The 288,358-nt window shown below is 44.1% G+C and overlaps 4 protein-coding genes across 7 annotated transcripts; 1 reads left to right on the top strand and 3 right to left on the bottom strand.

Annotated features, from left to right (window-relative positions):
• Nucleotides 1-66,430: 66,430 nt before the first annotated feature.
• DACT1 (dishevelled binding antagonist of beta catenin 1) lies at nucleotides 66,431-75,527 on the bottom strand. The gene is made up of 4 exons (XM_065404225.1): nucleotides 75,174-75,527; nucleotides 72,329-72,461; nucleotides 71,042-71,197; nucleotides 66,431-68,274 (listed from the first exon to the last, which is right to left on the bottom strand). Exons 1-4 carry the CDS (start codon nucleotides 75,525-75,527, stop codon nucleotides 66,431-66,433), a joined length of 2,487 nt encoding a protein of 828 aa, XP_065260297.1.
• Nucleotides 75,528-141,956: 66,429 nt separating this feature from the next.
• Nucleotides 141,957-256,601, bottom strand: KIAA0586 (KIAA0586 ortholog). Its single transcript, XM_065402626.1, has 33 exons — nucleotides 256,536-256,601; nucleotides 255,705-256,053; nucleotides 253,814-253,899; nucleotides 251,970-252,039; nucleotides 244,851-244,920; nucleotides 242,791-242,965; nucleotides 238,167-238,403; nucleotides 236,884-237,055; nucleotides 234,754-234,942; nucleotides 230,882-231,002; nucleotides 228,963-229,110; nucleotides 227,219-227,260; nucleotides 224,853-225,079; nucleotides 221,734-221,806; nucleotides 221,143-221,412; nucleotides 220,300-220,474; nucleotides 211,609-211,797; nucleotides 210,368-210,555; nucleotides 205,712-205,819; nucleotides 204,042-204,122; nucleotides 190,648-190,841; nucleotides 190,349-190,467; nucleotides 189,471-189,655; nucleotides 188,268-188,415; nucleotides 187,428-187,653; nucleotides 186,626-186,864; nucleotides 185,529-185,605; nucleotides 181,677-181,811; nucleotides 181,000-181,171; nucleotides 177,102-177,244; nucleotides 175,452-175,539; nucleotides 148,253-148,318; nucleotides 141,957-142,317 (listed from the first exon to the last, which is right to left on the bottom strand). Exons 2-33 carry the CDS (start codon nucleotides 256,012-256,014, stop codon nucleotides 142,172-142,174), a joined length of 4,869 nt encoding a protein of 1,622 aa, XP_065258698.1. The 5' UTR covers nucleotides 256,015-256,053; nucleotides 256,536-256,601; the 3' UTR covers nucleotides 141,957-142,171.
• Nucleotides 256,602-257,057: 456 nt separating this feature from the next.
• Nucleotides 257,058-270,830, top strand: TIMM9 (translocase of inner mitochondrial membrane 9). 4 transcript variants are annotated; one of them, XM_065403539.1, is made up of 5 exons: nucleotides 257,114-257,227; nucleotides 265,718-265,812; nucleotides 267,108-267,171; nucleotides 267,670-267,765; nucleotides 270,260-270,830. In XM_065403539.1, exons 3-5 carry the CDS (start codon nucleotides 267,133-267,135, stop codon nucleotides 270,392-270,394), a joined length of 270 nt encoding a protein of 89 aa, XP_065259611.1. In that variant the 5' UTR covers nucleotides 257,114-257,227; nucleotides 265,718-265,812; nucleotides 267,108-267,132; the 3' UTR covers nucleotides 270,395-270,830. The 4 variants fall into 4 exon arrangements, with proteins under 4 accessions (XP_065259613.1, XP_065259611.1, XP_065259609.1 ...); XM_065403541.1 differs by lacking the exons at nucleotides 257,114-257,227; nucleotides 265,718-265,812 and adding an exon at nucleotides 257,058-257,085; XM_065403537.1 differs by lacking the exon at nucleotides 265,718-265,812.
• Nucleotides 270,831-270,907: 77 nt separating this feature from the next.
• On the bottom strand, nucleotides 270,908-280,903 carry TOMM20L (translocase of outer mitochondrial membrane 20 like). The gene is made up of 6 exons (XM_065402562.1): nucleotides 280,774-280,903; nucleotides 278,097-278,140; nucleotides 276,992-277,073; nucleotides 274,972-275,114; nucleotides 273,524-273,580; nucleotides 270,908-270,961 (listed from the first exon to the last, which is right to left on the bottom strand). The coding sequence occupies exons 1-6, from the start codon at nucleotides 280,901-280,903 to the stop codon at nucleotides 270,908-270,910; spliced, it is 510 nt and encodes a 169-aa protein (XP_065258634.1).
• Between the last annotated feature and the right edge of the window lie 7,455 nt (nucleotides 280,904-288,358).

Below are 288,358 nucleotides of genomic sequence, written 5' to 3'. Positions count from 1 at the left end.
TCGATCTGGCCTTAGCTGGCAAGATCTCAGAAACAGGGAAGCTGGCAAGCTGTAGCTCAAACCAAAGTAATTTTGGCCATTGACTTTATTGAGAGCAGGACCTGCACTTGCATTAATAAAGCACCCTGTAAATCGATGGCACTATCTCCATTATTAACAATTAGCACTGGCCCATACCTGTCTCTCCCAGTTATTTAAATCTTCCCCACCCCCAACCTTTCTTTAATTAAATGCGGAGGAAGTGAATCCAATGCAAAGTGTGTCCCGAGCCATCCTCCTCTTTCCTTCCCCATCAGGAAGTAAGGACTATGAAGATTGCATAAAGGTTGATACTCATAAAAGCAAAGCAAATGTCAAGCATACCTCACTGGGTCTTTGTCACACAGGAAGTGCAGCACTATGGACCAAAGCAGACAAGAATAGTAACAAGTTCCAGGCCAGGGATATTAACATATTAATTAATATTAACATAATTAATAATATTAATATTAGCATAATAATTAATATTAACATAATAATTAATATTATTTACAAGCCCTTAGCTAACTATTTCCCCAGACTAAATGTATTTGCAAATCTAAATATAATGGCACATTAACGTTCATGTGGTATTTCAAGTTTGAAATTCCGAGTGTTCGCCTTTGAGGATGACATGAATATCTTCTTGATCTTTTCGCTCGGACTGGAAAAGCCTCGGGGGTGGTTTGTGAAACCTCCCTTCCTATTTTTAAAGAAAAGTTTAGGGCTTCTCAAAGCTTTTTCAAGCTTCTCCTGACGAGCTGAATTCAAAACCACTGACGTTAAAGGGACATTTCATCATATATTTTTTAACAAAATGGAAGACAGTGCTATGCACGCTACAAAGATTCTTGCTTGAAAGTCATTCTCTTGCCTCTCTTTCTAGGATGCCCGGAGAAATGAAATACAGGAGCCCCCAAACTGCGACCCAGAACTCATGCCTTGCTAGAGCCCCGGGAACTCAGGCCTCAGTTGTGTTCAGCTCTTTTTTAAAAAATGGGGTTCAAAGTGAGTTCTTTCGGCCCTCCCTGCCTGAGAAAGGGGAGCAAATCCATCCCAGGCCAAACTCCCAATGAAGTCAATGGGGGTTGTGGATGCTCAACCCCACTGAAAAAAACAGGGTTGGGGATAAATGTGCAGCTCTGGTTATACTTTCTATACCGGTGTGTCATGGGGGGACTTCCCAGCCCCTCCTGCAAAGTACTCTGCCTATCAAAGCCAAAATATTCTCAGCCATTTCACTCTGGGGCTACCAGCACTGATGCCGGCTGCACTAGAGACCTCTTCATCTACGACTCTGGTAGCCCCCAGAGGTGTGGAGAAGCAAGGAGAAAGGACTCCTTACACATGATCCCTTCCTCTAGCCCTCTCCACCTACTGGGAGGCTTGCTTCTGCCCATAACAAAAAGGGTTTTGGTCTCCGTAGTCCAGCAAAGAGAGGCTTCTGTGTTATCCACTCCACCCAATCTTCTCACGTTGGGCACCCAAAACTGATGGACACTTCTGCAGATGTGACCTCTCTCTATGCCAGTTTGTCCATCCATATACAGGGTGTAACTGCACGCAGCCAGAGGCCTTCTTGAGAACCTTCTATGGAAATATTAAGTTTCATAATTGAACATCAGGGAAGTTTTCTTTAAGCTAGATCCAACCTTTTCACTTAATGTGTATTGCTTCTAATGCCAATAAAAGCAGCATCACCTGGAAAACCTTTCCCGTGTAGAGTAAATGCCATTACAGCTGCAAGAGTATTTTCAAGAAATCCCAGCTGTGACCTTCAAACTCAGATTCCTAGAGACGTTTACCACACGGTAATTTCTCCTTTTCAATACCTGCCATTCATACCCAGGTACTAAATAAATGTTGAGTCTCCAGCCTGAATTTCTGACTCAGATTTTGAAAAGAGCAAGAGCCAATTATTTGAATGTATCTGAAAATATTTATACAGAAACAGGGATCACTATGAGTAACTGTCAGATCCGCAGAAGCATCCTGGGCAGGGGAACAATTAGAATAAATTCTGCATGGGTTATTTACAATCCAGCTGTTTCAGCAATTATAACCTTAATGCCTGCTCTTGCTCTCACAACCAAAATGCGATGATTCGTCCCTGAGATCACAAACCCTAGTGTTTTTCAACGCAGTGAAGTTATATGTAAAGAAATATAGAGAACATCATTACGGTCACTCCTGTAACAATGAAACTCCTCTCCTAATGACATGTTGCATCTGGAAAGGGAACTTTCTGAGCAGTGAAGAAATCCATCGGCTATAACTCCTGGAATCTGTGAGTACGTTTTAGTAGTTAAGGAAAGGTTTTTTTGTTTTGTTTTTTCTTTTTTGCAGGATATTCCATTTAAGTTTCCCAGCTGCTGGTAAGGCCTCTTGCCCAAATGGGGATTTATTTCTCAAACATTTACCATGCCACAAATATATTGCAAGCAAATGTTTAGCCCATTCCATAGCCTGCAGCCCCCAACTGGGGGGCATGCTTGCCCCTAATTCTTCTCACACAGTTGACGCACTCTTTTTGTTCCTGAGGTTGCTCCCAAGGGGATTGGATAAGGCAACATTCTTGCTGAATGCCCAGTATGTCAGGAGGACCCTCAGGGAGCCTGGCCCTGTTTTTTTAGATTAACCACCTGCTTTATAATGGAGGAAATACAATCTTTTAATACAAGCTGCAGTTGAAAGAAAAACTGTCCAGATTTTTGCAGAAGGCAAAGAAGCACACGCACAAAGTCCAGCAGCATCTTCTCGGGAGGGTTTCCAGCTGGGCACCTAGGCCCCCAAAGTCACTGGTCATGTGAAAATATTGGTCCGTCTTTCTCCTTTCCTTTGGATTTTTATCTTCCCTCTCCCTCTTTTCTCATTGCTTCTCCACGTCTCCCTGTCCCCTTTCCCCTTCCTTTCATGAGTCCCATTCCCTCTCCTTCCATTCAATTTCATTTCACCCCATAGCCCAGAAGAAGTCAAACCTGGACCACCAGATGCTTTTGAACAGACCCCAAAATCTTTTTATTTACTTATTACAGTAAAAGCTTTGAGTATCAGAGGGGTAGCCATGTTAGTCTGAATCTGTAAAAAGCAACAGAGGGTCCTGTGGCACCTTTAAGACTAACAGAAGTATTGGAGCATAAGCTTTCATGGGTGAATGCCCACTTCATCAGACTTGCGTTCACCCACGAAAGCTTATGCTCCAATACTTCTGTTAGTCTTAAAGGTGCCACAGGACCCTCTGTTGCTTAGTAAAAGCTTTGTTATCCGGCATGTTAGGGGAATGGGGAGTGCTGGTTAGTCAAAAATCCCGGTTAACTAAAAGTTACACTTACCAATGGAATACCAATTTTCAAAGAACTAGAATACAATAAAATGACTAAAGTATAAAATAGTATATGGGTACTCACCAATCCAGTAGTAGTATTGCGCTGCAGAGTGGTTGGTTTCTTGAAGCACTTAGGTGTAGACAGGTAAAGTTTTCAGTACAGTGGTGTGACAGGGTGCTAAGCAGAAAACTGCTTAGCCAGCCCTCTGTCACTCCAGCTCCAGTTAAGGGAGGTGAATTGGAGCTGGGTAGACCACCTGGTCCTGAGTGGGGAAGCTGGAACAGCTGCTGCCTCATCAGGCTGGGGCTGGATAAGAGCCCCAGGGGAAGGAAGCGGGGCGGAGCTGGAAAGAGGAAAGCTGCAGTAGAGAAAAGGCAGTGAGGGGAAGCAGAGAGAGATGGCTTGCCCCCTCTCTCCTGCTGGTGGACTGCAAGAAGGGGACTACTTGTATGGTGGAAAGGTGGTGGGAGCACAGCCTGTAATAAAAGCACCAGGTGGGCACGGCACTTAAAGGTCTCTGTGCGACTCTTGGTCCTGTGGTGGCAGGAGCCAGGAGGGCCCTGTGCGGACACTGCTACAAGTAAGTTATCTTACGATGCTACGTATCACTATGGGCAGTGCATGGTGTACACCCAGATCACTAAACATCCACTTAACACTAAAACTGTAGTAAACATGATTTAATCTCTCTTTGGTGATTCAGAAGGCACTTCAGGATCTTGCAGTGCCTCAGGGTCATCATTACCAACATCAAGTATCAGGGGGTAGCCGTGTTAGTCTGTAGCTACAAAAACAACAAGGAGTCTGGTGGCACCTTAAAGACTAACAGATTTATTTGGGCATAAGCTTTCGTGAGTAAAAACCTCACTTCTTCAGCTGCATAGAGTGAAAGTTACAGATGCAGGCATTATATACTGACACATGGAGAGCAGGGAGTTACTTCGCAAGTGGAGAACCAGTGTTGACAGGGCCAATTCAATCAGGGTGGATGTAGTCCACTCCCAATAATAGATGAGGAGGTGTCAATTCCAGGAGAGGAAAAGCTGCTTCTGTAATGAGCCAGCCACTCCCAGTCCCTATTCAAGCCCAGATTAATGGTGTTGAATTTGCAAATGAATTTTAGTTCTGCTGTTTCTCTTTGAAGTCTGTTTCTGAAGTTTTTTTGTTCAATGATAGTGACTTTTACATCTGTAATAGAATGACCAGGGAGATTGAAGTGTTCACTTACTGGCTTATGTATGTTACCATTCCTGATGTCCGATTTGTGTCCATTTATTCTTTTTTTATTATTCTATTTATTCAGACAGGGGTATTCTATCTGCTACCCAAGATTCATAAACCCGGAAACCCTGGACGCCCCATCATCTCAGGCACTGGCACTCTTACAGCAGGATTATCTGGCTATTTGGACTCTCTCCTCAGACCCTACGCTACCAGCACTCCCAGCTATCTTCGAGACACCACCGATTTCCTGAGGAAACTACAATGCATTGGTGTTCTTCCTGAAAACACCATCCTGGCCACTATGGATGTAGAAGCACTTTACACCAATATTCCACATGAGGATGGACTACAAGCTGTCAGGAACAGTATCCCTGATGAGGCCACAGCAAGCCTGGTGGCTGAGCTTTGTGACTTTGTCCTCACCCACAACCACTTCAGATTTGGGGACAACTTATACCTTCAAGTCAGTGGCACTGCTATGGATACCCGCATGGCCTCACAGTATGCCAACATTTTTATGGCTGATTTAGAACAACGCTTCCTCAGCTCTCGTCCCCTAGTGCCCCTCCTCTACTTGCGCTACATTGATGACATCTTCATCATATGGACCCACGGAAAGGAGGCCCTTGAAGAATTCCACCTGGACTTCAACAATTTCCACCCCACCATCAACCTCAGCCTGGACCAGTCCACACAAGAGATCCACTTCCTGGACACTACAGTGCAAATAAGTGATGGTCACATAAACACCATCCTATACCGGAAACCTACTGACCGCTATACGTACCTACATGCCTCCAGCTTCCATCCAAGACACATCACACGATCCATTGTCTACAGCCAAGCCCTAAGATACAACCGAATTTGCTCCAACCCCTCAGACAGAGACAAACACCTACAAGATCTTTATCAAGCATTCGTAAAACTACAATACCCACCTGGGGAAGTGAGGAAACAGATTGACAGAGCAAGACGGGTACCCAGAAATCACCTACTACAGGACAGGCCCAACAAGGACAATAACAGAACACCACTGGCCATCACATACAGCCCCCAGCTAAAACCTCTCCAGCGCATTATCCACGATCTACAACCTATCCTGGAAAATGATCCCTCACTCTCACAGACCTTGGGAGGCAGGCCAGTCCTCGCTTACAGACAACCCCCCAACCTGAAGCAAATACTCACCAGCAACTACACACCACACCACAGAAACACCAACCCAGGAACCTATCCCTGTAGCAAACCTCGTTGCCTACTCTGTCCCCATATCTACTCTGGCAACAGCATCAGAGGACCCAACCACATCAGCCACACCATCAAGGGCTCATTCACCTGCACATCCACTAATGTCGAAGCCTCTGGTAATTGGCTGAGCCTTAATCAGTGGGCGGGGCATTCACTCAGGCCAGGGCTTTATAAAGCCGCGCACAAGCGACCAGGGAGCTTTGCGAACAGGGGCTGCTAACAGGGAGTTTCGCAAGGGAGTTCTCCAGGTGAAGGAGGAGCTAATACAGCATCTGTGGGGTAAGTGACTGTCTGTAGTGTGTGTTTGTTTGTGTTTGGGGGTTACTTGCTGTGTGCTGAGCTTGTGTTTGGTTGTTTGGTTGTTTGAGGGACCGTGTGCTCTGGCTGGCAGTTGGAGGCAGGTTTGAAAGCTCGAAGCCTCTGGTAATTGGCTGAGCCTTAATCAGTGGGCGGGGCATTCACTCAGGCCAGGGCTTTATAAAGCCGCGCACAAGCGACTAGGGGCTGCTAACAGGGAGTTTCGCAAGGGAGTTTAGAAGGGGAGTGGGAAGGGAGTGGGAGTCCCTCGCCAGCCGTAACCCCATCCCCGTGGCCCCCCCCTAAAACCTATAAACCAAACCACATTCCAAAACTCCCTTCTGTAAACCACCCTTTCACTAACTAGGATACAATGCAGGCAGAAGCCCAGCAGCAGAGTGGGGGCTATCCAGTTTATTGCACCGACTGTTGCATGTATGATTACCTGCCCTGTGGGCGGGTGGCGTATGTGTGCAGTCGGTGCAAGGAGCTCCTGGCCCTCAGAGACCATGTACGGACTTTGGAGGCCAGGGTGGCGGAACTGGAGGAGCTGAGAGAGGCAGAGAGGTATGTTGATGAGGCTTTCCGGGACACTGTAGAATTGTCCCACCTCCGCTTAGACAGCACCTGTGCTGTTAAGGAGGAAGAAGGGCCCAGGGAAGTAGAGCAGTCAATGGGAGCAGAGGGAAACTTTCCCGTAGTTGGGACCCTCCTTCCAGATGGTTCTGGGGTTGCCTCTCGCACTGAGGTTGCCTCTCCGGGGGAGGGAACTCCAGTTTCTAGGAAAAGGCAGGTGTTAGTAATGGGAGATTCGATTATTAGAAATGTAGATAGCTGGGTCTGTGATGACCAGGAGAACCGTATGGTGACTTGCCTGCCTGGTGCGAAGGTTGCGGATCTCTCGAGGCATCTAGATAGACTTATGTGTAGTGCTGGGGAGGAGCCGGTGGTCGTGGTACATGTAGGTACCAATGACATAGGGAAGGGTAGGAGAGATTGCACATCCCGGCAATTACAGACCGGTAAGTCTAACGTCGGTACCGGGCAAATTAGTTGAAACAATAGTAAAGAACAAAATTGTCAGACACATAGAAAAACATAAACTCTTGAGCAATAGTCAACATGGTTTCTGTAAAGGGAAATCGTGTCTTACTAATCTATTAGAGTTCTTTGAAGGGGTCAACAAACATGTGGACAAGGGGGATCCGGTGGACATAGTGTACTTAGATTTCCAGAAAGCCTTTGACAAGGTCCCTCACCAAAGGCTCTTACGTAAATTAAGCTGTCATGGGATAAAAGGGAAGGTCCTTTCATGGATTGAGAACTGGTTAAAGGACAGGGAACAAAGAGTAGGAATTAATGGTAAATTCTCAGAATGGAGAGGGGTAACTAGTGCTGATTAATAGAGCTTTCTGGTTGATAAAGTGCCAGATAACCACTTTTACTGTACTATCATTATTGTTGTTTTTTTTTATTATTTACTCTGGACCTTGACTATACCTTGACCAAGAAATTTGGACCTTGACAAAAAATAATTGACTACCCCTGCTATAGCCCCTTCACGTCTGTTGCTCCCTTTCTTTCCTCAGAGACATCAGATTTCGTGCATTCAGCCTGTGATGTAGTCACTGACATGTTCTCTCTCTCTCTCTCTCGGGCCTTCCACGCAAACAAGCTCTCTTATGGTCCTTGCAGGCCAAGTCTTGCTTGGAGTGCCCGATTTGTCCTAGCATCTCTGCCTTCTCCTTTTCCTGCTGCTCCCCTGCCAAGATTCACTTTTCTAGAGGCTGTGGTTTCAAGCACTGTGTGATGCGTTTAGCACGAATCTTTCCCAGCTGTGACAAGCCCTGGAGTGTTTATCTGTGAGCACATGCACGTGGGAGATTTCACATATACACACAGCAAAACTGTCATCGGAGGGAGATCCTTTAAAAACCGACTTAAATGCATGTGACATTGATGCTGCATGAATGAAAGAAAACAAACTGGTGAGTGCCATCCTGAGCCATATCCCATCAGGGTATTGGTCCATCTAATTTGGCACCTTGCCTTTGGCAATGGCCACTGGGGACTGTTTCTTTATAAACCCTGCTGGGCAGGACCTGTTGCTTGTTAGGTGAATGTATAGCACCTTGCACACTGGGGTCCTGCTCAAAGCTGGGGCCACTAGACCTACTGTAATACACATGATAAATCATAGTAAACGCAGCCCACTAGCGCAACATGACTACCTGCGTGTTGCTGGGCATGCAACAAGAATGTCCTTCCCGGTGGTCATATCATGTTTAAGATTTTACTGCCCTGAACTACATTGCTGAGTCTAGTACTCCCTGGACAGTGGGATGTCCCAGCACTGGGCAATGCTAACTGGCCAGTGCTTTGATGTTAGTCTCTCTTTTAAAAATCACTTGCACAGCACCAGATGGACTCAGCCCTTTGCAAACAGAGGTTTCCGTCCTGTACTTGGCTCCACCTGGTGTCAGGGTTTGCCCACCTAGAGCTCAGGACAGGATCAAGACCAACATAAGGATTTAGAAGGCCAGTGTTCCTTCATGGTTAGGCTTACCTATGGTCAGAGCAGGTATTTGGAGCACCTGCAGAGGGTTAAGCATGCCAGGGACCTGTTTGCTGGCCATTTTTGACAGTGTGGCCTAGTGGCTAGAGCATTGGCCTGGGACTCAAAAGACCTGGGTCCTATTCCCAACGCTGCCACTAGCCTGCTAGATGACCCTGGACAAATAGCGTCACTGCTCTGTGCCTCAGTTTCCCCATCTGTAAAATGGGGGTAATGCTACTGACCTCCTTTGTTTGTAAAGCCCTTTGAGATCTACTGCTGACAAGTGCTATATAAGCGTTAAATTCTATTATTTGTAACTACCATCACAATTCCAAACCATTATCAGCAGAATCTAAGGGTTAATGCTGCAAAATGTAAAAAAAGAACAAAAACACGAAGGGAGCAAAGTTGCTACATCAAAAGGGCTTTACCAATGTGTGTCTTATGGGCCAAAGAGCACACGACCCACTCAGGCAACATCTTCCAAGGGGTGCTGATCTTAAAGGAGCAATATTTCCTTCTGCTTTTGTCTTTCTTGGTAAAAATGAGTCATTAAACTGTTGGTCACTGTTGGGCAGGGAGCCACTTGATGAAGCAGACATCCTGGCTAAAGAATGGGATTTCAAGTTAGGAGATCTAAATTCCATTCCCAGCCTTGCCATGGATTTGCTGAGTTACTGTGGAAAAGTCACTTGATGTCTGTTTCCCCATCTGTAAAACAGGGATAACCACTCTAACCTCCACCCACCCACCAACCAATCTGTCATGAGGTTTAACACATTCATGTTTTGAGATCTTTAGATGGAAGGAGTTCCATAAGCACATGGTCCAAACCCACTGAATGGTGAGACTTTGGATCAGGCTCTAAATCACTGATACTCAGACCTCAGTGGTTCAGGAGCCAAATTAGTGATCAACATTCCCCAAAAGAGCCACAGTAGTGTGAAGTCATTGTTTCATATATATATATATATATAAAAGCATCCTGAATGGTTAATAATTTAATATCATGTGCTGCAAAGAGCTGCAGGAGACACATGAAAGAGCCACTTGCGGCTTGAGAGCCTCAATCTGAGTATCACTGCTCTAAATGCACTGTAACATTACAGCGAGTAAAAAATTCTGGTGGAATGTTTCTCCATCAGAAAATGCAGTGTTGTTAACAATTAAAACTTGCTGCGGGAACGTGTCAATTTCAAAGTTTAATTCAGAAAAAATTTGATTTGATTTTTCATTTCAAAACAGCTTTCGCTTTGAAGTTGTTTATATTTTGTCAAATTATAATATCAAATTTTAACAGGTTAAATTCAGAACAAATCATTTCAATTTTATCCAAACAGAACATTTCAAATGACTCAAAACAAACTCTAAAAAAAAAAAAAAAAGTTTCATTTTGTGGAAAATTTTGAAATGTTTAGTTTTTCGGTCCAAATTGGAATGAAAACAAATTTCCCAATGTCAGAATTTCCTGTGGAACAGAAGCTCCAAGTTTCCACCAGCTCTATGTAAAATATTATATAAACACAGCTTCACTCGTTCTCCTAAACAGTAGAAATGTAAATGGAGCTGAAAAAATAGCCTTAAAATACCTAAATGCTATGAAGATATCAATATAAAAATTAAGTGCTTTATTTTTAAATGGTATCTGTATGAAAATAGAGCATCAGTTGAGTACCTCAATAATATATGATCATCTCTTCTGCTAAACCATCTCAAACCTTTTTTCCTGATCAGGTCTCTATTTACATAAAGTGTAATTCTATGATCAGTTCTCAGTGGGGAAGGGAAAAACCCCCACTTCTCTGCTGGATGTTAGGCTGTCCTTGTGCTGTCCATAAAGCATTTGTTCTGTCCCTCCCACATTTAATTGGTGAGATATACAAAGAACACTTTGGGGATTTGAGGACAATCAAGCAGCTTCATTTATTGCTGTGCTTAACTAGACTACTCCAAGCATCTGTAGTGGAGTGGGAGATAGGGCATATATGTGTGGGGGCGATGGATGGAACAGAGGCATATTATTATAATTAATCCTTTGAGATGTATAGAGCAACAGTATTAGCAGGGCCTATTAGTAAGGTTGCCTGATGCTCCCATTAAGTCTTTCAAAAATTCCAATTTGCACATGCTCAGTAGAGATTTCTTATATTTTAAATTCCCTGAAGATTCTGTCTACACTGAGCATGCTCCAGCCTGGGGCTGAGCAGGGCTTTCCCTGCGACTGTAGCTCTGAGCTGCTATGTGTTGTGCCAGGTGCTGAACAGACACCTGAACTGATAGCACAGGAGAGACAGGCTCCCTGCTATCAATGACCCCCTGGTAGGCCCAGACACCAGAGATGAGATGATTCAACTGCAAAGGGGACAAGAGCTGGCCTCTGGGAGGTGTGGGGAGACCTGGAAACCAGTAGATGAGGAGGGTACTGAGATGGAAAATATAGTCTGTGGTCCTGTTATTAAAGACTGTCAGAATGCATATGCACAAGTGGGCAATGAAGGCTGCACAGAAATCCTGAATGTTGGCATTTCTGAACTTTGGGTGCTTGACTTAGCACCTCAACAATGTTCTTTTAACGTCGTTTTTGTGTGTAATATATATTCATGCTAGAGAAAAATAGGCAAAATATCATACTGCCTCAAAGCATTGCAGCAGGACCCATCCCCTAAATGGGGGGTAAGGACTTTCCCCTCAACTTTTTCCTCCTTTTCCAACAAGCAACAGTGAGTGAGAAATGGGGGTATGGCACACTTCCCACGAGCAATGATGGCCTTCGGATTAAGGCTTTGTACTGGGATGCAGGAGATCTGGGTGCGATTCCTGGCTCTGCCTCAGATTTCCCATCTGACCTTGGACAAGTCACTTAGTCACTCTGTGCCTCAGTTTCCCATCTCTAAATTGGAGTTAACAACACTTTCCCACTGCAGAGAGGGGTGGGGAGGATAAATTAATTCATGTTTTTGAGGTGTCCAGATACTGTCATAATGGGCTCCTTATGAGTAGATAGATGGATACGCTACTCAATGGCAACCCTTATAGCTTCCTGATTTTGGCATGTTAAAAATCTGTGGATTAGAGATTTCTGTAAATGCAAATACACGACGACAGCAAGTTCCTCCTTTAACGGTCCTCCTGCAAAGCTTTAATACAAACAGACCATCAGATCAAGGAATGTGCATGATTCATGTGCTATGTTCTCTAACATGGTGGAGCGTTGGAGGCTGTTGAACTAAGTGGATTAAAAACACATGATTACGTTTCTTAAAATAAGGCTCCTACAGTTTTCAGAGTTAGAGGGTGGGGGGCAGTCATGGTTTCTATCAGAAACAGGGTTTCTCAAGGTGGATAGCAACATAGGAGCTAAAAATTCCTTTTATTTGCAAGGATCTTTTTTTTTTGCAGGGGAGGGGGGCGAGGGAGGAGTTGTTGAGCTGTCCTTAGCTGAAGTAGTATAAAAACATAAGAATTCACGTTTAGTGTTGCTGGCTCACAATGGGAGCTGATGTAGACTCAGCGTTCATTGCCTCCACTGCTACATCTTGCTGGGCTTGGAGGGAGAGATATCATGGTACCAAAGTCACTGCAGACTTCCATGAGCTGCTATTAGACCAAGATCAGATGTTTTTTTAAAAGATGTTGCCAGTGCTTAGTTTTACAGTCACTTTTGCTTCTTTTTCAGGAAGGTGGCCAAAGAACCTAGAACAGCGGAGATGTTTTGCTGTGAGATGTGCCTAGAGCACATGCACTTCAAAGAGGGACAGGTTCAACACACCTAGATGCCAGGGACTTTGGGTAAATAGCACACAGTTGAAAGATATTTATTCAGGGGTCTGGTCTCCCTCCTTTGATGAGAATGTGCAGCTTCTATTAAAGACACAAGGTGGATGAGGTAATGTCTTTTATTGAACCAGTTTCTGTTGGTGGAAGGTACAAGGTACACCACATGTTGCGATAAGGCTGGACCCTTGAATCCGGAAAGGTGTGTTGTGGAGGTATTGCTCATCATAGCAATGGAGATATGTCTGCAGGTTTTGTATCTATTGTTCTGACAGGGTCTGGTGTGGTTTTGAGTTGATGTGGCCTGGTCTGTGGGGAGCTTGCTTCTGATGACAAGCTTGGTGAGTTATTTGAAGGCTAGAAAAGGGGGGTTGGGAAAGATTTCTTTCAGGATGTGTTCCCCATCAAATATGGAAGCCAGACTAAACAGTGACATGTACTTCCTGAGCAAATGCCAGAAACAAAACATCACTCCAGAGGACTTACCATCTATAACCCTCTGACCACTACATCCAGCTTCAAATATGCTGAACTGCTCTGCAGAAGGACCTCAGAAAAACTGAGGAACCATCTCCTGTACTTACATACTCCAGAAGAGACCGCCTCAAACAAGAAATCATCACATATCCCACACACTGGAAGAAAACAAAATTCAGGAAATCTACCTAGAGCTCATGCAGGAAACCCAAAACAACTATCAAAAAAGTCTGATGATAGCCATTCAACACAACAACAAAAAGTGGAACCAACTACAACTCCACAACCACCAGAACATCCCCTCTGGGAGAAATCAAGACCCCATGACCCACCACACAGACACCACACGACACCCCAACGTCATCAACTTATTAAAACTACCCCTAACCAGAACAGAAGTATCTGTGCTCTCCAAGAGACGGAACTTCTGCCCCCACCACAGAACCTGATACCATACTAACATGTGGAGAACTAGAAGAATTCTTCAACTGACTCCTCCTGAAGGAATTCTTTCATAACAAAGACAAAACCACCCACAATCACCATATCCCCACTAACAGTCATAACAAAAATGAATCATCTGACTGGACACACATCCCCACCCAGCAGATGAAACCACACACTGGACCATTGCACAGATTGCTTCAGGGGGAAAAAAAGAGACGATAAAATCCTCAACAAACACACATCCACCACAATCTCTCTACCACCGAGAGAACAGCTGTAGTCCCTGAAATCCAACCACAAGACAGTGATCAAACCTGCAGACAAAGGGGGTGCTATCATAGACCTTATTCATGATGACCAAGTCAATGAGGCCAACAGACATGTCGCTAACACCGCCTACTATAAAAAACTGATAGATGACCCCACACCACAAGTCACACAGAAATTTAAAGGTACCATCACATCCTTCCCAAAACAGCTCCAAGAAAAACTCTACAACCTCATCCCCCACAAACCCATCTCAGGGACTTTGTGCACAGCTCTCTTACTGATGGAATATCAGGACTCATAGAAACCATCCTAAAACCACTTGCCACACACAGGGTCAGCTTCCTCCAGAAACTCCACCACACTAACAACTTCACTCAGAACAGCATCTTTGTCACAAGGCATGTCACCTCCCTATACACCAATATCCCTCATCGTGAAGGTATCGCTGCCTGTCTCAAATACATACCAGATAATGCATATCACTCAGAAATCCACTCAAAACACATTGCCAAACCCACAACAACTTCACATTTAACAACAAACACTTTATCCAAACCATGAGAACAGCCAGGGGTACTAGGATGGCTCTCCAAAATATCGACCTCTTCATGGGTTACCTCAAGGAAGAATTTCTGGAAAAAATATGCAACACAAAACCAACAATATACCTGAGATGCATCGATGATATTTTCATCCTCTGGACAAAAGACCTAAACTCCTTCACAGATTTCCACCACAACTTTGACAACTATCACCCATCCATCAAACTCTCTCTGGAACAAACATACACACCAACATCAACTTCCTGGATACCACGTGTGACATTCTGTGCCCCAAAGAGACACCCTGGCACCCCCATATTCACCACTGTCATATAATTATGATATGTTTTTACAAAGTATGCCTTGTGAAGTATCATTCTAAAAGTCTTGATCTGCTAACCATTAATATCCTGTTGGATTGTATGTGTTAACATTGTATGTGAAATTATGACGTTTTGCTATGTATGTGTTACTGAAAGATGTTGTGAAGTTGGAAACACCCACAGCTAGCCTTTCAGGTACAACAATGAAGAAGCTAGACAGTGTTAATGGCCTATCAACAAAGACGATGGACCATGGAAGAGCTTAGACTCACCTGTGAACGCTTCAGACAGCCTATGGATAATGGCTGCTATGACTCAGCAAGGCACGCAAGAGCATGTGACCAGACCACATGATACTGAACTCCATTTTAGTACCTGTATTTTTCCACAAACTGGGTTGGGAACTTGGCTTAGAACAAAGGGGTTCCCACCATATGGCGAGACTATAAAAGATGGGGTCTGACATCATTTCTGGGCCTCCCTCCCCACACAAGAGAACACCTGGAAACACCTGAGGAACAAAGACAGAACTGGGGGAAGTGCTGGGCCCAGGCTAAAGGGATTTCTAGCCTGTGTATGGAAACTTGGTGGACTGCTTGTACCATCAGTCAGTGTGAGATATTGCTGATTTAAATCCTATATGGTATATTAGGTTTAGTTTGCGTTTTTGTTTAATTTCCTGGGTAACCGCTTTTGATTTGTTATCACTTGTAATCTATCTTTCTGTAGTTAATAAACTTGTCTTATGTTTTATCTTAAACAGTGTGTTTTTGAGTGAAGTGTCTGGGAAAATCTCAGCTCAGTCAACAAGGGCTGGTGTGCATTGTCCTCTCCACATCGAGGGAGGGGCGAACTGGGTAATAAATTCACACTGGTTGGATTTTTGACCAGGGCAGGATGGTTCAGCTCTGGGGTCCTAGGCTGGGAAGCTGGGGGTATTTTGGCTGTAGCCTCTCTATGGTTGGTTCATGCACTGGCTAGCCAGAACCTGCATGCAACTGCAGCTGGGTGTGTCCCTGCCTGTGTGAATGCTGGTGGGAGTGTAGGAGAAGGAGTGGTCTGCAGCTTGTCACAGCAGCACAGTGTGAGAGGGAACCAGGCTGGTGAGTCAGAGGGCTCTGTGGTACCCCAGCTCCAGATTGCACCCCGAGGGACACATCACACCATGATCAGCTTCAGCAGTGAAACCCTACAAATGACTGCATAGAAGAAACCCCACAGATCACCACACTTACCTCCACAGATCCAGTAACCACCCCAGACACACCAAAAAAATCTGTTACCTACAGCCAGGCCCTCAGATAACACAGAATTTGCTCCAAAGAGAAAGTCCGGGATACACACCTAAACATGCTTAAAACTGCCTTCACTAAACAAGGACACTCCACCAGAGAAGTAGATCACATTGTGGAAAAGGAGAATCTGCTTCAATACCAGAAAAAGAAACCCACTGACCACACACCCCTAGTTGTCATCTACCATCCCACACTGGAACCTATACGGGGTATCATTAAACAATTACAACTCATATTTGATTGGGACCACATCCTAAAATAAATCTTTCCCAAACCCTTTCTTCTGGCCTTCAAGCAACCCCCCAATCTCGCCAAGCTCATCATCAGAAGCAAGCTCCCCACAGACCAGGACCCACCAACTCAAAGCAGCACCAGACCTTGCCAGAACAACAGATGCAAAACTTGCAGACATATCTCCACTGCTACGATAATCAATACCCCCCACAACACACCTTTCAAGCTTCATGGGTCCTACACATGCCTATTACAACCTTCGGTGTACCTCATTCAGTCCATCAAATGCCCCAATATCAACTATGTGGGTGAAACAAAACCATCACTACACTCTCAAATAAACTCCCACAGAAAAAATGATAATAGACAAAAACATCATCTCACCTGTGGACAAACACTTTTCACAAATGTCAAGATTCTAGCCTTGCACTCCCATTGACCTCAGTGCAGTCAGAGGTTGCACAGCTGTAACTGAGGACAGATTCAGACTTTCCTCTCGGCAGTACATATTGCAACGCCCAGGATGTTCATGCTGTGGCCAATTTCAAACCTAACTCAATACATAGAAGATGGCTTTGAAACCTGCAAAAATTACAGGGGCTGCATTCATAGAATCATAGAAGATTAGGGTTGGAAGAGACATCAGGAGGTCATCTAGTCCAATCCCCTGCTCAAAGCAGGACCAACCCCAACTAAATCATTCCAGCCAGGGCTTTGTCAAGCTGGGCCTTACAAACCTCGAAGGATGGAGATTCCACCACCTCACTAGGTAACCCAGTCCAGTGCTTCACCACCCTCCTAGTGAAATAGTTTTTCCTAATATCCAACCTAGACCTCCCGCACTGTAACTTGAGACCATTGCTCCTTGTTCTGTCATCTGCCACCACTGAGAACAGCCTAGCTCCATCCTCTTTGGAACCTCCCTTCAGGTAGTTGAAGGCTACTATCAAATCCCCCCTCACTCTTCTCTTCTGCAGACTAAATAACCCCAGTTCCCTCAGCCTCTCCTCATAAGTCATGTGCCCCAGCCCCCTGATCATTTGGCTGCTTGTGGCACTGTGAACCACGTGCCATTCTACTGAAACTCTAAACACTGAAAATCCATTTCCACAGGGGCATTTTAGGTAGACTAGAGTAGCAAAATGGAGAGAGAAACAGATCATCCTAGAGAATCTGGCTCCTTCAGAATTCCCTCCCTCACCTCCTCGGCACCGACCTTGAACAGAAATACTGGTATACGTTAAATCGAGTGAGAGCTGGAGTGGTAAAGACTGGTGACAATATGACCAAATGAAAGCTGAAGAATGACCCCTGTAATGGGGGTAGACACATTGCTGGAGTGCCTCCTCGTGGCTGGGTCTGGGAATTAGCTCTCACCCAATCCGGTGCCCCATTCCATCAGTTGCCCACCTCATGGCCTCTCTCTCTGGGACTTGGGGTGCTCCCTCTTTGTGACTCGGTCCTCCGGCCAGGTCACTATTCAGTCCTCCCTTTTCAGGATGTCAAAGTCCCACTGGACAAAGTGTCCATATGCCATGTCAGACAATCTTCCAGCCCAAGTCCAGTTCCAGGGCCACTTCCCCAATAGCTGGTAGGTGAACCAGGCCCATCCACTACTCTGGGTTCCAACCCAGGGACTCTATGCCTAGTAACCACAGACTACTCAATCTCAGACCTCGTTGCTGTTTCCCTGGGCTTCTTCCTACCTCTCTTCTCTATCTCCTAGCCCACCACTGATTTACCAGCCTGAGCTTCCTCCACTCCTAGTGGCTAATCCCGCTTCTCAGCTTCCTGCCAGACTCTGTAGTCCAGGGCAGGATGCCAGGGCTTACTGTTCCCCTAGAACTCCTCCTTGTCCCTAGCCAACTTCCTTTCTCTCTAGGAAGTGACTGCAGAGTTCCTGGCTGCAGCCCCCTCCTGCTTTCTCCTTGATGGCTTTATACAACCTCAGCCTGCCTCTGCCCAGCTAGGCTTCATCTTCAATGAGACTTTATCAGGCCCTGGCCCTCCTATAAGGTTAATTGGCCCTTTTTAACAAGCTCGGGCCTTGTGTGGGGTGGACACCCCATCACAGATCCCAAATGTGAATTTGGGGAACCTAGACAAACACTAGAATACTGCCTAATTCAGTGCTCTCCCCCACACCCCACCCCACCAGGAACTGTTCAAGATAAATGACACACCAGGTCTTGGCTGAGGTTTTGGAGCAACAAGCTAGGAGGATGACTCACTAACAAGATGTCAGCTCCCTCATCTCCTCTACCAATGATGCTAGCCTCCACAGCCCCCTTGTTAAACTTTCAAACAAGCACCTTCGTGCTTTATCCAGGGATACCCCTCATACTTGGGAGGAGCTCCCCATAAACATCCACATAGCTACCTCATTGTCCTACTTCAAATCCCTCTCTAAAAACCTCCTTTGCAGTGATGCCTACAGAAAACTGGACAACTTTTTTTTGCTGAGACCACTGCTTATCCTGCTGGCCAATTTTGTCTTATTGTTTCTTAGTATTACCCCAAGCTGTCTGTCGGTATCCACCCGTGGTCTCTCATCATATACTCAGTTTGTAAACTCTTTGGGGGAGGGACTGTCTTTTAGTTCTGCATTTGTACGGCGCCTAGCGCAATGGGGTCTGGGTAATAATAAATAAATAACAGACTCAGAAGCTGGCAGTAACAACAGCTGCACTCATTTTTAAGGAAGCATTTTTGTCTTTTCTCTGACCCTAAAATGCCACAAAAGTGTCCCAGTTTTCAAGTGTGCAAATACAGTCACTTTAATCAAGAGATGAGAGAAAGAGGAGCAATTTCAGTCCTACCGTGCTTTCTGCCCTGCTACCCAAATGTCTGCCTACCTCCACCTCCCTCTCAGCAGCATAGCAAAGGATGGAGGTGCACACAGCTTTGATGTACGTATGTTAACATTCAGTGCTTTCAGGCCGCAGAGTGCAGAGAGACTCCATGCCAAGAATACTGTACTCTGGATCACTCTGCTAAAACCTCTGAAAGTCAAGGAAGATGATATTTCCATCTCTCGGAAACTAAATACTGGGAACGCGCCCACACAATTCTTCTTACAATCTCCAAATTCAGTTAGCCACAAGGGATGGGCAGGGGTCAAGCTTTTCCTGGCTTAATAGTAATACTATTGTGTATTAACCCCTTCCCTACTGGTGGTGCACAAATTCTCCTTGGCTAACAAAGAAATAGACATGGCATTCATATGCACAAATACATATTCATTTTTGCAATGGATGCGGTTTTAACTCTGCCAGGTCCCTGCCTCCACAACCGGGGAGGCACAGCAAAAAACGGTACAGCCTCCAGAACGTCATACGTTAGCATTAATGACCGGATCATACCACATGACATCCTTCCATAGGACCAAATGGGTACCATGTCAGTAGCTGTATGTCAAGAAGTGAAGGACGCTTTGGTTTTCTGCCTCTGAAAGTCTCGTGCAGGACTTTCAAAGCGTGATTAACGACTGCTGTCTGAAAAATGAAACTGCGACTCTCTTCCGTTTTTATGAGTGCTTTAAGGTAGAGCAGTAATCCAGGAGTCAGATAACCAGGTCACTCACCACACGTTTATTCTCTTAGCACTGTGCTTCCACTATTTGGAGAGAGCAGCAAGATAGGAAAATGGGAACGTTCAATTGCTAAGAGGGCTGCTTTTTTAATTCATTCACTCAGCCAAGCACTTCAGAGGAATGGACGACAATTGTGTACATACGGCCAAGCCTGAAAGCAGGGAAGCAAATTGGCCAAATGAGCGTAGAGCTATCTTTAAATCAGCCAACCAAAACAACATAATACTTCAGCAGCCGGGCACCACTGCTTACCAGAAGGTCAGGAATTAATTTTGATCTACATGTTTGTCACAATGGGATGCCGAGCCTCAGTAATCAATACTGAACTCCCAAATGTTGCATATTAGACAAGGATAATGAGACGACGTTAGAGTAACCTTATACTGTCTGGCAGTGCTCTTTGGTAGGGCAGTTTGCAGCAGCCCAGCTGTCTCGGAGCTCAGGAGCTGTTGGGCTGGTAGAATTTGGACGTTAACAGCAGCTGTTAGTGTTCCACGTTTCCCCCTTAGTGTTTGCCTTCGACTTTAACGAGGAATTTTTCAGTGGGTCTCAGCATTGCCTAGTCTTTTAGAGATTACGCTTTCGGCTACAAAAATAGCACAGACGGTAAAATCATCATCATAAATCAGAGAAGAACTCCCCAGAGGAAGAGAGAGATTTTTCTTTTCCCCTCCCTATGTAAAAGGCATCAGCTTCCATTTATATATTGCGTTTCTCATCCCAAAGTGCTTTACAAAGTGTGTGGCCATCCTCTACTAGATTTTGCACATCACAAAATACCACTGAATTAGCCATGAAATCCCCTGCACGTAAACATGCACTGATGGGACGCTACCGCAGCCTAGCATTAAAAGCAGCGGCATAGAATAGTCACCAGAGAGCCATAAACTCCTGGAAAACAAAGTGTGGTCACTAGGACAACGGAAGGAGTCACAGCTGCTGACATTTGTTCCTTATAGTCTCCCTAAAATATAGCACAACGTGGAAGTATAGGCCTATGGTTAAGGCGCTGGATTAGGGCTTGGAAGAGCTGGGTTCAATTTCTGACTCTTCCTTTGTGACCTTAGTGTCTCTGTGCCGCAGTGCGCCATCTGAAAGAGTGGTGAGAATAATCATTCAAACGAGTCACGAGTCACCGTAATTTGCAATGCAGAAGCAGCTACTAAATACACTGGATGGGGCAAGCCACAAGCCTGGGTTATTTGTGAATAATGGTAGCATGGAAAGGGAACAAGCTGACCCAGGAGTGATGGGGTATAAGAGGGCAGTGCTGTGGCCTGGGCTAGGCTGTGACTCTGCAAGAATGCCAATAGAGTCCTCGGCTCTCATGGCCCCAGCCACTCCTGATGACAACAGGTCTGGCATATGTTGTAATAATAATAAAAGCGTGGCTTGTATATCACACTTTTTATCAGTAGATCTCAAAGTGCTTAGCAAAGAAGGTAAACATCATTATTCCCATTTGACAGATGGGGAAACTGAGGCACAGAGAGGGGCAATGACTTGCTCAAAGCCACCCAATGGCAGAGCCAAGAATAGAACCCAGGTCTCCTCAGTCCCAGTCAAGTGCTCTATCCACTAGGTAACACTGCCTCCCTTGTAGCATTTTTCCAGTTTTAGTTTTCTGTAGAAGTCTTCACCTTCCATGTTTTCCCTGTGAGAGGGCAATATAAAGTCAGATTTATAAATATATACTGTGCATGTACTATACAAAAAGGGCACATGGTAGTATAAGTACAGAGATCCTAGTGGCATGAACTGGGACCACCTCATCACTAATTCCACCTCCACTGTAGTGCATCCACCTCTGGCATGGAACATGGCAACTGTTTATCAGCATGCAGCAACGCTTTATAACATTTGAGACACAAAGTGCAGAAAAACAGCATCTTGAAAAAGAAACTGCAGGAGGAATTTAGGAAGTCAAGAATGCATTTACCAAAGTCACCGGGTGTCATATTCTTAAAAGTAGTTCATCCATTCATAGGCCATGGCTACACTTGCAGATGTAGAGTGCTTTGGGTTAAACCAGCCTTCGGAGAGCGCACCAGGGAAATCGCTCCAGTCTGTCCACACTGACAGCTGCAAGCGCACTGGCGTGGCCACATTCGCGGCACTTGCAGCGGCATTGGGAGCGGTGCATTATGGGCAGCTATTCCACAGAGCACCTCTTCCCATTCTGGCACTGTGGCTTGTGGGAAGGGGGAGTGGGGTGTGGGGCATTCTGGGTCCTGTCCCAACGCCCCGTGATGCATCGCTTCGCATCCCAGCAATCCCTGTGTTTCTGTCCACATTTGATGCCATCTTTCAATGGTTTCTGTGCAGTGCGTGCTTTGTCTTCCCTTTCGGTCTGCGTGAATTGAGCCCAAACTGCTGCGGAACATGCTGACGAGTCTCGCCAGCACGTCTCGTTTGGCAGTCGAGTTACTGCTTTAAGATCTAAAGTGACAGTGAAGAGTCCGACGATGATATCGAGTCGCGTATCGCATACGACGCGAAATTGCTTGTCTCATTCACGGACATACTCTCCACCGTGGAACGCCGCTTTTGGGCTCAGGAAACAAGCACTGAGTGGTGCGATCACATCGTCCTGCAAGTCTGGGATGACGAGCAGTGGCTACAGAACTTTCAGATGAGAAAAGCCACTTTCATGGGACTGTGTGCTGAGCTCGCCCCCCCCCCCCCCCCCGCGGCGCAAGGACACGAGATTGAGAGCTGCCCTGCCAGTGGAGAAGCAGGTGGCTATTGCAAGCTGGAAACTCCAGACAGCTACCCATCGGTCGCTAACCAGTTTGGAGTGGGAAAGTTGACGGTTGGAATTGTGTTGATGCAAGTTTGAAGGGCCATTAATCGCATCCTGCTCAGAAGAACCGTGACTCTGGGTAACGTGCATGACGTTGTGGCTGGCTTTGAACAAATGGGTTTCCCTAACTGCGGAGGGGTGATAGATGGGACGCATATTCCTATTCTGGCACCAGCCCACCTAGCCTCCGAGTACGTTAACCGAAAGGGGTATTTCTCCATGGTTCTCCAGGCGCTTGTGGATCACCGTGGTCATTTCATTGACATTAATGCAGGCTGGCCCAGAAGGGTGCATGACGCACACATCTTTCGGAACACTGGCCTGTTCAAGAAGCTGCAGGCCGGGACTTTTTTCCCAGACCAGAGGATTACCGTAGGGGAAGTCGAAATGCCCATTGTGATCCTCGGAGACCCCGCTTACCCTTTAATGGCTCGTGAAACACTACACAGGGAGCCTGGACAGCAGCCAGGAACGGTTCAACTACAGGCTGAGCTGGTGCCGAATGACTGTGGAGTGTGCTTTTGGCTGGCGCTCTCTTTATGGGAAGCTGGACTTGGCCAAAGACAGCATTCCCGCGGTTATATCCGCGTGCCGTACCCTCCATAATATTTGCGAAGGGAAGGCTGAAAGCTTCACTCAGGCATAGGCCTCGGAGGTTCAACACCTGGAGGCTGAATTTGCACAGCCAGAGAGCAGGGCTATTAGAGGGGCCCAGCGCAGGGCTGCAAGGATGAGGGATGCCTTGAGGGAGCAATTTGAGGCTGGAAGCCACCAGTAAACTCGTGTGAAGAGCACCAGACATAAGTGCAGTGGCTGGGTTTGGTACACTGACTTGCAGTGATTGTTGCTTTCCTGGGCTAAGGTATATTTTGCTTTATGCACTAATAAAGTACGTTTTTAAAGTAAAAAACTCCATTTATTGAAAAAAAACAAAGTAACACAGAAATACCAAAAGGGCAAGGGGGTGGGGTGGGGAGCGGTTCACTCATAGGGTTGAGTATGTCCTGATTTCATACTCTCGAATCCTGGCTGGAGTGCTGTGCAGTGAGGGCTGCACTTCAGGATGGCTAGAAGGCACGCTGAGGGGGGTTGAGTGCAGTGGATAAGGGTCGTAGTTTTCATGGGTGGGTGGTGAAGCTACGGGTGTAGGAGGCAGCTGGGGGTGGTAAGAACCTGGATGTTGGGGAAAGTGGGTTGGAGGGGACATGTGGGCAAAAGGGGAAGAGTTTTGGGACAAGGGCTGCAGGGGGGGGGGCAAGCGCGGTAGTGTTCCGCCTGCATGGCGACGAGCGCCTGGATAGAGTCCGCTTGGCGCTCCATTATGCTAATCAGCCGTTCTGTGCTTTGCCGCCGGTGCGTCGCGTTTTCCTGGAGGATCCTCCTTTCGCTCTCCCTCCATTTCTGTGCCTTTCGATTCTCGTTTACAGACTGCTGCGTGACTTCATGCAGCATGTCTTCTTTGCTTTTACGCGGCCTTTTCCTGAGTCTTCTCAGTCTGTCAGCCCGTGATAAGAATGACAGCTGAGATCTCAAGGTTGCACCTATACAGGCAAAATGCAACACTTAACAGAGGCAGCATTGTACACACCAGACAGAGCAATGATTCCCCCGCACTTAAGGAGGGCAATCACAAAAACCATACTTTGCCTGTCCCAAAGCGAGCGCACATAACCCACGGGAGCCTCAGAAATGGTGAGTAAGCACAGGGTCCATGGGGACTGATTGTTTCATGGCTGTACTGTCCTCTGGGTTTCTGTGCCTTGGGGAGAGCCAACAGCTGCAGGGGGCACCTACACTGAACACTGTCCCAACATTTTCCACAGGAGTTTGTCCTGGAAGATATCTCTCTGCTGAGGGTAACCAGGGAAGCAAGGGAGGGTCTTCTCCTACAATGCGGATTCCATCCTGGCCCATACGCAGCTTGCCTGTGTGCAGCAATGGTCCCCTCTCCTCGCCCAAAGAGCCCGTACCTAAAAACTTCTTTCCCAAAAAGAAAGCCGCTTACCAGGAAACCCCCTCTGTTGTTTGTCCTTCCCCAAGCACCGGACGCCGCGACTGGCTGCCTTCCTCCTGGCTCGAGAAGAGTTCCTGGCTGCATGCATCTAGGGATTCCGGGGTGTCTCCCCCCGCCTCAGCACCATCGCTCGTATTTTCCTCCTCCTCCTCCCCCCCTTGCTGTGCTGGGCTCGGAAGTGTCCCTGGTGGTCGTTGCGGTGGAGGTGGGATCGCCCCCAAGTATCGCGTCCAGCTCTTTGTAGAATTTGCAGGTCGCGGGGGCAGCACTGGAGCGGCCGTTTGCCTCGTGGGCTTTGCTGTAGGCATTCCGCAGCTCCTTTACTTTAACCCGACACTGCACCACATCCACCATGGCCCCTGTCCATCATGGCCCTTGATATGTGCCTGAAGGTATCGTAATTCCTACGGCTGGAGCGCAGCTGGGACTGTACAGCTTCCTCCCCCCAAACACTGATGAGGTCCAGCACCTTGTCATTGCTCCATACTAGGGATCGCCTGGCGCGTGGAGGCATGGTCACCTGGAAAGATGCGCTGAGAGCACTCCCCGCCTGGCTGAGCAAACAGGAAGGGGATTTTCAAAATTCCCAGGGAATTTAAAGAGTGGGTCTGACGCTTGGTCACCTGAGGACAGGGCAGCAGAGTTCAAAAGTGATGACCAGAGTGGCTAGAACAGGCATTGTGGGACACTTCCGAAGGCCAATCAGAGCGCATTAGGTGTCCACACTGGCACCGCGGCGCTCCAGCGAGAGCGCATCAACGTTATTCCTCTCGGGGAGGTGGAGTACCAGGAGCGCTCCAGCCGCGGAGTCAGAGCACTCTACGTGCCTTGCCAGTGTGGACGGGGAGTGAGGTAGAGCGCTCTTGGTGGCTTTATTGCGCTATAATGCACAAGTGTAGCCAAGGCCATAGATTCCAGGGCCCCGAGACCATTGTGCTCATCTAGCGTGCCTCCCTGAAGGAAACATGCCGGAGAGCTTCCCCAAAATAATTCCTTTTGAACTAGAACATCTCTCTTAAAAAAATAGCCAATCTTGATTTTAAAAGGTCAATGATGGAGAATCCACTACAATCTTTAGTTAAAAATTTACCCCTTATTTCCAGTCTAACCTTGTCTAGCTTCAACTTCCAGCCATTGGCTCTAATTCCATAAGACCTAATGACAGCAAGTGTTTAATGGACCTTGGTTTTACGCAGTCACCAATACAACATGGCCCCTTAATAACATGCAGCAGCGTTTTTTGATTACTGACTAGGAGAAAAATGCCCAGTATTAGAAAATCAACAACCCTTCCTGCATTTTCCCTATCAAAATACTGAGTACCTCTGAGTCTGCTTAGCTTAGGAGACCTGATGAGATCACATCCCAAGGTGACATGGCTTCAGGCCAACATAAAGATGCTTTGGGGAGAGTTTGCCAGCGCCAACCCTACTTCCTAAGACCATACAGATATTTTCTGAATTTCTGACTTACTATTTTGGGGCAGCTGTTTTTGTTTAGGGTCAAGTTATGTCTGTGTTGCTAATGGTAGTTTTTAAATGCTTAAATGTTTCATATTTCTTTTTCATTTCTTCCCTAGTGATGTGGGATATCATGCGTTACCGAAAGAATTTCATTAATCTTCCAGGTTCGTGTCTGCGATGAAAAGATGTAATATTTCACAATTAAGCGCCCTGGCTTGTAGCTAGATAATAGAAAGCTCTGAGTGATACCCAAGAAGGAGACACCCATTACCTCAAACACTTCAGCAGCTGACAAGGCCTTTTTGCAAACTCTTTGAGTTTTTATATATTTTTAACTTGGCTCTGAAAATAAGTCACAAAAGAACTAGACTCACTGTTCATTCCTGGGTTAGATGTGCTCCCAAAGCTGTTGGATTTCCCAGTGTGTGAGACCTGTGTTGACACATTCCAAACAGAGAAATAGTTTCTACCATGCTCTCACTTTTCCCTAATATGTAGTTTTCTGCAATACTTGCAGCTCTTTGACAATCAGCATTGCCTGTAGACAGCTCCATCTCCCTCCAATCACTCTCTTAGATGTTAACAACCCTGTGAGGCCACCATTGATATTGACAACTCCTCACGAAGCTAGTAGAGTGACATTTCAGTAGGTAATGGTGGTAAAGCTGCAGTCATCAGACAGAGCCATAAAAGTTAATTAAGATGCGACAACAGTAAATACATAGGAAAACCATAGGCAGCATAGTCAGGTTTTGTTGAGATTTCTTAAGCTGCAGCATAGCCAGAACACACATACATTTCCTGCAATTCACAGCTCATTTGGCTGGTTTCCAATAGCCTCAACAAATCTGTATCACTAGGTGAATCAGAAGGAATGCAAAGCTATTGCACAATTGGTAGCATTTCTATTGATTGTATTTGAATACTTGCCAGAGATCTGAATATGAAGAAGATGGTCAAGTTTCCAAATGGAATTTGAATAGAGAGCGGATTTCATCCTGGTATCATGCCTTGAGTGGAAATTTAACATAGTGACTTGTTGACTAAGACCTGAATATGGAAAAGGTCAGCGGGAAAGAAAATATTAACATTTACCTAAACAATATGGGACCCACCTTTTAACTCCATTGAGTGTTTTGGAGGAACACAGTGGAAAAGCAGTAATTATGATGCTAAAATCTCAGGACTGGCTTCTTAGATAGAGATGGATGGGATAGGAGAAGCCAGTCCAGCACCCCCCTTCAGAGCAGATGTGTCTGGTCTTACCTGTTTCCAACTTACCTGTTGCCAACTCTCATGATTTTGTCATGAGTCTCATGATAATTATTGTTTTCCTTAAAGCCCCAGCTCCTGGAATCAAGTGGAGATGTGATGTTTTCAGCCTTCCTTCTTAAATTAAAAATAAGTTTCTAGCCCTTCTGGCTGTGGAGAAAGCTTCAAAATGTGATCCCAGTGCACCCTACAGGCTCAAAAAGCAGAAGGCAAATAAAAAGAACACCAAATCTATTATTTTTACATAATCTCATGATTTTTGAACGTTTGGGATTGGCAATATGGTTGTTTCATGGTCCACATTTCAAACAATGGTGCTTCCACTGGGAAACTATTCAACATTCTTCACAGATGTCATCAGGCTTTGAGTTTTTTGTTTTTTTCCTGCTTTTCCACCAAGTTTCTCTTTTTTACATTTTATTTCTGGATCTACCATCTCCCCACCCCAAACCTTGCAAATAGCTGCAGGCTCTTAACCTACCTCTCTTCATCCTCTGCCTTAGCTGTGGCTTAGCTAAGCTATACACAGATCTATCTAGTTATTAAACCCTTCCACATAAATCGGTCCCATCAATCTCCTTGTGATAGGTGCCCTTCTCTGAACAGCCTTCTCACTTATCAATATCTTTCTAGTGATGAGGTGCCCAGAAGGGAACACAATCCAGGTGTGATCATACCAGACCTGCAGAGAGATGGACTAGTAACCCCTACGCTCCATGACATTAGGTATCTGCATACACAGCCGATCACTGCACTGGCCTATTTTGCTGCCATATCATATTAAATTTATACCTAATTTGCTCTACCCTAGGTCTCTTGCTGTATGACTTCTTTCCAGGTTTCTCATTCTCAGTTAATTTTTCCCCAGAGGAATTAGTTTGCGTTCTTCCTTATTGAGCCATATTGTTATTTTCTGCCCATTTTTCTTGGTCCTTCTACACCATTTTTCTGTATCCAATGGTATTTGCAATTCCTCCCAGTTTAGTTAATAAGTATGTTACTGCTGCTGCCGCCAATGAGTTCTCCTCAGCAGAAACGAGCCCATGCATTTTCAGAGGTGAAACTCGCATTGACTTCAATAGGGCCAGGATTTCACCCATGAACGCCAGGCAAAGCCAGCTACAGAATAGTTAGAGCACTCCCTGTGGGCTGCTTCGCACAGCAGCAATCTCGAACCCCACAGGTAAAATGAGGTCAATAACTTTGCCCTGAGAATAGAGAGGGGCCATTCTTCAATGGACAAGATGAGGGAAAGCAGGGTGGGTGAGTGATGATCTCAGATGGAAGGAGTAAGCTACTGCTGTTCTTTCTCAAACGGTTATAAATTCCCACCGAGCAAAAGAAAAACAAAGGGAGACCAGGAGGAATGCAGTACTGGCAGCTTTTCATCATAACACCACAGACTACAAGGCAGCAACAAACAATAAATCTCATGGCAGGAGAGTTCAAGCCTTCACTGGTTTTCAGCCTCACCAAAAAAGTTGGTGAGAAAGAACATTCGGTCGAAAAATTAAAAGACCACCATCCTTGTGCTGCCATCTGAATCTCATCTGTCATTCAGGGCATATCACCATAAATTACAGTGACTCTCAATGCATGCTGCTACTTTACTGCCCATCACCTATGCTCAATATGGAACAGTTATGCTTCTCAGCCTAGTACAGTTATTTTAATCTGCAATGTCCATGCCTTGAATCATTATCCCTTGTTAAAACCTTTCCGACGACCCAAGAAAGGATCACCTAGGCAGGAAGCATTTCTATGAGAAGATTTGAAAGCTTAACTGACCTCTATACAGATCCTTTTTGTGTTCTGCTTATCCATTTGATCACGTGGGTGTGGGTGTAATTTCCAATAGAGTTAACTGAAGTTACACACAGAAATCCCCCAAGAGAGTGAGAGGAGAATATCTCCCCAAATTATGTTAATCATAGAATCATAGAATACTAGGGTTGGAAGAGACTTCAGGAGGTCATCTAGTCCAACCCCCTGCTCAAAGCAGGACCAATCCCCAACTAAGTCATCCCAGCCAGGGCTTTGTCAAGCCTGACCTTAAAAACCTCTAAGGAAGGAGATTCCACCACCTCCCTAGATAACCCATTCCAGTGCTTCACCACCCTCCTAGTGAGAAAGTTTTTCCTAATATCCAACCTAAACCTCCCCCACTGCAACCATTACTCCTTGTTCTGTAATCTGCTACCACTGAGAAAAGCTGAGCTCCATCCTCTTTGGAACCCCCCTTCAGGTAGTCGAAAGCAGCTATCAAATCCCCCCTCACTCTTCTCTTCTGCAGACTAAATAACCCAGTTCCCTCAGCCTCTCCTCATAAGTCATGCTTCATTCAAGCCACGGACTGCATGCACACTTCATACACGATCCCTAAACATACAGAATTCAAATCATCAGTACAAAGCTAATGAAAGTGAGAGATGGTGAATCTATTTGAAATCTGAATTTCACTCATTTCAAACTCCCTGTATCTATGCTGCAGCCAGTTATGTTGTTTTCCTATGGTGCCATATGTCGTAATTTGCTTGCCAACTCCTTTCATATTTCCACAGATCACAGGCCCCATGTGTAAGTTGCTCTTCTCCATGGAAGCTACATGTGTGTTTTAAGTTGGCAGGGCAGCGTACCAACTAGGTGGTTTGGGTTTGAGCTCTGGATTTCAAGCCAGTTTTTGTAGCAAGTTGCTTTGCTTTTGAATTTGCCCTGCAAATTCCTGGGTTCCACAGCCACAGAGAAAGCTGCCCATTCTGAGGATCTCACACACCAGTATCTTCCCCTGACTGCAGAATGCCAGGTTTGCTTGTTCTGGTCTGCACAAAAATCTCATCTGCCACACCTCAGCAAGCACAAACCCGCTCTCATTAACGGAGAGTTATTTTTAAATCCTAATTTTCTTGGACATGATTCTAACTACAAGTTATTTTTAAATGCAAGAAATAAGCACATTTCGCATGCCATTCACAACACCCAGCTAGAGTCTGAAATATCACTGAATTGTACTGTAGGGATTATGCAAACTAGAGCCAGATTCAATAACGGCTGTCCAGCTTCTGCACTGCTCAAGGTTACATGCACTGAAAAATAAATTTTTTAGGAGATCGTGTTGCCTTGCAGTAGCTTGTGGGGCATGAAAGGTGGAGCAGGATTTTTTCCTATGGGTCTTCCCAGGAAGAGATCTATCACCACGGTATCCAAGCCCCTCACATACATTAGGGTATTTATTCTCCCAACAGCCCTATGATGTAGGGAAATATTATTATCCCTGTTTTAAAGGAGGGGAACTATGTCCAAGCTCACACAGAGAGTCCGGGGTAGAATCTATATCTCCTGAGACCCAGCCCAGTGCTTTAATCACAAGCCCATCATAATCCACCATATTCCAAAGAGTAAACGAATATAATATAAATTGATCATATTGATAGTTGCCATATAATGCACCTCTTTGGGCTGTATAAGTAAAAATAATACCACAGTTGTACCATACTATAAGTCAATAAGTCAACTAACATTCAAATCTAGTTTAAATCAAGCTATATCTAACTTTATTCTATAGTCATAGATTCACAGACCATTATGATCATCTAGTGCGACCTCCTGCGTGGCATATAGAACCTCAGTAATTTCTGCATCAAGCCCATAACTTCTTTAAAGACATCTTGTTTTGACCTAAAGACGTCAAGTGATGGAGCATCCATCCCCTCCCTAGATAAGTTGTTCCAATGGTTAATTACCCACACTGTTAAAAACTACTCTGAATTTGTTTAGCTTCAGCTGCCAACCAGTGGATCTCCTTATGACACTTTCTGCTAGATTAAAGAGCCTACTAACTCTCAGAAATCTCTTGCCCTGTAGGTACTTGTAGATCATGATACAGTCACCTATTAACCTAGAAGAACAGCAGCTTTATTCTTAAAAACAATTCTTATGTTACCACTACATTTTGTTGAGGATAAATGCACAATATCTAGTTGTTCTTAGGCAGCTGTACCAATGCATTTAACTGGACTGGAGAGAAAGGAATTCATCAGAGAAGAAACCTTTCTATAAACCATGGTAGATGCCTAGGAAACAACACAAAGAGGAACCAGCTCCGGGAAAGTGCTTGAATGATTTAGCATCTCTACAAATTAAAAGCTAGTAAAAATAGCAATTACTAATGACAGACAAGCAATTTACTATTCTATTCATCCACCTCATCATAGATATGTGTTTGCATCCTTGTGACTTATCTACACCAGCTCCGTTTATACTGTAATATATGGCTATTATTGGCATATCACTTTTTTTTTTTTTAGGACATCATTTTATTTGCAGTTGAATGCAATGAAAAATGCGCTGACAGAGAAGGCTCTAAATAAAATAAAATTAGAGAAATAAGAGAAGAAATGCTTCGAAGGCCAAATAAACATAGCTTGTCAAAAATAAAGTTGGGGGTGCTGCGTTTTGGAGGGTTTCTTGTGCCTGCTGGACCAATTTTTCATACATCTGGAAAGACGTATTAATCACAAAGACTTTGGGACCAGTAGAGAGAATTATTGCATGTTTTCCTTAGGGCAAGGAAGTTTACTTTAATCAAATGGAATTTCAGTCCCTTGCTACTCCACCTACAGATGGCTGGAATGCTGAACTTTATCCACTGGTGGCTTTGAAAAGACTGTTTTTTCAAGATACATCTTAATTTATAATCCCACAAACTTGTGTCCCAGTTTGATAACACTATGGGCATGTCTACACTACAAATGTAAGTCAACTTCAGTTAAGTCAACATCCAGCCGCCACAGTAATTAAGTCGATAGTGGGTATCCACACCACACTCCTTGTGTTTGTGGAGCGTGTCCTCACTAGCAGCGCTTGCATTGATGCAGAGAGCAGTGCAATGTGGGTAGGTATCCCACAGTGCAACTTGCTGCGAGGGATTTTGGGAAGGGCTAGAAATGCCTCATGGGACCAAAACATTCTCACAGGGGGGACTGAGAACATGGCTTCAACGTCCCATGATGCAGTTTTCTCCCTCCCTCCCCTGATTTCAATTGGAATCCATCATATTTTGTGCCTTTTTTTCAAAAGGCTGGCATAGCCGCATGTACACCATATCCCGAGAAGCACAGACCCCACACAACTGTGCACTATTGTTGTGAGCATTACAAACGCCACGCGCCTGATCATGCACTATTTCCAGAACTGCGAGAGGAGCTGCCAAATGAAACATGGCAACGTCCTTCATGTAGCCCTACTGGAAGCCATAGAATGAAACAATTATCAATTGCTGTTGGCAGTCGTGCAGCAGCTGAACGTGGTGGGGCACCATTTCTGGTCCCAAGAAATAAGCACTGACTGGCGGGATCGCATCGTTATGCAGTGATCAGTGGCTGCAGAACTTTTGTATGCACAAGGCCACTTTCCAGGAACTGTGTGCGGAGCTCTCCCCAGCCCTGCAGCACAGCAACACTAACATGAGATCTGCTCTGACAGTGGAGAAGCGAGTGGCGATCGCTGTGTGGAAGCTTGCCACTCGAGACTGCTACTGATCAGTGAGGAATCAGTTCGGAGTTGGTAAATCCACCATGGGGGTTGTTGTGATCCAAGTATGCAGGGCCATTAATCGCCTTTTGCTAAGAAGGGTTGTGACTCTGGGCAATGTGCAGGAAATACTGGATGGTTTTGCCACAGTGGGGTTCCCTAACTGCAGTGGGGTGATAAATGGCACGCATAGCCCTATCTTGGCATCAGACCACCTTGCCAAAGAGTACATAAACAGAAAGGGATACTTTTCAATGGCATTGCAAGCACTGATGGATCACCAGGGCCATTTTACTACATCAACCTGGGATGGTCAGGGAAGGTTCACGACTCATGCATCTTTAAGAACACAGGTCAATTCAGAAAGATGCAAGCAGGGACTTTCTTTCTGGAACACCAAATAACTATTGGTGACATTGAAATGTCAATAGTGATCCTGGGAGATCCAGCTTACCCCTTACTCTCATGGCTCATGAAGCCATACAATGGACACCTGGACAGCAGCAAGGATCGGTTCAATAATAGGCTCAGCAAGAGCAGAATGGTGGTTGAATGTGTCTTTGGCCATTTAAAGGGTCGCCTGCGCTGTTTGCTTACTAGGTTAGACCTCATTGAAATAAATATCCATATGGTTCTGTGTGCTTCATAATATCTGTGAGGCAAAGGGAGAGACGTTTCCACAGGGGTGGGGCGTGCAGGTGGATAGGCTGTCTGCTAATTTTGAGCAGCCGGATACCAGGGCTATAAGAAGAGCTCAATGTGGAGCACTGCATTTCAGGGAGGCTTTGAAAACTTGTTTCAGTAATGACCCACAGTAATGTGCGCTGCTTCTCTGTATTGTGCCTTCCCCTCATAGGCGCCAATGCCGTGGGTGTTCCAGGGCTGAAGCACCCATGGGGAAAAAATTGTGGGTGCTGAGCACCCACTGGCAGCCCCCCTACCACCTCCCTGCCCCAGTGCCTCTCGCCTGTCGGCAGGCCCCACAGATCAGCACCTGCAGCTCCTGCCTGCCGTGAACAGCTGTTTTGCCATGCTAGGAGAGGGGGGGAGGAGCAAGGACACGGCATGCTTGGGGGAGGGGGAAGAACTGGACGGGAAGAGGCGGGGCAGGGGCAGAGTGGGGGTGGGAAGGGGCGGAGCGGGGGCAGGAACAGGTGGGATGGGGTCTTGGGGGAAAGGGTGGACCGGGGGCCAGGCCTGGGACAGAGCTGGGGGTCAAGCACCCCCCGGCATTTTGAAAAGTCGGCGCCTGTGCTTCCCCTAGTGTGAACCTAGCTGTGACTGCTGGGTTTTTGTCTCCAGTACATCCCCTCTGTTTCCTCACTTTCCCTGTCCCTCCCCTTCTTAAATTAATAAAGATGAATTCAATCTCAAGACATGGACTTTTATTGAACAAACATACTGAAACGTAAAGATCACAAATAGAATTTAACCTTGGATACACTGGAATAAAACTGGGAGGCGGAAAACACATTCAGCTTGTCTTTAAAAGCACAGTAGCTTTGCCTGTCTCACATCATCGTACGTGCCACTTTTATTCTTCAGACCCTCCCCCGGGGTTGAGTGGAAGAGATATTGCATTTTCCCCCCTTGCCTCCTGAAACGTTTGGGAGAGTGGGAATACGGCAATGCTGGAATGCCGTTGTGCAGGGGCTGCAGAAGGAGTCTAGCCTCAAGGTGTTGATCCTGAAGGTCAACCAGACACCTCAGCATGTCTGTTTGTTCCTTCAGAATCCACAGCATGTCCTGCTGCATGCAACGCTCACTCTCCTGGGCTGCTGTCCTGCTCACCATGTCTGTGTCCAGTTTTTCAGAGAGAGAAATCCTCCATGCTCTCTGCTCGGTGTCCATTGTCCCAGAGGCATTCATAATCTCATTAAACATGTCATCACATGTTCTCTTTCACCTTTGTCTTATCTGGGAGAGCCTCTCCGCTGGTGAGGAGGAAGGGGTGAAGACCACAAGCAACCATTGTCAGTACAGACCCAGTGTCTAGTGCAGAATTGCTATATAAAAATCACTTAAGGCAGAACATTTTCATTTCCACAAGGTGTTCATTGAATCAGTTTGCTGTCCCAGCCATGGTGAGGATGGCCGGACTGTCAGCAGCATTGGGTTGGCAACCCGCGGCGGGACCAGGAGTGGTCTGGGGGTCATGCAACCTCCCCTTTGTAACCTGGATGTTGTCTGGAGATCGGGGACCAGCGTTGACCCTCCAAAACCGCAAGCCTTGGCAGAGGCTGCACCAGGGTCTTCAGCAGTTCTGTTGCCCCCCAATGATCACAGCTGAACTGGTGGGTGGGTGGTAGAGAGAGGCCCTGTTAGGGCCTTGGAGAGTAAGATCAAGAGTTTGCATTTGACCCAGAATGAGATGGGAGCCCGTGGCGGTCACAGGACATCAATATGATTTGCTCTCATTGGTCTTTCTTGCTTACAAAACTGTTCTATGTTGCAGAAGTCTTCCAGAGATGGTCAACTCCAGTTAGATGGAGTTGCTATGGTTGATTCTGTAAATGATGAAAGTGGGGATTACAATGTCTTGGAGCTCATGTGAGAAGAATGGATTTCTGTCAAAGAGGATTGGGGGCAGGTTGAGGAAATCTAACTTTTTAAATAATTCATCTATATCCTCCAGAGATTACTGAGTGTGGGTTCATGAGTGCTCCCAACAACAATTTCAAAAGCAAGACTAGAATTTTCTCCTGCTATATTGCCCAAGAGTAGTTAGGGGAAGAGCTACATTATATGCAGACATATGTGCAAAAATATACAGTTTTTATACAAGCTGGCTTATTAGTGCCAGACAACAGAGACCTGCTACAGCTGAGTCAACACCCTTCAAAGGAATTAATATTGATTACATGTCACTGGCTAAATTAGCCCTTTTTAAAATATACTTGGAGCACCTGGCCTATTAGAGCACTGTAATTCTGATATAAAGAGCAGTCTGGTGTGCATATGCCTCAAGGCTATGGAATCAGCAACAGCTCAGAATTAGGGACCAATCAGAACCAAATATCTACTATTTACATATGGAGCTATTATTACTCTCGGTCTATAATAGCAGCAAGAGGCAGCCTAAGGTTTGATTAAGAAATGAACAGAAGGTCATCCAACAACAGGAAAATTATCATACCGGTCTTCCATTGCCGGAACCAGGACAATTTCCCTTTGGCCCACATTACTCCAGAAAGAGTGAAGCATGTGTATATTTCAAAAGAGGAAATCCCTTTTTAATGAGAGAACACGATGCAGAGACTATAGCTGAAATCATAGATGTGTAGGACTGGAAGGGACCTCAATAGGTCATCTAGTCCAGTCCCCTGCACTCAAGGCAGGACTAAGTAATAACTGACAGTGTTTGTCTAACCTGTTCTTAAAAATCTCCACTGACAGAGATTCCACCACCTCTCTAGGCAATTTGTTCCAGTGCTTAACTACCCTGATAATTCGGAAGTTTTTCCTAATGTCCAGCCTAAGCCTCCCTTGCTGCAATTTAAGCCCATTGCTTCTTGTCCTATCAGAAGTTAACAAGAACAACTTTTCACCCTCTTCCTTGTAACAACCTTTTATGTACTTGAAAACTGTTATCATGTCCCCCCTTAGTCATCTCTTCTCCAGACTAAACAAACCCAATTTTTGCAATCTTTCCACATGTCATGTTTTCTAGACTTTTAATCATTTTTGTTGCTCTGGACTTTCTCCAGTTTGTCCACATCTTTCCTGAAATGTGGCGCCCAGAACTGGACACAATACTCCAGCTGAGGCCTTATCAAACGTGAGGGTTTCCATTAGAATTGCACACCCTAGGACACCGCTGCATTTTCACCCCTTCTGCCATGTTTTCAGAAAGGCTTGAAGTCAATCAGATACAATACACACACACACAGAGCTCCGCCAGTTCCTTCAGCCCAGTAAATTGTCTAGTTTAATGATTTTAAACGGTCCCTCATCCAAACTACCTTGTAATGAGACCACATCCATCCCCCTCTCAGCTCACAATCTGACACCAGCACGACACAAGCTGTAGCTTCTGTTACAAATGAAACCTACAGCCATGGTTTATAAAGTGATTTATTCTGTTGTTTTCTCTTAGCAAACGCTAAGCAAATCGGATTTGTCAACCACCATCTATTAAACCATTCAGGAAGAAGGAGGATTTAACACCTGCTTTGAATCATCTATCACTAGAAAGGGTCAATTTTCACGTAATTAAGACAGAGCACTCCTGCTGCCAAGAGCACTCAGCATGAGATCCAGATCCTTCCAGGGGCGTCATTTCAGAAAAATTCAGGGGGCAGCAAAGTTGTGTCAGCATATAGACCATTATTAGATTATATTATCTCCTGCAAACCCAGGGGGGACCAAAAAGTGTAAAACAAAATGGAGCATGTAGGCCTATATAAAGTCTAGGGGAGGCAAACCTAGGTCTGCTAGGCTGGAGGATGCAGGATGGATGATGGAGCTAGGCTGGAGGATGGAGCTCGGCTGTTCTCAGTGGTGGCAGATGACAGAACAAGGAGCAATGGTCTCAAGTTGCAGTGGGGGAGGTCAAGATTGAATATTAGGAAACACTATTTCAATGTGGTGGTGAAGCATTGGAATGGGTTACCTAGGGAGGTGGTGGAATCTCCATTCTTAGAGGTTTTTAAGGCCTGGCTTGACAAAGCCCTGGCGGGGATGATTTAGTTGGTGTTGGTCCTGCTTTGAGCAGGGGGTTGGACTAGATGACCTCCTGAGGTCTCTTCCAACCCTAATCTTCTATGATTCTATGATTCGGGGCAGGGGGGCAACTGCCCCCCCTTGCCCCATAGCAAATGGATCCTTCTCTCAGAATTCTCCCTTGGACGGCTGTGAAAGAGTAGGATTTCAGCTAAAACAAGCCGGTGTTTGTGAGAGGAAGGATGGCCACCCAGGCCATCCCTATCTGGACTCTGTGGAAGCCCCTTTGGTAAATCTGGGGAGGAATGGCTGGATAGAGAATGACATGGATACCCATTCACCATGGCATAGATAGCTGGCTGGAAAATTCTTCCTCATGGAGAATTTTGATGGCTTGTTAGGAAACAAAAAACAAAAAAGCTGGAAAATTGTCATCTGAAAGTTGCCAAAAAATTTCAGTTTTCTGATGGAAAAAATTAAGTTTTTGAGGAGAGCAGACACTCTCCACTAAACTAAAGAAAAAAGTTTTGATAGGAAATTTTCAGTCCCCATTCCCCACTGGCAACACCCTCCAAACTTGTGGGGAATGCTGACCCTGTTGATACCATAGGGGGGTTCCTCCCCTGAGCTCTGAAACTCAGCTCCTTAGGAACCGTGGGCATACAAGGGAAGAGAGCCAATGGGAGCATGTTCTATCAGGGAAGGGAGCTGTGAGAGTCGGGAAAGGGGGCCTGAAGGGTCATGGGGAGGCAGTGGGCCTGCATGTAGATGCCCTGAGGTTTGGGGGCTTTCTGTGTAAATCTTAGAGTATTCTCAGAGTTGAGAGGACCTAGCTCACTGACCAATGCTGGGTGTGCCTGGCCCATGAGAGGAAATGGCAGGGAGTTAAATTCAGTACATTCCCTGGCCCTTCTCTTGCATTCTCATTCACAGCATGACCTGGCCCCCATTCGGGATGGCCATCCTACAATAACATTGCAGTTGCTAACTAAGTACCAGAATCAACAAAAGCAATTCATGAAACTCATTTAGACATTATTCAGAGTAGCAGCCGTGTTAGTCTGTATCCGCAAAAAGAACAGGAGTACTTGTGGCACCTTAGAGACTAACAAATTTATTAGAGCATAAGCTTTCGTGGGCTACAACCCACTTCTTCGGATGCATATAGAGTGACATTAGTAACAGAAGGGACATAGGTGGATTAAGAGTCACTGGAATGTAGATGTAGACCAGTGGTTCCCAAACTTTAATAACCTGTGAACCCCTTTCACTAATATGTCAAGTCTCGCGAACCCCCTCCTAAAAATGAATATTTCCAGGGATTTTCTCCTTTACTTGAGTATAAATTATAAGAGCAGTGATCTTGGAAATATAAAATTTGTTTTTATGACATGCTTATTACACACTCTTTATTATTAATTATTATTTATCATTACAGTATTTTTATTACATTATGAAAATGGCAATACTCTTCCAAGATCTCACTTTCATAGCTTGTATCACTTTGAATAAGTCTGTTATAAGACAAGGCTCCTATGTTTCATCAAGGAGTTTCATCAAGGAGTATCAGATGTGAAACAGCATGAAGGTATTTAAGAAGCCAACTCAAAGAGTTCCTCCTACACAAGCATTCAGGTCTTGAGCAGTCCAGGCAAACAACACACGTTACAACAAAGCTTAAACTTGTTCTTCATAATAATTTAAAAAACAATACTAGCTGCCTGTTTAATTTTAAAACCAGCAAAAAATATCCACCATCCTTTCCATTTCTTATAAGGAGTCTTGAAGTTTAAATCTCCTCAGTGTGATAGATATGCTTGCTTTGATCTGCATAGCTCTTGGAAGTCCAGGGGCTCTGGGCTGCTGGCCCCATGCTGCCCGGGGTCCCTAGGGACAACTCTGTCCGCCATTAGGGAATTTTTTCCTGAGAACCCCCTGTAACATTTCGCGAACCCCAGTTTGGGAACCACTGATGTAGACAAATGTTGTGGGTAGTTCAGAAAGTTGTACCTCCTCCTTCACAACTTTCCTCCTCTCCTGATTCCTTAATCACTCTTCCACCGTCATATTTCTTAACCCTAACCCCCTCATTTCTTGGATTGATTCTCAAGGCCAAATTCTGCCTCTGCTTAAACAATGTTACCCCATTGACCAAAGTGGAATTTCAGTCCCTCGCTACTCCACCTACAGATGGCTGGAATGCTGAACTTTGTCCCCTGGTGGCTTTGAAAAGATGTTTTTTTAAAGATACTGCTTAATTTATAATCCCACAAGAGTGTGTCCCGGTTTGATAACACTAGGTGGAGTGATCTACTGTCCCATGGCTCAGTTACCACAATGAGCACTCGGCCAATAGCTTCAAGTTAATGAGCGTACTTGTGCTTGTCTTCTTTTCCTCTCCTCTTTAAAGACAGTTTTAGAGACGTACAAGAGATTATTAATATGCTTATTGCAGTAGTGCCTAGGGGATCATCCCCTGTGTTCAGCTATCTCACACCACCATACCTGAGTCTTGCCTTGTTCTGCCCATAAACAAGGAAGGATGTTATGGCCAAACTGGTCCTTGTAACTAATTTACAGTGCCTAATATGTTTTCGGGCAGTCCTACAACACACCTCCATGACATGACAGGCTTTGCAAGGAGGAACGCTTCATAGGGCTTTGCATCAATAGCATAGAGGAAACTCTAATGTGCCATAAACAGTCACAAAGAAAAGCTTTCAATTTTGGCCCAGGGACTCTCACTTTGGTCAGCTCTTCTCTGCAAGCAGCACCCTGTTATTCCTTACTCTGCTGATAGCTGCCCTGGGAAGAGCACTGTACTCTTGACATTGTTTTCTCTACAAAAGAGTGCTTGAGCAAGCATCTCTGTCATGTCCTGGTCCTCCCAACTCCTACTACCAAGCCTCCCCCCCAAGGCATTTGGGCATTAGGGAGGTGAATCTGCTGCTTTATCATTGTGTGAGACAGAACATGAAGGCAGGTCACGTTACCATAGCACACGTAGAAGCCTCTTCCCTGCCGCAGCTATACAGTTTCAGATCAAATGTTGTCATCCAAATCATGTAACCAAAGCTGGCCTCATCTTGGGGATTCCCCCAATGGCTTTATTACACATGCGAGTGAAACACACACGCCAAGATCAACAGAACTGTCCGTGTGCATGTCGCTTTACTGGCCTGACAGTGACAACAGAAACTTTTTTCCCAGACTGGCTATTCTGAATTTGTACACAAGAAGCAAATCCTGGGAAACTGGGGTGGGTAACATTTACTATGAGCCAACAGTGTATTTTATTGACAATATCCCAGTAACCAACCCTGTGCATCCACCATGAGCAAGGATAAAAGCTAGGCAGGCAGCCTATTGTCCAAAACATGCTTATTTCATCATTACCTTTGTCCATCCCTCCAGCCTCCTCTCATCTTGTTGTTATCAAGATTGTAAACTTCTTGGGTCTGGGGCTGTATGTGTAGTAAAACTGGGCTTTGATCCTTGATGTGGAGAAATTGGAAAGGGTCCAGAGAAGAGCAACAAGAATGATTAAAGGTCTTGAGAACATGACCTATGAAGGAAGGCTGAAAGAATTGGGTTTGTTTAGTTTGGAAAAGAGAAGACTGAGAGGGGACATGATAGCAGTTTTCAGGTATTTAAAAGGGTGTCATAAGGAGGAGGGAGAAAACTTGTTCACCTTAGCCTCTAAGGATAGAACAAGAAGCAATGGGTTTAAACTGCAGCAAGGGAGGTCTAGGTTGGACATTAGGAAAAAGTTCCTAACTGTCAGGGTGGTTAAACACTGGAATAGATTGCCTAGAGAGGTTGTGGAATCTCCATCTCTGGAGATATTTAAGAGTAGGTTAGATAAATGTCTATCAGGGATGGTCTAGACAGTATTTGGTCCTGCCATGCGGGCAGGGGACTGGACTCGATGACCTCTCGAGGTCCCTTCCAGTCCTAGAATCTATGAATCTATGATGGGGGCTTCTAGATGCTACTACAACACAAATAAATATAACAAGGAGTCTGGTGGCACCTTAAAGACTAACAGATAAGGTGCCACCAGACTCCTTGTTGTTTTTATAGATACAGACTAACACGGCTACCCCCGATAACAAATAAATATGAGACCAGTTCCCATTTCAGAGTCAGCATGTGTCATGCACGGAACTATCCGAGAAACTAGATTTTCCCCACACCTATATGAAGAAATAGCTGCTGTGACAACATACTTCTTTCTTCACGTCAGGGCTCAGCATTTCTCCATCGAGCGTTGAAGAGGCCTGGGGTCAACCAGTCCCACTCCCGAGGCTTAATACTTCACATTGGTTTATTTACAAGATAGGCTTTAAGGTTGGCCGAGGGCTTCTTTAAACAAAAACAAAAAAATTACATTTCTCAACTCCCGCTGGAGTACTGCCTCTTCTTATGCTGGCTACCTATCACCAGCCACCCTCTCTAACTCTCTCTGGGCCCAGCTACGCCAGGAACCACGGCACCCGCAAACAAGAAATAAACACGAGATTTCCCCTTATAGGGAAAAGCAACTTTTTATCTAGGAAAAGCCTTTTTCTCTCACTGCACACAACCCTTCTGCAGTTCATGTCTCATCTCTCCTCCCTTTTCTCTCTCACTGGAAGAGGTTTCTGAAGGGCACAGGCTGCCCTTAATTAGACTCAGATGTCCATAATTAACCTGAGGTAACCTGTTTCAGTTCATAGGAAAAAGGACTTTAACCATTCTGAGACTGATAGACCTGCCTTCAGCCACCTTTCCAGAAATGTCAGGTCTGACTTTGTCACACTGTGGCCTTGTCTCCACTACCAAGTTTTGTCACCAAAACTGCCATTTGCTGACCCAAACAGTGAGTCCATATACACTGAGAGGCGACTTTTGTCGGGGAAAATGCCCGTTTTTGGCAAAAATATACATCCACCCTCATGCGAGATTTATGTCTTTTTCCTCTACAATTTTGTTGACACAGTGCAAGTATAGACACTATGCTTCATTTCATCCTTTAATTGGCCTCCAGGAGGTGTCCCACAATGCCCATCCTAACCGCTCTGGTCAGCAACTCCACTGCCCTGCAGCCAGGTAAACTACCATCCGCCCTTCCCGCTTAGAAGCCCCAGGAATTCTTGAAATTCCATTTCCTGTTTGCTCTGCATGGAGAGGTCTCATCGCCAAGAGCCCCATAGATACTTCGGAAGGCACATAGGCGGCAGAAAGAGGCCCTAACCCGGAGGACGAAGTTATTGGTGAAGCGGTGGAGTTAGATGACGATGTGCAGCTCCCAGCGGGGTCGCCTGGTGGGACAGGCAGCCAGGAACTGTTCTCCACTCCAGAGGTGTCTAGCCAGGCTCAGCAGTTGCTCTCCGGCAAGCAAGAAGCAGGAGAGGAGACGCCTGGTAAGTGGCTGTGGCTTGTGTAGTGCGGAGGTGGGTTCAGGGTATAGAAATGTGGAAGGCTGGCTGTGTTTCTGTGAGGTGGACATTTCCCTGTGCAGCTAATTGGTACGGCAGAACAGGGTGTTGATGCACGCCAAGATCTCACGGGAATCCTCCAGAGAGATCTCCAGGAAACTTTCCTGGAAGTATTTAGCAATCCTTTGCCAAAGGTTCTGTGGCAGAGCAGCTTTGTTCCTTCCCCCATTGTAGGAAACTTTCCCGCGCCGTTCGGCAATCACTTGTGCAGGGACCAAAGCAGCACATAGGCGAGCAGCATAGGGAGCAGGGTGGAAGCCACAAGCATGGAGTAGATGTACCCTCATTTCCCTGCTTACTCTTAGCAGTGAGATGTCTGCTAGAATTACCCCCATCTCTGGAAAAGTGTGGGAGAATTTTAGAATTTGCTCCCTAGAGTGCTGCACCACGACTCTTGCAAAGAGTGTGTGCTCTTTTCCCCATGTGGAGTGCTCCCCACCTCCGCCTGCCAACACTCACCACGCTTTGGGTGTTCGCAGAGATGTGTGCCTGGCCAGGGTCAGTGAGAATGTTTCAATGCTGTGTGTGAATTTAACAATCCCGCTTCTGTGCATTGTCCCCTGTGCTTTACCAGATGTGACCTTCAGGAACATCCCATGCACCCAGGCCGAGCGTCTCCACCAGATAAGAAAGCGCCCAGGACGCAGCAAAGAAGACATGTTCCGGGACATCCTGCAGTGCTCCAGTGCAGAAAAAAAGGGAGCGCAAGGAGTGCTGGGAAGCCGAATGGCAGGACAGAAAAGAGAATCATGCGTTTGTTAAGGATGCTATTGAGCGGATGATTAAAAAAATGGAGGAGCAAACACAGATACTGAAGTCCTTAATAAAGCTGCAGACTGAGCAGATCCATGCTCGTCCTTCCCAGCAGCACATTCAGAATTCTTTTCCAAGGCGCCCCCAAACTCCACCCGCATATTCCTTTATACCTTCCAGGACGTCTCAGTTTCCCCTTCACTCCACCCCCTCGGACAACTTTCACAATGATAGTTGGACCTACACACAGCTGTGAAAGTCTGTCCTTTCCTGGTTCCTCCTTTCCCAAAAAGCATTTGTGTGTTTGTGTGTGCTGTTTCCTGTGCAATAAAAGCAAACTTTTGTAATTGTAAATCATCTTTTTTTTCCCTACAAGGTGAGATTGCAGGCACTGGCAGTACATGCACAGGCATTTTAATCACTTTATTACAGGAATATAAGGCCCCAAATGTCACCATTGCCCCCTAGGAAAACTACATGTAATGAAACATTGAAGCAACTCAGACAGAGATATACGTTACTGGTGGTCATTGTCAAAGTGCTGCCTCAAAGCCTCCCTGATTCAAATAACTCCCCTCTGGGCTCCTCTGACAGCTCTGGTATCTGGCTGCTCAGAATCAGCAGCCAAGTGATCTGCCTCAACACTCCACTCCTGAGCAAACCTTTCACCCTTAGCTTCACATCAATTATGCAACGTACAGCATGCAGCTATGACCATAGGAATATTAGCATCAGTGAGGTCCAACCTGCCATAAAGGCATCGCCAGCACACCTTTAATCTGCCAAAAGCACATTCAACTGTCATCCAGCACCTACTGAGCCTGTTGTTGAACCGCTCCTTACTGCTGTCCAGGTGTCCCGTGTAAGATTTCACGAGCAACGTCAGTAAGGGGTATGCAGGGTTCCTCCAGGTTCACTCTGGGCATTTAAACACCTCCCACTATAATCTTCTGGTTAGGAAAGAAAGTCCCCACTTGCAGCTTTCTGAACAGGCTTGTGTTCCTAAAGATGCATGCGTCATGCACCTTCCCAGACCACCCCGCGTTGATGTCAGTGAAATGCTCACGGTGATCCACAAGTGCCTGCAACACCATGGAGAAGTACCCCTTCCTATTGATGTACTCTGTCGCAAGGTGCTCTGGTACCAAAATTGGAATATGTGTGCCAACTATCACCCCTCCACAGTTAGGGAAGCCCATTTCTGCAAAGCCTTCCACTATTTCACGTACATTTCCCAGAATCACAATACCTCATAGCAGGATGCAATTTATTGCCCTGCACACTTGCATTTACATAGCCCCAGTGGTCGACTTCCCAACTCCAAATTGATTCGCAACCGACCAGTAGCAGTCTGGAGGCGCCAGCTTCCACACAACAATTGTCACGCGCTTCTCTACCGATAGGGCAGCTCTCATTCTGGTGTCCTTGCGCCGCAGGTCTGGGGCAAGCTCCGCTCACAGTTCCAGGAAGGTGGCTTTCCACATCCAAAAGTTCTGTAGCCACTGCTCGTCACCCCACACCTGCATGACGATACGATCCCACCATTCAGTGCTTGTTTCACGAGCCCAAAAGCGACAGTCTACCCTATGCACCTGCTCTGTGAATGCCAAAAGCAATCTCGAGTTGCTCATACTCATATCACGCAGAATGTCGGGCGCCTGCAAGTGTTCTTCAGTTAGGAACTTGATGATTAACTGCACTGCCATCCACGGTGTCTTCATGACAGTTAAGAGAGCATAGGAGAGCAGTGCAGGATCCATCCCTTCTCTCAAAGATGCCGGGGTGCACAGCAAAGAAGAGCCATTGAAAAAATGCCACAAAAGAAAGCTGGAAGCCCATGGAGTACTGGGACAGAAAGCAATGCATCATGGGACATTTAGCACGGTCCCAAGGTGCGCCGCAAGCCACTCTGTCATCCCACAACACCTAGCAACAGAAGAACTGTGGGATAGGTACCCACAGTGCATTGCTCACACTGTCGATGATAGTGCCCCCACTAGGGACGCACTCTGGTGACAAAGGGACCAAGTGTGAACGCGAAATTGCGATTTTTATTATGTCGACTTTTGGGTGTCCACATCACTTTTGTCGACATAAATTGGTAGTGTAGATATGGCCTATAGTATCTGTTGGCCAATGTTGACATTGTAATGCAATCCCCAGGCTAAAATTGGCTCAAACAGCATTAGGGTTAAGAATACGAAGCCTTCCAAAAACCACAAATAGAATGTTCCCATTCAAAAGGTCTAAGCACTACTATGTGTGACATGGGGCAGTTACCGGGTGAAATCCTGACCCCATGCAAGCCAATGGCAAATCTCTCACTGATTTCAGTGGGGCCATGATTTCACCCATTAACTTCAATGTCAAGAAGACATCTGGGCAAGTGTGTGTGTAGCAAGCGTGTGTAACTCCAATTTCCCCCCCTCATCCTATAACTCTACAGCAATTGGCCCGTGTGAGGCTGTACCACACTCACAGGAATGGGAGAAGAGGGAACAGAGCAGCGCCAAAAGTGAAGCTGGAAGTGAAGAAGGAACTAGTTTACTGTAGCCAGTTACAAAATGCTGCCTGAGGGCTAGAGATGCTTGCTGCTCCCACATTTAGAAGGCCAACTACTAGAAAAGAGCATGCTGGGAAAGGCCCTAGACAAGGGTGAGCCAAACTGGAGAATTCAGTGCTGAGCTGCCAGGCAAAGGGATATAGCTCTGTACCATGTCCATGAAAGGGGCTGAATTCCCAGCTGTGTGAGGGTCAGAGATTTAAATACTAAGTCCTGAGAATTTCATAGACAAGGCCTTTTCCTCAGGGTATTTGGGATAGTTATTTCCACATGCTGCTGTGTTTTGCTCACCCCTGTGAGAAATCCAGTGGTTAGTTTGCTAGCCTGGGACTTGAGAGAGACAGGTTCAATTCCCTGCTCTGCTATAGACTCCCTGGGTAACCTCATAGGCCCAGATCTGCAAAGATATTTAGGTGCCTAACTCTCATTGACTTCCGTGGCAATTATGTGCCTAAATACCTTTGAGAATCTGGGCCTGAGTACCTGTGCCTCAGTTCCCCATCTGTAAAACATGGGTAATAGCACTGCGAGGATAAATACATTACAGATTGTGAGGTGCACAGACACTAAGGTAATGGGGACCATATCAGCATCTCAGACAGATAAACCCAATCAAAAATTCTCACCTTTTCGAATGGGTCTGCTCGCCATGCCTGAAGCATACCACCAACGCCACATAGCCAGGTTTAAGTCATATTTCCTTTCCCCACAGCCAAAAAAAAAAAAAAAATCACTGGCCTTAACATTGGCCTGCTAAACCCAGGGTTGTGAGTTCAATCCTTGAGGGGGCGATTTGGGGATTTAGTTGGGGATTGGTCCTGCTTTGAGCAGGGGGTTGGACTAGATGATCTCCTGAGGTCCCTTCCAACCCTGATATTCCATGATTCTATTCTATGATTCTATAACCACAAAAAATTTCAGGCCAAAATAACATGCTTTCCCTTATGGTAGACGAGGTCATGTTCTTTACTGTACTATCCTGCCGTAGCACTTGCTGCCTTTTGAATGTACCAGCTGAGATCTGGGGAGCGCATCAATAACAGCAAACATGAGGATAGTACTGAATGCACTAGGCCACTGAGCTATTAGGGCCAAATTCTGCCTTGACTTACACCCTATATGCACTGCCACTGAAACCAGGAGCAGAATATGGCCCTCAGAGCGCACTGCCCAATGCTGCCCCAGAAATGCTAAGTCATTCATGATTCCAAGCTTTGTATTCTGTCATCATGATTCTAAAAGAACAAGGACTTTGGTGGGGAAGGGGGTTTATATATGTTATAACCATGGTGATTCCTCCCCCCCCCCCCCAAATAAACAGTTAACAAAATATCTAGAAATATTTTCTAGCAGTGGTGGTTTGGCCTTTCACAAACATGATTTAGTTGGTGTGGGTCCTGCTTTGAGCAGGGGTTGGACTCGATGACCTCCTGAGGTCTCTTCCAACCCTAATATTCTATGATTCTAAGAACTATGAAACTATGTAAAGTCATTGAGGGGAAACGCAGACAAACAGTATGAAAGACTGTATAAAAAGAATTTGACATTGCATCTTAAAGGGTAGGGTACCTTTAAGAACACTGCACCGTAAACAAAATTATCTGATGCCAGCCGTGTTTATTTGGTATTTGAGGTCTCATGTGTAAGGCACTCTCATTTAATCAGAAAAGAGTGTCACCAGTAAACCACCTCCAGCCTAGAGAGACACTTTACGTTAAATGATTCCTGCACTAGGGAGATACTAGCAAAATGTGAGAATGGGTTTGATCATAATCACTTCTTTCCACTAATCAAACAGCCTCAGTAACACTTCCTCCTCCTTCATTAAAATGCATAAAAGAGCCTGAATTGTCCTGGATAGATTTCTACTAAGTGTCTTGTACCAAGATTTCAGGGGTCCAGTTACAACATATATACAGTCTTAGCAGCTAACATCTTCAGTTATTTTGAACCACAGTATTACATGGCTAACTCAGTGTCTCCACCCCATCCCCTTAATCTTGCATCCTAGCAGAATTCTTTGAGGAATAAGCAACTTTCAGCCAGGTACTTTAAACAATCATCTCTGTGCCCTTGAGATCCCAGCACTTGGTGTGTCCATATAAATACTGATATGGAGACAGTGTGAATCGCTTTGTCTGTGTCTGTCTGGACTAAGCTCCTTGTGGTTGGGACTATGTCATCTTTACGGGTTCGTACACGGCCCAGTGCCCCGTCAGTACTCAACAAATAAGGACTTTGAGAAGCTGTGGATTAAAATTCAACAAACGGTTATAGTTCACCTCTTAGATTAGCTATGGAATTGTATTAACATAAGCAATGTAGAATCACATCTACTGTATGCCCTGCAGGTACAGCGTCGGCATTCATCTTGCATTCAAAGTGGATACTTGAATAATTCTAAGTGGCTACAAAAACAGCAAAACACTGGAGTAAAAGCATCTGCGACACTATTCCAGTTCACCAGCTAAACAGGAACATCTGATATTCAAAACAGGTGGATAATTAGCTAGTGAGGCATCAGAGTGTTATGCCTAAACAAATGCAAGAGAGACTAAAATGTCATTTAGGACATCAATTCGCTACATCAATTCAAATCAAAGCCTTTTTTCATCAAGTTGAGCCTCATGTTTTCTGGGAAATGAATAGACTGTACCACAGTTGAACAGCCCAGCTCCTCTGAGCCTTAATTTTTTTCTTCAATGTAATGAGATTCTAAGGAAGCTCACCTTATTTCTCCATGTTCAGTCAATCACTTTATTTCTCCAGGCCCATTATGTAAATATAATCATCTACTATGTTTGCAAAAGCCCTCAACAGGTATTTTCCTCTCACAGCAGCATTAGATCTAATTACCCATGAAAGACAAACACAATACTAAGTGGCTCACGAGCATAAGCATTTCTTATATGATATCAGAAAATTTAAAACACTTTTAATTCAACGAGCCCCAAGGTCATTTCCTCTCTAAACTAGCTGTGTTTATTCTTGTGCAGCAGCATACGTATCAGATGTAGTTCCTTCATCCTTTTAATGCACAAACATCATTACAGGTTGCAAAGAGTCACCGATCATTTTAGTGCATCTGACATTGTAAAGTCCATTAGTAAAATGTTTTAGCTTTTACTATAAACAAGCAAGCCTTGGTACAAGGGCCAGTTTTTCAATTATTTAAGCTCTGATGCCAAACTTGGCCTGTTTCAGAAGCAGACAATACACCGCTGAAATCGTATGTTATCTTTGCTTTTCAATAGCTATAGATAACTATCATTATGTCACCGTGAAAAAATGTGCTCAATTATCCTACATTGTTATTACTTAATCTGGGTTTCAAAAAAAGCTTTAGCCTGAAAAGATGTTAGATAAAGACTAAGTACAGCAGATAAAGGTATTGTTTCGCTGAGCATATGCTGTAAGGCTGAGCTGTAGTTTCGTATGTGTAAGTGTAATGTTATTTCCCTCTTACCATGATCCCATAGTTGTGGTGTCTCAAACTAAACTAGTCTGTGGATGAGTCTGTTCCACCCAGCAAAGGGCTGTCTAAAGACTTGTAGCACAGGTAAGTGGAAATTCTCCTGTCCAGTGGAAAATGCAGAATCTGGATCCTCACGGTGAACGGCTAAGAAAATGGGTGTACAGAGCTGCTCTACATAGAGGAAGGCTGGTCATGAGGTTAAGGCACAGGCATGGGGCTGAGGTGAGCTGGATTCAATTCTTAGCACAGCCACAGACAGCTCTGAAGTGTGATCTTGGATAAATCATTTATTCGCTCGGTGCTCCAGCTGTAAAATAGGGAGGATAATACTTCCTTTGTCTGTATTGTCTACTTAGACTGTAAACTCTTCAGGGCAAGGAGTGTTTCTTAGGTCTGGTCTACACTATGGGGGGGAGGGATCGATCTAAGATATGCAACTTCAGCTACGAGAATGGCATAGCTGAAGTCGACGTATCTTAGATCGACTTAGAATCACTTACTTCACGTCCTCGCGGCACGGGATCGACGGCCGCCACTCCCCCATCGACTTTGCTTCCGCCTCTCGCCAAGCTGGAGTTCAGCAGTTGACGGGAGAGCGATCGGGGATCGATTTATCGCGTCTACACTACACGTGATAAATCGATCCCCGATAGATCGATTGCTACCCACCGATCCGGCGGGTAGTGTAGACGTACCCTTAGTGGATGTACAGCACCTAGTACCAGAAGCCCCCCCATCTCAATTAGGGTCTCTATGCTATTCCTCCTAATAAATGTAGTGTGATGATTGCTTGCTCCTGCTGGCCTTTGACACTGCAAGGTATTGAACAATACATTTGGGAAAGCCTGGCTTTTTATGATGTTATTTTTAATAGGCTGTGTGTCAAATATTTGTTTAGGGGCATAAAAAGCCTTGCTAGGCCCCCAATCTGGGCACTGCACACCTAGCCCAGCAATTAAAACACAGATGGCTCATCCCAACTTGTCCCAGAAATATTCCTCAGTAAAAATACTGGAGAACAAGACAGCCTCCAGCCCAACCCTGACCAAAGAGCCTGTGGAAGGAACAGTTTTCCACTCTGGCTGCAGAACAGAGTGAGTGGTTTTATAGCAGACTAGCCCACTGAGTATGAGATAGCATCTGCGTTCGCTAAAACATACAGTCTCACACACACACATTCCAGAGTTTTTGCAAGCAGCAGGTGACTCCTCACCAGCCATCAGCCCAGAAACGGCCTCTCGCTTGTCAGCCACTCATTTTCCTGCCAGTGCCACAGGCTGCAAGATACTGATCTGTGCTCCGTTTTTGTTATTAGGGCTTTGATGTACAGGCTTCGTGGCAGCGGCAGCCCCCTTGGGGAACACAGCAGAGGTCTAGCCAGGCTCTTTGCCAGTTGTCCTGGTATTAAGTTCATTCATCCAGCTTCAGGGCAAGCACATCTCCAGCCTTTTCCTGTGACCTTTGAAAGGACCCTTCTGCTCACTCCCATCTGTGGTCTTCTCAGTGTTCACCTGGACGATCAGCCCCAATTCACACCACTTACAAGAAATAACCCTCCAATTAAACGGCTTGTGCCTTTTAAAGCTGCAAAGCTAAGCATGGGAGGCTGCTAAAGGGAACATCTCTAGCAATTCATTTCAAGTGGGTTTTGCAGCTGGGCTGAGAAATTTTTATTATTATTATTTATAAGTGTTACGGTAAAGGCCAGGAACCCCAGTCAAGGATCAGGGCCCCATTGCAGATCCCTAGAAATGTAGGGCTAGAAGTCATCAAGTCCAGCCCCTCGGCGCTGTCCAGACAAATAACAAAGGAGCAAGCCCCTACCGCAGAGAGCTTACAGTCTAATGGATAAAACAGACAACATGGGCGAGGATAAGGTAACACGATGAATAAGGCTAAGTTTTTGTCACAATTATTTTTCGTAAACATCACGGACAGGTCACGGGCAACAAACAAAATTTCACGGAGCCCGTGACTTTTACTAAAAATAACCAGACAAGCCGGGGCAGAGGTACATGGCCCCAGCTGCAGCCCGCACCATGGGGCAAAGGAGCACAGCCCCGACTGTGGTCCCCACCACGGGGCTATGTGGGGAACATAGCCCCTGCCCAGGGCCGGCTCCAGGCACCAGCTTACCAAGCAGGTGCTTGGGGCGGCCACTTCGGAGAGGGGCGGCACGTCCAGCTGTTCGGCGGCAATTCGGTGGATGGTCCCTCACTCCTGCTTGGAGCGAAGGACCTCCCGCCGAATTGCTGCCGCAGATCACAATCGCGATCGCAGCTTTTTTTGTTTTGTTTTTTGTTTTTGTTTGGCTGCTTGGGGCGGCCAAAACCCTGGAGCCGGCCCTGCCCCTGCCACAGCTCCAGCCACAGCTTCAGCTGTCAGCAGCTGAAGCTGAAGAACTCACAGAGGTCCGGTAAAGTCACGGAATCCGTGACTGCTGTGACCTCCATGACTAAATCATAGCCTTAACGATGAACAGTTTAATAGGAAAATGGAAGGCCTGATACCACCAATGGGGTGCAACGTGGTGCAGTGAGCTCCCGCATGCTCTGGAGAAATCCACCACCATCCACCCTCATCTGCTGCTGCCAGTCACCCCCCTTCCCCATCCCCTCCAATCCAGTTAGCCCCCATTATGTCCCCTGGCTAGCTATGGTGGAGATGGAGCCCATGCATATCCTGGGCTGCTGTGTTGGCTATACAGGGGTTTTGAATGATAACAGTAATACAGCACAGACATGTATAGACAGTCCTGCTGAATGGTTCTTGCCACTCCCTTGCAAACAGCAAATCATTGTGGCCGTGATTGCCTTAGTGATGCTGAGGGAGTAGAAGTACAAAACTGCCCCACCCACGGTGGGCAACAACAAATCCAATCTCAACCATTTCCTTGCTACCAATAAGGAGTTCAATGCACAGTGTGGAGGGACCATCATGTTGGCCCGGCTGGAAATGCTCCCTCTGCTGCAGCATGGAGGAGTTGAGGCATGTGTAGATGCACACACAGAGCAGCAAGGACTGAGGGCCGATTGCGCGTCACCGGGAACGGTCTGGATTTCACATCACACTCAAACGGACAGACCAACCTCCCTAATTCACAGAGAGATGAAAATCTGGCCAAAATCTTAGCAGCTAGATTAGAGAACGTTGGACCCACGATCATCCTGCCAAACCAGCCGGGATTTGTTAAAGGCCGGCACGGCTCCGATAACATAAGACACGTATTAGATATAATACCGATGTGCTGTGATGACCCCCAGCCCCCGAGCATTCCTAGTCTTGAACGCAGAAAAGGTCTTTGATCAAGTGAACTGGGAATCCATACAATACACCCTCCAGAGATTTGGGCTGGGGCCTGTTGTTGGAGTTAAACATCTATATAAGGGTCCACATGTCATATCTTAACCACTAGCATAATGTCCCCTCTCCTGTCTGACCTGGCCCTAGAGCTTATGGTGAGCGCCATACCCTCTCACCCAAATGTTTGGGGTATCAAGATTGGTCCACTGGAGTACCGTTTGGCTATACACCAAGGATGCCCTTTTATTTATAACTAACCCCAAAACCACACTCCGTGCCTTTCTAGCATTAATCCAAGATTTCAGCTCACCTTCAGGCTACAGAATGACTGGGAAAAGTCAGAATTACTTGATATTTCCCAGCTGACTTGTAATGGGGCTTTGTCCCCTTGGAGCTTTCACAGGCCAAGGCAATTACAAAATAAAAATATGCAGAAATCTTGAAAAACTTGTAAAAATGAATTTAGAACCCTCCCCTCTAGCAGAAGACACCAATCAGCGGCAAGGGCTTTCTCTGAGACTCGGGTGGGAGGGAGGGGGAATTAGCACAGCTAAGATGAACATCTTTCCTAGATTTTTGTACATTTTGAGTGGGCTACTGGACATCATTTTACCATCCTATTTTAAAAGATTTAGTAAGATCATCAAGAAAGACCTTTACATGGGGACTATCTTGCAGGAGACTTCAGCTCCCCATGGATAGGGGTGGTTTCAGTCTCCTTGACCTTCTACCATAGAATCATAGAACTGGAAGGGACTTCGAGAGGTCATCTAGTCCAGTCCCCTGCACTCATGGCATGACTAAGTATTATCTAGAGTCTAGACCATCCCTGACAGGTGTTTGTCTAACCTGCTCTTAAAAATCTCCAATGATGGAGATTCCACAACCTCCCTAGGCAATTTATTCCAGTGCTTAACCATGTCCTCTACCTCTCACTGGTTCCAACACATAAACAATAACCCTTATGAGTGGGGATTGAAAGATAATTAATTAAACCAATGCCCCTATCATGGGTCTTGGGATCATCCTCCTGCCCTACAGAGAAAACCTGAGTACCTTTTGTAGTGGTGACCAGCAGAATATGAACTCTTTTGGCTACCAGATTCTATTTTCACCTGACACCATACAAAAGTCACTATCTAGGGTAGTTCTCAGTTACAGATTGGCAATCAACCAATCATATGGAGAGAATGGATAGAGACACTATGTCTCTCTCCATTGGTTGACAATAGTGGGGATAGTTCCATTCCAGGTTCTTCAGAAGCATAACCTCCCAGCCAAAGTGATATGGCAACATATACAGTTGAAACATTTATTGACCTATCACTTTGGCCTGAGCACCCTGGGGCTGCCTGACAGCCCTGAAGTATGGGTGTAGTAGAGATGCACCACAAACAGTGTGGTGCATCTCTACTACACCCATACTTCAGGGCTGTCAGGCAGCCCCAGGGTGCTCAGTTGTATTACTCAATGCAAAACCTGCTGTATACATTTACATTTAAGTTTAATTCAACAACAAAAATGTAGTTAGAATGTACAGGACACCACAAAGACGACATAAGCATCAAGCTCTTCCTTCGGCACTATGGGGAGGATAAAGACACACACCTGTATATGTTGTGGGAATGTCCTCCAGTTAAACAGCTATGGAAAGAGGTTGACACTTTTGGGGCTTTAGCAATCAAACTTTGGTCAAGCACTAGATGTTAGGATATCTTCTCACTAATTTGGGCCTCTCATCAGCACCGCATTTTTGATTTCTGAGACCAGCCATGATCACAAAGCAAATGATTTCACAGTGATGGAGAAGAAAATCCATACACAAAACAGATCAATGGTATTCTGAACGCTCAGCCATAGAACGGGTCACTTTCCGCCGCACGGATCAACTACAGGAGTTTGAAGAAATCTGGGCTCCATTTTTAGAAACATTAGATTAAGGGATACCCAAGAGCCCAGTTGCCAGTCCAGACTGCCTCCCCCATGACTCTTTCTCCCTGCTTTCATACTTCCCCTCCCTGCCTTGTCTGTGTTGTTCCTCCCCTCTACCCACCAGTGGCTGTAAACTATTGATTTAAGTAGAGACGTTCTGGTACCCTAACTTCTTACAATCTAGATAAACAAGACAGAGGGCTTGTCTACACTACCACTTAAGTTGATGCAAGTTATGTTGCTCAGGGGTGTGAAAAAGCCACCCCCCCCCGAGCAATGTAAATTACATCGACTTAAAGCCGTATCCACACCACGCTGTCAGTGGGAGACATTCTCCTGCCAACATAGCTTCTGCGTCTCATTGAGGTGGAGTGATTATGCTGACGGGAGACTGCTCTTCCGTCGACACAGCACGTCTTCACCAGACACGCTACAGCAGCACTGCTGCATCAGTGCAGCTGCGCCAATGTAGCGCAGTAGTGTAGACTAGCCCAGAGAAAGGAAGGCTTATTACCCCCATTTTACAGCCAGAGAATGGAAGCACAAAAAGATTAAGTGATTTGCCCAGGGTCACTCAGGGAATCTGTGGCAGAGCCAGGAATTGACCACAGATCTTGAGTCCCAATCCAGTGCCGTAACCACAAGACCATCTACACGCTAGCACAGCTCCTTTGAAAGCAAAGTCTGTCACAGGATATCAAAATGGGGGGGGGGGGGGGAAACTAGCAGAGATCACTATCTCCATGTTAGATTTTAAAAAGAGGCAGCTTATCATTTAACAATAATACTCAACATTTTGGAGCATGCTTCTGCCTAAAGGATCCCGAAGCTCTTAACTATACAGCTACGAAACCACCGCAGTGCAGCCACTGGAGAGGCTAGTATGTTAGAGCACAGTAGGCTGCTCGGCAGCTGAGGAAGGAGGCAAACGTTAATCTTATGCAGCTCCTCTAAAAACAAACTCAGGCTGCGCCCTCGACACAAAACACAGAACTAAAGCCAGCTGTCACCCTGCACTGAGGGAACAGAAGGGAAATGAATGAGAGGAAGGTGATGGGGGAAGGCCCAGCAGCATCAGTTTATCCCTCACATTCTAGATTTGTACTAGAGCCCATTGACTAGACTCGCCCTGACCCTGCACCCAGTGGAAATGCTCCCATTGGCTTCACATCTCTGGGATCAGGCACTAGGGAAAAAAATTAATCTTAGCGCAAAATGGTTACAATAGGCTTTTATTACATGTTTACTTCTTACCAATGTGTCTCAGGCAATGAGACTGTCACACCCAAACAGACCTTCCAGCTCTGATATAGATGATAAACGGTAGCTCCCACACCCCATTTCTAAAAGGGATAAGAACACGTAGCAGTAGGAATATGCTATTCCCCTTCCCCACCCACCCACAAACTTTTGCCTGCTTCGAGGCTGGACAAGAACACTTTTGAATGTTCCCCTTTGTTGTCATGCACCTCCATGGTTCTGCTTAGTCCATTGTTATAAATGTCACAGAACTCTTCTGTCACCCGAGCCAGCACCATAGTTGCTACGTGATTTTTTTTTTCTTCGAGTCTTTCAGAAATTGTTTTGCAGCAGCCCTCAGCTGTGCAGAGAGACTGACGCTTGGGGGAGGGGAGGAAGGGAAGCTCCTTTGGTGCATTTTTTAAAAAGCAATACTTTGATATGGCAGCGCTAGCTCCAGATGAGCATCTTGGAAGATGACTGAAAAAAACTGAAGAATGTAATGTGTTCTGAGGATAATTTCTCTCTCAACTAAAGACAAGTACCTCTGGGCACATGACAGGAACACAAGATCACTGAGGAGGGGGAGCAGAGGGAGCCGGGGACTGAGGAGGGTGATGTGAAGCAAACCAAGATTTGGTTTAATTAAATGCTTGAGCTTTTGTTGCTTGCCTTTCCCTTATTCTGGTGTGTCATTTCAAAAGTCAACACAGATGACATTTACTAGACTGAAAATAGTCTCTGCAGCAACCTGGAGGCATGAAGGCAACATAAGCGGTAGCAGTGAGTTGAAAACTAAGGGCTTGACCCACTGCCCATTCGAGTCAATGGCAAGACTCCCACTGATTTCAGTGGGCATCGGATGAGGCCGTCTTGCTTGCATAAACGTCTGACTGCCAGAAGCTGGGACTGGACAACAGGGGATGGATCACTCGCTAAAGTGCCCTGTTCTGTTCATTCCCTCTGAAGCATCTGGCACTGGCCACTGTCGGAAGGCAGGATACTGGGTTATATGGACCATTGGCCACGCTGGATGAGACCCTTCTCATTGATGCAGTAAGCTGCTACGCTTTGCTGTAGTTGACACTGGTGGCCTTCGCAGTGCTGCTTCAGCAGGATTTACAGTCTCCAGCACATCGCTTATCAAACCCGATGGAATTTCCTCTCTCCCACCACCCTCCCAATCGTCTTCAGCCTTCACCCAAACTTGGCGGAGAGAGTGCACAGCGTATCACCTAAAGTCTGGAGATAGAATCTGATCCTACTTTTCATCCTCAAAAATAGATCATCTCTTTGCCTTTCAGTGGCCTCCTCGCCTTTCCTGATTTTTATCCCCTCAAGGGAAGTGCAACCTCAGGAAACAGCTTCTGTAGAAAATGCAGAAAGGACATTTTTCTTCGACAAATGCAGAGCGTATCCCCTAATGCTGGTGGGAATTTCCCCTTGTTAAAATCCCTTAAAGAAGGAAACTAACCATGAATCATAGTCCTGAAGGATAAATGCTCTCTCACCTTCTTCTGCTCTCTTGCCAAGTCTTGCCACCTGGGACCGTGTTTTAACTGGGTGAATCTGTCCCCGCTCCCTTGTCAGCTCTTGCTCTAGACATGGGTGACTCAGGAGCACAGTGTTTGCTAACTATTATTCCCACACCGAAAACATTGGGACAAAAAGAACAGTGGAGCCCCCAGATGTACAGTGCTTTTAGGAACTGGCCCTATGGGTTAGTGCCAGCACAGTGTAGTGAGGGTTCAGGATTTGAGCTCAGTCCTCCTCACCTGGCCCAGTAGCTAGGGGGAACGCCTTCCATTAAGTTGTAGCACCATTAGACCTGCTCAAGTGCTGACCATCTTTTCAGCTGAGGACACATCTGACATGACACAGGTCCTTTAAGGGGGAGGGAATGAAGACAGGCCCATTAGCTCTTCGGCCGAGATCCACAAGGATACTTAGATAACTAAACCCCAGCTTTAGGCACCATGGTGCTCCACAACACTCACACACACACACCCTGCCCCCGCCAATCGCTGTCACTGCAGGTGCCCAAACTCCTTCGACACCTACATTTTCAAGGTAAAAGTGCCCTCGGTGCCTAAATTACTGCCCCAGGTATGCACGCTGCTGCCTCACTCTGGGCACCCGGATGCCTAGCTCATGCCTATGCCCTGGTGTGAGCCACAAACTGGGGGGAGGATAATTACTCCTCCGCCTAGCTCACCTGCTCAGAGCATGTGGCACAGTCCCATCCAGAATCACGGAGGAGGTGGTGGTAGGGCCTCCCTTAGAACTTTTAGCCCGGTCCTTAGAGCTTTCGCCTGGGATAGGTTCAATTCTCCCCTCTGCCTGATGGGGACAAAAGCTTTGAATGGGGGTCTCCCTCCTCTCATGAGCATTCTCTCAGCACTGAGCTTTGGGCTATTCTGATGCAGGGCTCCCTTGATCTCTCCTGTTGAAGCTGTTTCACTTTGTGCAAATAATTAAAGCGTCACTGGAGCAGGGACCCAACCATTGGTCATTCTCATTCCCTGGCCCAATGACTATTTAATCCACAGTGGAACAGCTTTAACAGGAGAGATTGAGGAACCCCTCCCCCCATCAGAATACCTCAGAGCCCAATTGCTAGAGCCCCTCCTGAGAGGTGGGAGACCCCTGTTCAAAGCCTTTCTCCCCCTCAGGTGGAGGGGGGAATTGAACCTGGGTGAGTGCTCTGACCACTGGGCTAAAGGGAAGCAGCAGTACCTCCTGCTCTGGTGTTTCTTGCGCAAAGAAGTTCGGTGCCTAACTCCAGGACAGGGGCTCCTGGTTGTGGATCGCTAGCCCCCTCCCTGCAGCCTGGGCTTAGGCATCTAACTCTGTGGGAAAGGTGGGGCTCTCCCATTAGCTAGTTCAGGCGGCTTCCCACCTAGCATGCTGGCTTCTCTGGCTCGCATTCTTAGACACCTCTCTCCCCCCATTCAATGCATAGGGAGCCTATTTACCTACTCAGGCTTTATAGATCCCATTGTTGTTGTTCCAGTGATTTACTAGGCTCCTGCATCCCTTTGTGGATCCAGGCCTAGCTCCCTGCTTTGGCTTAATAAAACAAAAAACAGCTACTATTTTCTAAATACTCCCCTGTTTACAGTGAATGCAGGAATCACATGCATGACTGCTGTGGTTAAAAAGACACTAAGCAAAATACATCATTATCCACTCCTAAATGCTTAGATCAGTTGCTGTGAATGTGACAATACCCAGAGCACCTCTTAACTTAAAAGCACTTCTTTCTATCGCTGCTTAGAATGTGCATCCTACTATAAGTTATATATACTTTTGTACCAGCTTTAGATTGCAGCTTTGAAGCAAGTTTCATTATTTAGGATCTGATTCTGCAACCTGTACTCACGTGCAGCAGCTCTTATGCAAATCATCACAGTGAAGTCAATGGGACCGCTTACGCAAATGAGTAAGACAGGGTAATGAGGGTTGCAAAGACAGGCTCTTGGGCCCTGATTCAGCAAAGCACTTAAGCATGTGTTTAAATCATCCCTATTCAGCAAAGTACCTAAGCATGTGCTTAAGTGCTTTGCTGAACAATGATGGGCTTAATGCTATGCTTAGACAGTTTTGTTGAATGAGGGCCTTAGAGATTAAAGATGCTTAGGCCTTTTCTCCCTCCATGAAAAGCAAGTTTCTGAGCACGCGGAGCTCAGTGAGTTTGTTTTATGCATGGTGGTGAATGTGGATCAATCTTAATTTTCTGTCCCAAACCACCAAAGAAATGAGACTGTTGGGGGTCTGTCAATGAAGGGTATTGGCCTAATGGCACCATGAGCCATCAGAAGCAGAAAGACAGGTTTCCGAGCGGTCAATAGTCTTGGATAGGGTTAGTGAGGTTCCATGTGAAACAGTTTTGGGGTAGGAGAATGGAAATTGCTACCCCTAATAATACCCAAACTCAGACCAGGCTTGGTGTTTGCTGTACACATATGAGACTATTTCAAAAAAGTTGGTATCAGACAGCAAGGAGGCTAATGGAATAGAGAGAGGTCTTTCAGCTGAACATCATCATGAAATGGTGGCTATAACTAACTCATGCTCCACATGTGTGCTGTTAGGTCTGGGACCAGCATGGCTAGAGACAGCACGTACACACACACACAGATGTTTTTTGAGAACCACACACAACGCAGAAACCAAATCAGCAAATCCAAAGCTTCCTTAAAAACCAATGCAACATTCCCCATATGTTGTCTTTGCTATATTTCATCTGCAGAGCTTAAGAGGGAAAAGGGGACAAAATAAAGGACAATAAAACTCGACAGATATAGACCATGTCCATCAAGTGTTAACCAAACAGAACAATACTTTCTCACAAGGCAGCTAAAGCTACACATTATGCTGTACGAAAACTCAAACATCTGCATTTCCTTCCCCCTCTTCCTTGAAAGTTTAAAGAAATACAAGGAAAGAAAGCCCAGCTTTTGGACCAAACCCTTATTCGGTGGAAGGGTTTTAAACAAAGCTGACGTTGATGAGAGGGACAGTATGAAATGATATAATTTTGGCATTGATTGTTGAAATGCATCTTATGTTACAGAGAGCTGTGGAACTGAGTTGTGCACCAATGGCTCACTTTTAGCTGTCGGCGCTTGCTTCTTCACTGCAATGTGCGAGGTGCAAACAGCTTAGATGTAAGGACTGTCTTATCTCATTTCTATTTCATATAGATGCGATGGCCAGGCACCTTTTCATTTTTAGTCAGAGGAACTATTTACTCCATAACATCACCCAGAAAGAGAGCACCTTGAAGTAGATCTGGAGTTCATGAAGATGTTGGTTGTCCAGTCCCATAGTGTGTGTTACAGGGTGACTGGCCCTATCAGGAGGAGATGGATCCAGCCCCACCTGTGACTGGTGCAAGGCCTCATGAGGAACCCTTTTTAAAGCCCCGTTTAGAGTGAGGGGAACTCCAGAAGGCAGGTTGGGCTGCTGAGGTTAGGCCTGAAGCAGGGCCACTCCCAGACAGGTAGCCTAGCGGGCTATAAAGAGCAGAGAGGCTCCCACAGAAGCCCTAGGTTAGGGGACGATTGCAAAGGACCACAGGCAGAAGTGTGTTTGAAGAAAGGATGGGCAAAGCCATCAGGAAGGGAGGAGGGGCTGTGCCTGTTCTGAGATGAGACAGAAGATTCCTTTTGGTTTTGTGGTTTGTTTGGCCCCTACTCTCCTTAAATAGTTAAAGGACTAGGACACACATTTCAGCGCCTCCTTACAATCTAGCTCACACCATTCTTTGTATGTAGGATTTTCTCCCCCCACCCCAAACCCAAACTCCATAGCCCCACTCCAGCAAAGCATGTAAGCAAGTGCTTAACTTTAAGCACAAATTGTCCTACTGAAGTCAAGAGAACTCCTCATGCGCTTAAACTTAAACACATAGTCACTTTACTTGTTTGGGGCTGAGAGGCAAATACCCTGAGCCACCCTACAACAAGCCAGTGTGCAATGAGAGAAAATATATTTCAGCTGTGAACATCCAAAGACTAATATAAATCGGGAGGATAATTAAAACATGGACGTTATGAAAGATACATTGGTAAGGACACAGGAGGGTAGAGATGGAAGCCAGTTGGTTTAAAGAAGTGCCATTTATTTACGTAGTTGCCAGGATTAGCAGAGGTTTTTTTGGCCCAAGCCTACAAACATTTACTGTCAATTGTGTTTCCAGTATCAGATTCGGGGGAAGGATATAGAATGAGCATTTGGATCAGTTCAAGTAGTTGTATAGCATTTCAAGATTCCTATCTTTTTAAAAAAAAAAAAAAACCTCAAGATAGCCGAAGGAGCTTCGAGTCCTTCTTATTCAAACCCTTTCTTTAAGGAAAGAAAAATTCCTCCACCAAACTGCAATGACTCAGATGCAATTAAGACAGAGATAACATCAGCAGATTTCCCCAGTCTAGTAACAAGCAATTCCAGGAGTGCAAAACAGGATGCTGCCGCAGCTGCTTACCAGCATTCTCAGCGTTATTGGCGGGTGATGTTTTGTTTTGATTTTGTTGCTGTTGTTTTAATTACCAAAAAGGCAATTCCTTAGCAGCTCCCATTTAGAAAGTGGCCTCATTCATTTGACGTGTACAATCTCAATGCATTTAACAGGAGCAAGAATTTAAAAGCTCCCCATCATTTTGTCTTACTGCTGTTCTTTATAGCCACAGGGACAGAGAGAACTCTGCAGATTCAGTTGACTGCCCGCCACACCTTTTGGAAGATTTATTGGGATTTTCACATCTTTGTCTTGCTCAGAGAGATTGTGTGGCATGATTAGAGCCATTCTGGGAGAGACGGGATTTGACAAGCTTCATGAAGCACTCCTGGGCTGAGCAAGTTTTCCCAAACTATGAAAAGGGACCTATCAAGCCATTAATCCGCCTTATAAAAGCTGTGTCTAAAGAAATATAAACTCCCCCCTGGCTGCAGCCAATTCCCAATATTTTAATACGAGTTACTCCTTTTGAAAAGTCGAAAGGTGTTAGTGCAACCTGCTCATTTATGAGCAAAGTAATGGCAGGCAGGGAAGGGAAGGAAATACCTAGGTACTGCAGCACCTTTTTCACCATCTTATTTTAATAGCTGCCACCTTTTGTTGTTATAATTCATTCTCCCTAATAACAACCGGAAGGGAGTGATTTTAGGATTAGTGATTGATTGCACTATACAGATTCAACCAGCAGGATTGCACGGTTAGAAGCAGCACCATGGAACACAGTTAATCTTAGGAGGGCGCTCTCCTCTTCTAGGGTAAATCTCCAAAATAACCAATACTCCAGAAAGTGTCCTTTTCAATGTCAGCTGGGTGTCTGGGAAGAGAGCTGGAAAGACCTCTGGATAACTCACAGAGAAGGCTGACTCTCTGGAAGCAAATCTTACAGTGCAAGAACATGAAGCACTCTAAAGGGCGGCGGCCCTCAATCACCCCCCGCCCCCCCGACTCTGTAGTTTAAATAGGGAGGAGCCATGATAGAGCTGATTTAATTTTAAAAAACTGGGGATGTCCACGAAATGTAGGGTTCCCTGGGAGCACCACCTTCCCACTCAGAAGTCAGACTCCCCAACCTCTGCTGTGGCATCGGAGAGGAACCCCCTAGCCCTCATGGGGGAGACAAGCCCGGCTGCCGGAAAGCTGCTCTTCAGTAGCTACTGGGAAGGATGAACCAGGCACCACCTCTGTACCCACACACAACCAGGACAGGATCGAACAACCGTCATCCATGGGGTGATTGGAGAGGTGCCCACAACCACACCGATACCAGAGCAGCAAGTGCCCTTGAAAGGGATAGCTCAGTGGTTTGAGCATTGGCCTGCTAAACCCAGGGTTATGAGTTCAATCCTTGTAGGGACCACTTAGGGAGCTGGGGCAAAATCAGTACTTGGTCCTGCTAGTGAAGGCAGGGGGCTGGACTCAATGACCAGGTCCCTTCCAGCTCTAGGAGATAGGATATCGCTATTAATTTATTTGTGGGGAGGGATAGCTCAGTGGTTTGAGCGCTGGCCTGCTAAACCCAGGGTTGTGAGTTCAATCCTTGAGGGGGCCATTTGGGGATTTAGTTGGGGATTGATCCTGCTTTGAGTAGGGGGTTGGACTAGATGATCTCCAGAGGTCCCTTCCAACCCTAATAATCTATGATTCTATGAATCTATGATTCCGCTAGTGGCCATCTTGGGCTGTGCCCTCACAGTGAAGGTAGGGCAGCCACAGGGTCCTACCTTCCTACTGGGACAGCGCTCCCAGCTCTGTGGGGGAGGAGAAGCGGTGCAGCCTCAGAACCAGCTCCTCTCTCCCTCCAAGTCACAGCTTCCCAGGCCAGAAGGGAACACTGTGGTCACCTGGTCTGACCCTCTGCATACCACAGGCCATAGAACTTCCCCCAAAAAATTCCTACAGCAGCTGTTAGAAAAACATCCCGTCTTAATTTAAAAGTTGTCAGTGATGAAGAATCCACCACAACCCTCGGTACATTGTTCCAATGGTTCATTACTCTCACTGGTAAAAGTTTGCACCTTTTTTCCCAGTCTGAAGGTGTCTAGCTTCAACATCCAGCCATTGGATCATGTTAGACCTTTCTCTGCTAGACTGAAGAGCCCATTTTTATATATTTGTTCCCCATGTCGATAGTTTTAACCTGTGATCCACTCAACCGTTAACCTTCTCTTTGTTAAAAAAAATAAATAAAAAATAATATATTGAGATATACCTATCTCATAGAGCTGGAAGAGACCTCGAAAGGTCATCAAGTCCAGCCCCCTGCCTTCACTAGCAGGACCAAGTACTGATTTTTGCCCCTGCTTCCTAAGTGGCCCCCTCAAGGATTGAACTCATAACCCTGGGTTTAGCAGGCCAATGCTCAAACCACTGAGCTATCCCTCCCCCCATTTGTTAAGCCAAATAGACTGAGCTCTTTGAGTCTATCACTATACGGCAGGTTTTCTAACCCTTTAATCATTCTCATGGCTCTTCTCTGAGCCCTCTCCAATTCATCAACATCCTTCTTGAATTGTGGGCATCAGAACTGGACACAGTATTCCAGCAACAGTTTCGCCACCTCCTCCTACTCGAGATTCCCGTTTTATGCATCCCAGGACCTCATCAGCCCTTTTGGCCAGGGTGTCGCACCAGGAGCTCATGTTCAGCCGATTAGCCACCATGACTCCCAAATCTTTTTCAGAGTCACTGCTTCCCAGGAGCAGTCAAGAGATTCAGCTCCACCCCAAAGGGAGGAAGAGGCTGATAAAAGGAGTGACAGATTGCCGAGCCAGCTCCTATTTCTGTTCCTCTCCCTGGGGTAGCACCACCCTGACAGGGAGAAGCGAGTGGCTGCCATGCCTGAAGTGGGGAGATCAGGGTCGCAGGTGGCTGGTTCACACAGGTAGCAAAACCAATTGCTGCTCCCATGCTTCCTGCAAGCCCATCTCCCAGTGGACATGACTCTTTTGGAGTGGATTGCCTGTCCTTTCAGGGAGAGGGCCCTGCTGTATGTCAGGGAGACTGGTGCCTTTCTGCCACTTGGTTATATAGAATTAATATGGCAAGCCCCCTACAGGCAGTGGTAATATTAAACTGCCAAAGTTGCAGGGCAGGAAACTCACAGGTGTCAGAGCAAGGTTTATGCCTGGACGCCTACATCCCATCCAGCTCCACACAAATCCTAACTATTAAAAGAAAAAATTGAGCCACCCTGAGCTATGACTGACCCATTTCTCTCCTTTCCCACTTCAAAGTACACGTTCCAAACACAGGAATGCCTCAAACTCGCCTCAGTTACTGTGTAGTTCAGATGCAGCAAGTGTCGCATGGCCACATTCGTGTACCTTTGTGTGGGGGCAGCGGTGGGGCGGTCCCAACCGCTGGTTCTAGAGCAACGTAACAAACTTTAAAAAAAGTATTAAAACAGACTGTTTATTACAGCATATGATGTGTTATTAATTTACACAATGATATATAAAAACAGCCATTTGTGATGTACAGTAACTTGACAGTGACAGGAATATTAAAACTATTGATATTCATGCACGTGACATGCATATGTTTTTAAAAAGCGCTTTTACACAATATACTGAAGAGTTACTGAGCCTTTCCCAGCTGGTCCAATGGTTTCTTCTGGAGAGCAATGTATTACTCTGGTGGGAGTCCCACACATGGGATGCACATTGAGGTCATCCATAGCAGAGTGCCTTTTGGAGAAGGCAACTCAAGAGGGAGATTAAGCGAGGGCCCTTTCTATTATTTGTATTACCATAGCACCTAGGGGCCCTAGTTGTAGACCCGGACCCCATTGTGCTAGGCACTGTACAAACACACACGTGGAGGGGGAGGAGGTTGCAAGAAGAAGAGTTTACAAGAGAAAATCCAGCCAGACAAAAGGAGGGACATGGTCAACATGCAGGAACAAGAGCAGAAAATATTAAGGGATAAGAACAAACATTAGGATCCTCCACTTCTGACTTTAAGCTGTTGATCTCCTGATATTACAAGACCCAGAGTTGGAAAGAATAGGCAAGGAAGATCCATTCTTGGGAACGTTATTATTTTTCAAAGCCTTCTGATACTATGCACTTGAAGCTGTCACCACTGAAATGGCAGGGTTTTAAAAAAAACTAGTATAATGGTTTTTATTTCCATGAAAAGGCACTAGTATCCACCCAAGATTTGAAACCATGTCATAATTTACCTTAAGTTTTAAATATTTGCATTAAAAAAAAAAAATCTATGAAAATATTTACACAAAAGCACCTTGTTTCTTTAAGTAGAAACAGACGCGTTCCACGCGGACAAGTCATTTAATTAGACAGTCGTCATCAGTTTGAGAGAGCCAGATCGGAAGCGAAGGATTTTCTTCTTGAGGTTATGCGAGGCTTTAATTTTGACAAAGGCCTTTGCTGCATTTTCGTGCAGCTCCGGAGCGGCCACCGTTTGGATAGGAAGAGTCTGGACAAACTGAGACCAAATAAGCCCCCCGCTTTCATCGGAGTCACTAGTCGTCGTGCTCTCCCCAACGAACTCCACCTCGCTCAAGCTGGACTCGCTGTCCCCAAAGCAGTTTGTGGTGTAGTTACTCTGCTCATCTTCACTGGTGTCCACTACGGTGGAGTGGAACAGGGATTCGCACTCTGCTGAATACTCGGAGTCACTAGCAATGTAAGCGTAGGGGCTGACGTACGGAAGGGGAACTTGTGAATAGACCCCTACGGCTTCTCTCCTGTTTCTTCTTGCCCTTCTCAGGGCTTCCTCGTAGGAAATCTCTGCCGATGACTTCCACCGGCGATAATCTCCTCGCTTGTGCTTAGGTTTGGCCACAACTGCTTCTCTGCCATGTCCGTGAGATTTGATCACAGTTTTATGGAGGCCAGTCTGCCTGCTTGGGAGGCTTGGCTCCAGCTGTGAACTGCTGCTTTTCTTCCCTCTCACAGAGGGCTTTTTAAGTTTCTTATTTGTATCCAAGTCATCAGGGAAACGACACTTTTTGCCAATTGGCTTGGTTTTCTCCCGCATGGTTGGCGCGTTGCTTTCCAGCAGGCTGGCCAGGTGGGACCTGTGTTTCAGAGTAGAGCTCTTCAGAATTTTGACACTTTTGGTGCCTTTGTGAAGCTTAAGGCTTTGCTGTGGAGCTGGTATGTACTGAGCACTAACCAGCAAACCTTCATCCAGGCTCTGAGAGGAAGAGCCCTCACTCTTGAAATCCAACATGGGCCTCTCCTCCAAAGGAAGTGAAGTGGGGTGAGCCGCTTGCAAGTGGTTTTTTAGCAGTAGCTTTTTGGGTGGCTGGGTCACTTTATTCTCCTGCTGCAGTGCTGTATGCCTACCAGGACTTTCTTTAGGAGATGTAGCAAAGAGTTGGCCATTTTCCTTTGGGATATCCCCTGTCGTAGCTACAGGACACCAGTTTAGTTCTTGAGATGCTGGTTTGACGTTCCTTGACAGATGTTTGCTTTGAAGTTCATTGACAGCACTTGGTGGGTAGGCTGCAGCCGTAGGCACCTTCCTGCTTTCCAGCTGCTCCCCATTAGATTCGTTTGACCGCTGATTTAATGACGAGAAGGTGCCATTATCCAAAGTGGTTGTTCCACTGGAATGCAAACATGCTTGTTTGGAATTCTTCAGGTTCACAATGTTAGTATGTGAAACAGCCGCGGTCTGTCTAACACACATGCTCCCATGTCTCAAAATGCCTTTTGTGGGGTCAGCATTCAGACTTGTTCTCGGTTTGTTAGTCCTCACAGAATGCGTCTTTTTCTGAACAAGGCTCAAGATGTAACCATCTATTTTTTTGTTGGCTGAAGGACAGGATACAGACCATGAGCTCTGCGGGAGAAAGGAATTGCCTGTTTTTACTGAGTCTAGTTCAGCTCCAATGCAAACATCATTAACATTGCAACCACGTCTCTCTTCTTCTCTCAAGGGATTACCAGTCACTGGTAGAAGAAACATTGGACTCTGCACGGCTACTGCATGTAGGGGACTGGGGTAACGGTACACGTCATTCCCATTTTTAGATACTAAGTCACACTGATACTTTGGATGTACATCTGCAACCACATCAAGGGAATTGGAGTGCGAACGACAGACAGCACCTGATGCCGGGTCCTCGTGCTGGCCTTCTTTATTATAATCCATCCAGCCTATGAGATCTGAAATGCATTTGAAAAGAGTTTAAAGATGCTGCCATTGTGTAGTTCTGCTTTTATTTAGTCTTTTCAAAGATACTTTTGAAGACTTTGGCCTGGTCTACACCCACACCGCTTTAACTAGGGCGATACAGTTGAAACTCTACAATCCTCCTAGTGTGGATTCAGTTATACCGGTATAAAGATGCTTATTCTCAGGTCTACATTATAATGTTTTGTTGGTATAGCTACTAGAGTGACAAGGTGGGTGAGGTAATGTCTTTTATTGGACAAACTTCTGTTGGTGAGAGAGACCAGCTTTCGAGCTTAGCTATGTCAGTCAGGGTGTGGAAAAAAACCACTTCCCCATGTGACATAGCTATGCCGGCAAAACTCCAGTGTAGATGCAGCTATGCCGACAGAAGAGTGATCCAATAAAAGACATTACCTCATTCACCTGGTCTCTCTAATATCCTGGGACCGACACAGCTACAACACCACGGCAGACAGCTTGGCTAACGTCATTGAGGTAGATGGTGTTGCTAAACAGGCAGAAAAACTTCTGTTGGCATATGCTGTGTCCACACTAGGAGGCTCTGCTGGTTCAGCTATACTGATATAGCTAGAGCAGCGGAGCCTATGTAGTGTTGTCTAGCCCTTATATTCCTGTATAGGAAGGGGAATAAGCTATACTGGTATAAGGTGCCTTTATACCAGCAAAACTGTATCCACTCTAGGAATTGTAACAGTATAATTATGCTGGTTTAAAAAAAAAAGGAATTCACACCCCTAACCAACTTAGTTATACTGGTACAAAAGCCGTGTAGAGCTGGCCTTAGAGAGCCTTCCACTTTGTACCAGAGGCCTCTAGAATTCTACAGTTGACTTTTACAGCCTCCACATGAACTGCTAGACACAGAACTGTAGAAAGCCCGAGGATATGTGTGTTACAAGATATATTGCACTGCTAAACCCACAACTAACCAAGAAGGAACAAACAAATTACACCAGTAAAATTGTTAACAGTCGGCTGAAGGGCAATTTTAACCATCCTTTTCTTTAGGAACTTCAGGCTGATCATGGACTTCCACCGTTTTTTACTTGGAATTGCTTTTGTAGGGCTTCAAAATGATCAGATTCCGTTCAGGAAAAGATGATCAAGATGCGAAGAACACTCATAAGAGAATCTTCTTGGGGGGAGGGGATGTCAAAGACAAAGACTCTTTTGACTGAAGCACAGGAGTGGGAGTTGAGAAACAGAGTTCTATTCCCAGCCCTGCAAGAGACGTCCTCGGAAGCTAGTTACTTAGGTCAAAATGTTCAAATGTGAATGCCTTACTAAAGCCATATTTAGGCACCTAAGTAAGAGGGCTGATTTTATCAAACATGCTTAGCCCCCACAGTTCCCATAGACTTCAGTGGGACTATATATGAGAGGAAGTGCTGCTCAGAGAGCAAGAATGGGGCTATCAGGATCTGAAGAGAACAGCTGACTTATTGTAGGTCATATCACAGTATTTCTTAAATTCTCTGTTACAGTCTAATATTCACAGCGAATTGTCAAGAAGACTTCACTGAAACATGCCACTGTGGGAAGTGGGCTAGACTGCCATAATCTGGTTAAAATTTCATATTTCCATTCTGTATAATGAAAACCAGCAATGTAATCTGCTGTAGATCTTTGTGCGGGATTATTTTTAAACATGCTTGATAAAGAAGACCTATAGATTGGTGATAGGGAAATTTAAATTGCATCAAGCAGGTCAGAGGGTAATTTGAAAAGCTCTCAACATCTCAGAATTGCTACAAAGTCACATTTCTAGGACAGACAAACTTGAATGATTATGCTCTGGATTACTAAATGCAAAAGTTCACTCATAAGCAGTTTGACTTCTATATTGGGGGAGGGGGGGAAGGCAGCTCCAGTCAGGCAAAGGGGGCCGTGCAGGGGAGGAGGGGAGGAACCCAAGGCTTGGGGGGAGAGGGACACTGCAGAATGGAAGTTCTGAACACCAAGCAATACATGTCTGCTTGTAAGCAGCCTCCAGGATCGAAACTGAAACAAGGTCCTATTTAACCCCTCTTTCCAGACCTATACAACAAATAAGAGGATTCTTGCAACAGAAATCTTGTAGTAACCCGCCTCAATATATAACTAGAACACACATACACACTGAGATTTACATCTTTAGACTAGAGTAACTGGAAATTCAAACATCCATCTTCCCCTCACCAAAGAGAGAGAAACCTTTTCCATTATTCATAATGGCCATTTGTCCAGGCCACACAAACTCAGCACGCACTTCATCACAATTGTCCATGTGCTGAGGAAAGCAGTTAGAGCTGGGAAACTATTAGTCGCTTGCTTTCATAGGCACAAATATGCACTACCCGTAAATGAATTTGGTTCAGGGGTTTTTTTTTTTTACTTTGGTAAAAATTGTTTCCTAAAGGAAGTGATAGGAAATTATACAATGAATTTGCTTGTGTGTATATGTACCACTGCCCTCTACTGGGTAGAAAATATCAGAGCTGATCATGTGTTTATAGGTGCCCACAATTCACACCAATGACTGAAAAAGTGGCGGGTGAAATCTATACCCCATGCCACACATATGCGACAAAAACATCAGTCATTAGAGTCTTTTTGGATTATTTTATATGAACACGTAGTTTAGCAAATGAAAAAAGGAAGAGTTAATAGGACCCTGCTGGCCCCAATGCAGCATTTCAACGGATAAGCCAACGCCACGTGTTGGAATATGATGTATTATACCAGCTTTTACTGTACCTGCAGATTTTGGGCGTCCATCCGAGATATTCAAAGATGTCTCCAAAGGGCTGCAAAAACAGGTGCTAGAATGGCAACTGGATAAACACTCACTGAAGACTGAGTTAGAGGAATTGGAAAGTGATCCAGAGGCCCCATCACTCAGCTCATAAAATCCTATAAAAATAAAAACTTGGGTTTATTTAGGTTCTGTTCATTATGCAAAAGAATTCCCCTCCCCCTCCCCTAGAAAAGCAATTGAGTTTCTGTGTATTTTGGCTCATTGGATCTCAAACAATTTATACTATTTCATTCAATCATCCAGATTAGTTGTACTATACAGTAGTACTATAATACTGGGACAATTTCTGTTTATTGAAAATAAGGCAATGGGATGTCACTTAGCCTTTGAAATATTAATATCTCGAACAGGGCCGGCGCTTCCACTAGGCGGTCGCCTAGGGCGGCAGGATGTGGGGGGCGGCATTTTGCCGCCCTCGGCGGAATTTCGGCGGCGATTCCTCTGGGCGGGAAGAAAAGCGGCCGCGGAAACGCCGTCGGGAACCAGGGCCGCCCAGAGGGGCTTCTTCCACTCCGGGTCTTCGGCGGAAATTCGGCAGCGGGTCCTTCACTAGACCCGCCGCCGAAGTGCCCCGAAGACCCGGAGCGGAAGGACCCCCGCCGCCGAAAACGCAGCTTCAGAGGAGGAGCTGCCGCCGATTACTGAGGAGGAGCGCTGCCGCCTAGGGCAGCAAAAACCCTGGCGCCGCTCCTGATCTCGAACAATTTTTAAAAGCCAAATTGAAACTAAAAGCTGTACAGATTGTGCTAAGAGAAATCTGGCTGTACTTGCCTTCAAAGCTCATTTAACAGGATATTAGGTCTCTTGACAACCATTCTACCAGTATTACTTGGCTACGAGACTGTCTACAAGTCTCCTTAGCCACTGTTGCTGCTTCCTTCCTGTACTTTTTCTTGCAACCCAATTCCCATAAATAAAAGAAATGAAGCATTCTGAAAAAGCTTCATCTAATGCATTATTTTTATTAAAAAGAAAACCCACTTTCTGAAAATCAAACATATGATTGTGCAGCATGTTCTCAATAGTCCTGACATTTGCCTCCGAATATATTGTATGAAGTCAGTAATGTTTCCAGTGGCAGCTGAATTTTTCTTGGTCCCACTGTACCATCACTCACTGCCATATTGTGGACCCTTTATCATTTTCAACTGTTACATTGCTGAAGGTTCTGGACAGTTTTATAACCGATTGCTGGGTGGATCCATTTTGCAGCATATGGGGCTTACCTGAACTTGGCCGACTGTCTGTCTCAAGGTGCTCATCTGAAGTCTTTTCTACATCCAGTCTTAGATCACTTATCTGTTTGTCTAGTTCTTGCAGCTGATTTAATAGACCAGCATCTCTCCTTCTCAAGCAGTTCTGGAAAACAAGAAAAGCAACACGTCACCTTTGTTGTCCAGAAACAAATGGGCCACAAGTATCACCTGAAGAATAATAGCTTGTAATTCCATGTCAGTTCTTTAAAAAAAAAAACAGAAATCTTGCCTGGAAGTTCAGGATAAACATTCAACTGAACTATAATGTAGACATTTAATTCCAGTCTCTCTCATTCTGTTGCACATTATACTCTTATATTCTTAAAGCATAAGGCAAGATTACAGGAGCCAGAATCAGGGTCCTTTCATTAATTTTACAATGCAATAAGTAGGAAAAGTAATCCCTTCTCTTCCCCCATTACAATTGTATTACATTATTGTAATAAGACTGTTTAAGCTATTTATGAAGGTAATTTTGATGATATACAATGGGCAATAAATAATGATTTTGCAAGAAGCTCATTAACCCAAGGTCAGTGTAATCAGTTTCTCCACATATACTACAACCGTATCTATCCATCATTTGTCCAGTTGCATCAGTTTTTATACACACGGGCACATACACTTTTGCATTGCACCCAGCAGTATTCTGATGGGTTTCTGAGTGTAGATGCTCATAAAGGGCCCAATCCCAAAACCATTAGGTCAAGGGGAGCCTTTCCATTGGATTCAATGGGTGTTGGATCAGGCCCAAGACTGAAAGGCTAATAGCATAAGATAGACCAGTGGTTCTCGACCTGTGGCCCAATCAGCACACAGCTGCAGCCCATGTGACATCCTCAGGGCCATACAGGTAGTATATATATTGTGTGGATGCGGCCCACATAACACATAGAGAGCTGCAGATGTGGCCCACAATGGTAAATAGGTTGAGAACCACTGAGCTAGACAGACTAGCACAATGAACTACCACTTGGGACCAGAAGGGCAAGCAAATTCTTTTTCCACTTCTGACATGAGCTAGGATTTGGATCCAACCCAGATCTGCAGAGGTGACAGGTTTAGAGCGGGAACTCACTGCGCCACCTACTGACCCAGCCCCCCTCTAAAGTAGTACTGGGAATAGTGCATCTGGTTCAAATTTGGAATGTCAAGAGCACAAATCAAAGTGTTACCACAAACCCCCAATTCCGAGTAATAATTCCTGTTACTTTACTGTGGCCATTTGGCAGCTAATAATTCCTGAACAGTCACATCACCTTTTTAGAAGGAAATAACCCTACTATATACATTTACTGAACCAAACGGGAAAAAAACCTACAAAAGCAATCAAGATTTGCAAGTGAACATCAAAAATCCAACCTCTCCCTTGGTCAGAGCCAATATGCACAAATGCTGAACCATGACTGTGACACAAAGAATGCCATGCACAGCTGTGAGTTATTTTCATTGAAAAATGATCCGCCGTTTCACGTCCAGCTCTCTCTTCCCCCACAAGCTAGAAAGCGCATTTTCAACAAAAGCATCCCTATTTTAAAGGGCCTGATCCTGAAAACTGTACAGCACTCACTGCTCCCACTAAAGTCTCAGGATAGCCTCTGGGCCCAATCCAACTCTTATTCAAGTCAGCAGACACACTCCTTGACTTCAGTGGATGTAGATCAGGCACCGCTAGGTTGCGTCAGGGGCTTTTTAAAATGCGTGAATCTATTTCTTTTGTAGCAAACCAAGGATAAACTCCTTCTCACCTCACGCCTATGAGTTGCTCTGTTGAGCAATGATCAGGATTAGTATAGTTACGCACATTTTTCTGGCTCTTTCGTATCTAGTTGCTAGTTATTTTATATGGCTAATGCAAATATATTTACTCCAAGCCCATTTCTCAAAATCAACGGTAAGAGTCAACTGATGCATTATTTTAGTTCAAGCCTTTCTTCTCACTTGAACATTAATGAAAGCGACACACCATGGCCACAGCTCTGATAGAAATTCAATAGAATAAATGCTTTCTGCAGCACCGTCCTCAGTCTTTCCTACCCGCTCTCTCTTTTGCTTTAAAAAGCATAGGACATGAAGGGATTTGCAGAAACGAGCTTGCTTGTTCCACCAAGCACGGCTCCCTAAATCAAGAGGTGCCTTCTCGTTTTGCGTCAGGAATTCTTGCCCCGTTAGGCAAAGCGCTTTCACTGAGCCTCACATTTCAAATTAAGAACCGGAGCAGATGCGATGTGGACAAGGTGAGGAGCGCTCAGGGGATGACACCGGATTAGGAAGGCTATTCCCGAAAGGCAGTTCAACCTAATGGTAAAAAAACTCATTTGAAGCTGGGCAATTGATCACGCTGTGAGCAGCCCGGGCTGCTTTTGTGAGCCGTGGGGGATGAGCCCCGGGAGTCTGCAGCTCTCCTGCCTCCCAGATACACACCGGCACTGACCAATTCAGAGGAGGTTCCGGCGGGTTCGCCGGTTTCACCGGCACCCGTAGGAGCCCGCAGAGCCCCCCGAGAGGGAGGGGGAGGGCTGGGGGATCAGAGACACACGGGGGGGGGGGTCTGTCCGTTACAGAGGGTCCCCGATCGGAGCAATAAGGAGGCGACGGGAAAGATCAGACTCAGCCGGGCACCCGGACTCTCGCGCCCTGCGAGTGCGCCCCATCCCGGGACCCTCGCCCGTGCGCCCCCGCCCCCCCCAGCCCGGGACCCTCGCCCGTGCGCCCCCGCCCCCCCCAGCCCGGGACCCTCGCCCGTGCGCCCCCGCCCCCCCCCAGCCCGGGACCCTCGCCCGTGCGCCCCCGGGTGCTCCCCAGCCCCGCTCACCAGCTGCTTCCTCAGCAGGAGGATGTTCTCCTCCAGGAACTTCTCCTCCAGGCTGCGCTGGGCGTCCCCTTCCCCGGGCGGCTCCCCGCGGGCCCCCGCGGCGCTGGAGGCGGCCCCCGGCGGGTGGCTCAGCAGCAGGCTCTTCACCAGCAGCTCCTGCCGCTGGCGCAGGTAGTCCAGCTCGCCCAGCCCGGCCAGCGTGGCCTCCAGCCGCTCCCGGGTGCGCTGCCGCTCCGCCTCCGCCTCGCCCTTCTCCCTCCAGCGCGCATCGGGCTCCCGGGGCGCCGCCGCCGCCTGCTGCTGCCCGGGCTCCGGCTCCTTAGCCGCGGCGGCGGCCTCCAGGCTCGGCTTCATCCCGGGGCGGGCGCCTCCCTCAGCGCATGGGGGTGCCCGGGGCTCCGAGCTGCCACTGCCGGCGGAGGGAGGCTGGGGCCCCGCGAGGTTCCGAGCCGCTGCGGAGCAGGGGGAGCCGGAGCGCTGCTGCTGCCAGCGCCGCCGCTGCAATGGGCCAGGGGCGCCCAGCCCGCTCCTCCCGCCCCACTGCCACCGCCCCTCGCCGGCCCCGCTCCCTCCCTCCGCCGCCCGGCTCAGCCCCGCAGCAGCATCCTCGGCTACTGACGCTCCGCGGCGCCTCCCCTCGCTCACCCCCGTGGCTCTCTCCCCTCCCCCTTTCCGCGCCCCCCTTCTCCCTGCCCGGCCCCGCCGCCTCTTCCTCTCTTCCCCTTCCCTCTTGCTCTCCGCCTGCGCTGTCCCTTCCTCTCCCCTCACACACAAGCTCAGGCGACTAAAGCCCCCATTCAAACCCCCCCCCCCCCTTGGGCAGGCTGGGTGCTGCCTTCCATTGTTAGGTAGGGCCCAGCTATGGGACCCTCAGCACTGTCTATCTCTCTAGGGTCTTCGTAGGGGCTGGTGTGCATTTACACCGCTAGAGATATACCCGCTGGCATGGACACTCTTCTTCCAGTTCAAGAGTGGCTTTTTCCAATGTAGCTTATGTCCGCGGGAAACAGGCACTTATACTGGAACAAGAGCGTCCACACTGGGGCTTATACTGCTATAACGCTATATCAGTACAGCTGGGGAAAATCTCCCCTGCAAACAAGCCCTAAGGTGCTCATCATCCTCCACAGCCCTGCTCGCTCCTCCTTCAGGGAGCCTAGTGCCACTTGTAGCTCTGGACTAACAGAGAGCAGGGCCTGGGATTTGCGGGGTTGTTGGAGCCTGTTGGTTCTAGGACAGGAGACCTGAAGAGCTCTGTGGAGCTGGAAAGCTTGTCTCTTTCGCCAACTGAAGTTGGTCCACTAAAAGATATGACCTCAGGCACCCTCTCTCATGGGCCATGGCCTGGGATTGTAGGAAGAGGGAGTGAGGAGGTTTGCTTATTTCTATCCCCTCCCCTTTCATCTCCCTTCACAAGCAAAGTTCCAGACACCATGCTGGCTTCCCCATGAATTGATTTTATTTACTGTACTTAGTGAGGGATAGTAACTACGGACAGAATTCAAGGTGGATCGTCTAGACTGATCCCCTGCATTTCAGCAGCGCTGCTCATTGCCGCTATCATCTTAAAATCATTCTCCAGCAGCCCTTCACAACCATGCTCTTTTAAGCTATGCAGAGTGACTTATGGCCCGTCAGCAGTACATTTGGATACTTAGTGGCTTTTAAGGCCAAACATTACTAAAATAAGAACACAAATGATGCAATAAGTGAAAGCCGTTGCCAAGTGTGCATTGTGGGGGGCAGGGGGAGAGAAGAAAATGGCGATCCTTTGAACAGGGCGCTGACCGCTGCCTAGGAGCTGGGATCAAAGCTCCAGCAAGGCATTGCATTAATTCAGCATGCCAAGACAGCTGTAATGAAGCAAACTTTGTACAGTATGTAAACTAATTACACTCTGGGATCAGCAACTAGGGTGCAGTGGGCACGTGATGGGGGGGGAAAGCAGACACCAAAGAAAAAGAAATGTTAGTAGCCAAAGGGGGCAAAATTGAGCTTTGGCCATTTTAGTGAGTTGTGGGAGGACCAAGGAGAGTAAGTGGAGGAAAGAGGAAAGCATTCAAGGAACGCTTCACAATGTGGGCCTTGTTTGGAAGGATGGGAGCCTCCTGCTACAGTAGCTCTCACAGACTGAGCTGGAAGGGGAGGCTGTCTTTTTTGCTCTTGAGGAAGATTATGGGTATTACGGTAGCTCTGAAAGGCCACAAATGCGCTCAGGGCCCCACTCTGTTAGGTGCTGTATCCGCCCTTAGTAAGAGGCAGGCCCTGCCCCAGAGAGTTTAGGATCTACACAGGCAAGACAGGCAAAGGGCAAGAGGGGGAAAAGAGACCCAGAGAGGGGAAGTGACTTACACGAGGCCGCCGAGCAGAGCTGGAAACAGAAACCACGTCTCCTAAGACCTGGCCCCGTGCCCCCTCCATCGGCCCTCTCTATAAATAATATTTTTAGCATCAACCATGTGTTCAGCTCTGTAAAAGGCACAGAAGCTTCTTGTCTATGTGAGTTCTTAGGTTGCGGAAAGCTGCCCAAGCCTGCATGGAGATCCTGTTGCCACACGCTGAAAGTGCACTAAGGAACTTGCATGTACTCTCATTTCAAAGCAGAGTAGATCAACGCGCACTCGGGGACGCTTAGCGTGCAGGAGCAGAGGCCACATGGACACTTAGTGTGCAGCCCACTGGCAGGCTGTAGATTTACACCACAGCTTGCCCAAACTAAGGGCAGGTCGACACTTAAAACGCCACATTGGCACAGCCGCACCAACGTAGCTGTGCCGCTGTAGCGCTTAAGTGAAGATGCTCCTAGTTAATCTACCTCCCCGAGAGGCGGTAGCTATGTTGACAGGAGAGGCTGTCCCGTCGACATAGCGCTGTCTACATGGGGGGTTAAGGTCGGCATAACTGCGTCGCTCAGAGGTGTGGATTTTTCACACTCGTGCATATTTATTTGTTTAAGTATGTTAGGAAAAATTGTCAGAGTGGCCACCAGCAAGAGTTGGTGGCCACACTCTGAGGCCAACAAAAAAATCTGTTGCGAGACCCCCTGTTAACGTAGACACAGCCTATGCCGACGGAGGGGTTTTTTTCATCGCTGTAAGAATACCACCGCCCTGAGTGACAGTAGCTAGGTCGAGGGACGCAATCTTCTGTCAACTTAGCGGTGTGTACACCGGGGTTAGGTTGGCAAAACAATGCTGCTAAGAGGTGTGGAGCACCCCTACCTAAGGCCTTGCCTCATGGGCAGCGCATGAGCCCCCCCCTTTAGGGAGGCTAGTCATGCAGTCCCGCCCCTTCTGCCTGAAGCCCCACCCCTACCGCCCCCCCAATCCACCAGAGCCCCAGGCTCCCCCAGCCTCCGCAGCTGGAGGAGCCACGACCGAACTGCCCCAGGCCACAGGCCACCGGCCGCCCCCAGTGTTGGCCCCAGAGCTGGGCTACTGGCCTCTGGACGGAGCTGAGCTCCCGCCAGCTTGGGGGAGAGGGTGGAGCATGGGCGGGGCCAGGGCCTGGCTTAGGAGAGGCTTAGCCTCCCCTGGCCTATTATACCCGCCGCCCATGTCTGGTCTACGCTTAGATGAACCTAGCTATATCACTCAGGACTGTGAAAACTCACCTCCTGAACGCCGTACGTAAGTCAACCCAATCCCCTGTGTAGACATGGCTAGGTTGATGGAAGAATTCTTTCATTGACCTAGTTACTGTCTCTCAGGCCTGGTCTACATCTAAAATTTAGGTTGACCTAGCTACATTGCTCAGGCATACAGCTGAGAAATTTTGCTCCCTGGGCGACAGTTAGGTCAACGAAATCCGCATAGTAGACACAGCTAGGCCAATGGAAGAATTCTTCCACTGACGTAGTTACTGCCTCTCGAGGGAAAAAACCCCTTGCACTGCTGCTGTAAGCCGTAGCACTTGTAGTGTAGACATACTCTCAGAGAAGTGGATTAACTACCATGATGGAAAAACCCCTTCTGTCACTGTAGGAAGCATCTACACCAAGCTTCCCAAAACTGAACTGTACCAATTACTGAAAAAGGACTAAAGCCCTTGTATGAAACCTTCCTCTGTGTCCCAAACCACTTCCCTTCTCTCCTCATGCTGATTGCAACTGTTACAGGGGTCACCGACATGTGAATTTTTAAACTCTTTATTCATTTCTTAGTTTTATCATTTGAAATTCTCCAGAAAATTAATCCCAAACTCCCCACCCTAATCAGGAACATGGAAACGGTGGAATCAGCCCAACGGTGATCAGCACAAATCTTCAGGGAGGGAGGCAGTGATGGCAGGAGGGAAGAGACTAGCTGGTAAAGAAGAGCCCAACTAGCCAGAACGTGGCAAAGAGAATAATTCTGCCAGGCACAAAGGCGCCTGGGTGCTGGGGATGAGTCAATCTTGTACTTGCCAGTCAAGAGCTATGAGCTGTGTCTCATTGCTCTGGGGCATGCTGGCTGGCTGATTTGCTAATGTATATTGTTGAGCAGATTTTCTAAGGAGGTAATAGCAATGCTGCTTTGCATTTCTCTAGCACTTTCCACTCAAGACCTCAAAGTGCTTGACAGGCATTAAGCGCCACTGGGGTGAGTGTTACTCTCAATCCCCATTTTACAGGTGGGGAAACTGAGGGCCAGAGATGCAGCGTGACTCTAGGTTCCGACTCCCAGTTTCCTGTCCTCACCACTAAACCACCTCCCAGGTGTGGAGATATTTAACATACGTGTGGGTTTCCTCCCACCTCCCAATTCATTCCATTGACCTAGAAACAAAACTAGCTCTATGGTGACCTGGAGAATTTACACAAACCCACAAAATTCAGATCTAGAGCAATACACTGATTTCTTTTAACATGTTGCCACATTTGCATTGCTATGATGAAAGTTGCTAATGACTTAGACCTTAGGGGTTATTGATGTATAAGCAGCCAGGATGCACCTCACCATAGAAAGACCTTCAGGCCTGGTCTACACCTAAAACTTAGGTCAACCTACCTACGTCGCTCAGGAGGATGAAAAATTCACACCCCCTGAGAGATTTAGTGAAACCAACCTATGCCCCAATGCAGACACCAATAAGTCAGTGGAAGAATACTTCCAACAATGAAGTACTACAATGACAGGAAAACCCCTTCCATCACTGCCGTAAGTGTCTACACTCCAGCAATGTAGCTGTAAGCACTACATCTGGGCCACTATAGCACTTGCAGTGTAGATATACCCAAAGAGGCCAGGCATTAGCTGCACCAAGAGTGTCATTAAGGGTATTCCTGAGATTGTACATTCTTTGGGGTAGTGACCATCTTTTCAGCTCTCTGTGTTGTACAGCGCCAAGCACAATGGGGTCCCCGAGTGGGGCTCACAGGTGGGACACAATACAAATAATTCTAATAATAATAATATTGGGGGAAATACTCTCCTTTGGCTGGCAGATGAAGCTTTGACGTTCTCTAGAGTTGTAGAGCAAGCTCATCTTCCTAGGCCTTGTGCTCTCGCTGAGCATCCTTGGACTAAAGGTTTTCCAGGTATAAAAGGTTTCCAGGGACTGTGGTAGGAAGAGTGGACTGTTTGTAAAGCAGTGAGACTAGGAGGCCAGAGAGAGAGGCACAAGGCGGCTGCTTCAAGGGAGAGGGTCTGCAAGAAGGAGATCCATGCGTTGCCATTCGTTACCAACCCCACAGAGAACGAACCTAGGTACGTTTTGTAACTAAAGAAATCACACTAAGAAAAAATCTGCTCCTAATGGGAAACTATCCTGTAAGGCACTGAAAATCTACTGCTGCTTAGTAAAGGGGCCAACACTATTACAGAACTATCTGTCTAGCACTAGTCCAGTGATATCTCCCTGCCTCCCGCAGACAGACTGGCAATGATAGCACAGCTGAGTCATATGCAGAATTTACAAACAATCTTTTTGATGAATATGCAAAAAATTGCATGTGGTCCCCAGATTTGGGACTAGCTCTGAGAAAAAGCTCTCGCTCTCTCTCTCACACCAAAACTAGCAAGCAAACTTGATGGAAAGAGAAAGGAAGACAAGATCAGCTCCGTTTTTTAAAAGATAAGAAGAGGGTCTGATCAAGAAGACAACGTTCGGGGTTAATGGAGTTAAACAGAAGTTGTCCAGGGTATTTGAAGTTGACAAGAGGCAAAGAGCGGGCCCATTGGCTCATTGTTCAGTACAAAGCCACGTAATCAGCATCTCAGTTAAGAGCCTAATACATCATGTTACAATGCTAAACGGAGGGGATTGTATTCCATCCCAGTGGTCTGTGAACAGTGTATTCAAATGAAACTGGAGCAGGATCATTTCAATGACACTATTTTTTCCCTTAAGTGAATGAATCTTGGTTGAGTTATATTGCAGCAAGTTTTGATTCAGTGCTCGGAGCGTCTCATTTGAAGCTTCACACAGCTTTGATTCCTCTCTCTCAAGTCTTGGGGTTTATGTTTACATTTCAAAATGGCTAAACTCACGGCAATGCAGAGATCTGTTAGGAGAACAGATTTCCAGAGGTGCTGAGCCCCCACGGATGGCACTGAAAGCCACGACTCCGCACCTCGGCGTGTCAGGCTGGGTGTGGTTTCACAGGACTCCCAGTGTAACTTTGTACATGGCTCTGAATTGCAGGCAGCAGCACCCTTTCACTACTGAGGATGGGACTGGCTTATGAGCTCTGTAATAGGCTGTAAAGGGCCATTAGCGAGCTACTTCCCACTGCAAGGTCTTCAGTGACCTTCGCTCCTCCTGGCCTTAGCGAGTGGAAGACCAAGACCAAGTCTTGGTCACCTGTGCTGCATTACAGACCATTCCCACTACTGGGGAATCCCCAAGAATGGCTTTATTCCATGCCTTGGTTAGAAATGGGTTGACTAAAGAACCTACAAAGAAAGGTAATACACTGGGTATCATGTTCTCCCTCTCTTGTTTCTATCTAGCGGAAATTTGGTTTTCCACAGGACTGAGATACCTTGGTTGTGTCATTCACAGGCATGTACTTGAGATCCCACATTTGTTTTTGCTGCACACTAGTGACTGAGTAAAGCAAATCCATCCAAAGAGCACAACAATGACTGTACCAGAGCTTTCCATAATCCTGCATTGTCTCTACTTTCCTTCCCTCTGTCCTGATTGCTTTACCATTCTCATTGGCTTAGAGCATCCAGTTTCCCTTTGTGCACCAAATGGAAATCTCCTAAAATATAGCGTCCTGTGTTTGGCAAACAAATTCCTTCTATCCTGCTACAAGAACTCTGGGAGTTTTGGAAAGCTCACCTCAGACCCAGCTGAATAGTTAGCCCTGGAGTAGAGATGTTCAGAGTCAGAGGTAAACCCTTCCCTAAAGAAGGGACACTATTCACACTCAGCTAGTCAAGGGAACTCTACCCAATATCCCATGTAATACCTTCCTCACTTGTAGTTTTCTTACACCATCACATCCTCATATAAATATGAAGTGATTACAAAACGTGCTGGATACTCTACATACACATATGAAAGCAGAGTCTGAATGAGCTCTCCCCTGACATCTAGTGGTGAGCTGTGGAAAAGAACTTCAGGAGCTGATCTCGTTTGCATGGGCACACTCACCCGGCCTAGGTGCTCAGCATGATGGGATTGCTTGCCCAAATGCTCACTTTTGGCTGGTGTTGGATCCTCAGTCTCCCGAGCGAGGGTCGCCACGCTGTGGCAATCCGCCTGGATAGAGGAGCTGGCAAAGGCTGAGGACTTTGAGAACTTCGACACCCTGATGGACAGACTGACTGCAGAACTGTCTGCGGAAATTACAGCCAGAAGGAGGGAACCCCAGAAGGCCACACGGGCCACTTGCAGATCCCTGCGCCGAGCCGTAACAACACCGCCAGAGAAGGCAGGAGAGGGGACGTCGGCCGCCGCTACGTTCTGGCGGCTGCATCCCGTATTCAGAAACTATACAGGATGAACCGGACGAAAGCCATGAGGGAGATCCTTGACGGGACCTCCTCCTACTGTGCCATCCAGCCCGAGAGGCTCTACTCCTACTTCAAGGACGTGTTTGATCACAAGGCCCAGACCAACTTGCGACGCCCAGAGTGCCTTCCCCCGCTACCCCGGATCGACCTCACGGAGGACCTGGAGCGAGATTTTTCCCCACAGGAGGTGCAGGCGAGGCTGACGAGGACCAAAAACACCGCCACTGGAAAAGATGGCATCCGCTACCCCCTGCTGAAGAAGCGAGACCCCGGCTGCTTGGTGCTCGCTGCCTTCTTCAACAAATGCAAGCAGTTCCATCGCGTTCCCCGCTCCTGGAAAAAGTCCATGACCGTGCTCATCCACAAAAAAGGCGAACGAGACAACCCCGGCAACTGGAGGCCCATCTCCCTCTGCTCCACCATCTACAAGCTGTATGCCAGCTGCCTCGCGGCAAGGATCACAGACTGGTCAGTGTGCGGGGGCGCCGTCAGCTCAGTGCACAAGGGTTTCATGTCCTGCGAGGTATGCTACGAGCACAACTTCCTCCTTCAGACGGCCATCCAGGAGGCCAGGAGGTCCAAGAGGCAGTGCGCAGTAGCATGGCTTGACCTGACCAACGCCTTTGGGTCCATACCCCACCATCACATCTTTGCCACCCTGGGAGAGTTCGGGATGCCAGAAACCTTCATCCAGATCCTCCGGGACCTCTACAAGGACTGCACCACCACCATCCGCGCCACGGACGGAGAGATGGACGCCATCCCTATCCGCCGCGGCGTGAAACAAGGATGCGCCCTTAGCCCCATCATCTTCAACCTGGCCATGGAACCGCTCATCCGAGCCAACTCCAGCGGCCCGACCGGCTTCGACCTGCACGGCAAGAAAATCAGCATTCTGGCCTACGCGGACAATCTGGTCCTGACCGCGGACGACCCAGAGAGCCTCCAAGGTATGCTAGATGCCACCAGCCGAGCTACTGACTGGATGGGGCTCCACTTCAATGCCAAGAAGTGCGCAACTCTGCACATTGACGGCAGCAAAAGGGACTCGGTGCAGGCAACGGGGTTCCAGATCCAGGGTGAGCCCGTCGTCCCCCTGGCAGAGGGGCAGGCATACCAGCACCTGGGCACGCCAACAGGTTTTCATGTCCGGCAGACACCCGAGGACACCATCCAGGAGATCTTGCAGGACGCCGCCAAGACTGATGCCTCCCTGCTGGCACCATGGCAGAAGATAAACGCCCTGAACACCTTCCTGATCCCACGCATCTCGTTCACCCTAAGGGGATCCGCCGTGGCGAAGGTGCCCCTCAACAAGGCAGACAAGATCATCCGGAAGCTGGTGAAGAAGTGGCTGTTCCTTCCCCAGAGAGCCAGCAACGAGCTGGTCTACATCGCCCACAGGCACGGCGGCGCCAACGTCCCCCGCATGGGTGACCTGTGCGACGTCGCGGTGATCACCCACGCCTTCCGCCTGCTGACATGTCCCGACGCCACGGTAAGGAACATTGCGGCGAACGCCCTGCGTGATGCGACAGAGAAGCGGATCAGCAGAGCCCCCTCCAACCAAGACATCGCCACCTTCCTGAGCGGCTCCCTGGATGGGGAATTCGGACGGGACGGGCACGACATCGCTTCACTGTGGTCCCGCACTCGCAACGCCATGCGTCGCCTAGGGAAGCGCATTGGCTGCCGCTGGGAGTGGTGCGAGGAGCGCCAGGAGCTGGGAGTCCGGGTGCCGCACATCAGGTCCGACGACAACACCATCGTCACCCCGAGCGCTGGGGCTTGCTGGAGAGGACTCTGAAGGCCGCCATCCACTCGCTGTACGTGGAAACCCTGAAGCGTAAACCAGACCAGGGGTAAAGCCTTTGAGTTGACCAGCAAGTGGGATGCCAGCAACCACTTCCTTGCCGGGGGCGGCTTCACCCGTTTCGCCGACTGGCGGTTCATCCACCATGCCCGGCTCAACTGCGTCTGCTCAACGGAGCCGTCCGCCACGGGAACCGAGACAAGCGTTGCAGGAAGTGCGGCTACTCCAACGAGACCCTGCCCCACCTCCTGTGCCGCTGCAAACCCCACTCCAGAGCCTGGCAGCTGCACCACAACGCCATCCAGAACCGCCTGGTGAAAGCCATCGCGCCACGCCTTGGGGAGATCTCCGTGAACTGCACCATCCCCGGTACCGACAGCCAGCAACGACCTGACGTGGTCGTCACCGACGAGGCCCAGAAAAAGATCATCCTCGTCGACGTCACAGTCTCCTTTGAGAACAGGACCCCGGCATTTTGCGAAGCCTGAGCTCGTAAACTGGAAAAGTACGCCCCCCTGGCTGACACCCAGAGAGCGAAGGGCTACGAGGTGCAGATGGACGCCCTGATTGTCAGAGCCCTGGGCGCCTGGGACCCCTGCAACAAGCATGTGCTGCGGACCTGCGGGATCGGTCGACGCTACGCATGGCTCATGCAGCGCCTCATGGTCTCAGACGCCATCTGATGGTCCAGGGACATCTACATTGAGCACATCACCGGCCACCGACAGTACCAGGAGGCGTGAGCCAGAGTGACATCGTTCTCCCACTACGAGAAAGGGACCAAGTGACCTTCTCCGTTGGATCATATGAACTGGAACCATAAACTCCCTGAACATTAAATCTCACCAAATGAGGGTCAATCCATCCTCATCATCATATCCACTCATTATACTCCACAGCCGAACATAGCCACTCTATGAACTTCATACCCTCATATCTCAATGCCTGTACTTCGACCCATCAACCTTTTACCCCCAATTGGGGATATTGCAGATTACGTATTCCTTATGCCACCTGATCTTAAACCAAACTTTGCACCCTCGATAATCTGTACGTTATTCCCTGATAACCAGAAATTTCTATGCTCAAGCTCTGTTCACTTTTTTTAACATCATCTTAATAAAAATTTTAAGGGTTGTTATCCTTGTTGTGTGAATCGAGGGCAGCAGAACTGTACCTGGCAAACCCCGATGGAGGGACTCACCCTAAACTGAACAGCACTCGCTAGGCAGGGGACATGGGTTCCAAAGCCCAATGAGTTGAGAGAGGGTGGGTATGGGTGCTTGTGTGTGGGCACTGTTTAAGGGTCCTAGGTGCTGTTTGATCCTTCCTTTCTCCACGGTTTAATAAAACAGCTAATTTAGACTCAATTGAGAGTCTTGTTACACGCTAAAGAGCTGAAATCACTGACACCTAGGTCTAAGTATTAGACCTGTTTTGGGACAGTGTCTCTGATGCAAGGGACTGCCCAGTGTGCACTAGCAGTGAGGCTCCCCTCCACTAACAGCTGAAATCACTGAGAGCTGTATTAAGTGGTGGGCCCTGCAGATAGCTTGGTGAGCGGGCAGCTGGTGGAGAGGCGTGGCTGGCAGAAAGGGCCAGAGCAGAGCCCCACAGAGAGGTGTGGCAACTGGCCGCGGGGTGGTGAGCGCTCGAGCAGTGGAGCATGTTAGGTGCCTCCTTACCCGCCCTCCCCTTAGGGAGGGAGGTGAACTCTGCAGATGAACCTCTGAACTCTGGGGCTGCACTAACCAAGGACAGCAACTGTGAGTGGGGTGCAGAGAAGGGACAGGCACATTAAAAGGACTTTTGGGTTGCTGGACTTAAGAACCTGAGGGGAAAAGGGCACTGCCCAACTTACTTGCGGGTGGGTCTTTTGCTCAGGATTTATGTTTATGAACCCTAGTTGCGGTGTTTTCCTAAATTAATGCTGAGTTACTCCCCTCCTTTTATTAAAAGTTTTTGCTACAGTCGGACTCTCTGCTTGCGAGAGGGGAAGTATTGCCTCTGAGAGGCGCCTGGGGTGGTGTGGGGTAATTGTTCCAATTCAGTGGGTGAGGGCTCGAGCCAGTTTTGTGTTGTATTGTTAAAAAGGAACCCCTAGATACTGAACCCGGCCCTTGTTGCTGCCAACTATGACTGCCAGAAGGGTTACACATAGTATGAGAAAGTTCCTGCCCCAAAGATCGAAGAGATAAAAAGTATCTTCTTCACTGGACAGTTAGGGAACAAAGGCACAGAGAGATTTAGGCCTGGTCTGCACTACAATGTTAGATTGATGTCAGCTGCCTTATGTCAACCTAGTTGTGCATGTGTCTATACTTACACGTATCTCCCACCGATGTACGTGCCCCGTTACAGCAGCACAGGAACACAACCTTCCCGAGACGTGCTGAATCGTGGTCGATGTACTGAGGTCAACAGAGCACGTGCGAAGACACTGCATCATTTACATTGATCCTAACTATCCTCCAGCAGTTGTCCCACAATTCCCAACACTGACCGCTCTGGTCACAATTGTGAACTCCACTGCCCAGGGGCCATGGAGATCAGAAGCTCAACCCCCCCTTTAAAGCCCTGCTAATTTTTGAAATGCCTTTTCCTGATTGTCCAGCTTGGTGAGCACACCTAGCAGGTCTCCACTGTTGTGTGCAACTTCCCAGCTGACCACGCTGGCTACACACTTGGAGCAGACAGGAGGTATTGCACCTCTTGGGCCTGCAGGGAGATTGAGCTGTGTAGCACCACAGTGGACCAGCCGTAGAAAAAGATTGCACATGGGGATGCAGGAGGAGGAGTACAACAGGGACAAGCAACAGTGCCACGTGAAAGCAAAGGAACTGTGCGAGGCACATCAGAAAGCCAGGGAGGTGAACAGTCAATCCAGTGCTGAGCCACAAACCTGCCACTTTGACAAAGAGCTGCATGCCATATTAGGTAGAGACCCACCACCACTGTGGATACCTCCCAGGAGCCCGAGTTACAGGCCCCTGCCCTGAACAGCCAGGATGAGAAGGAGGTGGAGGAGGAGGATGGGGGACATGCGACCAGGGAGTCCAGCTATGCCGCGAACCTGGACCTGTTTGAGACTCCACCGCAGTCCAGTCAGTTGAGCATGGGTGACCGCTGATTCAGGGGGAGGAACCTCGGGTAATTGTGTAAATATATTTTCCACTACAATGATGTACTGGTGGCAACTTAACAGATACAGCTATCGACTTTTCATTAATTTACTCGTACTCGAAGAGGTAGAGTCGTTATCTGCTTTGCATTCCCCTATGGAGTTAGGTGGGCGGAGGGGAATGCGGAGCAATTTGTTTATGTACACAGGGATGGCCCTAGAATCCTCCTGAGATCTCAATGAAAACTTTACTGGAGGTACTCTGCAATCCTCTCCCACAGATTTCTAGGGATTGCAGCCTTGTATTTTCCCCCTCTGGTAGGACACTTTCCCACGCCAGTTAGCGATTACTGCAATGGTTCCTGCCGAAGTTAACAGGCAGGTGACATATGAGCCCCGGTGGCTTCGGGATGCCAGAAGCAGCTTTGCTTTCTGAGCCTTTGTTAAGCTCAGGAGTGAGAGATCAGCTAAGATCACCCCCAGCCTGTGGAAATGGTAATGCCATTGCCCTACAGACGCACCGTTTCATGCAACTGAACAATTCCCTCATTTCCTTCACACCTGGCGGGCCATCCTCACTGTGAGTGGCACCGCGCACAAGCCTGCTGAAGCAGACGTGTCAATGAGCACGTCTGGCTGAAAACTTTAGGGGAGCAAAGGAAAGGAGTTCCAAATCTTAACTTTCACTTTCTATTGTGCCTATCTTGACTACGGTAACCTTGTGTGTTTTATCTGCATCTGCTGCCGATGCGGCCAGGAGGGGCTCCCCCTCCACACCCGTGGAACGCCTGCGCCAGATAACAAGGAGAAAGAAGAGGACTCAGGAGTCAATGAGATCCTGCAAGTCAGTGCTGCATCCCACCATGAGCACAGGGCCTGGTCAGGGAACATTGCAGACAGCTGGCCCTGGAGAAGGAAAGAGCAGGGAGGAGAAATGCCCAGGAGTCCAGCAGGAAAAGGACAGGGAGATGGACCAGGCCATAAGGAGGCTTCTCTGTCAGCAAATTCAGATGCTGCAGACCTCCTGGTTCAACAGTCATGGGCTTGCTTCCCTTTGCAGTCCCTGGAGAACTCCATTACAGCACCTCTCTAGACCCCCACCCCAACATTCCACATGGCATCAGGGGCTGCATCCCTACCCCTAGCACTCCGCCCCAGAGGCCAGTAAGGACAACCACAGCTTCACATACACTGACCTGTGAAAGCCATGGTTGCTGTATGTGCAGCTCAAATGGACATGAATGGTCTTTCCCCTGGATAAGTCCTGTTCTATTAAATGTCTTAAGTTTTTAATGTATTTTCTTTTAAATTGCACAGATTTTTCTTTGCACTGATTTTGTTACTAAATAAAATTCTATTATTTGGGAAAGAATTCATCTTTATTAGTTCATATCATATGCTGCAAGGTGCCTAGCAGCTCCGAAAGCACACGCTTACTTGTTACCATATAGTGTGACAACTCATAACATCAGTGACAAACACCATGTCATGATCATAAATGTACACAAAGCACCACACAATTCCTAACAGGTCCCAAAAGAACATAGCCAGGTCCGGCCCAGTACACCACAACGCATTACTGAGGCTCACTGTTAAAATGTTCTTTCAAAGCCTCCCTAAGCCATATAGCTCCATGCTAAGCTCTTCTAATAGCCCTTCTGTCTGGCTGTTCAAACTCAGCAGACGGCCACACCATCTTTCCTGGTGGAAACTTTCCCCCCTTTGCTTCACAGCTATTATGCAGGACACAGCAGGCAGCTATAACCATTGGGATGTTTTTATCACTGAAACCCAGTCTTGGGAGTACACAATGCCAGCGCCACTTCAGTCTTCCCCAAGCGACTTGCCAAAGGTTATATAGACAGTCTATGGCAGTGGGAGGAACTGAAGCTAAATCTTCTGAAGCAGAGCCCAACACCTTAACCATAAGACTATTTATTGTCTCAATTAGTATAAACTAGAAAAGAAAATGGTCCCCTAATTGAATATTTGTCATGTGTGGACCTCACAGAAGAAGTGGGTCTTTAGGCTGGATTTTAACGAGGCAGGGGACTGGCAGACTTGGATTAGTTCATTCTTTACAAAGGACCTTGTACCTTCCTAGATCTACCCAGGGCTGCCCAGAGGATTCAGGGGGCCTGGGGCAAAGTGGGGGAGCGGCCATAAAAAAAGGTGCCACCCGCTGCAGCGCTTGTACTCACCGGGCAGCGCTCCGAGTCTGCGGCGGCGGCTCCTTCACTCGCTCCGAGTCTTCGGCAGCGGCGGCAGGTCCTTCACTCACTCCGTGTCTTCGGCAGTACTGAAGGACCCGCCACCAAAGTGCCGCTGAAGACCCGGAGCGAGTGAAGGGCCTGCCGCCGAAGTGCTGCCGAAGACCCAGACCGCCACCGGGTGAGTAGCCAGGGAAGGGATTCTCGGCCAGGGCTCGCGGGGACCCTGCGGGGCCTGGGGCAAATTGCCCCACTTACCCCCCTCTCTGGGCGGCCCTGGATGTACCATCTGTGTGCAGCTCAATGGGTGTTCCTGGCATAGATCAAGTACACTGTACGGACCAAAGATTCAATAAGGCCAGTTGCCAATTGTGGGCTTTGATTTAGGCCAAAGTGTACATATGATTGTGGAATGCAATTACAAACAGAGCTAAAAAGCACATGAGATTTTGAACAGTTGGCTAATCCTGTTATAATCCCTCTGGTCAGGGACAGGAAGCTGCCTCCGGCAGCAGAAGAATTTACAGGGGTTTGTAACTGATATCCATGGAACCATTTCTTTAACAGCAGCCCAACATTGCAACATTTCTGATGGTGCTAAATAGACTGAGGTGGAGCATGGCAGCTGAGCCTAAATCAAACTCCTCCACTGAGGGCAGGAAAAACAAGAAAAAGTTCCCTATAAAAGACAGTAACACCGTTATAATGCAGCCAAGACTGAACATAATGGATACACAGTTTTCAAGTCAATTCTAAAAATAGCCTGAAAGGGAATATACCATTTTAAATATGTCAGCTGTGCTATTTTATTATCAGCATTCCAGAGAAATTCACAGGGAAGACTTTATTGTGAGTGATTTGATTTTTGCTTTAGACCAAAGAAAAGGGGGTAACAGACTGGATATGTGTGGGCCCCGTTAATATTTTTGGTGCTTTGTCTTTCCCCCACTCTGCCCACTAGTTTGTTTATTTCACCCACCTGCTATCTCTAAGCTTCTCTAGTCAGCAGAGCACTGAAGCATATGCTTAAGTCCCATTGAACTGTTCTGATTTGGATCTTACATTGTCAGGGACAGGGACTGACTCTCATTCATTCTAAGGCCCCTTTACATTGCTGTAGCATAAATAACTTAGTATAAATAAGAATCAAAACCTATATGCTTGTACCTAATTTAAATCACACAATACCCCCTGTGAGTTAGGTAGGTGTTGTTATCCCTATTTTACAGGTAAACTGAGGCAGGGAGATTAAGGCCCAGATCCTCAAACCTCACTCCTATTGAAATCAATGGGAATTAGGCATCTAAATACCTTTGAGGATCTGAGCCTATGTGATTTGCCCAAGGCCACAAAGCAAATCATTGCTGAAGCCAGGAGTAGAGCCCAGGAATTCCTGTCGTTCAGTCCCAGGGCTTCGACCTCTCCAGCACATTATTCTCTTGGGGCAGTGTGGTCTAGTGGACCAAGCCCTAGACTAGTAGTTAAGAGACCTGAGTTCTAATCCTGGGTTTGTCATCAATCTGCTCTGTGAGCTTAGGCATGTCACTTCACCTCTCCGTACCTGTGTTTTCCCTCTCGTTCTTTGCAAGTTTATCTATGTAGATTGTAAAGCTCTCCAAGGCAGGGACTCTCTCACGCTATGGGTCTAGCAAATGGGGCGATGGTTATGGTCGGGGCCTCTAGGTGCTATTGTGATACAAATAATAACTGCTCCCTATTAATACAAAGTAGTCCAATTTCAATTTCCAGCACGCAACCCTTGCCGATGGAACTGGTAGCAAGACCAACCACATGAGAACTAAGGAGCACAGGCAGCAACTCTGAGGGATGGGTGAGGGCTCTTGTACATGGTTCTATATTTTCTTTAGAATACCCAGCTACTTGAGCATCACCTTTGATAGATGCCATCCGCAGAGAAACAGAGGAAAACTACCTTTCTAGAAGTCGCATCTTACATTGTAATCTCCAAAAGCAAAGGAATGTGTCCTCTGAATTCTGTGCCATGCTAAGCACACCATCAATGCTAAACAAATAACACTTAATTTTCCACATTTCCAGCCAGATGAACACAAGGGATGATGCATAGATAACTCTGTGTGTGTGTGTGTGTGTGTGTGTGTGTGTGTATGCTCGCGTATGGACGTATATGTGTATGCACATGTGTGTGTCTGCAATTTACAAATTGTTAAACTGACTCTGATAAAAGCTAGTCTTTGCGCCCCGCGTTGGGCAAACTGATCATTAAAAATTGCTCTGCCGGAAGGTAAGCTTAAGAGATCAACAAAACAAGAAAGCACAAAAATCAAGTCTCTGTAAGAGAGTACAGTGTGAATACCCCTTCTGATGGTCTGTACTCCAACAAGATGACTACTGAAGACTGACCATTGGGAGAGTGCTTAGAAACTTAACATAAGAATGGCCATACTGGGTCAGACCAATGGTCCATCTAGCCTAGTATCCTGTCTTCCAACAGCAGCCAATGCCAGGTGGCTCAGAGGGAATGAACAGAACAGGCAATCATCCAGTGATCCAAGGCAATCACCAACTGATTCATCCCCTGACGCCCCCACTTAAAGGTACAGTACACAGACAATAAAAGCCATCCCAGTTTGATAGCTACATTTTTAAGAGAGAGAGGGGATCATTTGGGGACCAGAAACTGCTTGCACAGTTACCAGCAGTTTGCTTGCAAATGAGTTAAACGTGTGCAAATGATTAGTTGTCATAGGCAACTATCCACCTGTTTCCTACACAATTGGGGTGACTGTGAAGGCAAATGGGGGGCACATGTGCCCATTACATTCTGCTCGTAGGGTTCTGCCTCCCTAAAAATGTGACCCAAAGTGCAACACTGCTAAACCGTGCTCCCGTGCTGGCCCACATTTTTAATCTTTGTTGGTGAGCTGCATGTTCATGAAGTGAGGGAATAACCACCTGCTATACATAGCCCAGGCAGGCTCTGTGCAAGCTCCTCTCTGCCCCAATACACCCAAGTCTTGACCTGCAACTCCCCCGCTGCTCTTCCAGTGCTGATCCTGTGTTAAACACCTGCCAATCATGCTGATTTGTACAAGGGTTTATGGAGAGAAATGTCAACAGGGGACTGGTTGAGCCCTTCAATTTCATTGAGATTCCAACAGCTCCTTCAGTGCCAGTTAGCTCTGTAAGGTGCAACCCGGACCTGTAATGCACACAGGACCTCTGCATGCCAGAACCTTTGCAATAGGTGAGGAAGGGGAGAGCAGCTCCACCAGCAAGTCTTTGTAGCCCCGGCACTCGAGGGGCCCTCTTCTCTCCACCTCTCCCGCACAGCGAGTGGGTAACCCCCACTGATTTCAATGGTTGCTACATGTATCCTGCAAGGAGAATAAAGCCCCAAGAGACGTCCGCTTTGCAGCAGCTTTAAATATACCCCTGCAGAAAGGAAGGCGCGGGCAGGCCATTGGAGCTGTGCTAACAGCAATCCCGGCACAGGGGAGACGCAGCTGAAGAAGCGACTGCCCTGTAGCATACATAACCACTGATGAGAGCGTGTGGCAGGTCCCCCTCGCTGCCCAATCTGCAGATGACACGAGGCTATTACAGCCCCAGCTAGAGAAGAGTGGCTCTTTAGCTCAAGCTGCAGCAGCTCATGCTTTTACCTCAGGAGGTTCCTCGGTGTGTCAGCCAACATGGTGGCCATCTCACACATGGTGGGGGAGCCTCCTTGAATGGTAGGCAGTATGCAACTGCTAGGTTCCCGTCCCCCCAAGGCAGCCACCAGGTCACACGGGGATCTACCCCGATCATCTCCTGTTCCCTCCCTCCCCGCTCAGTTGCACCAACTACTGACAAATTTGGGAGTCCTTCCAGCATGGAGGCCAGGTGTCCCCAGGATCTACGCTGACCCCCTTTGGATAATTAGTAGAGACCTCTCTGTACCCAATATAAGCTGGAGGAACAGGGGTACGGTCTATCAGTATACAGCTAAAGACCACACTGCTCATCAGGACAGACATAGGTCAATTGGATAGGGTCCCCTACACATAGGTAAAAACTGGGCTGTGATACCTGGGCAGAGTAAAGGCCAGCGGCATATTATCGCCTAGGCCAACAAGGCCTAGACCTAGGGTGGCAAATTTGAGCACCCACGGAGAAGCTCCCCTCCCCGCCCCGCCTGCTCCAGCTCACCTCCGCCTCCTCCGCGAGCGCGCCGCCGTGTCCTGTTTCTCTACCCTCCCTCCCAGTGCTTGCGCTGCAAAACAGCTGTTTCGTGGGGCAGGGAGGGAGGGTGGAGGAGGGGGAACGCGGCGCGCTGGGGGAAGAGGAGGGGCCGGGGCCGGGATTTGGGGAAGGGATCCAATGGGGTAGGGAGGGGGCGGAGTTGGGGCAGGGACTTTGGGGAAGGGGTTGGAATGGGGGCGGGAAAAAGGTGGAGTCGGGGCGGGGCCAGGGGCGGCAATTATTTCAAGGTCTAGGGGTGGCAAAATCATTAATCTGCCATTGGTAAAGGCTGATTTTGAAACCCAACTGCAAACCGGCTTGCAATGCTAACTGAATTCCCTGAGTTCCTACTGTTTAGGGAATTTTTTAAAACTTGTAACATTTTATTAGCATTGGTTTAAAAGACAATAGAACTTTAACTATCTCATGCTCAAATAAATTTGTTAGTCTCTAAGGTGCCATGAGTACTCCTCGTTCTTTTATCTTACTGAAGATACTGCCTGGGACTAAGAATTGATGTCCTATTAAACTAACTGTTTACAAACAGACAGAGCATTTCCTGCTTGGAAAAGAAATGGCATTTAAATTGCCGAAAATTATCAGGCCCAAGCTTATCCGGATCTCATGACCGTGCTGTTGATTCAGGAAATAGAAACGAGGAAGTTTCTTTGTACTGTTGTTTTATTAGGACCAGATGTGGAGACAGGAGAATCTTTACAATAATAACCTCTAGTGGCCATGCAGCGCTGGGGAGTTTACTTAATTTCAAAGAAGGCAGGCACTGCAAATACAATCCCCTCCCTCATAGCAGAAGCAGCAGGAGCTGGCAGCCTTCTCTGGGAACATTGCTGCCAGCTGATTCAAAGTGACAACAGGGCCTAAAAGCAAAGGATGACAGGATGTGGCAGAGGAAATGTCATAACTACCTTGTTAGGAGAATGGTTCTCCAACCTTCACATTTTTAAACTGCAATTTCCCCCCTTCCAATCTCCTTCTTCCCTTTATCCCATCCACTATGGTCAGGTTGTCACGCAAGCATCCACCATCTGCATCTGTCTGAGGTAGCACTAAGGTCCACCTGCTTACCATTTTCTTTGATGCAATCATACATCCCTTCCTTGGCTTCTCTTTCCTTCCACTCTCTCCTGCCATGCTGTCTTTGCCAGGTCCTCTTCATTCATCCTCTGTATGTGCCCACACCAGCAAAGTCACATTTCCCAAATTTTGTCAGCCACATCATGGACTTTAACTTCCATCCTAATACTTCCATGTTGAAATCTCTCTCTCCATGCAACTCCTCTTGTGGCCCACAGATGTCTCATCTCAAAACACCTGTAGGCATTGAACCTGTCATCTTTTTATCACCCATGCTTCTGCACCATACAGCATTCCACGGTGCACCACTATTCTATACAGTTGGGGTTTTAGTCTCAGTGGCTGATGCTTGTCATATACAACCTCTGAGATGTTATTCCACACTCCCCAATCTGGATAGTATCTCACATTCAAGCTCGCCATCTTCTGTGACCCAGCTGGCAAGGTACTTGAATGGATCAGTCTGGTTTAGTCTCACACCATTAATCTCTATGTCCAATTTCTCTATGGCACTTCTACTGACCCACATGAACTCAGTCTTAGTCATGCTCATTTTCAGCCCAGGCCAGTTTAGCTGGTCACACTGTTGGTTTACTATTTCCTTTGTCTTCCCCCCCCCCCCCCCCCCGCCTTTGAAAACTCATTTTTCTTTAAAGGAAAATATAATGTCCGGTACCCATTTTGGAGCAGCTGCAGTTGGCTGAGATCACTCTCAGACCCTTCTGGTTTTTACATGATTACCTCCAAGTGGCTCTCAGATTCCAACTGTAACCACTGCGCATAATGTGTTTCATTTAGAGTCTCTTGTTCGTGTTTTAGTTTTCCATTTATTTCCATCGAGGGCTGGGTTGAACAGACACTTTACCAGGAAAAGAAGCCGCCCCTGTGTAAATCCAGAGTAACTTCACTGAAGTGAATGAATCTCATTTCCATTGGAAATAGTTTGGAGGTGGAACTTTCTGAAGTTATTGATGCTCATTACTGGATGAAAATTACAATCGGAGTCCAAGCCAATGGTGATTTACAGGCTTTATTGTATTTTCAACTGCAATCCAAATGAGGTTCCTTCATGGGATCGTTTTTCTTTGTCTTGTTACAGCTCGTGAACTTGTGCTTCTACACAGTTAGGTCTTGCCTACACAAAAAAAGTTGTACCAGAAAACATTCGGTCAGCAAAGTGCCACAGACAAAACTATTTCAACAGATTGGGTTCACACTCAGTCACTCGTGCAGCTGCGTTGTGTCCACACCACATCAAAGTTGTATTGGCGGAAACATGTTGCACTGTGGGTAGGCATCCCAGTGTCCTCCGTGCCACCATGAGGCACACTGCTTTATGGGAAATTCTTGCTTTGCATTGTGGGGCAGCCACAGTGTATTGTGGGATGCACGTCTCTCAGGGAATTGTGTGGGCTTGGGGTTACCTAGGGAGGTTGTGGAATTCCTGTCCTTGGAAGTTTTTAAGCACAGGTTGGACAAACACCTGTCAGGGAAGGTCTACATTTACTTGGACCTGCCTCAGTGTGGGGCGACTGCACTAAATGGCCTCTTGAGGTCCCTTCTAGGCCTGCATTTCTATGATTCTATCCCATGAATCATTCACTCACATGTCCCATTAATAAACTTGCCCCAGGAAACATGGAAGCGGCACAGAGCTACGCAGCTCTCTTCTCCACTCTAAGCACAGGGCATAAACCAGAGAGGGCATTTGGAGCATCAGTGAGGTTGGGTTGAGAAGAGCAGGCTCCCCGCTCTCGGTATGGGAGTGGAATGGCCAGGGACTGGTGTCCGTTTGAGTCAGACACTCAGCAGTTTGGGGACATCCTTTTTTGTTTGGGGTTTTTTAAAACACCTCATTCACAAGTTAGAACTGGTGCAGCATGCAGCAGCCAGCTGTGTCAGAGGAGTGGCTCGCCCTGAGTGCATCCAGCCAGTGCTGCATGATCTGCACCAGCTGTTGAGAGACTCATGTGTTGGAACTGACTTATAAAGCCAAAGCCCTGATTAAACAAGCCCCTCCCCCTTCAGCAAAGCATTTAAGCATGTGTTTAATCCATATTAGATGGGCCGGAACCAAAACAACCAAGTTCTCAACCTCCTGAACTTCTTTTCTGTTTGGAAAGGGGTGGGAGGTGGAAGCTGAACCTACAGCCCAGTTTTGCAAATAGCCCATTTGCCAGTGAGTCAAAACACCAGATCCAAACACCCCCCCAATATTGGGGCATTCAAAATCTGGACCCGGATCTGAATGTCGTAGCTTCAGCCTCTCCCTAATCCATACACACGATCATTAAATAGGCCACATTGCAAGTGGGGAGATGAGAAACCACGTTTCTGTCACGGGGTCACATTGGTGGACCCCGCCCATGCTCCACTCACTTGAGATGCTAGAAGGAGAAACGGCTCACAACATATTTTGCAGATGTTCAAAGTATGATCATGCAGGCTCTGCCGGGCTCCTCAAGCTTGGTTGCCCCCATTGCTGTTCAATTCCATCATAGGCACGTGTCTAGGATCCCAGCTGAGCCATGTGATGACACCAGAACCTCAGCTCTCATTAATATCTCTATATGCTTGCAAACCTATGGGCTAATAATCATGAAAATGTGAACTGAAGGTGTAACTAGTCTGCAGACAGCCACCAGCAGACAGAGAGGCCACGGAGCCAGTGAGAAAGCTGGCTGGCCCCCACTGGTCTGAGGGTAGAGGGAGCTTGTTGATTGAGATGGAGGTCACACCTTTCAGAGCTATTGTTTCAGGCTCTCTGCAAACTCAGGCAGACATTATTGCATTGGTTTGTGCTCATTTCACATTTTAATTGTTTTCTGCACAACTGCAAGGGCTTGAGACTTTCTCTAATGAAAGCTGAGATTCTGGAGAACAAGCTAGCTGTCTTTAAAAAAAAAAAAAAAAGCACTTGGACACCTGGTCAAATGTAAGCCCTGCACTTCTGTCCCACAAGAAACCAATTCCATAGAAGCACCTGGTGTTGAGCCCCCTCTTCTAGTACTAGCTTTGGCAAAGCTTCGTCAGGAGGATTGCTGGAGGAAAAATGAAGTCATGAAATAAAAGGCCGGACTCATTCCAGGAGAACAAGAAACCTGAAATAAGCAGGCTGACAAATGTCTGGGAGTCAGAGGAAATGGTACTCTATCATCTAAGACTATGGCAGCAGGACGTGAGTGCATTAGCATAGAAGTTATTGATAGAGAAATAAGATCCTGGAGGAAACCCAAATTAACCTGATTGAAAATCAAATGCAGATTACAAATAGCCACACACCGGGCTTGCCAGGAAGAGCAGCGTGGCAGGGCTTTAGTATGAAATTGCTGCCAGAATCATCGGGGGGCAGGGGACAGAAACATCCCAAACCAATTGCGACAGCATCTGTAAGGAGGCATTTGCTTTGAGGAACAGAAGGGCAGGTGAGCCAACGGGCGCTTGCCTCTGGCCACATCAGCAGGAGGAGCGCCATGAAATCAAGCTCACGCTGCATCCATGCACCAATCTTAAAGCACTCGCAGCCTCTCAGAGAAACAAGCCATTTCCTTACAAGGGCCTAAAGCCGGGCAGCTTGATCAGGAAAAAGTCAGCCTGTGCACAGACTGAAAGCCAGAAAGCTGTGTAGGCGAGATGTACTCCTTGTCCTCCATGGGCAGCCCCTGCAGGACAAATCTCCATCCACACAGCTTCCAGGAACGTCAGCCTGCTTTTATTTATTCATTCACACTTGCACTATTGTAAACAAAGAAGCTCCCATCACAAGCTCTGGACACCCTCACAAAATAAATGCATGGGAGAAAGGAAATATTATATCTTCTTATTACCAAGGCCGGCGCTTCCATTTAGGTGACGTAGGCGGTTGCTTAGGGCACCAGGATTTGGGGGGGCGGCATTTTGCCACCCTTGGTGGCAATTCGGCGGTGGGGGGTCCTTCCGCGCTCCGGGTCTTCGGCGGCAATTCTGCGGCGGGTCCTTCACTCGCTCCGGGACCCGCCGCCGAAGTGCCCCGAAGACCGGGAGCGCGGAAGGACCCCCCACCGCAGAATTGCCGACGACCGGGAGCGCGGAAGGACCCCGCCTAGGGCGCCAAAAACCCTGGCGGCGCTCCTGCTTATTACAGCTGGAAAACTGAGGCACAGAGACACTGAGGGTATGTCTACTCTCCAATTAAAAACCCACAGTTGGCCCCTGCCAGCTGACTTAGGCTCACAGGGCTTGGGGGCTATTTAATTGCAGTGTAGATGTTTAGGCTCGGGCTGGAACCCAGGCTCTGGGACGCTGCGAGGTGGGAGGGTCCCAAGTAAACCCCAAGTAATTTCCCAAGGTGACACAGGAAAACTGTAGAAGAACTGTAATTAAGCCCAGATCTTCTGGGTCTGTCTAGAGGGTGAACCATAAGACCATGTGTCTTCATACTGCTTGCTTCAACAGCTTCGCACAGATTCTTCCCAGCCAAGGGAAGAGGAGACAAAACTGAAAATCAATGAACTCTTCCTTTAGAGCTAACTAACACCACTGCAGTTTTCACAGAGCAGCCACAGAACCACCACATTCAGCTGTGTTCGACCACACCCAGTGGTAGCAGGGTTGGCACCTGTCTCAATATTTGCAATCCTAGCGTCTGCGGGACATTCTTGGGTCCCAGAATGGTTTTCTGGCCCTGTGAATTATGTCATGATGCAATGATGTTTTGACATAGATATCGCAATAGGTCACGGCCCTAAAACACCATCACATTGAATTGAGCCATGCCAGTGCACTGTTACAATGTGTCCTGAGGAAGCAGGAGTTTATTTCTTTGGAGAAATCTACAAACGTAGCAATTCTGAATGGAACCCTCAGGTACTAGATTATAGGGGAAAAGACTGTCTTGACTGCTGTCTCTCATAAAATACCATGCCCGTTATCAATGGTTACTAAGGGCTGGTCTACACGGGAGGGGGGGGGGGAATGGATCTAAGATATGCAACTTCAGCTACGCTATTCACGTAGCTGAAGTCGGCTGAAGTCGAAGTATCTTAGTTCGACTTACCTGGCTGTCCTCACGGCGGCAAGTTGACTGCCGCAGCTCCCCCGTCGACTCCGCTTACTCCTCCTGCCGAGGTGGAGTACGGGCGTCGATTCGGGTATCGATTTATCGCGTCTAGACGAGACGCGATAAATCGATCCCTGATAGATCGATTACTACCCGCCGATCCGGCGGGTAGTGTAGACGTGGCCTAAATAAGGAACGTGTGTCTTACTGCTAAGGCACTAGACTGGGACTCAGGAGCTCTAGAGTGAGTTCCTGGCTCTCCCACAGCCTCTGCATATGACAGGGCAAGTCACTTAGGCCCAGATCCCAAGGTATTTAGGCACCTAACTCATTGATTTCAATTGGAGTTAGGCACCTCAATACCTTAGAGGATTTGGGCCTTAATCTTTCTGTTACTCAATTTCCCATCTATATAATGTCAGTAATAATCCTTCTGTTGACTCCAGAGACTGTAAACTCTTCAGAACAAGGACTCTCTCTTACTATGTGTATATGCAGCACCTGGTACAACGAAATCCCACCCTCAGCCGGCTCTGCTAGGCATAGCTGCAATCATTATAGTACTTTCTAGAAGATGCTGGTACAAAATTATGCTCCACAGTTGGTTTCCTCTCTTTCTTTTTATCTAGTTTTAAGCAACCAGCATAAGAATTGTACATTGCAGGGTTACTTGATTCTGCTAATGAATCTGGCCATGAATCCTATGTAAACTGTTTGCCGCATCCTTTGTATAGGCGCAATCAACAAGGGAATTGACTGTAAATAGTAATTACTATGCAGATTTGCGAGAAGTGCATCTGTGTGTTTGGCTACTGCTCTGTTTGTTTATCTGCCTCTTCTGAGAGCAAACTGGAGTTTTTTGTGGCCCTTAAATTAGCAGGATAAATATGAATTTGTTATGACACTAATTGTTATATGCAATTAAAAAAAAAAAAAACAGTAACACTACCCGCTGGGACTGAGATGCTGCAGCTCAGTGGGTGGTTTCCTGGAGGAACATATCTAAAAAGCAGCAAAATCCCCATTTTAATTAAAAGGAAAAGTCTGAGACGAGCTTTTTCCATGAGAGAATAAGCCAGTATGTAGCAAGCCATCATGTCTAATGCATATATTAACACTAAAGACATGGAAATTAATTGGACCTATTTCAAACCACAGCCCCAAGGGTGGCTCATTTCTGCTCGCTCAGTTTAAACAGTGGGGAAGGGTGATTTAATAGTCAGCTTGGTGCGTTGCAATAAAGGCTAAAGGGAAACTAATTATGCGAAACTGATGGCCAGTTGGTCACTCCTTGTTTTTAGAGGCCCCAGTTCATCAAAGCACCTAAGCATGCGCTTAACTATGACATTGATTTCAAAGGGATTACTTGCATAGTCAGAACACTTATCTGTAATGTGTAGAGGGGAAAAAACTGAGTGATCATGGGGGACTTCAATCTGAGTGACATATGCTGGAGGTCTCAAGCTGCCACTACTAAAACAGCCTCAGAATATTATCGATGACAATTTTTATGGAGGACAGGTCCATCAATGGCTATTAGCCAGGATGGCCAGGGATGGTGTCCCTAGCCTCTGTTTGCCAGAAGCTGGGCATGGGTGATAGGGGATGGATCACTTGATCATTACCTGTTCTGTTCATTTCCTCTGGGGCACCTGGCTCTGGCCACTGTTGGAAGACAGGATACTGGACTAGATGGACCTTTGGTCTGACCCAGTATGGCCGTTCTTATGTTCTTATCCTGACAGCATGAGATCTGCTATGCGTGTTAAAGGGTGCACTGGCTCCACTACAAATGAAATTAGCAACCTGGGGCTCCAGAATTAATGAACCAGTACAGCGAAGATCTATATATATAATCATCATAATCATCAGAAAGAGCAATGGAGCTCGCCAACTGGATTCTAGGAGATTAAGCCTGGTTAGGAGCCCATGCTGGTGTTGCTGGATGTGCAATTTAACTTTTGCAGCCTGCATAAGTATATACATCAGGAGGAGACTGGTAAGTGTGCGAGAAAGCCACCTCTCAGACAGACCCCTGGGAATCCTGGGCTCAGCACCCCCACAATGGCGCTGTAAAAAGTCAGGCATTCTACCAGCTTCGCAGCATCCCTGAACCAGCTCAGAGCCTGACACACTCAAGTATGTTGACAGTCCATTTTTTTTTTACCTCTTCATTTATTGCAAACCCTGCTTAGAAACAATAAAAAATAACCCCGGTACTTTGCCCTTGTAGGCGCGCACCCTCCCCCTGGGGATCTCGGAGTGCTTCCTACACAGCTAGCCCAGGGAGGTAGGTTAGTCTTAGCCAGACTCATTGTACTGCTGGGTAAATTGAGACAGGTGCCAAGCGGGGGATGAGCTTAAGGCCACATAACGGGCCAGCAGCAGAAATCAGTGAGAGAGTCACCATCTCGGTTCCAATGCCCTGCTCTCTGTGCCACCCACCTCGAAGAGGCAGTGTGGTCTAGTGGATAAGGCACTGGACTATGAATCAAGAGAACTTTGCTCTGTTGCTGAGTAACCTTGGGCAGGTCACTGCCCGCTGTGTGCCTCCATTTCCCCTCCCACCTTTTGTCTGCCTTCTCTGATTATGCTGTAAGCTCTTTGGGACTGCCCTACAAGGTGTAGCCTCCAGCCTCCAGCACAATGGGGTACTGGTTGGGCCTCTAGGGACTCCCGTAATGTAAATAAATAATCAAAACCCTCCTATACCTTTGCTGATTATATAATTGCTATTTTGATGGCATCAAGCACTTAGTAGCTTGGACTCCCACGGCCTTGAAAATCACGTAGGGCTCTAAGGAGTGGCACAGACCTGCCGTTTATATGCAGCTAACTTATACTCCAAACTAGTTAACAAACGACATGCATTATTCACACTCGTTCAAGCCAAATGCTCACAGGCTTTCGGGGGGTGGAGGGGAAGGGCTGTCATACCATAAAAAAAGCTCAGTTATTAAAGAAAAGGGAGGAAAGGAAAAAGCTTATGAGCCCAACCTCGCTCAGCAGAGCAGGCAATCAGTCCTGGAGAGAAATCTGGAGCTTTCTGTCCTAACCAGTGATTGATGCATCACTAGAGGTTTTTAGCCAGAGTTCACAGTCAAGAAGAAAAATCTGGCCTGAAGGAATGAGAGTCCAAATTGGGTGGTTTTTCATCATGTCCCAAACTTTAGGGCAAAAGGCAAAGAACAAAGCTAAGTACCTTAATTCCACCATGAACCCTACAATTCTCCTGGGTGCCACTGGCTACAGTATATTGGTACTTATTAACACTGGCCCTTATTTAGCAAGGAAGCAAGGCAGTGGAATAATACACTCCAAATTCATTACTGTCAGCTCACTCGGAATTATGTGTATTAATGACCAGATTATATCTGCTTATATAATACAAATTACCATAGAGTGACTGCAGGCATTGAAACGCTCCTTGTCTGTTTGACACACATGAATAATGGAGAAGCTCACACTGCATTTGGTACACATGACTAACCTTTTATGCCGGGCACCCATGGAGCAGGCTGGAGGAACAGCTCCGGCTTTAAATTCTTCATTCCAGCCGTCATTAGCTTAGCGCAAGCAGTAGCGAATAGGCGGCTAATTGACGTGTTTGTTGGACATTATTTTATTAGTCAGGCCTGGTGAGCAGCAAATGGAATTTTAATGTCTTTTTAGCCTCGGGGACTTGTTGCCTTAAGTATTAAGGCTCATAAATAATTAACGACACATTAAGAGCCATATTCAAAAAATGAATACGGTTATTATGTGAATTCAGCCAACTCAATGGCTGCCCTTGGCTTCCATTGGCATTGAGGGCACTCAGCCCCTTGCAAGGATGAGCTTAGCACTTTGCAGGGTTGGCCCCTTCTGGAAAGCAAAGAATGGGTACTCACCTTACAGTGACTGGGGTTCCTCAAGATGTTTTGACTCATGATCTGCATACATGGGGTGCAAGTGCCCCAGAAGTGGAATCCACATGGACCAATGCCTGAAGGTAAAGCAAGGGGTTTTCCATACAGATCTCCATTAAGGCATTCTCCATCTCTGCTGTTTTTTTACAGGCCAGGGGCGGCTTTAGGGTCCTTTTTAAAAAAAAAAAAAGAATGAAAAATCATCTGGTTTGGAGGATAAATAAAGGCTTGAAGAAAGAAGACCGTATCATCAGTGCACTCTGAATCCCTGCCCTCATATGGGGCTGCCAAAAAACCCTGGAGTGAAGACCTTCTGGGGACTGATTTAACAAGAGAAGGCTGGGAACTAGCTGTTAAACAAATGCATTCTCAGTGGGCCATTGCATGAGATGAACCCAGTCTATTTACTTTTTGAAACTGTACACAGAGTTTGTATTACTTCACCAAAAACATGCTAATGTATAAAGCCATCCTAGATATGTGGTACTCTCCCACTCCCTTACATGTTTTGGTCATGTCTGAAAATCCAAGCTCTGGGTTGAGCTGGGAGTTATTGTAATTTAGAGACAACGTGGCTTGGGGAATAGAGCCACTGCCTATCACTCAAAAAGCATGGGTTCTACTCCCACCTCTGGCATAGGGTGACCGGAGGGAAGTTGCTTCCCCTTTGTTTCCTCTCCCACCCTTGACTGCCTTGTCTAGGTAGATTGTAAGCTCTTGAGGGCAGGGATGGTATCTCTGTAGGCCTGTGAGCAACCTCTGCTCTTGATTTGGGCCTCCAGGTGCTTAATGTGAATACATTTAAAACAAAACGTATTAGTCTCCAGAAATCTGTACTGCAGCTCTGCTCATGTACAGTGTGAGTTTACGAGGAGCATTGTACGACCGACTGGAGCACTCCAGCACACCATACTACTCATACGTTAGGTAAGAATTACAATGTATGTTAATTGCCAGGGTGCGGAAAGAGTCACAGTGTAACACTGCTTCTCTACTGGGCGACAGAAGTGATAAGACAGTGACAGATTCCCTTTCAGACATGGAATTAAAAGCAGCCGCTCATTTCTTCGTATTTTTCAGAGCCTCTAATCATAAGGAGTTTCAAGTCAGATTTCCATTTTCACAGCTAAGCAAAGCAATACAAACAGAAATTAAAAATACCAGGTCTGATTCTGATCTCACTTACATCAGGGTAAATCAGGAGTACCTCTAAGCGCTACATCATGGGAGTAACCAAGATCAGCATCTCGTCCACCGAGCCCAGTCTTCTAAAGACACTATAAACACGAACATTTGCAGGGCCGGCTCTGGCTTTCTGGCCGCCCCAAGCAAAAAAAAAAAAAAAAAAAAAGCCTGTGGCGCGGCCGGAGCCAGGGTGCACGGGGACTCCCTGCCCTGCAGATGTGCCCCGGCTAGCGGGGGGGAGGGGGAGGGAGCGGGGAGAGAGAGAGAGAGAGAAGGGGGGCAGCCAGGGCTTCACCGGTCGGCTGGAAGGGAAGGACGCAGGCTGCCCTGCCGGGCTTGCTGCAGGGCGCTCCCGTCCTCCACGCTGCTGCCCCCTACAGGGCGGCCGGAGCGGCACAACAACAACAACAACAACAACAAAGCGGCCGTGCCGCCCTACGATTGGGCGGAATGCCGCCTCCAACAATCTGCCGCCCCAAGCACCAGCTTGCTCGGCTGGTGCCTGGAGCCGGCCCTGAACATTTGGCTTCTTTTTTAAATACTAGCTGCATCCACCAAATTGTTGGTTTTTTTTAAATAACCTAGAAGATAAAACTTTTGAACTAGGACAATCAAACAAATAATAATAAAAAAAAACCCAAAGCAATTTCAAAGCTACCAGGAGGATTCTTCAAAACTGACATTTCCATTTAGTGATCCAGCCCCTCGCTAGCGATGAATGCAATAGAAGAAAGAGGCTAGATTTTAGCTGAGCTGCAAAGCACAGTAAATGACATTCATTAGTTTCTCTTGGACAGTTTTAGTGACTCTTTCTTTTTTGAAACATGTTTGGAGTTTCAAATCTTTCATCCAACATCTTTAGAGACCAAAATATAGTTTGGTGTAAAACGTAATATCATTTGGCAGGCATTCGATAGTCAATAAGACACTTGAAGGCAGCCTGCAAAAGATGTTTGTAGTCAAATTTCATCCAAATCAGTTTGCACACTCCAGTTTTGTCTGTATCCACAGCATTTAAAATTAAACCAGTCTAGGACAGACACATACACCCCACGCTACAAGACTGGCATAACCGTGTGCATATCTCAGATGCCAGGACATGCAGATAACCCAAGCATGGATTAACCAGATTTGACTGCCTGCATTTATAGAGGTTGAGCTTTTAAACACAGATGGCTGTTCGGATTCAGCAGCACAAAAGCTGTATTTTTTCCACTGTGCTGTCCGGCTTGAATGGAAAAATAAGCTCCTCAGCAGAAGACAATTTCTAGCAGGTTCATACACAAAACCATGCCTAGGATATCCGAGCCATTTAAACTTCACAAAGCAGCTTGATCCGTTTCCCTTCTGAACACTAATATTTAGCAGCTACGGAGGACTTTTCATCTTCCCAGCATGGTGGAATCATTCATTCCCGTTTGTGCCACACTTAGGAAATGGAAAAAAGTTTAGTTAACTAGGGCTTGTCCAGACACAGAAGGTGCACCCTCTTAACTTAAACTGGTTTGGTTAAAGCAGTGCAACTTGTGTGTGTGGATTCTCTTCCGTTTGGTTCCATCAATTTAGCTGGTGCCTGTACATTTACCAATACAAGCTAAACCTACATAAGGCTGTCCACACAGAAAGGTGCACCAGTTTAGCTAACTCAGTATAAAATCACTCCTTTAGCTAAGATAGTACAACTGCATATGTAGACCAGGCCTTGAAGTGAACGCTGCTGCTGAGTGCATTTCCTATCAGTGCAATCCCTAAAATGTATTAGGTCAGCCAACATTCCTCACTAGATCTCAACTCATATCTGAAAAATCAGGACAGGAGGTGGGGGGTAATAGGTGCCTATCTAAGACAAAGCCCCAAATATCAGGACTGTCCCTATAAAAATCGGGATATCTGGTTACCCTACTGACACCAACCAAAGCCCACTTCATTTAAACACCCTCACAGCAGCCAAACATCACCCACTGCAGCTCCACAACACAGGCACCTGCTCTTCCAGCACAGGGAAAGCAAAAAAAAAAAAAAAAGTGCTCATTCAGCTCTTTGTAATCGCTGACAGATGCCTCATCTGACCTTAGCTACTGTAAGATATGTTCCATAGGGGCATACCTGTAGTGGTAAACTCAAGGGTGTGCTTATTTGTACATAAGGAAGCAGGAGATTGGTGTTATGATTTTTGCTTCTCAGTATGGCTGGATGTGGGTTCTACGCTAGAACCCTAGGAGAGTCATCAGAGTATCTCCTATCCAATCCTGTTTCTTCTCACCCCCATCTCCCCTACACAGCCCTGGTCCCCCCCCCCAAATATTCCCTTACTACCACCCAGCTGCTTGCTGACTTGAGAAGCTGGGCTGGAAGGGAACAGTGCTCCAATGTCAGTTGTGGTTAGTCAGAGTGCAGCAGTAATGAACCATAGGTAGGAGAATCAAAGTGCAGCTCTTCTTCTACAGGTCGGCTTCTCATCCCACCCCTTGACACCCGCCCCCCACCCCAGCAAAAACTTTGCTCCACCATCTCCCTGTGACTGGAGAAGTGAGAGCAGAGAAGACCAGCTGTCAGATGAACTCCCTATAGTTTTATCAGAAAGCACCGACATTGTACTCAGCTGACCCCTGGGAAGTACAGAGCATTGTTCCACTCCAGCAGCCCCACTGTGACCTTCCAGCAGAAACCTCTCTCGGTCCCAGCACCTCTAGGCACAGCCCTGCTTCCCCACACTCCATGACATCCAGAGGGCAGCTGGGGATTCAAGGAGGCAGCCGGGCATCTGGAGCTGAGTTTGTGTGCGGCAGAGAGGTCTGGAGTTGATGGGGACTGTGGTTCTCTAGCTATAGAGACCCAAAAAGTTTGACTCTCAGGGAATTTGTTTTTGAATGACAACTCAAGTGTCCTCTGAAAGATTATTGGGCCAGGGTCCCCAAACCCTGATGTAAATCAGAGTACCTTCACTGAAATCAATGACACTCATTTAAACCAGCTGAGGATCTGGCTCTCTGGATGAAATTTGGAGATGAAATTCAATGAGCAGAGGGTGAAAGAGTGGGATTTGAGCCCCACGTTAAGTGCAAATCTCAATTCTGCTATGTAGCTGCGCGAACCCCTGTGCAGTATGGGGATTAATCACTCCAGTCTCTGTGACTGCCTTCTCGAGACTGGGGTTCTCCTCGGGGTACATTCAGGGGGAAAGCACATGCTGTAAGGCTGTGAGTGGGGAGAAGAACTGCAGGATGTTGGCCATTGCTCTTCAGAACATTTTAAGGCTTGGAGAAACTGGGGCATAAAGACACCCCCAGACAGCTGCAACCTGCATGGCTGGCACTTACTCAGCAGATCAGCAGGGCTCTCGCTGCTCATGTCATCTTCACTGGGGTTTTGCTTTCACACAATGGAGCTGTCCTTGAATACTGCCCAGGGCTTGCACCCAGTGAGAAAGGATACCCAGCTGCAAGCCTGCCACATGGAAAATCCAAGCCGAGGTCCTGAGCAAAGTTCCCCAGGGCTCCCAGGCCTGCAGGGGCTGAGAGCCCTGTGAGGGTAACAGGCTCAAAGCTGGGGAAAGACAGCGCATCTCACACTGTTTGAGTGACCCACCCTGGCCGGGACAAGGAGCAGTGCTGACTAGCCACAGAAAGAGCCGCATACTGTCCCAGAGGGAGGGTCAGGTCACTGTCGTGAGAGATGTCAAGGGGTGAGTGGGGGATTTGGATGGTAAGAGTCGTGGAACAGGGTCATTAGGCCCGACTTTTCTCTCACCTACGTGTACGTTTACATGACCTGCCGGGTAGCTTATGGAAAACCAAAGGCTTGGGGTTCCGGGGGGAGTATGGTTGCAAAGTTGTAAATCAGGAGTAACTCCATTGCAGTGAACAGGGTTACACGAGTTAGATCAGAATCAGGCCTCTTGCCATGTTATTTGTCTATTAAGCAGCACATAAATAATGATGACAAACTAGGACGGAATGGGTTTTTAAAAAACAATATGGTGACAATTAGATGTTGGTCCCAAGATGCAGAGGGAAGGTGAGAATAGGCAGCGTTTCCAGATTTTATTTATGACAAACTCCCTGAATCCCTGATCTTCCAATGATACAGAAGAGTTTAAGGGAGTAGCGATCTGAGCAGAAAAGGCATTTTGCTCCTGTTGCAGAGTGCTGGAACTCCAGACTCTGGGCGCTGGTTTGCTACAGGAGCAGACCTTCCGCCTTTGTTTATTTCATTTTATTTCCAACATGCTCCTCTGAAGCACTGAGCGCACTTATCGGTTAGATATCGGCCCGACTGCCCGAACCCAGACTCCCACGCCCACTCTCCCACTCCACTCAACCCATCCGCCCCATTCACTGGCCAAAGAGCAAAAGGCTCAGCTCTGCACCTCTGAGGACTTTTGCGTTTATTGCAGTGGGGGCAGATCAGGCCCGAGAAGTATTCCTTCGAAATCAAAGGAGAAAGAAAATCCTGATTTTTTTCACTTCACTAAATCTGACTCCACTGGCCTCCTGTTGCATGGGGAATTCCAGGCACAAATCTGCACAGTCAGATGAAAATATAGTATCCCCTAAGAAAGCCCTGGAACCAATACAGTAGTGAGCTATTCCCCTGATTGTTTCATGTGTTAAATCCATTTGGTAAGTACAGGGCATACCCAGAGACCCATGACCTCTTTTTATTATTACACATTCTGGTCACAAAGAGGCAGTAAAATTCTGCAGCAGCAGCAGCCAAAACTAGACCACTTTCACCCGCACACTTCTCCATTTAAACGGACCAAAGAATCCTCCAGCCGCGTTTCATTCCGAAGAGCGTGGAGAATAGATGTTTATGGGGGAGGGCATGAAGGGATATAGAACTGAATTAAGAATTAATTCAAATTAAAAAGTTCTATTTTAAATTCAACAGGGACTAAAGACGACGAGCTAGAGCACTAGTTGCTTAATGAGTTCAGCTGCAGTGTCTTTAATAATAGATCTGACAGGGAGACCAAGTAACCGCATCAAGGAAAGCCGCATTTCACTCTTGCTACAGTAAAAGGAACAGCAGTTGAGTCCCTTATGCACACACAGATGGTGAGATTGCGGTAGACAGTACTTAGATAACCAAACAAAGAGGGGCGCTCGTGGTCTTATGGACAGGCACTGGCTATGCTCAGGCAACTGTGCCAAGAAATGAAAAACGGTTATGAATGATTCTGTGGCCCACAACAGAGTAAGTAGTATCCCACGGTGAGTCAACTCACCCCATTGTAGTAGTAAGATATAAATTACAAATATAATCCAGTGGGAGAGGCAGTGTGGCCAACTGGTTAGAACAGGAATGCACATCAGGAGATAAGGTTTCTATTCCAGATTCTGACACTGACTTATTGCATGACCTTGTGCAAGTCACTTACAACTTGCTTTAGTTTTCCCAGCTACAAAATGGGAGTAAAAAGATATGTCCTCCTTTGTGATGGACCCTGCAAAGTGCAAAGCATTAAAGTGTGTAAGTGTGTGTGTGTGTGTGTGTGTACACACAGTATTATATATGGAGGTGACACCTATAGTTATGGTTGTACATGAGACAGACAGATCAACCTCTCTCTGATTTCATTTTGGTGGAATACGTAGGGACGTAGCTATACCTATATCCCACCAAAATGAAATGAAATTTCTCTAAATTTGCGGGGGGGGGGGGGGGGGGAAGACAGTTAAAATTTAGTTGAGCAAATTTTTCATTGGAAAAACCCAAGGAAATTCACACAAAGCATTGAACAAAATGGAAACTTTTCATTTCTTTTGAAATTTCAAATGAACAATTCTCCCCTTTTCCTGACCCACTCTGTTAAACAGACATCAGTGACACACTTGGCTATGCTGTGGGGAAAGGAGAGCTTCCTACTTTTCACTGCAGGCGCATTCGCCTCTCCCAAGATGTTTGAGAAGTGAAACCAAAACCATCGGTGCTGCGCTTTCTGAGCCAAGGTACCCCGGCTCTCCAGAATCACACCCAGAACCTGATTATACCATCTCAAGGGTTGTTCCAGTGACCCACGATGGAGCAGCTTTTGCTGCCACCAGAACAAGAGCATCAGATGTTTGGCACAACTACAGCCCTTCAGCTCACAGATACCATCCCAGGGAACCTGAGCGACTTGAGGCTTTCTCGCTCCAATTTGTGAACTGAAGAACTGCCAAAATTATCATCCAGCTAGCAGGATACTCTTACCAGATGTGCAGGCAAATGCCTTCCTTGTCTTCTTCTTAGCATACGCGCAATGTACCTCAGTTGGCACGTGACCAGGATTCATCATCAAATTTGGTCTGCTGGTTGGATCATTAGCTTTCCCAGCCTGGGCCGGGTACTGATGGGGAGTGAGACATGAACGCTGATCCATGCCCCCCGCTTCCTCGTTACAGCTCCTCAAACATTTGTCGGATCCTCTACAGCTCACGCTCTCTTATGGGTAGGAAACCACTAATAAACAGCTTGTAACGTTTCCTTACATGCACGTTATATGGGATGATCAGTGACCGTTCCCTCAATACCCTCCTCTCAGCCCAAACTCACTGGGCGATCTGCAGCATCTGCGTTAAAAATAGGAATGTTAAAGGTTTGACCTGAAGCCGTTTCCAACACACACAGACTCCATCATGGGGTCGTTCCATCACAGCTGGGTACAGCAGCACATACAGTCTGGAGGCCTGGCCAATGCCATACCTGGCCACAACAACTGAGGGGTCCACTTCGCACTGTGATACAACGGCGCTCTTCACTGTGCATCTCCTCAGAGCAGTTACTGCAGGGGAAGGTCCAGCTCAGAGTATCAGCCTTCCCCCTTCTGCACTGGCCAAACCTTAGCTGCTGGATGAATACTGAGGACTGGCCAGTTCCCTGGAGAGCACTGAGGTGGGAGTTGGACTAAATGACCTCCTGAGGTCTCTTCCAACCCTAATCTTCTATGATTCCATGAGGGAAGGAGTCCAATTTTGGGGAGGAGCCAGCCAGCCCAGCCCTGAATGGCTCCTCCCTGCCACCTCAATACAACCCACCTCCCCCCTGTCTTTCCTCTCTCTCAGGCTGGAAACAACCTGGGGAAGCAGATTATGGGAGCGGAGGCCAAAGGGGAAGAGGCCTCATGCAGGAAAGGGAGAACCAGCAGCAGGGTTATGCAGGCAGCACAAGGCCTATTGGGGGCTATCTTCATTTGTGTCCCAGGCACGGTCAGCACTTCCATAGCGTTTTCCACGCACCTCAAGGATCCCCTTCTCACAGCGCCCCCATGAGGCAGCCGAGCATTGTCACAGAGAGGGAAGCCTGAGTGCTAGCAGTTCCGCAACTGGCCCAAGGCTGCAAGGGGAATCTCAGGAGAGCTCAGCAGTCCCTGTGCGTAGACCATTAAACGACGTGTCTCTCCACCCTGTTTTGATGAGAACGTGCACACACACACACACACACACACACACACACACACACACACAGCATTGAAAGCTACTCCTAGCGCCCACTGCTTCATCCACACAAAGCACATGGGCAAGAAGGAACAGGGGAGAAGGAACCATATTTTAGAATATTAAAGAAAAAAAGAGGGTGGGAAGGCAAACAGCAGTAGAGCGGGTGGTTGAAGCATCTTAGTGCTATTTTTTATGGGGGCACTAGCCCACTCTCCCCTCATGGCTCTCATGGCAGGGACAGGGCCACCCAGAGGATTCAGGGGGCCTGGGGCAAAGCAATTTCAGGGGCCCCTTCCATAAAAAAAAAAGTTGCACTAATATAGAATACTATATTCTCGTGGGGGCCCCTGTGAGGCCCAGGGCAAATTGCCCCACTTGCCCCCCTCTCTGGGCGGCCCTGGGCAGGGAGTGGGCCCAAGAGCAGCATAAAGCAGGCAAAATTAATCTGTTTTGCATCACTCCTTGTCCAGCTGCTGAGTGTCGAAGATCAGGGGTCAGACAGACCCCGCCAATAAAACAGCACCTGTGAAGAAATGACTCTCTAAACGACACTCGAAACAGATCCGATTTAAAAAAAAAAAAAAAAGACTCGCAGAATTCGTTAGTGGAGTGAATTTTGTGCCTCAGACAGAGACTTCTGATTTTAGACCCAATTGCAACATTAGGGACAATCCATAAAACCCATACCCCACTGCAATAGCAAGGGGAAATGTTGCCATCTAAAGACATTTGCAGCAAGTGAGATGTCTTGTACAGTTTCGTTATTTTGTAATTGCAGCCAATATAAGCAAATGCTGATTTGTCACACGAAGTTGGTGACTGATCTTTGGTTTGAATGTATAATTGAGGCTTTTTAAGTAAATTGCATTGAAAAGCATTTTATTTAGCAATTGAAACAGTGAGAGCTATTTGTCTTCCTATTCGGGCTGAGGAGTAGAAGAGACAGGGGACCTATTAACAGGCTTTTTCAGAGCAGGAGTCAAGTTATGTGACCAGTTGCAGAAAGAGGGAGGGAGGGAGGGATCCAAAACTCTTTTAAATGGAAGGGCTGCTTTGAAGGCAGCAAACTACCACCAGATCCTTTAAACCAATGGTTCTCAAGCAGTGGTCCATGGACCACAAGAGACTTTTCAAGTGGTCCACATGAGCATGAAAAGTTAGAGTTAAGAAGGTGGATATTTTAAAGGTGGGGGAGGGGAGAGGATGGGGAAGGATGGTGATATGTGAAAGGCAAAGAATGGGTCCGTGAGAAGATTTCTGTCTGCAGAACTAAAAATGCAAGAGCCGTGTCTCTAGGAAGTTATGAACACAATCAACCATGCTGTGTACCAGAAGACAATCCTGCCACCAAATCAGGTTTCACAACTTTTATTTTTCACTCTTTGTGTTTAGTTGTTTTCCTCTTTCTTGACGGGCTGTGGGTAACATTTTCAAAAGTGTCTACCTGGGGGTCTAGGTCCCATTTTCAAAAGTGACTTGGAAGCCCAAGTCTCACTGACTTGCAAGGAGACTTGAAATCCTAGTGCCTGAGGCACTTTTGAAAATGGGACATAGAGCCCTAGTCATATAAGCGCCTTTGCAAATGTTACCCAAGTCTAAGTGATTTAGGGGCTTATGAAAGTCAAATGAGACTTGGGCTTTTACGTGTCTAGGCCACTATTGAAAATGGACTTTAGGCTAGCAAATTACTTCGTTTCTTTTGAAAACTTTCCCTTTTGTCATTATTTCTACAAACGTTGATCCATGCTGTTGAGTCACAGCCAGGGTATTTTCCCAGCCACTAAGCAGTCGGAATAAGGCAGGGCTTGCTAGAGGCATTTTACAGCAAGGAATGGAGCAGCCCGTATACAAAGGGCTAGAGTTTGGAAACAGGCAGCAATAGAGAATTGCCAGGTGTTTTGATATGCCTAATACTACATAGTTCTGCGATTAGAGCCTAACAAGGGTCTCAGTGGAGTCAGAGGGAGTTTTGCCACTGACATCAATGGGAGGAGAGCTGAGTCATTAGCATAGATGCTTAAAGGGACACAGACCGGTTTAAAATAACATTTAAAGAATTTTCCACAGTTGCTGCTACCACCTGAGGTTATTTCAGATGAAAACAGTTTAAAAATCTCATGGCACTTTTACACCATTTGTGAAGCACCCAGGAACATGGCATTAGATTTTTGTAAAGCCTGGGGCCTATAACTATTGAAGGGACATTGTTAAATCAGGTGGTTTCCAGCTCCTCCCAGCATTTTGTACAGCTACTGTAGATATAGCAAGCCATTTCCAAGCTGCTCTAATGAAGGAAGAAGATCATTTGAATCATTCAGCCAACTGTTGGGATTGTATCACGAATATTGCAATATTTGGTGGTCTTCTTAAAGCCTCAGCTCCTGGATTCATATGATCACGAGAAAGTATCAGCATTTGCTATTTAAAAAGCAAGTTTCTAGCCCTCATGGTTGCAGAGAAAAGCCTGGCCCATAAAGATTACGACACCATGTGATGGGGTGTTCACCCCACATTTGCTCTGAAAGAGTTGATGTAGGCTAAGAAGGGGGCCAGTTAACCACACAGGCCACAGCTGAAGGGAATCAGGTGGCTTAAGTAATACCCTAACTGAATAATGAGGGAACCCAGCTGAAAAGGAAGGAGCTGGGCTGGTTTATAAAGGCAGAAGGCTGATAGCAGAGGAGGCTGCAGGGAAGTAGCTAGGGTGACCAGACAGCAAGTGTGAAAAATCGGGACAGGGGGTGGGAGGCAATAGGAGCTTATATAAGAAAAAGACCCAAAAATCGGGACTGTCCCTATAAAATCGGGACATCTGGTCACCCTAGAAGTAGCCCACAGTTACTCCCTGGGAGGAGGGAGTTGTGAGGCTGGCAAACCCAGAGAAGTGGGGAGAGCCAGAAGGAATGGAAGAGGCTCAGGGAAAGGCAGCAAGGGTGAGGAGGAAACAGACCTTGGCTGCTAACTAGAGGGTCCCTGGGGCTGGAATCTGGAGCAGAGGGTGGGTCCGGGCTCCCCTGCCAGCCACTGGGGGAGTGGCACCAGCTGGACAGTTAATGGGAAGACTGCCAAAGCCCATTCATAAGAAAAAGCCTTTGATACCCCAGAAGGGGGAAGCATGCCTAGTGACCTGGCCAGAGGGCCAAGTCACAAGGAAGGAGCACCAGGAGTCGCAGAGATAGGGAGAGCGGCAGTAGGGCATGCGGCGAGTAGCAGAAGCGGGCCCCAGATCTGGAAGGAGCTAATCCCCAGAGAGGCCAGGGGGGCCTGCCCCTCGCAGTGAATAGACCCCACGAGACACCAGAAGACAAAAAAAGAACCCTCAAGTTAAGATTTAAAAAAATCTTATGATTTCTAAACCCATCTCATGATTTTTGGGGCCTGATGATTTTTGATTGCTGGAGGTTGGCGATGCCCCATTTCTTTTGTTTGTGAAATGACTGCGGAAAGGTAACCACAGAATGTATTTCACACAGCTTTTCATGCATGGGACCAAGTGCAATGCATCTAAGTGCGATGCATCCTGAAAACGTTGGCTTGTTGGAACGGTAAACGTAAGCCACAAGGACAATTGGACTGAGCAAACAACTTTCACCTCTACGCTTTCACTTTCCGATGCAAACATCCTTTATTGACATCACATGGAGCCCCTGAATTAAAGGCATAACAGTTCTGTAACCCCTTTGGGGTTTAGAGAACATGGCCCCTTTTGAATTTTTTTCCGGGGGGGGGGGGCGGGGGAGTGCTGATTGTTCCAGAAGGAGGAAGTGCTGTTGGGGGAGGGGGAACAGGGAGAGTGATAGGGTGTGTGTGTCTGGAGCTCCAGACAGAAGGGCTGCAGCCATGGGCGGAGGATGAACCCTGCGCTCAAGGAGGCTAGCCCCTGGTCCGGCCTTTCTGCCTGAGGCCCTGCCCCTCCCGCCTCCCTTCCCCCACCGGAGCCCAGAGACCTCCCCCATCCACGGCCACCAGCCCCGGAGTTCCGGGTGGCACGGCCCCCTCGCCCCAGCGTGCCGGTCGGGTGGGCAGTGCGGCCTCCAGCCCCAGGAGGGAGGGCGGGCAGTGTGCCCTCCCCCCCTGAACACCAGGCGGATGGCACAAGCACTGGCTCAGGCCACCCGGAGTTCCTGGCCGCAGGCCGGCCCCAGCCCGGGGCTCCTGCCACGAGAGCCACAGAATGCCAGCGGGAAGCAGGAGGAGGCCTGGAGGTGGAGCATGGGCGGGACCACACACATCTGTTTGGGGAGGCACATATTCATTGTACTCTCCCGGTGTGTGTGTGTTCGCTCTAGGGGGTTTGGAGCAGGTGCCCCTGGGGTGGAAGGGACTTTCCCTGATGCATTCCAGCACGCGCCTTCTCTTGGCCAGAGCTGCCTACAGAGCAGGCGCCATTCTTGGCCACAAGGGCGCTAAAGTTACAGTTCGTTCATTTCATGAATCTGCTTTGCAAAGTGCCATGCACGTTTTTCAGCTAGAAAGAAACCAGCGTCTATGGGGCAAAGTTGCTAAACTCTAAAATTTACTTTCCAGAAAGATCTGACATCTTAAACCAATTTCCCTCAACACTTCCCACTGCCTGGAGGGCCCATTGGAAAACTGATCTTTGCAGAGGTTGGTTTTCTTAGAGCTGTTTTTAAATGAAAATGTTGTGACTGTATAAAGTGATATAAGAGCCTGCTCTTAAACTATACTTGTTAGAAACATGCCATGAGAAAAAAGGGTTCCATTTAAAATAGGAGGAGATATCAGGCACATATGAAAGTGATAGTCTCATGTGGCCTCTCCTGATAAACATTCTCAGAACGACCAACACTTGGGGAAAGGCAGAGAGTTTAATCTTTTGCTCTGGCACTTTAAAATGCAAACGTCCTCCAGTCGGACACAGCTGAATGAGCAGAGTAAAGTGTTGCTGTTAAATGCCACAGAACACACACTATTATTCAGACTCCGAAGTGGCAATCTTGTCTGCACATCTCAACCGTAACATCCACTTCTTGCAAGGGTTCTGTCACCCACTGGCTTCTAGTCAAGCATGGCCACAAAAAATTTTGTTCCAGCAAAATCAATCTGGTTTCAATCATGCAACAAGTGTTCTGTGTCTCTCTCTTTCAGCCACATGTTTACGGACTAGTGTTGAGCAAAGTGAACAGTTAAAAACTGGGAAACATTTTGCCCGGACTACAACAGATCTAGTGTGGGATTTTTTTTGAAAGGGCTCAGTGTTGGCTTAACTCTGCTCCCGCTGAAGTCAATGAGAGATCTAGCATGGTCTTTAGTAGGAACAGAGTTAGGCCAATGCTAAATGCTTTGGAAGAGCCCACCCCAAATAACCTCTTTTTTTTTTAATCACTTGCAGCAGATGCATTAGTGGGTGTTCTGCAAAATTACTCCCAGCCTTCTCATTTTCCCTTGTGAATGGTACATAGCTACAGAGATTGGCTTCCTTAGAATATTGGCTTCCCTAGGGTTAGTCCACTGAAATGGGAGCGGGAGGGATAGCTCAGTGGTTTGAGCATTGGCCTGCTAAACCCAGGGTTGTGAGTTCAATCCTTCAGGGGGCTATTTAGGGATCGTGGGGAGAGGGGAATCTGTCTGGGGAGTGGTCTTGCTTTGAGCAGGGAGTTGGACTAGATGACCTCCTGAGGTCCCTTCCAACCCTGATAGTCTATGATTTATTTAACAGGGACCCATTGCATTGTTCCACCGGGGTGAAGAGTGAACTAATTGACATGGCCAGTAACTAACATTAGCTAAGGATAACCAAACTCTTGTCAAATTAGCCACTGTCAGTGGAGTGGGGAATCCAGATGCATACCAAGATAAAGAAAAAAATGTGTTTTTTTTTGCTGGCTTTCACACATGGTAGTACAGCAGCAGAGATTGCAGTTTATATAGCCTCTCACATGCTAAACCAACTCAGTGCACTTAACAAAATATGTGCAACAGTTCAACTGCTTCATTGCTGCTGAATGTAACAAGTACATTGGGTAAAATGCAGCTTAGAGCTACTGGGATGTACCAGGCACAGCGGGATATTCCAGTATTTCAAGAGGACAGTAGAACATGACAACAGAGGCAGGAATGGAGGATCAGCACCAAGGCAGTTAATTCAAGCTGCAGTGCTAAGATAATAAATGGAACAAGAGAAAACAATTCAGGCCTTAAAAAGCAACAGAGAGTCCTGTGGCACCTTTAAGACTAACAGAAGTATTGGGAGCATAAGCTTTCGTGGGTAAGAACCTCACTTCTTCAGATGCAAGACATTCGGGCCTTGGCTTTCAGCAACATCTCTGAAATCTCCTGGCTAGTTAATCATTTATATAGTGCTGTAAATTTACCTGGTGCTTTACAAAGAGACTAAAATATGTTCCCTGGCCTGAAGAAAGCCAAAGTGAAGGTGCTAAGTTGCTGAAAGAAGAGCCCTTAGGGCAGACACATTTAGGTATTGATGAGACAACTAGACCAGTGCCAGATGACCTTAGCTGGTGCCTGGGCAGTTCAATACAGTGACCAGATCTGTAAGACAGCTGGAGCTACTGGTAAGAATCTAATGAAATTTACGGGTCAAGAGAAGCACTTATAAAATGGAACAGCACAGGACTGACAAATAACGTAAAAGAACCAGGACTGGAGTTATGTGCTTGTTGGAATAAAGTCCAAGAAAGAATCAAAGCATTTATTTAGTACCACATGTGGTCTGGTAAGGCTGCATGCAGGGAGACCAGCAAAAAGAGCACCACAATATTCTAAAGGGAATGAAAAAAAGATACCAACAAGAACGTATGCATCAGCAAGAGAGCTGGGGCCTACACAGATTTTATCACAGCAGACGTGGTTTTTCCCCACTTATATAAACTAGAGTCTAGTTGAATTCCTGAGCTTCTAACCAGTGAAGCTGGACGCTAATCCCACAAGCAAGAGCTCTGTCTCGATTCTATTAAGTTAAACTGTAAAATGATTAAAACCGTCTTTGTATTAAGTTTGCACGTCAGTGCTATTTGGCTACGGGTATCCACTCTTCTTCTGGTAATCCCACGACAAAGACAATACACTGGTAATTGGCTTTGCTGATGCATTAAGCTAACAGTTCCCAAACAGTGTGTTCTGAATCAGGGGTGGTCTGTGTGATGCTGGCTTGGTGGTCCACAGAAAGCTGGCTGGTCACATGCTTTCTGCTTCTCCTCTCTGTTTCTATTTGCTAATTTGCGTTCAAGACAGCTAATAATACAGTCATCCTTCCCCATAGAAGCTGCTGCTGCCGTTGCCATTGGGATGTTATTTGATCATCAATGAGGAGGGAGGCCCACCACAAGACACTTTCATAGCCTGGACCAGGTCTTAATTGGGACAGCATCTGGGAACCCTGCATTGAAGTAAACTCCTAATTGGCATTGCTCTGGGAAGATGACACTGGCCCTCAGTTCAAATCCCCCCCAACAGTCGCTTTTAAGAACCAGGTTGGTGCTCAACAGTTCTGCTTATTTACACAAAAGTCATCACCGGCCACAGGTGTCACCTGCCCTGGTCTGACCACAAGAATAGTCCATGCGCAGCTGATCCTAACAAACTCCTCAGGGAAGGAGCAATCCTTGAAGGCAGCTTGCAGCATGTGGACATGGAGTAAGTAGGCTGCAGCCAGAGGGGCGGTGAGATTGCAGAACAATGGACAGAATACAGAAAATGAAAGGGATTTCACCTGGAAATCCACATGGAGGACCCGATTCTCAGCTGGTGCGAAGCAGCAAAACTCCGGTGACTTCAAGGTCGATTGACATTAGCTGTAATCATAGAATCATAGGACTGGAAGGGACCTCGAGAGATGTCCCCTGGACTAGATGTCAGTCATCAATGGAATAATCACACACAAGGAAAAAAATAGGTTACAAAATAAACCTGGACAACATCAACCCAACAGGTTGGAATCTGCTGAATACAGCCCCAGGCAGACCAAAACTGGTGTGCGAATCTGACCTGACGATGCTCAGTATTTCCTTTCAGCTGGTGACATTTGTTTGAACCATAAATCATCGGAAAACATGGCCCTCTGCAGTGCATGACTGTACTACATGAGCAAAGGGAATGCAATCTGGTGATTTATTAGGGTAACACACTGTTAGAATTAAGAGGATGCATTAATCAAAACCATGGTGCCAGCCTCAAGAAATTATTAGGAAAACCATGACAGTCCAGTTCTGAGTCTCTGCATACTAAATAATTGTTCTAGCACATAGGTAACCAGGTGACATCAGATAATGGCAGTGAAGTGCTGTCTTAAGTCTGCATTTTACAAACAATAGATTTCAGAATCTCACTACTCCTAATTTATTATGGTATCTTTCACATTTGCAATTTGGTGTTGAGAAATATTAATAGAATAACTGGAAAATTGCTCTTTTTTGAAAATATACTTCATAGAAACAGCAATCCTACCTCAGAATCCAATTGATGCAATTTTTCATGTAACTCTCAATATTAAATGTAGCAGGTTGTGTTTATCAGGAGAGCCGTTCCTTAGCTGTTCAAGCAATGGTGTTTTGTTGACTGCAAGCATGTGTGTGTGTGCATGGTGGGGAAATGATCTAGCAAGCTGTCTTCAGGTCCAAGGCTGCTCCACTGAAGTCTATAGGCCTGATCCAAAGTCCACAGAAGTTGATGGATCACATAGTTGGTGAGAGTTTTTTGTTTATTGGAAGAAATATCAGGCCCATTGGCATTTGTAAAGCCCCCATCAGTGTAGCATCTAAATACATATTATGTATTACACACATGCACACACACACACCCTTGCATACAGACACACTCAGTCTCCAACGCATTATGCCAGAGACTGTTCTGTTTTTGTTGTACTGTAGACCTGATCTCACATGCCTTTTCCTGGGTTGTCACGCTGCACTCAGCTCTGCTAACAGGTGGAGATACAAGTGGCTTTAACCACCTTTTGTGCCTCCCACCTGTGATTCTGGTGCTGTCTGCTGGGCACGGGGCCGGATTTAGGGGAAGGCAACCCAGGCAACTGCCTGGAGTGCCGGGCTTGGGGGGCAGGGTGCTGCTGCTGGTAGCGACAAAAGGGAAAACAGAATGTTTGAAGTAAAATGTTTCAGGCATTCCATAGGTGAATTCATTTTTCACTAACCTCCTAGAATGTTCTGGACCTTTGTGGAATCTCGTGGAGCCTTCCAGACTTTCTGAGAATGATATTTTCCTTGAACCTCCTAGAATGTTCTCAGCCACACCCTCGCGGGTATATAAGGGGTGGAGCGTCGCCAGTCAGTCAGTAGCTATAAGAACAATGTGAGCCCAGTTGCAATATTGTAAACTTTACTTTATTGTGTCATTGTGAAAATGTACTTGTGTTTTAAGACTTGAAGAGTGTAAGTAGTGACTAAGAAAGGATATATTTAATGAGATGCCAGAGATATCTATCAAACCCCTATCTATGCAATAATATAAAAGAAACACTTATTTCTTTTGCCATGCTTAACATGTAATGTTTGATGACTTTCTAAGACTGTGGAACACAGACTTTTGCTCTCTCTAATACTGTCTGTTTTCCCGCATAGAAAATAAAAGATGCCCCTGAAGAAGCCTTCAGGAACTCAGTATAGGAAGCAAAAAGCTCAATTGCAATCTAGTTTGCAGCAAGGGGCAAATTTGATGGGAAAATATCTGAAATGGAACAACATAAACCGGGATTTAGGCAGTAGCGATCGTCCCAGTGCAGAAGAAATTGAGGGGCGAAGTGTAAATGATGAAAGTCCTATTGCTAAGGAATTAGCAGATTTACCTGAAAATAAGGAATAGAAATGTGAGGAAAGTGATGGAGAATCATAGTTTTCCTGGTGGCATAAAGGAGAGTGATAAGAACATAAGAATGGCCATACTGGGTCAGACCAAAGGTCCATCTAGCCCAGTATCCTGTCTTCCGACAGTGGCCAATGCCAGGTGCCCCAGGGGGAATGAACAGAACAGGTAATCATCAAGTGATCCATCTCCTGTCTCCCATTCCCAGCTTCTGTCCATCCCTGCCCATCCTGGCTAATAGCCATTGATGGATCTATCCTCCATGAATTTATCTAGTTCTTTTTTGAACCTGTTATAGTCTTGGCCTTCACAACATCCTCTGGCAAGGAGTTCCACAGGTTGACTGTACGTTGTGTGAAAAAAATACTTCTATTTGTTTTAAACCTGCTGCCTATTAATTTCATTTGGTGACCCCTAGTTCTTGTGTTATGAGGAGTAAATAACACTTCCTTATTTACTTTCTCCACACCAGTCATGATTTTATAGATCTCTATCATATCCCCCCTTAGTCATCTCTTTTCCAAGCTGAAAAATCCGGGTCTTATTAATCTCTCCTCATATGGAAGCTGTTCCATGCCCCTAATAATTTTTGTTGACCTTTTCTGAGTCTTTTCCAATGCCAATATATCTTTTTTGAGATGGGGTGACCACATTTGCACACAGTATTCAAGATACGAGCATACCATAGATTTATATAGAGGCAATATGATATTTATGTCTTATCTATCCCTTTCTTAATGATTACAAACATTGTTTGTTTTTTTGACTGCCGCTGCAAATTGAGTGGATGTTTTCAGAGAACTATTCACAATGACTCCAAGATCTCTTTCTTGAGTCGTAACAGCTAATTTAGACACCATCATTTTATACGTATAGGTGGGATTATGTTTTCCAATGTGCATTACTTACTAACATTACTGATGATAAAGAAGAATGTGGCTCACATGAAAAGCAGAGTAATGACAAAGAAAAATCTGGTTTATGTGATCACTGACCAAATTTCTGGTCTCAATTGTGGTTTGGCATGATATCCTGTTCCAAGTAAACGTTGTAAACAAGACTTTACAAACTCAGTCGATGAACATCACAACTGCTACCACTTTGATGAGAAGCTGCCTTGATTTTGTTGTGGCCTACAGACCATAGGCGCCGACTCCGTGGGTGCTCTGGGGCTGGAGCACCCAAGGGAAAAAAATGGCGGTGCTGAGCACCCACTGGCAGCCCCCCTACCAGAACCTCCCCCTCCCCACAGCGCCTCCTGCCCGCCGGCGGGCTCCACAGATCAGTGCCTCCCCCTCCCTCCCAGCGCCTACCACCTGCTGCAGATGAGCTGTTTCATGACGTCAGGAGGCACTGTGGGGGAAGGGGCGAGCGAGGGCGCAACGTGCTTGGGGGAGGGGTGAAACTGGGCAGGGCAGGGGCGGTAAGAGGCAGGGAAGGAGTGGAGCAGGGGTGGGAAGAAGCAGGGTGGGGGTGGAGCCTTGGGGGAAGGGGTGGAGTGAGGGTGGGCCTTGGCAGAGCCGGGGGGAGAGCACCCCCCAGCAGATTACAAACTTGGTGCCTCTGCTACAGAGACAACGAATTTGAAGATGCCATCACTGCTGCCAAATAAATGACTGAAAACTTAGAAGTTGAGTCTGTCTTCAAGGAAACTCATTCATGGGAAGAGGAGACAGTTTGGTTATAAGGGCAAAGATGAGGTGATGGGAAGCTCAGAAGAAAAATTCAAGAGGGAGTTTTTTTGCTTCCTCATTGACACTGCTCGAGTGTTCATCGAAGAAAGATTTGGACAAATGAAACACCATGAAAAGCCCTGGGTGTTTTTTTTTTGTATGATCTTAGTAAGCTACTGGCGGACAGAAAAACACTCTTGAACAATTGTACAGACCTTTACCTGTCGCTGACACATGGGGAATGTTTGGACGTCAATGATAAAGACCTCTCTGTCGAATTGGACAATATCCGTCACATTTGGGAACACGGGAAGCACTCTCCACTCCAAGTTCTCCAATTCATTCATGATGCAAAGCTGAAGGACACTTTTCCTAATGTGTGGATAGCTTTGAGGATTCTGCTCACGCTTCTGGTCACAGTTTGGAGTGGTGAGCGCAGCTTTTTGAAGCTCAGGCTCATTAAAACATATCTTCGATCGATGATGGCCAACAAGAGACTGACATCGCCTGCTATTTGATTGCTTGAAAATGCCATTGGCCAGTCTTTGTCTCTCTCTGGTGCTGTGCTTCAGTTTGTGAGGGCAAAGGCGAGAAAAGTGACCTTCTGAACGAAAGGACTAGGGTTAACATTCTAAGGCTGTCACCTACTGTAACACAATTTAATATTGGTCCACCCAATGTTGGTGCACAGTTCAATTCCTTGAGGTTAGTGCATTTCAGTTATTCTTAAAATTAAAAAGTTTCTATACGCTTAGAGGAAACAAATATTTTTATTTCTCTATGGCATGAATACATACAGATTTACAGAACTTAGCACGCAAATTTATTGTCTTATAAGGATGAATCATGCATGCAAATCGTGCATCAAAGTTGTGAAATGGGCTACAAATGCAATAATAAGGTATTCAAAAGTTTAGCAAATGGAGTGGGGACGCTGAAGACGCTCCTCACCTGGGGCGTCATTTGCTCTAGGACCGGTCCTGGCTGGACCAGACCCTGATGTAAAGCATAGGAGCCTCAGGGTTGCTCTGGTGCTAATGCTGGCTGGTCTGAGCTCCTCCAAGGGCTGCTCCGACCACTGGGGATTGCCAGGGTAAAAGGATGCCCCAGTCAAACCTTCAAGACCAAGAGAAGCAAGAACTAACTTCTGTGGCAAGAACCCCTAAATCCCACGGCAATGTTAATTCATTGCATCTCCATGGAATATGATTCATGTGCAATCCTCTACCCTCAAATGCACACTCAGCTGTGGCTCAGAGTTGAAAACACTCCATGTAAAATTCATTGATGCCTATTTTAATTGAGTATTCTGTTTGACTATGGGTATTTTTTCAGTGCTCTCCAGGTGGCTGAATGCCACAGACCTTGGCAGTTGCAATGTTATCCAGAAGGCCCAGATCAGAACTTCCTTCCTGCCTCCCTTGTGACTGAGGGAAAGTGGGAGCTTGTAGCCAGCCTCAGAGCCTCATCTTCTTGGCTTCCTAAGCCTTGGCTACTGCTCCATTCTCCAGCCAGCCCAGCTGGCCAGCATACACTTCTAGCTCCTCCCACTCCCTGGCTGCAAACCAGGCTCCAGCTCTGGCTCCCTGCTACCTGGCTTAGTGGAACAGTGCAGGAAGCAGGTATTGTAATCCAATTAATTCCCGTTTCTGGGGATAGCTGGAGAGGCAGCCGTAGGCACATCCCAGCAGAGCAGGGGACAGAAAACAAGAAGCCAGGCACCTGGCTATATTGAGACAGTGAACTCCATGATAAAAATGCTGAATTATGTGGCAGACAGGAAAAAGACGAATTCCAAGGCTGTGGAATCACGGAATCCAGGGGGCCCTGATGGAGATGAATGAGGCAGGTCACACCCCACCATTATTTCAGGCTCTCGGCAAGCTTAGGAAGACAACAGGACACTGGTTCATGTTTTCAAGATTCTCTCTGCAACCATGAAGGCTAGAAACCTTTTTTTTTTTTAATTAAAGCTGAGATTCTGTAGCACAAATTCACAGCAATGGATGAATTTGGTGGCAAATTGTGTGGTCCTGGAATCATGGAATATACAGGGTTACACCTAGGAGTCCTCCCAAAGATGAAAAAAATCTAACAGACTGTACTTATTCCATAACACTGCATGGTCCTCAGTATTGAAGGAAATAAGAGCTCTAACAAAAGCGTCCATCACCAAGACAGCATTATCTAAACAAGACTAGTGCAGGCCAAACACCACACTGAAAGGGGTCAAAGAAATCTGAGAACTTCGCGCTGCTTCAGTACAACCTTCCTAATGAACCTTCCTTTCTAAGGGCAGGTCTTCACTACAGGGGGGGGGTCGATTTAAGATACGCAAATTCAGCTACGCGAATAGCGTAGCTGAATTCGACGTATCGGAGCTGACTTACCCCACTGTAAGGACAGCAGCAAAATCGACCTCCGCGGCTCCCCGTTGACGGCGCTTACTCCTACCTCCCCTGGTGGAGCAAGCACGTCGATTCGGGGATCGATTGTCGCGTCCCGACGAGACGCGATAATTCGATCCCCGAGAGATCGATTTCTACCCGCCGATTCAGGCAGGTAGTGTAGACCTAGCTTAAGTGAAGGATAAGATTGTGTGACAATTAGCAAGCCTGCCAACACCAAGCAATGGTTTCTTAAGCAGAGGCCTAACAATCAGTAATTTGAGGCGACCGTTGTCCCCAAGAGAGATGTTAATAATCTCTACCAGAAATAGACGAGAAAGTTATTCACCTTGTGCAGTACTGTAGGTTCTTCGAGATGCGTGTCCCCGTGGGTGCTTCAGTTTAGGCTTTCGTGCGCCCCTGCGCTCGTAATTGGAGACTTACGATAGCAGTGCCTGGCTGGGTCTCACATGTGCGGTCCCCATCTTGCGCCGCTTCAGGCGGTTAACTGGTGCTGTGTGACCAACCCCCTCTCAATTCCTTCTCTACTGCAGAGCCTTAGTAATCAACTCCCAAGTAGAGGGGAGGAGGAAGGATAGTGGAGCACCCACAGGGATACACATCTCAAAGAACCTACGTTACTGAACAAGGTGAGTTCCTCTTGTTCCTCTTCATCTTCGAGCGATGTCCCTGTGGGTGGCTCCACTTTAGGTGACTTCAGAGCAGTGCCCGTCAGTAGGAGGAGGGAGCTTCGGAGTTGAAGTCGTAGCTGATGAGAGTACAGTGAGTCCGAACAGGGGAGCGGAGGTTGCCTGTTGTTCTAAAGAGTAATGTTGAGTAAATGTCTGGACTGAGGCCCAGGTTGCAGTCTTACAGGTTTCCGTAATGGGGACATTGTTAAGGAACGCTATAGAGTTTTATGCAATCTGAAATCCATTTGGAGAGCCTCTGTGTAGATATGGCGTTCCCTTTGGATCATTCAGTGATTGAGATGAACGGTTTCGGAGACTTACGGAATGCTTTTGTTCTATGCAGAAGTCTATTATCCTGCGTACATCCAAGGTATGTAGTCTGGACCCTCGTCTATCTTCGAGGGGTTTAGGGTAGAATGTCAGGAGGTAGATAGGTTGATTGAGGTAAAATGAGGCGGCGATTTTGGGCAAAAACTTAGGATGCAGCCTCAGGGAAACGTTATCTTTGAAAAAGATTGTGTATGGTGGGTCCGCCATGAGACCGCCCAATTCTCCGACCTGTCTGGCAGATGTAATCGCCAAGAGGAACGCTACTTTCATAGAAAGATGCATAAAAGAGCATGTCACCATGGGTTCAAATGGAGGATTCGAAGGACTAGGTTGAGATCCCATGCTGGGGTAGGTTTTCTGACTTTAGGATAGAAGTTGCTGAGGCTTCCGAGGAACCTTTTGGTGAGTGGGTGAGCGAATATGGATAATTCGTCTACTTTGTTGTGAAACACTGTGATAGCAGAGAGATGCACTCTAATTGAACTCATGGAAAGGCCCGTCTTTTTAAGTTGTAATAAGTAGTCCAGTATTAGGGATAAAGAGGCTGAGATGGCTGAAATTTGTTTTTGTTGGCAGCATGCATCGAATCGTTTCCATTTGTGCAGGTAGTAGGTGTGTGTGGTTGTTCTGCGACTATGTAATAAAATGTTTTGTAATTCATTGGAACACCTTATTTCGGGTCCTTTGAGCCATGGGAGTAACCAAGCTTTGAGATGGAGTCTTTGGGGATCCAGATGAGGAATGTGACCTGCGTCCTGAGATAGAAGACGAGGCAGAAGCAGAAGCGTCCGTGGTGGGCATACCAATAGTTTGAGAAGGTAAGGTTTGGTGAGGCTACGTGGGGGCTATTATAATTACCCTGGAGTTGTCCTGTCTGATCTTGTGGATCACCCAGGCTAAGAGGAGAGTGGGGGGTAATGCATATAGGAGAGGAGCATTCCACTTCACAAGGAAGGCATTGCCCGGAGAGTGGTGACCAAGCCCCACCCTGGAGCAGAACTGTGGGCATTTGGTGTTTTGTGCCATTGTGAACAGGTCTATCGTCAGGAATCCCCAATGCCTGAAGATGTTCCAGAGCACACGTGTCGAGTTCCCACTCATGGTCCTGGGAGAAATTCCTGCTTAATGCATCTCCCCTGGTGTTCTGGCAACCAGGTAGGTATTGTGCTGTAATGTGGATATTGTGTCTGATGTACCATTGCCAGGGTCTCATGGCTTCTATGCACAGGGAGTGCAATCGTACTCCCCCTTGTCTGTTTATGTAAAACATGCACACCACACTGTCCGTGAGGGGCTGTATGGTCTTGCCTTCAATGATCAGTAAGAAGTGGGAGCAAGCATTGTGAACGGTCATAGCGACCCTGGGTAGAGTGTGAGCATAAATGCGCTCCCCAACGCAGAAGTGAAGCATCTGTCATGATGGTCATCATTGAGGGAGTTTGCATGAAAGGAAATCCTACGCAGACGTTGTCTGATTGAGTCCACCAGAGTAGGGACTCTCTTGTCTTGTTTGGTATTGTGAAGCACTTGTTTATATTGTGCCTATGTGAGACATAAATTGAGCAGAGCCAGGCTTGAAGGCCTGGAATCATGCATGCCTGATGATGTATGTCGTGGAGGCCATGTGGCCTAGTAGTTGCAGGCATGTTCTGGCAGTGACTTGTGGGCTTATTTGTACTTTAGAAATCAGGTTGGTTAAGGTGAGGAATCATTGTTATGGTAGAGAGGCCATCGCCTCAAGAGAATTGAGGAAGGCGCCAATGAACTCTAGTTCTTCCACTGGTGTCAGTGTGGACTTTTCTGCATTTATTTGGAGGCTTAACCTCATAAAGAGTGCGAGCGTCTGTTCTATGGCATCTAGTGCCGCTTGTTGTGTTGGTGCTTTGAGCAGACAATTGTCCAAGTACGGGAATATCATAGTTCACTGTCTGAGTAGATGTGCAGCCACAATGGCAAGGATTTTCCAAAAAAACTCAAAGGGCAGTGGATAGGCCAAAAGGAAGGACCTTGTACTGGAAATAATTTGGGCCTATTACGAATCGGAGATATCGCTGGGGTGAGGGATGGATGGTTATATAAAAATATGCATCCTGGAGGTCAAGGGCTGAGAACCAGTCCCTTCTTTCTAATGTTGGGATTATAGTGGCTAGCGCAACCATCTTGAAATGTTGGGTTTTCACGAACTTGTTGAGAAATCTGAGATCAAGAATGGGTCTCTATCCCCATTTTTTTCTGAGTGAGAAATAATATTAGTAGAAGCCCTTCCCTCTGTATTTGGGTGGTACCAGTTCTACTGCTCCTAGATGTATGAAATGGGCTACCTCTTATTGCAGTACATGTTCTGAGGAGTCCCTGAAGAGGAATGGAGAGGGAGGGTGGGTGGATGAAAGTAAATGGGATGGAGTATCCAACCTTGATTATCTCCAATGCCTGTCCGTTGTGATGGACTTCCAGACTGGGTAGTAGGGGATAAGACGGTCTGAGAAGATCGGAGAGATGGGAGTCGGTTCCAGCGTTGAAAGATGTGGCATTTTCAGGCCCTCGACTAACACATAAAACTTGCTGTCTGAAGGATGGTTAGTGGGATGTGGCAGCTTGCGATGGAGGCTGTCATCTCCTTGAGGGCCTCTGTTTACGGTCTTGAGGTTTGTGTTGCCTGTTTGGCTGGGTAGATCAGAACCGTTGTGGGTTATAATATTTGCTCTGTCTTCTCTTGTTCATAAGAACATAAAAATGGCCCTACTGGGTCAGACCAAAGGTCCATCTAGCCGAGTATCCTGTCTTCCCACAGTGGCCAGTGCCAGGTGCCCCAAAGGGAATGAACAGAACAGGTAATCATCAAGTGATCCATCCCCTGTCGCTCATTCCCAGCTTCTGGCAAACAGAGGCTAGGGACACCATTCCTGCCCATCCTGGCTAATAGCCATTTATGGACCTATCCTCCATGAATTTATCTAGTTCTTTTTTGAACCCTGTTATGGTCTTGGCCTTCACAACATCCTCTGGCAAGGAGTTCCACAGGTTCCTACGGGTATAAATATCCAGGGATTTCAGAGTTGCCTTTGAGTCTCAGAGTATGTAAGGACTCATCAGTTTTGGCAACAAAGAGTTTGGGTCCGCTGAATGGAAGATCTTCAACCATTGATTGAACCTCTCCGGGAAAGCCAGAGAGATGCAACCAAGAAGCTCTCCTCATGACTGTCACAGCTGTAGACCATGCTGCTGTCTCTGCGGCGTCCAAGGCAGGCTGCAAAGCCGTCCTGGCAATCAGTTGTCCCTCAGAGATGAGGGATCTAAATTGTTCTTTATTCTCCTCAGGGAGAAGTTCAATAGTCTGCTAATTTTACAAAATTTGAGTGGTTGTATTTTGCAAGTAGTGCTTCATAGTTGGTGATTCGAAGATGGAGAGTCACTAAAGAACAAGCCTTGCAGTCAAAGAGGTCAAGACTCTTCCAGTCCTTGTTATAGGATGTATTTTTGGGGAATTGTTGTCTGCCCCGTTCATTAACTGCATCCACAACCAAAGAATTGGTGTGGGATGGGAAAAGAGGAACTCTGTGCCCTTTGATGGCACATAATATTTTTTGTCAGACCTCTTACAAGATGGTGGAATCATTGCTGCAGTCTGCCAAATCTGTGTAACAGGTTTCCATGATGGCATCATTCATGTGTAGGGTGATTTTAGAGGTTGGTGTATGTAGAATGTTGAGAAGCTTGTGCTGTGTTTCATGGACTTCTTCTAGTGAGATGTCCAAGGAGCTGGCGACCCTCCTATAGAGGTCTTGAAATTGTTTAAAGTCGTCCCCAACGTTGGGAGGAGAGGAACAGGATGGTGTCATCAGGAGAAGACGAAGAAAAGTGGAGGGTAGGTTCAACATCCTGGTCAAAGGCTGAGATGGTCCCACTACCGACGGCAAAGGTGATGGATATGTGCTCTCCCTGAGAGGGCTGGGAGGTTTGCAGTGGTAAGGGGGATGTGCCATCCACGGTGTCCAACACGACCACTGTGGTGGAGGTGGCATGGGTGTCATCCATGGGTACCCGTACCATTGGGGTTCTTTGGGCACAGTCTGATAGCCTCTGTGTGATGAGGCATGCGCTGCTGGATCACAGATGGGAGAAGAGTGGTGGGAATAAATCTCTCCATGATCAACATCATCCTCGTCGCTCGAAAGTGGGAGACCGGAATGAGGTGGCATGGAAGGGTGACTCGGTACCGAGCGAGCCAGGGTAACATCGGTGCCGAAGATAGGTGATTCAGGCATTGAGGAGACCGGCAAATCCTTTTGTAGCAGGAATTGACTCGGTACTGACGGTGCCGTTGAGGTCATAGCAGTCGGTATGGACGTTCGCGGCAGTTGTGGCATACTGCCTGTAGGTGGCAGCATGGCTTGCAGTTGCAGTGAGCTGCTGGGTGCCAGGCTTCTGGTCTGCTCCAGCAGTGCTGAGGCATGAGGTTTTGCTTTCCCCTTACTGCCGGTCTCAGAGCTGGCCTGTTTAGAGTCCTTAGCTCTCATGGTACCTACAGTACTGGCGGGTGCCACTACCTCAGTTGGAGAGACTGACAGTGCGGTCGGTACCGACTGAGCATGCCAGTGCCTCTTCTTGGCCGTTTCCCAAATCGGTGAAGTCACAGGACGCTTTTTAGCCACCTTCATGGTTGGGTGGTCTGTTGTCTGAGCCTTAGAAGAGCAGCCTCTGCCAGAGGCTGCCGTAGGTGACTTGTTTCCGGGGGGGGGGGGGGGGGTGTCCTGGCTTCTGGTTCAGATGCTGGCCTGAAGGACTTCTCCATTAGGAGTAATTTTAGCTGCAAGTGCCTGGCTTTCCTGGTCCTGGCTGTTAGCTTAGGACAGTGTGGACACTTTTGAGGGACGTGTGTCTTGCCAAGGCAGCAGACACACTGAGTGTGCTCATCCAACACTGGAATCAATAGCCTACAGGTGAGGCAGCGTTTAAAGCCCGGGGAACCAGGCATGCCCCTGAGGGGATAGTTTTGCCCTCCTGCAAGGGGAGAACTGGGAGTAACAGTTCAACAAAAATTATAAGTGGTTTAGAAAATCTGACCTCCGAGGAAAGGTTTTTTAAAAAGGGCATGTTTAGTCTTGAAAAAAGAAGATGGGGGACCTGATAATAGTCTTCGAATATGAGAAGGGCTGTTATAAAGAGGAAGGTGATTAATTGTTCTCCATGTTCACTGAAGGTAGGACAGGTAGTAATGGGCTTAATCTGCAGCAAGGGAGATTTAGGTTAGATATTAGGAAAAACTTTCTAGCCATACGGGTAGTTAAGCTCTGGAATAGGCTTCCAAGGGAGGTTGTGGAACCCCCATCATAGGTGTTTGTCCAACCTGTTTTTTAAAACTCTCCCATCAGGGATGGTGTAGTTTTACTTGGTCCTGCCTGCACAAGGGGCTGGACTTGATGACCTCTCAAGGTCCCTTCCAGCTCGCCATTTCTATGATTCTATGACAAAAGAGTCACGTAGCAGAGACCTGTCAGGCGCACACCATATTCTTGTAGATGCATCATATGAGTCACTAGAATCATTTGATCTTCCTGTAATAGTGAATTTTATTCCCAGTGCATAGGCTTTATTTGAAACAGGAATAAATTTTACAAAATCAATTTTCCAAGGATGCACACAACTCCACTCTTGGAACAACGGATCTACTGACCTTCCTTTCCACCAGGAGAGCCATACAGTGCTTAGCACAATGGGGTCCTGGTCTGTGACTACAGCTCCCAGGTGCTACAGTAACAAATAATAAATGATAATAAAAGCTAACTACCACATTGAGATTCATATCTCATCTACCACCACTCCTTCAAATCTTAGGCAAAGACAGAAGTTCTGCAGATGAAGCCAGTTTACGAAGATGCTCTAGAGTTAATGATGCCACCATGAAATTCTATAACCACCAGCTTCCTTTGAAAAGCAGAGAAATGGGATCCACTGTCTATGCTTTCTTTCACACTTGCAGTCTTGTTAACTCACTGTGCTGTCCCCAGATCTGTTGGGTAGTACCATTGCTGACTTCCCCCGGGATATCCCTATCAATGTTTGATACTGATCAAGCGTTATATTTGGCTTTTTCCCTCCAGAATAGGAGATTTCCTCCTTTGGGTTCTCTCTCACACATTCTGGAGCTAATATTCTCAGCATTAATTCCTGCAATTATATTTATTGATTTATTCCTTGGCCAAATAATAGTCATGATCTTTTAACTACAGCAAGATGTTGGCAAGGCTGAGTACCAATTTACCTTCAAGTAAACATGATCATTTTAAATGAACCCAGATAACATTTAACTGAGACCATTTCAAATCTTTGGAGCATTTTGTTGTTCCAGAAAGGCATTAACTCTGGATGTTATTTTCTTTGAAGACAAGCTGTTACCGTTCCTCTAATTTACAAAGAATATTTTCATAACAGAGTAAGACTAATGTCTCTCAACTCCTTAACTATAAAACATTATGCTTGAAAGAAAGTCACAGGTTCCTAGCGTTAAGCTGCGCCAGGATTTCACGGTTAGAATTTTCCTCTTCTTGGCTGGCTGTTCATTTCCTTAGAAGCAGGAATGCTTTCTGGTTTTATAGCCAAGTTGGCTAAGAGAAGCAAAATCAGTAAGAGGTATTCATGTAGTCACGTTACATTAAATGTCTCTGACATATAGTTCCTATTATAGTTAGCAACAAAAAGTAGCAGAACACCATTGTGTATATATTGCAATAGTTTCACTCTCTCTTGAGCAGACGTGCTTACAGGAGGCGGCAGATAAAAGAACTTGTGTTGCCCTAGATAGAAAGAAATAACATCTGCCAGTTGTGTTTATTTGTAGTGATGTATGATTTATGCTTTCCCATTTGTAAGTGTTAGAGAGAAATGGATCATGTGACACTGTTTAGCTAATCCTCAGGGAAATTCAGAGTATATCATGTGGGGGTTGTTCTTTCATACGAGAGAGACCGGAGAATGGCAGAGAGGAGCAAGAGTTCCTAAAATCCTTGGAATGGGGTTCCAGGCCCAGTCAGATGAGTTTTCAAGAAGACTGGGTCAGGGTTATGGGGAGAAAGCAGGAAGGCATGAGTAAGCTAAGAACAAAAATGGTCTGGGTTGAATGGTCATTTCCCATTATTTATTGGACACTATCTACATAGCTGGCCCTGTGCAGACCAAGGAAAACGTAAATCCGGCTCCAAAGATCTTTAGCTAAATTGGACAAAGACAATACAGCAAATACACACAAGTCTGTTCCTAAACTGTACGCAGTGAGAGAGAGGTAGGTATCACTCCAACTACCAGATTCAAAGCTTCTTTCTTTCGCCCATGCTTTCCTCTTGTGGCTTTGCATTGCGGTCACCCGCTCTCCTCCTTGACTACCAAGCCCGTAGAGGGCAGCCTGCATTTTTCTATCTAGTAAAAGCAGGAAAGCAGTCTTGCAGGACCAGAACCCCATTACGCTGGGTGCTGTACAGAGACCCAGTATAAGACAGCACTGAAAAGCTTACAATCTAATCTGGGAGCCGGAATAGTGCAACTATCTATCTCCCCTTGTAAGTATTCTCACACGTCTTATCAAACTGTCTGTACTGAGCTATCTTGATTATCACTTCAAAAGTTTTTTTCTCTTACTTAATTGGCCTCTCCGAGTTGGTAAGACAACTCCCACCTGTTCATGCTCTCTGTATGGGTGTATATATATCTCCTCAATATATGTTTCACTCTATATGCATCCGAGGAAGTGGGCTGTAGCCCACGAGAGCTTATGCTCTAATAAATTTGTTAGTCTCTAAGGTGCCACAAGTACTCCTGTTCTTTTTACCTCAAAAGGGAAGAGATTTTTTGTTGAGATGGCATCTTTGATTATTATCCTAGACCCTGCCCCCCAAAACCCCGAAAAATAACATGAAAGAAATCAACTGTTAAAGACAAAGAAGGATTTCATGTTGAGAGGCCAGGCCTAGAGGTCAGAGCACAGGACTGAGAAGCAGGAATCTCAAAACTTAATCTTGTTTACTGAGACTGTTATCTCATTGGGTCCAGGATCATCTCTTTGTTATGTGTTTGTGCCGCACCTAGCACAATGGGACCCTGATTAATGACGGGGATTCCTGAGTGCTATCATAATACAAGTAATACAAATACGGTATTCATCTCACGTCTTCCATGAAAAAGCTACATTAAACAATAAGTATTAACCAATTTAACCACTGTTTAAACAGTGGCTGGGTTTCATTTAAAATATTATGCATTTGAGCAGCTAACTGGTGCCGGTTATTTTGCTACAGGTTCTGAATAAGGACACAAAGCACAGCCTTCCAGGGGAAGAGAAGCAACTCGGCTGCATAAGTTAAGACTATATTGATTTGACAGATGTAGGGCACTGAACGACCTTCCCCAAGAGCAGGTCTCACAGGAACAGTGAAGACAATTTTCAAGACTGTCAAAAGAACGAAAAACATGACAGGATTCCAGGCACCCAGAGCATTCCCCCATTGCTTCAGACTTCCCATCACTGCAAGAAGTAGTTCCCAAACGCTAACTCATCAAAAATAACAGGAGTACTTGTGGCACCTTAGAGACTAACAAATTTATTAGAGCATAAGCTTTCGTGGGCTACAACCCACTTCTTCGGATGCATATATCATCCGAAGAAGTGGGTTGTAGCCCATGAAAGCTTATGCTCTAATAAATTTGTTAGTCTCTAAGGTGCCACAAGTACTCCTGTTATTTTTGCGGATACAGACTAACACGGCTGCTACTCTGAAACCTGTCATCAAAAATAGGCTTCATGTCATTAATCAGGCTGGCTACCTTTTCACACAACATTCGAAGAGTCAGCCATCCAGGTGATAAGAGGCTGCAAATAAGTAAAAAAAAAATAAAAAAAAAATTCTAGGTACTAACTTGGGTGGAAATGGTCAGATTACAGAAAGAAGTCAGCATGCTGGGAGAGACACACAGAAGATCAGGGAAACAAATCCCAACATTGACACGGAAAGCAGCACAAATTACTTCTTACCTCTGCAAGAGAGAGGTTTGCTTGCCTTGTTTCAGTGAGCGCTGTAGCAGCTCCAGTGCTTTTGCCTGAGGCCTTGGCTACACTCGCGGATTCACAGCGCTGCCGCGGCCGAGATACTAGAGCTCTCTCGCAGTGCTGCAAGTACTCCACCTCTCCGAGGGGAATAGCTTGCAGCGCTGCGAGGGAGCGTGCAGTGCTGCAGGCGCTGATTACACTGGCGCTTTACAGCACTGCACTCGCTGCGCTCAGGGGGGGGTGTTTTTTCACACCCCTGAGCGCAGCAAGTGCAGCGCTGTGAATTGCCAGTGTAGCCAAGGCCTGAGTCTGAAGAAAATACGCCCTCTTGACTCTTCAGATGGTTCTGACTTTTGCATCGCACCATTTTTTTTTCTTTTTTTTGCCAACAAGGGCCCTGATCTTGCAATGAAAATTGCACAGGCAGAACCCCACTCAGTCGAATCAAGTTCTAGGTCTTGGTCCTTCTCTTCAAGGTGCTCAGTGGCCTGGACTTAAGGCATCTAAAAGATCAACTAAAGCTCTGGGATGTAGACAGTGGTTGACAACTTTGCTCCCCTGGCACAATGGAATTGTCTACAGTAAGGGTCAAGCTCACCTGTGCAAGAGACAGAGCTTTCTTGGGGACCGGCCCAAGACTGTGGAGTGAACTCTCACAGGAACTAAGGACCATCACAAACCCCACCACGTTCCTCTCCAAGTGCATTGTGCATTTCTTTGCCTTCTCTAACAAATACATACATACATACACACATATATATAAACATTCCAAAACAGACCATTGCAATGCACACACTCCCCCGGGAGAGGATGAGAGCACAACCACCACATGACAGATGTGTAGTCATGTTGCTTAACACACTACTGGAAGGGACTCAGATACTATGTTGACGAGCACAGTCTAGGAACTTGTATAAACCAGAATTTACAGGGGTTCCACGTGGGCACAAAATGTGTGTCTACAATGGTCTCATTTAACTCTAGAGGTTAAGATTAAGCATGTGCATAAGTCTTTGCAGGATCGGGGCCTAAATTATACCTGTATAATGTTTGTGTATTAATTTGTAAAGGGTTTCAAAACTCTAGAAAGTTGCTGTATATCGTTATTAACTCATTTCAACCACTTTTCCCCAGTTAGCTATAAAGATGAGCAACATGAGCTGCAAAATAGCCAAATTTCTCAAATCCGAAACAGGAACAGGGAAGGAGTAGATGTGACATTCTCAATGAAAAACAGAGCATAAGGGAACTGGATAATTAGGGGACTGGGAATAGGATGATGAAATACAGTTCTTTGCATTTGTCTCAGGTCGGTAACAGTCATTTTATGCCCCAATCCTGAGACTGGCTACATGCCACTGACTTCAGTGGCACTTAATGAGGCTGCAGGGTTCTGTCCAAACGGAGCAAAATACAAGAGTGGAACTGTGGTTCCCATCTTGGGGTCAGAAAGCTTGCATGCTCCTGGTGCATCTTTTTGTGGAGACAGCTCAGTTTCCTATTTTATTTATTTGGCCCTGTTTCTGGAGTATGACTTTTTTTCCCCCTAGAAAATTGGATTACAATTACCAGATTCTGAATGCAAGTTGTCTCATTGTACTTATCAAAGTCAGAACAGGATGACTTGCTAAAACAGATACTTTAGACACTTCAACGTTCCACTTTAGGAGGCTGCAACCCGAGTACATGGACATCTCTCTTCAAAACAGGAAGTATAGTTACAAAAATCAAACAAGTTCCACCACAAGTGAACTTAAACCAAGAAATGAACCAAGCATGTTGAGAATTAACTGCAAAATACAGCTACACTGAACTGGCATTTTTATACTTCCGCTGGATGAAATGCTATTTGATGATGTTAGACTTTGATGACATACTCCAAGGACTTGCTTGGAAGAAATCCATACAGCAGTCTTGCAAATCGTGCTATTTCAGTTTTGCAAATGACTAAGAGAAACATGCATTTACAGTCATAAGAGCTGTAGAAAGAAAATGGAACTTTGATACACAAATATGAATTCCTTATCACATCTTGGCTGTGCTCACAGAACATGTGCTTTCCATTTTAAACCTGAAGAAAGAAAGTTACAGGCATCTCAAGCATGACACTAAATTCAAGAAAGTAGGCTGGTAATTTTTCCTTTTCAAAGATGGTCAGAATAAAAACAAAAACAAAAACCAAAAAACCAAATGTAGCTACTAGCTAGTTCCCAAATTCTTATACACACTTTCCTAAATGTTCATTCATAAAATGCTCTACATAGAGTATACCAGCTTCTCCCCCATTGGCACAGAGACGTGCAGATCACATCTTCTTAGGTTTCCTGCACCGTGAATGAAAGGAAGATTCACCTTTGAGAGGTGTGGCACCACTGCATCCCACCCTACTTCAGGAATTCTATTTGGGACGCCGTAGGATCCATGGAGGCTGCAGTAGGGATGCGCCAAATCTGCACATCCCTCAGCCACGAACCCCTCCCAACCACCACCACTCCCTCTCCGAGCAGCACTGCTGGCCTATGGGCTTCTCAAAACACTGAGAACCAAATCCCAGTAGTCAAGCTCGTAATGAAATGCTACCTTGTGGTTTATTTTTATCACTCTTTAGTTTGCAAGACCCAGAAAAATGCCCTAACCGCTTCATTGCCTTCGTTAGCATCCCCACCTACAGGTATGACAGAAAGAATAAAAAACAGCACTCTGTAGTCAGGGCTGAATTAATCTTTTGTGGGCCCCACCCCCTGCTACCCCTTAGCCTCTTCCCCCCGAAGCCCCATCTGTGCTCTACCCTGAGGCCCCGCCTGGCCTCTTCCCCTCGAGCCCTGCCTGCTGCTGGCATGGGGGGAAGGAGCAGAGAGGAACGAGCAGCAGTGGGACCTCGGTGGGGAAGAGGCCAAGTGAGGGCAGGGCCTCAAGGTGGAGCATGGGGAGGGGAGGCAGGGCCACAGTCCAGGCACTGGGGTCCCTTATGAGGGCTGGTCTACACTACAGCTGGGATCAATGCTCTGAGATCAATCCACCGGCCGTCGATTTAGTGGGTCTAGTAAAGACCCGCCAAATCAACTGCAGATCGCTCTCCAGTCGACCCCTGTACTCTACCACAACGGGAAGAGTAAGGTAAGTTGATGGGAGATTTTCTCCCGTCGACCCCCCGCGGTGTAGACCCCGCAGTAACTCGACCTAAGGTACGTCGACTCCAGCTCATTATTCACATAGCTGGAGTTCCGTAGCATAGGTCAACTTACCGCGGTAGTGTAGACATTGCCTGAGTGTGGGCCCAGCGCCATTGTAAACCTGCTACTTCTGTAGTACCCCAGTGAGTGAGCCCCTGGAGCAGAACCTTCTGGGATACCTCTGAGCTCGGTGGCTCAGTAATTTCTTCTATTCTCTCTCTATTTATCCTTGCAAGGGATTGAAGCCATGTCAACAGAACTTCATGGTCAACAGTATCAAAACAGAACAAGTAGCTACATACCATAGCTCGACCTAAAATGTGATTGACAGAAACCGTTCCACCTTGCATGTTGCTGTGACGCTGGGAGTACCTTTCCCAGACTTAAAGGAGAGCTCTGTGTAGCTCGAAAGTTTGTCTCTCTCACCAATAGAAGTGGGTCCAATAAAAGATATTACCTCACCCACCTTATCTCTCTAAAACCCTGGACTGACATGGCTACAGCTACACTGCATACAGGAATTGTTCATGGCAGCAGCATATCTGCCAGTGATTGAAGGATGGAGTGAAGCTGCGGCTGATAAAGTGATGTTATATGCCTCAAAGTCACAGTGAGGTATATACAAACCACCAAAAAAAGGAAGGGATTGTTTCCTCGCCCCTTGAGAAGCTCCCTGATCCCCCTGGTGCCTTGAAAGAGCTGTGATATCCCAGACTTTCCAGGGATATCACATTGCAGGCACAGATAAAGAATGGAGCAAAGGCATAAAGAGTTTGCACTGAAATCCATGTGCTGATGTCTGTACTTGAAGTATTATGTGTCCAAATTATTTTATTTAGATTAGAAGCCCCCTTGGGCAAGGATCACAACTTCCTCTATATTTTGAACAGTACTGACCACACTGTTGTTGCTCAATAAACAAACTGAATAATCTCTCCAGAAGGTGATGGTGATATGTTTGCATATACGACTATTAATGGTAGCTGTTATTTTTAAAGGGAGAACACTGGATTTTTTTGAGGACCGTGACTAGTTAAGATGTTTCTTGTCATATAATTTGCATTTGTTTTATTTGTATTCTTTAATCTTTTAAAGATTTCCATACCATCTCTCATACAGTCACAGTTCAAGAATGAAAAACAACTCTAAAGAAACTTACATGCCAAAATATTGAAAAAAAATATAATAACTCTTGCAAGAAGAAATACATATAGTAAAACCACAAAGAAGGCAATTGTGTCTGTGTTGCCTTATTGTTTGTTAGGAGAGTTTTAGGAGTGAATCAAAACTGCTCAACATATTTAAGAACATAATCTTCTTTCAATACTTGGTTTTCAAATATATTTTACTTCCAAACTCCCCTTTTCAATAACTGAAAATCCATTCTGTTATGATGACCAGCTAACCAGCATATTCAACTTATGGCAGAGTCATTTATGTGTTCTTCCTCTCCAAAGCTGTGTTTCCTTTTTTGCTGTGTTGTGGTTTAGCCTGTTTCTTTCAAAAGAACTGTCAAGAAATCCCATTGATTTGTATAATTCTTCATAGAGATCAAAATAATTTCAAAGGCCTTTGAGACATACGATAGGCCCCAATCCTTTACCCATTGAAATCAATGGGAATTTTGCCAGGGAATTAAAGAGGTCTATAATACAGATCCCCTTCATACTCAAATACTCAACATATAAATGCATTTTCAAATAAATCAGAGTGAGGGCCATTTAATCCCAGTAATGCTGAAAAATTACATTCTTTTATTTTTGTTTAAAATACTTTATATATTCACAACAAAATAATTTTCTAGATTTACATTCCGATGAATACAAAATTACAAAAAACAGTAAGTAGAAAATAAACAGTACTGAGAGATTTCATGCCAAAAATATATGGATTATAACACTAGCTAGACAAAATACTTCCCTAGAAAATTTTCAGATATGTGACTGTTAATAAAAACCCCATGTTTTAAAATGTATCTGTTCCTGAAGAGTCTGAATCCCCATGTACCGTACTGATACTTTGCGACTGGTCATCTATATTCATGGAAGGCAGCATCACTGACATCTTCGCTGGAGAAGTCAGTGAACTTAAATGTGGTACAGTTTCCTCTCCTAAAATAAAAGGCAAAATAACGGTAATTACGGTTTTTTACAGTCCAAATATAACAATTTCAAACGTACTAAAGCTATCACCTTATTGCATCATCTTATGGATATAAGGATACATACTCTTATGTCAAGGATAGACATATGGCAAAACATAGGCTGGATGTGTTACACAGCCAGCTACATCTTTGTCTCATATTTCCCAGTGTGGTCTTAATTCAGCCACTACATTTCTTTATAAGGCACTCACACACATATAGAGATATATATATATATATATATATATATATATATATATATAGAGAGAGAGAGAGAGAGAGAGAGAGAGAGAGAGAGAGAGAGAGAGAGAGAGAGAGAGAGAGAGTGTGTGTGTGTGTGTGTGTGTGTAAGTAAAATATAAAAATCTGTATCTTATATAGTCACATGCCAAAAGACTTATGAAACAGTTAAAGTTGCGACACCCAGCATATCTGACAAAAATTTAAAAAAAGCAAGGAAACGAAAAGTTAAAATAACTAACAGTAGATACACTCTACTTCTTCTCCCACAGGGATACACTCTATCACTATCTCAAATACCCTACATTACAGACCAAACACTGCCTTAACTCTGCCCTTGTAGGGAAACCATCCTTCCAGCATCCCCTTCCCTGAGTGGATGAACAAGCCCTACGTTAGCCTCTTGTCATTCATCCCTCTTTTCTTCCATCCAGTGGAAGGTTCCAGCCAAAGAGTAAATGTAACAAGCAGTCTGACAGGAGGTGGCTTAGGTAAAAGAAGGCCTGGGGAACTCTACCAGCTGAGTGTGCCTCCACTATCTATGTCTACCTGGTAGGGTGGGACTCAAGTGTGAAGCAACAGCTTGAGTTTTCCTCTGTCGTGATCTCAACCCTCTCACCCCAGGAGGTGTAAATACCCCGGCAGAGTGAAATCCCAGGCAGCAGTCAAGCTGGCACTGTACAGCAGTGGGAGACCACTATGGGAAGCAAGCCCTTAAGAGTGTATAGCTGCACTTTGTGCTGAGCAGCAGGGAAAGCCTGCTGCAGTGCTGAAAAGCTGGAGAGGGAGAAAATACCTGCGCCCAGACACCAGAGGATGGGAGGGAAGAAAGTGTAGGCAAAATTGAGCTATGGGAAGAAAACAGGACGGGGCAGCAGAAGGTGGAGCCACGAACCAGTCTACAATGAGAGTGCTAACATGCAGTGGAAGCAGAACTGGACTCCAAAACAGCATGAGAATTAAACCACCCACTCTGGTACAGAGAGATTAAGGGGAGTGAGAGCCATTATCCCTCCAAAGGGAAGGATGCTGACAATTGGTGATGGGCCCCGTGAAGTATTCTCTCAGACATTCCTCCTGCCAGTGGGGGTGTGCAGAGTTGGGGAAGGATCCCTTGGAGCAAGCTCCCCAAGCCTCTTTTCAGGATGCGTAGCACACACAATTGTTGCACAGTCACCATGTGATGCTAAGTCTAAGCTTTCTTAGCTGGGTTCTTCCTGTTTTGGTCCCTCTTCTCAGAGTCACCCTTCTTCTTGTCTAACCTCATTAAGTAGGTGCTAGAGGGAAAGGAGGATCTGGATTCAAAACGTTAACTAGGCTCCATGCTTCCAGGAGAGGAGGCAAAAAATAAAATAAAATACTGAATGATTGGAAGATGGTCTCTCTGCCCTTAGATATCTTCTAGCTTTCACTGTTCTTTGGCACCATACCACTAACTGTTTGGGATCTTCCTCAGGATGGGAGATGGCGGCAATTAATGGCACACAATTCAGGACCTCAAATTAATCTCTTTCAGTATCAGTGAGAAAAACAGACAATATTACAGATTTAACTGTTGTCCATACTACAGCTCTCCCAAATAAACAGGACTTCGGGGGGGGGTGGGGGGGTGAGAAGAGAGAGAGAGAGATAGAATCCCCACAGTAGTAATTTTTAAAAGCTATTTCTGAACTCTATTTTTCTGTTAGTTTAAAATTAAAAATAAGGGATATGGGAAGTTCAAGATCATCTCCTCATCATTGTGGAAACAATGAAACAAGTGGCAAATTAATCTGATCAACATACTATGGAATGAGCCTCTAAAGTAAATTCTTTTAACACATATTTAGTCTTTAGAGTATATGAAGAAACCAGTTACTGAATAAATTCAATTTACATCTATCTGCTTTACAGCAACTGCAGCACAGATTTAAACGTGTGGACAAAGGCCTCCCATAAGTACCTCAGGTCATTAGTCAAAAGTTAAAATCTAGGGCAGGGAGGAACCACCCTCCTGCAGCCAATCAATACTGTCAAGCTACCATAAGCTTCATTACTTACATAGCATTTTGTGAACTCAATGTCACTTTGTAAAATAAAGGGTTTAGTAACAAAACCCAAACTTCCTAGAGGCAAGCTGAAAGTATCCTTGTTTTGGTGAGTGTGACAGTGAAATCCCTGGCGGAGTTTGTTTTTCTACTAACATGACACAGTACATTAGTGATCTTCCCTTGTTCTCCGACAGCCTCGGCAATTAGAACTCCATTCTCTCAATTCCACACATAAAATATTTGTCAGGCTTATCTGGCTTATCTATTATGACAACGCAGCAACACCCTGCTTTCACTTGAACGTGCCAAAACATACTTAAATTGCTAATTAAACTGACCAGTGATGGAATAAAAACCACTGCGAATATAAAATTTCATCTAGTGCTTTTCGGTCTACAGTGGCTGCCAACTTCCAAGGAGGTCAAACACATTTATGGCCAAACTCAGTAAATCCAATACAGGGAGCAATCTTTGCCAGCTAAACTTTTTGCACCTCAGGAAGGCTGGCCCCTGTAGAAGTAAGGCGGAGATACCACTATCCCTTTTTCAGAGTTGCCATTAAGTCAGCGAGTTACCTGGCTGCTATGGTGACACCCCCTTTCCAATCCAATTCACTCTTCAGGCACTGATGCCCCTTTACACCCACCCCCACCCTGAGACTTTGCACAAACAGCCTCATTCCCCTGCTGTCTTTCCTCTGCAAAGTACATCTGCCAAGGTTTATATTGGCATAAGCCCTAAGCAAACCTAACCCACAATGAGTACATGCAAGAAGTTGTACATCTTCTGAAGACTGTTTAAAAGGACACTTTTGGAAATGCTAAAAAGTTGCACACATCATATATATTATATATGAAGTTATTTTTCAGAAAGGGCTCACTTGATGCAACTAGGGGCTGCTTAAAAAAAAGAAACTGGTTATGAAAAATGGGAAGTAAAAAAAGTGTGACTGTTCAGTTGGACAGAAACTAAGCTAGTATGGACTTAAAATGTGAAAGTGTGATGCCTAAGGAAACTTTGTAAATCATCCATAAACACTAAAGCAAACCTTTGTATACTCTACCTATATTATATGTAGTTTGATGCTTTCAAAGCTTGACTTTGTTAATAATTTCCACAGTCATGCCACTATTCCATGATGTCATTGTTTCAACAGCTGTTTTCAGGTTTGTTAAAAAAGAATATTCCCTGATGCCAGGGGTTTGCAATAACTTCATCTAACCTGCCAAGTGTTTGAAGCTGGGGTGCTGAAAGACCGTACCAGTCTAAGTTCTTCCTAACATATGCTGTAATATGTTTTGCAGACATACTAGAGTCCAATTTTGTGTTTGATATAAAACGCGTAATGTACATACAGAAACCAATAGAATAATACATTCTAATTGGTCCACAGAAATATTCTCAGCTATTTCACTATCTTCTATTTATTTTTTTAAAGATCCATTTAAAATGTGCCATGTGTAAAGAACAATGATTTATTTTCGAGACATAATGTTTTCTACCGTATACATTAGACATGTGCAGAAAATGTTTTATCTATACTTTCAACATTTTAAATATGAAGGTTTATGGATATCCTGTTTCAGGAAAGTTTGAGATCTTGCTTCATGACTGCAAGTTTCCAAAGCTGTTGGTATTCTAAGTCTATGTTGGCCTAAAGCACAACTATTAAGTTACCCTCGTCTGTGTTTTATTATTGTCAACTCTTTCTAAATCTGACCTCTAATGTGCCTGGTGCATACATTATATAAGCAACTCATATGCATGTGCACACACAAACCACACCTATATGTAAATACACACACACAGAGCACATATGCTTGTGTGCTTATATATCTGCAAATACATACAACATACACACTTGCTAAGAGCTATATCTGCCTTTTGGCTGGATCTAGTTATCAGTATTTGTGCCTGCATAAAACCTTTGGCAAGCTCCTATTTTAATGATGTGGCATTTTGTTTTATTATTTTATCAGAACAGCTTATGATCAATAAATAGAGGCTTTCATCTTAAACATCCTTCATTCATAAATATGCAACTCGTAGTGGAGTATAGTATATAAAAATTGAATGGAGAATTTCACTATTCCATAAAAACACAGTAAATCAGGTAACTAAGCATTATTCTTATCACAAGTTCAGCAGCTTTTGCCTGTTTAGAAGATCTGGAAGTCTCTATTTAGTTTTATAAACACCTACTTAAACATATTTAGAGACATTTTCCATGTTAAAACCCAAGAAGAAGAACCGGTGTCCTTCATTTCTCCAGTCATCATCACCATCTCATAGAATACATTAACATAATTTTTGGAAATTGATACTGTTAACATCCATGTAAGAGCCTTTGATTGGCTGAAATTCAATAACAATGACTGACAACATTTTGGTGACCCTGTGACGGAAAGGTCAGTTTTCAGATTTGGGAGTTTTTTTCCTTGTACTCAGCAGTCTATAACAAATTAATGTTCAGTACTAAATTTCAAGATTCTAACTCAACGGGACATGAAAATTATCTATTTCAATCCATGGCCGGTCATAAAAAAATTTCTGTGTGAAATGTATTTGCACATACACACTTCGTATACAGCATACTGTGCATCAGGAACTTGTGCCAATTCGAGCAGGAATCAAACAGACTGGAGAGAGGTTTGGTTACTAACACCATATGTCAACATTAGGAACAAAGAAAAAAATGTTTAAATCATTTTTTTCTATTTGGCAAAAGAAAAAACTAAACAAATCTGATTTTTTTAAGCCAAATAAAAACGTATGCTTTATCCTTTTAGTCCCGTGCTGTTCTTCCAGGGACAGTTAGTAAGACTGGTATTTTAAATCAAGAATTCTCTTAAATGAGAAACCCAACCAGGGTCTCAATCCTGCGAGTGGATCTCTAAAAGTGGACCCCTGTGGCAACCTGCAATATATAGGGGTCGACTCATGGAACAGTTTGAAGGACTGGGGTACAAATTACTACCATACAGATACAAAAACTATTTCTATCACTCCCTTCATATTTGTTGCAAAACCTTCCACCCAACCACTCATCCACCGAAGCTTGGATGCTTGCTTTACAAATGTATAATTTAATGCAAAAGTAAAACAGCTAAGTCCTAGAGTAAACTTTCAGGCATCTATAAAAACAACTCCAATGCAGTACCTCTTGTTCCCTTAATAGCAATAGTTCATATGAATGACTTGTTTCTTCGTATGCCAGATTCCAGCTGCTTCACTTTGTTTAATACTGACTTCAAAGTTTAAACACTGTCCTGTCTCAACAAATAACATCCCTCATGTGGCATTATCAAGTGCTATTCCCAGTGCTCTGAATACAACACCTGCGGCTCTTTAATTCAACATGTTATAAACCTCCTAAAGGGAAGTAACTTTTTAAAACCTTTTGCTTTTGGTTTCCCCTCATCTCCTCTTTGCCTTTTTTTTGTTTGTTTGTTTTGTGCACAACAAAGCTTTACATCTGGGTTATATTTGCAAAGACCTTTAACAAGAATAGAGAGCATGTATGTTGTTAGGTTCTTTTAGGATAGTGACTGTTAAGAAAAAGAAAGCCAAATGAACTCAAAGAATGTGACTTAATAGCTATAGATAGCAAAACACTTCACCTGTGGCTCTTACCTTTAAGTAACAATGTGAGGTACATATTGGGCTCAATATGTGTCCGATCCATGTCTCCCTGGGAATCTGTGTTGTAAAAGCACTCATTTTAATATAGAATCATAGAATCATAGACTATCAAGGTTGGAAGGGACCTCAGGAGGTCATCTAGTCCAGCCCCCTGCTCAAAGCGGGACCAATCCCCAACCCCAATCCCCAATATCTGGTAGAAGTGAAGAGTTACCAAGTATGGAAACACAAGAAGGATTCTATTCCATAAAATCAAAACTTATCCCAGATTTGCTGGACTAAACTATAAGATGGGAAACAGTCTCATCTTGATCCAAGCAGTTTGCATGCAAAATTGAAAAGAGAACATATCCTACAGTGGTTAGTCACTTATGTGGCTAATTATAAGTAGCAATATTTTCAATTTAGCTGTATGTCTATCTGTACTTCCATATACTGACTACATAATTCAATGCTCCTGGAATGTTATCACTTATAGAGTTGGAACCATAGTGTAGAAGAGAAGAATGAATCATATGGTCTCAAGATGCTACACTTATATAGTATAGGATATAGAATACGATATTCTAATCCCTACATCCAGTAATGACAATGAAATGCACAAACAGAGTGGTTATCAACAGTTTCTCAAATAATTCCATCATACCAAATGAAGTTACTCTCCATTGTTTGAGAAGAATATTTTTTAATAAACATCACATGTAAAAAAGGAAAGCAAGCTATGGGGCCTAATCTTGCAGTCTTTATTCAGGATGAACTCTTGCTGATTTAGATGGGAATTCCCCCTGAATGATGACAGGAGTGGAACCTAGATTATAGAATCATAGAAGATTAGGGTTGGAAGAGACCTCAGGAGGTCACCTAGTCCAACCCCTGCTCAAAGCAGGACCAACCCCAACTAAATCATCCCAGCCAGGGCTTTGTCAAGCCGGGCCTTAAAAACCTCGAAGGATGGAGATTCCACCACCTCCCGAGGTAACCCATTCCAGTGCTTCACCATCCTCCTAGTGAAATAGATTTTCCTAATATCCAATCTAGACCTCCCCCACTGCAACTTGAGACCATTAATTCCTTGTTCTGTCATCTGCCATCCACTGAGAACAGCCTAGCTCCATCCTCTTTTGAACCCCCCTTCAGGTAGTTGAAGGCTGCTATCAAATCCCGCCCTCACTCTTCTCTTCTGCAGACTAAATAAGCCCATTTCCCTCAGCCTCTCCTCATAAGTCATGTGTCCCAGCCCTCTAATCATTTTCGTTGCCCTCCGCTGGACTCTCTCTCCAATTTGTCCACATCCTTTCTGTAGTCCAGGGCCCAGAACTGGATGCAATACTCCAAATGTGGCCTCACCAGTGCCGAATAGAGGGAAATAATCACTTCCTTCGATCTGCTGGCAATGCTCCTGCTAATGCAGCCCAATATGCCATTAGCCTTCTTGGCAAAAAGGGCACACTGTTGACTCATATCCAGCTTCTCGTCCAAGGTAATCCCCAGGTCCTTTTCTGCAGAACTGCCGCTTAGCCAGTCGGTCCCCTGTCTGTAGCTGTGCATGGGATTCTTCAATCCTAAGTGCAGGACTCTTGTCAGATTTCTTTTGACCCAATCCTCCAATTTGTCTAGGTCACTCAGGATCCTATCCCTACCCTCCAGTGTATCTACCTCTCCGTCCAGCTTAGTGTGATCCGCGAACTTGCTGAGGGTGCAATCTATCCCATCATCCAGATCATTAATGAAGATGTTGAACAAAACCAGCCCCACAACCGACCCCTGGGGCACTCCGCTTGATACCGGCTGCCAACTAGACATCAAGCCATTGATCACTACTCACTGAGCCCAATGATCTAGCCAGCTTTCTATCTACCTTACAGTCCATTCATCCAGCCCATACTTCTTTAACTTACTGGCAAGAATACTGTGGGACACCGTATCAAAAGCTTTGCTAAAGTCAAGGTATATCACGTCCACTGCTTTCCCCATATCCACAGAGCTTTGGAATTTACATTAAAAATATATACATTTATCAGACATCTGTGATACAATGAAGAATTTAATGGGATCAAATTATCTCTTCCTGATTCCTACTGTTCTTCCTTCCTGATTATTTCACACTGCTGGAGGTGAGGCCAGGACTTCCATATACCTATGCTGTTTGGGGCAGGGACTGTCTTTTCAGTGTGTGTGTGCGCGCGCACATTTGAGAGGGGCTCTAATCTTGACAGGGACTTCTAGCTCCTACTGGAATACAAACAATAAAAACACCACAACTAGGGCAAGTTGCTCTGCAAATGCTCACACTTCTATTTTCATGACTGAAAAACTTGTGCAAAACTTGGCTGCTTTCGTTATAAACCCAGAAGTCCTTCAGCAAACTTGGGCCAAGCTTCTAGTGAGCCTGGCCTGAGTTACAATTGAAAGGGAGGAATTTATGGTTAAAACAGTCAGTTGTTTTGCACAAATAGTCCTCTGCAGGGATTTGAACCTGTGACCTCTGGATCTAAAAGTATGAGCCTCTACTGGTTGAGCAAAGAACCCAGACTCCTTAGTTCAAAGGCTGTAGCAACTAATAAACCTCCATAAGCAGACTGGATGGGCTACAAAGTACACTGTGTAAGCATGAGTTACAAGTGGTTTTGACCTAAACTTGGAAGCTTCAGTCTCACTTGGTGTAACCTACCCTTTGTTTTCCTTTCATTTTTCTTTCATATTTTTTGGTGTAAACTGTAGTTGAAATGCGAACTATAAATATTTGTAAACAGATAAAAGTTTCAGATCCCAAGTCAGTAACAGAAAGGGAGGCAATAGCTTACAAGCTAACAATTTCTAAGGCAAAATATTTAAAAATGAGTTCTTCCTTCATTGAAACAAGTCTGAGTTCAAGGTTCAGTGGTTTTTCCCAAACAGTTGATGTTCCTACTAATGACAAACAATGCTGAAAGGAACAACAAAGAAAGAAAAAGAAACATTCTTCAAAATCAGAAATAATATAGGGTAAAAGATCAGTAGAGAAGGACAATTAGAAAGTAGCCCCAGAAGCAAATAATACTATTGCATCTAGAAATGAAAATGGAGAATTTGATATACAAATATTTCATTTCTGTGACTAACATCTCTACTAGTCCTTTAAACGTGGGTTGCCTTGCTCTGTAGTGGATGTAGAGGGAATTGAACTCTTTGCCTAGTAACCCATCTGGCTTGGCCTCACCCCTTTCTGCTGGTCTCAGAAAAGTTCTTCCAATGATTTATAAAGACCTTATCAAATAAAAGTCAGTGCAGTTCATCTTGAACTTCCCTCACATACAAAAGAAAAAAGACGGCTACCTTTCATAACTGTTGTTCTTCAAGATGTTCTTCAAGATGTGTTGTTCATGTCCATTCCATTGTAGGTGTGGTGTGCTCGCCACATGCACCAGTGCCGGGAGTTTTTCCCCACTTCTGGAAGAGCGTCCTGACAACATCCGAGTGGAGGGACCACAACTAGCATGTTCCGGACACCGGGGAGGTGTGAGGGTTCTAGCGTGGATTGCATGTTGGATGCAGAAGTCCCACGGGTGACCATATCCCCTGCGTTCGCAGTGTACTGAGATGCGTTCCCCATCTGAGGTCAAGACGCATCCGATATCAGGGAGACCATGGGCTCACAAATGGCACACCTTCCAACACTAGCGCCGGGTCAGATCACCATTGCAGGAAAGTAAGTACCTATGGCATGATTGTGAGGCGCTTGTCCAGGTGATACCTGGCTGGGGAGTAGACCAACGCCAGTCACATCTGGAGGGGGCGTAGTCTGAGTCTCGCGTGCCGAACTACATATGTGCATGCAGCCATGTGCCCCAATAATTTGAGGCACACCCGGGCAGTGGTGATCAGGTGGGCCGTGACTTTGGCAATCAGATCTGACATTGCCCTGAACCTGGCCTCTGGCACGTAGGCTCTGGCAGAGTCTAGGACCGCTCCAATAAACTATTCTTTGAACCGGAACCAATGTTGATTTTTGTTCATTTATCAACAGGCCTAGAGCTTGACAAGTGGCTTGCAACATCTCGACGCTGCATTGAACCTGTACCTTGAAACAGGCCTTAATGAGCCAGTCATTGAGGTATGGACAAATCTGGATACCCCGACGTCTGAGGTAGGCCGCCACCACCGACATGCACTTTGTAAACACCCTTGGTGCTGTCACTAGGCCAAAGGGGAGCACTGCAAATTGCTAGTGGGTGGTCCCAACTACGAAACATAGGAACCTTCTGTGTCTGTGAAAGATCGATATGTGAAAGTAAGCATCTTTCAGGTTGAGGGCAGCGTACCAGTCTCCCGGATCCAGGGAAGGAATGATGGAGGCCAGGGAGACAATGCAGAATTTCAACTTCTTAAGATACTTGTTGAGGCTCCACAGGTCGAGAATGGGCTGTAGCCCCTCCTTGGCCTTTGGGATAAAAAATAACATGAGTAAAATCCTTTCCCCCTCAAGTGCAGAGGGACTTCCTCCACAGCTCCCACTCGCAGAAGGCCCTGCACCGCCTGAGGGAGCAGATGCTTGTGAGAAGGGTCCCTGAAGAGGGTTGGGGGGGGGGTCGGATGGAGGAGTAGAAATAAACTGGAGGGTGTACCCCCCTGCTATTGTGCTGAGGACCCACTGGTCCAATGTTATAGGAGCCCTGGCAGGGAGGAAGAGAGACAGACGGTTGGAGAAAAGCAGTGGTGCTGGATCCAGGACACAGGCTTGAGTGCACCCTCAAAATACTGCTTATTACCCTGCTGACTGCGGGCAGAGCTCGAGGGAGCTGAGGGTGCCAGCTGTTGGCCTTGCCAGCACTTGTAGCTCCTACCCTTTCTGTGGAAGGGCTCTGTCCGGGATTGGTTCCAGAACCTGTGGGAGTGCGGAGGTTTGAACCGCTTTTTCATGGAAGCTGGTGTGTAGAGGCCCAGCGAGCGCAAGGTAGCCCTAGAGTCTTTCAGGCCATGTAACTTGCTCTCTGTTTGTTCCATGAACAGCGCCAGGCCGTCAAAAGGGAGGTCCTGGATGGATTGCTGAACCTCCACTGACAGGCCCGACAACTGCAGCCAAGACGCACGCCTCATGGAAATGGCCAAAGCCATGGTCCGGGCCGCGGAGTCCGCCACATCTGAGGCCGCTTGGAGGGCTGCCCTGGCCACAGCTCTGCCCTCATCCAGAATAGCCAGGAACTCCTTCCTGGACTCCTCTGCAGCGAGTCTGCAAACTTGGCCATGGACTGCCAAATGTTAAAGTCGTAGCGGACAAGTAGGGCCTGATGGTTGGCCACTCTTAACTGGAGGCTGGCCATCAAATAAATTTTTCTGCCAAAGAGATCAAGCCTCTTCGCCTCCTTATTCTTAGGGGGTCAATCCTGGTTGGCCCTGACTACCATGCTCATTGGCCGCCAATACCACCAGTGAGCTAAGAGCAGGGTGTGTATATAGGTACTCAAATCCTTTAGCAGTGACGATATACTTTCTCTCCGCTCTCTTGGAAATGGGGAGCAGGGAGTTTGCCACAAGGCTTTGCTCAGCTTTACCACTCCCTCATGGACTGGCAATGCCACCCTGGAGGGGGCTGCGGAGTCGGAGGGTTCTGCCAACTCCTCGGACTCTAACCCCAGGTTCGAAGCCACCCTCTTAAGAAACTCCTGGTGTGCTTTTATATCATCCTGGGGGACCATGTGGTAAGGTCCTGCTATCGCCTCATTAGGCGAAGAGGATGAGGAGGCAGGTAATGGCAGGTCTGCCACCGCTGTGGCCTCCACCAGGGGAGCCCAGCTGGGGCTGACTGACCCTGGGGACTTTGGTCTGACTCTACTTCTGAGTCTGGGGGTGGTCAGGAGACGGTTGCCGACTGCTTCTCAGACGCCCCTGAGCCTGATATTGTGATGGTTGGGGAAACCCCCAGGGGTTCCATAGCTGCCAGGGAGCCAGCCATTGACCTTGGCGACCTGTGGGCACTGGTGGTCCTGATGGGAATGTCAGCGACAACGGTGGGTGGCCCTGTCCTGCCAGTAGATCTTCCTCCTCACTCTCTGAGCCTGAGGGAGAGACGTCTTGGGGACCAGGACGGTGCTGATGCCGCCTGTCTACCCTGATCCTGGCGGCTCTCTCCATGGTTCTCCATGTACCAGGAAGACTGTTCCCAGTGCTGCGCTTCCGGTGACCGGCGTCATGTAGTCGTTCGGTGGATCAGCGACGGTACCTCAGCAATTGACGCCTTGCGCTTTGAGAGCTGTGCTGTTCCGTGGATCGGGAGGATCGACATTCTGGCACAGGGGATTGACGCCTTGCCCATGGGGATCCGTATCAGTGAAGCAGCGACGGGACTCTGGGGACCAGTATCTGGACTCTCCGGAGCAGTGCCGCGAGCTTGGAGATCAATCCCGCCACTCCGGGGACTGGTGGCCCGCCTCCACAGGTCTGCGCCAGACAGCCAGCGAACAACGCCGGATCCCGGGGAACACGGTCTAGAGTCCAGGGAATGACGCGGGAACTCTGACAGGTGAGTTGGTGGCACTGTTCTGGTGAGCGCTGGCGGGGCACACTCCCTGTGTCGGGGAGCGGTGCCGCACCGCTGGGGACTGCTGGAGAGGTCCCAAAGTGGGTTTACCACTCGAATGGGGCACCTCACTGGCCGGCACCGGAAGGGACAATATGTCCTTAGTGTGGTGTGGTGTGGACGGCACTGCCAGGTGCTGAGTGCCTCTACCGCTTCCCGGGGTGGTGGCTGGGTCATGAAGAAAGCTCAACAGGTGCTGAATCCTGGCTACCGTCCGGAGGGGGAAAAGTTACCCTGTGCCAGTCTTTGCTCTCCTCTGGCTCTCTCCTTCCCTTTAAGGGACGTAGGGGAACGCACTCTCCTGGCCCTTTTCTGCTTTTTAGCCAGTACCGTGAATGGGGATCAGCACCAGTCGGAGGCCAGTGCCGGCAGCACGCTCCGCACCGAGGCTGCAGTGCTTGGAGCGGAGTCCGATCTAGCCAGCTCAGGGGCCGGTGTGAGGGCCAACTCCATAAATAGCGCTCTTAGTTGAATGTCCCGCTCTTTTTTGGTTCGGGGCTTGAAAATCTTACAAATGAGACACTCGTCGCTCACATGGGTCTCTGCAAACACTTAAGATGGCTTTGATGGGGATCACTGACTGGTATAGGTTTTTGCAGCGGTCGCAAGGTTTAAAGCCCAGCGACGGGGGCATGCCCCATCCCTAGGCTAAGTCCCGCAAGGAACTAACTATTTCTAACTTATTCACTAGGGGAACTAATACACTAGTCAAACTTTCCAAGAACTATATACAAGGGAATTCTCAACTAGGCACAGTTGAGAAGGAAAGCTTGCCAAGGCAAGGAGATGTTCCAGCACTGTCACTGGTGGTAAAAAGGAACTGAGGGAGGGGGGAGCTGGCGGCGCCCCTTATAATGGTGCATACATGTGCCACTCCAGAGGGTGCCAGAGCCGGTCCCCAACGGATACCACTGAGAAAAAAAACTGCTGAGCACACACACCTACAATGGAATGGACATGAGCAAGCACTTGTAGAAGAACGTGTAATCTGTCCCCTGAAGTGGGCGGAAATGAACAAGGTCTCGCAAACAGAGCATCTCTTCATTTTGAGTGGGGTTTCCCTCCTGTCTCTGTTATTTTCCCGGGAGGCAAAAGAAGGGAGGACTACAAGGAAATGTCCTAATGAAGCTTCACACACTAGGTGCTACCTCAATGTACAAATAAATAAGCAGAAGAAACAGAAAAAAGGAGACTTGGCTCACACCTGTCGGGAGGAAAAATTTGGCTTCGAATATCTGAAAAGAGCTACTAAAAATATTAGTTACTTCAAATATATGAAAAATAGCAGGTGAAGTTACTACTTATGCTGTCTGGTTCTACTAAAAGAGGCAGGTGTCAACCAGGAGGAGCATGGCCAGTTGGACAGTAACTGTCTGGCTCCACTACAGACAGACAACTTTTATAAAGAGCTTGTGGAGTTATAAGAATCAGAAAAATGTTAGTCAAGAAATGGCAAAACTTTACTGTCATGAACTTTGAGGGATGCTTAATATTAGTGTCCCTCTGGATTTTTTTTTAATTCAGCAAAAATAATTTTTAAAAAATATTTCCCCTACCTAGATCTTTTTCTACAAAGTTTGACAGTTAGGTTAAGGGGAAATTGATATTAAAGTATGTTATAAAAATATCTGTAATGTTTAGTTCCAATGGCTACTTCTGATACTGTTTTGGGGTCTTAAGCACACATTTAATGTCAGACTTTAGGGGGAAAGCAGCAAGTATTAAACATGCATACATCCAGATTATTAGTTGTGGGAATTACCACTCAACACCAGTATTATAGAAATTGGTCAGCACATCCCTGCTTATGCAGACATGCACATTCACTATAACATAGCAGTAGTGCTGGCACCAGAGACTTCCTGTCTTTACATATTCATTGTAATAATACTCCGTCCAGTGTATCTAAATCCTGACAATGCCTGAGGTTAGAGCACTGGTATTTTAATAATGAGGTAGCAGGTAGAATCTCATGGTCAAACATATTTTTAAGCTTTAACAGTTGCTTATTTTTGTTTTTTCATTTCTGAGAGTATCAGGAGAATAATTAAAACTGAACTGACAAATCAAAGTGTTTCAAATGCATTCAGACTCTTGCAGTTCACACATTTAACATAAAAACTAGCACCAATGAAGTGTCTGAAGAAATAAAGGAATTCTCGCAATAAAAGCTATATAGTGCAGTGGGTTAATGTGTTGTCCTTTGCCTTCTAAGAACTTTTGCTCAATCTAGCCTGGCTTGCGTAGTGAAAATTATCTGTAGTTTGGTGGCTCCTGCACTGGCTTTAGCACACAACTGTCCATATTACTAAGCCACCACACAATTCACTGTGACTGGAAGCATCTGCTTATGAAACAGGTTCACTGTGTTGCAGGTCAAGACTGAATATGTATGTGTAGAACTCCGTGGGAAGCATGCACTCACCCGCTTACGAAATGTCATGCGTCATCCAGCACTATTAATCCCTCACTTTCATTAGGACTCAAACATTCTCCTATGAATTTAGGAGGGCAAGATTCTGGGAGCGAGCGTAATAGAGCATAAGCCAGCCTCTTAATAATATTTAAAGACACTGGGTGAACTCGTGGTCTCACCAAAGTCAATGGCAAAACTCTCACTGACTTAAACTGGGCCAGGATTTCACCTATTGTTTTTCTGAAGGTTGGCGTTTAACGTGCTAGAAGTGTTATCTTAATTGAGTGGCAAAAATCATTCAAAAATACTTTCTTTTACTCTATAATTTTTCAGTTGATGGATGCCACATATCCTCTAGTCAGAACCAGTCTTATGCAGAAAGGCACTAATGCTTCAAAGTTGTTGGCGGCTCATGTTCCAATGAAAGCATTATAATACTGGCATCAATAAGAAGTTTAAGGAATAAATTTGGAAGCAAAGCACAAAGTGAACCATTTCACAATGAATGCACAAAATCTAAACAGGTGTCTCAACTGAGAGGAGGTAAGGATTTGGGGGGCATGGAGACGACACTACCCACTGACCCTTAAATATGATCCACATCCAGGTTAGTATGGAGGCTTGTGCATTGGGAAGCTTGCACTCCAGCTGTCCAAGCCGTAACTTCAGTCACCAGGGCCGTCTGATAGTTACTTTTCACACGTAACTAACTTCGTAAAACAAACCGAAAAAAATCCAAATGTGTATCAGATGCACTAAAAATAAGATTCTGTATATTAATTAACATAAGTTTCTGTAAATGGCCAGAGACCGAGTACCAACATTTTTAATACTCGAATACCCACATAATCCATGTATTGTTTTTAAATACTTTACGTTGACTCTTCCAAAATTCTAAAAATTTCCATGTGGAAATATTTTGTCAAGAATCAGATTAAAGTATTTCAACTACAAATACTCACCATTTTAAAATATCCATATTTGCAATGTAATTACATAATTTTAATGCATACACTACTCCAAGACAGTACACTTATCTGAAATACTGAGTAAATGTTTTTCTCTGAAAAAAGCAAACAACTAGATCTTGAACAAAAAGACCCATTAGGTCACCATTTTGCTGAGAACTGTAGTTTCATTTCATTTGAGTGCTATATTCTTTGATAAATATTCCCAGAACAAACACTTCTAATTCTAAAGTTGACGAACTCTTGCCAAAATGATCGCCTTTAAGAACATTTGTTAGATAGCAGACCATAGTGGTTAAAAGCCTGTGGGCTTGTCTACACAGCCCTGTATTTCAGACTGCAAGGGTGAGAACTGCAGCAGGCACTAGCATGCAGTGCTCTAACTGCCCAGTGTAGATGCTGCTGGTGCGAACTACAAGGTACCTAGTTTGTGTTAACTTAGTCCTGCTGCTGAAAAGAGAACTACGTTAACAATTACTAAGCATCTTATAATTTGCACCAGCAGCATCTACATGGGGCAGTTAGAGTGCAACAATTCGGTGCACTTTGCAGTTCACACCCCATAGTACGTACTACGGCGCAACACAGACATCAACTCTGTGTGTGCACATTCCAACCAGACATCAGTTAACTTAAAAAAAAAAAATTTGCAATTAGCAAGTCTAGGATATTTTAAAGAGGCGACTCCATATTTCTGTTTATCACGTTTGAAAACCCACTGCAGGAGCCTTTACTAGTAGAAAAATGTGAACCATCTATTTATAGGCCAACTGTAGCGCAGGCATTTGCAATGTAAGCTTCCTTCTGCTGCTCTGCCAAAGATCCCCTAAAGCTTTGATTTGAAGAAATCACCTAATGGAAAGACAGGAGGTAATCCTGCCTTTACAGCATCTTAGACAGTAGCCTAGGACCAGAGGCACAGAAAGGTTTGCTGGCAAATCTGCCATCCTTATCTTGTATAATTTGAGAGCTTTGCAAAATGTAAAACTTTACTATGTATGCCAGAAAATGGCAAACACTCCCCTCTGCAAAATATTCACAGCCAGTCTGAAGAGAAGGGAGGAAAATGGCTAGCAAAAATTCTCATTAGTAGAAAATTGACTAATAGCCATAGAATTTAATAATTTAGAAACTGTATAAATCTACTGTTGCTTAAATACATCACTTGATACCACAACCTCACCTGGAGTTCTTCTACCTTTTACTACACTGAAGTATCTCTTTAAACTTCCTCTTACATATATTTCCCCAACTAAAATCTATGCCCATGTCTCCAAGTCTTCTAGCTGCTATGAGAGGCAACACTGTGAAATGGACATGACTTGACAGTTTCACTACTAGGCCAGGTCTACACTACCGCGGTAGTTCGACAGCTGGCAATCGAAGTTCCGGGTTCGATTTATCGCGTCTGGTCTGGACGCGATAAATCGATCCCGGAAGCGCTCGCCGTCGACTGCGGTACTCCAGCTCGGCGAGAGGAGTACCGCGGAGTCGACGGGGAGCCTGCCTGCCGCGTGTGGACCGCGTCTGAACCGCGGTAAGTTCGAACTAAGGTATGTCGACTTCAGCTACGTTATTCACGTAGCTGAAGTTGCGTACCTTAGTTCGAATTTGGGGGTTAGTGTAGACCAGGCCTTAGTCTCAGATTTCTGAATAGCAGAGGCGAAACTGACAAGACTTGCTAATATCAGTAGCTACTCTGTGAAAAACTGTGAGCAGCAAAGCTGTCTGGCTACATACTCAGGAAGACAACACTGCATTGATTTATACTCTGTTCTTATTTGGGATATTGTCCTTGAAGGCTAAAGGCACTTTTTTTTTTTTTGAAAGCTTAAATTCTGGTGAAATTGGTGGCTTAAGCTCACTAAGGAAAACTGTGAGAGTGGATTTTTCAAGCCCTGCATATTTGGTGGCGATATAATATACACTTCAATGCTTTAAAATGATGCTGACTCCAACAGTCTCATTTCATGTATGCCAGCAAGTAGTAGCACCAAAGACCAAAGACAAAAATATTATCTAGAAAGCTACAGTTGGAATATCCCTAAAATTCAAAAGAACTTGCACAATATAGCAAACATCCACAAAAATGGCAGCTATGGCCCTGACCCTGCAAACATTTTATATTTAACTTTACGCAGTGAGTAATCAGAGAATTGAGATCTAATTTAGTTATACTAGTGTGTCATCTGCTTACCATACAACATGCAACCTAAATTGTTAAGTGGCACAAAACAAGGAATAGTTTTAAGTTAGGCAAAATAAGACATTTCCATTTTGTTTCTAAAAAAAGAATTATATGTCATTGATAGAGATGTGCTTACATTACTAGGTTTTAAAACATCTTCTGGAATCAATTTTCTTTCTCTCTCTCTCTCTCTCTATATATATTATATTTACACACACACACTTTTCATAACTTAGATTCAGATAATCTTTAAGGAGTTTCTTCACTTCTGAATGTGTAGGAGTTGTATCTATATAACTCACATTGTAAATTTAAATAAAAATAGAAATAGATATATAAGTGCGGATACACACACATACATTACACACACACACCCCGGACCCTCGCTAGAACGCAGGACCGCGTTCTAGCAGGGACCGCGTTAAAATGAATTGCAATTAAAGTAATTAAATTTGGGATCCATAGCTGTGAACGCGTTAATTGCGAATTCACGCTATATAGACGCGCATTCTAGCAAGGGTCCAGTGTGTGTGTGTGTGTGTATATATATATATTTTTATATATGGGAGAGAATTGATTTAAAACCATACATAGGTAGGCATATAGAATATACATAAGTATATACAGGGGAGAGAATTGATTCCAGAAGATGTTTTCAAACCATGGGTGTGTGTGCATGAGTGTGTGAGCGAGAGAAAAACGAATTTATTTAGGGCAATGAACTGGGATTCAGAAGATTTGGGTTGAGTTCCTGACTCTGACAAAGACTCACTGTGTGACCTTGGGCAAGTTAATTAATCTTTGCGTTCCTCAGTGCTGAACTATCAAAGATAATACTATTCCCTTTTTCATACCCCCTGCCTGTCTTGTTTATTTAGACTGTAAACTCTTTGGGGGTGGGGACGGTCTCTTACTATGTGTTTGTACAGCACTTAGCACAGTAGGGCCCTCATAGTGGTTGGCGCCTCTGAGTGCTTCTGTAACACAAAGAATAGTTTTATTGCACAAACTACAGTACAAAGGGTCTGATCCTTCCCTCTTTTATTAAAAGACACAAAATTAATATACTATTGCAGAATTCAATATTCTGTACTGTTCTGTTGTTTTAGATGACAATTTTAAAAAAATTAAAAGTGAGGTAGATTCAATGCTAGCTAGAGTTGATGACATTGTTCACATGATCTGTGTTTGTTGAGCAAAAAAAGCCCCTTGTCTCAACAGGAAATCTATTCTAAATCTGATAAAGAAAAATCCTAGTTAAGAAGCATTTGCTTGTTTTATTTTCACTTATCAGGCTTTAATGTAAGGTATACCATAGCAAATGAATTTAAACAAAATTAAGCGAGGACAGCTATGCTATCACTAAACATTACTCATTTCATATACATTCGTTTTTGAAAAGAATACACAGTGATCTCGCAGATACAGGAAGCTGTTACAAAATAAAAACTAGACCATGACAAAAAACTAAAGAAAAGCTTTAAAGAATTTTTGTTGAATACAGAGTTCAGCAAAAATGTATTCTGTTCACTGTACACACGACACCAATGGGAATAAGAGCCAGTTCAAGTTCTAAGTTACCATTACTTGGGTAATAGTTTCAAGCTGCAAGGCACAGCTGTATAGACCCAGCCAGACAGGCTATCACAGTAATGCTTTGATAGCATGAGGCCCTTAAGTGTCAGGATATAGAAAAGGCAGCAGTTGTTGGCTGTGAAAACAGTCTGATACAAACCAGATGGGGACTTACTTGATGGGCAACACAAAGGAAAACAATTGGCTCATTCAACAAAGTCAGGCCACTGCCCCAGAGAATTAACAGAAGACAATAACCATCAACCAGAGTTGATCCAAACAAGGAACAGCCATGTGGTTATGGCTTAAGGAATTGTTTCTCCTCAGACTAAACATAAAGTTTTGATTTCTAATTCGTATATTCATTAATTTCAGTCTAGTTTACAGGCCCCACTTCCTCCAGAGTCTTCTGTAAAATTCATTTATAGAACTTCTGCTTTCCAACACCTATTTAAACAGGAAAAAGTTATATGACAATGAAGGAATATATTATTTTTATGTTTCCTGCAGAATGTTAAGACCACAGACCGCTTTGTACATTTCAGAAAACCATGGCAGATCCACGACTAGCTCTGAAATACATAATATTAGTGTGGCAATCTTTAATAATACTTTTTTTTAAAAATGGTCAAAATCTACTAATCACATGCCAGATAAGTATATACATTCATATAAAAATGCATTCCCGTTTTGTGCAGATTTCCTTGACTTTATTTAAAGTACCATAATCAGTCTGGGTTCACTATGTAACAGCTGCATTGGCCTGCTAAACCCAGGGTTGTGAATTCAATCCTTGAGGGGGCCACTTAGGGATCTGGGGCAAAATCAGTACTTGGTCCTGCTAGTGAAGGCAGGGGGCTGGACTCGATGACCTTTCAGGGTCCCTTCCAGTTCTATGAGATAGATAGGTATAAAAAGCTGGTTTGGGAGTAATTTATAATTCTAAAATAAAAATAAGCTGGCTATTTCTATAGGTCATAACTCATAAAACTTCATTTTTAGCAACAAGCTTGCAAAATATTATAATCCAAAATCTTAATTACTCTTGCAGTTTTATTGCAGGAAATATAAAAGTGACATATGCAAAGGTTTTTTGATTACAAATGACTTATTGAGAATACACAATAAGTCAGACCTGTAAAGGCCTCCTGCAAAACTAGACTCAGACTAAAAAGGTCCCCACAATTTTTCCCTACTGCGTATTTTAAAGCATCGACCCTGAAGGCTCTGCACAGCAGCTATCCTTTGAGACCAAAATGGTATACTCTTAAGGAACAAATCAACTCTGCTACCTAGTCTGCCTTAGGGATCACTGATGAGAGATGAGAAGAAGTCTGCTCTGCTCCACAAGTGCTTCCATTCCACACAGACTGATGCAATAAAAAGGCCAGGTATAAAAATTGAATTTATGGTCCCCATGTAATAGCCCAGAATGCCACAGCTAGGCCACTGGGTGGGTTACGACTCAGTTCATTTTTTCATAAAATATTTAACAAAGAAAAATAGAGTCCTAACACAGAAGCTTCACTGTCTATTGGGTTAATGAAGGATGCAACTGTGAATTGTCTTGTCAATTCATTCCCAGTTTTTAATGGTTAGGTAGTTTAGTCTGCAAATGTGGTTCTACTTTGCAAAAAAGTGACTAAAATGGCACCTTCTGACTTATTTGAACTTCTCTCTGAACATATTCACATTCATATCTGCTCACTTGAGTGACAAAAGTAACTTGGTACACCTATCAGCACCGCAGAGCCAACACCGCAAAGGAGTAATGAGCGGATTCCATTCTGGCTCATGCACCTTATCAGCATAATGGTTAACTAATTTCCAGAAGCAGGGCCAAATGCTAACAAACCCACATGAAGAAGTGGAGTTGCCACAGGTGTAGCAGAGAGCAAAATCTGGCCTTCAGAATCATTATTTGACACTCAGCTCCTACGGGGAGCCTGCAGACCTGTCAGTCAGAACACATTTGTGTGTGTAAACTGAACAACTTTGATATAGGTCCCTTCCGAATGCCATTTCTACTGAGCCACCCACCAGAAGAGAAGAGCACCTCAGAGTTGCTCCTTCTTCCAGCCTTATGTTTAAGAGAGGAGGAAAGAGGAACGGAGAGTTCCTCAGAACCCACGCCTGATTGCACCGGTAGAGCCACAGGCTGCAAGGCATTGGCTCCAAAGAAATGTCTTCAGACATTCTCGGTGCAGGAAACACCTCTGGCAATGACAGCACCCTCAGGCCCAGCTGGCGAAGAGGGTGGCACAGACTGACCCTCTCTGGCATCAAAGGCCCCCAATTCACAGGAAGCTCCTTGAACATGCTTGACACCCAGGAAGCCTCATTTTCAGTAGCAAGGGGGCGTTGTGTAGCCTTGTGGTTTGTACATCCCTAGGCCCAACTCCTAGTACAGGAATAAGCAACATAATTGTGTATTTACACAATAACTCAAACTAGTAAATACTTCCCATTTAAAAATTCCATAGTTATGCTTTACATCACAGTGGCCATTATGACCTGTCAAGTAAACAGCACAAACTCAGAGAGACCTACAATTATGGCCTTGTGAGTATAAAAGCACAACTTAAAATAATGGAAATTAAGCATCTGTCAAAAAATACCAAGCAGCTGTCACGCAGCCCTTAAAGTAATGCAACTCCACCTTGTCTGGTAATATGTACATTACATAAGATCAGATAACAATATTAGACCCCGATATTATTACCTCTCTGTAACAACTTGAGTTTTAAGATGGAAGTCACCAGGCCAGTCCACATTTTTAACATTAAGTCTGAACTACCTTGATTTTGTGGTCTTGACTCAGAAATTTAACAGACTCTATATGACCTGTGCAATATTCATTTTGTTTTCTATATACAGTTTATGATTTATTATTTTGTACTTAGTCCACAAGCCTGTCTGATGTCGAAGAATAAAAACTGATAGGATGTCAAAGTAATGCCATACACAAAGGAGAGCCAGAGCCTTTCCCTAGCCAAAGTCTGGAAAATTTGCATTTTACAGAACTGGAAAGCTATTTTGTAACATCCTCAGTAGCTATCTGGCCTGTTCAGAACTATGCAGAAGAGTTGCTGCTGCTTTAAAGCAATACACCATGATTAAAGATTAAAAAACAAAAACGGAACAGTGCCCTAAGTGACAATAGATTATTGTCTATTAGCTTTTCCATATGAACTCCTAATTTTCTTCTTCTAAATGGCAAAATTCGTAAGTAACAGAACACAGTAGTGGACAAAACTTCAGGGTTTAAGCCCTCTTCACCACTTAATATAATATTTTCTACGTGTTAATGAGTACAGCAAAGGGCAGTTTTGACCTAATATGTGTTTGAGATGAAAATTATTTTCTTATATTCTGCTTTCAAAATTCCAATTTTGTTAAAGAAAAAAATGCATAATCAGTTTTTACACTCGCATGCGTGATCAGACTTTGCTACAAAATTTAATCCTATTTGTACATCGGGAAACAAGCAACAGCTCACGCATGCCTGCTATGCTCTTTAGCTATCAGTTCTTATAATATTTTTAGGGAGAAGGAAGCGTTGGCAGACTATTTTATTGGCAACACCACAAATTGCTAATGGACAGAGCTGCAGTCTGAATTATACAGTTCCCTTAACTTAAAGATATCCTGGATAACATTCACTTTACATTGTTACCTTACATGAAAATTTACCAGGAGCAGAGAGTTTTGAGAAATGTGACAAATGGGAGCGGGGAAGAGACGTAAGTGTTTTTGCATATTGGCTAGTCTTTGTAACAATTTATTGCGATCATCTGGTGCATTCAACATTCAAATGTCAAATCTGCTACAGAAAACCTAAGCTCTGCACACAGCATGAAATGGGAACGCTGGCTAATCTCAGGGAAGCGAAGCCAATAAACAAATAAATAAATCCACAGATAAAACACTAACTGCAGTGTATGGGCACAGCAAGGACATCTTTAAGTTTAGCCATTTTGCAACAGAATATCCTGGCACAGGTATGTTCAAATATGTCTATGAAGCCAACTGTTCAAATACATGTCCCAATCGGCTAGTTTAGTCTTTCTAGTCATGTCATAGCTGTGCGCCAACTACCACCAGTGCAGGGACACGGAAACTTGACACCAAGTTTTTTAAAAAGCCAATTATGTTTAATGGGTTAGGGAGGCATAATATGTAAATATACTTCCCCCATTGTAAAAGTAAATATTGTAGGTTTTAGCTGCAAAGGCAGCCAGAATGCAGCTGTCTCATCACTCAGGTTATGCTACCTGTATCAACATGCCTGGTCACCCCACTTCTCTCCCACCAACCCACCTCACTTACAGCCAGCTGGACTCCTTTAAAGTTTTCATTTTGATTTGGTCGGTTGATTTGGGAGTTGTTTAGGGGCTGTCTTAAGTACAGTAAAGCTAAAAGATGCCCAGCTTTCTCTCTCTAGGGACAGCCAGATACACTGCAGTGGAAAGCAGAAGTAGCTCATTTCACAGCTAGATATTGGAGTTTCTCTAGCCGCTGAACTATAAAGAGCAAACTCTGCTTTCCCCCACAACCCAGACCAAACAATGAACACATGCAAAATGGCGAAAATAAGGTTTTCCCCACCATTTTCTCCTATCACTCTACCATGAACCATCTCTTCATAGCTGAAGGTTTGCAAGCTCTTGAGGGCTCTATGTGTGGGTGTACACACAATGTACACATTGGGGTCTTTGGGTACTATTCCAATATAAATGTTTGTTTATAAATAATAATCTTCCCTAAAACTTGATTTTAAACTAGTTTTAAATACTCTGATAGCAATAAGTCAAGCGAGGACATGCACTCTGTAGAATGCTGATGCACATCTCATTTGGACAACTTTGTGCCTCACAACACATGCACAGCGTGTGCCAAGAACCTATTAACGCACACTCTCTTGTAGCTAACTGGTATACCAATCAAGAGTCTCAATTTACTTTTCAGTCTACTTTTTTAGGAACCCAAAGGAATAGCGACATGGTTAAATGAGAATCCAGCCCTATGAGTCTAACGCCCTGCCATTATAAGAGGGCCTTAAAATTGGTGTAAAGCTCAGAATGGTGTAAAGAAGCCTTAGTATAAATGAGAATTAAGCCCAGAAGGGACCTTTATGATCCTCTAGCCTGACCTTTTGAGTAACACAGGCCAAAGAACAGTTAAGGGCAGTTTATTTTATTTGATGCATGTCAATTCTCTTTTAAAACCATGGGCACAGAGTTGGAAGCGATATTGTGAGAAAGTGCTTCTCTGTAGGGAAAAGTAACTGGAAACAACTCTCAGGCTGATGTAAGCATTAAATACATGGGGAGTCTCTGTCCAGTAAGTGGCTTGCCCAAGCCAATTAATTGTGTGTGTCCCCCCTTTATGTAAGCGATGTATGCATGAAAGGGGAAAGCAGGTCAGCCGCTCCAGCTTGCTACCATCGGCTTTTATTCAGAATTACTCAGGATCAGTGCCAGTGGGATCAGTGCCCATCTAGGGTTTTTTGTTTTGTTTTTTCCCCTCTCTTTACAATGAAGGCAACAGCAATTACTGTAAGTTCCCAAAAGTGCATGCAAATCACAACAACAACACAAAGCTGCTTTAGTCAGATGCTAGCATATTTAAGAATCCCACATACACTGTGAGAAAGATGATTTTGGCAAGCAAATTTTGGACTGACTAGAGGGGAGTGAGGTTAGTATCCAGAAGACCCAAGAGTTTGTCTGGCATTCACTGTGGGGCCAAGGAGCTGCAGGATCAAGTCCCACCTGTGGTGCACAAGTGCCTTTGTGGGTCATCCAACACTTACTCAAAGTACAAGGAGCTCAAAAGTTCTGCAGGCAGAGAGCCACTTGGGGTGCTCAAATTCTCAAAGAGGGATAAGCTGAGGTCCAAAAAGAAGCTAAGTAAAATTCCATCTGGACTGCTCAACTCCTCTGGGGGTGAAGAGGAGACAGGTGGAGGGAGAAGATAAAAGTAAGGTATCACTGACCCAAGCAGAAACTAAGCGCCCTAAAAATGGCTCCCCCCAAAATAAATAAAAATTGTCTTAGGAGTATGGATGGTAACCTTAATTACACATTTGGAACTAGCTCCAAGTGGTTAAGAGTAGTTACTAGGGACAGGGATTTGCTTGCTCTGTTGCCTCATGTGCACAGTGCCTGGTAGGACAAGGAGTGCCAGAGGGAGCAATAATACTACTTTGTTCTTATCCAGAACCTTCCAACTAAATATATCAAAGCACATAAGTGCAGTGAGATGTAGACAACTATTCACTTAATTAGAATCCTGCTTGGAAGTTCCCTGACCCATGCACATTTAGGGACATAAACTACAACGAAAGTAGAAGACTGTCCAAAATAAGTGTTCTCAGATTGCAGCTGTGCATTCTTTAACCATCCCAAATAATCTATGTTCGTACTGGAGTCTCTCTTCTGGATACACAGGGCTTAAGAAAAAATACCAGGAAAACAGACTGAGGCAGAGAAGTCTCTGAGTACAAGAAATGAAGCAGGGCTGTTGTGAGAACTATCTAATCCTAATGAAATATGGTAAATGAAGGGTCAACCAAACGGGCATGGAAATGTTCTACCTGAAGTTACTGTAAATGAAAAACCTACCTTACTAGGGAAAAAATAAAAGAGATACATGCACAGCCCCATAATGTTTGAAAATACATCCCAGAAAATACATGCCCAGGAAGTATGGGGAAGGGGTAGTGGGGGGTTGCTGCTAGTATCAATGATTTATTTGTCCCAGCTCCCACAGCAATGGCTTGCAGAATGCCAGGAATCATCCGTAACATTCACCCCAATATTTTAAGAAAAAGCCTTTTCAATATCATTGCATTGTAGTTTATGATGCGAGATCCTGTGATGTTAAAAAAGCTCCTTCTCCCACCCCTTTTAAAGACACTTCCAGTTTGTCTTGTAGATCTTAAAATTATTTCTGGGGTTCTTGGGGCAGCAGTATGAACACTAAGTGTTGTGCTAACAACACATCAGTGATGGTTGAGAGGGCACTGGCCCTGAGAGCACCTATACTATTTTATAGCCCATGGGAAGGAGACCCTGGAAGAATTCCACCATGATTTCAACAGCTTCCACCCCACCATCAACCTCAGCCTGGACCAATCTACACGGGAGGTCCACTTCCTAGACACCACAGTACAAATAAGCGATGGCCACGTTAACACCACCCTATACCGAAAACCCACCAACCGCTACGCCTACCTTCATGCCTCCAGCTTCCACCCCGGACACACCACACAATCCATCGTCTACAGCCAAGCACTGAGGTACAATCGCATCTGCTCCAACCCCTCAGACAGAGACCAACACCTACAAGATCTTCACCAAGCATTCTCAAAACTACGATACCCACACAAGGAAATAAAGAAACAAATCAACAGAGCCAGACGTGTACCCAGAAGCCTCCTGCTACAAGACAGGCCCAAAAAAGAAACCAACAGAACTCCACTGGCCATCACCTACAGTCCTCAGCTTAAACCTCTCCAACGCATCATCAGTGATCTACAACCCATCCTGAACAATGATCCCTCACTTTCACAGACGTTGGGAGGCAGGCCAGTCCTCGCCCAAAGACAACCCGCCAACCTTAAGCATATTCTCACCAGCAACCACGCACCACACCATAACAACTCTAACTCAGGAACCAACCCATGCAACAAACCTCGATGCCAACTCTGCCCACATATCTACACCAGCAACACCATCACAGGACCTAACCAGATCAGCTACAACATCACCGGCTCATTCACCTGCACGTCCACCAATGTTATATATGCCATCATGTGCCAGCAATGCCCCTCTGCTATATACATTGGCCAAACTGGACAGTCACTACGCAAGAGGATAAATGGACACAAGTCAGATATCAGGAATGGCAATATACAAAAACCTGTAGGAGAACACTTCAACCTCCCTGGCCACACAATAGCAGATGTAAAGGTAGCCATCTTGCAGCAAAAAAACTTCAGGACCAGACTCCAAAGAGAAACTGCTGAGCTCCAGTTCATTTGCAAATTTGACACCATCAGATCAGGATTAAACAAAGACTGTGAATGGCTATCCAACTACAGAAGCAGTTTCTCCTCCCTTGGTGTTCACACCTCAACTGCTAGCAGAGCACCTTACCTGGTAGCAGAGCACCTCACCCTCCCTGATTGAACTAACCTCGTTATCTCCATACTAATTTATACCTGCCTCTGGAGATTTCCATTACTTGCATCTGAAGAAGTGAGGTTCTTACTCACGAAAGCTTATGCGCGCAATACTTCAGTCTTAAAGGTGCCACAGGACCCTCTGTTGCTTTATACTGTTTTAAAGCACTTTTACATTTTCTAAGAATATCACCCTGAGCTGACTGTTCTTTATGCTTGTTTTTTCAGAAGGGACAATTTTTGGAAAGTTTGGTCAATTTTTAGCTGATTTTGAACTATCAAAACAAGTGCAGGTAGGGGAATGCAGGGCTGCATGTTCTTCTGTTGCTCATATTTTTTCAGATGCTTCCTTTGCATTTGAATAAGTGTGTTTTTGGTTTTTTTTTTAAATTCAACATTGGATGACTTGGAATTCATTTTTTAAAATACTCAGATTTCCTAAAACATCAAAATTATTATACAAGGTGTCACACAAGGGCAATTTGCCCACATGGAAGTGTCTGAAAGTAGTGGGACTCCCTAGGATGGAAACCCAAATGACCTCACATGCTCCTTGCAGTCACTGGCAGTGCCTGCTGCTTAATCTCCTGTGGGAGGGGGATGACAGTTGGTGGGAGCATCTTTCCCAAGCTGGGGCCCCGAGGAGGGACCTACAAGGCCTTACCTGCCCACTGCAGTCACTGCTGCTCATCCTTTTCCTCCCACTTCCTATCAGCAGAATACACACCAGTGTGTATTTCAGTTATTCCACATTCAAATTAATATGTGAGGGAGCACAAGTTATTCTCATGCCTGAAAAGTAAGCCAAGCAACTGAATGGAATAAAACAATGTTAATGCCATGCTATGACTGACATTTTAAATGTACAAAAGTCAGGAAATTCAAAGTTATTGTTCCCAAAGCAACGGTAACTCAACCACATAGTAACTTTTATGCTTTTACACCACCTAGTGTTAAACAAATGACTACCGGTGGGCAAAGGGGCAGAGTTTTATTACAGTTGCTTTGGGAATCAGCTTTGTGTTTCCTGACTTATGTACATTTAAAATCTCTACCACAATATGTGATCTGTGAAGGAGATCACAAGTTGGAGAAATATTAGCTGTATATTGCTGATTAGCATCCTGATATCACTGTGATGGGCGCAGTATAAGAACTTAAATAGAACAGAACAGAGCAGGGATAAACAAGAAAAATTATGTGAAGTTCTACTTGAAATAAAATTGGCTACAAACTGCCTTAATTATAGCTGGTCAATTTCATGACTTCAACTTCCAGTGTTGTGTCTCAGCAAATAGATCAAGAAACTGAAAATGTAGTGTGGGTTATTGAACTATTCTGATAGCCCATGTTGTCAGATAGAAATAAAAGTTTTCTTAGTCTTACTTCTAAAGCGTGAAAGAACAACCCTGTCCTGCTTCATTGGACTATTTTTCAGGGTGACTATAGAAATCTTTAGTGAAAGTCTCCAGTGAAATCCAGCCCAAAAAAGAACGAGAAGGACATTAAAGAAAATCTAAACTTTCAGATAAATAGTTGTACAGAGTTTGACCAAAGCAGTTCCATATCCAAGGAAAATAAAAAAGGAATAATTCTAGCCTTTATCCTAATCTCCCTTCCTACTAATTTATGTTAGGGATTTGCCATATACCACAGTAGTTCTTGGAAAAAACTAACTCAGAGGAATTTCTGGCTAATGAAGAGATGACAGTAAAGTAACAAAACTAAGTTACATTCATCATAGTCAATATAGAAATAAATTTTGTGAAATATTATGAAATGCAAGCCTGAGAAAAGAAAGATCTCACGCTCATTGTGGAACAGGGGTTATGTAAGCAATTCGTAGACTGTCTTGAGGACCACTTGTCCTCCCATTCACCACTGCACAGACTACCTGTTCCCATTTAAAAGTGCACAACATCCATGTGGAAATCACAGCAATTACATACTTTCACAATTTTTCCATGAATTTATAGCTATGAATACAATTTACTAGCTGGAAATAGGGAGGAGGAGGAGTTACTACCGTGGTTTGTGGGCCACATTTTGAGAACTTCTGCTATGGAAAATATTTAAAATGCTGATGCATCTAACTCTTGTTCTTCAGCTGTAAGTGATAAAGATTAAAAGAATTACATCCAAGCATGACACCTGTTTCGGGATTTAATTCAATTTAAGAATTCAGGGTTCTGTTAAAGGAAGCCTTAAAAATTCTTGTATTCTGGAAGCAATTGTTGTGGCTTGTGAAAATATATATTAACATATTACATTTATGGAAACATCTGTAGAGAATGATAGAAAGATTAACGGATATATATATATAAAGCGTGTGTATTTTTTCAACCACTGTCTCCATAATGTCTAGAGAATGTCCATATTTCAAATTAATGATACATTCAAGCTTTATTTTCAGCTATTAACTTCCAGGAGGCATTATTCTTTCAGACTTGACTTTGTAGATTTGTAATAGCCCTACTGAACTTCAACTTTCATTAGAAGAAACCTATCAATTTTTACATAGTTTCTCTAGCTAAAGAAAACACATGTTCCATGTGGACTGCAAAAGATTCTTAAACAACAAAAGAAGGCTATATTAGAAATACATTTATTATAAAATTCCAAAGAAGAATCTAATCTCTCTTGTGTCTATCTATTAAATAAAACAAAAAGCTTTTCATTAACAAATTTAAGTCCAAACTGTTTTCTTTCTTCTCCCCAGCCAACCTCAGCTGCTTCAGGACTATGATTTTCCTGAGTTCTGCTAAAAACCCACCCACTCTTCCTAGAAGGTATACAAAAATAACTGCAACGTTCCTACATGTTTATGCAAAAAATCATTGTTCCTCCTAATTCTGGCAAAGGCATTCACTTAACACTGACATTTAATAAGCAGGATGTGTTCACCTATAAAGGAACAGCTGTGCTTGGTTTTTAAATGCTGTATTTATTTAAACCCATATATGTTTATAGCTTTCCAGGTCTTCATTTCCCCTTTCCAAAGATTTGCGCCAATTTGGATCCTTTGTACTTAACTTCTGCATTGAATATGATGGTTCGGTACCATAAAGCTGATGTCAACGAAGCTTTGGCTTTAAGGTGACAAACTGTTTACGTTTGTAACCCCTTTTGATTTTTATTGGATTATTAAACATGCATACACAGAATAATATTTAAATTATACTGGTGAATAACTTTTTTTCTTCCTAAAGAAAACTGACTTCTGCCATCTTGTGGTCAAATGTACAGATAGGAACACAGATATACTGGTGCGGGGGCATGCCCTTTGTTCTGTCCAACTACATTAAAAAAAAAAAAAAGATTTCACAGAGCAAAATATTTTATTTTGAATTTTAAAAGAAAAAATTAGGACTTTAAAAACTGTATTTCCCATTTCCAGCCTTCATCAACTTCCTGGGGGAAAGCAAGGGCTGAGGATGCTACTTTGCTAATATCTGGAGCAGAAGCAGAAACACAGAAAAACACCGTGACACTGTGTGTGTGTTAACAGAAGTGTCCCTTCCTTCTGCTCCCTCTCCTAAGGGCTCAATTTGAAGAGACTCCTACCACTGCTAGAGGAGCAATAGGCCTGTTGTCTGATTTGGGGACATGAGAGCAGAAAGACCGGGTGGCTCTGGTTGCAGGGAGGGGCTTGGAGGAGAAAGGATGCCAGACAACTCCCCTCCTCCATTTTTATGTGCTCATCCATAACTTACTGCAAAATTCACATTCTGAGACTCTCACATTGAGACTTTCCATTTGGTCTCTGGTCAAAAGGCGATTTTTATTTATTTATTTATTTTAAATGTGAGCAAAATCCTTAAGACATTTTGAGTTTTGTGAAAATCTGGGAAAAATACACTAGTTATACCGTCCTTCTCTAGATTCCAAATGGGTTTTAGTCCTTTAGTTTTCTGCATTTTTTAAATGGAAAGGGCTAAAAAAGTCCCGAGTTATCTGACTTAAAGTAGAATGTGTGCTTAAACCGCCAACGCATACTTTGCTAAATGTACACTTAGGACACAATGCTCACATGCACAGCACATTTCTCAAAAGCACAAACACTCAGATTTAATGAGCTTTCCTATTATGTATGCACAGTAGCAATGTTTTAGATCATTCATAACTATTTTTTTAAGCCCACTGTTATGGATTTAACCCCAAAGACCTATGAGTATGAGGAGGTTAATTGTAGGCACAGGGCTCTTCAAAGAGGATGATTTACAGAGGCAGTTTCAAACTTCTGTAAATAAATTATTGAGGCAAATATCTTAGTAAGTTGCATAACTTGATTACACATTTGTAAATATTAAATGCAAAAGGTATTTGTTAATACAGTGTTGAGATTTCAGTTAAAATTTTAAAAATAATGAATGCAGAAATTAAGGTACCTACAGCAACGTTAACTTCGGACATATTGTACGTAAGAGTATCTTCAATTATTATAATTGCTACGTGTCTTAATTAACATTGCTACAGCAAAGTTAAATTTAAAAAAACCCAACATGGATGCCAAATTTAACTGTGAACCCTTAAGACTTGCATGTACAAAAGTGTTTGCATTTAATTTTTGGTTTTGCCTTATTTTTATGTCTAATCCAGTTGTAAAACACATTTAATTATTTGTCTCAGTAAAAATATAGCAATAATCTGCCCATAGCATGTTAGCTAAATATCAGGTTGACCCACAGTATATCTGAAATACATCTACATAACACTTTTATCAATCATAATCAAAATGATCTCTTCTATAGCACATTTATCCATAGATGATATAGCACTTTATATTGGGTAAGAATAATTCTGTATTATATATTAGCTGGCACTATCTCAGAACAGGCATAACTGGTACTGCTCTGTTCTCTTCATCTTCCCCCGACCTTAAGTTTGCTTCATCCTCTCTTGAGCAACAGCATATGCTCTGCTGCTATAACAACAATATTTTTGGTGGTGACTGGGACTAACACAGTTCAGTAAACTAAAACCATTTGCATATTGTAAAGCTATTGGCTAAGAAACATTAAAGTAAGAAATAAATATTTGATCCAAAGAGTTCTGATTTTTTATCTATAGAACTAAGTGATTCCAACAATACCCTGCTCATCCAAACTGGATCAGTACTGTGTACGCAGAGACCTATATATGTATATAGACACCTGGATACTGTTTGGACTCAGTTGTGATAAAAATAGGTATCAAATATAGAAATTTACAGTAAAAGTGTATGAAGAGCAAAACAGAGTGGTAGATTTCAGTGCCTGTACTTTAATATCAGAATAGATGCTTAAAGACATGGATTTACCTTGCTGCTGTGTTACTTCAGATTTATTTCTCACACGAATGACTCGGGATCGTACTGGTTCAACTTGCACAACCTTTTGGCTCTGCTTCTGTATATCAGTTATTAAAACCATGTTATAATTCTGATTTTTATTAAAAATACAATAAAAACAAATGCAGTTTTAAGAACTATTTACTTAGCACTCAGAATTGCAAAAAGATTCATAACTTCTTGGTCTCCATTTCAATTTTCAAAGAATTCAACCCTAATTTGCCTTTTGTAACCATTTATTTTCTTTGACAACAAACAGCATGGCAAGCTGTTCTCTGATGTGATTCCCATGTAGTCAGTAGAGATGAGCAGGCACCATTTACAGCTGAAGACACGGGGGCCCTCAATTTTTAATCAAAGGATGTGACAGGAACAACTTGTCAGGGGTTCCTTTGTCTCATTCCTCTGCAACCAAGAACTTCCTCTTTCTCCTGTTTACAGGAATTGAAGGGTCTTGGAGGGAAAAAAATTCAGCTGCTTCCTCTAAATTGAAAACCCGGTATAGAGTGAAGTAGTCTTTAAGACCACTTCCTGGAATCCTCCTCAAGGCCCATCTCTGCCACAACACTTAGATAAATCAGTTAATGACAAGGCTGAAGGACAGACAGATCAGGATAGTTCACTCTTATAACAAAAAATGCAATGTATATACAAAGTTACATCCCCTCTACCAATGCCCTTCATATGTTGTTTGTCTATTTTTATTGTAAGCTCTTTGGGGCAGGGACTGTGGTACAGAGCCATCCTGTTAGATAAAGGACTGTCCATAAGAAATGCAGAGCACGGTAGGAAGTAGATTGCAAAGAAACATGAAAACATACAGAGTTTAAGAATTAGCTGAGAAAAATGCTAAATCCAGTTTATCAATTACATTGTTCATGTAATAGTTGAATAAAAGCATTCACTGAGACTTCATGGGGCCATGTCTTCATATGTATTTGAGGCCCAATTCTGCTTGGGGCCTTTGGATGCTACTGCACTATAACTATAAAATAATAATAGAATTTCCTTGATTTTGGCTGCAGCTCAGGCTCATACACTTTAGTCAGCAGAGAGTCTCTCCAGAGGACACGGAGGAAAAGCAGTAGTGATATCTTGCCCCCAAGACTAAAAGAAGGAAAGGTAAGGAGTAACTTGTTCTTATAAAATCCCTGCTTTATTGCTTAGAGCTAAGACATCCACTTCAGGTGGACCCCCACAGATATTGTTTGCGAAGTGCTCAATGTCGTACAAGATACAAAGTTAGTCCCTGTCCCTTGAGAAACCCATTTGCAGTGACTGATGAGCTCAGAGAAGAAACACTTACTGGGGGTTCTGCAGCCAACTAGTTAGTACAAACTCTAAGATACTATCTACCTATCTTAGGTATCCATCACCTTATCTGAGTACTAGGCTACCACGGGTTTAGCACAGGGTGGGCCAACATATCACTGCAGGAGGATGAGGTCTCCTTGGCTGACCTGTGGTCTAGAAGAGTCTCCTGCACTGTAACTTTGCCTGCCACATCAATTTAAAAGGTCAATTTTCCTCCTGCACTTGCTCTTTTTATCTAGCTGCTTTGAACAGCAACAGAGTTCCTAACCATTTACAAGCAATGCACAAATGCTATGCATACTTTACCTCTGGAAGATCTTCTGATAGAGATGTTAGTCTGTCATTTGCTTGTGCTGTTTGAGGAGCAGGGTTTAAGAGTGGCTGAGACTCCAATTCAGCCATGCTCATTGGACCATGACTAACATCTGCAGCATCTCCAAGAAGTTCTGCTGAGATTATAAAACATAAACAAACCTTAATGGGGAAAAAGAATCCCTGATAAATCCAAATTAGATCCACAGTCTCCCAACTACCTCATGTTTGTACCTAGGCTCATCAATGAGACATTCCATAATGAAGTGAATGATTCTCTCTCTACCCACTCATGTTTTCAGTAGAGCTCAGATTAACAAGGTGGTGGCTCTTTTTATTTCTTTGTGTATGTACCAACAGCAGAGCTCTCTGTACAGCATGGTGTGGTAATGAGGGTTTTTTTAAGTTGTTCAATGTGAGGTTTTTTAAATTGGTATTTAGAACTCCCCAGGCTTTCCGTCAGTATAAAATAATTTTAAAGCTGGTAACATTTTAGGCAGAAGCTAATTAACAATACCCTTTTAATTTTCCTTGATGAAAGGAGAAAGAAAAAATCTCAATGGAAGTGAGGGAAACAGTTTTATGATCTGTAGATTTCTAACTTGGGTAGACCTTAATGGTGGCTCCTGAGTGGTTACAGTTCATCATGTCACTATGTACTTAATGAGCTTTATTCCTCTTAATGGAATGAGAGATTGGAAAGGCTTCTTCATTAAAGTGTTTCATTTTACTGTGTGAATGAATAGAAACCTATGAACAGTAATTGGAAAAAAAAAAGTAATTTGCTATGTAATCCATACAGTTTATCACACTTGTGCAGCCTGCATGTACATTAAGCATCTTTATGAAAAGTATGCTTACAGATCATGAACTAACAAAGTTAGTTCATGAACAAAGTTATCTCACTAAAACTAAAACACTAGTCTGAAACCTAATTAGTGTAAAATATTGCGCTTGGGCTGAGACTTTGTATGACATATTTCAGCCTGTGGCTAATTTTTATAGCCAAATTATTAAGCACTGAATACAGAGATATATAATGGAAATGCTGATAGACCTTTAACTATTTTACGGTGAGTCAAGTAGGCAACACTATAATTTCTAAGCTCTTGGAATAGACATCAAGTTTCTATTATACGAATAAAATCAGGTCACAAGACTGAAGATATATTTCTATGGTCTACAGTAATCTAAGATATATCAATAACAAGCGAGTGACTCATGTACTTGATGTACAAGTTCAATACCTATTGTAAGAGGATATGACTGACAATTCACATCTTTCAGTATGCACATGTAGAGTTACGCATGGAAATATATGACCCTTTATAGCCAGGTGATGTAATGGTTATTTAGTTTTACTGTTAAATATAACTCTTGTAGACTACACCACAGGCACTGAGACTGTAAGAAAAATGGCACTTAACCCTAGCTGTTGACAGACTGATGGATGGATCCACTCACACAACACATTAGGTATACTGAGGAATTAGCTGAAAAATGGCAACAATTCAAAGGTGATCATCAATAGTTTCATTTTTTTCCTGGAAGAGATTATTTTAACTTGAACAGTTTCTGTGCCGTCTTTGGTTGCACTGCCAAAGCTATTAGGAAACAAGAGCTTTTATTCCTCCTTAGTACTAAAATACTGTTTAAGTCAGAAGTAAGTAGGCCCCAGCTTTCCTAGAAGGTTATTTTCTTAGGGTATGTCTACACTACAGGATTAATCCGAATTTATATAATTCGAATTTAGGAAACCGATTTTATAAATTCGAATGTATTCGGCCACACTAGGCACCATTAATTCGGTGGTGTGCGTCCAAGCTACCGTAGTAGCATCGATTTCCAGAGCGTTGCATTGTGGGTAGCCAATAACATTGAATTGCCAATAACTTCGAATTGCGGCCACACTAACCTTAATTCGGATTAACAATACCGATTTTGACGCTACTCCTCTCGTCGAGGAGGAGTACAGAAATCGAATTAAAGGGCTCTTTAATTCGAATTAAATGGCTTCGTTGTGTGGACGGGTCAAGCGTTAATTCGAATTAAAGCAGCTAAATCCGAATTAAAGTCGTAGTGTAGACCAGGCCTTAGCAATGGTCTCTGAATAGCTTTGCTCAATGTTCAGTGGCGGTCAAAATGCAAACAGAAAGTTACAATGTATTAAAGAGATGTAAAAATAACACTGGAAATATTATCTAAAACAATAGTACATCCCCATTTGGAATGGCGTCCACTTTAATCAAAAATGACGTAGCAGAAATAGAAGTGATTCAGAGACAGAAAACAAAATGGCTGCCTTAAAGGATCAATTTATCCTAGAGAACACCAATTCAAATCTGGTCCAAGTCAACAATGACCAAAAGCTCTTAGCTGATAGTGATTACATGAAATGTGTGAATTGAGTTGGCATCTCTGTCCATTTCCTATTGGACAAATGTCCATAATACAAAGTCATGATCCCAAAAAGCAACAGTTGCTCCTCTCCTGACAGTCTCATCAGAGGTGTCAAAGTTTAAATCAACATGTAAACTGAATAACCTTCTCATCTCTAGAGTTACTGGTCTTGTCTACACCCAAGCTTGCACTAGTATAACTACACTGATTTAGCTGAATCAGTGCAAGGTTGTGTGTAGACACTCGTATTTTGGTTTCAGAATGTCAGTTTAGCCTAATCTGGTTTTAAACCAAACCAAAATAAACCAGACTTGACTGAAATAGGAATGTCTATGCGCAAACTTGCCGCAGTTTAAATCAGTTTAAAAAAATGCAACTTTAGTTAAACCTGTGCAAGCTTAAGTAGAGCCAAGGTGAAGGAGGATGGGCCAGTGGCTAGGGTGCTAGTTTGGGACTACAGAGATTTGGGCTCAATTCCTGGCTCTGCCACACTTCCTGCATGACCTTGGGCAAGCCCCTTTGGCTCTGATCCTCAGCTCCACATCTGCAAAACATCTGGGAATGACAGAACAGCACTATCTCACAGGAATATTTGAGGATACAATACATTAAAGACTGCAAGGTGCTCAGGTAAGATGGTGATGGGGGCAATACAAGTACCAGAAAGAGAGAGGGGGCAAGCAGCATGTAAAAGCTCGCACTGCCAGTACTATACCGGTTTTATGGACTTTAGCTTCAAGGACTGTTTGTTAATCTAGCATTTATGGTAATTAAATTCACCCTTAAAGAACAGAAGACACATGACAACTAGGTTTTGTGTAAGTAAAGGACTATTTGGCACTATTCTATTTAATACTGCATAATCCTTTAGTGAATGCCACATGTCACCAACAAGATTGAAGATGCTGCTTGAGACATGCCAAAACATTCAAACTCCACCCTGCTAAACTGGGAAAGACACAATCCAGATTGAGGTAAAGAGAGGTGCCTTGGTTTTTAGTTACTGGAGATGGAAAAACTGGAAGCCTGATGGAATCAGTTAAGGCCATTGCCAGCATAAATGGAAAACAGACTTATAACAATTCATAAGGAACAACTAGATCACTAACTTCCTTCCATCTAACCCCTCCTCCTATGAAAGGTTTCAGAGAGGAGAATATGGGCTTATTTTCTCCCAGTAGGAGATGTGGGGGGAACAGCAAGTGCAGCTTAACTAGAAAAATACCAACTATTGGCAACAAATATCAAGAACACTCCTCCCTTCAATAGGTTTGAAAATGTTTTAGCCACTAATTTGGGAAAAGGCAGTTTTCAACACCTAGCAGAGACAGTATGCAAGACCCTTCATCATACCAGGTGGTGTTCAACACCATGTTCCAAAAAATGTGCTCAACACAGTTCCAGTCTGTCCGCACTACATTCGGACACATTTTCCATCCCATCATGGTCTCCAGTAGATAATACTGAGGAAAGATCATGTTCTAGCTTATACCTGTAACCCTGTCACACTCTCCTGGTGATGGTACACGGGAGGGTCTCTGTTCAGTAACCAGGCCAGTCACCTGGTCTGTATAAACTGAATGTCCCATTAGAATACTTTCTGCTGCTCTAGTCAGTCTAGGTCTTTGGCCTTCACTAAGTTCTCCAACACTATTATCAGAATCCTAGAGAAAACAGAGAAACACATTCAATGAATCACAACAGCTCTCTTTCAAACTATGTAATACTGTTTAAATACAATATTCTTTAACATACATGTACATAGCTTTATACTACCTATGCTGTAAAGAAGACTGCAACCTGAAAGACTGACACGTGACTGCCATAAACTTCTTGCCCTTTCAAAATGGCCAGACAAAGCATGGCCAGACATTTCTGGAATACTTCTAAATGTTCACATAGTGGAGACTGGTATATATGATGTTACATACAGCAAAAAAATTGATTATAAATGGAAGAGAATTTTAAGTACTTAGAAGCCTGGAGTAGAACCAGCATTCTCCACAGAAGAATTTCCTTCTGGGGCAAGAGGTTGGATAAAACTTTTATTTTTTCCATAAGCAAAAGAAACTTCAGATTTTTTACCTTCTTTGTATCATAAAATATCATTTCAGAATGTCTAGTATTTTTGCTTTAATTCCAAATAGCAATGAAAAGGAAATAAGATACCTCAGAGTGGTAAATTACTTCTTGTAAAGCAACTGGTGCCTGATTTAGTTTAGCAAAAAGAGAGAGAACTGGATCTCTGTGGTATCCCCTATGGGGTCTTCTCATGACCTGTCCTTCACTGGGAGGATCGTAATCCTAAAACAAAATTAAAAAATGTTTTAGTAGTCAGATCATCCTTAGTGTAGAGTTAACTGTACATTATTTTTATAAAGCGTCTCCATATTTTACTACAGTTACCAATATTAAAAACTTTTGTAATAAAAGTACAGACATTTCATAACAGGGAGACTGGCAGCAGAGCTTCCTCTCTTTAGCAAAAGAAGGGCACAATCAATATATTAAGAATTCTGATTCACAAGACCTTAACAGTTTGAGACAGAAAAGACCTATTAGACCATAAAGTCCTATTCCCCAGCAAATGCATAATATAGCCCAGATGCAGAATCTGGTATTGAAATTATTATTAAAGCTAATGTTAAAATTATATAATACATAGGTTAAGAAAAGAGTGTCTGTACATCTGGGTACAGTGCTTAAATTATCCAAAAGTACAAAGGTTGATTTAAAATACACAGAGAACACAGTCAGCAATAACCCAAATAGGATTAATAAATTTAACAATACAGTTTAGATATTAGCATCCAAATATTTGACTACACTTGTTCTTAGCCAAAATGCTAAGAATGCAAAAATATACGTTCAGATTCCTGACTCATTAATCTTCAGTAATTTCATGTGGATGAACACTGACATGAAAATATTTCTGTTGTTTGTTTTTTTGTTCACCCAAGGCTTAAGAGGAAGACTGTCTCCATACAAACTCTTCATTCCCAGCAGAGCAGAGTAGACACGGGTAATAGAATTTTCAGCAAATTTTTACTAACCACTCCTTGCAGGTAGGTGACTGGATATTTAGCCAGCTGCATGAAACTGGCAGGACTGATAAGCCAATGTTGCCTTTACTACGGAGAACTTGGGGTGGTGGAACACCAACACAGGAAGACCGTGCAGCCAGCCAGAAACAGATACCCCTTTTCACTGAAATAGCTAACCTGCTAGTAATTGTTTTTTGCTCAGGATAGTGTGCGCAATTGGAGGGGTATGCCCTCACACATAGGCTGCTCATCAAGAGGGACTTGCTTCCACTCCCATAAAGAATTTTTTTTTTTTTGGCTTGAATGTAATAGTACAACAGTACACATTACTAGTCTATATTCCAACATCTTCCTTCTAACAAGCCATCACACAGTCATAGAGGGAAAGTCCTAGGGTTTTCTGGAGAAAATATGTTTAAAAAATTGTCAGCTTTTTGGCTTGGAAAGTTTACAAGCCAATGGACTAAGGCAAGGGGCAGCCAAGCTGAGGCAGAAGTCAGCTAAAGCAGCTTAAAACTTCACTAATACATGTAAGAATTTAAACCTACAAGAAATTAAAAGGTGCCTCAAAACTGAAGCAGTTTAGCATAGATTCATAGATTCTAGGACTGGAAGGGACCTCGAGAGGTCATCGAGTCCAGTCCCCTGCCCTCATGGCAGGACCAAATACTGTCTAGACCATCCCTGATAGACATTTATCTAACCTACTCTTAAATATCTCCAGAGATGGAGATTCCACAGCCTCCCTAGGCAATTTATTCCAGGTTTAACCACCCTGACAGTTAGGAACTTTTTCCTAATGTCCACCCTAAACCTCCCTTGCCGCAGTTTAAGCCCATTGCTTCTTGTTCTATCCTTAGAGGCTAAGGTGAACAAGTTTTCTCCCTCCTCCTTATGACACCCTTTTAGATACCTGAAAACTGCTATCATGTCCCCTCTCAGTCTTCTCTTTTCCAAACTAAACAAACCCAATTCTTTCAGCCTTCCTTCATAGGTCATGTTCTCAAGACCTTTAATCATTCTTGTTGCTCTTCTCTGGACCCTCTCCAATTTCTCCACATCTTTCTTGAAATGCGGTGCCCAGAACTGGACACAATACTCCAGCTGAGGCCTAACCAGTGCAGAGTAGAGCCGAAGAATGACTTCTCGTGTCTTGCTCACAACACACCTGTTAATACATCCCAGAATCATGTTTGCTTTTTTTGCAACAGCATCACACAGTTGACTCATATTTAGCTTGTGGTCCACTATAACCCCTAGATCCCTTTCTGCTGTACTCCTTCCTAGACAGTCTCTTCCCATTCTGTATGTGTGAAACTGATTGGTCCTTCCTAAGTGGAGCACTTTGCATTTGTCTTTGTTAACCTTCATCCTGTTTACCTCAGACCATTTCTCCAATTTGTCCAGATCATTTTGAATTATGACCCTGTCCTCCAAAGCAGTTGCAATCCCTCCCAGTTTGGTATCATCTGCAAACTTAATAAGCGTACTTTCTATGCCAATATCTAAGTCGTTAATGAAGATATTGAACAGAGCCAGTCCCAATGCACCGAATGTTCTAGACAGTTTAGCTTTAAGATGTCTCAACCCTCCAAAATACAGATGCTGTGAAATGCAGCCTTTGGACGTTCACAACTTTAGGTCTACTAGACAGATTTTCTTCAAACTTGACTTGCTTTTTATGCCTGAAAGAGACTTAAGTCATAGCACAAAACAACTTTGAAGTTTCTAGTTTCAGAAATGTGAGGTATGAGTGTGTAAAACGTTTTACTGGAACGTGTGACATACAAGAAAGAAAGAAAGAAAGAACCTGTCTCTGCAGAACCAGTCTTGGGAGTGCACCACTTGGTGATGCAAATCCTAGAAATATCCAAAGAACAGCGATCACAGGGGCTGTGCACATCTTCCCTTATGGATATGAACATTTAGTTCACAAGGAAGTTTTTAAACAGCTTTAGTGCTCTATCATAATCATAATCATCAGGCAAGTGGTCCAGGATGGGAAGACTTCAATCCCAAGTGTGAAAAATTGTACCTGGTCTTCACTATCAGATTGAACAATTAGATTCTCTTTCTCACACACGCACCCTTCCACCCCGCACTCCCAACAAATTACAAACTATATAATAAATATGAACAGATTAAAAATATGGAGCACAGAAGTGAGCCTAAAGAAAGGAACTGAGATCAGAGTGACAGTACATGCAGACAGATCCCCAGGAGTCACTGTTTTCTAAATGCTTCTGGGACTTGTGCTCAGACGTATTAAAAAACTTGCTGTGCTCTTTATTCTTTTCTTTTTTAAAAGAAGAGTGTAATAAATTATTAGGGGTGACCTGTAACAGAAATAGGAATTGTACCAGAAAATTCACTTCTAAAACATGTTTCTACTCAGAAAAGATAAAGGCAAACTCTTCCATTCTTTAAGTATGAAACTCCTTTTAAATAAATATTTTAACTAGAGTCAAAAGTGAGTAAAAAACTTTTTTCATTTCAGTAAGTTACATGTGATGAGAAGTATCATATGACAGGGGGAATAATAATGCTCTGCCATTTTGCTTAATATATCATTTAAGTGGGAAAAAATGAAATTTGGGTAAATAATACTGTATTTCATGTAAACTGTTTGAGTGCTAAGTATGTATTACAGATTAGATGAAATGTTTGAGTAATTCCACTTTTAATCCAACTATGAAAGTCTTCCAAGCAAGGCAGTAGGAAAAGAGATCTCTTAAAAGGACTCTCTAAAATATAGTGGGTGCTATTCATGTGTAACTGCCTTATGAATTAATTTGTATGAACTGTATATTTTCTCTTTGGAAGTTTGAATTCTCTTCAATATTTTATAGCTCAGCAGTCCATTTCTTTCATGAAGTTTAAATAAGTGGATAAGTTTATCAGAGAACATCTTATCTAATAAACTTCTCCAGCTAAGGTACTATGCTAAATTCAATTTCCTACTCAACTATTTCCTTACCATTTCATTTGCATCATGTAGCGTGCTAGTTAAACTTTCACTGAGGTTTGGAAGAGACAGTCCTCCTTCTGCTAACGCTGAAAATAAAAATTGTGGGTTTTTTTAAAGTTACAAGCAGAAAATATCCATTTTTATGACACGCAAGTTAATGCCATATTTTTCCTTGTTTGCAGCACAATGCTTTAATAAGGTTACAAATTTCTATCAAATGTCTCTCACTCATAAGAACAGATTTTTAGTCAACAACAAAAACATTCTGACACTTTGGAAATGTAAAAAATGTGCCTTCATTACAATTTGTTCCTGGTACTTGTGCAAGACAGAATAATCCAGCATTTCAAAAATGCAGCCATGCAGCCACTAGGGGCTTTTTGTGCGGCCAGAGCCTCCTGGGCAGTGATTAGGGGGGCAAAGCCGTGTTAACAAACATAGAAATATCACTTTTCACAGAAACAGACTTACTAGCTAGCAAACTTAAAAAAAGAAAAGAAAAGAAAAAAGCAACAAAAAAGACAACAACACGCAAAGCACATCATTTGTTTCTATTTTGTTTAGGTTCAGTTAAAAAAATAGAGACAACTGTACATTATTTTTATTATTGATTCTGCAATAAAACCCTACATAAATAAATTACAATGATTTGGACATGTACATGCACATATTTATTAGTTTTCCTAACGTTATCTTGAGTATTTTAGGAAAAATTGCCAGAGTGGCCACCAGCAAGAGTTGGTGGCCACACTCTGAGGCCACCAAAAAATGTCTTGTGAGACCCCCTGGAATAAACTGAACAAGTTCTTATGTCAGTAAGATTAAGTTAATTAGTTTAATTATTTTCTTTCATTTATTTACAATTCATAAGCAAACACTTATTTCATTCTGAGATGAGAAAAAATGATGAAGTATCTTACATGTGCCCAGAAACTTGAACAGAAAGTTGAGTACAGACACAGTACGCTCTCACTGTAGGCTTACCAGAAAAAATATGAAATTGAATGCTCTTCTATTAAATTTTAAGAGTAACTTTCACATGAACAGCAAAGAAAAACATGTTTAAACCAACCCTAAACTAAACAGATTCTTGAAAGTTAAATTACCTCTTGCAGCCACCAACTGTCCATAGCTAAATAAGACCTCGCCTTCTGAGATAGGCTTGTCTGCAGTTTCTGTTTCCGTGACAGTTAGGCTGCTTTCATGTGTTGATGGGCCAGAACTGGGAGTATGCACAGGAGATGGAACCCTTGGTTCACAAGGAAGTGACTCAAAGTGTCTAATCGGTTCAGGAGAAGGTAAAATCAACATCTCTGGTTCTTCATCTTTAGCCACCGACATTACACTAAAAATGTAAGAAAATATTTTGTTACTGCACCAAAATACACTGCACTAAATCTTAAACTCAACATTGTAAAGAAATTCTAATTTACAACGCCTTTATTAAAAGAAGGAGCACAGTATTTCATGGACTGATCTGAATAAAAAATAAAAAATAACCTTAACAATGAGCTCTAATTATCTAACTAAAAATTTGCTTATTGTGTTTTGTCATAAAGAAGTTACTTCCATTAACATAGCAGCAAAAATAGTTCCCCATTTGGTAAAACGATAACAAAAAAGCACTTCCACAGAGCAAAATCTGTTACTAGCAGTTGTGACAAGAACCGGCTTACTAAATATCTTGTCAAATACGATTACAAACAAGTATTGATAAAATCTGGAGGAGGTCCTGATTTTCTTATACCTGTTATATAAATCAGCCTCCTATTCGATTTACTGAATTGTTTATCCCAACACTTCATGATATATACATACAGTATGTCCCTAAAGTTATTTACTATACAGGAAAAAAAGGCAAAATTACTTGAAGAGAAATTAGATAATATATTGATTGTTATAACTCACACAGCTCTTGGATGGAGAATTTCTTCATTCAAAGGACTGGGTTTTTCCTCATCCAGAGGAAGTTCAGCATCACCCCATGGATTTGGAGGTTTTGGGCTTCCCATTCTTGTTGCATCAGAGCCATGTTCTGATACAGGAGGGCTTGGAGTAGTTACTCTAGGAGGTGTATCAACTGGAGTAGCAGCAGGTGTGCCAATAGGAGTAGTGGCAGCTGGAATGTCAAATCCTACACATAAGAAATCAATCACAAAATTCAGACTGGCAAGTAAAACAACAAGTAATCCTCAGGCAAGGTCAAGTTATTTTGTTTCATAAGACTTTCATATCTTACCTGAAAACATTCCAGTAGTTGTGGGGACTAAACTAATTTAAATAAATGGTTAGCATTTAGCAGGATTAGACAATTGCCTATAGCTCCCATTGACTTCAATGTGATTTGTGGGTGCTCAGCACTTCTGAAAGCCAACCCAATCTAATTTGGATTCTTAAACATGGATTTAACAACATTAGGCATAGATAAAGACGCAAAGGTCAGCCATTTCTCTGACATGGTGAGAGGAAAAGGGACGACTCCCAGAGACAATGCCAATGCAAATTCTGTCTGGTCAAGGCACAACTGATGCCCAATGGAAAACAAAAAAGCATATATTTTAAACAAATTAGCTCAAACCTTTTAAACTATGTGAGTTTCCACTTGCTCTCTCAGTGGAAACACAGACCCAACAGTGGTTATTCTCAGAGATAGTATCTTTGGGGGAGAAAATATTCCATGCCATAAATTAAAGTCAATAGATGTCAGTACACTTGTTCCATCTCATGTTTAAAGACCATTTTCATTACCTTTTTCTGTCATTTGTTCTTGTTCCCCAACATCTCCACCAATTTCTGTCACAGATGGAGAAGAAACTGGAGTTTTTACTGGAGTTGGTTCTTTTTCAGGAAGTGGTGTATGAGGTGGTGTAGCCAATGGAGTAGACACCAGAGACTCCTGAAAAAAATAAAAGAAGAAAAAGACATATAATTGAAAATCCAGTAACACTGAGTTTTTTCCATTTAAATATGACCTCCTGGAACTCTTCCTAGCAAGCAAGAGGACTTGAAAAACCTTATCTGAAGATAACTTGATCAGACTCCACAGTGTCAGAAGTCAGAAATCCTGGCTCAAGGTACAACAAGATGCCTTCATTCAGTGATCAAATGTTTCAATCTGCAGCCTGTTGGAATTAGTCATTCCTCTCTCCACCAAAAGGCCTGGTCCACACTAACCCCCCACTTCGGACTAAGGTACGCAAATTCAGCTACGTTCGAAGTACCTTAGTCCGAACTTACCGCGGGTCCAGACGCTGCAGGCAGGCTCCCCCGTCGATGCCGCGTACTCCTCTCGCTGAGCTGGAGTACCGGCGTCGACGGCAAGCACTTCCGGGATCGATCCGGGATCGATTTATCGCGTCTAGACAAGACGCGATAAATCGATCCCAGAAGATCGATCGCTTACATCCGGACCAGGAAGTAAGTATAGACGTACCCAAAGAGGAAGCAAATTTGTCTCTACCAATAAATAACTCTGCTCTCCATGTAACCTTGTCTCTCCTAAGTTTGTTCAGAATTGCTGCCACCAGAGGACGTCTTGGAAGAGTATAACTGAAGTTCTACACATCCTAAACAAGACAAGTTTGGTCCTCCACTCCCTCATCCATAGAGCACTCATGGAGATTGATAACTGTAGGATAACTCCCTTAAATATGGATAATCAAATCCCAATATTACTATTCCCCTCCTTCAGAGACCAATTTTATGTGCACAGCATTTTAAAAATAAATCTAGCAAACTGCAAAAGAACTCAAGTTTTGAAAAGTGAAATTGGTTTAAATCTTGTTACTTATTGGGACTTACTGTAACTAAGAAGCCACAACATGCTTGTTCTGATTCAGAATTGCTTTTCAATGTCTTCAGATTGCACATAACCCAAATCCCGGGATTAAAAAAATAAATCCTAACACCCTCATAACTAGAACTGGAAACGATAAAAAAATTCACTCTTACTGGCAAGACTGTTGTGCTTTGAAGAACATTTGCAGCAGGAACTGCTTTCTGAGCCTCCCTGTCACCCAGCATGACGGCAACAGTCTCAGTAAGAGCTTCATTCACAAAATGACTAATCATTTCTGAGTTCACTGGCACACCAGCGCTGACAAAGAGCTGGAATCCTCCACCACCTGCTGCCTCAACTAAAAAAGAAAACACACAAAACCCAAATTCAAATTTTACTTCTTGATATGGAATGCATCATACTGCAGAGATATAACAATATGCTTAGCAATTTGCATCTTCAAAGAACTTTACATACATTAATGAACTCTCAAGCACTCATGAGAAAGTATTATTCCTATTTTACAGATGAGGAAACTGAGGCAGATGGCTTGTCGAAGGCCGCAGAGGGAGTCAGTGTAAGGGCTGAGGTGAGACTGTGGGAGTCCCTATGTCTCTCTCTTATGTATGTTTATAAGGCAGGCATTTATTTGATATGCCATTCTTCACAAGAGAGATAAAGACAGTCACCCTTGTAGTCTAGCAAAAGTACAATGCGCAGCTGCACTTCGATTTGCATGGAAGGAGGTCTACCAGAATTTGTTTGCAAAGCTGGCCCATTTGTGGAATGTTCTTTATCAATTAATCAGGGTAATTTGCTTTTATTGGCCTGATGACCCCTTTCTTCACCTCCGCATGTGCACAAACACGCATCTTTTCTGTGCATTAGTTGATCAGTTTTGTACATTTAACACCTCTTACGGCTTAGACAGTTAAAACTCCCTAACCAAGCTGTTAAAATACCTTTTAGCCCAAATTTGAGATGGATAGCCTTTGGTCCCATCTGCCTTCAGGCTGGAAAGCAACTGAGAACAACTACAATTCCTACTTACCAATGTCAGAGGTTACAGCCTCACTCTCTTCGCTCTCTGATGCACTCACCCTGGGCACTCTTTCCTGCTGGACGGGGTACATCCCGCTAATAATTCGTGCCATTACTTCTTGTTCCACCCTGACAAAACAAAACTTTTGTATTTCTACCAGCAGGCTCTGAGACAGCCAAATTGACAGCATTCTCAATATATGGGGAAAACTTAATAAGACAAAGGGAAATAGTTTAAAAAAAAATACTTGTGTTGATTATGTATTTCTTGCTGCTATTTTATTACCTTCACCCTGACAGGAAACTCACCAGCTAATCAACCTATTTTCTAAAGTTTCCCTTCTTTCAATGATTTCATCCAGAATATCAGTTGGCTGTTGAGAAGCAGGAGCAGCTGGGGGAAATGGAGGGCCATTATATTTTGGAGAAACAACTTCAGTTTGTCTATTAAATTCCAGGATTGGTTCAGACAATTCTGGGATTCCATCCTCCTCCTCCTGATCCTAGTTACAATAAAAGCAAAGAGACAGCCTTAAGGATTTTTGCTTTATAAAATAGTTACAGTTGTGTTATACCATACTATGCACATGCTTTCCTTTTACCATTTTGCAGTTAATATACAATATTCAAGACTACCAACCCATAAATCTGTGCAGTTATAGTGGTACAGAAGTTATTACATAAAACAGGATTTGGGTCTCCTGCCTGTGGTGCATGAGGCAGGAAGATAAAGGATAACTGCAATACCTCGGAAATGTACTTGCAACATTTTAACTGAAGAAACAGTGGGTGAGGCAGTATATTTTATTGGACCAACCTCTGTTGGTGAAAGAGACAAGCTTTTGAGATTACACAGAGCTCTTCTTTAGTTCTGGGAAAGGTACTCAGAGTGTCACAGCTAAACACAAGGTGGAACAGACAAGGAATAAACACATGTTGCAAGAGGCTAATTAAGATGAAGCAGGCAGTTCACAGCTCTACAGTCATAGGATAAAAGGAGGATTAATGGGTTACAGCTTGTTGTAATGAGCCATAAATCCAATGTCTTTATTAAGTTCATGATTTTTAGTGTCTAAAAGAGTTATTAATTTTAAGTTCTTGTGTTTGTCTTCTGAAGGTGTTGTGCGAGGTCAGATATGAAGTGATCATTTTGTGAAAAGTCGTCACCCACAGGTAATAGGGTGTTTTTTTCTTTTATCATTTTTCTGTGTGAGTTCACTCGAGAGCATAGAGATTGTCTGGTTTCACCCCATAATTGTTATTAGGGTGGGACACTGACAGACCAGGTGCCAGCTCATGACAAGGCCACTAGGCCTCACTGAGCACTGACAAAAGCATAGCTGGGAACCAGTCTGGCTCACCTGTGTGTTAGTATTGTTAAAATAGATGTTAAGTTGATAAGAATGTGTATAGTGTTTAGACTTGATGAAACACCTGTAGGATGCTGCATGTATTGATCTCATTTATAAATTCTCTAGCCCAGGGGTCGGCAACCTTTCAGAAGTGGAGTGCCGAGTCTTAATTTATTCAGTCTAATTTACGGTTTCGCGTGCCAGTAATACATTTCAACGTTTTTAGAAGGTCTCTTTTATAAGTCTATAATATATAACTAAACTATTGTTGTATGTAAAGTAAATAAGGTTTTTAAAATGTTTAAGAAGCTTCATTTAAAATTAAATTAAAATGCAGAGCCCCCCGGACCGGTGGCCAGGACCCGGGCAGTGTGAGTGCCACTGAAAATCAGCTCGCGTGCCACCTTTGGCACATGTGCCATAGGTTGCCTACCCCTGCTCTAGCCCATGGTATAAAGTTACATTGGGTGTTTTCATTGTAAACCTCGGTAACTGTGTAACTCACCAGACAAGAAAGAAGCATTAATTAGTGTAAAGTGCTGGTCCTGCACACAGGAAGGTCCACGGAAACCAAATGATTGTGAAACATCAAAGGACAAAGACTTTCTTGATTGCCCACCCTCCCCCCACCCCATACACGAAGAGGAGACTGGAGCCAACACTTGTTCCATCCGTTTGAACTCTGGGGGAAGGAAATAAAAATCCCTGACCAGAAAGAACTGCATCACTGTGCTGCTTGGAATTTGGAGAGGGCAACATTTCTAAGCATAAGCAAGGCATCACCGAGCTACTTATCTTGGGTTAGCCCTAAAGGGCATATAGAGCTTGCACATTACAGTAGCATCTATTACTTTTTGAAATCTAAGAATGTAACTCATTTGTGTGTGTATGTTTGTCTGCTTTAACCTTGTAAATAACACTCATTTCTTTTTCCTAGTTAATAAACCTTTAGTTAGTTTAATATAGGACTGGCTACAAGCCTTGTCTTTGGTGAAAGATCTAAGGTACAACTGACCTGGGGTAAGTGATTGGTCCTTTGGGACTGGGAGTAACCTGAATATTGCTGTGATTTTTAGTGTAAGTGACCATCTATCACAAAGGCAGGCTTGCCTAAGTGGCAAGATAGACCACACTGGCCAATGGGACTGTCTGTAACTCCATGTTAAGGCTTTTGTAGTGCGTGAGGAGTTCACACTTGATATTTGGTTAGTGAAATCTAAGGATAGAACACAGAACCAGTTTGGGTTTTGTGCCCTGTTTCTTAACAGTCTGCCCTGAGGTTGGCACTCATCCTTGTGAGCCACTCTAGACAGCTTGACATAGGGCATTTAGTGCACTGGATGAGGTACACCACATGTTGTGATAGGAATGTGTAGGACCCCTGGATCTTGAAAGGTGTGCTGTGGGGAGTATTGATCATATGGAGATAGGTCTGCAGGTTTTGCATCTGTTGTTATGGCTCCACTACCTATCCATCAATCTCCCTCTCGAACACACCCACACCAGTACCAACTTCCTGGACACCACCATCAACTTCAACAATAGAACTCTACAGGCAACTATATAAAAGAAACCCACTGATCACCATACCTACCTTCACAGATCTACTAACCACCCCAAACACACCAAGAAAGCTTTTATCTACAGCCAGCCACTCAAACAACAGAGAATATGCTCCGAGGAGAAAGTCCTGGATACATACCTCAACACTCCTAAAACTGCCTTCACTCAAACAAGGACACTTCACCAAAGAAGTAGACTGCATCAAGGAATGGGCCAACAAAATGCCCTGAGAGAACCTGTTTCAATACAGGAAAAATAAACCCACTGACCAAACACCCATAGTTGTCATCTACCATCCCACACTGGAACCCAGGCAGGGTATTGTTAAACAATTACGACTGATGCTCAATGGGGACTACCTGAACCCCCTATTCTGGCTTTCAAACAACCCTCCCACCTCACCCTGCTCATCATCAGAAGCAAGCTCCCCAGAGACCAGGACATACCAACTCAAAGCAGCACCAGACCCTGCCAGAACAACAGATGCAAAACCTACAGACATATCTCCACTACTGTGGTGACCAATATTGCCCACAACACACCTTTCAAGGTCCAGGAGTCCTACACACGCCTATCAACACGTGGTGTACCTCATCCAGTGCACTAAATGCCCCAATAACAACTATGTGGGTGAAACCAATCACTACACACTCAAATGAACTCACACAGAAAAATGACAAAAGACAAAAACACCCAATCACCCGTGAGCAAACACTTTTCACAAAATGATCATTTCATATCTGATCACGCAGTCTTCATCCTCAACAGAAACCTGCGCAACACCTTCAAAAGATGAGCCTGGGAACTTGGATTCATAATTCTGCTACATATCAAAAATTATGAACTTACTAAAGACTCTGGATTTATGGCTCATTACAGCAATCTGTAACCCACTTATCCTCCTTCTGTCCTAGCGGTGTTAACTGTCCAGTTCTTCTTGAATAGTCTCTTGCAACATGTGTTCCACTTATCTATTCCACTTTGTATTTAGCTGTGACACTCAAGAACCTTTCCCAGACCTGAAGAAGAGCTCTGTGTAAGCTCAAAAGCTTGCCTCTTTCACCAACAGAAGTAGGTCCAATAAAAGATATTACCTTAGTCACCTTGTCACTCTAATATTGTGAGACCAATATAGCTACAGCAACACTGCAATTATAACTGAAGTCACTTGTAATATGCATCTCAGAAATGCTGTCCCATAGCACAGATTTTCAATCTTTTCATGGATATCCATTTTCTGCAGAATTTACGATTTAATTTAAAATAAGTTTCAGTATCACCTGGCTGTGAAGATACGGACCAAAATGTGAATTTATTGAGCACACCAGCAGGTAAACTATAGCTCTAACAGATGTGTCCTTATCTTGGAAGCTTAATGGTAATTTAAATACACACATTTATTTTTTCACTACATTTATTTGCTGAAGAGTTAGAAGGGATTTCTAAGCAATGAAATGCAAGACTAAAAAGCTTAATTTTCTGACCCTGAACCCCTTTTGTTTTTTGTTTCTTTGTGTTTTTGCACAAGCCTCTACACAGAACCATGGCCAATCACGCACATCATACCACACTGTAACGCTTAACAGAGGCACCACAAAGGACCAGATCCTGCAACCTTCGTTTAGCATATAAAAATTTTTACTTATCTAAATAGTAAGAATCATACAGGGGTGAACATTTTTCACAAAGCGATCACTCTATATCTGACCTCTCAGCCCTCATTTTCAAAGGAAACCTGCACAACACTTTCAAAAGATGAGCCTGGGAGCTTTAATTCACAGCTTTGCTAGACACTAAAAATCACGGACTGAATAGAGATACTGGATTTACGGCGTATTACAACAATCTATAACCCACTAACAAGACCCCCAGCTGCTCAGCCTGCTCCTTTCCTCCCTATCACTGAAGGGGTGTTAACGGGTCACTTCACTGTGAATGGCCCCTTGAAATATGTGTTGACTACTTATGCTAAACAATCTGTTCCACCTTGCATTTAGCAGTGACACTCTGAGGCTATGTCTACACTAGCACTTTTGTCGGTATAACTTACGTCACTCAGGGGTGTGAAAAAAACACACCCCGAGCGACGTAAGTTACACCGACAGAAGCGCTGGTGTGGACAACACTGTATCAGTGGGAGATGCACTCCCGCCGACATAGCTACTGCCACTCGTTGGGGGTGGTTTAATTATGTCAATGGGAGAGCTCTCTCCTGTCAGCATAGAGTGGCTACACAGGAGATCTTACAGCAGTGCAGATGCATTGGTACAGATGTGCCGCTGTAAGCTCTTTAGTGTAGACATCACCTGAGTAAGTTTCCCAGTCCTGAATAACAGCTCTGTGTAAGCTTGAAAGCTTGTCTCTCACCAACAGAAGTTGGTCCAATACAAAATATTATCTAGTTCATTTGATCTCTCTAGTAAGAATTACTCACATGAGTAAGACCTGAAGGACTGACCCGTAAGGTTATGTCTACACTGCAACGAAAAACCCACGGCTGGTGCAAGCCAGCTGACTCGGGCTTGCGGAGCTTGGGCTGCAGGGCTGTTTCATTGCAGTGTAGACTTCCAGGCTTGGGCTGGGGCTCGGCTCTAGGAATCTGTGAGGTGAAGGGTCCCAGAACTCAGGCTAAGAGGGAAAAGGGAGCAAGCACTTCCACCCTGATATTAAGGTTTCTCTCCCAGTCTTCCGCTCCACTAATTTTCAAGCATTTTAAAATTGAAAAAGGTAATAAAGCTCCATACTGGGTATTGGGGGGGGGGGGGAAGAGAAGAATGTTCTGGGTTTTTAAAAAGATGTTTTCTTAAATAATGCATAACTTACAAAACAGACATATCAACATGATATTCACATTTGGATTGCACCAAATAGAAATCTTACCCAAAAAATTCTATATGAACTATTCTGTAACGTTTAAAAATAATTTATTACATTTAAATTCAAATAAGGGTGCCATAGCATCTTAAAATTACTCTGGATGACTTGTGAGTTGATAAGCAATTCATTCTATTGGGATATATGCATTCATAGCCATAATTCATTCTCACAGTGAATTTACAAATTCCTCTGTCCGGTGTTTCATTATGCATGTTCTTTCTACTGACTGCATTAACTCTTATAAATTTTCTTTGAGGTCTCCCATTTAATATAAGCTTTTCTAAAGTGTTTAAAATGCAGACATCTGGATTAAATAAACTAAGTATATGCAATAAATCTCACATGTAACTAATAGCTTCTGGCTAAAACTTCAGCGGTTTTTCTACATTTCCAAATCATATACATAAGATTTTAAAAAAATATTTTTATTAGTATACCAATCTGAACAGGGAAGTATATATTATACTCATTTTGGGATAATACATAATCTTCACAGAAAATTAAATCCAAAAATAATGTTCAGTATTTAATTATACAGAGTAAACCTATTAATATGTCATCTTCCAGTCTTTTCCTGAATGATCTGTAGTTAATTCTGCATTTCACCTCCTAAGGGACCTTTGAAAATATCTATCATGACTACCAATCAAAAAAAATGACAAATTAGAAGTTATTTTAGACCTAGTTGGAATATTAATCATTCTACTTTTCAAAGTATCAAGTTGAGGCCATCTCTATTTAGATCTCAAAAGTATATTCACATAATGTTATAGAAATAAAAAATGGCAGAAATGATCAGGTAAAATACGAGAATTTTGTTTTATCATTGAAAAATATATTAATAGTCTCTTATCAAAGTTCTCCAATAACTTAATCATGAATTTATTTTTTGACACTTGATTTTCAAAGGCTTTCATGGTGTAGGCCTTGGCTACATTAAACCTCCTCTTTAGCTGTACTCATCAGGACGAGTTTTTCAGTCAGAAAAACTAGATGGAACCATTTTCCATGGGAAAATGCAGTTCCATCTAAACCGAAATGCTTTGCAAAATCTTGTTGATTTTGCCAAAATTTCATTTAGAGGAAAAAGGAGGGGAATGTTCCGACAATGGTGAAACGTCCTGTTTCAACATTTCTGCTGGTCACACCCTCTGCTCCAGCTTGTTACCAGACCGTTAATTCCAAAGTTGCGTAAAAACTCGTAGAATATGATTAGTAAGAATAACTTCAATGCCAACTAGCAAACTATGTACAATAGGCTAACTAGCCCACATACGGTAGGTACAAAAATTATATTTTGTCCTTTGGATAAGCAGCCATTCAGGGAAGGCAGAACTGTGAATGCGGATACTATTAGAAGGATATTATCAGGTAAGAAATTTCCCATTCTATAGCCCTATGTCTCCCACAATACTGTTACATGTGGGAAGTAGCAAGCAGAGAACAGAACTAGGGAGGGATGAAGAAGTAGAATAAGAAGTGAAGGGAGGGCTTTTCCCATCAATTGCCAAAACAGAAAGCGACTTCTGGATCAATGCATGCAGCACCTTCCTTTTGAAGGACGCTTCTGCAGAGGATAGAAAGTTCACCTTATAGTGTCTAATAAAAGGGTTAATAAAGGACCATGTTGCTGCCCTGCAGATCTCCTCAGGGGAAGAACATGGGCAGAAAGAGCCTAAAGACACCATAGATCTTCTGTTTTGATTCTGTCAAAACAGGTTCAACCTGATGCCTTGTATGCCTTGACAATGCATAATCTGATCCATCTAACCAGATATAGTTTAGATAGCTGGAGCCCTTGTCACTTTGGATGAAAGGAGATGAACAAAGAAGCCAATCTTCTTGTTGAATCGGTGCACTCAATATATATCTTTAGTACTCCAAAAGCATCCAGATTATGCCACAGCTTTTCTGCAGGATGCTGTGGATTTGGAGGGAATCCTATGTGGCACGGAAAGATGAGTTCACTTTTGACGAGAAAGATTATGAGTTCCTTCATACCACTTTGTCATTATGAACGACTCAATAAGATTTATGCATCGATAAAGTTGCCAACTTCAAGACTCATCTAGAAGTCGTGATGGCAACCAAGAAACAGGTTTTGATAGATCTGTAGAAAGGTGAGGATCCATGTAAATGGTTTAAAAGGGTGCTTTCAGCACCAGTGGTAGGTCCCATTTGGGAACGACTGGTCTGACTGCAGGTCTAACCAGTCTGACTGCTCTGAGAAATCTGAATACTTGGATTCTCTTCCAAGGACATCAAGTAAGACGCTACTTGTGGCCAAAATCTGGCTGAATACTGTAGTGTTGAACTGCCCATCAAAACTACACACAGGAAGGGAATAGCTCATATGTATCAGAATTGGGGTTGATGCTGGACTGCAGAATCTGAGTGTCCACATGGATGGGGCAGCTATACTGATATCGCTGTTAAAACTTTTTTGTGTACGTAGTCTCTAACTATTACTGTTGAGGAAAAACCTTCAAAATGAGAGCCTGAAACAACAGCTCTAGGGTGTGAACTGTCCCATTTATTTCAATGGGTGCTAACTCCTATGCTAATGAGGATACTCTGATTGTCAACATAGTTAATTATTTCACTGCTCTCCAAAGCATAAAGAAAAAGAAAGGGAGTAACTTGAAGGTCTATCTTAGCATTTCCCCAAAGTGCAAGATGCACCAAGACATAAGAAGGCAAATGCAGAAGGGTTATACATTACCACAGGTAGGCCTTTAACACGATACGCCAGGACAGCAATGGGGGCACAACACATTTCATCTTCCTCAGGACTCAACTTCCAAAAATTTGGGGACTGCTGCATTATCCAATGACAGAGTAGCTAACTAAAATTAGCATTTTAACATCTTAAGTATCTTCTGGACCTATCTTCTACCACAAGAAATCAGAGAGAAAGAAGTACTAAATGCAGAGAAAACTCATGGACCAAAGTACCAAAAAATCCTGTCCACGTGAAATTGAAAAACCAGGAAGTTTTTTGACAAATACTTATCTTCTTAACTTCTAACAGATTGTACTTTTCATGGGAGAAAAAGGCCAATTTTCCTGCATAACATTTTATGGACATGTCTCCATGCACATTCAAAGGAAAGCTATTACTATAAAAGAGGATTGCTTTTGATGTCTTAAATATTTCTGTCACTCCGGAGACCTGATTTTATGGTTCCACATTATTTTTGTCTTGCACATTTTTAAGAATACTATATATATGGTCATGAGCCAAACATGTGTTGCCATTGAAACATTATTTTGTTTTGTGGTTAAAATGCATACCATTGCCAAGAACAAAAAATAAAAGCAATCCTGGAGAAAAATGAAAAATGGAGAATAACTCATATTAACATTTAAAGAATTTAGATGCTGTTAGGTTCTTTTTACTGTTATTTCTTAAATTGATTTCTTAAGTAGTTTCCCTGTTCATTTTTAAAGAATAAGCATTTGTGCAAATAGAAAAAAACTGCCCAAGTAGATTTATTAGTTCTTTTAGAGAAGTTCTGTTCATTTTTTTAAAGCGTCATTTGCATAGCTTTGACAGAACTGGAACATATTTTTAGATATATTGTACATTTAATACACATATTTCTAAAGTGAATTTACCATAGTGGTCACAAATGGAGCTCTCTGAGTGGCTGTCAATAAGGTTATTCGCATGTTCATATATTTACAAGGTATTATTGACAGTTTTTCTTATTTTTATTTCCAAAATCCATTTGGTAATAAGAACACTATATATGCAATTCATTTTCAAGGGCTGCAACATCACCAAACGATGTATGCTGTGTCTTCCTACTTGATATTAACTTACTTCATTGCTATTCTCCAGTAAGTGCACAAACAGGTAGGTCTCAAATGCTAGTACCACTATTGACTCTGAAGTGCTGTTCTTCGACGGCATGCCTTTATTTCTAAGGAGTCTAGGCACGTACAATTAAAACCCAATTCTTAAAATTAAGTTAACTCTCTTCCTTTTGTTTGTCAAAGGTCCTTTATCTATTAACAAATTACGTATTTATTTCAACAATGAAGAATAAGATTGTTCAACAAGTAGATATATATTTTTAAGTTGTTAGTAAATACAGGGGAAAGACCTCGGTATTGATACAAAAATTATATTAATAAAATTATTGTAACTTTTAAAAAAGTTGTTACAAACTTGTTTGCACCTTTACTTAATATTAAGATATAGCTACAAAAGTGTTATTGCCAGGATGCTTGGAAATATAACAATATACATGTTTAGCTAATTATGTTACAAAATATTAAAGCTAATCAAAAAAATTCCAGAAGGTTTCCGCTTCTATCTCCCAAGGACAAGCACACATCAAGCAGAAACAAACTTTGTGAACATTTTTAGGAATAAATCTGATTGCGAAAAGAATCCAGGGTTGTGTTATCAGAGCAATAAATGTAAAGGGAAAGTGGGCCTATTCGAACCCCTCCTGCCCCTTCTTTTCAAAGAAAAAGCTACGTTTAACCCACACAAAGATTTCTAGAACTAGCCTTACTGAAACTGATTTATTTTGTAAACATACTGAAGTCTTTATTCTTTACACTTGGAGAATATTTATGGTGGGAAATGTTTTACAGAAGATACCGGTTACTTCCAAGTAACTCATGTCAACACTTAGAGATGAAAATCTTCGTTGTTTCTCAAATACTTAAGATTGTATATGCTTCTTTCAATATGTATATTTGCAAATATTTTGTAAATGCAAGCCTGATAGTACTGTTATATAACTAGCAAAATGTTTTATGCACAAATATAGTAAGTTCACTTGATGACTGACTAATTATTAACATAAGAAGCCATTAAAGTATAGAATATTTATATTAATGGGGAATTATGGGAGTGAGCAAACCTTCATCCAATGCAGGAAGACAAGAAAATCATCATTCCAAAAATTGTCATGTAGAGTCACCCATTTAGTCTAAAGACTTTCTAAAAGTTATTTAATTTTAAGACTGTTTTGAGAACTAAAAACTCTTACATAAAGAACAGGAGTGCTTGGACTTTTTGAATTTCATTTCCTGTCATACTATAAGAAAAATTAAAAAAAAAACTAAAAAAATGGACTGAATAAAAGAGTTAAAACTTTAAAAGTTATCTGAATCTATTCTTCAATGGCCTTTGTTCTTTTTTTGTGGCAGAAATGTCCCATATTCATTAACAGGCTGCATATTCAGGATGTGAAAGAGTCACCTAGGCCAACCCCAAAGGCATGAAGCCAGTCAAAGAATGACAGCAACCAACCTGAATCTAAACAAGAATGAAAGAGGTGTGTTTTCCCTACGATTTCATGAAAATAAGGAGAAGGATATAAAAGAAATTGAAGTGAGCACCACCTCACAACCACCCTCTGCTACTCTGCTTAAACAGCAAGCACTCCACAACTCACCCAACCCATCTCTACAAGCAAACTGCCATAGACAGTTAAGAAAAAAAGAGAAGACTCAAGAAGAAATCAACCCAAGACGTCAATGTGGATTGGTGAGAGGAAGTTAACTAAAACACTGCCAAGAGATTAGATTTAAAACTCTTGTAATGATTTCGTTGGATTACTGAAATGCTGTTGTAATTTAAAAGACAAACAGTTTTTCCTATTAATCATCAAATGGTTATACCATGTATTCCTGGAGAAGAAAACGGGTTAAACATTGGTAAACAGAAAAATAATTAGTTTTAATTGGATTTAAGATTCCTAATATAGATTAATTTGCCTGTCTCAAGATAGTTCCTTAAATGCCTTCTTCTAAGTAACTGATTTAAATATTTTCTTTGGTTTCATAGGATATAGTAAAGATAGACAGCCAGTTTATAATTGGTAATTTATTAATAACCAACAAGTCCACTTGCCTTGAAACAAATATACTTTTTTGCTCACCTATAAACATTCATAGTTATCGAAGGCTATATTAAAGAATGGATTCACAATAATTTTAAACAATATACTTTGGTCTTAACTTTACCAAGAGAAAAGAACACCTCAGAGTTGTTCACTCTCAAGGGTGTTAATCTCTGTTAAAAACTCTCCACAGAGAGACGTACAGAAGAGATTATAACGGAAATAAGCAGTTTATCATTTTGGTTTGGTCATTTGTGTTGTTTAAGGTTTTCTTTTCCTTTCTTTAGTAATACAATAGCCATGGTTATTAATTATGATTTTGCTCGGTCTTGATCACACCCAAGCAAGCAGCTCCCAAGTATCCCAAAGATACACACATTTGCAATAACTGCCAAAGATCATGCAAATCTCAAATTGGACTATTCAGTCATATGAGACATTGCAAACCATTTACATGATAGGCTACAATTCCCACCCTCTCTCACAGACAAAAGGATGCCAACTATGATCACAGTGCCTCCTAGCATATGTAAAAGAAACACTGTGACTAAATAATGGGAGCCATATCCCTGAGTTAGCAGAAAGAGAAACAATAAGTAAGAGCTGGCCTACCATTGCTTGTTTCTCTAAACCAGTGGTTCCCAAACTTTAACAGCCCGCGAACCCCTTTCACTAAATTGTGAAATCTCGTGAACCCCCTCCTAAAAATGAATATTTTCAGGGATTTAAGTTTAAATTTCCTCAGTGTGATGGATGCCCCAACTGCCGGGCCCGGAATCTATGAACCTCTGAAAAATATTTTTAATTGAAACTTTTTTTAACGAACATAGAAAAAACAGAAACCAAAAATGTTTCTGTAAAATGTTTTTTTGGCTTTTGTTTTAAAAAAAAATGGTTTCGAATAAAAATAAATTCATTTTTGGTTTTCAAAAATCAGAAAATGTTTCATGAAAACAGTTTTTGAAAATGGACCATTTTTCCATTTCAGTTTTTTGTAAATTTTTCTTGGGGAATTTTGAAAAATGTGAAAAAAAATTCAAAACTTTCTGTGAAAAATGCTTGGTATTTTTCACCCACCTCTAGTTTCGGGTGAGGTTGTGGCTGGTGGTAACAAGGAGGGCTGTGGTTCTGGCTTTAGATGAGATTTGGCAAATTCCTGGGGCTCGGGCTGGGGTTCGGGCTGCTGGCTCCCCCGCTGACGGGGGCGGGGCTCGGGCTGCCAGCCCCTACTGCCCGGCCCCGCTCTCCCTGGGGCTCGGGCTGCCAGCCCCGCGCAGAGCGCTGGGGTTCAGGCTGCCGGCTCCCCTGCTGACGGGGGCAAGGCTCGGGCTGCTGGCCCCAATTGCCCGGCCCCGCTCTCCCTGGGGCTCAGGCTGCCAGCCCTGCGCGGAGCGCTGTGGTTCGGGCTGCCGGCTCCCCCACTGACCGCCGGGACTCGGGCTGCCTGCCCCAACTGCCCGGCCCCGCTCTCCCTGGGGCTCGGGCTGCCGGCTCCGCCGCTGACAGGGGAGGGCTGGGGCTGCTGGATCAAACTGCCCGGCCCCGCTCTCCCTGGGGCTCGGGCTGCCGGCTCCCCCGCTGACAGGGGAGGGCTGGGGCTGCCGACTCAAACTGCCCGCTCTCCCCAAGGCTCGGGCTGCCAGCTCCCCCGCTGACAGGGGAGGGCTCAGGCTGCCGGCTCAAACTGCCCGGCCCCGCTCTCCCTGGGGCTCGGGCTGTCTGCCCTGCAACTGGGTCCCAGCAGAGTCCTCTGGCCGCCATTAATGAAATTTTTCTTTCGAACCCCCTGAAACGTTCTGCGAACCCCCAGGGGTTCGCGAACCCCACTTTGGGAACCACTGCTCTAAACCAAATGTTTTTAGTCATTTAAAAACAAAATTACTTGGCATCCAACAATTTAAAACCACACCTTTCAATCTCACATAAAGCTACACTTTATGCATATTTTTTTATAAAGTACAATTTTTAATGCTGTATTTCATATTGAGGAACAGAACAGAATTGAATATAAAAGTCAAAGGCAGGGACATCTTTGGGATGTAATTACCTGAATGACATCAGTAACATCAACAAAATTAGTTCCTGGGAACTTCAGATCTTTCTCCTCATACTGAATTTGTTCTGGACCCTTATAAAAGGTAGACAAAAACATACATATCTTAAATTAAAAGGTATAACTGTAGAAAAACTTTATACTGAGAATATGATCAAGCTACAGTGACCATCTTGTTGCACACTAATTAGATCTTAAACAACAACCATACAAATTTTTTTATCCTAACAGTTAGAGGGATTTCTCTATAGACCAGGAAGAGGACTGGATGGTATCCATTAAGCAATTCAGTAAAATGAATGCTAGCACTCCTTGGACTTGGCTGTAGGATTTAATAGAAAATCTCTGCTTCAGAATCTCAGGACAACATTATTTTTATAACTATCAAACTTTTTTTTGAAATACACAAGAGAGGGACAAATGACTGCAAAGCGAATCACTCAGTCTGGAAATACCTAAATTAAGGTTCCCCAAAGCAACCTTAACTCTACTTCCTTGTGCATAATCATTACAAACTAGTTTTTAATTACATGATCACAAGCTCTTTTTTGGGGGTGGGTGTGGGTGGGGGGGTTGATTGGGGGAAGGGCAGAACCCTGCCTCATTCAGTGGCAGAATGAGAATGAGAGTTCAGCTGAATGACGAATGAGTTGTGTAGTGAATGAGGCAGGGGTCTGCAGGAACATCACCTCATGCAATGAGGAGACTGGTTGGTGTGCAGTGAATGAAGCAGACACACACATGCTGAACAGCTAAGGAAAAAAGAAATATTGAACAGTTGCCTCATTCAGTTCACATAGTTCAGCCTGTGCACTGAATGAGGCTGAGGTCCTGTGGAAGAAACAATAGGTGATCTTGTCATCATATGCTTCAGTTTGCAACCTTAACATTCTTTGGATAGTTTTCTGCCTGGAATTCACACATAATCTTCATTACTTCCTAAATGCTCTATGACAACTCTGAAAAGGGACATGGGCAAAATCATGATTCACAGATCTGAAGGCCAGAAGGGGCCATTGTGATCATCTAGTCTGACCTGCACCATACAGGCCATAGCACCTCACCGAGTAGTTAGTGGCTTGCCTATGTTGCTGTATAAGGGAGCTCAAGGCACCTCCTTACTGCCTTGCACAGCTACCTTGTATTGTCGGTCTGTGCGCAGGGTGGTGAGACGATCCACAGGGCCACTATTCCCCACCCAAGGCAAGCGGACAGGGAATGGACATAGAGGGTGCTAGGAGTGGGTGAAGCCTTCTCTCCTCCATGTGTCAGCTAATACAGCTGAGCCTGCATGGATGGAGAAGCAATGTGCTACTGGTATGGGCCAACAGCAGATTACTTCCCCTCCCCCGTCCCCAAAAGAGTCACAATTCTTTCCCTATGCTGTTCCTGGGGTGGGCACAGCTATGCACCACTCCTTACTCAGGGATGGAAGGAAATTAATGATCTACACCTTGTTAAAGATTTTGTTTCAAATAAATAAATAAATAAAACCCCACCCATCTTAGAAGTCACAATTTAGTTCTCTTTTCTGTTTATTAGTGGGCCTACTTACTTTAACAAAGAAGGAATACTACATTAGATCATTTGATAGTAATTAAACATTAATGTATTAATATCTACTTATCAAACTAACACCAATTCTTAGGCATTTAGACCAATACCTGAATCAGACTGCTGACAGGAGGAAGTGCTGCTTCAGAGCTTGTAGAAGCCTGGTTTATACTCACACTGTCATTTGAAATACTGTCAATATCTACATTCGGTAATACCTAAAATGGAAAACACACAAGTCCAAAATCGAAGTCTGTATTAATTAAAATTTCCTCTGTTCAAACTGTTCATAAGAACATGGAATGGCTCCCCATTATCATGCCTGCACCTGATCAGGACTGGATTTTACAGACAGATTTAACGTAATAAACAAGCTAAGAACATTCCCCCAAGAGTACTTGCTTCTCTTTTTTTTCCTGTTATCTTACTTTTCCTGCTCTCCATTTCATTTGAGGTCTTCAGTTTTGTTATCTATAACAGATTGTTAACACCCTGGAACCTTGTCATCTTGTATGTTTTAATTGCCAAACACATGTACGGTAATTGTACATAATAAAGACACCACCCCAATTCACATCAATTATTCAGAATTCTGTGATTGATTGACTCATGGGTCATTTATGTTGCCTTATAAGCTACTGTGTAGGTAAGTGTACTTTTAAGTAATAAGCAGTAACTATTAATTTTGTAATAGACACATTGTAATAGATGTACAATCTTTGTACAATACAGTTAGAAGAAGAATTAGAGTGGTTATGTTCTTTGCAGTGACAAAGATTTTTCAACAGGTACACAAATGCATCAAAAGGAAATGTAAGTACTAGTTTAAATCTTTGACAAAAGCCTCATCACTTGGAACATTTAAAACTAAACTGGACAAACACCAAAAAAGTGTGTTGATGAGAAAAGTGGTGCACTGGCAGAAGGATAGACTACATGTTCTATATGGGATTTTTTATTTAAATCTCCTACTTCTATTATTCAAAAGTTATATTTAAAGGGGTGAGGGGAGAGAGGGGGAATACTGACAGCATATCTTCTGCTTCAGTTTGATTCTCCAATGAACACAGAATACTGAATTTTTGAAAAAACATTCATTTCCATTTCTATGACAACAGACTCATATCACAAACATGGGATTAGGACTTCAGTGGTTGACTGGTCTGAAGGGAAACTGAGTTGCAAGGAAACTCATATTTAAACAAAAAATTTAAATGGCAAAGCGTTCAGCCAAGTAAATTGTTATTGTTTTAAATAAATTAAACTCTCATTTTTGAGTTTCCTCCAGCATTAAAGTCTCCCTTGACACAAGGAATATACTTGCAGATATGTTCTTTTTCCAAACAACTCTATTCTGGTTAAATAATAAAAATGATTGTAAAAAAATTCAAAACAATTAAGCACAGGATGACTGATTTTTGGTTTACACTACACCATATGGTGTTAACATTAAGAGAAAAGGCATCCACCAATGCCAAATCATTCACATAGAATCACAGAACTGTAGGACTGGAAAAGACCACAATAGTCCATCTAATCCAGTCCCCTGCACTCAAGGCAAGACTAAGTATTAACTAGACCATTCCTGACTGGTGTTTGTCTAACTTGTTCTTAAAAACCTCTGATGACAGAGATTCCACAACCTCCCTGCGCAATTTGTTTCAGTGCTTAACTACCCTGACAGTTAGGAAGTTTTTCCTAATGTCCAACCTAAACCTCCCTTGCTGCAATGTAAGCCCATTGCTTCTTGTCCTATCCTCCTTGTAACAACCTTTTATGTATTTGAAAACGGTTATCATGTCCCCTCTCAGTGTACTCTTCCCCACACTAAACAAACCCATTTTTTAAAATCTTTCCTCATAGGTCATGTTTTCTAGACCTTTAATCGTGTTTTTCCTCTGGACTTTCTCCAATTTGTCCACATCGTTCCTGAAACGTGGCGCCCAGAATTGGACACAACACACGTCACTGAGGCCTTATCAGCATGGTGTAGAGTGGAAGAACTATTTATTGTGTCTTGCTTACAAACACTCCTGCTAATACATCCCAGAATGATGTTTGCTTTTTGGCAACAGTGTTACACTGTTCACTCATATTCAGCTTGTGATCCACTACAACCCCCAGATTCCTTCCTAGGCAGTCATTTCCCATTTTGTATGTGTGTGATTGTTCCTTCTTAAATGGAGTACTTTGACTTTGTCCTTACTGAATTTCATCCTATTTACTTTAGACCATTTCTCCAGTTTATCTAGATCATTTTGAATTTTAATCCTATACTCCAACGCACTGGTAATCCCTCCCAGCTTGGTATGTCCACAAACTTTACAAGTGTACTCTCTATGCCTTTATCTAAATCATTTATGAAGATATTGAACAAAACTGGACCCAGAACCAATCCCTGTGGGACTCCACTTGATATGCCCTGTTTCAGAGTAGCAGCCGTGTTAGTCTGTATCCGCAAAAATAACAGGAGTACTTGTGGCACCTTAGAGACTAACAAATTTATTAGAGCATAAGCTTTCGTGGGCTACAACCCACGAAACAACACTGACCCAGGAACCTATCCTTGTAACAAAGCCCGATGCCAACTCTGTCCACATATCTATTCAAGTGACACCATCATAGGGCCTAATCACATCAGCCATACCATCAGGGGCTCGTTCACCTGCACATCTACCAATGTGATATATGCCATCATGTGCCAGCAATGCCCCTCTGCCATGTACATTGGCCAAACCGGACAGTCTCTACGCAAAAGAATTAATGGACACAAATCTGACATCAGGAATCATAATACTCAAAAACCAGTGGGAGAACACTTTAACCTGTCTGGCCATTCTTTGACAGACCTGCGGGTGGCTATCTTAAAACAGAAAAACTTCAAAAACAGACTCCAACGAGAGACTGCTGAGCTGGAATTGATATGCAAACTAGACACAATCAACTCAGGGCTAAATAGGGATTGGGAATGGCTGAGCCATTACAAACATTGAATCTATCTCCCCTTGTAAGTATTCTCACACTTGCTTCTTATCAAACTGTCTGTACTGGGCTATCTTGATTATCACTTCAAAAGTTTTTTTTTTCTCTTACTTAATTGGCCTCTCAGACTTGGTAAGACAACTCCCACCTGTTCATGCTCTCTGTATGTGTGTATATATATCTCCTCAATATATGTTTCACTCTATATGCATCCGAAGAAGTGGGTTGTAGCCCACGAAAGCTTATGCTCTAATAAATTTGTTAGTCTCTAAGGTGCCACAAGTACTCCTGTTATTTTTGTTGATATGCCCTGACAGCTTGACTGTGAACCACTGATACGTACTCTCTGGGAATGGTTTTCCAACCAGTTATGCACCCACCTTACAGCAGAACCATGTGGGCTATATTTCCCTAGTTTGTTTATGAGAAGGTCATGCGAGATAGTATCAAAACCCTTACTAAAGTCAAGATATATCACATCAACTGCTTCCCACCTATCCACAAGGCTTGTTACTCTGTCAAAGAAAGCTATTAGGTTGGTGTGACATAATTTGTTCTTGACAAATCCATGTTGACTGTTACTTATCACCTTATCTTCTAGGTGTTTGCAAACTGATTGCTTATTTGCTCCATTATCTTTTTGATTACTGAAGTTAAGCTGACTGGTCTCAGATTCATAGACTTTAAGGTCAGAAGGGACCATTATGATCATCTAGTCTGACTTCTTGCACATTGCAGGCCACAGAACCTCACCCACCCACTCCTGGAATAGACCCTTAACAACTGGCTGGGTACTAAAGTCCTCAAATCATTATTTAAAGACTTCAAGTTACAGAGAATCCACCATTTACATTAGTTTAAACTTGCAAGTGACCCGTGCCCCACGCTGCACAGGAAGTTGAAAACCCAACAGGGTCCCTGCCAATCTGACCCGGGGAAAATTCCTTCCCAACTCCAAATATGGCATTCAGTTAGACCCTGAGCATGTGGGCAAGACCTACCAGCCAGACACCTGGGAAAGAATTCTCTGTAGTAACTCAGAGCCCTCCACATCTAGTGTCCCATCACTGGCCGCTGGAGATATTTCCTGCTAGCAGTCCTGTAGGCAGTCTTATCATACCATCCCCTCCATAAACTTATCAAGCTCAGTCTTGAAGCTAGTTAGGTATTTTTCCCCCCACTGGTCTGTAATTCCCCGGGTTGTCCTTATTCTCTTTTTTATAGATTGGCACGATCTTTGCCCTATTCCCGGGCTCTGGGATCTCTCCAGTCTTCCACGAGTTTTCAAAGATAATTGCAAATCGCTCAGATATAGGGTGACCAGACAGCAAGTGTGAAAAATTGGGATGGGGGTGCGGGGTAATAGGAGCCTATACAACACAAAGCCCCAAATATTGGGACTGTCCCTATAAAATTGGGGCATCTGGTCACCCTACTCAGATATCTCCTCAGTCAGCTCCTTGAGTATTCTAGGATGTATTTCATCAGGCCCTGGTGACCTGAAGACATCTAACTTGTCTAAGTAATTTTTAACTTGTTCTTCACCTATTTTAGCCTCAGATCCTACCTCATTTTCGCTGATATTCACTATGTTAGTGCTTCAATTGCTACTGACCTTTTTGGTGAAAACTGAAACAAAAAAGGCATTTAGCGCTTCCGCTATTTCCACATTTTCAGTTATTGTCTTTCCTGCCTTATTGAGTAATGGGTCTACCCTGTCCTTGAACACGAACAATCTTTAGCGAATATTAATAAGTACAGCAGTTGTTGTGCTTGCTTCATACCTGCACAGTGAGTTTAGGAGGGTCCTTTTTTTCTGATCTCATCTCTATTACTGCTATGTTGGGCTTCTTTAGCTTAGGTTGTGGTTTTGGAGGAGCTGGAAGAACAGAGGTGGTAACTGTAACAGGGTGTGGTTTACCTATAATGACTCCAGCAGGCTGTGGTGATATGCCATTAATTTGCGTTTGACCTAAAGACAGTTGGTCAAGAAACATAAAAACCTTTAATTTATTGATTAAACAGAATAAAGTTAAACTTAATTTAATTCAGAACATTTTTGTGAATTTTATAAAAATCAGATTAATTTTCTTCCTCACTGGTCAAAATCTGGGTCTTATCAGTTAAATTTAAATTTTTATGCATTTTTTCGTATTAATTTTGTTAAGCCTAGATGCCTAAGGATTTTCCCAATTGTTTTGTAGTTCAATTGACTACAGTGCCACCTAGTGTTACGAAACAACAATAACTGCAGTCACCTGTGCTACTCAAAAACTTGGGTCATCATAATGGACAGACATTTTTGTTCTTTGACCTACAGGATATGGGCTATATAAAATCAATACCTACATTACACAGTCTCTCCCTGCCTCCTCCGATCTGGAACTAGTAGGCCAGTTAGTCAAGATATGATTCAGCTTATAACATTCTTCGAGCTTTGACTGCAGCCCCTCTTTTTGTATATTTATTATCTTTAGGTGTCAGCTTAATATTAACCTCTGTCTATACACCAACAGTACTCAGACTATATCTGCTCTCAAGAGGAGACTATCTCAGTGGTGATCAATATGCTATAATCAACTTGGGACAATATTATTGAAACTGTTGGGCAGAAATGATCAATTTATATCTACTCTCTGTCTTGCAGACTAAATTCCAGGGCCCGGAAACATTCCCTGATCAACAGTGGTTCCTCCTGTAGATCCAAGGGCAGAGTCTCAGTGACGGGAAGAGTACCAGGAAGGAGGCTGCTGCAGTGCAAAATGCCAGCAATCTCTCCTCTACCAGGATGTCCTCAAACAGGCAGGACAAGGTGTGAGTGGTGCTGGCTTGGAGTGGGCCTGGCTAGAAGAACCAGAGGATACACAGATTCCCACTGCAGCCTCTGCTAGTTTAGCTTCTATGGTGTCCCATCAGAATTTAACACTGCTCCCCAAATTATACAGAGAGATAAGAGATGCTTCTCTCAGAAGTGGCTGGGACGAATCTGGCCCATACAATTAATTAGGTTTTTGGTTGTTCTTACCTAATGGAATAGCCATAGGAATTAGATGGCCTTCAAGTGGACCGGACACATCAGGCATTTCTCTGCTGGGGCTGAACAGATACTGGCTTTCTTTAAGGGGTGCAGAAAGTGGACGCTGCCTCTTAGGACTGATTATTACTTTCTGTGTGCAAGAGTTGGTTTGTGTTCTTGCTGACTTTACCTTAGTACCTGAAATGAGAATCAACTAAATTATACATCTCTCACATGCATTCACATGATGTCGTATACTAGTAAAAGCTTATGTAATACAAACTGTTTGATTGCAATAACTATGTATAACTGCTTTAACAACAGAGAAGGTATGACCAGCCATTGTTCTAATAAATAAAAAACGTTGGAAGTGATGAAGAAGTTATATTCCTCAATACTGACAGAAGAAATTCTGTAAAGATACACCAAACTCTCAACTTCCCCCACCAAAAATACCCGTTTTATGGCACCTCTCCTGCCAATGAATTTTCTTCTGTTTTTTATTTTGCACAGCACTCAAACCAAATGATAAGAGAACTGAAACTGCTATCGAAAGACAGTAAGTTGACCTTTAAGGATTTATGAAAGAGAGAGAAAAGTAAAGTAGGGTTGTACGTGAAACACCACAAGGAATAAGGGAAATTCTATATACAACCCTATATTTAGTTAAAGAAAGCAGCTCTCCTTCCATTTAAATAACATGTAACAAAAAATCTTAACTTAAGTAGAAACTACCTCTGACATTGACTGAAAATAAATCACAACATAAAATGCCTAAGATCGATTAGAACAAGAAATAACCCGTGTATACTATACATTGCTGGCTTTATAATCCAATGAAATACAAACTGATGCATGCATCCAAAGAAGTGGGTATTCACCCACGAAAGCTCATGCTCCTATACGTCTGTTAGTCTATAAGGTGCCACAGGACTCTTTGCTGCTTTTACAGATCCAGACTAATACGGCTACCCCTTTGAAACTGATGCTGGCAGCACATGCCAAGGCCCCTAGGCCTCATTGAACACTAACAAATATATAGCTGGAACCAGTGTGGCTCATCTCTGTGTTAATACTGTTAAAATAGGTATGAAAGTTACAAAAATGTGTTTAGACTTTATGAAATGCTTTTAAATTGCTGTATGTATTAAATTGCTGCATGTATTAATCTCACTTATAATACCTGTATGCCATGTTATAGGGTAATATTTAAGTGCTTTTCTTTGACTGTAAGTCACCAGACAGGAGAGAAGCATTAACAAGTGTAAAATACTAGTTCCCAACAGGTGTTATATTTTGCCCAACAAAAGAAAATCCATCAACACCAAACTAAACATTGTGGAACATCAGAATTGCTTTCCCAGCACCCATGCAGAGAAGATGCACAACTGAATTCCTCCTTACAGCTGAATTTGTAACTCGAAGCAGAAGGGGAAAAGGAATAAAAAGATCTAACAAGGAGGAACTGTGGCTTGGTCTACACCAGTGGTCCCCAACGCGGTGCCCACGGGCGCCATGGCGCCCGCCGAGGCATCTATGTACGCCCGCCTACTGACCGCCGGACAAGCAGCCGCCAAAATGCCGCCGAGAAGTGGCCACGTCAAGAAGCGTTGCCGCCGAAATGCCGCTGATTTTCGGCGGCATTTCAGCAGCGACGCCTCTTCATGACACTACTTCTCGGTGGCATTTTGGCAGCGACGCTTCTTGGCGTTGTCGCTTCTCAGCGGCATTTCGGCGGCTGCTTGTCCGGCGGCCACGCTCCTCGGCAGCTAGTCGTCCGGCGCCCGCCACATGGAAAGGTTGGGGACCACTGGTCTACACTACCAACTTATGTCGGTGTAACTACACTGCTCAGGGGTATGGAAAATGCACTCTGCTGAGCAACATAGTTATACCGATCTAACGCCCAGTGTAGACAGCACTAAGTCAATGGGAGGGCTTCTTCCGTCTACATAACTACCACCTCTTGGGGAGGTGGAATACCTACACTGACAGGAGAAGCTCTCCTGTCGGTGTAGTGCAGCTGTGCTATTGCAGCACTGTATGTGTAGAGACACCCTGTATCTTTTATGCTGCTTGGACTCTGAGGAGCAAGGATTACCAAGCATAAGCAAAAGATTGCCAAGGCTTGGCATGGATTAGCCCTAAAAGACATATAGTGCTTGTTTATTATAGAAGTTTCTATTACTTTTTCAAAATTAAGAGTGACTCACTTGTTTACCTACTTTAACCTTCTAAATAACTCTCTTATTTTCTTTTCCTAGTTAATAAATCTTTTGATAGTTTATTATAGGATTGGCTACAAATGTCTTTGGTGTGAGAGCTAAGGTGCAACTGACTGGTCCTCTGGGACTTGGTGTACCCTAAATATTATTGTGATTTTTGGTGTAAGGGAACATCTATCACAAAGGCAGGCTTGTCTAGGTGACGAGATAGATTGGAGTACCCACGGGGACTCTGTGACTCAAAGTTAAGAAAGTTATAGTGTCTGAGGCGTTTACACTAGATACTTGATTGATGAAATCTAAGTATAGAGCTCACCGCCAATTTGGGATGTGTGTCTTGCTTCTTAACTGTCCACCCGGAAGTTAGTACTCACCTTTTTCAACCACTGCAGCAGGACAAACTGTGAAAACTTCCCACAACATCAACATCTGAAAACTGATTTGTCAATCCAGCTTTGAAAATGTATTCACAAACTAACCCTATTTAACAACATCTAAACATCAAGCAGAGTGGAACATATATTGAGTACTGTATTTCTTGCTGTGCATACATTAAGCTTCCTATGCAATATACATTCTATGCAAAAAATGTATATTATGCCACATTAAACTTGAGAATTTAAACACAGATAAGGTTCTGCCAGAAGCTGGGACTGGACAACAGGGGATGGACCACACAATAACTGCCCTGTTCTCTTCATTCTCTCTGACGCACTTGGCACTGTCCACTTTTGTAAGGCAGGACAGTGGGGCAAACTTTGGCACGCGGCTCGCCAGGGTAAGCACCCTGGTGGGACGGGCCAGTTTGTTTACCTGCTGCGTCCGCAGGTTCGGCCAATCGCGGCTCCCACTGGCTGCGGTTCGCCGCTCCAGACCAATGGGGGCGGTGGGAAGCGGCACGGGCTGAAGGATGTGCTGGCTGCTGCTTCCCGCCGCCCCCATTGGCCTGGAGCGGCGAACCGCGTCCAGTGGGAGCCGCAATCGGCCAAACCTGCGGACGCAGCAGGTAAACAAACCGGCCCAGCCCACCAGGGTGCTTACCCTGTCGAGCCGCGTATCAAAGGATGCCGACCCCTGGGCTAGACGGACCATTGGTCTGCCCCAGTTTGGCCATTCTTATGTTCTCACATAGCAACACTAGCCTAACCACACTAAACAATAATCTAAAAGGTTACAGATATGTATACACTTTATGATTTAAGGGAGAAATTCTGCTCTCAATTATACTAGGGTAAATCCAGGATAATTAATGAACTGAAGTTACTCTAGATTCACACCAATATTAAAAAAAATAGCACTATACAATAACAATAAACCACATATTAAATGTATTAAGAAGTGGCTAACTGACAGATCTCGAAAATTGTCAATGAGGAAACATCCTCAAATTGGGGAGGTTCCTAGTGGGTTCCACAAGAATAGGTAGGAGGCCCAACCCTATTAAACATTTTCATTGATGATCCAGAAGAGCATATAAAATCACTGATGATAAATATTTGCAATGACAAAGACTGGCAGAGTGGTAAATAACAATTACGACTGAGCAGACATACAGAGCAATCTGAATTTCTTGGTACATTCTCCGAACATGATTTTCAAGTGCTTTTAACTATTCCTTTCTCTTGAAAAGAAAAAAAAAACCACTCAAATTTAGCAGAAACTGGATTTTTGATGAAACATACATGTAAAACATGATGCATTTAAAACTTAAGTTCTTTTTCCGTTACAATTATCCAAGCACAAAAAAATTCTTTAAAAAAAACAAAAAACCTCCTTCACACACTCAGATTACCCAGGAATAGATGGATTTCTCCACCCCCAACTTCCTAGGAGAATTCTTGCACTGATATCAAGCATTATTCATGGAAGTTTAGTTGCAAAGGAAAACTGTTGAGCAAGTTATAAATGACTGAAAAGACCATCTAAAAATGTCCATTTCAGCCTTAACTAGCAGAATCCTTGTTGCAACACTAAATTTAACACAACCGAAATATGCTATTAGTGAAGGGGAGTCACTTTAATGAAATTAGATTTTCTTGACAATCAACCATGAGGCTAACTACTTTCAATGGTTCTGTGGTCTATGTAACATGGTATGCAATCTCCAGGAGCGGGAATCAAAAAGGATGTTGATAAAATGGACAGCACTCAGAGAACAGCCACAAAAATGATTAAAGTGATTAGAAAACATGCCTTATAATGATAGACTCAAGAGTTCAATCTATTTAGCTTAACAAAGAGAAAGTTAAAGGGTCACTTGATAACAGTCTACAAGTATCTAGTCTATACCACTGTATAGTCTCAATCACTGTAGTATATCAGCACCTCACAAAAACATGAACAAATTATTCCCAATACCTATTGGAAAGTATTATTTCACCCATTTTACTAACAAGGAATTGAAGCACAGAAGATTTAAGCAACTTGCCCAAGGTCAACCCAAGAAGTATGTGGCAAAGACGGGTAATAAAATTAGGTATTTTAAGTACCAGTCAAGTGCCATCCTACCTCAGGCTAAAACCTCGGTTGGAAAGCTTAGGACTAGATTAACTCTATGGAAGCTCTATTTACAGTAAATGCTCATGAAATGACATAGTATATTCCCGTCGTCTTCCCTCTTTTTCCCCTAAAGAGAAAATAAACATGTCTTACTTTATTTATTATCAAGATACAGAGAGATCAATGTAACTTGCACAGAGTTCCAACTACAGGATAACTCCATTATTTTAGGATACTTTTATTACACCAGGTTGGTGGGACAGAGGGCTCAGCAGTCCCACAGCCCAGGTTGCACCCCGGGGACCCGGTCACAACAAGTCATTACTACTCTTTGATATCCACTAAATTGTTTATCATAATTACCATGTGACATTTAAAGCACAGTCTGACCTTTTTCCTAAACTGATCTGTTTTTGCTTAAAAAAACAGTGTCAGAATTACCCATCTTCATCCAGTCAATCTCTGTTTATACAGCCTATGGCATATTGACAACACTCACTGTAGTTAATACACAAAAAGCTCTGTTACGAAACAGATATGGTTTCTATGCAACCCACCTTGACAACAAGCCACATAAGCAAATAAATGAAATGTTAAAACAACTAATCATATGTACTCTCTACTCTTCCACCCCCAGATACACACTTTATCCCTGCCTCAATCATGTATGCAACAAATCACACACTCTAGCCTTTAACTGCCTCAGCACCCTAACCAACTATTTCTTCCAATCACATCAGCCTTCCCTTTTGCACACTACCTTCACCACATTGAATATCCACACATTTACATTGAGAGACATTAATGTAATCATTTGGTAACTCACATTCTCCCTCCAGTCTCCCATAGTGTCTTGTCTTCTATACTCCTCCTTATGCTTGCTCTCCCCCTTTCCTACTCTTCATATTCTTCCCCACTTCCTCTCCTATTTATCTGGCTTCCTCCTACATTCCCCTACATGTCCGCTACACATGTCCCCATTTTTCCCCTCCTGCACACCGTGTTCCCCTCCAACTCTCTTAGGTTTCCTTCTTGCTTCTCGGACCCCCCTTGTTTCTGGATTCTCCCAGTGACCCCCTCTGCCTCCTCACACCTTAAAGGCCAGCTTAGTGTCACTTTCACGGGGAATGATTCGGGGGGATGGCCATATTTGCTAAACTTCCTCCTTTACAGACTATACAAAAACAGAGATCTCCAATAGCTTCAGCTGTATTAAGAACAATGGGAGATAGTAACCATTTTGATAGAGGGCAATTCTTTATGAGTTTCTTTGAGGGAGAACAGTCCCCAGGTTTTGCTAAAGGAAAACTTTAAGTTATGAAGAATAATGGCAAAAGTTAATCCTACCCATAATCCTAAAAGTTAGTCCTCGTACCAGATCAGATCAGGATTCAGCTCTCTGAAAGTTTTTGTGAAATGAGATGTTTTTTAAAAGTAACCAGCTGATTTAAAAAGTTTGACTGCCACAGATAAATTTCAGCAACAACTTCAAACATTTTAATGTAGAAATGAAAAGATATCAAACACAAACCACATAGACATTTCAAAGGGCATAAGAACTAACACTATGTGAGAGATCAAACGAGATCAAACTAGCTAGAGACATAAAGGGTAACAACAAAACATTCTACAAATATGTTAGAAGCTAGAGGAAGACTAAGGACAAGGTAGGCCCGTTACTCAATGGGGGCGGGGGGAAATAACAGAAAATGTGGAAATGGCAGAGGTGCTTAATGATTTCTTTGTTTCGGTTTTCACCAAGAAGGTTGGTGGTGATTGGTCGACTGATGGAGTGAATGTCAATGAAAATGAGGTAAGATCAGAAAAGGCTAAAATAGGGAAAGAACAAGTTAAAAATTACTTGGACAAATTAGATGTCTTCAAGTCATCAGGGCCTGATGAAATGCATCCTAGAATACTCCAGGAGCTAACTGAGGCGATATCTGAGCCATTAGCGATTATCTTTGAAAAGTCATGGAAGATGGGAGAGATTCCAGAAGACTGGAAAAGGGCAAATATAGTGCCAATCTATAAAAAGGGAAATAAGGACAACCCAGGGAATTACAGACCAATCAGCTTAACTTCTGTACCAGAAAGATAATGCAGCAAGTAATTAAGCAATCAATTTGCAAACATTTAGAAGATAATAAGGTGATAAGTAACAGTCAGCATGGATTTGTCAAAAACAAATCGTGTCAAACCAACCTGACAGCTTTCTTTGACAGGGTAACAAGTCTTGTGGATAGGGGTAGATGTGGTATATCTTGACTTTAGCAAAGCTTTGGATACTGTCTCGCATGACCGTCTCATAAACAAACTAGGGAAATGCAACCTAGATGGAGCTACTATAAGGTGAGTGCAAAACTGGTTGGAAAACCATTCCCAGAGAGTAGTTATCAGTGGTTCACAGTCATGCTGGAAAGGCATAACGAGTGGGGTCCACAGGGATCAGTTCCGGGTCCGGTTCTGTTCAATATCTTCATCAATGATTTAGATAATGGCATACAGAGTACACCTACGTTTGTGGACAATACCAAGCTCGGAGGGGGTGCAAGTGCTTTGGGGGAGAGAATTAAAATTCAAAATGATCTGGACAAACTGGAGAAATGGTCTGAAGTAAATAGGATGAAATTCAATACGGACAAATGCAAAGTACTCCATTTAGGAAGGAACAATCAGTTGCACACATACAAAATGGGAAATGACTGCCTAGGAAGGAGTACTGCGGAAAGGGATGTGGGGGTCACAGTGGACCACAAGCTAAATAAGTCAACAGTGCAACACTGTTGCAAAAAAAGCAAACATCATTCTGGGATGTATTAGCAGAAGTGTTGTAAGCAAGACACGAGAAGTAATTTTTCTGCTCTACTCTGCACTGATTAGGCCTCATCTGGAGTATTGTGTCCACATTTCAGGAAGGATGTGGACAAATTGGAGAGTCCAGAGAAGAGCGACAAAAATGATTAAAGGTTTAGAAAACACGACCTATGAGTGAAGATTGAAAAAATTGGGTTTGTTTAGTCTGGAAAAGAGAAGACTGAGAGGGGACATGATAATAGTTTTCAAGTACGTAAAAGGTTGTTACAAGGAGGAGGAAGAAAAATTGTTTTTCTTAACCTTGAGGATAGGATAAGAAGCAATGGGCTTAAATTGCAGCAAGGGAGGTTTAGATTGGACATTAGGAAAAACTTCCTATCTGTCAGGGTGGTTAAGCATTGGAATAAATTGCCTAGGGAGGTTGTGGAGTCACCATCATTGGAGATTTTTAAGAGCAGGTTAGACAAACACCTGTCAGGGATGGTCTAGATAATACTTAGTCCTGCCAAGAGTGCAGGGGACTGGACTAGATGACCTCTCGAGGTCCCTTCTAGTTCTATGATTCCACACTTAAAGGCCACCTACATGTCTAGAAAAACAGATATTTGCTACACAGTAAAACCCCATTTTAAATGCAACTCTAACTATGGAGATATGACAAGTGTAATAATTCAACTATATATTTTTTTAAAACACAGTAAAAGCGTATATTGAATTGATCATGGATTGCTAATCTCTCATAAAAAATGACAGTTTTGAAAGAGACGGGATCTAAAGTTTGATACAGTAACAAAAAAAAACCTTCAGAGCGTTACGTGCATATTAAGAAGAGAGACTATAAGCAGAAGCCTGAAGATGAATTTCCATTATAAGTATGACTGACTATCATAGCTATGCCCATAATAATATAACTTGTTGATTTTACAACATGTACCGGGGATGCATTTCAGAAAGGTTCTCTCTCAAATAACGAGAGGAAAAAGAGAACGGTTATCACAACCCATTAAAGCTTAACTTGAAGAGTGTGCCCGCTGTAAACAAGCAACTGAATCTGCTGTAAGGAATTTGAAAAGAAAAACCTGAAAGAAAGCACCTAATGGGAAGTGACGACAGACACACCTGTTTATAATTTAAACATTTATGTCAAACGATTACTTACCCCTAACACACTCTATAACTTTTGGTCTTTGAGGTTTGGATTTGGGAGAAGGAGAGTTGAACCTGAGATATGGCGCTTTTTTAAGCGTGCTGCGGTGGCCCTGGTAAATTGGTTTCCCATATACCTGGGACAGATACTCTTCATTCTGTACCACAGCGCTTGCTTTCAGAGGTCCCTGCACAAAACAAAAGCCATTTCTAAATTCTCCATATGTGAAGAACTAAATGTGTAATTATTGCTACACATTTTTTCCAGCAGTTTTACATTTTGTGATGTATTATGGACAAATAAGATACAGAAATGAAACAGTGTTAGGTGAACTGTAAATCTTGGCATTTGTTTTACTTCCTATGTAATTTGATAAATTAGTTGTCATTATGCATAACAACTTTTGCATAAATCAGTATCAAGTATACAATCAACATTACCTTTTTATACCGTTACATATTATTTATTAAGCGCCAATAAACGCTGTACTCTACAAGCATAAAAATAAAGTCAGTCTTCACAATGGAAACCCAAAGGAGGGAGCCATTTTATTTTAAATTTGCATTTATGGTAATATTAATTATATATGAAGTAATGCACACTCAAACAACCCTTTAAACAAACCCTACAAATCCTGTGCCTTATAGCATAATTGTCCAGAATTAAATGTGCAGTATTACAGATACTACCCAACTAGCACTGTATGTAGAGAAATATTTGCCTTACATGTGAACATTTTAATTACTGTCAATCATAAAGCAGGACACTGACCGTTCCAATTCAGTTCTCTCCTGGAAACTGAAGTAGGGCAGTCATTACCAGAAGGAACTACAAATAATAAACAAAACCCTTTACCTCTGCCCTTCCTTCTTTCTTCAGCAAAGTTTCAGAAACTGAGTAACCTCTCAAGCTGTGTCTTCTAAAGTTATCCTCTGACTGCTTCTGAGAAGGCTTAGCAGCAGATAAATACTTCTTTGTTAAAGATCCTTGGGTTTTTTGAGTTTTTGCTTTAATTTCTTTGTTGGTCTTCATATCCCTGGTATTCTGTGTTCTCTTGATCCATGGAGTCTTCGGATCTTTTTGATTATATTGTGTTTGTTCATAATCATTTTTTGCCATTTCTGCCTAAAGATCAAATGGAAACATAGTCAAATGAGATTTTATGTTCAAGTCTATTACGAAAGGCTGGGGGCAGCTTTGAAGTTCTGACAAATAGTTTGTTCTTCATGTTAAACAGTAACTGTGATGTAGTGATTTTCATTAAACTGAACAAGTTTTAAAATAGGTGTGGATATTTTGTTGTTGAGCTACTAATTGGCCTAATAGTCTCCTGATGTTTTCATATTGAGAGTGAACAATATTTCTTAAAAGTCTACATTTTAAAAAACCACAAGAGTGTCTTACAATGCGAGAAACTTTAACTCAAACATTTTCTTCCAGCCATACCTGAATTTCCACACTGATTGCTTTAATCCACTCATCTACCGTCTTTCTGATACGAATCTCCTCCAATACATGTCTGAAACACAAAGAAGAAAGAGCTATGTTAGGTCAATGTTTCTCAAACTGTGATGAGTTAGTTCCTAAGAATGTAGTGACGTGTTCTGAGAGAGGCTTTAAAAAGCACAGGGAAAATAAGACTATTAACTTACCTACAATTCTTGATCTCTGAAGGTATTGGATGTATTCATACTACTTTCCCATGCCTGCACCTGTGCTTCTAGTACATCATTGTTGGAAGCGCCCATATTTCTATGCCCTAGCACCATTAATCTGCCTCACAAGTAGGTGCCATGCACTTACTCTCATGAGATGCTATACCAGTCCCTATTGCCTCATATGTTCCTTTTTTGAACAAAAGGTGAAAAGCAAGAGAGAATGAAAAACATATTCCCAATTTGGTGGGGGAGAGTGAGCAGATGAGTATTTAAAGACAGGGAAGTCTTTTTCTCCAAAAAGGAATTATTATGGATTTCCATTCCCAGAAAATCTTTACAAGAGGGAGACTAGTTTCATTCAAGACATCAAAGAGATGAGAGTCCAATTACCACCAAAATATATTTTGCATATATAATTTTATGTAAGCAACTGATAAAATATCTAGAACAGAAACTATAGAGACATCCTAAAAAAACAAAGGTATGAGAAAGATTGGGTGCTCACAACATGGAAACAGGTTCTGTAATGGTCAAAATCAGATTCATGTCACGAGACAGAGAGCAAGCAATAGAGCATTGAGAAAGCATGCAGAGTATTTTCTGTGGCAGCTTTGCTAATCTGAATAGAAAATAAATATACCTGGGTTGTTATACTGGTGCATGTCATTGTACTATCTGCAGAGAGGCTGGCTACAGTTTTAGACATATATTGACTGAATGAGCCCCAACAGGACCTTGAAATTGTGAGCCTGCTACAGGGAGTAGCAACAACAAAAGCAATCAGACAAACGTTTAAACCATGGCTGTTCTGGAGACAATCTGACTTTCTTTACTAGTATCATATGAAACAGGAAGTTAAGGCCAGTTTTTAATAATCAAAATGTCATCCTGTACCAAGTCAAATGCCTTACAGATTTCTAAGTATATTACATCAACACTATTATCTTTATCAACCAAACTTGTAATCTATTCAAAAATATATATCAAGTTAGTTTGACAGGATCTACTTTCCATAAACCCATGTTGATTGTGATTAATTTTATCGTCCTCCTTTAATTCTTCATTAATCATGTCCTGTATCAGACACTATATTATCTTGCCTAGGGTTAACCTCAGAAGGTTATAAGCCTATAATTAAAAGAGTCATCCTTCTTAGCCTTTTAAAATATCACCACTACATTAGCTTTCTTCCAGTCTCCTGGAACTTCCCCAGTGATCCAAGACTTGCAGAAAATCAACATTAGCAGTCCAGTGAGCTCCTCAGCCAGCTCCTTTAAAACTCTTGGATGCAAGTTATCTGGATTTGCTGATTTTAAAATGTCTAACTTCAGTAGCTGCTGTTTAACATCCTTTCAGGATACTAGCAGAATACAAAGAGTGTTGCCATCATCATATTATATGATTACATCATCTGTTTTTCCCAAATACAGAACAAATATTTATTGAACATGTGACATTCTATACCTTGGGGGAGCGTCCTGTAACCCCCATATTCCTCATTTGTATATAATTGTGATATTGTATATAAAGCAGGCCATGTGAGGTATCAGGGGAAAGGTTATGATCTGCTGAAAGTCACTGTTCTATCTAAACATGTATATAATTAATGCATATGAAGTTATGAGAATTGTGTTGTATGGCTGTCACTAAAATATGCTGTGAGTTTGGAAAGCACCCAGATATTAGCTCTCCAGAGACAATGCCAAGGAAAGTAACCAACACCCGGGCGGGTGTCAAACAACCATTAAACAGCCATTGTCCAGCAAGGGAACTACAATTCAATGACTCACCTGCATAAGGTCACACCAGAGGAATTGCTCAACCTTGCCTGGGGACTCAGCAACGCCCACCAGACATGCCTGGACTTCTGTTCTCCAGGCACATGGACTGAGGGTATAAAATAGAACACAGGGGCCCCATGCTTGACCTTTTTCCTTCCCCCACCTATGCTGCAAGCAACAAGGACACTCTGAAGACTCCAACAGAGGGGACTGGCCCAGGTTTCAAGGGCGAAAGCTGTGTACTATGAACTGCAATATCCAGTGGGGTGAGAAAAATTGCTTAATCTAGATGTTGCCCAATCTAATAGGGTTGAGAGTTTAGACTGCATGTTTATATTTTATTTTATTTTGGTAACCACTCTGACTTTTTGCCTATCACTTATAATCACTTAAAATCTATCTTTTGTAGCCAGTAAATTTGTTTTACTGTTTATCTCTACCAGTGAGTTTGCCTGAAGTGTGTGGTAAATCTGCTCAGGTTTGCAAAGGCCAGTGTATATCCACTTGCCATTGATGAAGTGGTGAACCAATTAATAAATTTGATGAGCAGTGCAAGATGGTATATTCCTGAGGTACAGTGCTGGGAGCTGCGGGGATTTGGCTGGTACCTTTCTCTGTGTGATTCATGAGTGGCTCTGGGTGTGGGGCAATCTAGCTGGGTGTGGGGCTCCACATGCTGTTATGCCGAGTGATAACAGGGCCTGGAGAGGTTTGCTGCTTATCACTAGCAAAGCATTGTGAGAGACAGCCCAGGCTGGAGAGTCCGAGGCTGCACCCCGGGGATCCCGTCACAAAACACTTCTATCTTTTTTGTATTATTATTCCTAATTCTACCATTTCCATTTAGTTTTGGACTAATGCCATTGCTGGCATTTTTTCCCTCCTTGTACATTTAACCTCCTTATTTTCCTCAACTCTGCTGGCCACAGATGTTGCCATATGTCTCTTTGCCTCCCTTATCAATTTTCTACAATGCTAGCTTCTGCTTTATGTTCATTACTATCACCTTCCGCTTTTTTGATATAGCTGCCTTCACTTCTGCTCTACACCAGTTCAATATTTTTTAACTAGTACTATGAGTAGAGTAGAGTGGGTAGCAGCATGGAAGATTAAATGAAATTCCCACCTGTTTGTAGTCAAAGCATTAATAAAGGTATACATGGCATCTCCATCTTTTGCACGAATAATGGCTTCCAAATTTTCTTCAAGGACTTTTTTATTGTTTTGTACGCCTCTTAAAATCCTTTCAGCATCCTTCAACACGGATTTTGGTGATTTAACTGTCTGAAGAATAGATGGCTTGGAGACCTGAGGACATTCAGCAAGACTAGGTGCAACAACAGGGTTTGTCGGCTAAAATTTAAGAAAAACAATTATTATTTTAACATACTAAATCATTTTTCTAAACAGAGTACATTAATCTGATCTAGTGTTCATCTATCATTAATTCTAAGGCCCAATCTAATAAGGTGGAGAGCAAATGCCATTGACTTTAAACCTAAACTAAAGAGAGATCAGTGTCTTGCAAAGTTAGGGCCAATACTTAAACAAATGGAAGGAGATCTGAAACTTGTCAAACATTAAAGTATAATATACCATGTTTGAGGCACAATGCTGATAAAATATGAAAGCAATATAGCATGTGAAAAAGATGAAACCATTAAATGTAAGGAGTAGAAATCACATGTTAATCTCTCTGTACAATGGCATTAAAGCATAATTCATTCTAAAAGAATAAGGATTAAATTCTGCCCCCTGATAAAGGCACATAACTCCCACTGAAATCAATCTGCTAATAAGGAACACCAGGTAACATAGCACTACGTGACTCAGTAGCACCATATGCCACTGAAATTTACTTCTTTATAAGAAATACTGAAAAATCTATTAAAAGCCATTTAGTTTGCAAAACATTTCACCAAGTTGAAAACAAAATTAGTAATTAAACCACTAAGTATGAACATAAAGGACACCAATGCACAAGAACACAGAGATTGGAACAATGATTGGGCCTCATACTCTTGTCTGGAAGTACACAAAAGATGACATCTGATCTCCAATAAAAGAAGTGGGGAAGAGATGCAGGCAGATAACAATGCTCTTCTGGACATGCTAATGACCAGCTAAAGTGACCCCGAGCCACTTCTTAGGCCATGTCTACATTAGAAACTTATGTTGACTCAAGTTATGTCAGCATCCAGTTGCGGCAGTTAGTACATCACTTGTGCACCTGCATACTTGGCTCCTTGTGTCAGTGGTGCACATACTACTCCTGGGAGAATTCTGTGCCAAAAAAATTAAAAATTCTGCATACAATATTTGAAAATTCTGCAAATTTTATTTTTCAAAATAACACAATATAATCATGCCAGTTTCAATTATTTTGGTAATTTATTTCAAAGAATCTGTCAGCATGTATGTCTGTAACAATACAGACCAAAAAAAAAAGATTCTGGTAATTTTTTTTTTGACAAAGAGATTCCTTACTAGGCATATTAATACAGAACGTTGTGTAATTCATTTAAATTACAATACAGAACTGTATTTACTGCACCTGTCAGAAGCAGTGCAAAGGCTTGGTGAAGTCAGGGATAACAGAGGAGCTGAGGGAGACGGAAGGAGCCTAGGAGTGAACCTTTTTGGTGTTGGATGTGGGTGGGGGTTTTCTTGGGGAGGAGGATTGTTAGGGTGTTGGGAAGCCTCCCCCATGCAGACCCTGGCTGATCCCAAGCCTCTCCCATTCAGTCAGGCATGTCTGCCCCTGTCCCCATGGGTCTCTGCAGCCCCTCCTTCCCCCCCCCCTGTCCCCAGGCTCAAGGCCATCACCCCACTAGCTCCTGAGCCCATGCTCCAGTTTGTCCCCCCCACTAGCAGGGGCGGCTCTATGTTTTTTGCCGCCCCAAGCACAGCAGGCAGACGGCTTTCGGCCTCTGGTCACGCGGATTCAGTGGCACGCCTGTGGGCGGTCCGCTGGTCCTGTGGATTCGGCGGGATGCCTGCGGGAGGTCCGCCAGTGCCGCGCCATCGGTGTCCCCGCCGCCGAATTGCCGCCGAAGCCGCGGGACCGGCGGACCTCCCGCAGGCGCGCCGCCGAAAGCCGCCTGCCTGCCGCCCTCACAAATTATCTATCACCTTCATGTACATTTGAATTTAAGAACAAAAGCCAAGGTTAAAATATGTGCTCAATAAAACATCTGAAATTAGTGATAAAGGTGCAACATCAAGAATTTAGCTGTGGTGTATTTATATACACACACAGAGCACAAAACAGTTATCACATTAGCAGTCCACCTGATATAGAGTTGGGAAAGCAGACTATAAATGCTGCCCCCCTAAGTATATTTCACTAAAACAGAATATCAAAAGTCACAGAACTACTCAAACCCTACTCTGGGCTATTTGCTCAGAATGTAACAGACAACTTTTGAAAAAGATTAAGATAAAGGAAGCAACAAAGTTTCTATAAATTAAATTTAAAAAATCCCACTATACCTTAACAAAATCATTCATGTCTGATTTCCATGCTTTTGCTTCCTGGGCAGGGGGGGGGAAAAAAAGACAGAAAAAGATTCTTTGAAACTTCAACAATAAGTATCTATCAGAATTAAATTCAGTATTTAGAAGTTAGGTGAATAAAAAGTCTAGGTAAAATATCTTGTATGATGTCTCAGCATGCTTCTCTCGGACAAGAGGAGCATCCTCAAGCACAACTCCATTTCCTTCCTCTCACCTATCTGTCTATGGTACTTATGTGGCCCCCATTACCAGAGTATCTGAGCACCTCACAATATTTAATGTCTTTATCCTCACAACACCCCCATTAGGTAGAGAAGAGCTATTTATTCCCATTTTACAGATGGGGAACTAAGGCACAGAGAGGCAAGGTGACTTTCCCAAAGACAGCCAGTCTGTGGCAAAGCAGAGGATTGAATCTGGGTCTCCCAAGTCCTAGGGTTGTGCCCTAACTACTGGACCATGCTTCCTTGTCTCAGACTTTCTATTTGTCTACATTTTCTAAGCTGGAATCATGTTTGAGCCCAAACTCTTCTTTTCCTCTTACATCTTCTGTGTCTGCAACCTACCACTGGCTTCTCAACACTGCCTATGTACCCACCCTCCGCCCCCTCTACCTCAACTCCACCTCTGCTAAAATTCTCATCTGTCTTCCAGCTGACTTTTCTTCCTAAACTGTTAAGCTGATTTGCTACAAACACTACACAGGGGAAGCCTGAAGGGTATCTGTGTTTGTCTTTGCTTATACCACTAATTAAACAGAGGAGATTCTTTCACCCCTTGCTCTTGTTTAACCTGCCATCCCTTTCTCCTCTTCTGTCCTTTTAAGGCAAGCGCTCCAATATTTCCAAAGTACTGCCAGAGGAGAGCTAGTCTACTCTATTCCACAGATAATGCTGTCACTGTTAGGTCAGACCTTCTGATACTGATGTAGCTCCAAAGCAGTAGTACTATAGATATAGCACTAGATATTTTTTCATTTAAGACATCTTAGCTCTGTAGTACCACATTGTTCTACATTGTTTCATCTAGGTTTCATAAATAAAATATTAAATACACATAAATAGCTAAAGCTTCTTCATTTTTAAAAGCCAGCGACTAATCTTCACTGCTGCCAGCAAAGACCCACTTCAGCAAAAGGGACTAGCTCAGCAGAAGAACAAACATGCAAGTAACGGCGCCCCAGGTTGCACTTTGGACATTGGGCTATTTTATCATAAGGAACAGCTGACAAGGTAGGAAAAGGACTGGTTTAAATCACGCCCCCCTATTTAATAAATGCAATAAGCCAAAGACTTTTCTCTCTGAAACGTGAATGGCTCAATCAGGTCTGCAGTTAGAATACTCGGGGAGAGAAGAGAGGATGGCAGAAAGCAGCATTTAAAAATCAAAACATTTTAAAAACTTTGAAGAAAAAGTTCTTTACTAATACTATTACTGTATAGACTGGATTTTTAAAGTTACTGCTTTGGTAAAGTAACATAGTGGCTTTATAATCCAGATATAAATGTATGTTTATTGGGAGATAATTATATCCCAGACCCAGAACCCTTTTCAGACAAGCAGATTACAACTTTCAGCCAAGTCATTTTGTAAACATAATTCTGTTTGGAGGAAGCAAGGGCAATCTTTGTCGGTACCAGATATCATAATTCTGTTTACATTTGCTTATTTTTCTTATTGAAATGGTTAGTCATTCCAACAATATGGTCACCCACTTTACCTGGAGCATGCCATGCATTTCTCTTTTCAGCTGGCCAAGATCTTGAAGCACATCTTCCGCTTTCTTCACTGTTTTATTAATTGAATTGTAATCTTGGAGGGGGCCTTCAAAGGCAGGGATTGAGTCAGTTTGCAGGGCAGGAGGCCTGCTGAGAAGATTACATATTACTAAAATCTCACAGCTTCTTGACTGACTTTAGAAACAACTAGCTTCTAATTTGAGAATTTTAACATGGATTTGAACTTTGCACAAGTATCAAACCTTTACACAGAAAGGAAATTGCTTCTTCTCACAGAGGCCTTGGCCAATTATATTGCTTCCTTTGTTTAATAGTTACAGTATTTACACTATTAGGAACGAGATAGAAAAATAACAGTGATTAATTAATTTCCAATGTGAAAAGTTTCTCAATTTTCCAATGTTACTTCAATTATTTCAATCTGAATTTAAGGTATAATTTCACTGTTAATTAAATGAGAATATGGTGCAAAGTGCTTTCCCCTCCCCCCCAGATTACATGTTCAAGCCATCAGTGTAATATATAAAAATGTAGTGAAATCATGACAACAAAAGCGTAATCTGGAAGAGGGTTCTTCAGACAGGAAGGATAAAATTTCCTGACCTGTTCTGAGGCTTAGAAACTGACTGCACTAATAGTTACATTTTCCTTCTAGATGAAGTTTTAAAGAATATCCATACATTATTTTTAAGACAGTATATGAACCAGATAGCAGTTTCTGATAAAACACCTTAATGCAAAGTGGCCAAAAGCTACCCTAACTGGAAAATGGAGAATTCCATTGGCATGGGGAACCCCTTATTGGAACACTGCCAATGTAACTGGCTCTAAGCCACTACATTCCAGCCCTCTACAACCCAGGGAATATACCCAGAAGAAGGGAGATCACGCACAGTGCTGTTGTGCTCCAGTGAGCCCTTTCAGCCCTTTGGGAGACTGGTTACCAGCCATCATTACTTACAGTTGTCCTAAGGTTTCTTATGCTGTTATAAAAACAAGCCCTTAGCAGCCCTGGAGATCATGGAAGCAAAATGGTAGTATAAAGCCACCTTTGCTTCCCCTTTTTGGGTCCTGCCCCAAGCACATCTTGGTCAGACCCAAGGCCCAGACCCAATCTCTCTAATACAGTGGTTCTCAATCCGTGGCCCAATCAGCACACAGTTGTGGCCCATGTGACATCCTCAGAGCCATACAGGTAGATGTGGCCCACATAACACATAAAGAGCTGCATATGCAGCCCACAATGGTAAATAGGTTGAGAACCACTGCTCTAGTGCATCTCCTACCTATAACAGTGGTTCTCAACCTTTCCAGACTACTGTACCCTTTTCAGGAGTGTGATTTGTCTTGTGTACCCCAAGTTTCACCTCCCTGAAAAACTACTTGCTTACAAAATCAGACATAAAAATACAAGTGTCACAGCACATTATGACTGAAAAATTGCTGACTTTCTCATTTTTACCATATAATTATAAAATAAAATCGATACAGATTATAAATATTGTATTTACGTTTCAGTGTGATACTTCAGCTTGTTTTTCACTTATGAGCCTTGTATGAAGATGAAGCCCCACCGCCTAGGGCTGAAGCCGAAAGGCCGCCACCTGGGGCTGAAGCACGTAACTTAGCTTCACAGGGCCCCCCGCTGGTGTGAGGCCCTGGGCAATTGCCTCGCTAGCCACCCCCAATGCTGGCCCTGTGCTTGCAACCCCCTACACCTGTCCTGCAACCCCCAGGTTGAGAATCATTCGTCTAGATGAGTTGAGTATCCCCTGGAAGACCTCTGAATAACCCCAGGGGTACACGTACCCCTGGTTGAGAACCACTGTCTAGCACATACCTACGTCATATTAAAAATAAAAAGTCTGTATGAACTTCTGATTCAGTCACATTTACTTACCACTCTCTCTCAGAATGCCAGGCCATTTTGGTGGTGTTTAATGACGACTTCTCAGAAGACTCAGTTTGTCTCAATGGAGTTTCTTGAGAATTCAGAATCTGCTCCAGAAGTCTCCCTCCACCTACAATAGGAAAAACATAAACAACATTATTAGTAAACATATTTAATACATTTAAGTGGCTTATTTTCATTTCAATAAATAAATATTTCATTCATTTAAAAAAATAACCACTATAAAATATTTAACTAGATTTACGAGAATATTGCAATGGAAACTATTTATCAATTTGGTTTTAAAAAATCATAGAATCCTAGAAATATAGCGCTGGAAGGAACCTCAAAAGGTTATCTAGTTCAGACCCAACCTCCCCCGCCCCCCATGATGAGGCAGAGCCAAGTATACCTAGACCATCCCTGACAGGTGTTTGCCCAAACTGTTTTTCAAAACCTCTAATTATAAGAATTCTACAACATTCTGTGGTAACCTATTCTAGTACACCTCTACCCCGATATAACGCGACCCGATATAACACGAATTCGGCTATAACGCAGTAAAGCAGCGCTCCGGGGGGGGCAGGGCTGCCCGCTCCAGCGGATCAAAGCAAGTTTGATATAACGCGGTTTCACCTATAACGCGGTAAGATTTTTTGGCTCCCGAGGACAGCGTTATATCGGGGTAGAGGTGTACTTAACAATCCTTACAGCTAGAAGGTTTTTTCTAATATCTAAGCTAAACCACATTTCCTGCACATTAAGCCCATTACTTCTTGTTCTACCTTCAGTAGACATGGAGAACAACAACTTACGATCCTCTTTATAACAGCCCTTGACATATTTGAAGACTGTTATCAGGTCCCCAGTCAGTCTTCTTTTCTCAAGACTAAACATGCCCAGTTTTTTTAACCTTAAAGGTTTTCTAAACCTTTTATCATTTTTGTTGCTCTCCTCCAGACTCCCGCCAATTTGTCCACATTGTTCCCAAATAGTGGCAACCAGAATTGGACACAGTACTACAGCTAAGGCCTCACCAGCGTCAAGTAAGATGGAACAATTTCTTCCTGTGAGGACACTCCTGTTAATATACACCCCAGAATAGTGGTCTTTTTCACAACTACATCATGCTGTTGGCTCATATTCAATTTCTGATCCTCTATAACCCTATATCCTTTTCAGCAATACTATTGCCTAGCTAATTATTCTTCATTTTATGGTTGAGCATTTGATTTTTAATTCCTAACTTTAGTACTTTCCACTTGTCTTTACTGAGTTAATCTTATTGATTTCAGCCCAATTCTCCAATTTAACAATGTCCTTTTGAATTCTAATCCTGTCCTCCAAAGTGCTTGCAACACCTCCCAGCTTGGTGTCACCCACCAATTTTATAAGTGTACTCTCCATTTCATTATTTAAAGTCATTAATGAAATTATTGAATAGTACCGGCGCTAAGGACAGATGCTGGGGGGAGGGATCCTACTAGTTACGTTCTCCCAGTTTGACAGTGAACCAAACTACTCTTTCAGTATGGTTTTTCAACCAGTTGGACCTGCACCTTATAGTAATTTCATCTAGAGCCCATTTCCCCCGTTTGCTTATGAGAATGTTATGTGGGTCTGAGTCAAAAGCCTTGCTAAAATCAGAATATATTGTGTCTAGTACTTATCCCCATCCATTAGGTCAGTAACCCTGTCAAAGAAGGAAATTAGGTTGGTTTGGCATGATTTATTGTTGACAAATCCTTGTTGGCTATTACTTATCATCCTATTATCCTCTAGATACTCCCAAATTGATTGCTTAATCATTTGTTACAGTATCTTTCTGGGTATTAAAGTTATACGGACTGATCTCTTATTCCCTGGGTCCTCTTTGTTCCCCCCTTTTTAAATATAGGTACTATATTTGCCTTTCTCCAGTCCTCTGGGACATCACCCTTCCTCCGTGAATCCACAAAGATAATCACTAATGCACTTTTACAGCACCAAAGAACATGCTACGCCTAAAAAACATTCAGGCAAACATGTTATTTTATTTATGATTCCTATGCAACAATGAGATGAGAGAAATAACAAACAGGAACACCCTAACATTGGAAACCATACAACACATGGCAAAGGAAACAAACTGTTTTCACAAGACCAGTGAATCAGTGTATTTTATTTAATATGGGTATATTTAGAGATGGGGCCCTCAGGCCAGGTCTATACTACAAAGTTTTGCTGGCATAGCTATATCAGTTACGAGTGTTAAATAAATAAATGAAAATCAACCCCCTAAACGACAAACATGATGGCATAAACACCCATGTCAACACAACTTATACTGGCAAGAGTCATTTTCCTAGTATAGCGATTTCAGCAAAGCCTTTGTAGTGTAAACTAACCTTCAGAATGAATCCAGACCCTAAAACTTGAGAATCATATAAGTCTAAACAGTAAGACAACCACCAACACTGCCACTGCCACAACAACCACACTCAGAGAAACATTTTGTCTTGGACCATTTGGGGATTTTTTGATTCCATCTTATAGTGGGTGGCTTTTTATTGATGTGGGTTACTTTTTGATGCTCCCCAGAAGTGATCTGAGAGACTTGAAGAGAAAGATAGATTCCTAGCACACCAGGATAGGGAATGGAAAAAATGCAGAAAGGAAGAGGGGAAGTGGAATTAACTGATGGAGCACTGAGCCATATAAGGAAATAGTAAACAATGAGAATAGAGATGTAGTCAGGGATGAACGATGAGAAGATTCATTCTGATACAGAAGGTAAGAAGCCAGGAAAAGGATTCAAAGATGGAGTGACATGGTCCAAGCAGATGGCCTGGCAAGGCAAGAAAGATTATTTCAGCCAGGGCCATTCTGTACGGACTGGAGAGAAGCAAGAGGAAAATCTGGGAGGCCAGAGGGGAGGTTTCAGTAGTCTAAGCAGGAAGTAACCAAGTGACAGACAAACATTTTGTCCACAGGGTAAGAGTGCAAGGGCTGGATTTTTTAAGGTGTCCTCAAAAGGTCACTCAAACTTAACCAGGTCTTTGTGCTTTTTAAATATGGTGCTGAAAACTGAATTCTGGGCTGCCAAGCCAGTATCAAGTAGGGCTGTTAAACACCTCCTTTGGTCAACATACTCTGTTTTTATTAATGTAATCCAGTATACCATCTGACTTTTTGTGACAGTGTTCAATTTATCTACCATTGTAACTCTTCTGACCTAGCCAGTACTCCCCTATTCAATATCCGTGGGTATGATACTGCATTCCTACACAAACCACCTTACACTTGACTTGACTGCATTTTATTTAAGTTCATTCTACCACTGTAATGAAGGCTGAACTGCACTTTAATCCTATCCTCTCAAGTGTCTGAAAGACCTTTAAGGTGTGCATCATGCATGTTCTGGGCTCCCTTCAACATTCCTTACTCAGAAGTCACAAGTTTTGCCTGAGTAAGGAGTAACGTACAGGGCCATTAAATACCACACTCACCACTTCATCCTTCAAGTCGAACATGAAAATATTAAATATTATTGGACACAGAATAGACCCCACTCAACACCTGCCTCCAGCTTGACAACAACCCTTCATTAGTTACTTAATGTTAGGGTCAAAGTGCAATGGCAAGACGGTGGGGAAGTTCATCCAGAGTGTTCATTAACAGAACTGCCTTGAATTCCGGGAGTCGTTCATTTACTGCCAGCACTAACCCTTCACCAAACACATTTTTAGAAATGTTGAATGTGTATGCCTAGATTCAGGTAATCCAATAAGAACTGTCTTCAGAGAACGTGAAGATGATACAGGCAATAATAGCCACTGGCCATGCCCATATCAGTGAAGGGACAAAGGAAGGCTATTTCTGAACTTTCCTCTGACTCTTACCCACAACACTTCCATACGCTGATTTGGGCACATTTTCCTTTTCTGCTATAGGTCTCTCTTTCTTGGAAATTTTCTGTGAGATTTTCACATCTTTTGATACAGGTACAGGAGCATATCTCCGAGGAGCTGGTGTCTTCAGAGGTGATTTCTGTGTACGAACGCCATACTTTCCAAATTGACTTGAATACGCTTAAATTCAGAAAAAAAAAAAATGAACAATTTTTCTTTAAATCCGAAGTTAAAAGATTTTGAAAAGGAAAACAAACTCTTCAAAAGCAAACAGAAGTTTAAAAAGTTCCCACAAAAATATAAAACATTTCCATTAGCAAGGCAAAAATTATAAAAACAGGTAGTAACTTTGGTATTGAGGAAAGTGAGTGGAATATGTCTACACTGGAGCTGGAAGGTGTTGTTCCCAGCTTGGGTAGACATACCATGCTAGCTCTGATCCAGCTGGTATGCTAAAAATAGAAGTGTACCTGCTGCGGCATGAGCAGCAGCAGGGGCTAGGCACCTAAGTCCGTACCTAAGGTTTGGGTAGGATCTTACTCGGGGCGGCTAGCCCCTCCCTGAGCTCACGCTGCCACAGCTACACTTGTATTTTAAACACGCTAGCTCAACCACAGCCAGCGCAGGTATGTCTACCCAAGCTGGAAATTACACCTTCCAGCGTCCGTGTGACACACAGTACCTCAAAATAACCCCCTGTAACCACCTTATTTACCACTTTTCTATGGTTATATATTTTGTACAAAGTATGCCTTGTGAGGGATCATTTGAAAACTCATGAGCTACTGAACATTATCATCATTAGCATGTGTGTATCATCATTGTATATGGAGTTATGAGATTTTGCTAGGATTACTTTGTTACTCAACATTTTGGGAGTCTGGGAAATGCCCACAGACCAGCTCCTCAGAAATAATAAAGGTCTTGCATATCATCCCAAATGTCATGTACACAGAAGGTGCGAGCAAGAAATTTACAATTCATCTGAGACATGCTTTGAATCGCACATACACAGGAGACTTCTCTGTCTATACCCCAGCGGGGGTGGGGGTTGTTCCTCAAGGAGAGGAGGAGGGTATAAAATAAGAGACAATGGCTTCTATATTACCTCTCTCCTTCCCCACCTCCAGTGAAGTAAGATTGCTTGAAAGACTTTGAACTGGGGAGATTGGTCCCAGCTGGGGAGGGTATCCAGCCTGTGTACTAAGAACTGTGAACTGCCGGCAACATTCAGAGGGTCGAGAAAAGCTGTTTGCTTCAAATTTTACTTAACTTGGTAAAGCTTAGGAATTATATTGCGATTTTATTTCTTTTTGTAACCAATTCTGACCTTTTATGCCTGTATCACTTATAATCACTTAAAATCTTTCTTTCTATAGTTAATTAACTTGTTTTTATATTTTATCTAAACCAGTCTACTCTGACTGAAGTTTTTGGGGAATCTCTGCACGGGTTAATAAGGGCTGATGAATATTCATTTTCTTTGATAAAATGATGGACTTATGAGCTTGCTCTGTCCAAGGCAGTCTTGAGCAGTGTAAGACGCACATTTCTGGGGTGCAAGGCTCGGGGAATTTGCAGGTGTCTCCCTGTTTACAGTTCATGAGTGGGTAGGAGAACATTCATGTAACTTAGCTGGGTGTGCCTTACATGCTGATGGCTGTGTGAAAGCAAAGCCTGGAGGGGCTACTTTTCACTAGCATAGCAATGTAAGAGAAGACCTAGGCTGAAGAGTTAAGGGAGCACAGTGATTCCACAGTCCAGATTGTACCCTGGGAGATGTCACAACCAGTGCAGACACACCCTAACAAGAGTCCAGGGCAAGATACAGCATGGTCAGGCAGTGTACAAGTTTCCACATTCACTTTCTTTTATAAAACAGTCTTGGGCCTCTCAAATACAATCAGCTGGGTGAGCATAAGTATCCACTAAATACCAAAATCTCAGTTTAATTTGATATAAATGTGGTTTTCAGTTTATGTAGTATGCACTGTATTAATGAAGATAAAATCAGTTCTGCAAAAATATTTCTTATTCCTTAGTAATATGTGGTCCTAAATTTATGAAAGCAAGATTAAGACAGAAATAAAACTGAGTATCTAAATTAACTGAATTATTCACCTTGGGTGGGCACAGCATTGGTAGAGAATAAATTCCTATGACATGAAGAGACTTGGCTGGTAAGTGGTTGCTGTCGTTCTGGGTTTGTAGAATGCTTTGCCACCAAATTGGAAGATGGTATGTTAACTGGTTGGAAACCACCTGTGTTGATTGCAGAGCTAATGAGATGAGACTAAGAGACAAAAGGTACAAAGTTAATTAAAAAAAAAAAAAAGGAATTATAGCTATTTAACAAACAAACAATCTGAACAAGCAAATATGTAATATATTTATACTAATTGGGATCCGGGGGAAAAAAATGATAGGCAGCAGGCTAAGAAAACTAATACTTGCTCACTGTTTTGAAAGGTAGAACAAAACAAAACTGACATATAGGAATCTCTCCTCCCTCCAAAAAAGGGGGGAAATAAGCATTCCCATTCTGGCTGGTTCCCAAAAACACAGACATTAGGATAAGAGGGATTTTTTCCCCCAAACTCTTAGGGTATGTCTACTCTACAGAGTGTGATTGCAGCTCAGGTAGACATACCCAATTTAGCTTTAATCTAGCTAGCCCAGGTAGTGGAGCAGTGAAGCTATGGCAGCACACGCTTCAGTGCAGGCTGTTCAAACCCATCCAGAACTGTGGGTAATCACTCCCGGGGCTAGTCTTCACTGAAATGCACACTGATGCAGATCCACTGCAGATTAAAACCAGCTCAGGTACGTCTACCTACGCTACAATCACATACACACGTGCCTGACAGCACTGTTATTAAGTTGAAAGCTTCCCAAACAATCTAAGGTACTTGTTTCCATGACAGTGGTATCCAATGGCCTCACAATCTAATGTATTTATCTTCAAAACACCCCTATGAGGTAGGGAAGTGTTGTTATCCTCATTTTACAGATGAAGAACTAAAACAGAGAAGCCAAGTGACTTGCTCAAGGTCAAACAGGAAGTCTGTGGCAGATCAGGAATTTGAACCCTATTCTCCAGGTCTAGGCTAACCACTAACCTCCCTAACCACTGGATCATCCGCCCTCTCTGGAACTAGGTCATAAAACCTCTCTGTCCTATACCACACATTCTCCTCTGCAATTTTAACTGCTTAGACAGGTAAGAAGCCACCAAACGAATCCCCCTGGCATAGACATATGGGCACAATAACAATCTCATACATGTGAAAGTACTGTCGCAGCTTTACTCAATTAAAGAAATTTAACAACAAACTTCAGTATAACTAACACCAAGACACAGAGGCAGAGAAACAGCAAGAAGCTCTATGTTTCTATGCAGGTACCTGAACATGTATTTGTTGCTGTTGTAACTTTTCAAGATGCTGAATCCGCTGTTCCATGAACACATGCATCTGTTTTTCAAGCTCGTTGACTCTGTCATGACAACGGGATCTCTCCTGCTGTTGAGTCTTTATATTTGTTTGCTGTTCTGCAACGCGTTGCAGCTGCTTGTCTGTCTCCTGCAGTTTATCGAGCAATGCTGAAACAGAGCTAACTTTTGCTTCCAAATCGCTTTGAACCTGAGGAAAAAAATTAGACTCTATAGCTCAGGTATAGTTCAAAGAGAAGTCTAGTTATACATTTTTAAAACTCTTGAGTTTGAAACCTGAGGCAAGAGGAAGCAGGTATTAATGCCATTCCTATTTGTTCTCAATATCCCTCCCCCACCATCACATCACACACTTTTTGGCATCTATATTTTCTTCAAAAGATTCAAATAATAATAGTCCTGATTTGGGATGATTTAATAACCCAAGAGAACCTTTCCAAAGATAAATACAGCATTAAAAAGGAAGTGTTCATTAGTGCCAAGCCACCCTTTACCCAAATAAAATGAACAAAAACATCCCTTAAAATAGGCAGTACCAATATTATCAGATTGCTGCAGACTCTCTTCTATGTTAAACCAATCTTTACGGTAACTCTCATTGGCAACCCCCCCAAACTATAGCATATAATTATCGCTCTGAGAAAACTGGGTTTGTTTGTTTTTTAAAAAATGCATAGCAGTGTCATGGGTGTTTACATTTAACGGGATATACATGGCTGCCAAGTCTTTTCCTCCCTCCCCCCCGAATGCTGCCATTTTCCCAAGAGCAGGGAGGCAGAAGCAGGCATTCTCACGTCCATCTCCCTGCCGAGACCACACCTGCTCACAGGGTTACTGGGGGGTGGGGTGGGGGTTGTCTCATCATCCGGTGCAGTCCGTCCAGCCCAGCCCAGCCTAGGACAGGGATTGGGGTTGACGCGCCCCACACTCAGCTCTGGACCAAGGCTGCTGCACGGTTGCTTCCTGTCCAACTCGCAGGGAGAGGGGGCGGGACAGACAACGCATGGTAATTAGGAGCTCTGACCCACCCCACAGCAGTGCCCAACAGGCAAAGGAGCTGAGACCAGGATCCGCTGCTTGGAACACGAGCAGAGATGAGAGAGGGCCCTGCCTGGCGGGGGGATCCGTGTGAGACTCTAATCCGTCCCTGTTCAATCCTGCTGCTCAATATAATTCTCATAGCTGCTGATGCCCCCTACATAGACCACTGCTTCTGGTGCAAGGCCACAAGCACAGACTGGTGGGACCACAACATCATGCAGGCTTGGGATGACCAGCAGTGGGTCCAGAACTTTTGCATGAAGAAAGCAACATTTCTGGAGCTTTGTGAGCAACTTGCCCACATCCTCCAGCGTAGAGAGACACATCTGAGGTCACTCTTGGCAGTTCAAAAGCAGGCTGCTATAGCTGTCTGGAAGCTGGCTACTCCAGACTGCTAGAGGTCCATTGGCAAACAGTTTGGGGTTGGAAAGTCGACTGTGGGTAAAGTGGTGGCAGAGGTAACTGAGGCAAACAGGCATGTGGTTTACCCCAAAGTGGTTGACATTAAAGATATTCCAAAGGTAACTGCTGACTTTGAGAGAACGGGGTTTCCTGACTGTGGCGGGGCTATTGATGGCATTCAGGTGCCCATAATTTGCCCTCCTCAAGGAGCACATGAGCACATAAACCACAAAGAGTACTACTCCATTGTTATGCAGGCACTCGTGGACCACAAAGGCAGATTTATGAATGTCCGCTTGGGCTGTACAGGAAAAGTTCACGATGCCAGTTTTTCGCCGCTCAGGAGTCTACATTCATAGACAAGCTGGGACACTATTACCACCAAATGACACTGAATTAAATGGTGTTACTGTCCCCATTGTTATTCTGGGGGACCCTGCGTATCCTCTTTTGCCTTGGCTTCTGAATCCATACCCTGATTTCAGAGGCCCTGGCAAAAAAGAGATTTAATTACACTCTCAGCCGGTGTAGAATGGTTGTTGGCAGATAGTAAGGCCTAATGAGACAGAATTATTTCAGGGGCAGATAAAGATTTGCATAGTCAACAGACACCTGATTCCCCAGAGGCCAGGGATATATAAATCAGAAGTAAGAAAACCAGGTAAGTATCTATGTGCTTATATGACCCTCCATCACCACCATATCTAAGCACCTCAAACATTACTGATTTTAGTACTGTGCGGGGGTTTACAGACCCCTCCCTAAGACTGGAACTGGACCAAGAAGGCCCTGCCCCTCAGCAGCTGCAGAGCATGCTCCAAATGGAGGACCTGCTTACAATGGGATGGTGGCAATCAAGTGGGGAGAGAGTGAAGGAAGGAAGGAAGCCAGTTAGTACCTTCTGGAACAGAGGAATCCACAGAGGAAAGACCTAGACTGTGGGTAAGGTCTAAACCAGGCAGTGAGGGGCCTGACCCCTTTTTCTCTCCCCTTCTGCCTGACAAGGCTAAAATCACAGGACACTGAAAAGGGAGGACTGGGAAGCTCTGACAAACTATCTGAATTGCTGAGACTGTTTGAACAACCCTCTGTGAGGAATGAAGCAGAGGGCTGTGGCCATGCCCCAAACTGAAAAGAACACTGGGCGATGGGTATGAAGTGGCCCAGGGTAGGCTGGTCTGGGTATCAGCTAGAGGGGACAGAAACAATTCCCACTCCTCCCCACTTAGGCCCTGGGTTGAGAGTCAGTGGAAAGGGTGGGCCCGGGTTTCCCTACCCTTTCCTCTACCCTAGACTGATCGGGGCAACCCAGAGAAGGACAGACTGACTTGGTTGCCAGGGCTTCATACTGCCTGATAAACCGCCCCCTCCCTCCGCCACAGGACTCTAGAGACTGAGTCATAGCCTGCCTACTAGGTCTGCTGGCCCTTAAGTGAACCCTACTACAGGTACTATCCCTATTTTCACAGATAAGGAACTGAGACACAGAGAAATTTAGTAACTTGCCCAAGAGCACACAGGAAGCCTGTGGCAGAGGTGGGAATTCATTCTACATCTCCTGAGTCCCAATCCGATACCTTAACCCCAAGATCATCTCGCTTCTCTCCCATGCTATCTAGAGCATACCTGTGTGCGAACTGTGACCTTCAGGAAACTGCTATACACATTATGTTGACTGCATAGTGTAGGTTTTTAAATGAGCAGTAAGAAGACAGATCAGTGTCTCTTTTTGAAATACCAGATGAAAACCGCCTCTTGACTTTACAGAAATTCACCTGAATCAAACCTGATTTATCTTTTTATTCTCTGGTTAACACAAACCTGACCTCTCTTTTTTGGATTCTGCAAAATAGAGTTACATCTCAATAAGAAGTTAGGGGAAGTTCCTTCTTTCTGGCTTGAACACTGATAGACTGACCAACCAGGTACAGCCACATTTGAATTACAGGTGCGGTGTGTTGTCTTAAGTTTTGGCCATCCAGTTTTTATTAAGGAGATTTACACCATAGACAAAAAGTTAAAGCTACACCAAAGGGGATCTATAAACAGCAGTGTAATCTATGAAACGTGGGCTTTCTCCCATCCTATTCACTATGTACTGCACAACATCACACTATCTACTGGGACACTTCCCAGGGTACCCAGGGCTGTGAGGCACATCACTACCAACTGCCCTTACCATGAGGGAATCTTGTCTGTGTGGATCAGCCCCCTGACTCCAACAGCCTCTGACAACACAAGCTGCCTTCCAGGCTTCCGCAAGCCTCATGCTCTCTGTACAGGTTAGCAACAGGTACACACCAACCCCTGAGTCCTCAGAGCATCCCTCTGGAGTCCCCAGCCCCTGATCCACTGAATTCTTAGATCCTCTTCTCCTGAGGGTATAGCACACATCAGCTTACAAGATCCAACTCAGGATCACTAATCTGCTTAACATACAGCACTTACATTTACAGTGAAAGCAAGAATAAGTTTATCATCAAAGAACAGAGACTCAACTGACAGTAAGAATACTGGAAACATACGGCCTTTCTTATGTTCTTATGTTCTTATATGGTTACATATCAAACAAAATCATAATACGCTTTCTAGAACCTCAACTTCACTCGCAAGACATTCCCCTATCTTCTACAGAATAGTTTACTCCCAAGTCCTTTCCCCAGCATTGTCAACCAGGATGTCTGAGATCCTCCTTCCATGTTTGTCTCAAGGCACGCTATCTTTATATATAATATAAAAACAAACTTCTCACATATTTTCTGTATATACATCTCACAATGATTAAGATGACCAGAGGGACACAGACTTTCAGTAGAGATCTTACATGATCCCTTCTGGTAAACCCAGAAGATCCCTGTACCCCAATGTACCCTGTGCCTTCTGCCAATTGGCAACAAGAGGCCCTTGGGTCACACCAACAAATACACAGAAGACACGCACCCAGTGTTTGTATCCTTTTGTCATCCCCTCCTATGGACCCAATGAGCCATGCTGTTCATCGAGATGACTGTGAGCACATATGAAGAGAATACAAATGAAAGACAGTGGGAGCTTCACTACTAGCCATCTCAGACTTATTTATTATTTCTACTATTTAACTTGATAGAGAACTAATTTACCAAAAAATGTCTTACTTTGAGAAGTGGAGCTGTTGTAGCAATGGCAGCTGCTGTGGCTGCCGCGATGGTTGTGGCTGAATCTATATTGCTGTGTGCTGACCTGGTATCTTGAGCACTCTCTTTCTTTTCCGTAGATACATTTTCTAAAAGCTGTACCTTCACCTCCTTAAATACTGGAGGGTTTTGGGTTCTATAAATACAAAACATATCTTCCTGTGAATAGCATTCTTGTCAATTACTGATCAAACATAACGTTCCCATTCCCTCCACTCCTGCCCCATAAACTAGCCTTTCCTCAGCACTATTAGCCATTGCGAGGCTTTCCAGGGATACCCAGGGTTGTGAGGGACCTCACCACGCCCTGCCCTTAGCATGTCTTTGCCTGCGATGGATCAGTTCCATGAAACCACCAGCCTCTGGCAACACAAGCTGCCTTCCAGGCCTTGGCAGGCCTTACTCTCTTTTTACAGGTTAGCAACACACACACACCAACCCACAAGCCTTCCAAATGTCCCCCGGAAGTGCTCAGCCCCTGTTTAACTGGACACTCATAGAACTCCTAGATTCGCTTCCTCCAAAGGAATAGTACACATCAGCTTGTAAGAGTCAACTTAACACACAGCACTTAGATATACTTATAGTGAAAACAAGAATATGTTTATTATCAAAGAACAGAGATTCAAGTGAAAGAACAAGAATACAGGAAACAAATAGTTACACATAAAACAGAATCATAACATGCTTTCTACAGCCTAAGCTTAATACACAAGGCATTCCCTATCCCTTACAAGATAGCTTACAGAAAGTCTTTTTCCAAGCATTTTCAGTCAGGTTGGATGAAATCCCTTCTCATAAGATAGACTCCAATGGCAACTTTTCCTCACAGAATGAAGGAATAACTTGGGGGTTCATTTGCACCCAGATATAGTTTCAGAAGTTCATTGTCCTACTCCTAAACAGGATAACTCTTGCTGGTTTTGTTTTTTCCTGCAACCCTCCACAACCTAATGATTGGTATTTTGCTCGGTCTGTAAATGGGCATCCACTGAGAACCACACAATACTTAATTTGCACATGACCAGCCAGAGTGAGATAAGCATCTCTTCCCATTTCCCTGCCAGGAGTATGTGGATTATCTTTTGGTGACCTGTCTTAACTCACAGACCGAAAGAACATAATTTTTAGTATCTATACATAACTTCACATATTTTCTGTACATGCATCTCACAATTATTATGATTTCCAGTATGACACAGACTTTCATTACTGATCTTACATGACATTCTTTGCTGGACCAGCATGTAGATATCAGACCCAGGGGATTCCTGTAACTCTTATGTACCCCTGTGCCCTTTGCCAATTGGCATCAAGAGGTCCTTGGGTCAGACTCATACAGGCATTTACGGCTTCTCCAACAATAAACTTCCTTAAAGAAAAATTACACATTTCTCCCACACAGCTGACACTAAAGAATTTTATTTAAACCTTTATTGCAACAAGATAATAAAGATTTGTTACAGAGGTATCATTTGTTAATGTTTGTAATATTAAGGGCATGGTCTGTCTATGGTATGACTGCAACCATGACACACAACGGAGTTATACACTGGCTGTCACCTAGATCAATTACATATGCAGTTCTAGACTGTGGTATAGACTTGACCTTATTCAAGCAGTCTGTAACCAGGCTACAGTCCAAATTGAAGGCTGCTAGCGGCGGGGACCTTATCTCCTTATTTGTTTGTAAAATGCCTCGCATGCTTTTGGCACTAAATAAATCAGAACAATTCCTGCCCCCTTTTTTGAACACTAAGGCATTATTCCAAAAGGTTTTTGAAAGCATTAAAGAAAAAAAAAATGTACAAAATAGTAAAGACACTGTAGGGCAAATAGACTTCAAACCAGAAAATGAGTTCTGAAAAAATACTTCCACAAGTATAAACAGAATATTAATGGAGGAGGATAAAGAACCATTTTCCTTTTACCAGTGCTACTAAGAGGGATCAGGGAAACCAGGAACCACATATCTTAATAGAAACTGAACAGCTGAGACATTATTAACAGCTCAAACTTACCTCTGCTTTAATACAGCGCGTAAAGCTTCTTTCTCGCCAGTAGTGTATTGAGAAATAAATATATCACCATCTGTGAAACAAGAATATAATATACACTTTGTCAATTTAATTTTCAGGTCTCATTTTCTAAAGGTAAAAACAAAGTTATTTCAGTAACATGTAGAAATTTGGTATAAAGTACGTCACAGCTGAATACACAAGCCACATTATTTCAGAGTGTAAATGTTTTCTTCACAGGTAATAGCTTTAAGTTATGAAAAGACAAACATTAGGCATCATTTAACATAGGGCTAAAAAATCTGAGTATCATTCACTACTGTGTTTTAAAAATAGTCAGTGATAAGACAACCCAATGTGCTTTGAAAATAACTATAAATTTATTTTCTCTCACATAAAGCATTGAAGAATTTGAGAATGCTGTCAAAATAATGACCATTTTGAATGTGTGCACTACATGACATATACATTTAAATTGTGCAAACTCTAACTGAAACTTTCTAACAAACAAAAATGAACAAAAACTGCATGGTATTAATATTACTTTTTCCTGTGCTATCATAAAGTGCAACAAAAGCCTTCACCCACCATCAAATGCTCTAGAACAGGGGTGGGCAAACTTTTTGGCCCAAGGGCCACATCTGGGTATGGAAATTGTATGGCGGGCCATGAATGGTCACAAAATTAGGGGTTGGGATGTGGGAGGGGGCTCCAGGCTGGGGCAGGGGGTTGGGGTGGGGTGAGGGCTCCAGCTGGGGGTGCGGGCTCCAGCTGCGGGCTCTGGTGTGTGGCTGGGTATGAGGGGTTGGGGGTGCAGGAGGGTGCGCCGGGCTGGGACCGACAGGTTCGGAGGGGGATCAGGGCTGGGGCAGGGGGGTGGGGCGCGGGAGGTGGTCAGGGGTCCAGGCTCCGGAGGCAGTGCTTACCTCAAGCAGCTCCTGGAAGCAGCGGCATGTCCCCTGTCCGGCTCCTACGTGAAGGCACGGCCAGGCGGCTCTGCATGCTGCCTCATTCACAGGCGCCACCCCCACAGCTCCAATTGGCCTCAGTTCCCAGCCAATGAGAGCTGCGGGGGTAGCGCTTGGGGCAGGGGCAGTGTGCGTAGCCCCCTGGCTGCCCCTACATGTAGGAGCCGGAGGAGGGATATGCCGCTGCTTCCGGGAGGTACGCGGAGCCACTGCACGCGCAGAGTGGGGCAAGCCCCCAACCCTGCTCCCTGGCTGGAGCACGGGAGCGAGGCAAGCCCCAGACCCCGCTACCCGGCAGGAGCTCGAGGGCCGGATTAAAATGTCTGAAGGGCCAGATGCAGCCCCATGGCTGTAGTTTGCCCACCCCTGCTCTAGAAGGTCCCCTAATCAGGATTCTCTCCCATTGTGCATCACAGAGGACCCCAAAGCCAATAGTCATAAGCAAGCTGCACCAAGTTTACTTAGTATAGGATCTTGAAAATTCAGAGGAAGCAGCACTGCTTGCCACAGGTAAACTATGTTACAATACAACCTTGCTAATCTGCATATTGCTAATCTGCACATTTTATAATGCACACACACAACAGAGCAGCCTTTTACCTCCCTCTCAGCAAAGATTTAACAGAAGTTGTAGTAAGATCTCATTATCGATACTACTGTACATTATTTAACAAAACACATATGTTGCACCTTGATAAGAAGGGCTCGGCCCTCCTTCACCCCACCCTGAGGGCTGCACAGAGGGTGGATCTTTTCTTAATATACTAGGTAGTATCAGATAAGGTTAAATTGCACTTGATAAGCAATGAACAAAGTAAATTTTGCAATGCATTAACCTTACTCATGTTTAACTGTTTGCTTATTTATCAATTTGTGAAATTCAGTAATTCCCAATGGGGTCTCCTCGTCAATAATGTTCTAAAAAGTGACTAGGTTTAAAGATGCCCTTTCTTACTCTACAAATCCGATCCTTGTAAGTATTTAGTTATATCTGCTAATCTCAGTGTTGAAAGGGGGAAAGGGGGTACGCATTCCTATTTACCCTTGTAATCAAAGAACAGTGAATCTGTGCAACTCCACTGAGGGCAATGGGGTTGCAAAGGTTGACTGAGGTCAGAATTTGCCCCATGGTGACAATGAACAATCCAGGAAGAATCACTGACTGATTCCAGACTGAGTTTGCAAGGCTGGCAGTTAGAAGCATCTTTATACATGTAAGCTGAGCACACAGAATCTGGGAATCATTCAGGTACAACTATGGAGCTTCTTACTACAGGGACAAGGTGGGTGAGGTAATATCTTTTGTTGGACCAACTTCTGTTGGTGAGAGAGACAAGCGTCAAGTCACACAGAGCTCTTGTTCAGGTGTGGAAAAGGAACTCTGAGCATCTCAGTTAAATGCATGGTGGAACAGACTGTTTACCATAAGTAGTTAGAACATATTCTAAGGGACCGTTCAAGATAGAGTGGCTTGTTAACACCTCTGCAATCATAGGACAAAAAGAGGGGGTTAGTGGGTTACAGACTGTTGTAATAAGCCATAAATCCAGTCTCTGTTCAGTCCGTGAGTTTCAGTGTCTAGCAGAGTAATGAATTTATGCTCCCAAGCTCATCTTTTGAAAATGTTGTGCAGGTTTCCTTTGAAGATGAGGACTGATAGGTCAGATATAGAGTGACTGCCTTGTGAAAACCTATGATGCTAGGAGTACCTTTCCCAGACCTGAAGAAGAGCTCTCTGTGGCTTGAAAGCTTGTCTCTCTCATCAACAAAAGATGGTCCAACAAAAGATATTACCCCATCCACCTTGTCTCTATTATCTTGGGACCAACACGGCTGCAAATACACGGCATACTCCTTTTTACAGTTGTTTTACAGCCTACAGCATAGAACTATACTTCAAAAATTGGCATCTCTGATTTAAATGATTAGGATTGGGGGAAATATTTAGATTTTATTAATTTAAACTCATTTTTTCAACATGGAAACAGTGAGCTTTAAATTATTCACTTTTATACAACCAATATAAGCTACAGGAATCTAACAGTTATCCCTATATACAGGGATATCACGGAGACAGAAAAGTTCAAGAACTGATGTATTCTCACAAGGAACCTCAGGATTTACAAATTTGTTTTAGATGCACGTAGGAGAGGGGCAAAAGCATTATGAATAGAATAGAATAGAATTCATAGCAGTAACTCTCAAAAGAATCAAACACATTTTGAAAGAAATTAAGAAAAACTATTAGAGGAAAGTAATAATTTATCATAAAATGAAGTGAAGTAAACATCTTAGCAATTTACTACAGGACCATTACCTGACCACATGGCGCTTCAGTTTAAGATTACACAACCTACCCCTCCCCCCCGCTCCCCCCAAATTGCACCTAAGGCACCAAACTCCCAACAGAAGGAATCTCTCACAAACAACTTGTTTAGTTGTAAGTAGGTTCCCATAGCAACAATCCAACCCTTGCACCAATCCTTAAAGGGGCTGTACTTTCTCTTAAGTTTGACAACTAAATAGAGAAAAAACACACACAATCTTCTTTTAGATAGATTTCAGGCCAGAAGAGACTATTATGATCATCTAGCCCAGTGGTCCCCAAACTTTTCATAGTTGCAACCCCCCGCTTACCCTTGTCTTACTCCCTCCCCTTCCCCTCCCCGGGAGTCAGGGCCAGGATTGGGGGGGGGCGGACAGAAGTAAGGGAGCCAAGGCTGGGGCTGGGCGGGAATGGAGCCACGTCCAGGAGTCCAGGCTGGGGGCGGGTCCAGGGCTGGGAGCAGTGCCGCAGCTGGGGGCCGAGGCTGGGTGCAGGGTTGGGAGCAGAAGCCGCGGTCAGGGGCCAAAGCTGGGGGCGGGGATGTAGCCAGGGCTGCGGCTGGGGGCGGGGCCAGGAACGAGGCTGAGTGGCACTCCCTCCCTGCCCCTGATGGGGGCTGGCCCGGACCCCACCGCAACCCCTCAAATGTTCCTCTGGGGGACATACCCCAGTTTGGGGACCTCTAATCTAGCCTGAACTCCTGCGTAACGCTATAGAATTTCATCCTAAATCAGTATTTTTAGAATTACATCCACATTATGAGACCTTTAAAAGATTTTCCTTCATGATACTGAAAAGAACTCAGAAAGAAGTCTTGTATGTCTGGGCAGTTAGCTTCCGCACCATCATTTTAAGTATTATCAGGATAACTGTGTTTTCAATTATTTCTTTTCCCCCGCAACAAATATTAATTCAAAAACTCACAGAAAGCAAAACCACTGCCAATGCTCAGGGAAGAGACTATAATTAGGTCTTTAAGAGTTAATTTTACACAGAACATACTTTTTTTTAGTGTAGATATTCCATATTATATGTAAGTAAAAGGTGAGAGAGAAATATTAAAAAACAGATTTCTTTGCCTATATTAACATCTGATTATTAAAGCTAAAAGAGTTTAAAAATGTAGTTTACTTTTTGGTTATAAACTCCTTTCATGTTCGATGCATCACTTAGTAAAATGCTGCACAAATTATAGATGAATAACTTTTTTTTAAAATAGCTTTTTTAGAACTGAACAAAAAAGTTCATAGAAAGCTAGCATGGACCACTGTGATTGTCTAGTCTGTCCTCCGACATAGCTTGGCTATAGGAATTCTCTGAATTAATTCCTGTTTGAAATAGAGCATATATTTATCTTTATTTAAAAGTTTCCAATGATGGAGGATCAACCATAGCCCTTAATAAGTTGTTCCAATGGTTAATTACCCTCACTGTTAGAAATGTATTTCTTATTTACAATGTGAATTTGTTTAGCTTCAACTCCCAGGAATTGGATTATGTTTATAACTTTGTTTGTTAGATTGAAGAGCCTTCTTTATCAAGTTTCTTTTCTCCATATAGGTACTTACAGACTGTGATCAAGTCACCCATAAACCTTCTCTTTAAGCTAAACAGATTGAGCTCCTTGAGTCTATATCACTACAAGGCATGTGTTCTAATCCTTTAATCATTCTCATGGTTCTTCTCTAAACCCTCTCCAATTTATCAACACCCTTCTTGAACTGTGCACACCAAAACTGGACACAGGATTCCAGCAGTGCTTGCACCAATGCCAAATACACAGAGGTAATATAACTCTCTACTCCTACTCAAGATTTCCCTACTCATGCATCTAAGGCAGTGGTGGGCAACCTGCGGCCAGCTGATCTAAGGAGTGCATTAGCACTTCTGGCCACAGCACTGCGCAGGAAGCTTACGCTCAGCTGGTTATCCACCATGACCCCCAAGTCTTTTTCAGAATCACTGCTTCTCAGGATAGAGCCCCCATCCTAAGTATGACATTTGGCCATTCTGAAATACATATTGTTTGCTTGAGTCCTGCTTACCAAGCAATCCAGTTAGCTCAGTATCCGTGATCTCTCTGCCTCATTATTCGCTACTTCCCCAATCTCTGTCATCTGCAAACTTTATGGGTAATGATTGTTTTCTTCCAGCTTATTGATAAAAAATGTTAAATAGCGTAGGGCCAAGACCTAAGTTCCTTGTAAGCTGCATGGTCGCGCAGCAGGCTCTCAAGGGCCACGCAGGCAGGGAGAGGAGCCCCTCCCCCGGCCCAGCCCAGGCCCCACCAGGGAGAGGAGCCCTTCCCCTGGCCCAGACCCACCAGCGCTGCCGGGGAGAGGAGCCCCAACCCCAGCCTGGCCTGGCCCCACCCCGCTGGAGCTGCTGCGGATGGGGAGAGGACCCAAGCTGCTGTGGCGAGAGAGGGCTGGGGGGAGTCCTCTCTCCCCGCTGCAGCTCCAGGCCAGCCTGCACTCCATTACGCCAAACCCCTCATCCCCAGCCCTATCCCAGAGCCTGCACCCCCAGCCGCAGCCCTCACCCCCCAACCGTCTGCCCCAGCCCTGAGCCCCCCACACACTCTGAACCCCTCATCCCTGGCCCCACCCCAGAGCCTTCACTCCTAGCCGGAGCCATTACCCCCTGCACCCAACCCTCGACCCCAGCCCTGACCCCCTCCTTCACCTTGAACCCCTCATCCCCAGCCCCACCCTAGAGCCCGGAGCCCTCAACCCCCACACCCCAACCCTGTGCCATAGCCCTGAGCCCCCTCCCCCACCCTCATCCCCAGCCCCACCCCAAAGCCCACACTCCCAGCCAGAGCCCTTACCCCCCCACACACACACCCTAACCCTGTTCTCCAGCCCTGAGCCCCCTCCCACACTCTGAATCCCTCGGCCCCACCACACATCACCTCCATATTGGTGCACATAACAAAATTCATTCTGCATGTGGACGTAAAAAATTAGAGAGAACACTGGCCAAGACCCAATCTGTGCAGGACCTCACTAGAAATACATCTGCTCGATGATGATTCCCTGTTTACAATTATATTTTGAGACCTATCAGTTAGCCAGTTTTTAAACCATTTAATGGGACATGTTGATTGTGTATAGTTCTAATTTCTTAATCAATATGTTGTGCGATACCAAGTCAAATGCCTTTCAGAAGTCTATTACATCCACACTATTACCCTTATCAACCAAACTTGAAATATCATCAAAAAGATGAAATTGCAATGTTACCAGTGCTGTTAAAGTCTTATAAATATTAATGTTAAAAAATATATAAATTAGGGGACAAATCTGACCAGTGTAATTAAAATTCAAATCCCATTTTCAAAAAGCTGATTCCAAACAAATCTCATTTTTAAAAGATACCGCTTTTCCTAGAAATTGGTTGCTTACAAAAATATGCACACTCACTACAGCAGTTACTGACCTCATGCTAATGTCACCAATCAAGCACTTTGAAACAAAAATTGCAAGCTCTTGAATATTCTACTAAAAGGCATGCACCACTTCAGTACTAGGAGGCTGCCAAGATTTCTGGCAACGCAGTTTAATACACTACTGGAAGGTGCTCAGATACTACAGTGATGAGCATAGTCGTATGGTAAAGTACAGAATGAAATAGAATAGAACTCCGACTGTTAAAAAACAAGGATTTAAGTTATCTTCATTTTACTAGTGAAACTCATGAACTGCAACATCTTGACTAACTATTTTTATACTGAAGGAAAAGATATGAAACAAATGTATTTTATAGCTATTTTCCAAAATAGCTGTTTTCTTAACAATGGTTATAGAAGTCTGATTTTTGTCTTACCTTCTGGTCTATTTCCATCTTCCATTACTTGCAAAGGAACTCCTTTTACTGCAGCTTCCTTAGAGTAATCCTTTAGGGATAGGTGTGAGGGGAAAACAAACATTAACAACACGTATCAAGAAGAATTTATTTTTAAATTGTTATATATATTAGTTCAAAATACAAAAGAAATATAGTATGCAATTATAAATCACTAAAGTATGTCTCATTTTTTAATCAGCACCCAAAAGTTTCAGAAATAGACACGACTGCTGAACATGTGGGCATAAAGACCTCCACATTGGAGTAATACAAGCTGCTGTTCAGAGACCCTACTATCTGTACCCTCTAACCTAGAATAATATTGATTGAGATATTTTTCTGGACAGTAATGCATCTAGACTAAAAATAAGAAGTAATCTCAATATTAAGGTGTTTATTTTGCACATTGGTGGCCAAAGGATTTTAAACAAATAACTCATTAATAGTGATGTAAATTACATATGTGTTTATCTTAATATGTGCAAGCAGTCCCAATGAATTCATCATTACTACTCAAGCACATCAAGTTAAGCATATACATAAGTGATTGCATGACTGGGGCCATATAATGGAATTTATTTCACTGAGATAAACCTTGAATAATCATGCTCTACTGGTTGGGTTGAGGAGATAGAAATCCACCACCTTACCCTAAACTTTGATGTGGGTCGGCAGAACAGTACTCTACAGTAGTGGTTTTCAACCTTTATTCATTTGCGGACCCCTAAAAACTTTCAAATGGAGGCATGGGCCCCTTTAGAAATTTAAACTGTTGTACTCTAAGTCTTAGACTGAAAATTGACTGAACAGTATTCAACTATAAATGTTGCATGTACATGGCACGGCATTCGACACAATGTGAGAAAGGGTGCTAAATGTGGGCTTCTATGGTAACGACAATACTTCTGGGTTTTGACCTGTAGGTGGGGGTATTCACATACTTTTGATTGATCAGAAAAATGGAATGCCTTTTCTGGGATCTGAAACTTTATTTTCATAGTCACATCTCGCAGACCCCTTAGATATAGTCTTCAGGCCCCCAGGGGTCTGCAGACCACAAGTTGAAAACCACTGCTCTACAGTCACTACTTCAGCCTATGAGTAGGGCTAATAGCTACCGGTCCTATTTGCCACTACTCAACTGTCAATGGATCTACTCTGAGGCATATAGAAACCCATTTGCAGTCCCTTCACACCACAGGAGACAGGAGAATTTTATCCTTATGCATGGCCATGTACAATGGATTTGCTAAAAACAGATCTCAACAAATACAGACTACAGAAAATATAGCAAATATAAAAGGAGGAACTAATTGAGCTAGAAAGGGTCACATCAAAATATTAAAGACATTTAAATAGATTATGAACTAATGTCTATTTAAATCAATGATGGCAGGAAGCAAAAGAAACTATAATCGTAATATTAAAGGTCTCCAGGAAATCATATTGATTTGTGCTATTCAAGGAGCAGAAATTTCATAGGAAGTATTACACTATAATTTGAAAAAAACAGTTGCTATATGTGGAACATAAGAAAACGATGCATGCATACTCACTCTATACTAAATAGGTTAAGAGAATATAAAGGCTCTGATCCTGCAAAGACTTATGCATGTGCATTGACTTCAATACTTCCAGTGCATAAAGTTAAGCACATGCAGAAGTCTTCGCAGGAACAGGGCTGAAGTCAGATAAGCCTCTGGGAGAGAGAAGTAGTTTGCTGATCTACTAAAATTTGGATCATATATATAAACTTTTAAGATAGAAGTATGGCATACACTTCAGGATTGTAGGATCAGGAATAGAACAGTAACTCTTCTTACCTTCTGTGATAATAGTGTGGGTTCTAAATCATTTTCTACCGAAAGAAGATGTTCTGAACTTCTTTCAGCCAACATACTTCGGACAGCTAAAATGAAAGAGACTTTAGTGTAGTTATCATAGAACAATATCATAGAATATCAGGGTTGGAAGGGACCTCAGAAGGTCATCTAGTCCAACCCCCTGCTCAAAGCAGGACCAATCCCCAGACAGATTTTTGCCCCAGATCCCTAAATGGCCCCCTCAAGGATTGAATTTACAACCCCGGGTTTAGCAGGCCAATGTAGTTTATGCATCTGTGACAGGTATAACTAGTCTGTCCCAGATCTTAGTCATTTCTATATCTGTACCTTTAAAAATCTAAACTAAACAAAATGACCTTCATTGCACAAATGAGCTCAGTGTGTCAACTTGGAACTGGCATATTAATGAACAATGCCTGAGATGCAACATAAATCTGTTTGACACACAAGAGAAACTTGCTGAAAGTGAGAAATGCAAATGATGCAATGACAACTCTGGATCAAATTCAGTAGGAAATCAACATAAATTAATGGGGTAATGCATTCTGATGCCCTTTTACAAAGATAACATCTTGTAAAGTTGTGTGATCCTTTGATCAACAATGAAAACTTTATTCTCTAAGGAGATAAGAGGCACACTTTAGCCCAGTAAATTCATAGCACAGGATGTGTCAATTTTAGCTATTTTAAATGAACCCATTACTGTAGTTTCTAGGTGACAGGGAATAAGATCTAGCTTTAGCTTCCAGACATCTAAGATACACTTGAAATGTAGGGAGAAACACTGTTAAAGGGATGTCATCAACTTAAAAAAAAATTAAATTTCTAACCTGAAAATGCTTTACTCACTATTGTAGCAAGCACCAAAAATTACCAGAATTTAAAGATTAGAGGAAATAATATATTATGTTTTTTCAGTTTATTTGTATATTTGTCAGTTTCACTGTTTCATCTGTATAAGTAGTTAATTGGGTTCAGCTGTTTGTGTGGGTCTTTCACAAAGCAACACCTCAGAAAAAAACTAAACTGTAAAAATCTCATTTTAATATTGTAATCACACTAATTACCAGGAAGAGTCAGGGGCAGCTGTTGTATCTGAAACTCTTTTTAAACACAGTTTGTTTGTTTTTTAAACTGACTACCTTTCAAGTTAAATGTGTCCCTCTAAACATGCAAACATTATGTAACCAAAACAGAGGGGTCACTGGAATTACCTTTTTTGAAATATCCATACAAAGCATATAATATTTAACATATTTTCATGACTGTTTTCTCTACTCTAAACTGCCAATAAATATTTCTTTCTAATCTCAGTAGGTTTTGGTCATCATACATTGAGAAATCTATCAGTTCCGGCTCTCAGAGCAAATTAATCTGTCATTTTAAAGATAGAGATAGCTGCAAGTGCATGAAAAGGCCTGTGATCTTTCCTCCAGTACAGTGCTACAGAAGGACCTGCAATCCCCATGTAGGTACAAAGAGGGCTAAAACAATCAAAAGGTACAAGACTCAGAATATCCTTCTTTCTCTTTTATCATAATGAATAGCCAATGGCAAATTTATCATCACAATGAATGCACTACACAGAATTTGGAGCAATATTTAAGGAGTGTGTGAAGTCTGGGGACATTTTGTACAGAGTTAGAAAAACATTCTAAAATATTTTATACAAAACATGTTAAAAACAAAATAGTATTTTACAAAACTGGCTAAATGGCATCTGGTCAATTAGGAAACAAAAAAAAGTATAACCAATTCATATCGATCTTTACAGACAACTTTCCTAATATACATACGTATATAAATGAGATGCTGGAAAAAGGATATGGCTAGACAAATTACCCCACAGAAATCGGGTTTGATCACATACCCTGTGTAACGCTGCTGGAGGTAGTGACAGTTGATCTGTTCGGCAGAGGTTTGTTTGCTGACAATGCTGGAGGAATATAGGATGTTTTGTTTTTATTCAAAGCTGCATCATCTGCCTGGTAGGGAGAAGTCACTTCACGAAGCTTCTTTACTGAAATTTTAACTTTTTTTCTACTGCAGTCAGTAGCTGCTGTCCAAGTGCCAGTGGGTTTTTCTTTTGTGTGGAGGCTGGTGGAGCGGATAAGCACGTCACCGGCAGTGAAGCTAGCCATAGAGTCCTGGCTGACACTAGAATTACTTTCCACCTCCATGAAGAGCTCACAATGCAGTTTTCAACACTCCCAACCAACCTATTAATGGGGTTTAATAACATTATTAACAAACTAAAAGGGACAGTTTATTAATGCTCATGAATTGATTATAGACAGAGGCACCCACATCACAAAAACCTAGGATTAAAGAAATAAAAGCGTGGGGGGCGGGGAGTGAGTGGGGTTTACAAGGTACAGGAGTCAGATTCCAGCAAATTATCCCTGGATCTAAGCCAACATAAACAACCAGTCACCGCTCTTCCCTCTCAGCCCTCATCGTCTTGCCATGGGAGGGGCAGGGACTATCTACCCTGAACAGTTCTAATGGGCCTAACGCCACAGGATTTCGGTACCAAGCAGGGCCCACCTAGCCAGCAACAGGGCTATAGCGAGGATAGGGTGAATTGGGATGCAGGACCCCCGCCCGCAGGGCACAGGCTCCCTCCCCTGCCTCCCTGCAGGGCACAGGGTGCACGGCTCCCTCTCCCCCCCCCGCCGCGCGCACACACACACACAACCACCTTGGGGTGCAGGGTGCGCTCGCCCCGTTTCCCCCGGAAGCTGCAGCACACCCTCATTCAACCCCTTCCCAGCAGCCACCGGAAATGCTAGTTACCATGGTAACAGCACCAACTACCCCCACGACTCCCGCCGCTTCCAACCCAGCGGCGCCTGCCTGCCCAATCCTTTCCCGGGTAGTAGCGCGCATGCGCTTGCTACTGGAGGCTGTCGGAAGCTCAGCATCAATACGCATGCGGAGGGGGGGAGGGATTCGGTCTTGCGCGCGAGACGCCGCATATCCAGGGCGCATGCGTAAATCCGCCTCCCACGGGAAGGCCATTCGCTAGCGCTGCGTGGTCCCCCTTCTTTACTGTCCGGGTGGAACAAATACGCGATACAATCAACTGCTCCCCGTTATATTGCTGTAATAGCCACTTATGGTTCAGCTCTGTACACTGGGAGCATAGTGTTCCGGTACGGCTGTTCACGCCGTACTGTGGCCCGCCCCAGGTTCTTCCGGGACATGGGGGACACTTTACAATGCTACACCATACTGCTCCGCGGGCCAAGGTAAATCTATCAGCGGATCCCTATGTGCCGATTCGTCTCCACGAGGAGGGTGGGGGGGAAATCGCGGCGAATTTGCGGGGCGGAAGGAGGAGCTGAGGCTGCCGGTTCCCCCACGTGTTGAGAGGTGCCGGGCGCAGAGCAGGTGAGTCGGGGAGCGGGCCTGGGTGTCAGGACTCCTGGGTTCCATCCCTGGCCCTGTTTATGTGATTGGGGTGGGAGCCTGTGCCTCAGTTTCCCCCGTGTGGTGGGGCGGTGACGCTGCCCCCTTGCCGGGGGCCCGTGTCAGGGCAGGACATTCGGTCCTTGGGGAGGCTCAGGGCGCTGCCGGGCTCGCTCTCTATCGCCCCCTCCTCACGTGTTCTTGGCACTAGGTGATGGCTCGGGCTTTCCGCTGAGACTCCCCGGCAGTGACCTTCGTTCTCCTAATGTGGCTGCAGCAGCCCGGGTGTACGGCTCATGGCTATTCGTGTCACTGGGGGAACAGACTGGCAGGCCAGGGGATCTGGCTCTAGCAGAAACTTTCAGAGGAGATTAGATTTTCTGCCTGAAAAGGGAGAAGCAACAAAGACTCCATAGAGACCACGAGAGACTTCACTGTTGATAGCATTTTTATGTGGCAGGTGCTATGGAGTGATCTAAAACTCTAAAATAGATTTAGCATTTTGAAGAATTGTTGTAAATGTAGTCATGGTCATAGAGTTTAAGGCCAGAAGGGACCACTCCATCATTTAGCCTGACCTCCTATATAGCATAGGCCACCAACAACACCCCCACACTAAACGCAACAACCCAAATTAGACCAAAGTATTACGGCCCAGTGGAAACTAGACTATTACTTTCCAAAGGCTAAGGAGAGGAGGGACTGTGCTGCACCAGGGCTTTGAGGCCCCCACAGTAGCATGGAAATAAATAAGATATCCCAAGATAGGTGTAGAAGTGTAAGAGCTTTGTGATAATTTACTATCAAGGTCATGTACTCCAAGGCCAAAAGGGACCACTGTGATCATCTAGTCTGACCTCCTTTATAACTACAGCCCAGAGAACTTCTCCAAAATACAGTAGTAATCTCATGATTATTTACTTTTACGGTACGTTTTAATAATTTCCTGAAAAATTCCATATGTCATTCTGTATGTCAGGAGTGAGTGGGTGAGGGTCTGTGGCCTGCAATGTGAAGGAGATCAGACTAGCAGATGATCATGATGCTCCCTTCTGACCTTAAAGTCTGTGTCTATGATAACATGTGTTTACTTTTAGGGAATTGGGTAAAAACAACCTAAGTAAAAAAAATGAAGGAAAATGTTTTCTCTTACATTTGAGAAATTTGCTGTCTCCTTCCACTAAATAAAACATTCAGATTGTAATTCAAAGAGCTCATAGATTGGCTACTTTAGGAAGAATATATCAACCCTTAAATATCTATAGCAATATACTATCTCAGATATTAAATCTCTACTTGACCAGGCCCTGCTATGGCTTCATACTGCTGCTCTCACTAATATCTAGCTCTTACATTGTGATTTTCATCCATAGATCTCAAAGCACAAAGGAGGTCAGAATATTTTTGTCCTTGTTTTACAGACAGGGAAACAGGGATGTAAAATTATTTGCCCAAAACCACCCAGCAGTGTAGTGGTAGAGCTGAAAATAGAACCCAGGTCTTCTGAGTCCAAGTCCTGTGCGTTATCCACTAGGCCATGATGGTTCTCAATACAATACTTTAAGTGTGGATTTTCATAATTTGTATTATCAGTCCTCTTTGCATCTTCACAACCCTTATTTATAGTTATTATTTACAGTTATCGTTTAGGCACTACACAATTACAACTGTTTTTGTAACCAGTTTGCAACATACTTTCATGAGACTCATTTACAACAAACATGGAGGAGATGCATCCATGCAGCAGCTTTTTCCACAATACAGCCATGTATCAATATAGGTTTAATGTCCATACCACACTACTTAACTGTTTATCCCTTCTGGAGAAATCTGGGCATCTAGTGTATTAGCACTATAGTATCTGAGGGCATAAAAAAGATGTTACTAATATAATCAGCTCCAGGTAGGAAGCAAAAAAGTAATGTGTAAGATGTGTGCATTGATCGATACTTGTTACCCTACAACAGGAAGCATATTACTGCATTTGAAGGAGATGCAGGGTTCAGCAGGACCAAAAAATAGTCTGTCTGAAGAATGTAAGTTATGAGGAAAAGTTAATCTGTTGGACTTATTCTTGATGCAAGAGAAGAGATTTCAAGGTGACCTGAGACAGGCTTCCCAAATTCATAAAAGGGATCAATATATTTGATATTCCCCTGGTAAGAGATTCAGAAACAAAAGGGTGCAATTTCAAAACTAGGAGCAAATAGGGAATTCCAGGCAGAACAACTGCTTCACACAAAAGATAATAAATGTATGGAATAACTATTTGGGAATGGGATGGAAAAAGGGCCAAATTCAGACTCCTTTCACCTGTCTGCAGAGACTTCATTGGCATTTTATCCACTTGTATCAGGCTGGAATTTGGCTCAGTGAACACAAAGGAGGGAAAGAAATCAATGCATTGTTGAAGGTGAAACCTGAAGGACACAGTGAAATATCAGGAAGAAGGGATTAAGATAAATCTGCCTTCCCTGAAGCCTTTCCACCTAGGGCTGTGACCTCATCAGATCACCAGATAAGTGGGGTCAGGCCTGGTCAGTACTTTGATTGGAGACCACCCAAGGGAAAAAGCAGAGAAGCTGTTTCGTTTTTTAAAATGACATTGCGTATGCTCAGAATTTGTTCAGGATGTTTCTAATAGATCTCTAACGTTCAGCCTTACTAAGCCAAATTCAGCTCTGAACTTATTGAACTCAGTGGAAGAAAGGTCCATTAAGGAGCTGTGCATGCTTACTTCAGGGCTGAATCTGGCCCACTGACCTTGTGCACTGGATTGTAATTCATAATACATGCAGTGTCTGAGTATAATTTGTGAATTATTTAGAATAAAAATATTTTATACATGGTAACTACATTAAGAGCATGACAAAGGTTTGAAATAAAACAATACAAAGTAATTCAAAAGTACAGATGACATGTGCCCTGACTCTCAAGCACAAGAGGGAGCTCCAAAGCCGTTTCTTTGATGTGTTGGTTGGGCCTACTGTTGGAGGACCTAAAGTACACCAACACTTGACACAGCATTTCCTGGGTCTTGTGTTGTCACAGCCTTAGTTTAATTTTAGTGTGAATTACTCTCAGTCCTAGTGGTTTTCTGTGTAGTTGTACTTTGATTAGGTTAAATAAAAGCATTTCTGAAGCTCTACCTCAACGGATTAAGAACAAGTTCTTAAATTCAGCTCCAGCATGACAACTCTTAACTTCCCAGACTGTCCAATTTTAACACACTTCTGTGATTTGACTCTCTTCTTCATCTCTCCTGTCTTCCCCTCCATTAAAAATATATACACTTACAATGAACCCTCTCCACTCCTCGCAGTGGGCCAGTTACAGAAGTGTTACTGATGGACCTAAAGGTACTATGTGGTAGTTCCAGGGGTAATGTAAATTCAGGTAACAGTTGGAGCTTGCTCTAATGCTGGACCTTCATAACAAGCCATGATTATATAGTCTGTCAATAAAACTATTATTTGGCTTCATACAGAAGAATACACTAGAGGGTCCATCCAGCTCCCAGGGATTTCAAATTTCTAGATTAGGTAATGGCCACTGATGCTGATTATCTCGGTGAACAATTAGCCTCCTCATGACACTGTAAGTTTCTGCACATGTCACATATAATAGCTCACATCCATCGGCACTGCCGGGATTTTAGTCACACAGTCCCAGTCTGACAGTAATGAGAATCAAACGTTCCAGCCAAGTAAATTGCTCAGAACAGTTGTGCTCAGGAGCCTATTGCCTCCTAAAGGCCGTATATACAGCTGGGAAAATCACATTCCCACGCTTGTGAAATTTTAGAGAAGTTCTGACAACTGTGGTGTTTGCTGCTGCTCCCATGCCATGGAAACAGAGAAATGATTGGCTCAGCTCTGGCTGGGAAGCTTTAACCTAATCACTGTTTTTATAAAAAGAAAGCAAGTTTCTTAAAGCTATGATTACCTGGAGATCAGATGTTTCCATGGCAATGGGAGTGGCAGCCCGCAGAAGGGAACTTTAGAACATTTTTCAGTTTCTAAAGCAAAGCTGGAGAGGCTGGGAATGCCATGTGTACAGGCATTAGGATCTAACAGGCTCAAGGTCTGTTGTTACCTTTGGAAAGGGGGTCATGGGGGAAGGAAAGCTTTTACACTTAATAGTAAAAAACTTTAACTCTCAACTATTTTTGTTCTTACATTTAAAAAAAACACTGAAAATGGCTTTTGATATATTGAAAATGTTAATTGCAACTCTTAACAAGTGATATCCTAGGTATTTGCACATCGCTGCTGGTCCAGGGCACTGCTGCTCTGTAGTCTAACCATATGCAGCCTTGTGTGTAGTTGTTTCTATATTGGCTGTCTGCCTTCCCCTGAGGTGACTCATGTTAAAAAACGCAGCACCTAATTTTGAAGGCATGTTTAGCCCAAAGCAGTCCTGTACCATCTTGAGGATGGACTAGTACAAGAGTTACACCTGACACATTCTGAGTGCTTTGAGCTACCACTTAAGAAGTTTAGCCATTACTGCTGTGACCAATGCTTCAGACCGCTTCTAAAATTCAGGCAGAAATGGCTTATTTTATCATTCTTCCTTTAGTCTCAAAGACCAGATGTATATATGGAGATGTACTTATCTCCTAGAACTGGAAGGGACCTTGAAAGGTCATCGAAGTCGAGTCGAGTCCAGTCCCCTCCCTAGCAGGACCATGTACTGATTTTGCCCCAGATCCCTTAATGGCCCCCTCAAGGATTGAACTCACAACCGTAGGTTTAGCAGGCCAATGCTCAAACCACTGAGCTATCCCTCTCCCCCCCCCGAACTAGATATGATATATAATGTAAACATACCTTCATATACCAGACAGTATATTCTGGAGATATAAGGCCAACTACGAATGACAGCCACTGAAGACGTGCAGTAGAGACATATTAATGTACTGCCCACAATATGGAAGGCATAAAAGTAAGGGCAACAGATTTGTGCTTCAAAGGCATTTACAGTCAGACAGTGCTGTTGTATTAAATTCTAAAGGAAAGCTATTTCTCAAGTACAGCTGCAAAGGTTTTCTGGAACTTCAGTTTACTAAATCATCAGTTTACTAAATCTCATTAAATTAGTGACAAAATGGCAGGACATCAGGTCTGATTAAATAAAAAAGATGAACGGAATATAAAATGTGAGGAAGTGGCAGTGCTGGGAGTTGAGGCCATTAGCTTTTTGCGCCCTGGTGGGGATACAGGACTTTTCCGTTTCTCGGTGGGGTTTTAACACTCACTGATAATGAGCTACCTTGGTTCTGACTCTACTAGGCTGTAGCTGGCTTCAAATAGATACCCTTTACCCTTCACCCCAGGCATGTGATTTTGATCAAGCTCAGTTTGGCTTTAACTCATTGTTAAGCAGCCAGCGTTTAGGTGATAAGCCACGTTAGACTTTTAGATTTGCACTCGTTAAACTTGTGCTCGGCTAGGCAGTTGCACTCTGGTGCAGATTTCAGCATCTATCTGTATGTGCCATCTCCAGATTAGATTTTTTTTTAAGCACTCTGGATGCGTCCTTTACCTAATGATCAGATTTAAGCTAATGTAGAACACAGTCCACTTTCTTAGTGAAGTTTTAAATAGAGAACATATTACATTTGTACTAGCTTCTAATTTGTTTTCAGGTGCAGTTCAAGGTTCTAACCCAGGCCTGCACAACATGCGGCCCGGGGGCCGCATGCGGCCCGCGTGGGCTCACTGTGCGGCCCGCGGGGGGGTGAGTAGGCGAGCCGGGAGGGTGGAGGGCTGAGGAGGCGAGTGGGCGGGCAGTGGCGGGGGGGCAGGTGAGCCTGTGGCGGGGGAGGGGGGGCTGAGGAGGCGAGTGGGCGGGCAGTGGCGGGCGGTAAGTAGGCGAGCCTGGGAGGGTGGGGGGCTAAGGGGGCGGGCAGTGGCGGGGGGACAGGTGAGCCAGCGAGCCGGAGGGGTGGGGGGCTGAGGAGGCGAGCGAGCAGGCAGTGGCGGGGGGTGAGTAGGCGAGCCGGGGGAGGGGGGCTGAGGAGGCGAGTGGTGAGTCGGTGGCTGACCTGTTCTACTGATTTGGTCTGGCTCCCATCCCCTTTCCCAGGGCCGGCTCCAGGCACCAGCAAAACAAGCAGGTGCTTGGGGTGGCACATTTCTAGGGGCGGCATTCTGGTGCTGGCCATCATAGGTGCCGACTCCGGGGCATGGGGAAAAGGTGCCCTCGCCGCCCCAGCTCGCCTCCGCTCTGCCTGCTCCCCTGAGCGCGCCGCCGCCGCTCTGCTTCTCCCCCCTCCCTCCCAGAGGGAGGAGAAGCCAAGCGGCGGGGCGCTCGGGGGAGGCGGCGGAGGTGAGCTGGAGCGGGGAGTGGTTCCTCTACCCCCCCGTTACTTCCTGCACCCCCCCACCCTAGCTCACCTCCGCTCCGCCTGCTCCCCTGAACGCGCCGCCGCTCCGCTTCTCCCCCCTCCCTCCCAGGCTTGCCACGTGTAAAACCGCTGTTTCGCGCAGCAACGCTGGGAGGGAGGAGAAGCCGAGCGGCAGGCGCTCAGGGGAGGCAGTGGTGGTGGAGTGGAGGTGAGCTGGAGCGGGGAGCGGTTCCTCTACCCCCCTGTTACTTCCTGCGTCCCCCCACCCTAGTTCACCTCTGCTCCCCTGAACGCGCCGCTGCTCCGTTTCTCCGCCCTCCCTCACCTGAGAGGGAGGGGGGAGAAGCGGAGCGGCGGCACACCCTGGGGAGCAGGCAGAGCAGAGGTGAGTTAGGGTGGGAGGTCATGGGGGGCCCACAGGAAGCAATGGGGGGGAGAAATGTGGCACGCCAGGGGAGGAGGCGGTGCTGGGGATTTGGGGAAGGAGTTCGGAAGGGGTAGAGTTGGGGTGGGGCCGGGGGCAGAGGGACACGAAAAAGAAAGGGGAGGCGGCCAAAAATTTTTTTGCTTGGGGCCGCAAAAATCCTAGAGCCAGCCCTGCCCTCTCCAAGGGTTGCAGCTGTCTGGAGGTGCCTGCCTTCCATGCCTTCCTCATTCACACCTCATTCATTCAACAGGGCAATTGATTACAAAGTGGGGGGAAGATCTTATTCTACTTCTAGCAAAAAGACATTTTTCTTTTACCTTAATTATACTACCTTAGGGGCCCGCTATAACATATTACCGAGGTTCAATACTGCTGTTTCGGTAGGGCGGCGCTGGGGAAGGAGGGTTTTTATCCGTGGGGCAGGTGGCGCGGGGGTTTGTGTGTTTCGGCGGCGCTGGGGGGTTGTTTCCGTGGGGCGAGCGGCGCTGGGGGGGGGTTGTGTTTCGGGGGGGCTGGGTGGCGCTGGGGGGGGGGTTGTCGGCGGTCGGAGGGTTTCGGCCCTCAGCTATTTTCTGTGGAGTAATATGGCCCTCACCGCTTTACGAGTTGTGCAGGCCTGTTCTAACCTATAGAGCCCTTTGGTTTGGTTTCTTGGTATCTGGGAGTGCTGCTTCTCCCATGCTCAACACTGACAGCTGAGATCTATTCAGACACTTGAGCTAACAGTTCTCAGATTTGTATGTCAAGGGCCTGGGGTAGGATGTTCTCAGTGGAGAGCCTTTGACCCTGGAGTTCACTTTCCTTTTATTTCTTCCCACCACCACACCAGCCTTTATATGACTGATCCAGAGGCCTCATCTGCAGTTAAAGTTTTGCCACTTGTGCTAATTTAAAGGGGCAAAACCCCTCTAGTGTAGATGCAACTGTACCAGGAACAAAAATAAGCTGTACCAGTAAAAAGAACACCTATTATAACTGCATCTCCACTAGGACTTTTACTGGCACAACTATGCTGGCCAAAAAATGCCATCCCTTACCGACATAGTTATGCTGGCAAAACTTCTAAGCATAGACCGGCTCAGAGTCTGTTGATCTTCAGGACATGCTGTTCATGGTGTTCATCTGTTTGCTTGAGCCCTGTCAGAAGAGATGTGAGTGGAGAGGATTTAGTGAGAGCTTTGTGTGTGTGATTTGCTTATAGTGTTACTGCATTTGAATTTTCAATTTTTATTAATTATTGATTTATTAATATTATTTATTAAAACTAATATATTATTTTATATATATGTATATACTATATATGTATGTTAATATATATTAATATATTGATATTTAATATATATTGATATTAATTAATATTATGTAGTAATAATTAATTAATATTTCTTTCACTAAGGGATAGCAGTGAGCCTCAGGCAATGTGTAAATTGAGGGAAGGAAGGCAACAGCTTTCAATATACATAGATTCATCAATTCCAAGGCCAGAAGGGACCATTGTGTTATACAGGAAGACAGACTAGAACTAGATGATGACATGCCGTAGAACTTCCCTAAAATAATTCCAAGAGCATATTTAGAAAAACATCCAATCTTGATTTAAAAGTTGCCAGTGATGGAGAATCCACCATGTCCCTTGGTAAACTGTTTGAATGGTTAATTACCCTCACTGTTGAAAATGTACACTGTTTTCCAGTCTCAATTCGTCTAGCTTCAACTGGCAGCCAGTGGATCGGGTTATACCTTTCTCTGCAGGATTGAAGAGTCCATTGTCAAATATTTGTCCCCCGTGTAGGTATTTAGAGACTGATCAAATCACCTCTTAATGTCTCTTAAAGTTAAATAGGTTGAGCTCCTTGAGTCCACTACAAGGCATGTTTACTAATCCTTTAATGATTCTTGTGGCTCCTCTGTGAACCCTCTCCAATTTACCAACATCCTTCTTGAATTGCAGACACCAGAACTATTCTCTCCTAGAAAGTCTCAAGACTTAACTTGTTTACCGCACTGTATAACGAATGTCTTTGGCTTTGAAGATGCCTTCTTAAATTCTTTCTTCTTAGTCTCCATTAGTGTTCATACTTTCACTTTTCCTCACCTGTTTTTCATTTCCTTTTTAATGCTATTTTTATTTCTTCTTCATAATCCCTTATATTTAACTCACTAGATTCACTGGCACAAGTATTTGCAGTTTTACCGTTTTTCTAATGACTAAAACAATAGATGTTTTAAAAACATGAACTGGTTTCTAAGAAGTGGCGGGGGTGGAATTAATTTAATCAATTTAGAATACTATAGAGTGCTGTTTCTTTTATCCAAGTGTTGCTGTAACTAAAAGGTAACTAGAGGTCTCTTCCCCACCCCACCCTACCCCACCCTAGTTTTACTTTGTGTATCTGACAGCTCTTTACTTGTAGCTAGTTTTGCTGTTTTCTCTATAATGTGTTTCACCTGTTTGGATCTTTCAAATAATAGAGGAGAGCAACATTAAAGAAACAGAAAAATGTAATTACAAAAACTGGCAGGGGGACTTGAAAAGGTGTGGTATCTGACCCTATGTTGGACATTTTTTTTTTTTTTAACTGATTAAATTTCAACTTGATAGCTTCCATTTAAATGAATACTGTCAATGAGAATCATGTCACTCGTTAAGGGGTTATTTGTAATAGGTAAGGAATTCGATTATTAAAACAAGACTCTTCCATTATAGCCATTGCAGGGGTCTGCTAAACCCCCCCAAAACCAACAAACTATTTCTATTGGACCTTTACAAATCATAGCATCATTTCTATTGGTTTTAGATTTTATAAAACTTTATTTTTATAAGATGTAAAATTTGAGCCAAATTTAACCAGAAGCTGTTCCTTTAAATCACATGTAAGCCTGTCCTTGTAGTATTTTGTTAAGTTCCCAGCATGATGTGCATCTAAGACACAGTAGCCACTTATTCTTGTTTCTTTGAAACCACAGTTATGTCTGGCTACGCTTACAGAAGGGGCAGAGTTTTATGCAGCCTTCGAATATTATATTTCTTATATATATGTGTTTTGGTGTGAATTATGACACAAATGTTATCTTAAAATTAGGTGGCTGATTGCAGACCAATAGAATATGGCTGGGCAAATATCAGAATCTGACCAGATCAAACAGGTAAGATGTTATTCTGTATTAATAAATGATGGTTTTGATAAACTTGCATTACCTCAACACACTGAAGCTTAGCAATAGAGTTTTATGGAAACTGGTTTCAAGAGGTTTCAGCATTTTATCTTCAAAGTTATTAGCATGCATATATGAAATACAGCTTTTCCCCAAGTTAGTTAGCAAGTAAAATGTTGTCTGAATTGTAGCATAACTTCTTTTATGAATTGGGAACAATATTAAGGTAGCCAAGATTTAATTATTTTGATCATCAGCAAATCAGCAGGCATGGAATAGTATCTGATCTACGGGAACAGTAGTTGTCAGCATCAAATGATGTTATTGCATTGATACTAAATTACCTCTGGTGATTTGTCACTTTAAATGAGTAGTCTGTTCTGTTAATGTCACTGAATGGTACATTCAGCTATTGCAAGCTGTACATGGGAAAAGTTTGAAAATGTCTTCTTTTCTTTTAATATTGCATGTCTGTTCAATTTGTTACAGTTCAAGGAGTTTCTTGGGACATACAATAAACTTACAGAAACCTGTTTCCTGGATTGTGTGAAAGATTTCACTAGCAGGGAGGTTAAATCAGAAGAGGTATGCCCCTGTTGTGTGTTTTGGGTTTCTCTTTTGTGGAAATGCTGTATGATAATATTTGAATTTGATAAGCAGCTTTGAAAGTTTTGATCCAATCAAAAATTAGTTAAACTAACATGCAAGAGGTTATAGCTCTTCAGTATGTGTGCAGCCTGCAGGTGAGAAATGTTAACTGAAGGGACAATGACGTATTTGTGGTTCTGTTTCTGTGCAGTTGTCATTCTGATAGGATTCTTGCTCTTTCCTCTTAGCTCCCTTGCATGCAAACAACAGATCTCCCACACCACAGCTTTTCAAAAAAATTTGACCCCTGAGGCCAGTAGTTGCAGGACTAAGTGCATGCCAGGCGCTTTACAGGACATTGCACATCAGACCCTGGAAGGCAATATCTTCTTCCTTATTTTCTTCACATATATGCAGATAGCCTCCCTGTTTTTGGTGTTGGCATTGGCCTTCTAAGGCTGCAACAAGCAGCAGCAACATATTTTGTTCTGAGGCATTCCTAGAGCCTCTTACTCTATAAGAATGAGAATTCTTTAGAGAAGGGGAAATTACCCACCTGAAATCTACTTCTCTGAAGAGAGACTCTCCTGGAATGCTCACTCACCCTCCCACTTTCCCTCAGAGTTCAGAATCATCCTCTTTGGAGGGTGTTTCCCATCTTGCACTGTTTGTGTATTTTTGGAGGCATTTTTAAATCATGAATCATTTTGAATTGTTTTAGCCATATGGGTGGTTCACCTCCTGTGCAATTAAAGGAACTGACTGAAATGTTTTGGAGGCAACATTTATAGCCTGCAGGAGTGATGTGACATCCAGTAGATGATCGGACTTGTACCTTATCCTGCTACCACTCAGGGATAAAACTTCTTAATGGGAGTTCTGCTGGTCTTGTGCTAAAGAGCTAAGATCCAAGAGTGAGAATCCTGATGGATCGTGTCTGTAGAGTCTTTTAAGATTTTTGGATATAAACAGCAACCTGTAGCTAGACATTTTTCTTCTGTACTCCGTAAAGGGACCCCCATGCTGCAGGACAAGAGACAATCATTAACAGATGGGGATTAGAGAGAAACTTTCTTTATGGGCAGTTTATTACATAATTGTCCATTACAGGGTTTCTTGCACCTTCTTGTGAAGCATCTGGCACTGGCCACTATTGGAAACAGGATACTGGATTAGATGGACCACTGGTCTGATCTGGTATGGCAATTCCTATGTTTCTATTCAAGTTTAGTTTCATATTAAATAAAAATCAAAAGCATCCAGGAATCTCCTGTGAGCAATGCCACAATTTTTTAAAATTCATCTTTGGTCACTTTTCTACATAGCAACCCCTGGTGCAAGTCTAGCCTTCCCAAGGCACCATCCCCTGAATATTATGCCCTCTGGGAGCAATGGTTTGGAACTGTCCCAGGCTCCCCCATTGTAGTTGTTTAGCTAGAGTTCACTGCTGCTCAACAGGTTTTTACCAGGTAGCTGATGTCCAGACAACAACAGTTTAGACCTCCTTTCCCCATTTCTAAATTCTAAGCATGATCAAAACAACTCCTAGTCGATCAGTAATGATGCAAACTGGTCCTGTTCCCTTTGTTTCTAAGTTTTGTATGCTTTCACTGTAACTATCAGTTCATTTTTGATAATGACAGCTAGTTTGGGAGCATCATATAATGCAGAGGTCGGCAACCTTCGGCATGTAACCCATTGGGGTAATCCGAAGGCGGGCCGTGAGACATTTTGTTTATGTTGACCGTTAGCGGGCACAACCCCCCGCAGCTCCCAGTGGCCACGGTTCGTCATTTCCAGCAAATGGGAGCTGCGGGAAGCAGTGGCCAGCATGTGCAACATTGGCCCAGGAATAGCTTTGGAAACCTGCTGTAGATTGGTAAAACCAATTTTGCAAAAGTGATGCAATGCAGAAAATGGAATGGGCATAGTACATCCCAGCCAACTAAGCCAACAGAATGACAAGAATTATTACAGCAGCCCTAGGAAAAGTTCTCTGAGTACACACCACAAGTGGCAGATACAGTTAGTTGGAGGGATCCCAATGGAAGCCTAGAATGAATAGGGGATATAGTAGGCCACATTTGGCTGCCATGGGCAGAAGGTGGGTCACACAGAATTTAAAGAAATAGCGACTGATGTAATATTGGCCTTTGCCATAAGGTAAGAGACTATAGATTTTATTTCAGAGGATCGTAGGGATATGAGGGGGACATAATGACTTCTTTCATTTTTAAAAGATTCTCTATGGTAGTTTTCCATTGGAATGAATGCCAAAAGAAAACTCAGCTTTTCATACTTTCCTTGAAAACTAAACTTGACATTTTTTCCCCATCAAAAACAGGCGGGGCAGTGAGTTTGGGGCTAAAGGCAGCATAAGCATAGGACACAAGAGTGTATTCACCTAGTCATATGCCATCATAAACTCTCTTCGGTCAGTTTTTTCCTTTAATCATTGTTGTGGTCCTTCTGTGTCTCCTTTTTCCTGTAGATGACGTGCTCAGAACACTGCTTACAGAAATATTTAAAAATGACGCAGAGGATATCCATGAGATTTCAGGAGTATCATATTCAGCAGAATGAAGCTCTAGCTGCCAAAGCAGGACTTCTTGGGCAACCTCGTTAAACAAAAGAGAATCCTATTCCAACCTTGCTTTAAAGCAATGCCAATGTTTGTTGGATTGCAAGTGGAGGTGTTCTGTTGTGGGTGTGTCCACCAGCTCACAACAGAGTTTCAGAGACCGTTTGGCACATGAAAACCATTGGGGAAACAATTATGGGCTATAACAGGAGTTGGTAATGGCCAGCTGGCGAACAGAGCCTATTTCTGAGGTCCTTTTTTACTGTGCAATGGAATAATGTTGATACAACCATTTCTAGAGGCCTGCAGACTGGTTATGCTGGTCACTACATTGGGGGCAGGGGAGGGAGAGGACCATTTTTTTGTTTCTTCCACTACGACTATTAATTTTAATGCAAAAAGTGCTGTACAGAAATATATACAAAAATGTCTTCAAAATGTTTTTATTTAATCAAAGTACAATAAATGGGAACTGTTCAGTTTTGTATGTATTTTCTTTTCAAACAAGGGTTTATAGGCTAGACGGCTAGAATCCTGCCTTAACATTGCTGCCATCTCTCATTCCTTCTCATCTTCCACACAGTCCTGCTCATTCAGTGCTGCTTGAAGTTGCTGACAAACAGATAAGAGTTAGTGACTAATTACCTCATCAGTTAGGGACACGTGACTAGTTATTTCTTTTTATTCTGGGAAAGCCTTGGTTATCTCCTTCTCTCATCTTATTGCCCATTCGAGAATGGCTAGAGCAAGTGCCTTCCCTAACCAGCAGTCTTCCCCTATGCTCCCCAGGGCTAATGGCTGTCATAGGATAATACGGTTATAAGGAATAGCCAAGAACAAATCATGCCAAACCAACCTAATTTCCCTTTTGACAAGATTACTGGCCTAGAGGATGGTGGAGAGCAGCAGATGTGATGTATCTTGATTTTTAGTAAGGCTCTTGATACAGTTCCACATCACATTCTCATAAGCAAACTAGGGAAACATGGTCTACATGAAATTTTACTATAACGTGGGTACACAACTGGTTGAAAGACCATACTCAACGAGTAGTTGTCAATGATTCACTGTCCTAGTCATAGTGGATGACAAACTGAATGAGTCAATATTGTGATACAGTTGCAAAAAAAGGCTAACATCGTGCTCGCTGTATTAACAGGACTGTCGTATGTAAGAAACAGAAGGTAATTGTCCTGCTCTACTCTGCACTGGTGAGGCCTCAGCTGGAGTACTGTGTCCAATTCTGGGTGTCACACTTCAGGGAAGATGTGGACAAATTGGAGAGAGTCCAGAGGAGAGTAACAAAAATAATACAAGATTTAGAAAACCTGACTTATGACGAAAGGTTAAAAAAACTGGGCATGTTTAGTCTTTGAGAAAAGAAGACTGAGCGGGGACCTGATAAGTCTTCAAATATGTTAAGGGCTGTTATAAAGAGGATGGTGATCGATTATTCTCCATATCTACTGAAGGGTAGGACAAGAAACAATTGGCTTAAGCTGCAGCAAGGGAGATTTAGGGTAGATATTAGGAAAAACTTTCTAACTATAAGGGTAGTTAAGCTCTGGAATAGGCTTCCAAGAGAAGTGGTTGAATTCCCATCATTAAAGATTTTTAAAAACAAGTTGGACAAACACCTGTCAGTCATGGTCTAGGTTTACTTGGTCCTGCCTCAGCAGATGGGGCTGGACTTAGTGACTTCTTGACTCCAGCCCTACATTTCTATGAGTCTGTAGCACTTGCCTTTATGGTATGAGGGCAGACAGCGGCTATAAAAAGCTCATGCAAGTTGGCACAACTCCATTGAGTTCAAAGAAGTTCTACCAGTTTATCCCAATGTTGAATTTGGCCTACATTTTTTTTCCCTACGTGAGTGGCACAGGAGCATCGTAATTGGCAACATTCACTCCCAGAACTACTTCTGCATACTTCCCCCACCGGAAACAAGTAATCCAAAGGTTACTCCTGATCTCACGTTTATTACACGATATATGACTTATTCCTTCAATACCACTAGGCTACCCAGCATACTTCTCCTTTGAGGGAATGCCAGCAGAATATACGAGGTACTCACAAGATGACATCTTCCGCTGATAAGCGCTGAGATAAAACATGAGCATTTATGAAAATTAAATGTTGGTGTTTCCAAGGTAGTGGAAACAATGGTTCTTTGACAGCATTTTATTACAGTGAATGTAATTCTTGAATCTGATTGTTAATGCAGTAGTATGACAGTTTATTGCTATTTCATTATCAAATAGCCTTGTTCTGAACTGAGTACAGAATAGACATGGTCTGTGCTTTGTTCAGTTGTACACAACCAATATGATGTATTACTGTGAATAAGATCTGACTCAATTTTATTTTCACTTTAACTGATAAATAATAGAGTATCTACTAAGCCAGTGGCTCTCAACCTTTCCAGACTACTTACTCCTGGGGGAATTATGCGCTGCTACATGCATAATTAATGAGCCCCGCAGATTTCTAATTTTTTTTGTGCAGAAAAAAAGCTTCTGTGAAAATGTTGCTGTAGTTCTGCCTTTTGCCCACCAGAGGGCGCTGTGGCAATAGAACAAAGCTGCAGCTCCCTGCCAGAGAGGGAAGAGAAAGAGCTGCCTTCTTCACAGTGCTTTTCTGGCCAGGTCAGGAGGCAGACAGTGACTCATAAGGGCTAGTGGGGGAAGACAAATTGGGGCAGGGGCTGAATGGAAGTGGAGGCATGGCCATGGGGGGAGGGGGGTGCAGAGACACATGGGGGGAGGGGGTGGGGAGAGGCAGGGGGTGCAGAGCTACATGGGGCCAGAGGGTGGCTGGGTGGGGGTACAGGGAGACATAGGGACAGGGGAGTGGCTGGGTGGAGGCACAGACACATGGAGACGGGAGGGGTACAGGGATAGGGGTGGCTAGGTGGAGGCACAGAGACACATGGGATGGGGGAAGGGGTACAGAGAGACATAGGACAGGGGAACGGCTGCATGAGGACACAGACGCACATTGGGACGGGCAGATGTGCCTGACTGAATAGGAGAGACTAGGGGTCAACCAGGGTCTGCATGGGGGAAGCTCCCTAACAATCCCTTCCCGCCCCCCTTAAAAACCTGTTCCATACTTTTCCCACCCATACCCAACAACCCTCCAAGTTCACACCCAGGCTCCTTCCCAGCAATTTACTTCCCTCTCCCTCAGCTCCTCTATTACCCCTGAATCTCCCAAGCCTTTGCACTGCTTCTGAGGGGTGCGGGAAATACAGTTCTGTATTGTAGTTTAAATGAATTATTACTCAGAGTTCTGTATTAATATGCCTAGTAAGGAATCTATTTGTCAAAAAACATTTCCTGAATCTTTTTTGTCGTCTGTATTGTTACAGACATACTTGCTGAGAGGTATTTTGAAATAAATGACCAAAAATAATTGAAACTGGTGTGATTATATTGTGTTATTTTGACAAATAAAATATGCAGAATTTTAACATATTGTGCGCAGAATTCCACCAGGAGTAACTACTGTACCTCTTTCAAGAGTCTGATTTGTCTTGTGTACCCTCAAGTTTCACCTCACTTAAAAATTAACAAAATCTGGCATAAAAATACAAAAGTGTCACAGCACACTATTACTTAAAAATTACTTTCTCATTTTACCATATAATTATAAAAAATCCATTGGAATATAAATATTGTACTTACACTTCAGTGTATAGTTTACAGCAGTATAAACAAATTATTGTATATGAAATTTTAGTTTGTACTAACTTCACTAGTGCTTTTTATGTAGCCTGTTGTAAAACTAGGCAAAAATCTAAATGAGTTGATATGAGTACCCCCAGCGGTACATGTACCCCTGGTTGAGAACCACTGTACTAAGCAATCTGGCTGCTAAATTCCATTTGGTGCAGACTTTAGTTTCAGGCATGTCCTCTTAAAGAACTGAGGTGAAATTCCAGTAATTATTGGTATTCAATCCAATACTGTCTGGAGGCCATAAAGGCAGAGAGAGATGCTACTTAGGGCTGGTCCACACTAACCCCCCAGTTTGAACTAAGATATGCGACTTCAGCTACGTTATTCACGTAGCTGAAGTCGAAGTATCTTAGTTCGAACTACAAGGTACTTACCGCGGGTCCACACGCGGCAGGCAGGCTCCCCCGTCGACTCCGCGTACTCTTCTCGCGGAGCAGGAGTACCGGTGTCGACAGCGAGCACTTCCAGGATCGATTTATCGCGTCTAGACAAGACGCAATAAATCGATCCCAGAAGATCGATTGCTTACTGCCGAACCCGGAGGTAAGTATAGACGTACCCTCAGTCTTTTTTTCATAATCAGTCCAGCTTGAGCCTTCTATATTGATTTCTTGCTTATTAAATATTGCCCTTTCCTGCCAATTTATGGCTTAAACAATTTACCTCAGCAGCCACAGGAACCAGAGTTCCAAAGTGCAGAAAATCAATGACAATTTTTAAAAACTGAGATATAGTTGTACAACCGTTTACTGTACAAGCAATGGTTCTCTACAAAACAAACTGCAAGCTCCCAATCTATTTCAATGTATATTGCTGACTAGATAGTGTCCAGCACACGTAACACCAATCGTTTCCTCTTTAACTTTTTAAAAGCATACGTACTTGTTTTGTGTATGGTACTCTCTGCATAAGCATCTCAAAGACTTGTGGTGGTAGTGTATTGTGCAAAAGCTGCAGTAGCTGATGTGGCTGTGAGCACACTGAAATAGCATTAGTGAGGTGCTCCACACTCTTCTTATGTTCTCCTGAAGCAAATTCATATTTTTAACTACATTTTAGAGTTGATTGGAAAACATTTTCCCCCCATCCCAGGAAAATTTTTACTTTTCATACCAACCCCCCCTCAAAAAAAAAAAAAAGACCTCCCCCCCCTTTTTTTGGTTTTCCAATGAAAAGTCAAGTATTTGAGGAAAGTAGACCCCCTTCTGCAAAAGTGTTCATTTACTCAGAAACCCAAGTTTCCATAAATGCTTGGTGGAGGGGCTACCTGAATTAGGGAGAACAAAGGAGGAGTAATTTTAAGTGATTGGGCTAGTGCCAGGGTTTGTGTCTTTTGGGGAAAGCTCTTTGGGGTGGAGGGTGCAGTGAGAAAGGTGAAGGAGAAGACGGTTGGGATGTAATAGGAATCTTCTTTAGCACATTTCAGTGGCTTTTTTAAAATTCAGTTTTACTTAGGGCTTGGCTACACTTGCGAATTACAGCGCAATACAGGAGCCCCGGGCGCACTAGCTCACTCCCCATCCACACTGGCAAGGCCCGTAGAGCGCTTTGACTCCGCGGCTACAGCGCTGCTGGTACTCCACCTTGGCGAGTGAAATAACGTTTGCTGCACCTTGGCTACAACGCCCAGGCGTCAGTGTGAACGAGGTGTTGCGTTACTGCGCTCTGATTGGCCTCCAGAAACGTCAAATAATCCCCTTAAGTCAAGTGGCCATCTTGTCATTGTTTTGAACTCCTGTAGGAATGTGGAAATGCCCTTTCATAGCTCCGTTTCTGACAGCCGACATACAAGCCGTTACTGTGGAATGCTGTGTGTGAGAGAGGCAGGCGAGGGGGAGATCTGCTGCTCTCTGAACTTACAAGACAGCATGCTGACATGCTCTCAGCCCCCGCAAAACCCACTCTCTCTCCCCCCACATACACACAACACTCCCTGTCACACTCCACCCCACCCCTCCCATTTTAAAAGCACGTTGCAGTCATTTGCATGCTGGGAGAGCTGCCCATAATGCACTATTCCTAATGCCGCTGCAAGTGCCGCAAATGTGGCCATGCCAGTGCGCTTGAAGCTGTCAGTGTGGACTGACTGCAGCACTTTCCCCACTGTGCTCTACGAAGGCTGGTTTAACTCAAAGCGCTCTACATCTGCAAGTGTAGCCATGCCCTTAGTTAAAAGTTCAGTTCCTAGGAGGGGGTTGGTTAATAAGTTACTCAATTTCAGACCTGCTATAACCCCTCTCGACATTGCTTTAAAAATCTTTTAACTCTTTGGCCTGGTCTACACTACCCCCCAAATTCGAACTAAGGTACGCAACTTCAGCTACGTGAATAACGTAGCTGAAGTCGACATACCTTAGTTCGAACTTACCGCGGTTCAGACGCGGTCCACACGCGGCAGGCAGGCTCCCCGTCGACTCCGCGGTACTCCTCTCACCGAGCTGGAGTACCGCAGTCGACGGCGAGCGCTTCCGGGATCGATTTATCGCGTCCAGACCAGACGCGATAAATCAAACCCAGAACTTCGATTCCCAGCCGCCGAACTAGCGGCTGGGTGTAGACCTGGCCTTTGTAATCCAGTAACAATTTTTAATTCTCCAAATCTAATTGAAATTTCACTTCCCTTTGCCTCCTCCCCCACCTACTTTCAAGTGTAGGAATTCCTAGCAGCATCAGCATCAAGCCTGGTGCTATCCACCATCCTGAAATAAGGTGGAGCAGACAGTGCCTGACTGAGGCATGTGCAATATGCTTGAGGTCTGACAAAACAATTGTTTGTCTGTGCTAAAATGATACTGCACCTCGACTTCAGCTGAGCATTTCAAGGCAATTTCTGTGAAAACCAAACCAACTGCAATACACATCCTGCACAGCTGTTGACAAGAGTTCATGCTTATGTCCTTACCTCTAGATAACCAGTGTTCTCCCAGCTGCACCTCTTGCAGAAAGAATTCCTGTACCCTTCCAATATTTTTCATCTCGCATAACTAAAGATGTTATCAAATATGTTTAGCTTAGAAATAAGATGTATCAGTGCAACAAAGACATCTCTGTAGTTACTGTGAAAACTGGTAGTAGTGAAAAAAATTTCTCAAAAGATTAATTTGCAGTGCTGTTTTGTAAATTGCTATTTAGACTTATATTTGTCAAACCTCTGGAGGTCACTGTTTTTCTTGACACATCTTTGATTTCCCTCCTCCACTCCATGGGTCATTTTGCTTTTCCCAGACTGTTGACCGAAACAATATTGTTTAAAAAAAAAAAAAAAAGCCTACAGAGGTTTGATGACAAGGTTCTGTAGTCTGGGGTTGGGAATTATCTTAATTTGCTATATTAGTAAAAATGATTTCAGTGCTGCCTGCTAGCACAAAATGGGTGTTGGTGAAGGGCGGTGGCTGCTCTTTGGGGAGATTATAGCTCTGCAAACCAAGGTTGCTCCCTGCACTGAATTCTGGAATACATAGGTTGCTTTGTCTTCATGATAAAAATAAAATATCTCAATAGGGACTGAGGATGTGGCTGTAGTGAAAGATGGGAATGCCCACAAAGACATGGTAGATGAGTCTCTCCTCACATCCCCCCACCTTGGGAAGTGAGGCAGGAGAGGAAGTACTAATGGTGGATAATTGTATCCTTTGACTATATCTACTTTCTCTAGCAAATTAAGATTAGCCAAAACTTTATGAATGTAAAAGTGAGCTGCAGGTGTGCTACAAATTTACTAAATCAAAAACAACTTTAGTCTCAAATATGTATTAGAGTTAAAAGGACACAGTCAACTTGAAATAGTTATTGTTAAAAACTAATTTCAGGTACTAAACTTGACCATAAATCCCTTGCCCCCCTCCACCCATCCCCAGTGTAGGGGGAGATTTTCAAGGGTACAAATGAGTTGGGTTCCTAATTCCCCTTTGTGCTTTGGCTCAGGTCAGTACAACCAAAACGACATTCAATTTTAAGTTAGTATTCTTTCTACTAAGTTTAAGTGATTTTTAAACTGAGTGTTTTACCTCAGCATCATGCTCTTTAGCTTTTTCACGTTCTTTTCTTCTTTCTGTAAATGTAACATGGTGCATTTAACATCTAAGCTTAATAGTTCAGCACTCCAAAAAGATTGTCAAGTCTGCTTCTCCAAAGTTTTTTTCCATATTAGTGTTATCTCATCCAAAAAGTGCTGATGCTCTAACATGAAAACAGATATAACTGGAAGATAGAGATATGAGAGAAACCTATAAAAATAAATTGTACCTAATTTTTTTTATTTATAAATAGTTTTAAACTCTTCTTGAACTGACTGTCCTGTTAAATTTTCTATAACATGTCACCTCTTCTCTAAAATGAGAGATGCTCAGGGAGTTGAATTTGCTATATAGATATTTGCTGATACTTTATTAAGTACACCAAAATATTTTCAAATTAAAAAACGGAATCATGATCGGAAGGAAGCCAAGCTACATTTCAGTTTTATGTTGTTGATGAGCTCATATGTTTTACTGCAAACACTTCAGAAATTCTTGATCAAGACAGAATTTAGCCAAGTAAGCATCTGGAGTGAGATTTTCAAAAAACCATGGCCTGCTGCTCCTAAGTCACTTTGCCACTTTTAAAAATGTTACGCTATGGCCAAGATTTGTAAAGGTATTTAGGTGCCTAGTGGGATTTTTCAAACCACTTGGTGCCTAACTCCCATGGTACATAAGCAGTGTTGTAGATAGTCCTCTAATGGGATTTTCATCTTTAGGCACCTAAATATCTTTAGAAATTTGGCCTTAGGTGTTTTAGAAGTCTAGGTCCTATTCTCAAGTGAATTATTAGACACTTAGGGCTTGGCTACACTTGCAAGTTAGAGCGCATTAAAGCAGCCCCAGGCGCCCTAACTCCTGACCCGTCCACACTGGCAAGGCACTTAGAGCACCTGGACTCTGCAGCTGGAGCACTCCTGGTAATCCACCTCCACGAGCAGCATAACGCTTGTTGCACCTGGGCTGAAACGCCCCAGCGTCAGTGTGAACGAGGTGTTGCATTACTGCGCTTTGATCGGTCTCCGGAAACATCCCATAATCCCCTTAAGTGGCCACTCTTGTCATTGTTTTGGATTTGGCTGTAGGCATGTGGATATCCCCTTTCAAAGCTCCGTATCTGACAGGCGGCATGCTTATCTGCTCCGGGACAAAGCAAGCCATTAGTGTGGAATGTTGCTTGCTGTGAGTGTGTGAGAGAGAGGCGGAGGGGAGGGGGCTCTGAACTTACAAGACAGCATGCTGACACACTCTTAGCACCCCAAAAACCCACTCTCCCCCCCACACACATACACACAACACACTCCCTGTCACACTCCACCCCACCCCCCGCATTTGAAAAGCACGTTGCAGCCACTTGAACGCTGGGATAGCTACCACAATGCACTGCTCTTTGTGGCATTGCAAGAGCTGCTAATGTGGCCACGCCAGTGCGCTTCCAGCTGAGAGTGTAAACACTCAGCAGCGTTTTCCCTGCTGCGGTCTCTGAAGGCTGGTTTAACTCCCAGCGCTCTACATCTGCAAGTGTAGCCATGCCCTTAGGTGCACTAAGTCTCTCTGGGAGTCAGTCAAGCTCACGCTCTAAAGTGCCTGAGGCCTGGTCTACATTTAAAAATTAGAGTGACTTAGCTACAGTGCTCCGGGCTGTGAAAAATGTTTGTAGCTAGGTCAACCTAACCTTCAGTGGAGATGTCACTCGGTCAAACAGCAGAATCCTTCTGTTAACCTGGCTACGGCCTCAGTGAGGTGGAAGCGCTGGGGAAACCCCCCCCCTTCAGTTGCTGTAGCAAGTGTCTCTGCTACAGGAGTCCAGCTATCCAAAGACATAGATTAGACAGGGGTTGGCAACCTTTCAGAAGTGGGGTGCCGAGTCTTCATTTATTCACTCTGATTTAAGGTTTCGTGTGCCAGTAATACATTTTAACGTTTTTAGAAGGTCTCTTTCTATAAGTCTATAATAAATAACTAAACTAGGGTGACCAGACAGCAAATGTGAAAAATTGGGACGCGGGTGGGGGGGTAATAGGAGCCTATATAAGAAAAAGACCCAAAAATCGGGACTGTCCCTATAAAATCAGGACATCTGGTCACCCTAAACTAAACTATTGTTGTATGTAAAGTAAATAAGGTTTTTAAAATGTTTAAGAAGCTTCGTTTATAATTAAATTAAAATGCAGAGCGTCCCGGACCGGTGGCCAGGACCCAAGCAGTGTGAGTGCCATTGAAAATCAGCTCGCGTGCCGCCTTCGGCACACGTGCCCTAGGTTGCCTACCCCTGGATTAGAAATAATTTAAGTGGGTTTGAAAATCCCACCTGCGGTGACGAAGGGGATGGAGTGGGATTTATGTGGGGCAGGAATTATTTATTTCGGGGGGGGGGGGTGAAAGGGAAGGTCCAGGGGCTGTAGCCCAAAGGGGCTCAGGCCTTAGACTTGACTAGGGTGGGGGTGTCAATTCAGCCCAGTTCCCCCTGCTCCCTGCCTGCCCTCGCTCTGTGTGGGACCAAGGCCTGGATGGGGGCGAGGCCTGGCATTGCAGGGGCGGTGTTTGCAGCTCCCCCGCCCGGGGAGAGGAGGGCGCTAAGCCCTGGCCTGGGCGATGGGGGCCCCGGCCCGGCCCCGCCTCAGCTAACGGCCTCCCGCGGCCCCGGCCGGGCGGGGACACTCACTCTGCCGCAGCTTCTGCTTGAAGTCGGGGGCGTTTCTCCGCTGCCGGTCGAAGTAGACGGCGTAGCCGAGCAGGGCGAGGCCGCAGCCCCCAGCCAGCAGGAGGAGAAGGGGGCGAGCCCAGCCGCTCATGGCCGCCCGCGCCCAGCCCCGGCCCGCTCTGGAGTCCCGAGAAGCTGGCTGAGCTAGAGCCACGGCTCTCCTCCCCTCCCCTCCCGGGCAGCGCCGAGCGCACGGAGCCGGACCCCCGGCTAGGCAGGGCCTGGGATCCCCAGCGGGGAGACGCTCCCCCTGCCCCCGGGTGGTTTGGGGGGGCTGGTCAGTGCCTTCCCGGAGCCCCAGGGGGGAGACTCTCCCCCCCACCCCCAGGCTGGTTTCTGGGGGTTGGTCTGTGCCTGGGAGCCCCGGGCTCCCCAGCAGGGAGATGGCTCAGGGGAGGCGCTTGATCTAGCTGTAGGTTTTGCATAACATTGTGTTGCCAACTCCACATAGCAGGAAGTGACCAGACTGTATCTCGGCCCATCTTTTCCTGGCCGGGGGCTGTGCTGCAGTCAGGAGCGGAGGGACTGGTCAGCAGCAGCTTCAAACCTCCTTTCCCCCCTGCTCATCGCCGTTGTGGCTGTGTCAGCTCACAGGGTTAGTGTTAATCTCTCTGAAATTGTCCCCCGTTAGCCTTTTACAGCCGCACAGAGCTATATAAATGAAGCCCACTTCCTTCTCATACAACGTCCGCCTGGAGGGGAGGGGGGCGACTGGACAGCTTGTCAGTCTCACCTCCATGAGGAAGGGCTGAAGCACAGAGAGGGGATTTGCTAAAGGCTAGACATTGAGACAGTACCAGAGAGGGGAATCACAATTTAGGAAAGCCCAGATCTTTTCGCAGCCTGCATTACTGCTCTACCTGAGTGAGGTACTCAGTTGATGAGTGAGGAAAAACTCATGCAGCCATTAACATTTATCTAGTCCAGGTCACAGTAAATGCTCACATGGCAAGGATAAAAGACAGAGCCTATTTTCTTTGTCTCCAACACAACCATATCCATTAATTATTTGTGCATAAAGGTCCAATAATCAGATTACTTACTTACGTACCTACCCCTACCTCTCTCATAATTGAATAAACATTACATTAGAGAAAGCATATTATTGGGAATAAAAATGTAGGGACGGTCATCTTGCCATTTCTATTTGCCCCAGAGCTTGCAGAATGCTGCAGTGAAATTGAGCCATCCCATCCATGACTGCAAACTGCCAGGGAATGAACTAGGATCTTTTTTGTATTTGGGTGTGAGGATGAAGAGTTACATATGTCATTTGGTTTGGGACAGCCATTAAGTTCCTGTAGTTAAACTAATTGAAGCAGCAGGGAAATACTGTTCTTTAAAAACTGACAGTGCATTTGGTGCGTTACAAGACGAGTTTAAGGAAATAACATGATTATCTAGTCAGGGAATCTGGGCTCTAATCCTAGTTCCGGTATAAACTTTGCACGACCTTGTAATTGGGCCTTGTTCTTCCCTCCCTATACAATGAAGATTACATTCTATTTCCATAGATGTTAAGCCAATTGAAATCATTCAGCGGAATGCATTATATACTTGCAAAGTATTTTAACAGCTTGGGAAGATAGAGAGCAGAAACTGAAAATGTAGTGATCAGCTATACAGAGAGAAGTAAAGTAAAACACAATGGCAAAAGAGAACAAAAAAGATGTAGAAAATAGCAAATTTAAAAGCAACTGAACACTTTCCACAGTAAGTGGTAGAAGCCACATTTAAAATTGGACTGTAAAAGGCAATAGAGCTACTGTAAAGTGACACATACTGCCATTCAAACCTGCACTAGTCCCCTTGGATAGACACTTGCATACAATATGATCACAGTAACAGCAAATGCCATTAGCAAGGGAGAGAACAGTGTGTCAACCAAAAGCCTAAGTTGTTTTTCTTTTAAAACCCTACCAGCCCTGTACATGAAGTTACTCCCAGGAAATTCAGAAACATTCACTAGATGGTGTATATCTACCTACACTTATGACACAGTGATTAATATAGCCCTGGCAGAAAGGAATGAGATTGGTAATATCTTTTCCAACTCTAACTTAAATATGTCTTGCTGTTCTCAAATACATCCTGTGAGATTTTATAAATGTAGTATTTTAAAAAAAGAGCTCTTAGCTTGTTATAAAGAAAAAAAAACTTCTATGATGTAACAAGGTATTAATATAAATTCCACATTTTATCCTTGTTCAATAAACTGGCATAGTTGGTAGGATCATGGCAAATTAGGTTAGGCTGTACCCATCTGGGGGATTAGAAATAAAGTAGTTTAGAACAGCATAGAAATTGACGGGACTGGACTGGTGTGACAAAGTGGAAAATTTTTGTAATATTTTTATGAAGCCTGTCTGTACCTCAGTTTCCCCTATATGCTGCATTGTTATCTACTGGTGAAAAGGGAGTTTGCTGTCAGAGCAGGTTAAGACACAGGTGTAAATACTGCTTAGCTGTCTGGGGGCTTGGGTCCCATATCAATGGAGCTCTTCAGAAGACTATAGCAAATCCAATTGCCTGCACACAGACACGGACACCTAGCAACCAATGACCCACAGAGACATGGACTTCCCTACCTCTCATCAAGGCGACTGAGTTGCATCTCCCTAGGGGGCAGGAAGTGAGGTGGAAGTTAAGTTTTGGCTATGGGAAGCAGTCAGGGGCACGTTGGGAGTCTGACAAAGGAGATCAGACGAAGACAAGAGGGAGACAGAGCTTGAACAATGGGACTCACTACAGCCTGGCTGGGCTCTGGCTACCCAGAATAGACTATGGCTTAACTTTCACTTCTCTGTGATAATCCTGGTCTTCCTGTGCTGTGTTCCAGTCAACTAATAAGCCCTACTGTTTGATAGCACTGCAGATGCTTGAGGAGGTGCACAGCTCTCTAAGATTGTACAAGTCTCCCTCAGGAGTCTGTCTCAGTGGACTCGATGAACAGAGCTGATGGGGTTTCTAACATCCAGTGAATAAAGGCTTGATTCTTCTTTAGAAGCATGAGGTTTGGGTAGAATACAGGAAGGTGAATCTTTTGGTTAATGTGATATGCCAATGAGACTTTAGGGAGAAAATGGGGATGAGAGCATAGTACAACCTTTGTCCCTATAAAAGGTGATACGTGGTGGACTGGTCATGAGGGCCCCCAGCTCTCCCATTCTTCTTGATGATGTAATGGTGACCAGGAATTAAGTTTTAAAGAAGAGGTGGAAGAGAGAGCAGCTGGCCATCAGCTTGAAGGAGAGCATCAAGAACCAGGGTGAGCCCCACTGGGGAGCTGGATTTCAGACAGGAAAATACAAATTGTATAGAACTTTGAGGAATCTGTCTGTGATGATGGGAAAAAAGGAAGAGCCAATGAATGAGTGAGTGGAAAGTTGTGATATCAGCCAACTGTACCCTAATAGGTCTTTGATACACCTCTGACTTTTAATTCCACTTGGTAGTCCAGAATCTTGGAAGGCAGAACTTCCAAGGCTTGGGAAGATGGAAGAGAGCACCAAGAATGAAAATGTTGCCACTTCTGGAGGTAAGTCTGGCAGTTCCTGGGCTTTCTACTGGACAAAAACACTGATTGTACTGCAACTTAACAGGTTAATTCCATGGTTTAGAGCCCTTCAGGAGCCACACCCTGAGGTTCAGAGAGGAAGAGTTGGGGTGGATGAGGGACCCCAAATTCTGTGTCAATAGGTCCTCTGTGGTAGAAATTTGGAGGGGTGCCACATCTGCGACGTGGATGAAATTTTAATAACACACCCATCTTGGCCTGGCTGATGCTATGAGAATAGCTTTCGCCCTTTCTTTGCGTAGCTTGAAAAGAGTCTTGAGGATTAATGGAATTGATGGATACACATAAAGCAGGGCACGAGGCCACGGAGCTATCAGCACATCTCCCAGAGAACTAAGACCGTAACTTCCACTGGAGCAAAACAGGAGACCATTGGAGTTGTTTGGGGTGGCAAAGAAATCTACTTGTGATAGACCCCAGGTCTGGCAGACGTTGCAAAAGCGTCTTTGAGCTCCCATTCATGGTGTTGCCAGAAATGTCTGCTCAGGGACTCCTGCACTTGTATCTGAGTCTGATAGGACCGCAACTACGTTTATTGAAGGGGAAAAACACCAGTTCCAGAGTCTTAGTGACTCTGCACATAAGGATCGGGATCTTGCCCCCACCTTGGCGGTTAATGTAATGCACTGCTGCCCTGTTCTCTAGCATTGCTCTGACCGAGTGGCTTGACTGTCACGGAGGACGTATTGGCAAGCATAACAAAGTGTTCTCCGCTCCAGAATATTGATGTGAAGCAGTGATTCTTGCAGACCTTTTGCCCCGAGCTGTATTTCCCTGCAAGTGAGCTCCCCATCCTAACAAAGATGTGTCTGTTATGAGGCTCTGTGATGGTGTGGGATGCAAGTATGGGGTTGCCATACAGACCCTTTGTGGGTTCTTCCACCACATAAGTGCCCCCAACACCTTTGAGGCACAGTGACCCATTTGGAGGGGTTGTGTCTGTTGGGGTGTATATGTTCTTAACCACATCTGGAGACATCCAAGGAGTAGTCTTGCATAGGAAGTCATGATTGTGGAGGCAGATATGTGATCCAAAAGCTGAAGAAAAGCCCTCCTCGTTGGTTGTGGGTTGAACTACAGTGCAGAGATAAGGCCAGATAGGGTGGAAAATCTCTCCCAGGCTAGAATCATAGAAGATATGGGTTGGAAGAGACCTCAGGAGGTCATCTAATCCAACCCCCTCCTCAAAGCAGGACCAACCCCAACTAAATCATTCCCGCCAGGGCTTTGTCAAGCCGAGCCTTAAAAACCTCTAAGGATGGAGATTCCACCACCTCCCTAGGTAACCCATTCCAGTGCTTCACCACCCTCCTAGTGAAATAGTGTTTCCGAATATCCAACCTACACCTCCCCCAGTGCAACTTGAGACCATTGCTCAAGGATAGGTAGGCTCTTGCTGATGTGGAGTCCAAAATGGCTCCTATGAAGTTTATCCTTTGTACTGGAGTTAGTATAGATTTGTTGTGATTGATGCAAAGTCCTAGTGATTAGAACAATGCTAACGCCTTGGTTGTAGCTGACTGAACCTCTTGTTGTGATAAAGCCCTGATCACCCAGTCATCCAAATATGGGAATACAGAGACACCTCCATCCCATTGACGAAAGTACCTTTGTAAACACTCTCAGAGCCGTGGAGAGCCCAAAGGGAAGAACTCTATCACTAGGGGTTTGTTCCTATTACAAAGCACAGGAAGCACTTGTGTGATGGGTGGATGGCTACATGAAAGTAGTCAGCTTGTAGGTAGAGGGCAACAAACCAGTATTCTGGATCCAAGGATGAGAGAATGGTAGCTAATGTCACCATTCTGAAGTGTTGTGCTAGAACGTAGTAGTTTTAAGTTCCTGAGATCGAGGATTGGTCTCCACCCTCTCTCTCTTGGGAACTAGGAAGTAGTTGGAATAGAATCCTTTCCCAATGAATTCTTTTGGAACTGGCTCTACTGTCAAAAGGGGGAGGGACAGGATCTCTTGCCTTATGACTTTTCAAGAGAGGGGTCTTTGAAGAGGGATGGAGAGAGTGTGAAAGTGGATAGTTACCCACTCTGATGGCTTCCAGTATCCATTTGTAAGAGGTGAGGAGTTTCCAGGCAGATAAGTAGTGGGACAGTCAATCTCCAAGGGGGGGGGGGAAATTGCACAATGGGGAATCCAGTGAACTGGGTTGGTTGATGCCCTCAGCCAAGGTGTCAAAACTGCCTTATAGAAGGAGGGGCCGATTGAGAAGAAGGGGTGGATGGTCCTCGCTTCTGCTGCTTTCCCCTTCTCCTGAGGCCTAGGGAAGGTGGACTGCTGGTGGTACTAGAATGGCCTGGATCTTTGGGCAGACTGAGTCCTACTAAATAATCTTTGGTCCAGGCACATAGATTCTCAGTCACTACAGCATAGCTCTGAAATCCTTGAGAATGTGGAGAGTCTGTATGCTCACTAAAGCAGGTGGGTCCTTCAAAGAGGAGATCCTTGACTGTACTTCTCTCAGAAGACCTGAGGACTGGAGCCATAATGTCTTTCTCATAACCACCACCCTGGCCGTGAATTTGGAGCACTGTCAGCAGCATCTTAGGGCAGTTTGGAGGGAGGTTATTGCAACCAACTGCCTGCCCCTCCACGATGGACTGACTGAGACTGGGCTCTGTGTCTGATTTTGTGGTAGATGTTCAATAAAAGTGTGTAAATTTTGAATATGTGGTAAAGCTGTATTTCATCAAGGCCTGATAGTTAACTATACACAATTGAAGAGCAGCTGACAAATAACTTGGTCTGCCCAGTAAGTCCAGTCTCTTAGATTCCTTGTCTAATGTAACACTTTAGAGAGGGTCTTGACCAAGTTTGGTGGCTCCTTTGATTGGCTGCATCCATCATTAAGGAATTAGGGCTAGGGTGGGGGAAGGGGAAGTGTTACATTCCCTTTGGCAGGATGTAATAGTTTGTGTCAGATTTCTTATAAAAGGGTAGAATTGTGGCAGGGGACAGTAGTGCCTCATTAATGGGTAAAGCAAGCTTCCCTTAAGGATTAACATTCAAGATGTCTACCAAGGAATGTTGTGACTCTTGGACTTCATCTTGTGGGATTTGGAGACAATCTTCATGAGGTCCTGGCTCATTCCATTAAGATAGCCTCCCTATCTTTTTTTGCACCTGCCCTTAAATCCCAGACAGACCTTGCACTTTGAGGGGATATGGGGGTCCCCCAAAACACTGCAGGCAACTCAAAGTGTCACTGTTGGGAACAGACCTGTGGCAGGTCTCACACAGGGCTTAAACCCTGGGGTCTTAGACATAACAAATTGTGCTCTGGCACAGAGCTCCAGAAGTAGAAGGGGGAACCCCCCACTCCACGGAGCACAAACAAAATAAAATATAATAAAATAAATAGCTAAGAAACAAATGAACAGAGTAGACTTTCACGATGTGAAAGAAAGGCGGGAAGCTGAAACAGCTAACAACAAGGACTCCATCTTGAGCCGCAGGTGGTTGAGAAGGAACTGAGTGGCAGCAGGCTCATGCCCACCTCTGTCCCCTCATTCAGAGCATGAAGTGCTGTTTTGCACAGGCACAGGCTCACAAGCACTACTTCAAGAGTACGCAGATGCAAACACATCCTACAGTTGAGCATGCACAGGGACATATACTCAAAGAAAAACACAACATTTGATATACATCTTCCATTGTACTAGCACACCAGTGTCAAAGTTAAAAATAAAAAGCCAGCATATTTTCAGGCCAAGGGTCTGAAGCAAGGAAAACTGGGGAAATTAAATTAAAAGAGACACTGAGACTAATAACTAAGAGCTCATGGAAATTTGGTTGTTGCTAGATTTCCAAAAATTAACACATGTATCAATACATCAATATTCAGAAGTGACCATATGAATGTTTAAATTTAGTACTCCTAATACAATTGTTAGGAAATTTAATACATATCCTTTTAAGATACATCCTCAGACATCAACACTGAAGAAGAAAGCATAC

The sequence above is a fragment of the Emys orbicularis genome, chromosome 4, assembly GCF_028017835.1.
Source record: "Emys orbicularis isolate rEmyOrb1 chromosome 4, rEmyOrb1.hap1, whole genome shotgun sequence".
Classification (NCBI taxonomy): domain Eukaryota; kingdom Metazoa; phylum Chordata; order Testudines; family Emydidae; genus Emys; species Emys orbicularis.
The sequence above is the reverse complement of the archived record's forward strand: the minus strand, read 5'-3'. Positions and strand labels throughout refer to the sequence as shown.

What these genes read in the sequence shown, in the direction of transcription:
- DACT1 (XM_065404225.1), bottom strand. Translation starts at nt 75,527, where the DNA reads ATGAAGCCGAGCCTGGAGGCCGCCGCCGCGGCTAAGGAGCCGGAGCCC. An exon ending in TCCTGCTGAGGAAGCAGCTG is followed by an intron (nt 72,462 to 75,173) that starts GTGAGCGGGGCT and finishes CTTGTTTTCCAG; the next exon opens with AACTGCTTGAGAAGGAGAGA. An exon ending in TGGACGCCCAAAATCTGCAG is followed by an intron (nt 68,275 to 71,041) that starts GTACAGTAAAAG and finishes AATGCATTTCAG; the next exon opens with ATCTCATAGGCTGGATGGAT.
- KIAA0586 (XM_065402626.1), bottom strand. Translation starts at nt 256,014, where the DNA reads ATGGAGGTGGAAAGTAATTCTAGTGTCAGCCAGGACTCTATGGCTAGC. An exon ending in CCACACTATTATCACAGAAG is followed by an intron (nt 252,040 to 253,813) that starts GTAAGAAGAGTT and finishes CTATCCCTAAAG; the next exon opens with GATTACTCTAAGGAAGCTGC. An exon ending in CAACAGCTCCACTTCTCAAA is followed by an intron (nt 238,404 to 242,790) that starts GTAAGACATTTT and finishes TTTTTTCCTCAG; the next exon opens with GTTCAAAGCGATTTGGAAGC.
- TIMM9 (XM_065403541.1), top strand. Translation starts at nt 267,133, where the DNA reads ATGGCTGGGCAAATATCAGAATCTGACCAGATCAAACAG. An exon ending in AATCTGACCAGATCAAACAG is followed by an intron (nt 267,172 to 267,669) that starts GTAAGATGTTAT and finishes AATTTGTTACAG; the next exon opens with TTCAAGGAGTTTCTTGGGAC. An exon ending in GGGAGGTTAAATCAGAAGAG is followed by an intron (nt 267,766 to 270,259) that starts GTATGCCCCTGT and finishes TTTTTCCTGTAG; the next exon opens with ATGACGTGCTCAGAACACTG.
- TOMM20L (XM_065402562.1), bottom strand. Translation starts at nt 280,903, where the DNA reads ATGAGCGGCTGGGCTCGCCCCCTTCTCCTCCTGCTGGCTGGGGGCTGC. An exon ending in AGAACACTGGTTATCTAGAG is followed by an intron (nt 275,115 to 276,991) that starts GTAAGGACATAA and finishes AATTTGCTTCAG; the next exon opens with GAGAACATAAGAAGAGTGTG. An exon ending in GAGTACCATACACAAAACAA is followed by an intron (nt 273,581 to 274,971) that starts GTACGTATGCTT and finishes CGCACCCCTCAG; the next exon opens with AAGCAGTGCAAAGGCTTGGG.